The sequence below is a fragment of the Python bivittatus genome, unplaced genomic scaffold, assembly GCF_059951505.1.
Source record: "Python bivittatus isolate LINGU-HERP-01145 unplaced genomic scaffold, Pbiv_v1 ctg000840_np1212, whole genome shotgun sequence".
NCBI classification, from domain to species: domain Eukaryota; kingdom Metazoa; phylum Chordata; class Lepidosauria; order Squamata; family Pythonidae; genus Python; species Python bivittatus.
In genome coordinates, this window is record NW_028277113.1 from 45,315,836 (window position 1) to 45,604,193 (window position 288,358).

General features: G+C 36.5%; 1 protein-coding gene across 1 annotated transcript; it reads right to left on the reverse strand.

Moving 5' to 3' along the window:
* Positions 1 to 17,145: 17,145 nt before the first annotated feature.
* Positions 17,146 to 241,989, reverse strand: TOX (thymocyte selection associated high mobility group box). Its single transcript, XM_025173297.2, has 9 exons — positions 241,256 to 241,989; positions 129,255 to 129,320; positions 105,525 to 105,767; positions 69,601 to 69,876; positions 59,391 to 59,621; positions 35,742 to 35,822; positions 30,756 to 31,142; positions 20,289 to 20,440; positions 17,146 to 18,193 (listed from the first exon to the last, which is right to left on the reverse strand). Exons 1-9 carry the CDS (start codon positions 241,367 to 241,369, stop codon positions 18,157 to 18,159), a joined length of 1,587 nt encoding a protein of 528 aa, XP_025029065.1. The 5' UTR covers positions 241,370 to 241,989; the 3' UTR covers positions 17,146 to 18,156.
* Positions 241,990 to 288,358: the final 46,369 nt, after the last annotated feature.

A 288,358-nucleotide genomic window follows, 5' to 3' on the forward strand; every position in this document is an offset into this window, starting at 1 on the left:
CATTTGTATCGATATCATAGTACTCATCTGGCAGGACCCGTACCAATACCCAGAACGCTCAGGTAGTACTAAAGTTCACAAATTCTGAGAGGGACTACCAGGACTGACACCATGTCTGGTGGGATGAGCATTGCTGATTCGGTTTCATTATCTTGTTAATCAGCAGGTCTGTCACAGTGTTGCCATACTTCTCACAAGGCCCTCACAACCACTTCTAGCCAAGAAAGCTAGAATTTCTAGAGTCTTCTGAGTAGTCAGATTTATTGAATGGAAAAGGGTTAGGTTAAAGAATCTTGGAAATGGATGTGTATAGCATCCCGTTTATCAAGGGGCAAGATGGTGATCAGTCAACATCGACTTCTTGCTCTTCGAGATGTAGTGTAGCAGGGTAGATCGAACATCTCACAGAAGGGAGAAAGGAGGAAGAAAGAGAGTAGAAACTAGACATGAGGAAAAATTTGCCTGGGCGGAACCAGCAAAAGGCATAAACACCATTGGATCTCAGCCTCCATCTAAGTCAGCTATCAGGAAGCAAGTTGAGGTGGGTCCACCTGGATACCTATGATCCTTTTTCTAATGGTCTCAGTGCAAGGTATGCAATGACCTGCTTGCCAAATGATAAGGAAGGAATGCCCAGGTGTTTCTGTCCTGCAATATTTTGCAAAGTGCCATTCCTGTTTCAAATTAATTTCATATCCCATTGGAACTAAGTGGAGATTCCTAGGTTCAAGTATCTGCTCAGCCGTAAACTTCACTGAATGACTTTGGGTGAAGTAGCCAAAGTTACACAGTTGTAAAGATACAATAGAAAGAAAAATACTCTGAGCTTCTTTGAAAAATACTGTAAAAAGATATTACTGAAATACAGTATTTGTGCATCATTTAACAAATACCAAATACCATAACTTCTTTTGCTCCATTATTTAGCTCACCTTCCTCCAGTCTGGTGACCTATAGCTTTCTAAATGTGGCTGAATTACAACAACTAGAAGCTTCGGCTAGTACTAGCAAAGCTGGGTATTTTAGTTTAGGACTGTCTGGTGGGTTGGAGCTGCTACTTTCCTGTCTTTAGTGGAGGTGGCTGCCTAAATAAATGCATCATGGTTCACAAGGCAGTCTTGACAGTGCATGAGTTTGAGTAGATGTGCTCAGTGAAATGGTTTTGGATATTACTGCTTGTTTGCCAAGAAATAGCATTCACCAAGAAATAGCAATAGGGGAGCCAGTTTGGTTTAGTGCAGTGTTTCTCAACCTTGGCAGCTTGAAGATGTGTGAACTTCAACTCCCAGAATTCCCCAGCTGGCTGGGGAATTCTGGGAGTTGAAGTCCACACATCTTCAAGCTGCCAAGGTTGAAAAACACTGTTCTAGTGGTTAAGGCTCCAGGCTAGAAAACAGAGGACTGTGAGTTCTAGTCCTGCCTTAGGCATAAAAGCTGGCTGGGTGACTTTGGGCCAGTCACTCTCTCTCAGCCCAACTGACCTCACAGGGTTGTTGTTGTGGGGAAAATAGGAGGAGGAAGGAGTATTAGGTATGTTCACCACCTTGAGTTATTTATAAAAATAATAAAAGCGGGATAAAAAAAATCTAAAATAATAATAGCAGGTGTTGATTAGGGATCCTAACAACTTCTAGGGGCTCTTAGAAAGTCTCCCCCAGTGAGACCCCATTTCTTAGGGCCTATTGAGTCCAAGGACACTAATAAACTGAATGCCAGGATATCGAGCAGCTGGGCTGAAAGGGAAATTGGAGGAGTATATTTAGCAGGAGCTTCATTTTCAAGCCTTTAAGGTAACTATTAGAAATGTTTGGACTATTGTGTTATAATCCCGGTGTTATATTTGCGCATAAACACGAGCTGCTTCTAACATCGCCATCAGATCTTGTGCAAGCGTAGGCTCCTTCCCTGGTGGGCAAATGGGTGCCATCTTGGAGGTCTAGGACTTAATGATGCTGATAGAGCAGGATTTTGAGGTGGGGATGAACAGCTTGACTCAACTAAATTAGCAGTGGGGCTGGCATGCTCAGCAGGACTGCCTTAATATGCACATTAGAGTGGAGAGCCTGGACTAGCAGGGGCCCCAACAGGAAAGATCTATGTAGTTCCTTACGTACCAGTATGCTTGTGTTAAGGAGAAAAAATGCAATCTTAATTATAAGATATTGGCAAGTTATATAAGATAAGGGTTCCAATTTTCTGGAATTAGCATTGACGCTATTTTGTCCATTTGCCTGAGATGCTGTTTCTTTACTGGCATGAAGTTCATTAAACTCTAAAAAATGCTAATCCCCTCAGAGCTGGATTATTTCATCAAATCATGCAGAGTAAATTGTTAATTTTTGTGAAGACTAGGGATTAGATCTAGATATTCTTGGTGGTAGAGGAAATCTGATCCGTGTCTTTTATATAGCAATAATAAATATAGCAACCTTTGCTTTATATTTTTTGAGCTGTAGAGTCTGTCAACTAGTTTATCTTCCCTAATGAGGTTGTGGGCTTCGGCAGAATTTATGTACTCTTAGCTCCTCGCACTCTTTCTCCTAATTAGCACCACATTTATATTTGCAAGTTGTACTTTCTAATATACTTGATAGATTTTTTCTTTTAGTCAAGAGTTGAGATTCTTTTTTTTTCCTTTTTATTATATTGTTGTAAATCTTGATACATTATAAATACATTATAGATACATATATGTTTCAATACAATGATATTTGTACAGCATTAATTAAAATTATTGACATTCCATTGTTTAGATAACAGAGTATTGGAAATAAAAGAGAAATATTCTATCAGTATTAATTACAACTCAGGATAACAAAATTATAAACATAAAATTATTTAACTTTTTTCCATACAAAATTGAGTATAATATTAGAAGAAAAGAAACTGCTGCAGGTTACATCAAAGTATTTCTTGTACAATAAAAGTTTCAGTCTCGAGTTGGTTGCTTAGTATTGAAGTTTCTGTGTGTGTGTGTGGGTGCGTGCACATTAATAAAAGGAAAAAAAAATGAGCAAAACAAGTTTGACAAGAAGTAAATTACCAAAACATAATTAGAAGAAAAAAAGAACTGTTGGGTTTATAACTTCCTCCTTTTTGTACATCTGCTAATTTATCATACTGTAGGTATTTAAGGCCACTTAGAAGCCAGACTATTAACAGCTGAGATTCTCACTATCCAAGGTTTGTATCTAATACTGTACAGGTACTCCTTGCTTAATGACCATTCGTTTAGCACCTGTTTGAAGTTATGACAGCACTAAAAGTAACTTATGACCAGTTCTCGCACTTATGACCGTCACAGCAACCCTGCAGTCACATGATTGAGATCCGGGCACTTGGCAACCAGCTCGTATTTACAATGGTTCCACTGTCCCAGGGTCACGTGATCACAATTTGTGACCTTCCAAGTCGGCTTCCAGCAAGTAAAATCAATGGGGAACTGTGTGATTCACTTAAAAACCCTGTAATGTGCTTAACAACCATGTGATTCACTTAATGACTGCCACAAAAGATGTTGTAAAATCAGGTGCGGTCACATAATGCCTCACTTAACAACTGCCCCGCTTCACAAATTTTCCATTCCCTATTGTGGTCATTAAGTTACTTTGTGAGATGGGTGGCTATATAAATGTGATGTATAAATAAATAAATTAAGCGAGGACTACCTGTAATGTCTTTCCACCACCATAAGACAAAATGAAGGACCACTCTTTTTTCCTTGCTACAATCCTACCCATACCTCAGACTCAGAGAAAACAACATATATGGAGGCAGTGTGCCCATTTCAGTGGGCAGGGGAGGATGGAGGATGCTATGCACTGCTTTCCACACCTGCCCTGCCCATTCTGTACCTGATGGATTTGCTTGCCAGTTAGCCAGCTTGTAGATATAGCAATGGTATTCGTCCAGCTGCCCCATCCTGGTCCCAGTGCTGTGTTGCGAAAGACTCTTCAAAATAAGATGTGTAGTCTAATAAGATGGGATGAACTGCAGCATCATAGTTGCAGTGCGGTTAGTGGGTAAGGAGGACAACTGAAAAAAAGGAATGGGGAACAAAATTAGAATTGCTCTGTAGAATGACTCTGGAGCAGTGTTTCTCAACCTTGGCAACTTCCCAAGGCTGGCTGGGGAATCCTGGGAGTTGAAGTCCACACATTTTAAAGCTGCCAAGATTGAGAAACATAGCTCTAGAGCAATGTCCATATATAGATCTGAATACTATATGGAAACAGCTCTCCTTTTAGTGATGGATGAAGGCAGTCTGTCACTTTTGCTGCTCTTAGATCTGTTGGCAGCATTTGATTATGCTGACCGTGGTGGTTAGTGAGGAGAGTCCAGCCTCTGGTTTGGCTGGAGGATCAGTGTCTTGCTTGGTTCCAGTACCATATGGAACCTGACTCAATTATCAGTAATGGGGATATTTTCTTCAGCTCCTGGGCTTTGCCTTTGTAGTATTCCACAAGATTTTTCCTAGCACCTTTCATAATATGTATCTGTAGGCATTGGGAGAGCTTACTAAATCATATGGGTTGTTGTGTCATAGGCATGTAGATGATACCCAGCTCTATATTTTATCGGGTTCAGACATGGGTGGGCTTTCCTTGTGGTACCCCGGTGGATGTTCATGAGCTACCTGAAGCTCTGCTCTGATAAGACAAAAGGTGTTAGGTAGGGAGAAGTATCTGGCAGAATATAAATAGAAAGTTGGTCTGCATCATTCTTAGAAACTAAGGATTGTGTCCAAGGCTCAAGATTCAATTGTTGTCTTAGAGCCATCTCACTATGTCATCTCAGGTTAGTGCTGTGATTTGGAGCTGCTTCAGGTAACAGAATTCTATCAGGTCATTTAGATTGTGATCTAAATATAGCTATGGCATGCCCTGGTTATCTCCAAGTTGGACTATTGTAATTCACTGTATGTTGGGTTTCCCTTGAGTCTTGATCTGTGTTTGCAAGTCCCACATCATATTTATTTGACAAATGCACTGGGCTCATTTTATTACTTGAGTTACCTACATCTTTCATTTTCATTACTCCCAGGAAGTTACCAATTTTTTGCTCCTTTGGTGATTTGTTCACGAACTGTACTCCATGGTTTACTCTCTGTTCCTTCTTTTTCCCTTCTTATCTTTAATAGTGCTAGAGAAGTAATAAAGTGCTCAGTAGCAGAACATAAAAGCTATCTTTGTGTATTTAAAATACACAAAAAAATGTGTAGTAGTTTTTAAAAAACCTCCAAAAGGAATGAACAATTTAGGGATCATTCTTAGAAGTATATATAAAAATGTACTTTCAGACTTCTTTTGAAGCAAATCCAATGGCTTCAGGCAATGCAGAATACAACAGCATGGTTGGTCTGAGAGCCGCCATAGTTCTGTTCCATCACTCCTGTAGTGGCATGGCTGGACCTGTAGGGAGTAAGGCCACTTTTTCAAATCTTCTCTCCCAGAAGCCCACTAAGTCTATATACCCTACCTTTGCCTTTTGTCCTGCTGTAGCAGTCCATAGTCCTGGTGCTTCTATCTTTCAGGGGGTGGGGAGAGGGAGTGTCGCCTGGTGTCCTTTCTGAACCAGAGAGAGGGCATATCCATTCTTGCTTTTTTGGCAACTTAAAAGTAAGACAGAAATGGAATAAATTATATCATTCCACCTCATGGTCCTGTAGTATTAAGGCATATACGTAACTAGTAGTGTCAGCCTTTTTTCTTCCCCTTAGGACATAAATCAATTTCTCAAGAAAAAAGTACAATCAAGTTTCATTTTTTAAAAAAGGACTACATGAAGCCTGACTTACAAGAATACATGCTGTACTCTTGGCAGACCACTAGAGGGTACTAGTTTGCTATAACTAGCAATCTCTTTCAAGGTAAGTAGGTAGGTAGGTAGATAGATGATAGATAGATATAGATACAGAGCTCTTGAACTCAATTTGACATTGCAGAAAGTTCCTTACATTTGCATGGAAATAGGAATGAGGCTTTTGTTTCAGTTCCAGTTAATGCAAAGATTGTGGGAGGTGTCAATCCCAACTCAGTCCATCAGCTTCTCCCTCTAGTTGTAAAAGAACACAGCGTTTTTTCCCTCCAGGAGAGAAAGGGGTTGGGAGAGATTGCTCTGTGCCTGCTTGTCAAAACCCAGGTCTTATGTGTGTATGTGTGTATTCAAACTCAGATGCTGCCTAGCTATCTTGGAAAGGAGAGCTGGCTGGGAGGCTACCTCAAAGAATGCAACTTACCTTGGCAGTATCCCATGTGCCTGTCTTCTTTTCTGGGCTTTTACCTTGTGTGGGCACCTTGCTTATTCTGCTCAAATGATTTCTCTCCATCTAGAAAGGCCTAGAGCAAATAGACCTGGGATCTAGTTTCAGTCTTCCAGTAAACAACCAAGGTATGATAAAAAATACTGTTCATGTTATACTTTTGTAAGACCAGAACTTCTCTGGGTTTGACCACATGTTTGATTACCCTTAGGTAAATGGCTAAGCCTTGGGTATTCAACTCTAATGGTATGTGGGAATGACCTTGGGAAGCAGGAGGGAGAGCCTCAGACTGGATAACCGGTGTGTAAAAGATATCTCAGCCCACAGAAGAAGGGAAGGCAGGGGACACATTTCAGAAGGGACCCTTCCTAGTTTTCCAGAGAGTGAAAGGAAAGGAGGGGAGAGATGTACTTTCAGTCTTGCAAGATCCCATTAATGTAACCTTATAATAAAGATAGAGCTAGCACTTCTGAGTGTGCTTCCTACCTAACATCAACAAACACATAATTGGGTCCCGTTTAATGGGATAATGGGATGGTATCCAAAGGCAAGAAGCCAAAGCAGAGGTAAGTAACTTCTTATGCTTATCAGCATTGATGTAACTACAGGTCCTTTTATTGGCCTTGACCACGCTCCCTGCTCTGCATGACTTTATTTTTAAAAAATATTAATTAAGGAACAAAAATTAAATGGGAAATGAAACACCAGCAACCACAATTTTTGAAAAAATGCTTGGGGGTGCATAGAGTCCCCATAAATATTAATAGAATTTTTTTTTTCAAAAATGGCTTCTTATAGGCCACTGCTTTGAAAATGTGCCACCTGTCCCGCCCCTCCCCCAAAGACAAAATTAAGTTGGCAGCTAATGGAGATGGCGTGAAGCAATTCTGCTGGTTTGCATCCTGATAATTGGGTACCTGGACTTGCCCTGCTAGAAACCATTTGGGGAGAATGGTCACAGCATGTGCTAACAATTCTAAATGTACTCACCAGCTAAATGGGATTGCTTATTGCAGAGACATTTTAGGAATCGTCATTTTACTAGGGGAATTGCTAGAACTTCCAAAAACTGCAGGTTAAAGTTTATATTTTGAAGTAGAATGGGCTTCTGCACCTGATTCAGTAGCACTTTCATCAGATGGAATATTTCTATTTTACTCCAGTACTTTTAAGTTTCATTCACCTTAGACCAGTGTTTCTCAACCTCAGCAACTTTAAGCTGTGTGGACTTCAACTCCCAGAATTCCCCAGCCACCCATCTGGCTGGGGAATTCTGGGAGTTGAAGTCCACACAGCTTAAAGTTGCTGAGGTTGAGAAACACTGCCTCAGACCATCCTTCTCCCATCTGATGCCTTTCAGATATATTAGGGATTATGAATTGAAGTTTCTGCACATCTCAAAGGTGCCAGATTAATAGAAGTTACCTTAGACGAAGCAACATTTTTTTTAAAAAAATAGATCACATGCTCTTACATTCATATCATCAAAAAATAGCAACTGGGCACAAAGGGAAAAACAAAACCCTAGAAAACTGATTCACCCAGCTTCATACTGAAGTCGGTTCTTGATCCTGCAAATACAAATCCTTCAGAACTTCCGTGCTGAAATAGGTTTTTGATTATAGTGACACAGGATGGTGATGAGGAGATATGGTCCAAAATGCATATGGACTTGTGGATTTTGGATTTCTCAACAGAAACCTTAACAGCAGCAGTGTAGAAGGCATCTTGCTATCTTGTGAGCAATTAATAATGGAATAAATATTGTAAATGCAAGGATGTCTGGAAAGCTGGGTAAAAACAAAATCAAGATAGTGGCCACAACTTGCATGATCAAAGCAGGTGCATGTAAAATGAGTTGGGACTTCCTTGTGTGGGTGTAGGTACTATCTTGACTTTTTTGATCCCCCCAGATGTTCCCATGTAAATGTCTTTACACAAATCAAGCTATTTAGAACCTGTAGTTCTCAGCAATAATTTTTGCCATTCACAGAGTACTCAAAAACATCTTGAGATCATAGGACCACTTTTAGTCCTCTCAAGGTTGCAGAAGGGACACATTACTCCTCTGCAATGCTTAACTAACACATTTCCCAGTTTTGCTGCTCCATATTAGAAAAAAAGAGGAAACAAATATTTGATCCAGATTTTTCCCAGTGATATAATTAATCAGGCATCCTGTGGCCTTTGCAGGCCAAAATTACTTCAGAAATAAAATGTAGTTCTTGGTGGAAAAATCAAGATCCATCCATGATATAAAGTGTTATACAGCCCTGTTTGGAATACTATCTGCAGTTCTTGTCCCAACCTCAAATTATTACCATAGAACTGGAAAGTGACAGACAATGGAAATGAACATGTTAATTAAGGTGAGAAGCATGTTACAGAAGTTTAATTAATATGCAAGTAGTACTTGGATAAAGGACCATCTGGGAATTTCAGTGCTGTTGGCTAGATTGGGAAGTCAAAAAGCTTCCCAGAAGATGATGACAAATCACTTCCATAATGTTGCCAAGAAAACTGCATGGATATAGTTACCAGGAATCAAGCTTGACTCAAGGGCATCTTTAAATGGGGAGAGAAATCCCCTTTCAAGTTGTAATATTACAACTTGGATGAAATTGAATGAGTGTCAGTTCAGGAAAACAAGAAAATGCATCTTTGTTGCCTTCTTAATTCTGATCCAGATTTACTGAATGTATTGCAAATCTTGACACCTATGGAAATATGCAATTTTTAATGAGTCTATTTATTATTTGAACTTTGTATATTTTGGTTCATATTAACTCTTAACTGTATGTTAGAGGCATATTAAGTTCCTCTACTTTGCCTTCACCAAATAAAAAATGTGCTCAGGACAGTATGAACCAAGACTCCAGAGTTTGAAGAGAATATCTGCAGCCAATTGTGGCTTCCTTAAGCCAGACAGCTCTTGAGTGCAAAGATACAGTCTACAAAGATTTGTTCTCACTGCTTCTAATTGTCCAATTACTGAGTTTGTTGCTCCCGTCCAACTTTCAGCTGATTTTGCAAATAACCCTTTTCATTTGAAAGAAGGTTAAAAAGTTCCTATAGTTGTCCCTAGAGATACAGCTCATACATCTGTATTATCCTCATGTCTTTGAGTTTTGTTGTAAAACACGTAAGATTTTTTTAATGCGTATCAGCATACAATTGTTTTATTATATTTGTCTACTTGTTAGTACTCATTTAACTACCAGTTTGTAAATCATGCCTCCTAGTGGAGGTGGCTGCAAAGAAAGATTGACTTTAGAGCTGGTAACAAATTCAGGGTAACCTGAAAAACTTCGTCATGATAACATATCAGTAAAATAAACTGTAGGCTGCAAAATCTGGGGATGATGTTTGAGGACTTTTCCTGAGCTGGGGTGAAATGTGGGCTGGGAGATAAGGAACATGGAAGGCAGGCTTTCCAATTTCTTCTGATGCTGGAGGAACATGAGAGAGAAAAATATATTTTTTCAAGAGGGTGAGGAGCCAGAGTTTCTGAAGGCTGCAGTGTGTAAACATGGTTGTTTCAGGCAGTACTTGCTCACGTAGCATATAATTAACATGTGAGATGCATTACAAGACTTGGTAATGACCACTAACTAGGATGGCTTTATAAGGAGTAGAACAAATTCATGGGGGACGGGTCTGTCAATGGCTGCTAGTCTTAGAGAGGCCTCCAAATACTAGCTGCAGGTAAAGAATGGTTGGGGAGGGAATGTCCAGATCTCTTGCTTGTGAAGCTCCCTGAGGCTAAAAACTTCTAGACTAAGTGAGGTCTTGGCCTCATCCAGCAGGACTTTTCTCATGTTTGCAATCAGCATTGTGTGATAATCCAGCTAGAAGTAGTAGCAGACACACAGAAACATTGATGTATGGTAGGGCTCATTCTCCAATCATTTGCATTCCCTTCTTGAACAAAACACTTAATCATATTATTATTGTTCAACTCCAAGATCTTTTGGATAAGACTGATACTCTTGATTTATTTCAGTGAGATATTGTGGCTGATTTGGGCACTGATGTTATCTTGGATTAAGTTTCCGGGGAATGTCAGGGAAATTATGATAATAATAATAGTAAAAACAAAGATGTAAAGACATGAAATTGAAGTCAGCAGGGCTTTGGATATGCTGGAATAATCTTATGTTAGAGTACCCTGCCCTGCAATTAAGATTTATCTGCTTATTTGCTTGTTTATTGAGATCAAGTTCATAGATTCCCCTAAGAGAGCAAATGTCGTCATTTAATTTCTTGAGAGGACTGAGACTTCATATATTCCCATCATTGTCAGAATTTATCAGGCCTATAAGCCAGGATAGTAGAATAGTGAACCTACTTGCCATTTGATTTATTTTAAATAAAGTAAGGACATTTTCTCCTCTTTAGAATCTAGCACAGATTAGAAGAGATTGAAATCACAATTTCACTAGACTAGTAATGGACCTTACAAAACACAGGGCACATTAGCAGTTATTTATTATCTGCTTAGTTACAGTGATCAGCTTTCAAATATATTCCTTTTCATATTACAAAATGAAGCCTAAGTAATATGAAGACAATCCACATGGATGAACCTGTGATATAGATAGTAATAATAACGTACAGTTGTTACCTATTTTTTTTCCTATCAATGTTTTAAATTTTAACTAATTTTCTAGCATCATTTCTATTGAAGAAACAAGTTTTCTCACAACTTTGAAATTTAACTACAAACAGTATTGGGGTGAAGCCAATTATCTCCATCATTTGCACAATACAATGCCACTTCGATTGATAGTGCAATCCTGTATGATTTTTGGAAGAGGTAAATATAGGATGGCAAGGGATAAATATGAATAAGTTGGAGCCTTAGGTATCAAAGTATCTTGGGCAATTTTTTCAAACTTCACAATAATATTTCTTTGGATTCATCTTTGATCTGACTTCTGATTTAATGTAGTTTATTCTTTAAAGGCCTGCCTCAATGGCATTTTCTTACACATTTTCCAAAAATAATATTGTCACTTCTTTGGGCTGCCTATTTGACATCCCAGGGACTTTGGCTGAATATTAATTGCCCTGTAATGAAGCTTGTCTTTAAAAGCTATTTTTATAACTTTGACTCCAGTCTAACAAGGGGAAACCACAATCATTTTTTTTTTAAATCTTTCAAAGAACGGGGTGAAATTTCCAGGAATATTAGACATCTCTAAGGCAACGAAAGCACTAATTTCAGAAAGACAGGTGGAGTGGTTTTGGGTTAGGCTGCTTTAGAAAAATATCTGAAATTTATTTGGCCACAATGAGGTGACATTTATGGGTAAGGTACATTACAATTATTCTTTGCAAATGCAATTCATATCTGTTCTGACAAATTATTTCAGCCTGATGCAACTTGAAAAGGTCAACATTAATCTAAAAACAACGAACTCCAAGTTCTGTAGGAAAGGCCAAATCGACTTAAATTGTAACTCATTGTTATATGTATCGTTATTAAGGCACAATGGCACATTATGGTCCTTATTGCTAATGTTTGATTCTATGATTGTATGTACCTGTTGCTAAACTATATTTCATGATGTATATAACACATGGCTTAATATCTCTTAACTGAGCTGGAAGATATCACATAAGAAAGAACTGCACTTGACAGCTACACATTATACTAACAATACACTGCCCATATATGTTAACTTAACCAATGAGATGCAAAACAGATGGGCAAAAAGTGTATTTTGTTCCTAAATCCTAGCCTGTCTAAGACTAGGATCCAAACAACAGTGTAACTAATTCCATGAAAACAAGAGGGTGTTAGATTTGAGTGGCGCATGTGTTCTATTCGTCTGTGTTAGAAACCTGAGAAGCAGCAGTACAACGAATTTATTTGCAAGTAAATACCACAATATGCAGCAAATCTCAGTTCAAATTAAAGATTGCAAGCCATGTTTCCAATACATATGTTTCATATTTGAAAAGCAGAAACTATGGTATATTTTAGATGTTTCCTGAAGATTTAAGTTTTGAATGTATCATTTTCCCCTTTATGTTGAATATTTCACTGCTTGTCATTGCAGTATTATACTGTATGTGATACATATGGAATGCGTGTGCATAACTTTGAGAAGTCTTTTGACATGAGCAGGGGTATAGAAATAGATTCAGTAAGGCCTTTTAAAACCTTATTTAACCTTAAAAGAAAATATTAATAGTTCTGCAGTATTCTGTAATCCCACTGTACAAATCTTAACAGTTGGTTTGAATCCTGAACTCACTGTCTCCCTCCCTCCCTCCCTCCCTCATAATCCAACTGTTAGAAACTGTGGTTTTCTGATTTATAAAGGAAGTAGCAGCACAACCACATTCAACATTGGAATCTGAGCTTCAAGTACTTCCTGCCCACCTGCTAGCTGCTGGTACTTGTTATGGGCTCAACCATGAACAGAAAGTTAAGCTTTCAGAGTAAAAAATTCTCTCCAAACAACATTTGTTTGGCATCAAGAGAAGTACTCCAAATGCTGATTCGGGAAACACCAGTTGTTTCATCTTCTAAGACAGGTACTTGCAGGAACATTGCCAGACACAGCAGTTGGAGAAGCTTTTTCTTGATAGTCCACCTGGCAATTCTCCTTGGGATTATGCTGTACCTATGTCGCTAACAAACTCCGGGCTCTAAGCAGGCTGTAGCTTCACATGTTCCTGATATGCTATTTACTCTTAGTAAAATATTGCATATCGTGAATAAATCAATGTTCAAGTGTGAAATCTATAGCAGAACACAATGGGTGTTTATATAAATATCTGCTAATGTGTGTAAGGAAATAGGTTTCCATTATTTTATAATAACTTCGATAGAATCCATAATATCTTCACAAGTTTGGCAATTTTATTTCTATGGATGTATAACCTAAGATTTGTGCTTGGGATTATGATAGTTCTACCAAGAAGAATATACTGTGTGATACACAATGATAAATTGTTTTATTTTCTTCTGTCAGAAGGCTAATATTGTTATACCAATGATATAAGGGAACTTATGAATGTTTAAGAAAGGTTGTGATGGAATTGCATAATGTTTGGCTGTTTTATACTCATTTTTATCCCTGGGGATGTTACCAATCTGTACTGCTGCACATCTGGCAGGGTATGCATAAACAATCTCCAAGTTCTATATTGTCAGTGCTTAAATATGTATCATTAACTTTATCTGGCTAGCTGCTTTACAGATGTTTTCCTCTAGCACCATTAATTTGGAAAGTTTGGCATACAACACTGTATTGGAATGAATGAAATGGAGAAATCTCTCATGTAATTGATTACCAGCTATGTAATCTTGCAGTAATGGTAGTGTTAGCTAATATACTATGTCTTCCTTCCCTGATTAAAACTAAATGTTTCATTTAGAAAAAATAAGGGGAAATGATCCACATGTATGGGTGGAACATGCAACACCATTTTAAGATCTTTAGTCAAATGAGGTTTATTCTCAGGTAAATATGCATATAATTGCAATCCTAGTATTCTGTTTCTGGTTAGTGCTAATTATATTTTTCATAACTCTTTTGAGAGAAAATGTATTTCATTCCCCTCTTGTCTTCTCATGACTGGCTGCTGCTAACTTTTAATGACCCTTGTGACTGCTTGCATACTTGAATTAATGATATCTGCCTACATAAAGAAAACTAGATTATCAGAGAGAAAGCTACATGAAATAGCTGTGTTTGCGTAAGATGCTTAACCAGATCAGTTAAAGACTTTGTGGTTATATTTGCACAATATGTGAAGCTTGGCTAGATTTAATTGTTTTGTTTTTTTGTTTGTAAATAGCCTGCCATGCTGTTTGAATCCTGAAAATGGATTCATTCAATAGCTAAATTAATTGTGTTGCATGACTGCTTCTTCTCTTTCAATGGGGATGGTCCTGAAGATGACCAAGACTTTGGAAAGGTTATAAATACTGTATTCTTCTTACTGGATAGATGGATTTTCAGAAATGAAGGTCCAACCCAATCATTCCTATCCAATGACTTCTAGAGAAATTATGATGGAACTGCCCAATTCTATTGTTTGTATTTTAGGGATATGCACACTTTGAAAATGATTCCAAAGCTATGCTTCAAACTGCATATATGCACAAGCAGAACATCGCTCTGCTATTCATAAAAGTAACTCCCCCCCACTTTCCGGCTTCTACATGAGCTTTAAAAAGGAGCATCTGCTCTAATGAACATATTTATTATAGTTAAAGTGACTCATGAAGCAACTCCTTTTTTTCAGGCTCACCCAGAAGTGTGAAAGAGCTGTTTTAATGAATAGCACAGAGGTGCTGTGCTTGCGTAAGCTCTGAAGCACTTCATTCAAATCATTTTTGAAGCATGCACAGCCCAATATATTTTATCACAGTTTAATATACAGTCATATATATTAAAACATTTGAGATGTTCTCAAAATAACAACAGAATTAGCCCAGAAAATGCCTTGTGTGTATTTCATAGCCTTCAATTACTTCCAGTTGTATTTTACACTTTGAAAATGTAGGTTTAGTTCTGTTCTCAAAGAAAAAATATGTAGCATGCAAACTTATTTTTTTAAAAAAATGCATAGTACATTCCATAATAGATACAATGCATAGCCTAATCTTGGTAATGTACTTTGAGGAACAATAAAAATTAAATTTAAAATTGATGATGTCAATGATGAATAAATATAGATATCCTTAATCCAGCCTTTTGTACAATATTCAACAAGGGCTTATACTTAAAAAGTTATGCTCCTCAGTGAACAATTATTGCTATTTCACATGCTGTGATTTTAATTTTTTGGGCTCAATTATATAGTTAAATAGTACATCCTATTGTTTTGCTGGACATAAAACTCCCACAGGCCTCTTGGATAGAATAGCAACTCTTGCACTTACATAAGTCATGTAAGCATGTCAGTGCAAGCCCTTAAACTCTAGTAGTTCAGGAAGCAATATCTCCACAGATATGTTATTTATGGCATTTAAATGTTATTAATATGTGTTCCTAGTTTGGGCCTTGCTTCAGATTTAAATTAAATATTATATTGTGTCAGCACAGGTTCTCTGAAAAAGATGCCAACAGAATACTAACTTTCCCATCAAATACTGTCAAGTCTGATTCCCATAGTTACTTATTGATTCTTCTTTTTATAGCATTAATTTGAGTGGGAATTGATGTTTTATTATACAGAATTAATAGAAAACATTAGCTAATTATTAGTACTGATGTATTTCTAAAGAACTCAATATAAAGACAATAACTGTGAGTGCAATCATGAATTCCTGTATGGACAGAAAATAAGACAATTAGAATTCATCTACAGCTGTTTGAATAATCACATTTGTTCTTCGTTATTTATTAGTTCTTACATGCATAAATGTTTCAAGGTTGTATACTGCCTAAGTTTATATCAAATCAACATACTGTATTTCTTGGGCATTTTAATAACATTCTTTTACTAATTAATATGTCACTATTTCACATGTGAAGCAGAAGCCAACTGCTTGGCAGTTTGGTTTAAAGGTTTTGCCATAGTGACCATTCTTACACAGGACTGGGCAATATTTTAGTAGTTCAGGATTGGACTTAACGTTCTTTGGGGAACATTGGGTAGTTCCAATGTTGGTAGATCTTTGTCCTCCCAAGTGGTTTGGTTTTGGTTTTTTATCATGAAAGGTTGGGAAATGGTATAATTTTTTCTTTGATTTTAAAATACTGTTAAGTCTATTGCCAAGGTAATACTATAGGGTTTTTTTGTATATTCAGTATTGTTACCTAAGGAGCTTCCAAGCTAGTAAAGAAAGGACATGGAACTTGTTAGCTATCATTCACCCATATGAAAAGAAGCCTATTATTCCAAATTTTGAGAAATGCCTTGCCTGACAGAGGTCGTAACTAGGAGTAAGTAGACAGAACATCACCATAGTCTGGTTTTTGTTTGGAATGAAGAAACAAAAGAGTTTATCAGGGGAAAAAGTCAGCTTCCAAAGAAAAAAAGAGTGCTGCCCACTGTCATTAATTAGAACAGTCCCATGTTTATTCAGTATATAGATGGGAGATCAGATCTGCAGCTTGTGATATCTCTCTAGGCCAGTAATTCATCCCTTTCTCTCACTTGGAATGATTAGTATCCAAGATGGATTTATCAGAGCTGCTTATTCTTGACTATCCATGACAATACTCCTTGCACATTTTCAGTTTTGACCTCTTATTTTCTGTTCTCCTATTGGGCCATTAAGTAAAGAAGCAATGAATCACTCTTTTCTGCTACTTCATACCCCGAAAGAATAATGAACTCCTTTTTGTGCTTTCATAACTGCATTAAATTTTGTGGGCTTTTTCCCCATTATAATTATTCTGCTCTTTTTTTGGAGAGTAGTGGAAGTATTCTTTGAATAAGTAAAGGCTTGCTTCAGAATTATAGCAGTGGTCCAGCAATCCAAGTAGATTATATGGGCTGCACACCTATAAGATGTTCTTTTTCTAATTTATGAGCAGTTGAATGACCTCTGCAAGTAACACAATCCCCATGAACATGCAGAAAGCTTCCTTTCATAGAAGAGAATGGGGGAAGAATCTCTGCCATGCCAGACTCTGGATGCGCTCTGTGTCTCCTTATTTAATGATCATTATACTATCTAAAGACTGAACTTAGCAAGAAAGAGAAAGTTTTGATTTAATAGAGTGGAGTTAATTCTTTTTTCCCATTTTGGTCTCTTTGATCAACATATGAAGTATATAATAATTTCTTATTATCTCCATTTTCTGCCACAAAAGCTGGTTGGCTTTATTCATCTCACAGAAAAAAAAATATTCATATCAGCAGCAAATACACTGATGCCAACAAAAGTAATTTTTTTAAAAATTCCTCTTTAAGATGCTAACAAATTTACTTACAAACACCTATATTTATTATTTCATAAATAGGCGCAACAGCTTCCATAAAAAAAGATTAAATACAGACACAGTATGAAGAAACAATAATACAGAGCCATAAGTAAAGATTATAATTTAGCTGTTTCCAATCTGTTTCTGCATCTAATAAAATATCAAGAAAGCATTTGGCAGTTTTATACATAAGAGGACATAAATGACATTTACTAACTGTTACACATAAAGTGATAAAAAAGCAGTTTTAGGCAGTACAAAATAAACATGTTTGCTCTTTTCCCAATATCATGTTTTTTTTCTTTGTATAATTAATGACACAAAGCCAATTTCTGTTTAATTAAATTCATTTGGGAATAATTTTCATCTTCTTTCTTTTCAGAGTTTGAAAATATAGAACTATTAGTCAGTTGCTTAAAAATGAAGTAAAAATATGAATGTTTGCCAATTTAACCCCCTTTGTGAAATCAATAAACTGGAATGAGCCAGTTTCAAAGTACAATTAGCTACAAAAAACATTCACATTTTATACTCTAGGAGAGTGTAACATAGATGCTATTTACAACTCGCTATGACTGCTACATCAAGCCATTTAAAAAGTCTTTAGTAGTTTCATATAAACACCCATTATGAAAACCAATGGAAAATCCAGGACTTTTATCCAAGACATCTACAGTTGCTAAGGCAGTTACTAGCGTAGCACTTCACAGCAAAAATAAAAACCAACAAAATCCAAATGGTCCAAGTCTCCTTCCGTAAGGAAGGAAGAAAAGCAAATGTCCATTTAAGGAAGGAGAAAGAAAAAGAAAGGAGGGGTGGAGGAACAAGACATTTTTCCCAGAGTGAATGACCCACCAGCAAAAATAGTCCTAAGTGCTTAGCAACTTATATGTTCTAAATAAATGCAGAACTGCCTTGACTGCATAAAGCAATCCATGATGAAAAGACTTTCCTGCATTCCTCAGTGAAAAGAAGAGATGCATTTCCAAAATATTTTCAGGTAAGATACAGCGCTTTGTCCCTCTGCATGGCCCTGTTGAAGGGGGGAGGGGGGGAAGGGAGAAAAACAAGTTAGGGGTCACATTAAAAAGCAAATATAAGTGGGGAGAAGGGATGGGGTACTGTTAATCTCTGAATCCATGCTGCGATTTTTCAAAGCTACTGAAATAGTCATACACTAAATTCCATATTCTCACTGAACTCAGGTGAAGTTTTATTTTCACAGAGAGCTCATTGCTGAAAAGAAGCCATATTCTTTTGATACTAGAGAAAAACCTTTGTGGGGAAACTCCACAAATTTTATTCTCTCAAATGTGATATTTATTCTGGTAGGGGATTTTGAAATCTCTTTTCTTTATAGCACTTTGTGAAGGGAGGTTGCAAATTAATATAGTGCTTACAATTAGAAAATATTGTAATTGAGTGAAAATATAATTTTTGCGAATTCCCTTCAGGTCAAATGCCATGAAAATGAATGCTTTGTGAGAAGTGAACACATGGGGGTCATAAACCCCAGTTGGATGGTAGGTGTGATATCATAAGTGAACCACAATTAGAAGGAGCACAATTGCAGGCATGGAACTCGGCCTATGTAATAAGACATTGCACCTGCCATCTCCTGTATGCTCTAAAACTTCCTCCTGAGAGTCAAGAAATTCTCCAGAAGGATGTGATGTGAAGCAGATGCTACATGGCAAAGGACAAATAAATGAACATGGAAAACCATCTGTAAGAGTAGAGTGCCTTGTGCTCATGCATAAGGCCCCCTGGATCTATGAACAGCTGGCTCATTCATCAGAATTTACACTCCCTAACAAAGTGTACCAGTCAAACAGAGTACTCATAAGCTGTACAAAGTTCAGAAAGCAGCAGCCTTAGATGAAAATTACACCATCTCATTTCTGAGTCTGCCTAAAGGTAAGCACCTGACAAGTTCCCCAGTTTTTAGGCCACAGAGAATAAGTAATGGCAGCCAAGACTTGGGGTTGTTATCTAGTTCAGGGTTCCTCAACCTTGGGAACTTTAAGACGGGTGGACTTCAACTCCCAGAATTCCCCAGCCAGCCTTGCTAGCTGGGGAATTCTGGGAGTTGAAGTCCACCCGCGTTAAAGTTCCCAAGGTTGAGGAATCCTGATCTAGTTGACCGGAGCTATTCAATGGAGACCTCTTTATACAAGCTAATGTGATTATCCCTTCTCAATCCAGAATCTTTGAAATGTAAATCTTAGTGATAATTCAAAATCCCCAGTGTCCCTCAGAAAATCTCTTTCCTTAATTGTGGCATATGAAAATAGAAAACACTTGGTCCTTCAATTAGATATATGAATGTTTCTGCTAGCCTCTAGAATAGATTTGTCTCATTTCATGAACAATTCCAATGGGTTAAATACTGGCTGCTTTAATAGATTTAATGCTTTAAATTGTTCATATATTGTTTGCTCTATGCATGCCTCTATAAAAACAATAGTGTTTAAGTATTTTTATTGTCATATTAATGCTTTTGACAGTGGGTGTATATAATATAATGTTACTTCTTTGGACCTCTTTTCTGGATAAAAATGTGGGGTACAAATAAGTGATGACAGTGATTCTATGTGAAGCAAAACAGGTTTCAATTATTCTCTCTGCACTGATTCTGATGTTAGGGCTTTCTTTTTTTTTTATTATGGTTCAAAATAAACTTATCAAAGTCCACCTTAATCCCTCCCCACTCAGTATTTTTCTTGATGAAGATTAATTAGCCCACTTCCTAGATCATATCATAAGCTGAGAGATGTTGGAATCCAAAGAAGGGAATCACCCTTAGGACCAGCATAGGTTAAATGCTGAGTACATCTTAAGAATTCAGTTTTGGGATCCACTGAATTAATATCCTCCCTTTTTTACTCTCTGTTTGGACACACATTTCATTCCTCTTGTTGAGTATTAATTAAGAGCAAGATTTATCTGAAGTTAGATATATGGAAGAGTTCAGCTGTTGTTCCTCTAAGTAAGATTCCAAATAAGTAAATGAGAAACCAGAAACCTATAATCTCATTTACACAAATATAAAAATGGAAACCATGCATGTGGTCCAGTTTTTGTCTTAAGTGTTACTCAACGCCAGGTGGCACGCACCGCCTGCTCACCCATTACTGCAGTAATCATTATTCCATTCCACGGTCTGTGCTGGGGGATTTCTGCACCCTGAACGAACATATTCCATTGCTTGGGTAACAACTTGTGCAGCTGTAGATGTTGGATTGATAATATTCTGGTAATCAGGCTGGAGAGTAAAACCCTTAAAAAACAAAAACAAAAAATCAAAACAAGGTTTAATCATGCAAGCTAACCTCTCAATTGAAAGGCTTGATAAAGTACCAAGCTGTTCTTCGCCATTCTCAAACTTGCAGCAAAAAGAGAATAGATGGGCACTTGTGGCTTTTCAGACAATAATTTTAATTGGTTAAGATAAATGCTAGACAACACACTGCAATCATGTAGAGAGAACTTTGAGACAAAGAACAGAGACATTTTAAAGCTTTGCAAAAAAAAAAAAAAAAACCCACAGTGCATTCAACATGAGAAAATAAAAGAAAGGTCTGTGTGTTTCTTGAAGCTCATATTTCGATTCAATCCAAGGATATTCTATTAGTTAATTCCAAGAATATGCAACAGAATCTTTTTGAAGGAGGCAGGCAGCAGGTGGCTGAGTGTCTTATTAGACTACACCTATTCACAATTATTGTTCTCAAACCCCTTTTATTTGGTTCAGTCACAAAAGGACCATCTGCTGCTTCCTTTATTGGCACTCCTTTCTCAACTACACAAAAAATCAACTAAAGCTTTTTAACAGTTGTTAGACTAATGTAGCAAAAAACAACAACCCTCCACCTCTACCCCCCAAACTTGCTGTTGTTTTCAACATGCTTAAATGTTGTTTTCCAAATCAGCAAAGCTGATCAGATTTTCAAGAATGGTTTACTGCCAAAAGGCCAGGAGGCATGCTTTATTGTGTATCATAATAGACCAGCTAATGCATACCAGAGAAAACAGAACTGACCAGCCTAAAAAGAAACTTCCCAAGGACAACAGAAGATGATATATTAAGTAAATGTTTCATTTATCTGAGCAGAATAAATTTGCCCGAAACTGCACACTCTTGTCACCAGTTTGTATTTGGTAAACAGAATAAACACCTAATTTAAATCAACAGGTTTCTAACAGACTATTCATATTACCATTACTGTAGCTCATAGGATCATTTAACAAGGGTAAACTTTTCAAGTACAATTTATTGTCAGGTAGGCCAAGATACAGAACTTTTAAGGGATGAGGAAGGTTTAGGCCTTTAATTGCCGGAATATAATTTGCATCATCTTCAATTCACTTGGCCAGTCTATGGAAGTTATTACAGTATTTCCAGAATTACAGGCTCCTGTCAACTAATCTCAGGAATTGTTTGTGATGGGGACAATGTTTAAATTCAGTCACTTTCTATTTAGGTTTTTTTTCTATATGGCAACTAAAATAAAAATATACAGCCTACGTAATGTTGGGGAAGGGAGGGAGGAAGGAGGAAGGAAAAGAGTACTCACCCATCTAAACAAATTCCAAATTTCCAGAGCAGATTTGAGTGTCTATGTAGAGTTTTCTTTCTGACAAACAAATAGCTCAGGAAATCTTGATATTTTCTGTTCCAGTGGAAAATATTAGGGTTAAAAATGGGCTACTAAGATAAGGAATGGCCATAATAAGAGTAAGCAAAAATAATGTATTCCTTTCATTGTTTTACGTAGCTTATTTGAGAACATCTGAATGTAGCTCTGGGTTTCAGATTCCTTTAAAACAGCTTGTTTAGTTTTATTCCATGACAGTTCTTTTTAAAATCAGTAAGTGACCTATGCTAACTTTTATCCCAATTCTGTAAAGTCTTGTTAAATTGTGTAACATATAATACTTTCCTAATCTCTCTTATGCTGTTTTTCCTTCAAGCTACTTTTCAAACTTTTCTCCATGAGGGCTGTTTCTCTGGACTACCAAGGTAACTGCATTCAAATTTAGTGATGTTACAATTCTTAAGAATACATATTGCTTTAAATCTATAAAACCTGTTTTGCAACATTTCTCTCTATGGTTTGACTTCCAAGAGGGGAGACATTGCTTACATGCATGAGAGGTTCTTTTGAAAGTTTTTTTCATCACATATATATCTACACAGCTGCATATCTATGAAAGTAAGTACAATCTTGCTTTTGACTTATTTTCATGTTTGGCTGCATGAATGTATATGCAGCTATGGGCATTACAAACAAACAACAAGCAAACCTAAAATATTATAGAGACTGAATAGTTATTAAGATATGTATAACCAATAAACAAAACAGACAAACAAAAAAAACCCTCACCTCCCCCTGCTCAAATAGTATCCTCTACTTAAGTCAAAGATACCACTAGATTAAATTAAGTTTTAAAGAACCCTGAAAGTTGTTAGAAAAGCATAACCCCCTTTAGAAAACTTTATGGAAAATGAGCATGTTTCAGAAATCTATTTATTTATTTATTACGTTTGTATCCTGCCTTTCTTTTAAAGGGCCAAAGTGACATCCATAGGATTCCCTCTTCTTATTTTCCCCCATATAACAACTCTGAAGTAAGTTAGGCTGCTCCAGATCACCTACTGACTTTCCATTCTAGGGGTAGACTGAAAGCTGGGTTACCCTGCTCCTCACTATTAATCACCATCCCACCCAAGCTCTGTATTTGGAAATAAAATTATTTGACACATATTCTAATGTTTTTGTTAATTTTTTTTAGCAACAGATGCACACATGACCACAATGTTATCAGCATAGATAAATATTTCAGATACATTTTTATCTATTTTCCAAGGCAATTCCTCCTTAGCACTGGGGCTAATGTGTTATAAACAATATAAAAAGTACTAAGGAACATTTACTTCCTGCCTCTTTAAAGATTAAAACTTGTTGACAAATACCATTAATAGATTTTTTGCCACTGTTTTAGATGTAATTTTAATTCATTACAGAACTAATTGCTGTCCTTCTTTTGCTGCACTGTATCCACAGCTATTTAACAATCTGTAGTTACCAGATGTAGTTTCTTCAACTGGACCATCATGTAAGAATTGGTTTGCTCTATCCTCTCCACGTGGAATGTACGTTACAAAATTCAAATGAAAATAATATTTACAAAACATCCTAGTTCATAATAATTTGCTAAACAGAACTAGTTAAATGAGAACAAAAAGGATATTATAATTAATGTAGCAAGAGACAGTTTCGTGTAGTGGCTAAATTACCAGGATAGAAACTAGGAGTCTGACTATTGCTATTATGATATAATTTTGCCAACTTTAAGCAGGAATGAGCTGGGGGGAGACAGCATGTAAAAGTAACATACCAAAAATGGTCAAATTGCCTAATGTAATTCACCTGCCAGACATTTCAGTTTGTTTTTTTTTAAGCACTCCAGAGCAATCTGGAAATTAGACTGTATTTAGACAGTACAGCCTTTCTGGGTTCTATATGGGGCTACCTTAAGAGAATTCAAATATTTTACCTTGCATGTCTACGAGTCTTTTTTGGAGCAGGATGGATCCTTGTACTTACTGTCTGTATCTTTCAGAACCAATTTAACTGTTTAAGGAGGCCAGTATGAGAAGATAATTGATGGAACTCTTACTTGCTCTCTTATCATTAAAAACTGTAACGTCTGTGAGCACTAGAAACAGGAGAGCCTAGAGCCTTACAGAATACTCTGCTAGGAAATATAAAACTGGTTCCATCTATTGCAGTTTCTTAGAAGGTATTAGAGATTTTAACAGAGATGAATTTATTTTATTTTTTTAAATGAATCTCTACTATTGTAATGCTCATACAGTTTATAATATAAGCTGTTTTGGGAATACTCTAAAAGGCAGGCAAAATGTGTATTTGAAGCAAAACAGTAATATAGTATTCTCCAGACATATGGTAAAGCCATGTAACCCTGTTAAAGACCATCTGAAGCATTCTTATACAGCAAAACTGCAGGTTATTTGTGCTTTCATTGTATGCATCAAAGAATGATTAATTCCTTTTAAAAGCATTGTGCTAGCTGACATACCAAAGCTATTTTTTTATTGAAAGAATATTAAATTTATCCATATATCACAATTTATCCTGGTATTTCTGATTTGTATAATCCTGTATAAAATTACCTTATTTAAGATCTACAATTAAATGCCAGCTTAAACAAGTAATTCAAAAGAACTAAATTCATCAAGAAATCAAGTTCATCCAATAAATTAACTGAATACTTTGAAATCCAACAATTTCAATATTCAGCCCAAAGTTCATCAAATTATTATGTGTAAAACAATTTTAAAAATATATAAGATTAATGTATATTTCAATAAATATATTCATGAGTGCATTCTTCAGTATAAGACATCAGATAAAATGATCTTTTATCATTTTTCAGCTACTTCATGTACAGCTTGTTTCAAATAGGACACCCTTCTGTTATATTTCTTCAATGGTCATTAAATTTCCTTCTTTGACAACTGTATAATTAAGCAATGATTAATTGTATTCTAATAGTCATCAGAAACAAGTAAAGGCAAGCAACTCATCTCAGTTCCAGAATTCACTGGGCTTCATCAAAGTCAAAGTTAAAACAAGACAAAATATAGCACAAGATAAATTCCAAATAATTAATTCATCTTAAGAGCTGGCTGTGAATCTGAAAGTAGGAGTGGTGAGCACAGCAGAACCTTCAAGCCATAGACTTGCCCTTCAGAATAAAAGTGCCACTGTTCACAGCCAACACTGGAGGAGAATGGAATTGTATTGGTTATGCACAAACAGTATTTACATTTTGCCAAGGTTAAATTTAACATGCTTTCCCCTTTTTGTGACATCTTCCAAACACTGGATCAGGAGTTCCACTGCATCTCTAGCTCAACCTGAGGAACCCCATAGAGCAGGGGTCTAGGGCTAGACTTCTCCCCACTGCAAATACTGGAGGAAGGAGAACTGTCCTTCAAACTGGCACATGACCTCTCCCAGCAGTTTCATGTAGATTTTTAACAGCATGGCATAGATAGCCTAACACTGTGGCACCTCACACTACAGCAACCAGGAGCAAACTGTTCCTCCCCAAGTACTGTCAGTAACTAACCACTCAGGAAGGATTGAAACCACCATTAAATAGTGCTCCTACTCCCAGCCCTTGCAGGTAGTACAGGAATCCACAGTCAACGATACTGAACGCTGCCAAGAGGTTTAATAGGGCCAAAGAACCACACTCCCTCCACCCAGGTGCCAACAAAAGTCATTCATCTGAATAACCAGTGCAGTTTCTGTACCATGTCAAGGTCTCAACCCTGAAAGGAATTAAGATCCTTCTTCGTACAATATCCTCTACAATGCAAGTCTTATAATATTCCCCAGCTATGTTCAATCAATAGATGGCTTCTTCAGGACAAATGTATCACCACTTCCTTCAAATCAGCTGGAAAAATACTACTTCTCTCAGAGAGGCAATAACACTTCAGGAATCCAATCACACCGCTCCTCCCCCTCCAATTTCCCAAAAGAGCAGGCAGGGCATGGATCCAACCTACATGTGGCAAAGCTGCAGAGAATTTTATCCACTTCCTCAGGCTACACAAGGTGAAATGAATCCCAGATAACTTCACAAGAAGTTGTCTTGTCACCTCATTAAACTCTGTCCAAATACCATAGAACTCAACATGAATATGAGTGATTTTTAGCAAACATGTTGTTGCAGCCTTCAGACTTTTCTCAATTGGGTAGGCAAGAAATGGCAAAAATAGATTTCCAAGGACACCAAAGCTCTAATAAATAGATTTACAGCAGCAAATTTATTGAAGCCATTATGAAAGAATGCTGTGACTCAAATGCAAACCCTATTCATAGTGAATTCAAGGTTAAATGTATGCACCTCTTTTTGCACACTCATGATGTAACTGGCTAGAAATTCTGTTCTGGGCATAAGGGACAATTTATACCTATCTCTTGTTTTGATTTGGTATCAGACTGTTTTTTAGTGACCATGTCAGAACTTGCTCTCACGTGGCCTGCAGTCATCATGGTCACCTCTTCCCATCAGGATGCAGGTTTCTTTGAACACTCCTGAACAGCTTCACTGAAGGTATACCAAAAATAGTCCTAACTTCTTCCTTCAGTACAAATTCATATACACTTGTGACACAGTGACATCTCATGGAGCTGGGGTAAAAAATATCAGCTTTTTTAAAAATTAAAAATGGTTATTTTTATTTCAAAGACTTAATATTTATATTTGTGTTATATTGCTATAAAAAAACAAAATAGCTAAAATAGATAATTTGCTGTCCAACTTCGGTGATATTTTTTGGAAGATCTGGGGTCCACAAAAAAATAATGATCTGCAACCTTTGACTTGCCAGCTTCCGTATTAGTCAACTGACCCACTGAACTGATTCATAGTAATTAATGAATCAAAGCATCTCCTGAAACAGGCAATGAAGGTGGGGCCTGTTTTTTTTCTATACTCAGGCTCCTGCAGAAATCATATGGGTGACTGTTTTTGAACTGTCTGGTTTGATATATATCTTGGAATTGACAGCTCTGATTAGCGGATTTCTTTAATTTCTGTTTTTGTTCTTTATTTTCTCCTTTGCTCTTATTTTTATATGTTGTTCTCCATACAAAGCTAGATTTATTAATACTGAGAATAAGCAAAATACTTTACTGAATTAATAACCTATTCTTCTGCTTCTGCTCAAGAAGGAATAAATCATAAGCTGTAATTTGAATTTTACCTTAGCAGATTTCCTTATTAATGAAGAGTTTCCCTTTCTACTGTTAATTGCAAAACAATGGGATAGATGTAAGAACATCCTAATATTTCAGTTTCGAAGGTTTAATTTGACAAATCTGTTGTTATAATAATGATTGTTAAAATTACATTACAAAGCTAATGGAAGAATATCAGAAATACAAAACTGAGAAAAAAGAGCTTGAAACTGTTCTTTTACTACCTATCTAGAGCAGGCCATGAAGAGTCAGGTATGCTATTTTGACACAGAAATAGATATCATTGGAATAGCTTTGCACACAATGAGGCAATTTTTTAAAAATCAGAAAACTGAAATTCTATGAACTAAAAAGACAATGGCAAATGTTATGCAGTGTAATGTTCAAGATAAGATCAGCAACCATTTTGTGGCATGCCTCGAATTTTAAGTTTCATTTTCTTGCTTCACATTGAAATAAAAATAGGGCACTTGATAAAGATTAATTTGACGTCAGATGGGACATTTACTGTTTAATTAGATTTCTGTATCCCTACTTGGGGGTTTTGTGTGGGCCTGTAGCAAGTACTAAAAAGCCTGCAGCAAAACCTAAACTGTGACCCTCATTTTCCCACTTTACCGGGAACTAATTTCATTTCCTGCCTGTCTGGAGAGGTATTTTCAACAGGCATCCATGTTTTGTCTTCACAACTGATTTATTCATCAATCTCAATGTGATGTTTTTTTAAACTCTTAAATTACATCCAAATCCTAAAGCATCTATTTATTACACAAGGAAATTGAAAATCTGTCTGTGTGATATCACACAAAGATTCTACCTTAAGGTTATAAGGACAGTTGACAGATATTAATGATTTTTTCCCCCTTCTCCTAAACCACATTCAGAAAAACGATGTGAGGGGGAGTGAATAGTGGAAGTGGCTAAAAATAATGAAATACAGCCAAAGACTTACTGAATTTAAAAACTGCAGACAAAACGAACCTGCATTTTCTTAAAAAGCTAGTGCATAATCATAGTGCTGAAGGAAAAAAATGATGTAAAACAGCAGAAGTGAATATATTTAAATTAAAATTCATATTAATTTCTCATGGGAATCAGATGATGCAGGCAGTCACTGCCATAGCTGGGACATACAAGGATAGTAAAATTCATGTGTGTGTGTGTGTGTCTGTGTGTGTCCATCTATCACTCAGAAGTTACAGAGGTAGGAAGAGGTTTTTTTCCCCCAACCTGATGCTCTTCACTAATGTTAGAACAGTGCTTCTCAACCTTTTACATCTTGTACCCCAATTACACTGGCAAAGAACCTTGATACCACCCTGATTAAAATAAAAATACCACTTTTGGGGCATTCATATGTTAACAGGCATTACTCAATATGCAAAACCTTTATTTATGTTCTTCTTCCCTACTGCACAACACATATTCTCTATTGCAAGCCTGCAAAGGTCTGAAAATAAAGACTTTCTTCCCTATGTCTTACCAAGGTGGAAGACGAGGTGGCTAGCACTATGCTTAGACAATGATCTTTCCACCAATATCACTTGTTACTAGCGTAATCACCTCTGCATTCCCCCCCTCCCGCCCCCACTGCTGGTGGTTCCACTAGAAGATTGATGAGGAGTAATTGGATAGTGGTGTGTACCTCTTTTCCTTTAGTTGCATGGCATACAGAACTCTATATTATTTCATATTTTCATGTAATGGTTCAGTTGTAGTGCAGAATTAAGCAAGTACTTATTTTAGCCATAAAGTTATACTAAAGAGTTATACTATTTCCTGTTTCACCTTCCCTTGGTCTCAACCCCATCACTCCACTTGGCTACCCAGTTCCTGCCTAACCTCAGTTCACTGCTTTCCTGGTCTTGTTAGGGAACTAGAACAGGTTACATATGATGAGGCTGCAACTGACTATGTCCTGGTCACTGGGAAATGCTCATTCTCTTGGCATGTCAAGAGCTATCCCTATATGTGAAACCTGTTATAATTTCCAATCTGCATTGCTAAACCTGGCTATGAATTATGGAACCTCTAATCCAAGCTGTCTGCAAGAGGTAGACCGTCTTAATTAGCTTTCTATGATTACAAATATGCATATGATATGTTAGAATATATAAATGGCACAAATCCAATGTTCAGAATAGGTAGTTTGGCTTAGGGGGACCAGTAAGAAAATAAGCTGGCTCCTAGCCAGTTCATCAGTATTTTAGGAAGGAACCTGATCCCAAAATATTTGTATATTGCTTAAAAAACAAAGTATGCAGTATGCTAATGTGTGGAATATTGCAATACAGGAAATAGGTGTTACATATCAGAATGAGGTAGCTTTTTGATTCACGGCATACTTTTATTCTGTTTTAATGAAAACTGTATTGATGTTTCATGGGTAAATAGGAGCATCTAAGTTACAAAGAATCACATAGCAATGCATATAATGACATCCATGTTTCTGTGATCAATTTCCTGGAACACGTTATTAAATAGTTTTTCTTGAAAATCAAATGTATAAGATATACCTAAATTTGTGGTATTTTGATTCAACAACCAGAAAGAAAATACACAGCTATATTAGCTTATGAATACTGTAAGGAACTTTACCTAAACTAGCTAGACTGTTGTGATTTTCTTTTACTAATTAACCTCATAATTTAGAAGAAAATAACAAACATGTGACCAAAGAGAAAGTTCAGATAGAGGCAAACTCTCTAAGTGAAAAGGCAACATAATGGATCTATTTTATCCACATATAAGTTAAAGCACACTGGGGGGAAAAAAACAATGAAGTGTTTCCACTTAGGAAAAAGCTCAGGTAATTTTGGCATATGCTAAATTAAAACATCTGAATGACACGTAGTACAAGGACCAGAGTCACAAAACAGGATAAAACACGTATAAAAACCTTATTTTCAGGTTATAATATAAATGGATGGCATGCCTATTATACTCTGTCAAGTAATATAATACCACATTCCAACAGAATTAATAGTTCAACCCACAGTTCTTCATTACTATGAAGTAGTTTAAACCTCAGGACCTTCTATAATATCCCTACTTCTATGCCATGACCCACTTCTTAGCTCTGAGATATCACACAGGAATTGAATATAGTGGTGGTGCACGCTCTGAAGCAGAGGAAAAAGTGCTGAAGGATTCAGGTTTAAATCAGAATGTCCAACTGAAGGCCTGTAAGTTTAGATTCAGTGTAGAAATATCATGTATTCAGAATAATCATGAAGTAGATCGAATTGAGATATTATCAACAAGTGGCTTAGGTTATGGCTATGCCAGTTTCCATACAATATATTAAACTGGAATGTTTTATATGGTTAGGGAACTGAGGATCTAGCTGGCCTTTCACTATAGAGAAAAATTCCCTTTAAGGATTATAACTTGCAGCCACAGTAACTTTATTTAAGCATTACAATAATTGAGAATTATCACCTATGAACACTCCCAATAAATTCTCTTCCATTGATGTTGCTCAAATGATGTCACATTATGTATTTGTTCTTTTCCAAGCAAACCTGGACTCTCCACAATTAAGATTCTTGCTCGTGGAGAAGTCCATACACCTATGTTGTAGATCAAAACACTCTTTTTCCTACAGACAACTATGTTTAATACTTGACTTGAGGATGCTGATGTCATTTAACAAAGGTCAGCTGGGAGTGCTCCTGTGCTGAACATCCTGATTTAAGTATATAAGACCTGGCTGATTAAGTAAAAAAAAAAAAAGTTATTCACAACATGTATTGGATGGCAATAGGTTAAAACTTGGCAAGGACTTACTTGTTGCATTGCTGGTGAATGTAAAGCAGACTGCACTTGCATTGGTAGCTGGTTTCCAATGGACTGCTGCATTGTAAGTGGCTGATGCTGTTGTATGCTGAGATGGGGATGAATTGGAGGACTCATCTGAAGGGTTGGAGGAGGAGTTACAGCCAGGTTGGCTATTGAAACAGTCACAGGCATTTGGTTGTTAGGCTTAGGTGCTATATTCCTTGGAATATTGGGATGTATGGCTGTTATATGAGGATTCATTCCAGCTTGTTGGTGGTAATGGGAACCTAGGTACATTGCTGAATGAGGCTGTGTAGATGCATGGAATACTGGCTGCTTTGTGCTCATTATCTGAGGTTGCTGGGATACCTTAACATCCACAGGCTCATTGTAGCTCTGTTTAGAAAAAAAGAAAGAAGAAAAAAAAACCCACTGTCAAATATTTGAAGTCTGAGATGCGGAGTTATCCTGAGAGACAGGACCTGATTATGTGTACTTGTTCTTAACTTGCCCTACACAACAACTGGCAAAAGACTCAGATGAAGCTGCTGAAACCTCCAATGTTTTACTATTATCAATGCAGAATAGAATACATGTTATAAAGACCGTATGCATCACTGAATTATTTCTTAAAGTTTAGGGCTATACTTTATAACTTCTGAATACTGCGATTTTTGAAAAATGAACTATTACATTTGTACGAAAGAAATATCATAATAAATGAATATGCAACTCATTAAAACATAATCAAGAACAGGGAAAAGATATCCAACCCCAGGCAACATCTAACGTTACACATGAACTTCTGTTTGCACAATGGAACTCATCTTCACTTTCTCTCCCTTCCCCACTGTGTTTACCTGACATCAGCTTCAGATCAGGGGAACATGAAGATGGCATATTACTCTGGGTAGGGGTAATTTATTCCACTAGTGATGCCATTTAGTCAAAAGACAGATGACCCAAGTTACAAATTAGACATTTGGCATTAAAATTGCTTTTAATTTCCTTTCATGATAAAAGAACCAAAATGATCTCCTGATTATGTCTGCTTCCATTGCTATTTCTCTGCTGTCTCTTGCCTATCCAAAATTTACTTTCTTTCTCAGCCCCTATAGATCTTTTTGATAAGTGGTGCTACTTGACTCAAACATAGCACATTTCTCTATTTGCCCACCATTTTATTCATTTTTTCTCTTGTTAATTGTCTAACTTTAATAGGGAGGTGTTATCTTGTTTACCAAAGTAAACAGGAGTGTTGAACAATTGGGAGATGTGCAGATTAAATGCCTTGGTGAACACTTCCTCCAAACAGTGACCAAGGTATTTTAAAAAATATAGTTAATATCGACTAGATATAGACATCTAGCTATATAGACAGTATAACATCATCATCTATTTATAGATTGGTTTGTGACTTTACTAAATAGCAGCCTTTTGTAGTTTCATTTTCCCTATGCCCTATTTGCAACATTTCAGGGACAATTTATTATAAATGTCTGTGTAACTGACATGATATTAATAAATCTGTCAAATTTTGAAAACTGAACCCCCATATAAGTTATGACTTCTACCACTGTATTTTTTCCATAGTAGGAAATGGGCTGTAAGATTCAGAACCCCCTTTTTCCCCACTTCTGCCCCTTATATAGCAACACAGAAGTTTGGGAGTAAACAGATGTTTGGGTTCAGAAACTGGTTACCAGATGATTAAATCTCAGCCACTGCCTTTAGAAGAATCTTTCCAGTGCTTCAGAATTCCTAATCCAGTCTGGATTGTATTTGCAGCAGAAGTTAAAGAGAATAGTATATTTTATAAGAGGTTGCTTGAAATTATACATTAAAAGACAGATACTGAAACGTTATATACCATCCTCTAATGCATGAAATGTAAAGTTTGGTGGACAGCTATAATAGCTTGCCTACAATAGAGTACACAGTTTCTTTCTAGAATGTAACTTTATTCTGGATCATGACAGTAACTGATTAGCCCTGCTCCCAGAGATTACTGATGATCTCCGAATCTTAGATCGACCAGCAGCTGACTTGACAACTCACAAAGTACTACAGGATTATCCCATCAAATATTTAAGCTTAATACATAATTTAATCTGTAAATTTTAATTTTACTATTTGGGGATGGGGCAGGGATTGGAACAATCAATTTAATAACAGCTTCTGCATAACATTAAAAAAGAGATTTTTATAACAATTTTGCTCAGTTTCCTGCACTGTCATTTTCTAACAGCTGTATTATAAACTTGATGTGCTCACATAAATGCAGTAAAGAGTAAGATACTAACTCCCAAGGGCTTGCCAGCAGATATGCATCTAAATAATAATTCATATCTTAGGGAGAAGGAATAACCAGTGAAAGCTGAAACATGCCAGGAAAAAAATGATAAAATGTTGCTTTGAAAGCAAGTGGTACTATGTCAAAACAAAGATTGGAAGATGCATATATGCCCTTATTCTATAACCTCTATGTCACATTTGCTCCATTTTCAAGTCAAAATAAGTTTAATGTTACTCCAAGCTCTCTGGGGTCACTGGAGCCTGTGAGGAACCATTTGTATCCTTTCTGATATATGCACCATCACCGCCAATATGCACATTACAGAAATTGGTTCATTATGTGCAATAATATACAGTGGAAAAAAAAAAAGATAACTTCATCTGCCCCAGTCAAGCTTTAATAATGATAGCAACAAAACGTATTTTCTCCAGTAAACTGCACAAAATTAAATGGAAATGATAAAGGGAATTCAGTTCTGGGTGCATAGGTAAGAATATGTCTTTCTCTTGTGCAGAGTGGTATATACACACACTCGGTGTTATGTATGCAGAGAAAAATACATACTTGAAAAGCGTGCAAGGCAAGAAATATGAAGTGCTGTTTTTTAAACTCTAAGGCAAAAGTTGGACTAAAATAAGTAGAATATGTCAACTGTGTTTCATTCTTATACCAATAAGGATGGTAATAGTTTAATTCTTTATACAGTACATTTTATGGGGGATTCCCAATGGTTGTTCCACCCAAATATTGCATAGTGCAGAGAACTGAAAACCCATTAAATGTTTCAAGACCCTGCCTCCAGACTTGGAAACAAAGTAACAACTGATCCAAGCTACACACAACTAAACAAAAAAACAAAACAAAAATCCAATTTTTTAAAGAAAGAATGGGTGTTGAAATTCCATGCAACAAGAAGAAGTATGCAGCATCTGGAGGCACCCAAGGAAGGCCGAGAGGGAACAAAGACAAAACAAGCATTGTGACACAAGCTCTCCCCTTTTGTATGTGTGTTGTGATGTTGCACATGTGTATGGAGTTTGCACTGCAATGTTATAATGCTTGTTTAATCATTCTGATGAAACTTTGGATTCTGTGAACACCTCTGGCAATAATTTGAAAGTGGGGTCTCTCTCTCTCTCTCTCTCTGTGTGTAATTTCCACACAGTTCATAATGTTTATAATTTCCCTGAGGGTAAAAATCCTAAGAACTTGTGCTGAAGAGTGAAGACACAAGGGTCACAAGGAAAGGCACTAAATTATTACAGAGTTAAGCAAAAATGTTAAAAACTAAATTAGCAAAGTTGCTTAAAAACTAATTTAGGTTTTAGCAGCTTGAAGAAAAGTTTATTAATTCAAAAGCTAACAAATGTTAGCCTTCTGCGTAGGGGAAATTTATTTTTCTGCATGACTTTTAAAGATAATCTAATCTTTGTAAATTGTATAAAATATATGTGCTCTTCTATATTACAGAATATAAGGATTACATACATTTAGAAGAAACAAGCATGAAGCTCTGGGAGTCAGATCTGAGCTGAGTCTCAGAAAGCATGATGGGACATTAACTAACCATCCTGTGTAATCAGAACACAAGAGAACCTTGTGGATTCAAACTATTATTTGGTCCTCCTGAATGTCTTGTAGAACTCCTTGAACCAAACATGAACGCAAAGCATCCTCCTATTCATGATTCTCAGAAACTTGTGGTCTTTTAGGGTAAACATTACTGTTAAAAGGACATTGTTCTTCAGAGGCTAAAAGTTCATAAATTATATGCTAGTAAGTATCTAACATTCTGAGATGGATCATAACTCAATAGTACAGTGCCTGATTTCCAAGTTGGAAGTCCCAAATTCAGTTCCTGGCATTTAAAAAAAAAAAAAATTCTGCTTGAAAGTCTGGAGAACTATCACTCACTATAAGGGAGGTTACTGCGTTTTGCTCTACACTGAAGTGGGTATGGTTTTCCTACCTTTTAAATTCCTTGGGATAGATTTTTATGTTGTACTCTTGGAACAGGCAACATAAAGTACTTATGAATAGCAATGTAACAGACAAAGTAGCAAATCCTGACAGCCCAACAACAACAACAAAAAGCCATGGTAAGCCATAAAAAGTGCTTGTTTTTCAGAAACAAAGTTGCAACTCACAGCATTTTAAATAATACTGTACAATTTGTAAAACTACATGCAAAAGTAATAAAAGTTTAAATTTAGGACAATGGAAAAGCTTAGTCAGGATTTTAAATAACATCATAATCTGAATAGCATTATCCAGAATGCTTTGTGATGTGATATTTATGTATTCCTACACATCAAATAAGTGGACTACAACACTGTTAATTTCAATAATTCTAAGGCAAGAATGGCAAAAGGTTTTGAGAAAGCTCTGGCAACCTTACAATATTAGACCAGCATGCATTCGTATCCTCATTTTTTAAATGAACATGGGCATTTTTAAAGAAATCCAAGCAAAATAAAATATGCTACAGATATGATGGGAAAATATTTCAGAATTGTCAGCCAGTAAAGCTGCTGCTTAGCAATTCTGACGGTCACTGGCTGGGAATTCTGATATCTGTGGCCCAACACTATACCACACCAGGTTGGAGAAGCCTACTTCATGGTGATTATTTTTTTATTTCTAGTCCTGTTCATAGTTTCAGCCTATGAGAATTCTATGAGAATCGAAACCTGCGTTACCTTTGATACAAGGCTTGCCCTATATGCAGCTAACTGCTTCAGATATTCTTTCTTAGCAGCCTCAGTTTTCTTTTTATATACCTTTAAAAAACAAGGAAAAAAAGAAAAAAGTCAGTAACAAAGTTTATCTTGCTTTCAAATAAAATTTCATACTCTGTAGCACATATATAACAACAACAAACATTATGCTTTTAATTCTCTGCTTCCTACCCTTTTCCTCTGCAAGGAATAATTAGTTAAAATGTGAAAGTACAGATTGTTCAGCTGCCAAGAGTGGTGTAAAACATTAACCTGTAAGAACTAATTACTGAAAAGGGGAGGGCGGGGTTAAAAATGGTTAATTTGACCAAAACTACCGTATTGCTAGACACATTATTACATTACCTTTGCCAGTATGGTATATATCCTCCAGATGTGTTGAATTACAACTCCAATAATGTTCAGTTATCATGAATGAAGCCTTTTCAGCAATTTGTCTGTGATGACCATAACATAAAAATCTTCACTGGATAAGATCTCAATCAAATTAATTTCATTTTGATAAAGTTTATCATACACAATCCTTCAGTGAAATTAAATCTGGACTGAGTTTGATATGGTAGGATAAACAGAGAACAAAGCTTAGCATATTTTGCTACCTTCTTTTTCTCTACTCACCAGGAAGTCCGAGCTAATACAGAACTACCTGCTTTAAGGGACAATTTTCACAGTCAACTGAAATGCTGGTTAGCAGTACAATTTTCAGCTGAGATGCTTACCTACTCCAAAATAATCATACACGTCTGACAGATAGTACATTCAAATAAAAGGAAAGCCATTATTGTAATGGCTATTTAACATCATGAACCTATCATAATAGTAATAGTAGCAGCAGTCATCAGCAATGAACTAAGAAGGTAATATGAACATACCATTCTGATAATAGCAATTAACAAACATCTGTATCATGAGTATATGTCATGATCTAAAACTTGAAGGAAAATTCAGTAGGAAGATATTCTCTATCACTGCATAAAATACCATACACAAACAGCTACAAACACTAAGTCATCTATGTTACTTTATACTGGAAATAAACCATGGAATTTATTTATTTATTTATTACATTTATATGGCTGCCCATTGCACACAAATGGACAGCATACAACAAAACATACCATTGAAGCATACTACGAAACCAATTAAAAACCATTAGAACAATAAACATAGATAAAAACAAGACCACAAGTGGGAGAATATCACACATAACACAGCCAACACATGGGCTCCCTATTACCAGGGGATCCCCAGCCTTGTTGAAAAAACCATGTTTTAAGGGCTCTCCAGAAGGCAATAAGGTTGGGGCTAACCTCACCTCGGCAGGGATGATGATCCAGATGTTTCATTTACAGGAAGCTAATGAACAAATGGAACCCACATAGAAATGTAGAGTGCTCCTGTTCAATACTTCAGCCAGCCATGACCTTCTCCATGATATTACATTGCACCCAGGAATCAGTTCCCTGCCCCCAGTCAACATACTCAATCTATCATTATATTGCATCACATTGTATTATATTATGATAATAAAATGCCAGTTTTCTCTACAAACCTATTTTGTATAGATGGTGTTATTTTGGCTACATGTGCAATTGTACCTTTTTATTTTCCAATATAGATAGACTTATTATTCTGTATATACTACAACCAATATTTACCCATTTCTATGAGTAACTTACATAGACAAAAACACAAGGATTTAATTATTTAAATTGGATAATGGAGCAAGTAACAGAGAAAAGGAACAATTATACGGAGTGAAGAATGGGGGCAAACACAGTATTTGGTTACTACTGGAAATCGGCATTAAATGATAAGCCTATAGGGAAAAAAGGAGCTTTGAGGAACATATCTGAAAAAGGAAAAGGAAGCCTGATTTATATTAAGATGCTGGGGGCAATTAGAAATATATTTATATTGCATAGATACTTTTAAATGTTTCATTTGAATCAGTTAAATTCATTTTATTTATTTTATTAAAGTTGTTATGGCTGCCCACTCTACAAGGCTCTGAACAGCTTACAAAATCCAATACACAGTTAAAAACATAAAACGAAGTGAGACGGGCTGGGCTAAAAGCAACCACAACAATAATATGGACATGTTCCTATAGTTTTGTTGGCCCAATGAAAATAGTTTGCTAATTCAGTCTTTCTGGTAGTCCCTGCAAATCTCCATTTCAAGTACTTATCAAGACCAACTCTGCTTTGTTTCCCACTCCAGTTCAGGAATAGTTATTTCTAGGTTGGCCATGACTAGTACTTAATGAGGACGCACCTGGGAATTCCAGACTGGAATGGGAAAAAAAATTCAGAAGAAAGCAACATGCTGCTAAAAGAGCTGAATGGATACCGTCACCGAAACTGGGCTTCATTCAAGAGTGTTTTTAAAGGTTTCTGGTTTCAACCACCTCAACACTGAAGAACAGTAGCTGTGATTTGCTTTGACTTGGAAGCAAGAATACAGATTTTAAAATGACTGTATAAGGATTTATTATAATAACCCTAACAAAATATGCAAAGTGACTTTCATTCTATGCTTAGCACCAATGTCCAACAGGCAAGTGATAGCATATGCAGCATTCATATCATCCTAAAGTAGTGTGAAACTGAGATGGAATGGGGAGAATCTAATATAAATAGAAGTGAATATGTGTAGCTCAGGGTTGAACTGCGGAGTCCTTGGGGTTCTCTGAGCTTGGCTGTTTTCTTGCAAATGTTTCATTACCTGGCTAGATAACATCTTCAGTGCTAGAATGGAATGGGATTTGCTCTCTGTTTATATACAGTGGCTTGCCCTGCCAGTGTTGGGGGGGGGGTTTCTCCTGGTAGTTCCTTGATTAGGGTATTGTTTACTGCTTGATTGTATGTCTGGTGATAATCTTGGTGTTAATCTCTGCTTATCTGGGTGATGACTGCTGTTGAGGAGGTATTCTGGTCTTTTGTTTCCTTTTTATTGCCTCTTTTGAATAGTATGTAGATGCTGTTTATCTCTATGTTCCTGTTGATGGCTGCCTTGTTGGAATACCAAGCTTCTAGGAATTCCCTCACATTTTTGGATTTAGCTTGGTCTAAGATGCTGACAGTTTCCCAGCTGAAGCTATGGTTAAGTCTGTCCATGTGTTGTGAGGTTAAGGAGTTTTCATCGTGTCTTCTGACTGCTAGTTGGTGTTCAAGGATGCGCTCTGCTAGCCTTCTGCCTGTCTGTCCTACATAGTGGTTATTACAGTCCTTACACTGTATGTTGTAGATGACTCCTGTTTTTTCTTCTTGGGCTACTGGGTCTTTTGGTTTACTTAAGATGTTTTGGAGGGCTTTAGTTGGTTTGTGTGCTATGGAGATGCTATGTGGTTGTAATAGTCTGTTGGTAGTTTCTGAGTCTGTTGGTAGTTTCTGCCATACATCAGAAACGTCTGTTACAGTCATATATTTCAAACTTAGGCTGCGTTATTTTAATGTAGTGCATGGGCATATACTTCCAAGTATTGTATTTCCAAACTATAGCATTATATATGAAATAGCGCTATACTATTGTTACAAAATTAGCTTTTTTATTCCATCAAAGCTATGGTATTGACAGTTTGCAAGTTTTTCTGATCTTTGCTGGAAAACCCTAGGGTTTGCTTAAAAGGTTTAAAGATTTTGCATCCCAGGAAAACATAAGATCATCATGAAGAAACAGGCATCCTAGGATACTAAGGCTGTAAATATCGAGAGTGGAATAATATGTTGATTCTAACTGTGTGCTGGCATGTGTACATTCTTTTGCAATTTCTTCAGATTACAAAGCTAAGCTCATTTTGTTTCAGAAAGGATTTATAACAAGTAATGTTTCTGAGTTGATTGGTTGTGGTTATTGCTAAAATGTATTATTTGTTTCAAGGAAATGAAACACCCGTTACTTGACAGTTTTTTCCTCCCTAGCAGCTAAAATTAAATTTGCCTGACCTGAAAGAACAGGCAAAAATGCAAATTGCACTCTCTGTTTGAATACATCTGCATAATTTTGTTATTTCATATTCAAAACAAAAATTGAGCCTAATAAGAACAACAGATCACAGATTTATTTCTGACATTTCTCATTCCATATGTCCAATTAATGGTAGTTCTACAGAACTTTATATGCAGTCACTATTATGGCAGCTTATCATATAGATACCATTTCCTATCTAGTCATAGACTATATAACATTCAGTACTCAAATGTTAAGGCTATTGTATGGGGTAATTAATATTAGTCTTATAGGTTAAATATAGCAAAAGACACTAAGATGGAAAACATGCAGGCGGGATAATTTTGTAGACATAGCCTAGCTTCAAGACCCAGAAATCAAATATTCTATAAAAATCTACACCTCACTACAAATAGTGCCTTTATCCAGGAGTTTCGGAGTTAAAGAAGGAAAATATATGAACAGCAATACAAATTTATTAGAAATGTATTGGACCCAGCATTAGAAATTAATATTCATATTTTAGATGCAGTAATTCCTCAGCTTCATCATGTACTATGATTTAAACATCTACCTTTGGGTTGTGATTTAACTAAAGATCTAACTATCTTTAATTTAAACAATTTTAACCATCTGAATTCTTTCTGGAGAGCTAAATTCCCTTTATCAATTTATATTGGTAATGACATTTACTGCACTTAGGATTCACCTGGCCATTTGTCAGCTGCAATAGCAGATGTTGAATTAGATATGAAAAGTTGATCAGAGATGACTTAGGTCTGGCCGACATGGTGTCTGAGCTGTGGGTGATTTGGTTGGGTATCTATTGCCCCATCCAAGAACTGGTACAAGCAATATTGATTGGAATGCAAGGCCATCATCTCAGAATGCAGATTTGCTGGCAGTTGAATCCAGATCATTATCTTTTGGTGCCACCAGCCTCAGCATGCTTATAAACTGTAGGCAGCTGGAGACATGAAATGAACGGCAGCTGCAGCTTGATGGTACATAAAATACTTATGAGAGACTCTGCATTCCACCCACATTCTTTCTACAGATGCCTGATATTGCAGCCTTCAATCATAGATTGTAGATGTATTTAAACTTTTAAAGAAAACTATAGGTGAGATACATTTTCACCTATAATTTTTCAGGGTAAAAAAACTAAACTATGATCCACTTTGAGAAGCCAGTTACGACCATCTCCTATTATTGCTATGGATAAAGTATTAGACATAACATCAAATTGTGGGGGATCCAAGCATTTGTTCCATTTCTCTGTTAATTGGTATACTTTTCTTGTATTTGATGTATGCTATTTTCCTATTTTCTTATACCATTATCCTTCTGCATACTTCTTAGCTACATTGTAATACTGAAGGGTATCAGTCCTTGCAGTCTTCCAGATTATGCTTTTCTACTGGGAGTAAGGAGGTCCAGGATATACCATTGTTGAACAGAACTAGGTGAATAAGATTATTCTTATTCTCCTGGACTAAAATATGTAATAGATAAATACATTACAATTCATATTTCTATATATCATAGACAGAGGTGCAAGAAAGTTGTCTTATGCTGTTAGCAGCACAATAAGTAATTCAATAAAGCAATTAAAGGTAGCATAAGCAACTATTTTTAGATTTCAACCTTATTGAGAAAAAGCAATGGACAAATGCACCTACTGATTATGAACCAAAATACTCAGAAACAAAAAGAATGTGTAAGTTACCTTTGCTGCTTCTTTTCACTATCTCAGTCCACATTCTACAAGTTGGGGGAGATGGATTCTAAAATTGGCAGCCAATTTCATTTGCATTAAAAACCTTTCTGAGAATTAAAGAGAATCAGTAGAGGCTTCTTAAAAGATCTTGACTCTTTAGTTCAATACAGTATTCTATACACATTACATCCCATCTTAGAAGGAATGTGTATGGGAAAAGGAGTTAAACGTGCAAATCCTTTTATAGAACATGCATTTTGGTGGTGACATTTTGCAACAAAACATTCTAAGATGCTATACAACTTAGTGTATTCTTCTGGATTTTATCTACCATACGAATACATACTAGGCAAAATATGCCTGTAATTAAGTAGGGTTTAATGGAGAAGTTGTACTAGTGCTTCTCCAAATGCTACATTCTCCATGGATCCATATAATCCAGAAACTTAGCACATCCTTATGAAGAAAGTATAAATTGAAAAAAAAAATCTTTCTACATATCAATTCTGCTTCTGCTTTATATTCACATTTGGAGATTTTGACTTTTCAGGGACAAACAACTATATATTTGCATTCCAGAAGAGACATGCCTAAGAGCCACATAGAAGAAAAGAATAAAAACCTAGGGTGAATTAATTCAATGCTGCATGGCTGCACCTTCACTCTTATGATAAGATTCCGCCTCCTTGAAGCCCTGCCCCTAAACTCTCATCTGAGTTCAGAGCTGAAGGAAACAACTTGGAACTGATAGGTGCCAATATGTTTAGTGACATCTGCATTGACTCCTGGCAAGCATCCTGCTTACCTGATTTTTGTTAATTTGTGGACTCTTCGTGCTCTCTAAGCTTGGTTGGTTGCTTGCTTGCAGACGTTTCATTACCCAACTAGGTAACATTGTCTGTGTGAGTGTGGGTTTTGCTCCCTGTTTATATATAGTAGCTTGCCCTTTTCATAGGCATTTGTGTGGAAAGAATAGTTGTTCCTTGGTGGAGGCTTGCCTACATACAAAATTCTCCCATTTGTGTGCTTTCTGAAGCATTTATCACCCTTATGTGGTTCCAATAGAAGAGAATATACTTAGCTCAGGGTAGAACTGTGGAGTCCTTGGTACTCTTTGAGCTTGGATGTTTTTATTAATATCATTTGGAAATGGGAGCAATCTCAGCCATTTGTATTCTTGGAACTGGTTATGCTGGTTGATAAATAGGTACCCTCCCCTCATGGTAACTTATTTTGTGAGAGCCCAATGCAGGCTCTTAAAATTTCAAACTGGCAAACTGGCCTCCAGATTGTCCTGGAGAAAGAGACAATCATGAGAAAGAGGCTATCATGTCTACCAACTGTTAACTGGGTGACTGGGTGAGGTCACTAACCTAATAAAGACAGAAAGCAAACTATATTTCTAAGTATTTTATGTCATGGTTGGGGAAGAGCAAGTTGTATAATAGCCATGACATAAAATACTTAGAAATATAATTCTGTCAAAGTGTTAGAAACAAAGCCATTTGATTCAATAAGAATTACCGTATCAATACATAAGGTGAAGCCAGAATATATCATCAACATCAGTGGGTGTTTCCTACACAAGACAGAAGAGGTTTTGATGAAAACATCTGAAACAAATTTAGGATAAGTTTGTGCAAAACTTCAGATAATTCTTAATCTCTGGAACACCTCCAAATCTACAGTGGAGACTACATTTACTATATTTGGTCTGCAAGGAAGCCTCCTGGCAACAGACATATTTTATCAACAGCTTGGCTTTCAGTTTATTAAGCACAGTTGTAGTCCAAAGAGTAGAAAACCACAAATGGTCTGTTTAAAACAAACAAAAATGATTGTTTACATATGGAAACTTAGCATTTTAAAAACACAACAAAAGTAGTTTTACTAGAAAATTGTGCCAAGAAAAAAGTGCTACTTGAAATGGAATTATTGGGGGGTGGGAGTCCTTCATTTTTTCCAGCAGTTTCCTCTTCCCCTGCAGCCCATTGACCATTCCTGAAGACCTGCCAATTTCCAGGAGAGACTTTCTCAGATGTGCAATAGCAAGGAACTGCAATGCCCACAGTTTTCTGTGGAATTTTTGTCTATCTCTCCTTCTGTTTTCTTCTGTTTGTATATAGAGAGTGAGACATACACAGAGTGTGTGTCTCAGGAGAGAAAGATGGAACAATTCCAACTCATGATCATTATTCGGAGATGGCAAGGGATTAGGAAAAGAATATACAGTGGTACCTCTAGTTACAAACTTAATCCGTTCCGTGACTCTGGTTGCAACTCGAGTTGGTCTCAAGTCGAGGTAAAGTTTCCCATAAGGTTCAATGTAAATACGGTTAATCCGTTCCGCCCTCCGAATTTGGTCACACCATAAGGCAAATTTCCCCATAAGGTTCAATGTAAATACGGCTAAACAGTTCTGAAACATATGCATTTTATTTTTAAACCTCAAAAACCTTCCAAACGCCACAAAAACTTTCCAAACGCCACAAAACATACCACAAGCCTCACCAAACGTCTCCTTGCTACCGCGATCTTGCCCACAGGAAGCCGCAACCGCGTGGCAGCAGGGAAAATGGCCGCGGATCCGGTTCATAAGTAGAGGCGGAGTTAGCATGTCGAGGTAAATTTTTGGGGCCAGAGCTGGTCGTATCTTGAAAAATTCGTAAGGAGGGGCATTCGTAACTAGAGGTACCACTGTATCTACAGACAGGAGGAAATATACTGTGATCACCAACCCCTCTGGTCCCTCTTCCCTCCACCAGATGGCTTCCTTCTTTCAGCAGTGATACTGCTGCCAAATGGTAGTTGATTCACAACTAATATTACCGATTATGACTTGATCATGGATAAGAAAACTGACCTGGCATGTATTATTGTATGTTACAGATATGTACTGTAGGTGATTGAGTTGGGTATTGTCACCTGGTTTGGGGGTTACTTCTGTTCACCTGATTTTTCTACCCAGCATTAATTCCAAATAAAGGATAAGGTGGTGGAGGTACCAGAGTTGATAGAACACCATCTCTCTTACTGGAGGACATATCATTGATATTGGGTCAATTAGACACAGTTGGGATTCTGTTGGTAAAGCACCAACCCTGCTGCCCAACAGGAACTGGCTGAGGTAGTCTCTAGTGACGTTTGGAGCTCAGGCTTCTCCCTGGATTTTGAAGACCTTCAGATGATGAAACAGACCAGAAGATGTTTATAGCACATATGATATAAGATATTTTAGGGAGATTAATTGCACATATGTTAGTACAAACAGTTATGCCCACTGTGTGATAGTGAAAGCTGAAAAAATTACTTTGCAGCTTATATTGCATCCTCAAGTAGCCATCAAACAGAGCTTTTGGGGATGGTTAAGTGCTTACTGCCACCTACTCTTAATAATCCAGTGTTAGAGCATTTAAAGATCTGCTGAGATGAATTTGCAAGACAATTCAAGTTTAAAATCACTTTTTCTCTTTTTTTCTTGTTGGAATAAAACAGTACCTACTGAGATGTCCAATGTGCCTCCTATTGTATGAGGTTATTATCAGTTTTTGAAACCTGAGGATATGGACCAGATGTTTGTAGCTACTAGAGTATCACACACTTTCTTGATCAATGCCTATATTGGCTTATTTTAATTGAATGATTGACTAGGTAGACCTAGGATGAGAAATACATCTTCATGTGATGGAATGGTGCTATCAGCCTTAAAGGAAACAGGGGTCCACCCATGCTTGGAAGTATCAATTATTATCTAGTCATAAATTCCCCTTTCTTAGATGGTATCTGTGCAGCTATGGACATTCTTGGAGGACACTTTTAAGATTTGGTTCAAGCTTCATTTTGAGATAGAATCAACTATTGTCTTTCTTCCAGATGACCTTATATGGCAGAGAGACAATAGGAATGCAACTAGTGATAGTCATCAGGAATTTTGAGTCTAGCGGTGTCAATATACTGATAACACTTAGCTACACTTCTCCAAATCATTTGAATCAGAAGAGGCTGGATATCTTCTAAACAAGTATTCAAATGCAGATGAATAGTGATGCAGAGGATAATGGCCCAAAAATTGAAATTGAAGCCAAACAAAATCTTGTTTTATCTCTTCTCCATCTTGTCATCTTTTACAAAAAATGGAGGGCAGACTGATTCTGATATGACCTACATTCTACCTCAGGTTTTGTCTGTGTGGGAGCCAGGGAGTGGAGGGTGGTAGATGGGTGTGGATGGTTGGTGATTCCCAGCAATGTTTTACCCCACAAGCTGCTGAATGTCTAAGTGCGACAGAAGCCAGGGTGATTATTGTGGATTTTATGGGGAAGAAAGAGGATGAGGGTAAAGATGGTTGGATGTGCTCTGTGGCCTGCGAGAGGGGGTACTGGAAATAGAAGTGGGAGGCACTGTGTTCCAATGAGTTTTCTCCTTTCTCTGTGATCAGTCCTAGTTGGTGTTGGCAGAGGAGAAGGAATTAAGCCAGAGACTCCTGACTGTGGAATGCCTCAGGGCTCAATGCTGAGGACCACTCAGAAGTTGCAGCTTGTCCAGAATGAAACAGCATGTGCAATTATGAGTATGCCATGGCATATCCATGTAACACCTGTGTGAGCTGTGCTGGTTAGTTGTAGACTTCTGGGTGCAATTCAAAGTGCTGATTATCACCTATAAAGCCCTTCATGGAATAAGACCTGGTTATATGAGGGCCATCTGTCTCCAGTAATTGCTGCCCATGCTATATGATATGGCAGAATCACCATATTCCAAGTCCCATCAATTAAAAATGGAATCTGATGAAATCCAGTAAGCGGACCTTCTCCATCATAATGCCTGCCTTTGGAATGATACTCCTCCAAATATTCCTATACTCTATCCTTAAAATGTGGCTTTTTCTCCAGTTCTTGGGCTAGACTGGGTGGCAGACCCCATATGGGGGAAATTGTTGTGGAGAATTTTGTGGTATTTTTCTATATGTCTACTTTTTGTATTCTTTGTATTCCATTGTTTTAAATTTATACTGTATGCCACTGAGAGTCGGGCACCCTACAAATTTAATAAAAGATGCATAGGTAGATAAAACAACAATGTAGTTTGTTGGGTCTTCTAGAGTCATAACTGCCTTTGGAAGCCCAGAAGTACCTATTAGCAGTTTTAGTTGATATACCAATCAACTACTCTCTGATTCATACATTGATAATCTCATGCTTATATTACTGTAAAGTAAGGATAGTCCCCAGGTTAAGAATGCCCAGTTTACAGACAACACATAGTTAAGAATGTAGCCTATTGTAGCAAAATTCTAGTTAAATATACAATGATTCGAGTTAAATACACAATGGTTCAAGTTAATTACACAATACTACTTATACAGCATTATACAATAATACTGTTCTGGCTTACATACAAATTCGATTTAAGGACAGACCTTGGGAACGGAACTCGTTCTTAAACTGGGGACTACCTGTACCCTATATGACCTAGCCTTTTATTAGGTCTGGAAACTGTAGCTGATATAGAATATAATGGCCAAGCTGCTGAGTCTGCTATGGTGGTGCACTTGTTACACTTCTATTGAAGGAACTATACTGGCTACCAGACAGAATCAAACCTTTGTTTATTATATATATGGTCCTAAAGAACTTGGGAACAGGGTATCTGACCAACCACTTACACTACTAAGGCATGGTTGATGACAAGAGGATGATTACTGTGTGTGCTGAGAGCCTGAATCCATACTGTAGTTCACTCAAGGGTGTAGCTTCTTTGCTGCTTGTACTGTGAAATGTTCTGCCTCCTAAAATTAAGAAGAAACTTACTAGCATATATTTCAGTGCCTCCTGAAAATCTCTCTTTTCATTCATGTATTCCCTCTATAAATGTAGAATGAATAATTTTATTAATATATTTTATTATAGTACAATAAAATATTTATCTTTGTTATAGTAAACCACTTCAAAATGGAACTGTATGAGTAATGGTATACTGTATGAATATATTAATGAAATAAATATGTTTCCATGCAACGGGCAATTAAATAATAAAGTATTGTGTTGATGAATTAAAGATGAGTAGATATTGTATAACTCCAACTAAAAATTGTGTCCAAAAACCTCCCAAGACAAACAATTTCAGTGAACTAAGTAAAATGGCACTAAGGGAGAAATACTCATGCAACAATTGGTATAAACGACAACTCTATTTACCAGCTTGTCTTCAGAGTTGAGTTCCCCAACAAAACATTCTCAAATTAAATGATAGTCAAGATTTCAGCCCTGCCCTACTCTGATTGCTGCTATCCCATTCTGTTCCAACTAAGGAAAATTATAATAACAACATGTCTTTAAGACAGTTATAGAAAAATTGGATTCTTTCTCATCTTTGGTACTTACCTGCATGGAGCATTAATATATATGTTTTTATCAGCTGAAGGATAACGAAATGGAAACTGTGTTAAGAGAAGGAAATAATGCTGTATTTATCTGAAAGGAAGATCAGCCCCCAAAGACTACACAGAAAAACCTAATGTATTTCTATCATATTATTCTTAGTGAAGCTAAAATGGTTTTTCCACTATAAAGATAAATTATTTGGGGAAATATATTATTTGAGAATTTGCATACTTATCCAATCAGTCATGAAGAAAGGTTGTCAGTGCATTTGTAATATACTTCATTTTTTGTGTGTGTCATATCCCACCAATAATCATTTCAGATATTTGAAATCTTTTTCTTCTCTCACATAATATCTAGTGGCTTGACGATAAGAAACCATCTGAAAAAAATTACTAGATTATTGATACCAGATTTTGCTTATCTGGGAAACATAAGAGAAATAAGGTATAAATATGGAGATCTACATTATCTCAGAATCTCCCTCCCTCCCTTCCCTTAAGATCCCATCACAAACCAATAAGTATCTTGGCATTTCAGAAGAAATACAGAAGATACACACAACATCTAAAACATCCATGATACATTATAAACAAAAACATCTACAATGAAATAACTAAAAATAATAAGGGAAGGGAGAAAAACAATTATGACAAATAACAGCTTCAGTGAATGACACTCAATCCAGTTAACTCCACATACACATATCAGTGGCATCAATTTAAACTCTAAATGCTGTACTAAAGGCCTCTGTTTTCAAAAATTTCCTGAATTCAAATCAGGGAGGGTGTAGTCTGATTTTGACCAGGAAGCTGTTCTAGAGAAGAGGTGCAGCCTGCTAGCTTTGCCCCTGCTCACTTCTGGGAAGTGGGGAACTACTAGCTGTTTCTCCAAAGCTGGCTACTTGATCAGGCTGGTTCTAACAGAAGCACATCATTTTTATTATTGGTAGGACTACATGAGGCATGTTGATGTTATATGGGCCACTGAAACTGACAGCTCTTTCTCAAATGACAGACCTTTCTCTTATCTCATAAATGCCATATTTGAGACATATTTGATCTTAATACAAAGGCAAACTATAAAGCTAAGAATAAATAAGTAAATAAATGTGGGTTAGATTATATTAAATATTTCTGTTCAGCATATGTATTTATTTCCTATCATTATATCTTTGTAAAACAAGGGAAAAATGAGAAAATAATAATTTTCTCTGGTCACATGAAGGGTAAATGAGATTAGGCAATTACGAAGATGGTAACTCTTAACTTATATTGACCACCATAAAAAACAAAAAACAAAAAACAGAGTCTGTGAGATTGACAAATGGACGTGTGAACAGTCCAAAACATATTTAGTAGTTTAAAGCATTGTGAAGCTGTTGTTTGATAGAGAAAAAGGTATTAGAAATACAAATACTTATAGTATGCTCAAAAGATTTACACTTTCCTAAAGCATTGGTAAGACATATTGTGAGTGTCATCCACTGATACAGAATAAGCTGCAGCATTTATCTAGTGGGTTTATGAGCACCAGTGAGGAGTAAATGATTTGATTTTGTGGGCTCAGAGGATTTGTCAGCTGCCTCAGAAGTATAATTCTAGCTCTTCATATCCCTGCTGCTTCTAATTTAGCAGGACAGGCTCATAATTGAAGCAAATTAACTATTTACACTTGCCACTTCTACCAGGCGAAAGAGGATGTATCAGCGGGAAAGACTGAGTGGGAAATTAAATCCTTCCCACTTGTGTCAGATCTGCCCTTATATAAACACATTAACAGTAATTTCATGAGGCGTCAAACATAGGAATAAATACTGAGGGATAAAATAATGAGGTGTTGCTATTGAGCTGAACTGTTACAGCTAATATTCCTGAGAACAAATTATGCAGCCCTGAAAGAAAGCATATGGTACAGCATTCCAACCATTCTCTGGCATGTCTTATATGATCATAACAAATCGTTCCGGAGGTACATGGCCCTGTCTTCTTGCCACCTTAACCAAGGACATGGATTAAATAAACATACACATTCAAATTCACATGTACTGAGACCAGCTAGTTCTTGCTATGACTCAGCTCAGACTGATGTTGTTACAGATGTGAACTTTGTGCAGTACTTTTTGTGTGGCATGGGATACCATTTTCAAGAAAACTGCCTGATTTACTGATCTCTGTGTGACCTCAACCAAAGTCACTCACTTTGTTTGTAAGTTGCTCTTTCTATTATATCTGCACTTGTTTCATTTAATACATTTACATCTGGTTCTGATTTTTTTAAAAAAATGGTTACCGCTACCAAAAAAAAAAAAAAAACCCTCCACACCACCTTTTAGTATTTTTCTAAATTAAGAAAACTTTGTATTTAACTCTTAAACCACCATATGTGCCTAGTTCATCCTGTAAAATGAAAAAGCACATCCAGAAGTGGGGGGGGGGGGGAAACCTACAGAAAATTTGTTACAAAGAACTCTGTAAAAGGGTATGCTATGAAGGCAGTGCAGGGAGAATAGAAAAAACTGAACAAAATTACACAAGGCCAATAGTAGTTAGTTTCTATGAAAGGGATATTCAAAGGCTCACATGAATATAAATGTAGGAATAAAGGGGGGGACTAAGTGCTTTATATAATTAGATATGTGTATTTTCAGAGATTAAATTAAAGAAGCTGGAAGCACAACAGTTCTCACCAACATTCCATTCACATAAATGCAAGAAATAACCCTTGCTGATCTTTTACCCACCCACAGATGCATTCCCATCCCACTGTTCATATTGAGGCCTGCCTGCCCACCAACCAACCATGGTAGACCTATTTCCTATAATTTCCACATATAAATAGTGTTAGGTTTTACTGTACTGGTTACATCCAATAAGGATGTATGTGGTCATTTACATCTTGGCTGGGCAGCTTTGTTCGTGAGTTTTTAAAGTTCCACCCTACATAATGTTAATTTGGAAGTCAGCATTAGCATGAGAAGAAAGAAAAAGTGAGTAATGGTAGAAACGGCTGAGTATTTTTATACTGAACTGACTTTGAATATAATGTGTGTTCTAAAAGCCTGAAGCAAACAACCACTTTTAAGATACTGAAATATAAAATGTTCACATTTTACAGAACGAATCCTGTATGGAAAGTACATATAATAGATTCAGCCCACCCTCTTACTTTGAGCAATAAAGACTGCTGTATATGTTACAGTAGAAAAGAGAAACAAATTCCTCTTGACATACCCTTTTGCAGTGCTGATAAGCCAATCTAATTACATTATCCTTATTCACGAAGAAATAATAATAACAACTAAACAGAATAACTTTAGCAGACCCTCAAAGTTGTTTGGATCAAATTAAAGGAGAATGGATCATTGTTTGAATTTGGCTTTAAAGGTTTGAATCATATGAAAATAAGTAGCAACTGTTTAGATTTGTTTTATTTCATGTTCTTTAATGCACTAAACATTGGTTTCTCTATAACTTAGAAGAGAAACTGCCAAACTTCAATGATTAACATAGATTTCCTTTAATAATCGACGTGCTAATGAAATAAACACATTTGGAAAATAAGAAATCCTTGGATGTTCCCATCAATTAGCATAAACATATCTGGCAAATGCTTTTTTGAACTGTCTGCAATGATTTTTGTGTAAATTCTAAAAACTAGAGACCAATTAATTCATGTCACATTTAGAATGGATGTCAGGACATTGCATATATTTCCTTCTTGGTGAGGTGAAGGTAACAGTAGTAAAAAGTAGTCTCTAGATTAGAGATCTTAGCTTACACAGAATGCAGAGAGTATGCTTAGGGTAAAACTGGACTTTGGTTGCACTTATGCTATGTTGGCCAAAATAAACCTTAAACTAATCAATACTATCTTTATGCTGCACGTGGCAATAAGGCTGATAATCTAGTCTATATTTTCCCTTACTAAAAAGCATTATATGGAAGCCTTCACTGATTAAAGCCATGCATTGCAGTAGTTCAACTGAGTAGTGATGAGGGCAGGAGAATGATTGCTCCACAAAATAAGGATGAGGAAAGTTTTTGTTGTGTGTAAATAGAGAGACAAAGTCACAAAGAACAAAGGAGAGCAAAGAATGGTTAAGATAAAAAGAGGCAGCAAAAATGCTCATCAATTTTGAGAGAAATAAAAAATGATTTGGGAAATGTGGGAAGAAGGCTAACCAAGATGCTTCCAGCAGGGAGAATAGCATTAAAAGTAAAAGCAATGAAATGTAAAGAAAATGAAGTGAGTGAATGCTGGAAGGAGTATTCCAAAAATTTGTATGGAAATTATATGGACTTGTTGAAGAGTGGAATTGGAAAGAATGCTGTAAGTGTTGAGTCTAAAAAAATCTGAAAATGAAATAATAAATACAGTGAAAATGATAAAATATGATAACGTCACAAGTGTAGATGATGTAACTAAACAAACATTTAAAACATTGATGTGGTTGGCATTTGAAGTGGTTGTATGATTTGCTAAACAAGTATGTGAAGACTGAATCCATGTCTAATGATTGGAAAAATGGTATTACTTTCCTTACAAAGGGAAAGGTAGCAAGGGTGAATGTAAAAACTACAGGGAGATGAGTTTGTTAAGTTTGCCTAGGAAGGCATTTGGCTGAATTCTCATCAAAAGGGTTCAAGACCCAAATCTGAGAAGTGGAGTATGGCTTTATGCCATTTAGAAGAGATATTGGATAGAAGAGATATTGAGTATTCAGTAGGTTATTGAGAAATGGTACGAATAAGCAAAAGTTTATTGAACATTTGGTCATTTGTAGAAAGTGTATAATAAAGTGAGTAGACTTAATTATGAAACCTTGTGTACAATTATGGAGGTGATGATTGCAGAATGTACTAAGAATGGAAATGACAGAAGTAAAGCATGCAAGAAAATAAACTGCTTAGCAAATGATTCAATACAGCAGAAAGTAACGATGAGTGAAGTCCCCTGAGTTGTTTAAAGCATTTATGGATAAATGTATCCTTATTGTGATCATGGTGACATTAGAAGTATGTTGTTGGCAACATGTATATATGTATATTTTTACATGAAGATGATGCCATATTCTTAGCTGAGAATTCAAATAATTTACAGTGCATGTTCAATAGACTGTATGATGCAACAAGGAAAGTAATATATCAAAACCTAAGGTAACTATGATTGACAGGGAAAATGGGGAAAATTATACAAGTTGGCCATAAACTGTTTTAAAAAAAAACCTAGTGTATGGAGAAATTTGAAGGCATGCAAATGCTGATGGAAAAGTAGTATGGTAGTTGCAAGGAATGAATTAAGTGATAATGGCTGTGTTTAACAGCATGCTTCTGCCCACTTTGTTACACAGAAATGAGAACTGGATAAATCAATAGAAACATAACAGTAGAATTCAGTGAGAATAAAGTATATAACAAATGTATGAGGAAAACAAAAAGAGATACGGTCAAGAATTAATGGGTGCTGAATGAATGTGGACTGAATATAAAAGTGAACAATCCATATGAAAAAATTACATGGAAAGAATGAACAAGGAACGAAATACAAAACAAATATATGAAGGAAGTCTCAATAGATCAAAAGGGGGAGAAGTCCAAGAAAGCTGTGTTTGGAAGGAAACAATGAGATCCTGAAAGAGGCAAAGGTGAGATGTTTAAAGAACAAAAGATAAAGTCTGAAGTAGTATAAGGATAGTTTGCAAGACTAGTAAATTATGCTGAGATATAGTAAAGGAGTAGGTGTAAACTAACTTAAGTTACATTTACTTTTCATATATCAGGTCTCTAATTTCTTTGGCTTGGTATTTCTTACTCATTTTCTGCACTGTGCATGTTGCTTATTCCAAAAATATATAACATGAGGGATATGTATGCATGTAAGTTCATTTCTGCTCATAGCCTGTTCATTGTTTAGGTTCAAGAAAGAGAGATAGGAAAATGAAAAATTCTTTGAATGTGATACCATAGCACTTTTATTATATTAAGTCAAAGTTAATTTGACTTTTAGGGGAAAAAAAAATCCAAAGTTTAAAACGAGTGTAAGAAACTGATTATCCTACCAGATAATAGGAATATCTTGCACATTTAATGTTAAGCTAAATGTAATTTTATATTTATTTTAAATTATTTTGACAAGATACATATTTTCCAGCAGTAAAAGAAACCTTCACAAGGCACAGACTCAGTAACTGCATTAGTGTAGCTGTAAGCCACCTATATGCTATCATTTGGGCCTCAGCTAGAGGAATCAATTTTTTACCCAGTTAGCTATTCAAAAACCATATAGTTGTTATAACAGCGTTCTTCTTTATACATTTCTACCAGATTTATATAACTAATACTTCAGAGTTCTACTACTTCTCCTCAGGCTCCTGCCAACTATATGATAATCCGGTATCTCCTCAAAAAAAATTTGCAATGAGGTGGAAGACAGCAATGGTTTGTGAATGACAAATAATCTTGAGAGAGGAATACAATGCTTGGCAGGGCTGCTGAGAAATAGAAGGCTCTTGGAGTTAGAAGAACATGACCTGAGATTTGGGTGGCATGGATATCTGTGGTATGACAAAGGCCAAGGTGAATGTGGATTTTAAAATATGGAATAGATACAAATCCAGGTTGTGCCTGAAAACACCTTTGTGGTTCTAAGCACAAGAGGCATTTTATAGATGAGAAATAATAGGCAAACACAAAAGGCTAACTTATGGTAAGATACTAGAATTTTGTCAAAGGAAATGTAGTCTATATACTACTAAAAGTCTCATTGTGTTTATCTGTTTGTCTGTTTGTACCCTCAAGTTATCCCAAATGGTGCATTATACCACAACAATTTTTGAATCAAGGTACCTAAAATCTGCTAATGTAAATAATGCATAAAAAATCTGGGACACATTACTCCTGTGGAATTGAAATTTCCACAATGTTCAGACCACTTTTAGTCACAAAAGTGTGGCTGGTGCAGCATCCCCATGGTCATGTGGTCATGATTTCTGACTCTCCCTGCCAGCTTTCCACAAGCCAAGTCAATGGGGAAGCTGGCAGGAAGTTGGAAGTCACTCCCATTCCCGGTGGTTTTTTTGCCCGCCCGTGGTCATTCTGTTTATCTGTTCAGGTAAGTAAATATTGACTTATTATTGAAGTTTGTTTGCCACAACAAATATTTTTATATTTATGATATGTACTCTTCTTAGATGATCACAGGACCATCCAGCATTGGGGTAAAAAAATATGGTCAGCCTAAAATTTAATGTTCATTCTGGTCATATCATATTGCACTATTTTCTCTCAAAGGATGATCCAAGGGGGTCACAGGGTTGTCTAGTGTAAAATAAAATCAAGAGAAGAACTGGTGGCAGAGGGATATAGTTGTCAATGGTTTTTTTACTTACAATTATTAGAAAGATTTAAAGTAAACAAAAGAGTTTATGGTTTTGACCAGTATAAGACTGAGTTTGAAATAGAACTGTGTACAAATGAACATGTATTTGCTAAGATTTATAAACTTTTATTGAAATTTGAAACAGAAGAACAAGTGAAAGAATGTATGATAAAGTGGGCTAAAATTTTGGTTATAATATACAGATGGAACAATGGGAAAATATGTGGTTCAAAAGACTGAAATTTGCACTATATTATAATCTCAAAGAGAATTTTTATAAAATGCTGTACTGTTGGTATATTTCACCAGAGAAATTGTCTAGAATATATAAAGGCACTTCAGATTTATGTTGAACAACAAGAAGAGACATTTTATCATGCTTGGTGGACATGTAAAAAAGCTAAAAAAATTTGGATTTGAATACACACACTGATTCAGAGGATTTTAATGATTAATATACAGTTGATACCAGAGATTTTTCTTTTGGGATTGATGGATAAACAGTTGGAAAAAAGTTGGAAAAAAACAGTTGGAATTTTGTTTTTGTATAAGATAACTGCAACGAGATCGCTGTATGCATAAAGATGGAAAAATTTGGCATTACAACAGAGGAATGGTTGGTGAAAATGATGGAACTTGCTGAGATGACTAAGTTACTTCTTTGATTAGAGGAAAAATATCTACATTTATTGTTGACTGGAGACTTTTTATGGACTTTTTGTGTGAAACATAAAAAATGAACTTATGATCTATGGTTTTGATGATTAGACAGGATAGATTATAGAAAGAAGAGAGTTATGCTGAAACCAGAGAGTAAGAGGTAAATTTATAATTGTATTTAAAACTTCTGTAAAGAAGTTCAGAAGCCACTTCTTTGTATTTTTTTCTTTCCCTTCTATTTTTCTTTTACTTTTTTTCTTTCTTGCAGTTTTATCTTTCTCTTTGATTTCTTTTCTTTCTTTTACTTTATATTAGTTTGGATTAGTTTCTATCTTCCTTTTAAAAAAATCTTTAATAAAATTATATTTAAAAAAAGAATTCTTGGCAGGGAAAAGCATGTTAAGAGGTATGGTGACCACCCCCACCTTTTTTTTTTTTCTTTTTCTATTAGGACCTGCTTTTTTCATAATCACTGTACAACAAGGAAATGAAAGCTGACCCTGAAAGCTGGATATGAAAATGGCTATTACTATTTTGCATATATAGAACAGTCACACTTGTCCATCAAAATGGCTGGGGCTAATAGCTAACTAAACAGGGGATACTACCCTAAGATCATGTTCCACCACTATTTGTTTTTTGTACTAAATATAAGCACACAACTAATAACACATTTACATTTAGAATTACAATAATTAAGCAAATATAAAGATGTAAGATTTGCCTTCTCTTTAGATTCAAATGGCTGTTCCAGTTTTATAAATTCATGCATTGTGTTATATTGTGGGCAAGATGAAGCTTAACCAAAAGTTGTTCAAGTTAGCTTGCATAAAATATAAAATGAAAATATTAATATCCAATCTGTATACAATATTTACCTCAATGAGAAAGCAATAATAACACTGGGGTGGGAAAAGGAAAGGACAGTGATTGAGGCGGGAATGATATATAAAGTAGGTTAGGAAATGCCTGCAGAGTGTAGTTTCTGGAATTCTTTCCAAGCCCTCCATCCCAGTGAAGTTCTGGGTCATGTGAACAGGGCTGAGGTGGGCTTAGAACTGAGGAGTTGGCCATGTACTCAGTCCCCACTTAACTGCCTCTCCCATAAGGATGTACTGGGGATTTCTTTCTGGATTTTTTTTTTCTCCACAGCCTCTGGTCTGATCCAGCCCATACTGGAACTTAGTTTTTCTTCTCCTCCGCACCACATTTGGTCCTATTCTGTTCTGGTTTTGGGATGTTATCCTGGTGACAGATAGACAGGCAGATACCTGGGCCCCTTTACATAGTTTGTTTCAAATTTCTGTTGGTTGGAAAAAATAAAAAGCATCTGTCACCACTTCTTTATATTCTACCTGGTTGTTCCTTAAATGATTGATATGCAAAGTGGTAGGATTGCCTTCAAAAGTTCCCTGGACTCTTAATATTTAATTTTTATATTATCTCCCTCCCCCCCACATCCGCCGCACACACACAGATAAACCATAAGCTATAGAAAAGAATATACTTTCCAGAGAGCGGACCTGAAACAAAGAAAGGTGCTAATTCTTTATTATCTGATACATAGTTTGTGCCATATAATAATTTTACAGTTGTCAAGCTGAATCCAGAAGCCTTTCATGAAAGCTTTCTTTTGTTATGAGAAAACCATATTTCCCTTTCATTTAACTAACAATGCAACTTCCTCAGACAATGACAGTTCTGAATTCTTTCAAGCCTATGATTGAAAAAATGCTGTCACGGGCATTTGTCTGACATTATTTGTGATAAATTCGTCCACATGCTGGTGCCATTTGGTTAATTCATTCTTATTATAGCACTGAAGTGCAGATCACTCACATGACTCTTTAATTGTTCTGCAGAAGTAATTAATTTCCATAGCATTAATGCCATTCAGTTTCTTGATTTTTTTCTTCTTTTAACACTTTTTTTTTTTTACAAAACTTTATCTCTATTGCTAAATATAATCGCCCCAATTTTTAAAACAAAAACAAAGACAAAAACTCAGTTATCCAATGAAACTTTTTTCTTAATCTAACTATTAAGCAGGTACAAAGGTATAATGTCATTTGTGCAGGTTCATGGCTACAACACTGTATTTAGCTATATTTACTGTATTAAACAAAGTATATTTGCAAAGCATAATCTAACAAGGTATTAATATAGTATACTGTGCCATTACAACTATTAGATAATCTCAAAATATTATGACCATTCTCTGGCATTATAGCTAGGAAGATGCATTGTTTGAAGAAAGGTGAAATTCTTTTGATTATTACCTTATTATTACTACTCTGATATTATTATAAAAAAAGTCATACCTGGTAGGAATTAATGAAATATTAGAGTCACAGGAGCTACAAGGATGACCTCAAAATGAAGACTAGGAGAGCTTCATCTATATTTGTTTTTATTAAAATGTGGGTACACAAAGCATTAATATGCTAAAAAGTGAAGAGTATTTTTTCATACCAATTGCAAAAGAAACGAGTAAATATGTTCTGTTGGAATTGCAAAAACTATTAGTAAGGATCTGACAAATATATCTTTAACAGAAAATTGATGCTAAATAGTCTAGAATTTAGATGTAAAAGAGAACAGTGCATAGTAAGTCATAGAACAGAGTATTGCAGGCACGTGCTACTTTTGACATGGACCTATATTAATTTTCAAAACACCAAAAAGTATAGGCATATGATAAGAAAATATGAAGACTCTATCTGCTCAACATTCTGTTTCCATAGTGAATCAAATGTATATAGGATGTCTATTCAGAGGATATGAATACAATAACCTCCTGCTCCTTGTATTGAATGGCATGCTGTGTTGGCTATTGAAAGTTGATACACACATACACTTACAAACACACACTTGATGACCGGCAACAATAACACTCTTTACCTCCATACATTTTTAATTCCATTTTAAATAATTCTCATTGGTAGCTATTATCACACTTTATGATAGTCCATTCTCTAGTTGAATTGTAAGATACATAAATCAATCTACTGATTTTTTCAAAAGTTAATAAATCAATGAAGAAGTGCTTCCTAAACAATAGATTCTACATAGAAAATGGTTGACTAAAATGAGATTTATGAATCCAGGACAAGAAAATAAAGTTGCAATGTTAATTGCTGCCCTATTATCTGGTTGATAGACATAGGCCTTCTCAACAAGGTCAGTTTTGAAAGCTTGGATGCCTATCATATTCAGAATTTGCAAAGATTATTATCTCCAACTCAAGCATTCCAATTCACAAGAAATTCCTATATCACCTTGCAACATATGATACATGTATATGTGATTTTTCCTCTTTAATTCTAGCCTGAAGACAATAGGTAAATGCATGTAAGGGCTCAGGGCCATGCATTCTTACTCTGGCCCCAAAAGAAATTTGGTTCTTGGGTACATGGGCAAAATGAGGCCATTGTTTAAGATTTAATAATAAAAAGAAGTGTTCTAAAAATAGTAGGTAAATAAATAAATAATTCTAAAAGCAATGTAATGTTTTACCTGTTTTTGCTCTTCTCCCAAGCCATCCCACATGGATGCTACAATTTTAGAAACTTCACCAAAGGTAGCATTTGGATTTTGGCCCTTAATGGCTGCTTGAGTGTCTCGGAAAAATAATGCATAGGCAGAAACAGGCTTTTGTGGCTCATTAGGATCCTTCTTTTTCTTCTTCTTGGGAGTTTTGGGTTTCTTTCCCATGTCAGAGGCAGGTCTTTTTTCTCCGCCATTGATCTACCAAGAAAGAAAAAACTTCATTATACAACAAAGTATTGCAAATATTACTGAAGAGCATTGTTCTTCATATGCCTTTAGACTTTTGCAACTTAAAACTCTATTTTAATTACAGCCCTTTTATAATCCAAATTATTGGCCTCTTACATCACTTCGTTTATAAAATGCATTTATAAAGTTATATAATCTAATTTTATTATACTTTACAGTTTGTTTTCATTCCAGCTAAGTTGCCATTTAGCTTTTAATTTTTTAAATCCTTCTCAAGACTTATTGCTAATGGCATGACATCATTCTGAACTCTTTGATAATACATTATTCAATTCCAATAGAAGAGAATATGTGTAACTCGTGATTGTTTTTCCAAAGCATCTTAAGTAAACCAGTAGCTCAAGAAGAAAAAACAGGAGTCATCTACAACATACAATGTAAGGACTGTAACAGCAGCTATGTAGGCAGACAGGCAGAAGACTAGCAGAGTGCATCCATGAACACCAACTAGCAGTCAGGAGACATGATGAAAACTCCTTAATCTCACAGCACACGGACAGGCTCAACCATAGTTTCAACTAAGAAACTGAGCATCCTAGACCAAGCTAAATCCAAAAAAAAAATGCTAGGGAATTCCTGGAAGCTTGGCATTCAGACAAATCAGTCATCAATAGACATATAGAGATAAACCACATTTACACACCATTCAAAAGAGACAATAAAAATGCTAAGGAAACAAAAAGACCAGAACACATCCTTTTTAGCAGCCAACACCCAGATACACAGGGATTAACAAACAAACAAGCAAGCAAGCAGAAAACAATACCCTAATCAAAGCAACTACCAAAGAGAAAAACAATATCCCCACCAACATGGGCAGGGCAAGCTACTGTATATAAACAGGGAGCAAACCCGCACTAACCAGAATTGATGATGTTACCTAGTCAGGTAATGAAATGTCTGCAAGAAAACAACCAAGCTCAGAGAGCACCAAGGACCTTATTCAATGTCCAATAATTCAAATGTATTTTGAAATTCCTGCTGTGCTTTTTTCTTGAATTTGAATGGTCAGAAATGATAACATAAAAGCATTATCCAATTACCCTGACATTCGTTGTCAATGAAAGAGAGTTAAAAGTATGTATTTTTTAACAACAAAGCAAAACGCTCAACATTATTTTTAACCTGTCTGAGCTGATACAGATACTAGAGACAACATGAAATTAGAAAAAGTGTGGTAGCTTTTCAGACTAACAAGTTTTATTAAAAGGCATAAGTTTTCATGAGTTACAGCTCATTTCTTCATATACCAGCTCTGGGTAAACTATTGGGGGGCAAAGCAGGAGGAAAGACAAGAATGGCTATTAAGAAGCAGGTTACATATAAGACAGATTACAAGTACCTTATGAATTAACTACTACAGTGGTACCTCGGTTCATGAACTTAATTCGTTCTGTGACTCTGGTCGCGAACCGAATTGGTCGTGAACCAAATCAAATTTTCCCATAAGGTTCAATGTAAATATGGTTAATCCATTCTGACCCCTCCGAATTTGGTCGCCAACCAATTTTTGATCGCTTCCGAAATCAAATTTCCCCATAAGGTTCAATGTAATTACGGTTAATCCGTTCTGAACCATATGTTGTTGTTTTTTTTAAACCGCAAAAATATGACACAAAGTACAGCATGAAGAGAGAGAAAGCTAACCTTGCTCGACGCGACTTCTGGCGTGGAGGACAGGAAGGCGGGTGGGGAGGCGGATATTGCTTGGAGGGAGAGTCCCCCTCCCTACAGGAAGCCGCGACCATGTGTCACGGGAGGGAAAATGGCCGCGGATCCTGTTCATAACCCGATCCGGCGTTTGCGAACAGAGGCAAAATTTTGCGAACGGAGCTGTTCATGAACTGAATTGTTTGTGAACAGAAGCGATCGTGAACCGAGGTACCACTGTATAATGTATTAAAAATCCATTGTGTTTCTTGAGACTTTCTGAGATAGCCTAAAACCTTTTGATGTACATGAGTTCTGCAGTCTCTTAATTGTATTGGTAAACTTTTTTTGTTCTAAAAAGCTATTTTGAAATCTCTAATGGAGTGTCCTGGAAATTGCTTTGCCATTACTTTTTCCTTGTTCTCAGTCCTAATGCCAAATGTGTATCCACTAATTCTTTTATGTAAAGTCTGTTTGTCCTATGTAGAATCTACAGGGGCATTTCTGGCCGATGATGGCATATATCACATTAGAGGAAGAGCAAGTAGAGGAAGAGCACCTATAATCTTGCATCGTGAAGTTGTTGGGGCTGCTGATGGTTCTGTTAGTGTAAATGTGGGGGCTATCTGGGTTTGCTGCAAGGTCTGGTTCCCATGTTAGCATCATTGTTGGTTGTTTCTTGTTGCTTGTGAGAATCTGCTTTAGGTTGGATATCTTGTATGTATGCAAGTATGGGCCTGCCACCTACTGCCTAAGAAACTGCAGTGTTGTTATGCAGTATGGATTGCAGTTTACATACATTTGCGTGCTCGAGCTGGTAGCTGTAGGTAACAACCAGATGTGTTCTGTTCTGTTCCTGTGATTTGTCTTTTAATAAGTGTCCTCTGAAAAAGAATCTGGCTCAAGTGATTTGTCTGCTGATCTTTTGAGGTAGGTAGTTCAGTCTCGTGAATGCTTGGCTTAATTCCATCGGTTGAACATCTCTGTCAAGTAGGTCAGAACAAATATAGTTGTAGTGTAGAGCCTATATATTTGGTGGTGTGTTCTAGGTGGGAGCTGGAAACACATAAGTGTACATGAGATACATAGGTCCATTGTGTATTTTTACTGTGACATCAAGGAAGTGGCCAAGGTTGATGATGGGGAGGAAGTTGTTGAAGTCTTGATGGAATTTGATTAGGGATTTTTTTTTTCATGATGATGAAAACGTCATCAATGAATCTCAAGTAAAAGAGGGGTTTCAGGGGTAAGAGTTGAGAAAGCATTTTTCTAGGTCAGCCATGAAGATGTTGGCAACTATATGTCATTGCCAAAGGTAATGTAGTTTTGGGTGAATGCAAAGTCACACAGTCTAGGGACAAGGTGTGCTGTGTTGACATCAGTTATTATGTTACCAATGGCTTAAAGTTCATGTTTCTGGGGGATGTTTGTGCATAGTGCATCAACATCCATTGTAGCCATCCAATTTAGGGAGGCTGCCAATGAACTCAAGTCTATTTGGAAAGCCTTTAGTATCTCTTACATAGCTATGAGTGTTAGTGGCATAAGGTCTGAATACAGAGTCCATAAAACCTGATATTGCTGCTGTGATGGTTGCAATGTTTGAGACAATGGGATGATCACGGGTCCAGGTTTGTGGGTTTTTTTGGGGAAGAAGATACAAAATGCCTGGTGAAGGCTCCTGGGATGTCTTTCTGTAGAAATGGTCTTGTATGTCTTCAAGAAAGTACTTCATCAGATTGTGTAGTTCTTTCCGATATGTTGCTGTGGGATCTGAGGATCTGACTGAATTTGGTGCTTTTCAATATAAACATCATAGAAGAGTCATGTTAATCTATGGTAGCTAACAATCAAGAGTCTGGTACCACCTTTTCAGACCGACAAATTTCATTAAAAGCCACAAGCTTTTGTGAACATGTATGAAACAGCATGGAATTCTTCACCTCACTATAACTAGTATAACCCATATTATACAGAGTAGGTTTTAACTGCAAGTTGGTTTGGGTGTTCTTTGCAAAAATCAGTAACTAAACAGGAGAAGCCCCAGAAGAAGAATTGGGTTTGTTCTAAATGTTAGTGTCTGTTTCTGGATCTAACAAAGGCTCCATAAATAGTTCTAATCTAAGACACTTGCTTGGAGATTTTCAGCTGGACATAATAATTCCCTTCCAGTTTTATTCTGAAGTGACAGAGACTTCAGAATTTGACCATTTTGGTTTAGATTCACATGAGTGAAATCAAAACAGATTATGACTTATGTGTGATGTAAGCTCATAAATAGATGGATGGCTAGAAGACAAGTAACCAGCCCATAGATACACATGAGAATAAATATTTGGATTATTTGCATCAACAATCACATTTACCTCTCTGATAACCCTAATTTCATTGTATTTAATGAGTGTGCCAATACGATACGTTTTGGTTGATTAACCATTAAATATATTTCCATAAATATCATATCCATTTAGCTAATTGTTCTAAAGGAAAAATATATTCTGGATCAGGGCATTTAAAGGTAAAGCACCCTGACGTGACTGTGGTTTGTCCCCATGGAAATCTGCAGCCAGATAACTTGTTCTGAAAAGCTTGGGATGATGCCTTGCTTTGATCATAGGGTGGCTAATTGCCTGGTTTGCTAATTAACCTAACCCTTTCATGACGTAAGTGAGGAGAAGTCTATATGCTGCCAACATTTAAAACTGTAGGCTTCTCTTTAGCTCAGGGACGGAGTATTCAGGTAGTTGGGACTGAAAAAGGGAGTTTACATGAAGCTTCAGGCTGTTTATTTTTGAAGGCTGCCCTAGTTTTCATCAATCAATCTTGAGAAGATGAGCAACGGCATGTGCCAGACTAGAAGTAGAAAAAATAATCTATCATTCTGTCCTTAAACTGCATCCACATTGTCAAGAGAACACTGCATGAAAGGATATGAATGGATTACCTATTTGAAAAAATGCTGCATTCAAAACAAGAGTATTAAAAGTATTGAAAGTCCCTGTCATATTTGTCTCCACTATAAGTAATATATGAAGATAATCTCTGCATAAAGTTGTACTACATGTAGTAATTTATCTGTGTTAATTAATTGTGTTAATTAATTTATTCTAAGGAGTGTTTATTTATTTATTTATCTCTCTACCTAGGTTTATATGCCACTCCAGTCATGCTTGACTCTGAATTGCATTTATGCAAAAAGGCCTCAAATGTATTAGCCTATTGAAGTTTTCTGCTAACATTTTTTGTTTGTGTGAGAACAAAAAGAATAGTAGTTCTTTGCTATCACCCGAAGCATCTTTTTCTAGAGTAATAAAATATGCCATGGTCCTTCTTATATTACATTCAGTAAGATTTTTTTCCATGCAAACTGGCATTTCTGTTACAATAGATCACCATATTTCTCCCAGCACTCAAAGGGGAAAATAAAATTCCTTACTATCTGTTAACACTGCCATATATAATATGGTCACATAAACACCAGGATTCTAGTACTTGTAGCATCAATATTGCAGAAAATCAGCATTATCCATCCCCTGGATCTGTACCACTCTGAAAGCTTTAAACATCTATTTATAATATTCTTAAACTATATGCACTGTCGTCTTGTGTTACTCAAACATATAACAAGAAATCTGTAATGTTATTATTTATTAAAGCTTTGTTCAGCACTGGAATGCTTATGACTTAGAATTTTTTTCTTTCAAAGAATAATCTCATCACTTTTTATTAAGATCAGAATAACCATGTTCATGCTTTAGGAACAGGATTATAAACTTGTAGCACAAAGGTGGGAAAAACTAAAATTCTTTGAACCATCATACATACTTGGCTAACAATTCAACCACTTAGACCTGCAAGTAATGTTTAACATTCACAGAAGGCTGGATAGGAAAACTGCTATCTCTGAGGCAGGATGAATAATTCACTGGGTTTGAGTTGTTCCTCCAGTATATTTTTTTAAACAAGGAAATTAAAAATAATTTTACACAAATAACTTGGAAAATAATGGGGATGATGTTGGAATCTTACAGTTCCAACCAACCAGTAGTTATACAGACTTAGCTGCTAGCCACCAAAATGGAGACAGATGGGAAATTATTTAAAAAATCCTCATTCTTATTTTGCTAAGCATAGACTTGTGCTTCAAAATCCCTGGAGGTATAGTTAGCTCATGGTAATCCACCTCCTGTCAGGCCTTATTGCTTAATTATAGTGATGTATTTAACTTATTTATCACAAGAAAGCACTAGTCGCTCATTCTAAAAATCTGTGTATTAACCATGATTCATAAATAATAGATCACAAGAATGTATAGCTGAGGATTTAAGACTATCAAAAAAGGTACACTGTTGATATCTAAATGCCCCCTGAGAAGCTAAGTAACGCCTACAAGCATATTTAAAATAAACAGCAATAGTTCCAAGGTTTTAATGGAAGGTAGGAGACCTGTTTTATTCACACCATCTTGCAGTAATCACCATAGATTAAAATAGATTTTAATCAAGTACCATCTGCATAACAGACTGAGCAAACAACATAAAATTCTACTTATAACTTACCATATAAAGTAAACTGTTAAAGCCTCTCTCTGCTACAAAAAACAGAATAGGCCACAGCAAAGCTTTAGTGATCATGTTTCAGTTAGTTAACATTTGTTGTTTACAATCCTCTCATACGCTGTTCTCTAAATTCCATGAAATCCTTTCATATATGAAATTTAAATACCCATGAAAGAGAGAGCCATCCATCTAGTTAGGAATACAGATTTGTGAAAATATCATGTGTCTAGCATGTCACAATTATAAATAGCATTACCAGAATATGCAAGTTCAATGAACCAAAATAATGAATTGTTTTGCAAGGCAGTACTTGGAATATTTAAGAGGTCAAACCTAAGAGTGAGGAAAATTAGAAAGCTGATATTAGAGGAGTTCAAAGGTATGCAGAAATAGCTATTGCTATCCGTTGCTTATTGATAAATTCAGATTTATCATTATGAAACTAAATCTAAAGTGGTTTTTTGTTTTTGGGCAAATTCCAAACTTGGTTTGGATGGTATGCTGGGGGTAACACTTGAAAAAAATCTGATTTTAAATTAATTAAATATGATGTAAGCCTGACATTCAGAGTCAGCAAGCCCACAGGTACAGATATAAAATCCATATCTTTATAAAGGAGAGGTGCTGTCTGTCATGTACACAAAGAGATACCTTAGCCCCTCTCTCTATTTGGGGGATAGAAAACTTTTTTTGTTTTTGTTTTAATCAAGGCAACAGTTGCTGAGCTGAGGATGAGAAAAGAGGGGACTAACTTTGATCCCTAAGCTCAACTTAAAGTCTAGAATTTCCAGGAAAATGGGAAATCTAGGAAAATTGAATCAGAATATGCTTCATATACTATATCTGAAGGAACAGATTAACAACTCCAGGAAAGAAATGCGTTTTATAACTTTGGTGTTTATTGCTCTGTGCTGGGCAAATATCTTGTTTTTTATTTATATATGCAAGCTGAATAACTGTGTATACTTCAGCCTTTTATGCATACCGCAGATTGCGCATGAGGAGATAAAAGCTTTGCCGATTCAAAATTTTAATTCTGATATCCTACTCCAATCTCTTTACCATGATGCTGCTGCTGCTGCTATCATCATCATCATCATCTGTAGCAGACCAGAACTCTCCTATGATCTAGTGGAAACACTGCTTTTGGGTTGGGGAGAGATTTCCTTTTAAAGCTGCTGTTTGTCTGTGATTTGAACAGGTCTGCATTCACCTCCTTCAACAGTGAACCTTGGCATATTAATAAAGTTAAAAAGAATTAAAGTGGTTTATGTTTTCTTTTTTAGAAATAAAGTTTGATTTTGTTTATCTTTTGTGAAATTCATCCTAAGGAAGGGTTGAATCCTCTAGCCACATATCTTGATGGCCAGAAGGTGGCACTACAGGAATTATTTTATTTTCTTCCCCCATCACCAGAAAGGCAGTATAGATTGAAAGAGCCCTCCCTAAGGGGGTTGACACCTGATGAGGTGCTTCCTGAAAGATAGATAGAGGCAGCAAAGTTAGCTAGTTGCGATCCAAGCAGGGGACAGGGCCTTGATGTGAAAAGAATGTGAAAGCTGGTTGGAACAGAGTGAAAAGAATTCTGTTACAAGGGGTTACAGAAGTATGTGGAATTATACAAATGGAAATATGAAAAATGATGCCTTATGGAATGAAGTGGAAGGATAATAAAAATGCAACACAGGCTAATATATTCTTGGTGATCATCATTCACTAACAAGGGAGTCTATACTATACTGTTTGTAGTTCTATACTGTTTGTAGTTTCACAAACAGCCCCATACATTGCAGTACACTGCAGGAGTTCAACTGAGTAGTGAGGAAGGCACGAAAATGATTGCTGCACAAAATAATGATGAGGAAAGTTATTATAGTATGTGAAAACAAAGAAAAAGATAGTCACAAAGAATGTAGTCAAAGAGACCAAGGAACAGTTAAGATGAAAAAAGGCAGCAAAAATATTCACCCATTCTGACAGAAATAAAAAATGGTTTGGGAAGTATGTAAAGGTTAATTAAAGTGCTTCCAGCAGTTTGAATAGAATTAAAAATAAAAGCAATGAAGTGAAAAGAAACTGATGTAAAAGAATGCCAGAAGGAGCACTCTACAGATTTCTATGGGAATGATATGGACCTGTGGAAGAGTGGAATTGAAAAGAACCCTATAACGTTTATGGTTAAGTGTGGCTATGAAGGTATTCAGCAGGCTTCTGATTAAAAAAATATGAGGAGTAACATGGAGGAAAATTTTTGAAGTGCAGTATGGCCTTGAGTAGGAGGTAGCAAACTAGAATGTTGGTCTTCATCCAAACATGAGGTATGGACATGAGAGGTAACATTTACTGAAGTGTGTTGTCTTTGCAAAAACATATGGTAAAGTGGACAGGCTTGAATTATGGAATGGTTTAGGGAAGTATGGATTTGGTTGATAAATGTGATATGATAGAAATAAAGCATGGATGAGAGTAAATGGAATGCTTAGTGAATCGTTTGACATTCAGTCATCCATTCATTCAACAGAATGTATCTATGGAGAAATGTATAAGAAATGACTATAATAACACTAGAAGTGTATAGGTTCAGGGTGTGAATATATGTGTACTTCTGTATGCAGATAATAATTACGTTGTTGGCTGGGAATCCAGAGTTTGCAGCAAACATTAGACAGAATAGAACTGTGAGGAAATACATTTTTAGGTGAAGAAAATAAGTTTTCAGTATGATGTAACAAGAGTATGGATCTCAAAATTAAAGCAAAGGCTGTTGTTTTATAGGGAAAACTGAGCAAACAATTGTAAGATATGGCAACAAATGAGATCAAGTAGATTAATTTGTATACAATTTTAGAATGTAAACATAAAAATAAGTTGAGTACAATGGGAGTGTGGCACCTACATGTGTGTGTGACAAAGCAAGAAGAGAGAGGGTGAAGACTGACTGGATGCATATTGAATACAAGAATATGATCAGTATAAAAAAACACACTGAAGTGGTTTGATGACAGAGAAAATATTATATAGGACTGAATTGTACAACAATTATATGAGCAAATATATGAAGGAAGAATGAATGCATCAAGAAGAGGAAGACCATATAAGTTGTGATTGAATGGAGTTGATGCAATCTTGAAAAACAGAGGGATAAGTCTGAAGAACAAAAAGCAATATATGAAGTCATATATGGGCATGGTGGAAGCAAGGATGGGTTGTGAGGGTAGGTGAGTATGCAGAAGTATGGTAAATGATGTTTGTGTAAATTAGATTCAGTTATGGTTACTTTCCTTTTTCTAATCTCAGGCCTTTAATTTCTTTGACCATTTTTTTCATGGTTCACATCCTAAACCTATTCACTTGACCTACTGATGTAAATGGTAATTGCAGATAGTTCAGGTTCAAATGCTAATTTCATATTTAATGGATCATAACCAATAGGAAAGACATGGAATATCTTTGATATATAGGAGAGAATAATTATTATTTAGATTAAGTATTTATGTTTGGTTGAAGTGGGGTGAAGTTGAAGAAGGAAACAATAACCTTGTTTTCACTATGGAGGCTTTCTGGAGCCCTGACTGAGAGGAAATCTTCCCTGAATAGTAGCATTTTGAGTACAGAATTTATAAATGGTATCACACTAAAGAAACAGATATTTAAAATTGATTGAAGTATTTTATTGTGCTGGTTACAAAAAACAACTATTTAAAAGGGGTTGGTCATACCTTAGAAGTATCTTCTTCATCTTCATGAACTGAACTAGATGGTGAAGGAGTGGCAGATTTGCTTCCTGGAGGAGATGGAGAGTTGTGGGGAACATTGTTTCCACCCATATTTAAACCAAGCTGAGCACTTAGTTGTGACTGGTTAATGGTAGTCAGCTGGCCATGTTGCATCATTCCTGGTTGCCTCATATCTCCAGGCTGGACCCTTGGCCTCATGGCTGCTATCTGGGGGTGGGAATTATATTGAGTTCCTTCTGTATTCCGTAATTCTTGCATCTAAAACAAAGAAAATTATACATTTACTATGCGTTGTTATTATGCCACTGTTCAGAGAATTTATCCTGAAAAATTGTTTAAAATCTCATTAAATAAATAAATCAAACCATCTCATAGGGAGTTGCAAATATTTTGCTCACCCTATGCTTAAAACACTACAATATTTAAGAAAAGTACCTAAAAGCTTAATGCTTAGGAAAATATGAATAACTTCAAAGAATTCCCTTTTATATATCATGATTAAAAAGCTACCCAGAAGCAGCAAAAAAAAAAAGAGCTATAACTGTGTAATTATATCTAAATTTTATCACTCTCCAAATCAATTTAGTTTTAAAAGACTTGTGGAATTCTTAAACTGGTGGGACTATAGTTTTAATATGTCTAAGGCTGGCTAAAGAGCTACTATTATTTTCCATGTGGAGAAAACAGTGAGTTATTGATTGGCTGATTACTTGACTACACAACTCATTTTCTGAAATCATTATAAATGAATGCTAAAGGCTCTAAAGCTGTGAGCTCCATAAATTACAAATGTGGGTCTTGACTTCATTTTTTTTTTAAAATTTAAGCAATGAATCTAAACTTTATTAAGGTAAAAAATGAGAAGGCACTAGAAGGAAGAATACTTCCCTCTTCCATTAAGACAAATATAAACAATCAGATATTGCAAAATATCAATCTGAAGTTTTCAAATCTGATATATGCAATATAAATACAAAAGAAGTAGTACAATTTGTAATATTAGTTCAATTATTTACATTTTGTTTGAAAATACAATAACTTGGCATAAGTAAATAGTAGAATTTGGCAAAAATCAACATTATTTCTCCAAGGTGCAATGCATCATACATTAATTTACACTCTATTCTTATCTTTTTACCCACCCCATTTCTAGAATTTTATTATAAAGATAAATATTTTGAAAAGCAACCTTATTCATTTCTACTTAGTATGATGTGAAATGAAGTAATAAGTGGGTGGATGGAAGAATTTTCACAATAAACTTAAAAGCTGGGAAAATATTGAAATATATATTTGATGAAATATATTATCTTTTGATGAAATATATCATCACTTCAGAATGACTGAAATACACTTAAAAGCATGTCTATAAGGGTTTTACTACACAAACAATCCACGCCATAGGAGATCTCTTCAATCCAACATTCAGATATAGTAATGGAAGTAGTAACAGCACAGTTATTGTTTTTAATGCTGTTACTAATAAGAAAAGAGGATTTGATATTACAAACATATAGTTTCATCCTTCATGGAATCAAGCACAATTCCAGAAATCTGACTGCTAACAATCTGGAACTATACTCAATATATGAAATAGATGGTATACCACAAATGCCCTAAGTTAATTCAATGAGGGTATTGCAATTTTTCCATTTTTTATTTGCATTACAATTTTATATTTCAGTTATAGAAATTAGGCACTCTTTTCTTAATGAGGAAGAACTGTTATAAACCTTCAGCCATGTGCTCACATTCAACAGATGAGAAGACTGTAAACATCTCCTTTGGATTGTAAGTTAAATTTATTTCTGTATATATCTAAACATGGTTTATTTACACTGTGGTTTGAGAATAATTGTTGCTATGTTGAGTTGACCTGATGTTGTCATGACTTTAGACCCTGTCAGAGCTGGCACAAGCACATTTTGCTCCAACCCCTCTCCCTGGCCAAAAAAAGGTAACAATGTAATAGTTAAATTTGCTGCCTGAGAAGGCTACTCCTTTCTCCACAATAACAAGGATACCCCTGTAAACATTTTAATACAACACATCCTCAAGTTCAGAAGTTATGGAGAAGTGAAGACACAGGTCTCAAGATGGCAACCCCAGAAGCCCTGCCCTGTCTTTTGAAAGAGGGTAAAGAAACACATGCTTTCCACAGAAATAATTTAAAAACTTACTGACTATATTTTGAACAAATCAAAATATTGTTTTATGCTTCCAACAAAAAGCTAACATCCAGTAAAAGATCATCAAAAGTTTGGAGGACTATGGTGATGATGTATGTATGGATACAGGCTGGCAGGGGAATTCTGGAAGTTGAGGTCCACACATCTTAAAGCTGCCAAATGTGCCTGAATAGAATTGTATCCAAAATTTGCACTATTTTTAATGTTTTTAATTTTTCCCCAAACATCAAAACATTCTGAAGTGGAATCATGTAGTATCAGTTATCACTTTTAACAGGCTTTCTGCGGGTCTGTGTAATAAATTTACCCACAACTTTAGAATTAATATAATGGATAATCAGGGATGGGAGAGGACAGAGCAAGAAAAATGAATGTATATTGACAACTGATGGTTTATAAATAAATCTTGAAAAACATTTCAAGATGCTTATTGCCTCTTTGCTTTCTCCTTTCAACAGCTCTATCCTAGTCAAACATATTAGCCTTCAAAGCTATCATTATCTCTGCCTCTAGCAGACAATCTATATCCGAACAGTTGTAAACATAAAACTCTAACTACTTCTTGGCTGTATTGCTTCTGATCCAGCTGTTTCACTGAATAGCAGTTGGTGAATAAAGAACTGGAATATGGGTACCCCCGAGGCCTTATTTGCTAATGTTAGTCACCAGCTGCTGCTTTCTGTGGTGATAGTAAGAAAGGCCTGGAAATATGCCAGATGCAGTTTAAAAAAAACACAACAATACGCCATGAGAAGCAAATAATCTCACAAACCTTTTCATTTAGCATGCCTGTTATCATTTAAACTTCATCATTGGTGAATCTTCAAGGCTCAAGGCTGCTGAAATACTTTTTTAGAGTTAAAAGTGTGACTACAGGCTATAAGGTAGAGCAAAATATTTTTCCTGGCACATCTTCAAGATCTTTTGATATATGCCAACACCACCAATCATATAGTATTTTCATAGTAAAACAGGGTTATTAAGGGAACTTGAGTTTTATCTGATACTATTTCTACAACCTAAAACCACCATCCTGTATTTCTTCTTCTTACAGAAGAAAATTAGTAGAAGGTAAACAGCAAGGTAAAAGCTTTTAATTTACTAGACATTTCTAAAGGTAGAAAGTGGCTTGGAAATCTTGGTTTAAAGATAATGGTTTGCATCCATGCAATAAAACACTCATAATTAGCTAGGAAAGGATACCAAGAATTCAGACAGTGGAGGAGAATAAAGAGTATATTTTAAAAAAAGATATTTTCAATATTTGCCAGGTTATATGTTCCAGCTCACTTTATTATTATTTTAGATTCTATGAACTACTAACACTACGAACAACAACTGAGTAGCTGGAGTGTTGCAAACCACAGCAACCAATTTTTATTTCAAAAGTACCTTTTCAGCCCACAGCTGGTATGATGCTCACCGTATGCTCTCAAAATTCTGAAACTGTCCACTGTATCAAAACATTTGCCTTCTCCTGTCAAATACTACTTAAAGGGGCACACAAAATGGGAAAACAGGTAAGATGGCTAACTTGGGACCTGCAGGCACAAGGGGTTAGACTTCCTTTTGTCCTATGCCTTCAAAAAATTTGGCATATTAGGAACCACAGCAGATACAGAAGAATGTAGAGAAGGAGGGAGAAGTTGCTGCTATAGCACCTCATCCTCCTCCATTGCCACTCCTAAGTCAGCAGTTGCTTCAGTCAGCACCCTCTTCCTCCTCCTGTAATCAGTCATATAAGCCTGTAAGTGGGGCAAAAAACAGCTAAACCAAGCAAAGGGAAGCAAAGCCTTTGAAGGCCTTTCTGGCTTTGTTGGGATTCATTGTTGGTTGCTCTTCTCCTGAGAATCAGGGCTCAGGTGGAGGGGGAGAAATAGCAACATGACCCTCCTCCTCTCTTGAGAACTGCCTATCCTCAACCACCACTGTCTGAAGCAGTTCCCACCACTAAGCGACCCCACATGACAATCTATGTATGCCCCCATACTTCTGCATCATTTTAAGAGCAATCCATGATTATGTTATTCCTAGTTATTGATTTGATTCCTACTGATTTGATTTCAAACTAATGTACTCTATTACAACAATAAAGTAAATATACTAATCACATAAAATAATGTGCATAACAATAACAGAAACAATAGCTTCTAGTCAATTCCTGGTGCTGTAGCTCATTCAGACTAAATCTCATTCCCAAGGGCTCCAGTAGTCTAAAGAAGCTGCAAAAGGCCATAGGAATTAGGCACCACTCTCACCTCAGGGTCACAGGGGAGAAGCCCCCATAAGTAATGCCTCCTTCCACGGTATCTCCTTATAGGTTTTGATCTTTAGCAGGCATTTTATTTTTATATTGATTGGGTGGGCACAATCTACCTAGAATAAGTGGTCTTGAAGTTACCCAGGACTGAAGCCTTGTAAAACTTTATTGTTAATAAATAGCCTCTTCAACTGCACTTGGAAACAAACTGGGACCTAGTGAAGCTCTGTAACACTGAGTCACACAGCAATAATGAAACTGACCAGTAAGGACATGGGCAGCCACATTTTGCATCAGGTGAAAGTTCCTGATAGTCTTCAAGAGCAGAATCATACAGAGTGAATTTCAATAATCCAAAGAGGTGACAAAGATGTGACTAGCTGATCTCAGCATGCCCCTCTTTGCCCTTGAAGCTGGGCAAAGGCCTTAGTGACAGCCACCTCCAGTTGCTTTTCAAAATGGAGCTGGGAGTGCAGGAAGACACCCAGATTACAGCCCTGCTCTTTTAGGGGCAGCAGATCCTATCAAGAGCCAAAAATGGTGTTTATTTTCTTGTATATAAGATATCTATTAGTGGCAGCTGATAAAGTGGATTGAGGTGGTATATCCTGCCACTTATGAAAAAGAACGACAAGGGAATATCTATCTATGGCTGCATTTTCTTTTAAACTGAAAGTATAAACTGCCTTACACTTAAATATAAACCTATGATATATAAAACAGAATGATTGTTATAGTAGTCAGATCAGGATAAAGACTGTTATGTTCTGGGAAGGGATTTAATCCCTCTAGGACCCCTGTTTGGAAAATTCATCCTGCTTGAGTAAATAAACACACACCCTCAAAGGGGACTTTAAAAAAAAAAAAATCCCTTGTATGCATACAGTTATATGTGTGAATCTGCTGAAACTATGGTCGTGAAGGATTCTTCCCATACCCATTCATGTGTCTCAATCTGGATTGTGCCAGCATGTACCTTCTTTAATCAAAACAAGAATAATGGAAGGACAGTGGAATCCAAAGTTTCCCTGTGAATCTCCCCATTGGGCTACCTTCCTCAAAACAGTCGCCAATAACTGGTAACAATTTTCCAGGGTCCCTCAGTTCTGCCACAAATTTCTATTCAGCCATATCCCTTTTCTAACATTATTCCAAATGATTTTTGTTCAGCTGAACAAAAAAGGCAACTCGATACAACATGGAGTTTATGCTATCAGATAAATATGAACACTTGATATCAGTGCTTTTATCAGTAACTGTAATTTGATATAACAAACTTGATCTTCTGATTTAGGTTATATATATTATGCAAAATTTCTATAGTGACTTCATTGCAAAGCAAGTGTCTTTCCTTGCCCCTTTAATCTTACTAAACACTACTAAAAAGGAACTTCCAGCAGCTGGGGGATTATTGGTATTAGACGGGAGAAATTACTGGGTATTTGGAAAATATCTGTTTTAAACTGATGTAACTTTTCACTAAATCCAAGCCAACAGCTGGAATTCAATTTTTTTTTTTTTTTTGTCAAGATCCACTGATGAATTATCTTTTAAAAGGTCTTAATAATGGCTACTTTTTGCTCTACCAGGGCTACTTCAATAGATTATTTTAGTTAATTCCTATGATATTGTCAAGAGGTAAAACATATAAAAACAAAGCTTACAGGAAATTCTTTTCTTGCCATTAAGTCCAACTGAAATGAAAGACAGGAGCAATCAAATGATAGCTCAATCATTAGGTTTGCTCTCTTACATGCTTCAAGTAAGCTATCATTTTACTGTTTTGAAATTCTACAAAACATTCACTTTATTAACTTTATGCAGTTTTGAAAGGAGAACATTTTTAAAATGCAGACCTCATCCAGTGATAACAGGATGGAGCTGAACAGATCTCAGGAACAGCACTGCGGAGCCAAATGATCAGAACCGTGCTTCCGCTTAAAATACAAACATTACATTTTTCACCTTTAATATTTTTAAATGTTTTGTTGTACTGAAATCCTGTAAATTTGAAGGATTATTACACACTATCTTGAGTACTTTACTCACTGTAGTAGTTATTGGAAGCAGGCTAAATATATCAATTTGGTCACATTTTTAATTTGGAAATTTGAGGTAGTTATTCAAATTATTTTGAATGATTGTATATGTTCAAATCTTTGAAATTGATGGCATTTTATTAAACACTGGAGAGAATATTGCAGAGAAAAGTTTCAGTAATAATAAATGTGCATAGGAATCTTTGTTTAATAACATATTACAGTTTTAATAACTTTGTTAATTTAGCACTGAATCAAATTTAATTGTGTGTTAATTTCTAAATCAATGGGTAGCTAATTTTAAGTAACTTAAATTAATAGTGTTAAAATCAGTTTAACAGTGAAAAATATAATTAAAATTCAATTATTGTTTCCTAGTATTAATCTTGGGTACTTCTTTCAAAAAGAAAGCCATCTTGAGTTTTATTGTATTGTATCAGCTGACATAAGTTATCTTAAGCTCCTTTAAAATAATTAAATAATGAAATGTTAAAGCAGATTTTTTTTAGCATGTTCATGTAACCACACAAATGTTCTAACATAACAGTTTAGTATACACTTCATTTTTTGAAATTTAACATTGTGTTTTACTTGATGTGTTAATAACCTTTGAGTCATGCAGGGCCAAGGTCTCAGAACTAATCATAAAAGAAACACACTGACTGCTATTCACTTTAATATAATAACCTTTTATTTAAAACAGCCTCCAATAAATTTCATTATAAGAAGTTGCTAAAAGGGTTAAAACCTATTAAATGTCAAAGAATTTGCCTGACTCAAACTTCCAATAAAGGAAGAGAATAGGCTTTCTTTCTGAATTATTTAAATCTTTACTGACTGTGCACTGAACCATTAAATTAGAAAAGTGTTATTAGAAGCATTCTCTGGTTTTTATAAAAGTTGTAGCCTAGAATGTATCAAACTACAGCCTTTAACTTGAGCAGTTAAAGAAATAGGTTTTTAATCCTAAATACATGGTTTTCCCTAATATAAAATGGGTCATAATTAAAAGTCTGGCCTGCAAGCTAAAGATAATAAAACTATGATTATAGCAGCATACATGTTCATTTAGTATATTCTTCGAGCATGTTTCCATTTTAATTCGGACAAATGTCTTCAATTTAGTTTGATCTTGCAGTCTTCGCTCACTTGGATCCTCTCAGCAAAGAATATAGCTTTTAATAGTGAATCGTTTTGAAAAATTAATTGACTTTTTTAAACCTTTTCAAAATTCTAATAGTGTTTCTGGCAGGTATAAGTTAACATGAGAAGTAGGACTTACATGTAAGCTTATGCATACTCATCTTTATCAATGCTTTACAATTAATTATGATTTAAACATTACACAGAAGGCAAAATAATGACATCTCATCTTTTTTTTACAAGTTTCATAGAATCATAACTAGCCATATTTTCAAATGGATTATCCTATCAAAATAGATGGTCTTTGTGTATTACGACATCCTGGTCTTTACACATTTTTGTTGTTCCAGGAGAAGTTTTGTTTTATGATTGGGAATTGCAAAAGAGGAACAACTGTCCCTCTCTATGCAATAAACTGTTCTAGAAGAAGATGACTAGACTAGAAGGATCTTGCTCCAATTACACATAAATAATATGATTTTACACTTTAAAATCACAGTAAAAGAAATGAAGCTGTAGGTAAATTGGTATATATGGGGGACCCCCAAATATATTTCATTTAAATCATATGGGGACAAATCTAAGGAATATGGATTCACCTGCTTGTAGGAAACTAGTACATGCATTTAAACCAGACTTCCCCAATCTTGGTGGTCTCTAGATATATGGATTATCCCCAAGAATTTCCAGCCATGGGTTGGAATTTCTGGCAATTGGTTAATGCATTTGGAGGTCACTTGGATTGGGGAATAATAGTTTGAATTTATCTTAAATGGATCAAATTATTGTTTTTTTTCCTTGTTAAAATTCCAGTAAAGACATGTACAAAGAGTATTGGAATAACTCAATAAAATACCATCTTTTGTTGAAAGGTTTTCAGGCAAGCATATCACATGCCTGCAACATATCATTTACTACCACACTTTACTTATCTGCAGTCTAATATAATTTTCAGAAGCTCTTCTCAGGATACCTACACTAAATTAGTTACAAATTTTTAAATGTGGCATTCAGTTATGGAATGTTCTTTCCTAAAAGAAGCAACTGGAATCTACAATATAATGTTTTTGGTTCCATTAGAAGTTTATATTTTTGCACATATTTTAAGACTGATTTAAGTTAGGCTTTAGCTTTTCTGGCTTAATGTTTTGCTGTTGGTCTTTTATTTGTTTATTCTTCTGCTGTAGTTGTTTTGCATTTTTAAATGTATGTCTATAGTTTTTATAGATGTTCCTTAGATTTCATATGTTTTTCTGAACAGAGGAATACACCGAATTTAAGACACTGAGCCACCCCAGAAATTTTTTTTTAAAAAAGACATCTTGATGCTTCTTAGCAACTCTAAGAGAGCTTTACAATTTTAAGGATACTTATTTGGGGGGAAAGCAAGTCTTCCTTTCAGGTAAACACAATATTGTAACATTAACCATTTAGAGGACATGGTTAACTGGTGACATATAAATAATGTGAACAAATAAAGACAATTGCAATGTTGAGAACCATTTAATTTAGAACATTTTGGACTGAAAAATACACATACAAATGTCATTATCTCTTCCTGTAAATTATTAAATTAAAAAGAGTGGAAAAATAATTCTGAGCAATTAACAGTGTTCTAAATACTTTGCTGATCTGAGAAAATGCAGTAATATAAAACTCTGAAAGCAAAATGAACATATATAAGTTATGTATCTGTTAATCATTACTGCTTTGTCAGTTTCATATATGTATAATTATAAAGCAAGACACTTCTAGTAATGAAAAAAATAGATTTGCCCTATGGACAAAAGTAGTTTAATGATATGACAATGTCTTCTTTCTGTGCTACTTTTTTTTTTACACTTTTGTCTACTTGATATCATGCAGTATAACTGCATGCCTTCTCAAGTCTTTTGTACTGAAAAATAGAAAAAAACTTTGATTTTGTGTTATTCATAAAAAAATAGACACAGGTCTTCAAAGAATAGGGAAAGTTAAGTAATGAATATATCATACAAGAAGATATGAAATTATTTTATATATCTTGTTGCATGCAGGTAAATATGTATTTAACATGTGCCAATTAGCTTACTGACACTGTATCAATAACACCTGAAGATACCATGTTCACTGACTAAGTAACATTTGTAATTAACTGTAATTATTTGAAAGTCAGGCTTAGTAGAATTCTTGCATGGCCTTGCACACACTGCAATAAAATTAACCACCATAAAATGGAATATAGGTTGATAAAATCTAATGTTACTAACTACAGCTGGGAAAAACATAAGCAAATATATAATGAATCTACAATATTGATATGATGTCCAATTTCTTTCATTTTAAACTGAAATTCAATTACTAACAAAAAATTCTTTGTGTGGACTGGAAAAAAGAACAAGAATTTAGAGAGCAAAGTATATCCAGATTTCTGTGACTGGGGATAAAACACAGATAGAATAAAATAAATGTAATTTGCAATTGGGGAATAAGCCACTGTGAAAAAAGACTTGATTTCAGAACAAAGCACTAACCCTATCCCCAATCTATATATAATACCAAACACAAAGCACTTATTCACTGTCTGACGATAAAGGCAAGGGAAAGCACCTCAACAAATACTGGGAGACCTTAGAGGGACATGACCTGTTGTTGGGCTGGCATGCTTTCTTATGGTATAAGGGAACGAAAATACAGGGCTATTTTAGAAGGCACTATATTCGAGAGGCATTGTTTTTAAACTGGGAGAAGACAAGAAGACAATATTATTTAAAAGTTCCACGATGGATATCCACTATCGAAGCCTCTTCTTATCCAATAACATATAAAAAGGAACAAACAGTTAGATATACTGAGATATTGAATGAAAAGGGTGAACTTAAAACTATGCAAGCGTTGGAAGAACAAGGTATAAAAATGAATTGGTTTTCATATTTGCAAATACAATCTAGATTCGATAAAGATTTTAAAGCAGAAGGTATCTACGATGAGCTGACTGTTTTAGATAAAATTTTGATGGGTACTGATGAAAAGGTGATCAAAAAACTTTATGGACATTTACTAGAATTTAAGATGGAGGAAGAACAGGTTAAAGATACAATGATTGCATGGGGGAAAAATTTTGGATATGGAATTGATTTAGAGAAGTGGCAAAAACTATGGTCTCAAAACTATAAAATGACAATGTCAATTGCATATAAAGAAAACTTGTATAAGATGTTTTACAGGTGGCATTTACCTCCAGCGAGGATTGCGAGAATGTATAAGAACAAGTCTGATAAATGTTGGAAGTGTCATCAGAAGCCCGGCACATATTACCATATGTGGTGGACATGCCCAGAAGCTAAAAGATATTGGATTAAAATCCACACATGGCTGGAAAAAATGACAAAACAACATATAGACTTTAAACCAGAGACATTTTTATTAGGAATTATATCGGAAACATATAGTAAAGAACTGAAATATCTGATTGTAAATGTTTTGACAGCGGCTAGAATTGTATTTGCTAAGAATTGGAAGAATGAAAAAGTACCTATGCAGGAGGAAGTTATTAAGAAAATTATGGAATGTGCAGAGATGAGTAAATTAACATTTGAAATTAGAGAGCAAGAAGACAAACAATTTTATATGATATGGGATTTGTTTTATCAATGGCTGGACGAAAAGATATAGTAATGCAATAGATCAGCAAATTATATAATAGAAACTTGACAAATTGTTATAAATTACTATATATATATATATATATATATATATATATATATATAATCAATGGATAAAAATGATACAAATCTTATTATGAAAGCTGGTGTTATAGACTAGTAACAAATGAATAATAATTGATAACTGATAAATATATAAATATGTGTTGGATAGATGACATGAGACTCTATACAAATGGTGAGTGAAGACTATGAAAGGATGGCACAAATGATTGGTAACTGGCTGACACACGGTTTAAAATGGAAGATGGTTTTTATGTTTTTTATGTTATTGTTTGTCTGTGTTTGTTGTAAAAAATAAAAAATTTATAAAAAAAAAAACACAACAAATACTGGGAGAGAGGGGGAAGGTAGGAGAAAATCAGTGGCTTTTTGAGCCAGCTTTGGGTATGAGGCAACAGGGCTCATCAGTGAGGAAATGGCATTGCCAGAGCACTGTTCACAGTTAACAATCATGATGAACCCAACAATGCTAAAGTCAGTAAAAAAGGAAATTTCCCCATATATGTCCTTAACAAAAAAATATGGTACAGCAAATGCACATTAATAGGGCTGGAAAGAACATAAAGATAATGTTGGTTGGTTAGTTGATTTATTTTGATCTAAATCCTACCTTTAATTTAATAAACTCTGCCTTAGTCTCAAAAAATATCTGGAGATAGGTAAGTTAAAAGACAGTCATGGGAGCAAGATCAATTTCTGAACTTTATGGCTGAGTGGAAATTTGAAAACATATGTCCTGTATTCTAAACAGTACATCTGTCTTAAAATGAATGTAAGTGGGCCATATTACAAACCTACATATACTCAGATCACCAACCATTTAGGATGGCTAATACAGTTCAGTTTCTATTCAATAATCAAATCAGCAATGCAGGTAATCTAATCTTAGACCACCTAAGTTGTAGAACTATAGTTACTTAAAGTCAACTTTAATTGTTTATTAAATGGAATAAACATCTCGATCACTTCAGCATTTATTTATTTACTTACTTATTTATTAAACAATTTTATATGGCTGCCAAGCTCACACACAGTGACTCTGGGTGGCTTACAGAATTAAAACCAAATACAAAAAAAGCCAACACACCTCCTACCTCCCTGGTGGCAACAAACACATTCAAATTAACCATTTGATTGGCTATATATCAACCTGGGGTCCCCCGGTCCGCTGACAAAACCACATTTTCAGGGCCTTTTGGAAAAGTATCAAGTTGGAAGCCAGTCTTGTCTCTGAGGGAAAGATATTCCATAGGGAGGGAGCCATCACAGAGAAGGCCCTTTTTCTCGGTCCCACTAGATGTACCTCTGTCATTGAAGGGACCTGCAACATGCCCTGCCTCCCTGCTCTGGTGGGCCGGGTAGATGTAACTGGGGAAAGGCAGTCCTTCAAATAACCTGGCCCTAAGCTATGCAGGGCTTTAAAGGTGATAACCAGTACCTTCAACTGAACCTGGAAGCAAATTGGCAACCAATGCAGCTCCTGTAAAAGAGGTGACATATGTGCAAATCTAAGCTTGCGCAAAACCGTGAAAGTTATGCAAGTTAACCTGTCAAAACTTCCCACCTAGGACTTTTTTAATGTGAAATGATTTGAGGATAAATCTGTATGCACTGTTATCTTTCTTCAAGCACAGGACAGTTACTGGTGAACTATATAGCAATGGCATTGTTGAATGTGGTTTTAGATATCACTATCCTTGACATCCTTGTATATGTAATGGTTCTTATCTACTAGACAAGCCTCTCTCCTTAAGGAGGGTCTTGAACTATATGATCCAAAATATGATTTCTCTTACTGACACTGGGATTTCTGCCACAAGACAGCAATAATTGTATATTGTTCTACTCAGTCTATCAATGACATGTTAGATTTCTCCTTTTTGTATTTGTTCTTGAATACTAATAATAAGGGCAAGTGAGGGGAAAGATAAAAATATATCAATATGTAGTATGTTTCCTCTATTAAAATGCATTTCATTCAACTTTTTGCTACATATATATCTGTGTATTTTAAAACTGCTCAACTGTTTTATATCTGTTCACTGATTTCATTAATGTACTATTTTTTGTTGTATGTCTGGAAGTTTTCTATCAAAGAGTTTGTGCATATAACTGTTTCTCTGTTCTTTCCATCTCAGACTTTCACTATATACCTACTTCCATGTGAAAATTAGACAGATATCAGCTCATCCCAGCGTTTTAATTTTTCTTGGAAAAAATGCAGTTATGCCTTTAAAATGTTGTGGATTTTTGAAGGAAATATGAATTTTTCTTAATTAAATTATACTTTTTAATTTTGTTTTTATATTATAGTTGCTAACCACAACTTTAAAATTAGATTTTAATGGTCTATCTCTGAAGTTCTATGAAGTTCTGGGCCAACACAATAATCACAGAAATAAAAAGACTGATGAAGTCATAAAATGAAGAAATTGGGATGATTTATAATTTGTTATTTCTATTTAATCTACAATCATGTAAACAGTAAATCTTGTTTACATGTATTCCAAATAAGAAATGTATTCCAAATAAGAAATAAAGCCAACCTGATGAACTTTTCATAATCTAGGCCTGGCTAGACACTATCTAGAATATCTGCTTACCAAGGTTCAAACAAAGCCTCATTCCAAGCTGTGGGAATATACTACTTTTTGAACTATGAATAGTCATCATTCTTTTTGCTTCCAGAAATGTTACTGATTCTTTTGAATCGCTTAATTATGATTTAATATTACTAAATTTAATATTTACAATAAAGAGTAGAAAAAAAAGTTTTTCTTGTTTATATCCTTGACTACCTCTCTTCACACTAAAGCAAAGATTGCATATTCCACAGATAAAGTCAGAAGGAATATTTGGAATATATTCCAATATATTCCAGCAAACAAATACTATGTCTACGTACACACATATGTGCACACGCGTACACACACACTACATTTGATCTTAGCTAAAAGGCCCAGAAGTGAGAGCAGTAAATAGAAGATACTCTACACTAAATTGTGACTAGGAACCAATATTCCTGCCAGAGGTTTCAAACTTCAGACCCCATCATCCTAAGTCAGCCTGTCCAAGGGCAATGTATCATGGGAACTGTAGTAAAAAACATCCATAAATTACATCTACCTACTTTACTGATCCTGATCAAAGTAATGTTATAGATAACATTAGAGAACTTAGGAACCAAATATTTTTATTTTATGTCTGTATATTTTGAGGAGGGGGCAAACTAAAGAAGTCTCTCATTAAACAATATTATTCACACATCAAAAAAGCAAACTGTAATAATTAACAACAAAAGTAAACTTATCAGACAGACAAGTCAAAACAGACACTTATCTGTGATGCTTCTGAAGTTCATTACAGCAGTAATAAATCAACCACTGGTGGCTTCATACTGTTATGGGAAACTTGCTGCAGGCAGGAAAACCTGTTCGGTCATTTTTTCCCCATTTCTAATTGCAGCTGCTTCTCTTAGTCTCATATAACTCATTGAGACTGAGAATTTGAGTATGAACTAACTCTCAATTTCACACACCCCAAGAACTAAGCTATAAATATATACATTAGATGAAAGGAAGTGATGAGCACTTAAAAGGAAATACACATATAGATATATAACTATATTATATATCTTATATATATAATATTATTTTCATACAGTACAACTTTCTATTTTTGAACTATTCTATTAAAAGTTTAAAAATGAGTTCTTTGAATATAGAAAAGAGTAGTATGGATTTTATTTATTTTAACATACAACAGTTATTGCTTAATTAACCAACAGCAATTACAGCAAAACAGGTCACACTTAAAGGAAGCTAGGATTACTTTTGTATTACTTTCTGGAAAGCCTAAAATTGAGTCCAAAACAGAATACAAAAAATCAGTCATATTAGCCTTGAATGATGGCATACAGTCATTTGATAATATCTGAACCCACTTTTAACTCACATGGCTAAGTAAACTGTTAAACTGCAAAAATTAAATGTTGATCCCATATGGTTATATTTGCAAAATGCAAAACTGTGTCTTTTAACTATAGCTATCCCTTAAGCAAGAGAACTTGTCTTTTGTTATACCATTATATTTGTAAATTATTTTGCTTATGTAGTTTAAAAGTTGCTCAATGCGTAACTAACTTTGCACTAATTTTAGTGATCTTATTTCCTAATAAGTTGAGTCAGGTTTGCGCATTTAATATGGATTTCATTATGTTGTTGTGTACTGCAGAAGTCCTAATAGTAGCAAATAGTCACATATTTTCTTGTTTTTCCATATCTGTTTTCATCTTCAGTATCTTTACAGATTGTGTTGTAATCTTCTTGTCTCTTCTAATAGCTGTCTGAAATTCTTTGTAATGTTTTTTTTCCTGAGATTGTTGTGTTTCTTCGCTTTGGTTTCTCTTCTTTACAATTTCTACCATTTGTTCTATCATCTAGTTTGCTTTCTTCTGATTCTTTGTCTTCGGCAGGGTCTTTTCTCATTCATTGTTCATCATCAACTTATTTGATTTCATCCACAGTTCCTCTGGTTTCTTATCAATGAGTTTCAGGATTTCAAAGTGATTCTTGATGTTCTCTTTGATTTTTTTGGCGGGGGGCATTCCTTCAAGTCAATGGTGACTGCTGACTCCTGGCAACTGCCTGGACTAGTCCCTGCAGTTTTCTTGGCAAGATTGCAGAAGTGGCTTGCCACTGCCTCCTTCCTACCTAGGGCTAAGAGACAGTGACTGGCCCTAGGAAGGAGGGTGGGTGGGTATAAACTCAAATATATCATGGAAGCTGGTTTGCTTTCTTCTTCCACTTTAGCTTGACTTGGAACTTGCATTTGAGCAGTTCATGATCTGTTCTACAGTCAGCCTCTGGCCAAATCTTCCACTCCACCTCTTTGTACCAATAATATAGTCAATTTGATTTCTGTGTACTCCATCTGGTGATGTCCATGTATAAGTATCATTTTGTTGTTGGAAAACTGCATTAGCAATGAAGAAATAATTGGACTGGCAGAAATCAGTAAGCCATTCTCCTGCTTCATTTCAGTTTCCTAAGCCATGTAATCTACCTATGTTTTCCAGTTTTGGCCTTCCAGTCTCCAAACCCAAACAGCACATTGTGCTTACATGTTCTGTCAACTTCTGGATGAACCTGACCATAAAGCTATACCCACCCACCCTCCTTCCTAGGGCCAGTCACTCTCTCTTCTTCTTCTGCATCAGTGGCTGGAGCATCAATTGTATACTGTCCTTGCTATATCCTTCCTGTCAAAGCAACACCATTCCTTGTCTTTTGTCCTAAGTAGTGAACAGTATGATCTTCAGAATGAAAGCATCTAATTCCAGTCCATTTCAATTTGCTGATGCCTAAGATGTCAATAAGGGATGCAGTGGCGCAGCAGCTTAATGATGCTGGAAGTTGCCAGCCAGAAATGGTCAACACTTCAGCGGTTCGAGCCCAAGCTCCGTGCCGGGGGGGGGGGTAAGTTACCATCTTGCACCCTTAGCCCCTGCCCACCTAGCAGCTCGAAAGCATAAGCAAGTAGATAAATAGGTACTGTCACCCCAGTGGGAGGAAAAATGCTGGCGGCACCTTGCATGGGAAAATGGGAATAGGTTGCTGGTTGCTGGACACAATGCAATGGAAGAGACTCAATTTCCTGCAACCTTCCCTAGGAAGGAGGCAATGGCAAACCACTTCCAAAAAAACCTTGCTAGGAAAACTGCAGGGACTCATCCAGGCAGTCTCCATAGAACTGGTCACAATTGAAAGCGGATAAAATAATTTTTTAAAAAAGATGTCAATGTATAGTTGATTCATTTCATCTTTTACTGTGTTGAGTTTACCATAGTCTTTTCCCACAAAATATAAAATTATGCCTTTGCCATTGTCCTAAAGTGATGTTTGTATATTGCTGCTGCCCAATATTAAGTGCCAGCTTGTTTTAGCAGGGCAGTTGTGCTGACATTCCCACCTTGGGTGACCCTGCTAGGATCATATAAATTTGCCATATACTACTGGTATTCTTTGCCCATCCCTCCCAAGAACACCCCCGCCTGGCTAGAGAAGGATTCTTAGAATTTATAACTATACATATAAGAAAGTTGATCCTTTAATTACTCTTTTTGTACTACTTTTTTTCTGAATTCTCTGAATTTAATCTTTAATTCCTTGGCCATGTAACTCTTGTTATTGCTTATGTTTTATTGCTTTATATTAATGTTCAACATACAGATAAAACAATTAATTTAGAACTTCCTAGAAAACGTAGTCTAAAAGTCAGCCTTTTCAACTTCAGCTTGCATCTGTTTTTTTGATCATTTTAAGTGGACCTTCTGTCACTGAACTTTGGCCTTAATTTGACGTGTAAATTCATCTGGGATTGTTGCCATCTTGTGATGGCTTGCAAATAAAATTAAACCCCAAACATATCAAATTATGGGTCTGTTGGCATAACATGACTATTATTCACAATTGTTTCTACTGACTTCTTGCGAGAGTGGGGTATCTGCACATTACTTATCCATAGTTTATATTCTAGTGGCCATGCCGCAGGACCCCAGCCTGATGACTACAGAATAAGACAAAAAGAGATTTCATAAGTAACAACAATGCCCCCAGTTTATTCCAACCAGAGGTCATAATGATATCACAAATGGAATATAATGGGTCGCTTCATGAATACCACTCAGAGGAAGAACCATCAATGAATTTGCAGTTAAATGGCTACTAGCAGTGAATATGTTGTATGAACCAGACCAATTTTTTTAAACTGACCTTAGAGGACTATGAGTTTAATTTGAAATATTGACACATTTACATGAAAACAAATGCCACTGATCTTAATAAAACATCCATCCATCAAAGCATGCTTAGTTCCTGAAGCTCTGAGTTGGGTGCAGTTATAAAAGATTCAGTCAAAATAAGCGTAAGACTACTGGGAAGATATTGTATCATTACTTTTCTGTCCTTCTCTGGCAGTGCAATGTTTTTAAGTGATGCCTACCAGATGTTGAAATGTATACTACCCTATTCAATTCCTGCTACATAATAAGCATTTTTGTTGCATTATATATACACTATTTCCTGATCTGCTCTGAGTTGCCTTATTTAGCATACAACTCCAATGTCCTTCCAGTATATCTAAGTAAAGTAGATTGCATTGCAATGCCTTTATTTACAGCACAGGATAATTAACAGCACAAGAGACAAATAAAGATTCGCTCAACAGCATGCTGCTTACTATCATGTTATTACTATATTATCTATTTTGGCAGACACATTGTTTAAATTTGGCTCTGCATAATGTTTATATATCTTTGATTCCATCTATTAAGATAAATGTTTCAGAAATAACAGCCACACATAGCCATATTTTCATGTATTTTCATCTACCATATGTCTCATTCTGCCTCCAGATTGTTCTTCCTAGCCATTTTTTTTAAAAGACATGAGTTTGATAAATAGAATAAATGAAGGGAAAAGTATATAGATGTGTTAATGGAACAAAAGATTCCAAATTGTTTTGTCAATTGAATTCTTTTAAGAATACAAAAGCAAATAGACAAAATCCCTCACATTTTTGTATTAATGACTTCTAGGTTGCATATAAATCAAAGGGACATACAAATTGGTGGTAATCCGCTCCCCTTCTCACCCTCCCCTCCCCCTCAGTTCTGGAATGCTCTCCTGAATGAGCCATGCCTGACACCTACATTACTCAGCACTAGCAAAGACCTTTTTATTCCTCTAGGTTTTTAAATATATTAACATTCTACATTTATTTTAAGTATTACACAGAAACCTTTCAGTTAACTCTCTATTATTAGGCTTTTATTGTTGATATATTACATTTCTAATTATTGCATTATAAAAGTTATTATTACAGGATTTTGAAAATAACTACAAACATTTTAAAATTGTGGCTTAATGTGTTCTAAGCTATTCTAGGAAATCTTACGAGTGAGGAAAATTTCTCATAGTACCTTTTCTCTAAATACACAAAAAGACAGTAGACATAAATTACATAATATGTGTGTATATACATATATTATTAATACACATTACTATGGTCACAAATTTCAGTTGTTAAAGAACAGTAGAAAATTATTACGTTATTTAAAATAAGGTGCTCCAATTTATAGTTAATTTTTAATCTGACAGTTTTCCATACAAAATCATATGTTTTTCTCTGTAAGATTCAGCAATGCAGTGAAACATGGAAAGTAATAAATAATTTTATGGTTAGCAAAGCATTGAAATCTTCAGGAGAAATGTTATGAACATCTGTCTTCTGTTGAAGGAAAAACAATGAAACAGAAAATTAGTGTGAAATAACTTCATTTAAGAAGCAGTATTATTAATAAACTAGAGCTGACAGAATAATCTTCTTGTAACACCTTAAATGCTAACAACATAATAAATTGTCTGTTTAAATGGATTTTTGTTTGTTTGTTTTGAGCATCAGTCTGTTGCATTGATTCACAAAGTTAATAAAGAACTGGATACTAAATTAACAACAGTTCAGCATGTAATCCAATGGAGGATGAACAATTTAAAATGTTTTAAACATAACATACAATCATTTTAGTAAATACTGATAAATACAAAGGTCCTTTACTCTGACAGAGATCTCTACAATTTCATCTGAGTTATAGTTTTTCAGATTTTAAGAATAGTACAATTGTAGCTTCAAATGATATTGTTAACACTTCTAATCAAACTGTCTAAGATATCAGTCTCATCACTCCTTGATGTACTGTTGTAGAACTCACTTTTACTTTTTTGGGGTGGGGGCTGCCTTTGAGTCAGTTTTGACTCCTGGAGAATGCCTCGACAAGCCCCTGCAGTTTTCTTGGCAAGGTTTTTTTCAGGAGTGCTTTGCTATTGCCTACCTCCTAGGGCTGAGGGGGAGTGACTGGCCCAAGGTCACCCAGCTGGCTTTGTGCCTAAAGCAGAACTCACAGTCTCATGTTTCTAGGCTGGTGCCTTAACCACTACACCTAACTGGTTCATACTACATGAAACTGGCTTGTCACCTTTACTTACAAGTTTCTTATTTTCCTTTTTAGCGGATATTTACTATTAGTTACTACTGTGTCAAAGATTTCTTCTACATTTTAACTGCCCTTCAACTGGCCACAAGAGAAATTGCTTTTGATTTCTCCCCGCAAAGAAATATCTCATGACATTCTCATAGACAAGGAATAGGCTTCTTCCATCTACCTTAGTTTTATAGCCAAGGGGTATACTTGACTGTCCGGTCCTATCTTTCACCCTCTAATAATTTCCACAGTAATGTACAGCTTCCTAGCTTCTTTTGCTTCAATTGTTAATTATCCAATCAATTATCCTGAGGAAAATCCTCCTATGGCCTTTGTTTGGAATGGAAAGTAGGGAGCAGCCAAGGAGACCAACTCTTCCAATGTCCACCTTTAAACCAATCCCTTATAAAAGTCCTCTGAAACCATACTGCTGAAATCCAGCCATTTCCCCAGAGAGATCCTGTTTCCATGCTGTTCTGAAAGATCTGAACCTCCCCCAAATGGGCTGCTTTTCTCCTCCCCGTGATGTTGCTACCTTCTAGTACTGTCATGTGAGGCCCTTCTCCTGACTGGTGAGGCAAAGTGATGTGGCTCCTGATACTGGGAAGATTGCCTAGCTTGCTGTATGGTGATGGGAAGACGTATAACAAACAGCAACCTCCACAGCATCTTCAGGTACCTCAAGACAGTAAACAAATTCAGTAACTCCCACCAAAAAAAAAAAAGGAAAGAAAGAAAGAAAATTATAGAACCCTCTTTAGTATGAAGCAGAAAAACAGAAGCTGTGTTTGTAAGGAAAGAACATGGAGGAAATAGAAGGAGAGATTTCAGCAAAATATTATCGAAAGTTTTCAGAGTGCTAAGTCCAACAGTAACTTAAATACTTTGTGAATATTTATTAGATTGCAGTTCACTCTGTACACGCTGCAACTCTGCCCCTAACAATGCCACTCCTTCTCCCTTTCTTTCTAAGGACTACCACTGTGGTCTCAGCATTAGAATATCTGTCAATCCCTCTCTTCTCCACCCATTTACAATCAATATTCATGTGCATCTAACTATATTTTGTAGTATAAATCTGGCCATTAAGCCAATATTTTACATGTTATGAGTTATTAGATGCTGAAAAAAGTCTTACTTACCAGGTGTCTGAGAAATATAGAGGTGCTTATAGCTGTGCCCAGACACATGCTTCTCCAATGCTGATGGAAACTTAAGATGAACCTTCTTTCCCTGTGAAACTAAACAGATGGCTCTGCAAAGCCTTTAAACAAACTGCTTCCCAAAAATGGTGGGCATCAGCAAAGCGTGCCTCCTCTTAATGTGAACGTAGCTTTCTCCTTTAGAAAACTTCCACGGCTGCTTCGAGGGCTGTCCCCATTGTCCGCAGGGGCCTCCAGCAAAGTCCCTCTTTGAGAAAAGTGCTTCGCTCAGGCTAATACCCTTTGCAAAGCAACTCTTCTGAATGCTGTGCACCATCCTATTGAATATCAGGTAATGATTAACAGAATTAATCATTAATGTAATTAATTACATTAATAGGCATAGCCACTTCTGTGTTTAGTCTTTCAAAGAAATTAAGAGTGATATCTCTTAAAATCAGACTTTTTCCATCTTAAGCCCACAATAAAACGCACAGGTATGTGGTCCTACTTCCCATATATTGTCTAAAGTTATTTTAAACTTTGTCTCCAAAGATGGATATTTGAAAATATACTTTTATTGCTTCCTTATGCCACTTTTAATTAAAAACAAGGAATGACATGCCTGAAACAAGATTTTATTTCTTTATTCAAAAAAGCTACGAAGAATAGTGTGGTGTCTTTATTTTGAGGAAAATGTCTTTTATCATTTATTTTAGTACAACACATTAAAATCAAATATCTCCTGTAGCAAAATGATTCAAGTCTCTGGAACTCAAATAATTTTCTAATAAAAAATGCATGAGACAAATAAATGCACTTTATGTTCCACAAGAAAAGGCAGTTTCAACAGGCTAATGCTCAGAGAAAATTCATTTTCTCAACCAGCCATTTCATTCTGTGGTGCTGTTACAAGCTCCTTGCAGTTGCTAGGCAACCATAATTCATAGTACCTTTTAATGGATACTCTGCTTCTGCTGAGAACATTAAGGTGAAGAGAATAAATGCCTTGGGTGAATCTTGAAATCTTTCATTATGCATGTCATTCTATTTTTGTAATGCTATAATGCTGAAATGTTTCTGTGGCAGGCAACTGAGTTGTGGTAATTGCATATTCCACTCATATATGTTTTGTAAGCAGAGCAGCACAGGCTTGTCTAAAATGAGTTATTTCAAACATGATTGAAATAGGACTTTCTCACTACTAAAGGTAGTAAATAAACCCCCTCTCCGCCAAAGAAGTGAAGAAAGTAGGTCTGGAATAGGTCTTCAAATTTCCAGTAAGCATATGGAAAGCAAGCAAACAGGTTTAGGATTTCTTATAATCATTCAAAAAAGTATGAAATAAAACCTGTGAATATAAGATCATTCCTACCTGACTATTTTGGCTGTTTCCTCTTATTCCTTCTTTTTTCTATTGATTTCATTTAATTCAAGCATAATTCAAGAGGTGGAATAGTATCTATAAATCTCTGTAGAAATCTGTCAAATAAAAAGACCAGGAACCAAAGAACTGATCTTTCAGCTTTTTGACCTCTTGTCCCATAAAGTTTGGGACATAAGATTGAAAGGGGAGCTGCTGTTTAAAGGGGCAGAAGGAAAACAAACAGGCCCACTGGCTCCCATTAAAACCTAAAGCAGTATTGGAGACCTTGTCAAATATTCTGGTTCTGTTGAATAGCTGGTTCATTCCAACTGTACATGAACCACAATTAATTCCAGTAATTTCACTCAACATCCAGACATCATCATTCTTTAATCATTGGTCCATGTTTTATTCCCAGGGGTTCATGTTCTGTAGATGTGGGGCTTCAGTGCTTCAATGAACATTGTCTCTTCCTCTCCTCTCCTTCATTCCCCTCAAATCTATATTTCTAAACATATATGCAGACATTTCATTAACTTTTGTACATTTTAAAAAAAAATACATCAAAATTCCAGAATTGTACTTAAAAAAAAAGTAGTAACAATATTACTGATCTAAAATTTAGATTTGTCTATATCACTTCAGCATTTAACAGAATGGGATATCTGTAATTTTCTTTCCATGTCAAAAATATAAGCAGCATGTCTGATTAGGCCATGCAATAAAGTGACTTCAGAAAAGGTGTCTGAATTTTCATGCAACAATGAGCCATGTTGTAACAAATCCATGTGCTGTTCTCATGTTAAAGTGATGCCGTCATTTACTGAAGTGCATATTCTTATGACAGCAATGATTCTGAATCCGAACAGTGGAAAGGACATAAAAAAATAATCAACTTATTAGCGCATAATGTCCAAGCCAGTGTTATCCAGGGACAATTCCTTCACACATAAAGGTGTTGGAAGACCTCATAAATCCTGTTATTCAAGGTATCTTGAAAAGAGCTTAATTTATTATTATAAATAAAAATAAAATCATACAAAGTTAGGAAGCTTCAGCAATGAGTACTGAACACCTGACAGCATGTCTAGAATTAGGAATTCTAATTTTAATGTACATATTTATTTTATTTATTAATTTCACTATAAAAGTATGGACATATGTATCGACACTCATAATCAGCAGTGTGTTTGGGAAGGGGAAAGAGAGCCTGTGGTGTATGGGATGAGTTTGCAGAAATACAAGTACTTTCTGTCATAATTTTTCTACTCTGAGATATCAAACTGGCTTCAGATTTCACATCCCATCATTGACCTTGTATTAAAAGGACCAGGATGAGATTCAAGCCTGGGAACCAGTCTATAAAAATTAAATATCTGCATTCATTCCAATCATAATAAATATTTTATTTATCAAAAATAAATTATGATCGGCTTGTCATGAATTATGCAGATTTAATAAACTTCCCGTAGCTGTATGGTTGTTAGTTCTGCTGCTAGTCACAAATCTCCATATTGTGCCATTTGCAAAGATCAAGATCCAGAATACTAATTCTTTTTCTGATGTTTATATTCCCACATGAAAATATATAAGAGGAGGAAAGAAAAACCCAGCAAAACTGCCTCTGAAATATATTAGGAAATATTTCCAGATTGTTTCTAACATTACTAAAGAAAGGGCATCATCTTATAAATCCATCATTCCCCCTTAAGGCACAAAATCATAGCAAGGTTACAAACAGGTATGATATTATCTGACCTCTCTGTGAAATTCTGTGACCAAGTAAGGATGTTTGCATGATGAATGCCACATTAGAAATCACCAAGAGCATTTTAAAGATGCAAAATGATAGACAAGATTTGTATTGTCGAAGGCTTTCACGGCCGGCATATGATGGCTGGTGTGGGTCTTCCGGGCTATGTGGCCGTGTTCTGGAAGTTTTGTTTCCTAACGTTTCGCCAGCACCTGTGACCGGCATCTTCAGAGTGCAGGAGCACAGACAGGAGCAGTTCTCTCTGTGCCCAGGGTGATGTGGCCCTTTTGTGGGTATTTATAGCGATCTGGGGGGGGGAAGGGGGGACGTGGGGGGAGCTTGGGTTACTGAGTGGCTGCTCTATAAATACCCACAAAAGGGCCACATCACCCTGGGCACAGAGAGAACTGCTCCTGTCTGTGCTCCTGCACTCTGAAGATGCCGGTCACAGGTGCTGGCGAAACGTTAGGAAACAAAACTTCCAGAACACGGCCACACAGCCCGGAAGACCCACACCAGCCATAGACAAGATTTGTTATGTTCTTCTCGTTAAAACTGAAATAGATATGTTAATTTTAAAAAATGTAGCACTACAGTTGATGGAATCAGTTTCACCCAGTCATCTGCACTGTGAATGTGCATTCTGAGAGATTTTATAAAGAATAAAAAACTATTAAAGTTTTTAAAGTCCTTTTGATCAAGTATGTGAGATTCCTTCTAAGAGCATTATTTCCATACTCTTCATAATATTACCCCTTAGGAATCGTTCATATCTGAATCACAAAACAAAGTCTTTTATGTCAATTACATTTTTTTTAAATTATTAATCTGTTTAATCATGTCTGATTGTTGGAGACTGCCTGGACAAGTCCCTGCAGTTTTCTTGGCAAGGTTTTTCAGAAATGGTCTGCCACTGCCTCCTTCCTATGGCTGAGAGAAAGTGACTACCCCAAGGTCACCCAGCTGACTTTGTGCCTAGGCGGGGCTAGAATTTACAGTCTCCCAATTTCTAGCTTGGTGCCTTAATCACTAGACCAAACTGTTTCCAGTAATTTGCTTTGTCTGTAAATAGGAAATGGACAATTCACAGCTCATTAGTACATGTACTATCCCAATACCTAAGACTGTGCTGTTAAAAAGGGCAAAATTGGGATTGTGCTACTTTGAACTGTTTGGGGGGCAAATGGTACAAGTTTTTCTCTCAGAGGTCTTCCATTCCCATTCTCACTCTTAGCTTCTCCCAAAGGTCCCTCAAAAATAGCCCACTTGCCCCACCTGGAAAATGACCATGTTCTTTATTTAGATTTAGAGGGTTAGGTGGCTGATCTGAACCTAAGAAGCTGTACACACCTATTATGAATTAATACATGATCTTCAACAGGAATTAGTACCTGGATCATTACTTGTGTGTCTGTTCCTTCAGTTTTTAACCAAGAGTGTTAAAGCTTTTGAGATCCATTCAACGTTTTATCCAACTGTATTGTTTACACATAGATCAATTGGTTTACACAATTGATCAATTGGACAAGTCTTAGTAACAGCTTATTCAATATATGCTTGGATCCAATAAATATTGAATAAGATGGCAACAGACTCCCAAGAGAAAATAACTGCAGACAGCTGCCTCCATCCCTCTTAGAAGGGAGTTCCAACTCCCAACATGTGTCTGCTTCTCCCCACAGTTGGCTGTTAAATTCTTCCCATTCATATTATTTTTTCTTAATGTGCTTTGAAGCACAGAATGTTCTTGGATCTGCATGTGACCCATGGAAATCATCATAGAAAAAGACTGGCTTTAGCTGTGTAGCTCTAAAGACCCAGAATGACCCACCAAAATTGGTTCTTGTGTTATAATGTAATCTAGCAATAATATTCTTCAGCTCAAGAGCCTATATCCCTTTATTTTTTTCTCTCCATGGAAATATCTATCTTCTGGTATGCTTTCAGCATGACCTCTTCCCTCTCATGAAAAAAACCCCTTTCCCTTTCCTAGTAAGTTCTGAAAGTATTGTTCATATTGTCCTTGGGCAGAAACACAGCATATAGTTATACAAGAAAAAAACTAGCACACACACCAACTACCACTGCAGGCTCAGTTGGGTGACTCTGTAATCTAACACAGAGACAAACACACACACAGAGGCAGAAGCCCAAACCAAAGAGAAAGAAACAAGCCACAAAAGCGGTTCAGAAACCAGAAATCTACCTCTCTTTGGCTCTTCAAGTAAGTCATCCAATTTGTTCATGTAGTTCACTCTTCCTATTCTTTTCTCAAACCCATACCAAAACCAGAATTTTCCTGAACTCACTGATACCAGCTGTTTTCTTTTTTCTCTCATGGGATTTGTTATGCTAAACACATCTCAGTCGCATGTGCCAAGAAATGCATGTTTGTGCTGATTAAATGAGATGTCTGTGTATCATTTAAGTATGTCTAATATTTACAGTATATACAAGAGAAAAAGGAGCTTTCGAGGTACTCAAATAGGAAGGTATTTGACTTCAGCATAATATGGCTATTTTCCTATGAAAACCATCAGTTAACAATAGGCATGTGAGTTTGAAACAAAAAGTAAATTAACACCCACAGATAGTCTTGAAGAAAAATGTGAGAATTAAGCTTTTAAAATCCCTGAACTTTTCCCACGTATCTATTCAATACTATCCTTTTCTAAATGATATTAATTTTTACCTAAGTTGAAACTTAAACTATTTTTCCTTTAAAAAAAAGAACAACCAAGCCTATTGATCTTGAATGAAATGGATTTAATACGAAGTTGAACAGAACCTGTTATTTGCAACATCAAGAATTAATGTTCTGGATTTATCAAGGGAATTCAACATTTCATTTTGTCTGTCTTGCATGTTTCATGTTAAAGTCAAAGAGATCTATCACTGGCATGCTATATTTTCAAGTGTACTGTGAAGGAGAAAGAGAGAGTGAATGCTTAATATCATTTATCAAAGCACAAAAAGAGCAGCAGGAGACCCAAACAGGGGGAGGTCACAGCCAATAATATCTCTGCAAATAGAAAAGTGCTGTAGAAGCATCAAATGCAAATTACTGTTTGTTGGAGAATTTTAATGGACTTCCACGTCACTTTATAAAATGTTTAATTGTAACCCCCCTTTTAATAACACCATCAGATTCAAGGGAAAGATGCCCTGCTGATGGCAATTACAATCTGTCAAATAGCATATTTATTTACAGTTGGTTTCTAACGCTCTAAGATAAAAAGGGAATTCTCTTCCACTTGTCAACAAACTATAATTATTGTGTATCCTTCTGTCAGTTGCTACATAAAACTTTGGGTCCTAATTATACCTACTGCAACAATTTTATAAATGGGGTGTTTCTCTTTTCCTCCAGTTTCCAGGAATATAATTAACATCAGGCATTTATTTGGTTATTTTATTCATTTCAATGTAAGCTTTTTGGGAGGAATGTTAAATATGTCAATAATTTTCTATCTATGCATCTCCCTTAAATCTGCTTCTTAGGATCATCGGATTGGAAGGGAACTTGGAATTAGTCCTTTCTTAGGAGGGATCTGCAATTCAACTACAATATCCCTGAAATCTCATCAAACCTTTGCATGTATCTATGACAAGAGAAGGCATCAGTTCCCAAAACAGCCCATTTCACTGTCAAGCAATATGGGCCATACGGACTTTCCCCTACTATTTAGTCAAAATCTGTTTCCAGTTGCTTCTTGTGATGCTTTCTGCATATACATGTTTATATAAAAGGACATGGGTATTTTTCTTTTTCAGCTATAATATTATTTCAACAGCAGAAAATAGTTACAGATGCAGAGCGTGGGTTGTTTAGTTAGACCAGTGGTACTACATAATGGTACTATGTACTACATAATGGTAATATCTTCTATGTACTACATAATGGTAATATCTTCTATATTTTTGGGAATTTCAGTAGTTTCTTCCTTACAACAGTAATTAAGCATAACTTTGTACCATTACATTCTCACATTTTATTATTCTTATGCTTTTGCCTTTACTACTGAACATGTTCCCATTAAAATGACTTTCCCAACTTTTTATCTTGATCAAAGACTTCTAATTCTGGAAATATACATATAGAAGACCATGCACAGTATTCAAAACCAGTGTGATGCTGTATTAAAATTGATATGCTGAGATTTCATTGAGAAATCTCATTGAGATTGAGAGTAATCACACACACACACTTTACATATATTGCAGATTGGCAATATATGTACTCTACTGATAAACAGAAATTTCAAAGTCTTTCATTTAGTCTGCTTTGTTTTATGATGGATGTGCAGCATGATTTAATGATTAATTTAATTGATCTGCCCAACTGGTATATTTTTCTATTAAAAGGGGGCATAAGGACACACTTGAGGGACCCACAGTCTGACTCTGTATAAGTTACTTCCCATAACTTATTCATGTAAATATTGTTCATGAAATGGGGACTATAGCTATTCATCTTTTCCTGTGTTAAAAATTATATGTTGACAAAATGCCAGTAGATATGAAAATATGACTGAGAAATATATATATATTCTTTTCTATTCTTAACCAGTTTAGCTTAACCAAAGAAAACTAATCAAGATATCTGCCAATTTTCAGATACTGGGTTTGCAATTTTATTATGTCCACATTGATTACAACAACCTTTGCTGCTTTACATGAACAATACTTTAGGTAGTATTTAATCAGAAACCAAATATCTTTAGTTTCTGATATAAATATATGCCATGGTGAAATAGAGTCAAGAAAATATATGAAAAACAATGAACATTAGCTCAAAAACATGGATTAGTGGCATTTTTTTCTATGAACAGGAAAGAAATACACGAGAGGGCAACCTTAATCTGTATGCAGCTCCAGCACTCCATTTGCAGTTCAGAAAAATTCTTGAGGGGATGGGGACAAAATTTCCAACACGTTTTTGGGGTTGAGGTGTTTTCATGGGCTAAAATAGGTGTCTTGAACCTTGTAGAAAAGTTAAGATATCCATTTGTCCTTTAATCAGTCTGACTTTTCCTATGGCTGGTTCAAGGGGGAAAAAATAAATGATATGCTTCTAAATCACCCACTTTGTCCCTTAACCATCCCCATGCAGAACAAAAAAAGGACAAAAAGTCTGGCCTCATTCATGACATAATTGGTTATGCCAGGTAAAAAAAATATGCTCACTATTACCCTTAAACAGCCTTTTCCTATCTACTACTTTCATACTGCAAAGCATGAAATCAGTGTTAAAGCACCTGCTTTGCAAGATCAAGAATTTAAAATCAGTGTTAACAACTTGCTAGAAAAACTACAGGAAGTTATTACCAATCACCATCGGGCTAGGTCTGACTTGAGGGAGGTAGCGTCCTATGTTTTATGTGTTGGATAGGGCTATTTCCAATGGCCATGCTGGCTGGTATGCTGGGAACTGTAGCTCATCATATCTGGAACACCTCAGTTTGGAGATGACTGCCCTAAAGACTAGATCAATCTTCAATATGGAAAATTGCAACAAAATGAGCATTCTTTAACATTACTGTAATTACATTCAGCAAGAACAGAAAATCCTGAGTATGTGTCAGTACACTACATGTAGCTCAAAGTTGGTGGGTATGCAAGGAACATTTTGAGGGTTTGCAAGGTAGTCTCTAGATTAGAGATCCTATCCTGGTACAATAACATAAACATGCTTAGGGTAAAACTATACTTTGGCTGTTCTTGTAGCTTACTAGTCATAATGTGAGAAAACTGACAGGCACTATACTTATCACTAGTAGGGAATTCTGCTTGGTAATCTGTTCTACCCTTTCTTTATATATTTCTAAAAACTGTTATGTGAAAGCCTCAATTGAGCAAAATTATGATGGGTGGCAGAAATAGCTATCTGTGGGTGCTTCTGATGATGATCATGTCATGTGGAAGATTGGAGTAAATGGTAGGAGCATGATTTAATGAATAAAATGAATGAAAAAACACATAGGCATGTTATATATCTGTGAAATTAAGAGAAAGGGAAGAATTTAATTGTTGGAGATTTGATTTTTAGCAAAAGCTCTTGTTAAAGGATGTGTTCCTGACCATAAGCAGAGAGTATTCTATAAGAATACTGAGTAATTAAGCAGATTGTCCCATTAAAAAGGCAAAATGCCTGGGTAGACTTTACTTAACAACTGCCCTATTTAGCTACTGTTCAAAGTTACAATGGCACTGAAAAAGTAACTTTGCAACCAGTCCTCGCATTTACAACTGTCAGTGTCCCCATGCTCGTGTGATTGAAATTTGGGCATTTTGCAATCAGCAGGAGTTTACAACCATTGCAGGGTCATGTGATCATCATTCGTGCGCTTCACAGCTAGCTTCCGACAAGCAGAATCAATGGAGAAGCTGGCAGCAAAATCACAACTCAAGGTCACATGCTGCTTGCTTAATTACTGTTGGTGACTTGCTTAATGACCGAATGGGAAGTGACATCATAAGTCCATTGTGGTCATATGTTTTGCTTAGTGACTGTGTCACTTAACGACAGAGTTGCTAGTCCCAATTATGGTTGCTAAGCAAGGACTACCTACATAACTGTCTTGGATGCAAAGTGTAGGCTTAGCATATTACTGCCAGACATGATCATTGTCAAAATATTTGTTTAGTAGCACTTAGAATTTAAAGTGTGCTTTGAATATATGCTACATTTGATAAAAATCTTCCCTTCTCATTTCCCTTCTTTTGCTATTATTACTAAAAGGAGAGTTTGAGAAATAAATCCATCATTTTTATTGTCTCTTTTTCCGCTTTAGATTTCACCATTTAAAATGTTTAAGTGTTCATAGAAAGTGAAATACATCTTAACTTTTCTTTCTATTTTCTAAAATATGCCATATTGTTTAAGGTGATATGTTCTATTCTGTCATTCAAAGAATAAACCCTTAAAATAGAGTAGATATTATACACAGATACAACACACATTTTTTTTAAAAAAATCCAAAATCTACTGTCAGCCAGTACAACTCAGTACAATCTAGTAAGTGCTATATTGAATTGTCTTCGGCTGATTAGCCACCAAAAGCTCTGGATTGGATCAAAGAAAGGAAAGGAATAACAAGTGATAGATTCAGGACTGACATTGGGAAAACAAAGTAAAATGTTAGTTTTAGATAGAATAAAACAATGTTTTATGATAGAATAATTCCCCCAGGGTTTAGATTGGCTCCAAACCTGTTGGCTTTTCACAAGGAAGACGTGGTTTTGTCACAGGGCCTGGGGATCTGGATGTGTGGCAGAGCTCATGCAACAGTTATGTTGATTTGCTGTTGATGGTTTCGTTTTTCACCTTGGCTGTAGATTATATGTGTGTTGTTGTCTTTAAAGTTTTACATTTTTTATGCTGTTTTTAATTGTTGATACCCACCCAGAGTTATGAATTTGAGATGGACAGCCATATAAATTGAGAAAAAATAAAATGTTAGTTTTACATAGAATAAAACAAATTTATTTTTACACTAGAACAAAAGAATTTATGAACTGCATTTATAGATGAAGCTAAATAGAACGTAACAGAAATTAAGATAGAATAGTAGAAGGCTCCTCTACAAGTCTGTGTAGGGATAAGACAGAGACAGTAAGTCTATAATACTGGTACTCATCCATTTGACACCTTCTTGGTATTCTTGTTCTACAGCTATTGTTAAGTTACTCCAAACATTGTTATGTGTGTCCTTGCAAATATATCACCCCAAATTCATGATCTAATGGCAAAAGACCAAGAGCTGCATTTCATTGTTTAGAGCAGCCTTTCTCAACCTTTTTACCCTGGAGGAACCCTTGAAATAATTTTCAGGTCTCAGGGAAACCTGAAATTTTTTGCTTCATAAAAATAACAAAAACTAGAAAAACTTACCAGTGCAATTTACTGTTAACCTATACAATCCACAATTTACAACTTTTGTAACAACAGCAAAATGGTAGGCTGGTAGCTGAGTCATGATGTGTGAAAATTCCCACCAATGTGAGCGCTAGTCTTGCGTGGCATGCAAAGTTCAAAAACGGATGTTTATTTTTTTCCAATCACAATCTCTCACGGAACCCATAGCAGGCTATTGCAGAACCCTAGCGTTCCATGAAACCCCAGTTGAGAAAGGATGACTTAGAGGAACCATTGGTATTTTGGGTGGAGGTCAGAATTCCCTGTTTACAACCAGCAAATAGAACATTGTACATTACTCATTTGCTTGCTCTCTTTCACAAAACAACTGATTGCCTATAACTAATTGGTTAATGCTTAAATATAAGCAAAGAAATTGCCTCAATGAATTATCAATTTTATTCTGACGGTTTCCTAATTTATAATTACAAAAGAAATAGTTTCCTGAATGTAAGAAGAGAAAAGACAAAAACTCTGGAATAACTGTAGCAGTATGGAGAGTAAAGTCAAATATAGTTTCAGGAAGGCGCCATTCCCTGCTCAGTGCAGAAATTCAAATAAAACATTCCCCCTTCCTCTAACTTTGGACCATTACTCCATGTCCTGCACTCTGGGACAATAACAGGTCTTGTTTCTAAATACTGTTATCATATCTGTCCTCTATCTTTTCCAAAATTCCCACAATCTCTTCTCCTAAGACCTAATCTCTTTATCATCCTTATTGCCCTCTTTCCATCTGTTCCATTTGTCTGGTAATCAATTTAAAATGTGTTACCCAGAAATGGACAAAATTTTTGAGGTCCAGCCAATGCAGAATAGAATAGAATTAGCAAACTACGTTAATTGATACAGCTTAAAATTGCATTTACCATATCTTTGAGAACATGTCACACTTCTGATTAATATTCAGCTTCTAATCAACCATAATTTCAAAACCTTTTCACAAGTATTATTACAAAGGCAAGTGCCCCTTCTTCTATTCCTGTTATTTTTTTTTCTAAGTTTAATAACCTTGCATTTTGTTTCTATTACATTTCACTTTATTTGCAGCCCATCTCTCTAATCTAGAAGTAGTATTCCAGGGAATTCTTCCAACTATAATCCTAATTTCTTGGGGCACATATGAGCCAAATGTTTCACTACATGTGACTAGTAGGGATAAACTGTTGTGTGAGAGAAAAGGGTATGATTCATACTTCTAATATTGTGAAATATCATAGTCTAGCATGAACAATACATTTTAAATTATACAGCAGCTGATGTTTTCAGATGTCATCCAAAAGGGTTGTCATAAATTAATTCCTTTCAAAATTATAGAAAGAGATGTATTTTTAAATATGCACTGTAAAATCGATATAAAATATACACTGTAAAACCTGTTCATCTTTTCCCATAAATTAAATATAAATAGTAAAAGTTATAACTTTTTTTAAAAGCTAGGCTTTACTATTTTTTTTTAGGATCACTAAAAGAAGCAAATTACTTGAACCTAAATAAACCATGAATAGTCTTGCAGTGTGTCCTTCCTTCCTTCCTTCCTTCCTTCCTTCCTTCCTTCCTTCCTTCCTTCCTTCCTTCCTTCCTTCCTTCCTTCCTTCCTTCCTTCCTTCCTTCCTTCCTTCCAGACATCAGTATTTTTCTCTCAGTTTTTATTAAAATCCCCCAAGAATCTTAACTAGTTATCCTACTTGGCCTTTATTTACTTCCCTTAGTGAGTTCCTCAGTGTGAACATCCACAAGCTCTCAAAATTCTACTGTTCCTCCTACTTTGAAAGAAATAGATATGAAACTTCAGTACTTTAGGGAATACTCAACTTCCAAACTCTAACCCACAATACAGAAAAGGTCTTGCACTATACCATTACTGGCATCCTGTACTTATGTGTTAAATACTATTCTTATCTTCTTCAGACTCTTCATATCATTCAGAAACTTTTCTTTATATAAACTTCGTATTTATTTCATCCCTAAAGGTGAAATGTGAAGGAGCATTTAGAACCTATATATGAATAAAGATTAATTCATTACAGTACAATTTAATTAATTAATTAATTAATGTATATAGCCACCCATCTCACACAAGTGATTCTGGGTGTTTACAAGATTAAAAATGAACAACCCCCCCAAACATACCCCCTCCAGCACCCAAGGATAAACTATTAACAACCCACAGCAGCAAAACTCATCTCCTCCCAACCCAAATGGCTGGGGGAACAACCAGGTCTTCAGTGCCCTGTGAAAAGCTAATAGGGTTGGGGCCATTATGCCTTGTTAAGCTCTAGTTTCCAGTTCATGATTCAATGGACTACTTGATCCTCAATCATTTTCCAACAATTCAGTAGCCATGCAAAAAAATAAATAATAAAGAACAATGCCATCTGTACATTTTTTCCATAAATTAAAATTAAATAAACTATTTTATGCTAAGAAAACTTGAGATGAGATTGTGTTTTGTTCCATGTTGTGTTCAACCAAAAAAAAAAAAAAAAGTTCACTAGTTTTAGTCAAAACTAGTAATGCAACCAAAACTCCTAGCTCTAGCCAATGCTTGGTTTTATTATAAATCTAGTTCATCTCTGATTTCAGCTATATAGATTATTTCCTTCCTTCCAAACATGTCAAATATTAGACAACCTGGAAAACATTTCTTTAGAAGTGGTGTATACAACCTGAACGTGGCCTTTGTGTGGCATGCCAGAGGCTGTGCTTCAAAAACTGGATGGGACCAGGCTGAATTCTAAATTCAATTTAGCTACGTTTAAAGATAATTAAAATGATATAATATTAAATATAGTTAATTCTCTATATAATGCTATCCTCCTGTAACATTAAAAAATACAATTCAGGAGCAATTATTGGGGACCATAAGTAAAGTTTCGAAGGTCAATGTGAAGTCTTGAGATCAAAGGCCACATGCCCTGATTCCAACGTGTCCATCCATTTTATTGATCTCTGGCTTCCGGGAATAATATATAGCAGTGTTTTGTCTGCTGAGCTATCCACAGTGTGATTGCTTTGCTACTTCTGCCATAATGTATACTATATCTGAGAAACTGAGAAGTGGCTGGCAGCAAACAAACCTCTCTTCATTATGTTAACAGAACCTGGCTCTAATTTCAGAATTTGGACTATCCTTAATGGTTTGGGAGGGAGGATAATAACTGTTTCAATCCTTAAACCTCTTACATCAGACATAATTTAAAGTAAGCTTATCAAATTACAAAATAGCAAACTGCCCTAAGAACATCTGAAATATGCACTGAAAAATATCTCGATAGATAGATAGATAGATAGATAGATAGATAGATAGATAGATAGATAGATAGATAGATAGATTTAATAGGCTTACCACAGACAAAGAATTTGAAAGCATTGTCCCATCTTGGCCAAGCATATTGGAGACTGTGATTTCAGGTAGATCCATATTTTGTGGGTGGAATGGAAGCAGGCCATTATGGTTGATAGGGTGACACAGTGAAGGGTAACCAGATTCTGTGTCATTCAAATGCACCAGTGAATGGTCAGGTAATGAAGGTGGAGTGATGGGAGGTATGTTAAAATCTTCACTTTCAAGGCTTGGACCAGGAAAAGACTGTGGAAAGATGAAAGAAAAGTTTTAATTAAACTATCATAAAAAGGCAAAGAAATCCGCTACTATCTCAAAGTGACCAAACTCTTTTTCAAACACTATAAGCAATATAAAGTTTATAAATGTTATAATGTTAAGCAATAGTTTCTTCTCTACACATTTTAAAGCACCCATCTATTGTATTAAGGCATTTGCACTATAATGTATGAGAAAATAGTTTTCTTGGAGACTTAAAACCTTTAATATTTTCACTGCTTCCATTAAGTAGAATTCCCTCCACCTCAGTGGCTTAATTCAAGGCTTCATTACAATTTTCTAAGAGTCTTCACAGGACTGAATAGGAGCTAGGGAAGTGGAATGCAATTTATAAAATTAATATTAGATCAGAAAGGCCTTCTAACACTCACTGCCACTCGAGAGCAAAAACAGTACAAGTGGAGAGAATCTTGTTCTTAAGTGTTGGTCTATAGTGCATAAAAGAATAATAAATTCAATTTGCTACACCGGTGAAAATTAGCCTTAGATACAAAATGTACTATATGAAAATGCGGCATTTCTGATTCTGCTTTTTTTATATTAATAAGAACAAACCCAAATAGTGAATATGTATGTCCAGCACAACCACTGGTAGTGTCAACTTAGCTAATCAGAATCTCTTTATGTGGGAAAGAAAGTGGACAATAACACCACATAGTCAACCAAACAAGTGAGTGAAAGTAACAGAATCCAATAGCTTTTTTGCAACTGAAGTCCCAAGTCCTGTTCAGACGGTTTATAATCAAGGTATTATGGAGACAAGCATCACTGGTGAAACAATTCTTATTACACGTGCAGAGAATTATGTATCAGCAGTAGAATTTTTATTTGTGGAGGCTCTCACTACAAGTGAGGATTCTGGAAAGCATAACCTCAATCATACGGAAAGATGCCCAAAATAGAAGAAACTCTGCTCAGACATTTCTCTCCAAGCACAGAGGTTGATAAGAAGGACATTGGGCTAACATGCTCACCTCTTCTGTTCCTCATATCTCAGCAGACTATTTCTAGATTTCATAACAACTGAACAGAACTCTTGTTGGTTTCCAATCCAGTGACAGAAATTAGATGCAATCTGAACCTCACACTACTCCTACCCAAAATGGGTCAATCAGGGCAAGATTATTCCAGTGCACATCTCTGGCATACAACTGGAAATCAGCTATGTACTCACAAACTCAACAATGTTTTTGCTTCTCCTGATTTGTTGTTGCTTTCCTGGCTGAACTGTCAAAAGCAGCTCTAAAGCTCTGCATGAAGTTCTGGTAACTGTCCAACAATCCATCGTTGTCCTCAATGAGCAGCATGGGCCATCTGCTGGCCCTTTCTTTCAGCAGACTAAGGACAAAGGCAACCTTGGGCCAACTGATAGGAAATTCCATTGGATGGCCCACCATAAATGATTCATACTGCATCTTGAAATCCAAGAATTGATCTTGGCAGCCCCCTCCCCAAACCTTTCTAGTAGACAACAGAGGAGGACTGTAAAGTAAGCTGTTGGAACTGCTCTCGGTTGAGATAAGCCTTGTCCAAATTATTGTGCTAGCTGCATCATGGCATTGTGCAGGTTTGTTATTTGTCTATCCATCTGCTACTGACGCATCATCAAACAAACCAACCTAGAGTTCTCACTCGAGGCACAAATGACCAGGCTCAAATCATCCTACTTTGGACACATTATGCGAAGACCCAGCTCTCACATAGAGAGGAAAAGGATCTAATGCTGGGAAAGTTGCAAGGTGGATGGACTCAGTTACAGTGGCCACGAGGCCACCATTGGGAGACCTGAAAGAACAGGTTAGGGATCGATCATGGAGAAAATCTATCTGTGTGGTTGCTAAGAGTCAAAAACGACTTGAAGGCACATAATCAATCAATCAATCAATCAATCAATCAATCAATCAATATGCTATTGATGCTGTAATAATGCCTCCAAAACTTGTTCTACAGACAGTGAGGTGCCTCAAAGATCTGTCACCATATTTTAGGCCTAGTGGGCTAGGTCCATTACGTCTCCGATGGGAGAGTACTGAGACTTTCAAGATTGATGTCAGCCCTTCAAAGTAGGCAGGGTCAAGAAACAGACACAGCAGGGATTGCAAGGAATGCTCTTTATTGTTGTGAGGTAAAATAATGGAAACTTGAAAGCCTGTCTAAGTTTCTATCTACTTCCACCTTATATCAAATAAAATCAAGGCAGGATTATTTTGAATTTCTTCCTTACTTTGTCCTCTTTCTCAGGCAGGACTTTCAGAATAATATTTTCTGAAAGTCCTGCCTTAATGGTTCATTCATTCCTCCCCCATTCCCAAAACTAGGTCTACATTCCTTCATAGATGCAGGCTAAGAGAAAACAGTCTAAGATATAATAAGGGCAAAATAGATAGTATCTGTGTGCACTGCTCAAATGAATCAGACTGTGTCTTTGTAACTACATTGCATATTACACACCAAGTACAAATAATATATTACATACAAACTAATATAAAGTCATTCACCTAAGTGTTGATTTGTATAGTTTTCAATTTTCTGCTGGCTGGGAGTATTAATTAAGCAGATGGTGAATGACCAACAGAACTAGAGTGATAATTTTCTAAATCATAGTGAACCAACTGCACTATGCTGGATGTCAACAAGACAAATGAACATTTCTAGAAAACTGGTTTGAATTTTCTTTTCCCCCTTTCCCCCAATTTCTAGAATAAATTGTGATGTGCTCATTTTATTAACTATTTGTTCTTCCACAAATACTTTGTGAGTATTGTAAGTATAAGTGTAACTATATGTTTTAAAGTAGTAACAGTGTAGGTGTGGTAACTGAGTAGGAGTTATATCAGCATTTTAATACCCCCAATTTTTCTGCTTTTGTCTGCATGTTTACTGGAGCATTGTTGAAAGTGACAGTAGTGCATCTTGTAATGCTCAAAAAGTTCAGAAACATTTACTATTTGCCAGGATCCTCTCTCTTTCTAATCTATTTTGCTGCTGTCACATACGCAGATTATAACTGAGAAGAAACTGCATTTGAGTGCACTATTCAATGAGTCATGAAATCTCAAGCAATTATTGTGAGCACTCTCTTTTGTGCCCTTTGAACAAAACATTAGTAAATTATACCCTCACTGTATCATGGACAAGGCAGCAACTTGTAATTAATATTTCTAGAATTTTATATAGTGGATGGTGGACTCAAACAGCACAAACGACATTGACTTTGCACAATATGCTAAAGAAGACTTACCATTAAATTTGAGTAATATGTGTACCAGATGGCATGACAATATATAATCAATTCCCCTCCTATTGGCTAGTATCAAGCCAATCTCCAAGTGGTTAGACAGCAAACAAAGCAAACAACAAACTTGTGGTTGAGAAGGCTGAGTCTTCCCACTCCTTCTGTCCTCTGGTTTATCACTGTAATCTCAGGACACACTTAAATCCTGTCTTATCAGCACAAGACATCACCACAGCTAAATCCAGCCTAGAGATTTAAACCAGAGAACCAACAAAGCAGGATCGGTTGAAAGGCACCTAGGGAATTGCAAATGTATTGAAAGACCAACCCTACTCATGAGTAATCCATCTTGATATTAATATTAATCCTTGATGTCAGAAATTGATACAGGATGGAGATTCTGGAGCATAAAAATTCAGCAGTTAAAACACACCAGTACTGTATAATGTCTGACTTCAATTAAAGTGCTTCACCCCTGCACTTTAGTTGCCTACTTCCTCCTGTTGGATTTCCTTGTGCCTGAATTTCTGGACCCTTTGGACCTAGTGCTTCTTGAAACATAAGCTATTATTGTTTGCTTTATTTTTCTTCTTTGTACTTGTGGGCTTTGGACAGTTGCTTAATTTATACCTGTACTGAAAACTTGCCAGTAAACTGGGACTAATAATCAAGAATGTATATTGAGATTCTGTATTCATTATATTGGGTGACTTGAAAGTTAGGCTATTCTTATATATATAGAATATCCAGCAGTTGGATACCATAGTGGTTAGAGCACTGCCTTTGACACGGGCGGACTGGGGTTCAAATCCCAGCTGGTACCTACCTTACCAGTAGGGGTCCTTGGGCAAAGACCCCCTAATGCTTCACTTGCTGATCTGAAATATGAGAGTGATACAAACTAAGAGAATCATGCCGGCTTGGATGTTGCCCGGATTAATAAGGTCTGCATCAGATGTTGGGGAACCAGGACAATCTGACGATACGTGGGCTACTGGAACAAACCATACATGGACAAGACAAGAGAATTTGGAATTTATGGAATGCTACTACAACAGTAGACCTAATGAAGGGGATATATGAGACATATGAAATATGGATAGACAGAAGACCTACATCCACACTAACTCAGAACCAACTAGTTACCCAGTGCTTCAACCTAGTGAAAAGGAAGCTGCTCTCACAACTTGAGATAGACCAACTCCACATTACATCCCAGACTCAAGCAGACCTGGAAGAACAACTGGATGTGCAGCCAACATCTGAAGCTGGAACGTCACTGCCACCCCCTCCATTACAGAGCACAACAGCTGCTATGAGGCATAATATCATGGACAAACTAGCTACAGTCAACCCTCGAGACCAATTACCAAGGCTCAGTGGAAAAGTACCATCAGATAGTATGCTAGAAGATGCCAATAGAGCCGTCATGACAATCTCTACTACCACCATAACTCAAACCAATGAACTGGTATATGCTACAGCTGCTGTAATCCTGGAAATGCTTGGCTACACAATCAAGAACAGCAGTACATACCTCCCCCAGAAAATGAGGTTGGAGGCTAAGATCAAGGCAACTTGGAGAGAAGTTAGTCACCTGGTGGAACTACAGAAGGGTGTGGAGATTAAGGATAAGACTCAGCTACTGAAAAAAAAATACACGGGCTCACAGCATTGGCTACCAGGCTAAGGAGAAGCAGAGACCAAGAAGATAAATGCCCTGTTCTCCAAAGAACCATCCAAGGTGTACTCCCAACTGCAATGCAACAACAGAGTAACAGCTGAGCCACCAGCAGCAGAAATTAAACAGTACTGGAAGAACATATGGGAGAAAGAGAAGACACATAACATCAATGCAAAGTGACTGCAGGACCTGAAAGCAGACCCCAGCAATCTCCCAGAAAAGGAACCAGTCACCATCACAGTAGCAGACATCCAACAGCGGGTCAAGAACATGAAGAGCTGGACAGCACCTGGTCTGGACATGATCAACACCTACTGGCTAAAGAAACTAACAGCAGTGCATGAACGCCTAGCAGCACAGATGAACCAGATGCTAGCAGCAGGCTCCCACCCAGACTGGCTAACGCAAGGAAGGACAGTGCTGATCATGAAAGACCCTCACAAGGGAACAGTACCATCCAACCACTGGCCAATAACCTGCCTCCCCACAACATGGAAAGTCCTATCAGGCATCCTAGCCACCAAGCTACAAGACCATAAGGGCCAGTACATGAGCAAAGCTCAGAAGGGCATTGGGAACAACACCAGAGGCTCAAAAACACCAGTTGCTCATAGACAGAGTAGTCACTCGAGATTCAAGGTCTAGGCAGACCAATCTGAGCGCAGCCTGGATTGACTACAGGAAAGCCTATGATTTGATGCCATACACATGGATCTTTGAATGCCTGGTCCTATACAAAGTCAATAGGACATTAAGGAACTTCCTCAAGAACTCAATGGGACTGTGGAAGACAACACTGAAAGTCAACTCCAAACAGTTCGAACAAGTGGCCATTAAGTGCGGTATATACCAAGGTCCCAATGCTGTTCTGCATAACAGATAATCACAAGAACTGGATACTGGCATTGTGTACAGAACATCTGCACAGTGTACAGGCTAGACCCTCCCAAGTCCAGATAGGAGATTCCACAAGGTCATGGAGAATAACAGGGCTAAGATCCTGTGGGACTTCCAGATCCAGACTGACAAGCAGGTACTGGCCAAACAACTAGACATTGCAGTTGTAAACAAGGACCAGAAGACAGCGGTGGTGCCAAGTAACAGCAACATCAGGAAGGAGTATGAGAAGCTGGAGAGGTACCAGGGCCTGAAGGAGGAGCTAGAGACAATGTGGAAAGTAAAGGCCAAAGTGATCCCAGTGGTGGTAGGAGCACTGGGGACTGTGACTCCTAAGCTGGGAGAGTGGCTCCAACAGATCCAAGGAACAACATCAGAGCTCTCTGTCCTGAAGAGTGCAGTGCTAGGAACAGCTAAGATACTATGCAGAATCCTCAAACTCCCAGGCTTCTGGTAGAGGACCTGAGATTGAGGAAGACACATACCACCCATAGAGGTGAGAGGAGATTTTTTTTAATCTCCCTCTGTATGTAAAAATATAGGTTACCTTTAGGTTAGAATCCTTTTTACAACTGGTTTTCAGCAGTGCTGAATACTCCAACCAAATTGACAATCTTAATGTCCTCAATCACTTACCTACTTGGTTACATTATTCCTTGTGCTATGTCTGTTAATAATAAGGATTAACTAGAGAAATGCAAGTAGGTCTTCTTGTGCAATGAGGTTTCCTGCCAGCCCCACTAGGTAGACCAGACCAGAAAATCAACTCCGCAGGAAGATTAAAACTATACTTCATTGTGATAGGCAACAATTACAGAATCTTGCATGCTTCATTGTGATTTACCTCCCATCCTGTTACATCCCAGTAGATCAGGGAGAAGCATGCCAGGGTGTCCTCTGAGTACTATCATGTTTCTCAGGACTTAAGGAAAGTTTTGGCCTTCTTTGCTTATATACTGTAACAGTTCTTGGATATTCCTGTTAAGGTCATCTCCCTTACTCTACATTTCCCCACTAAGGAAAGGGATTTTTATGTATGTATGTATGTATGTATGTATGTATGTATGTATATATGTATGTAAGTTTCAGGCCTTGGAGTTAGCTGTTCTTTATCCCCTCTCCCAATTCCTGTCTTGGTATAATCAATAGGACAAGGGCTTCTTTCCATTCCCTTCTTTTGTGTTGCTCGATCTTGTTTGCGTGCATTTCAGGATCAGGGTCCTTGATTATAGAATTCTCTCCCTCCCTTTCTCACTGTCACTTGGCTCAAGATATCATACATTTCAGATTTAAAAACCTGTTATTTCAATAAAACAGACTGTTGGAAGTACTTGTAAACAGACACTGAGAAGAGTGTGGCTGTTTTACTATAAACCTCATTAGTAAAGTTAGCCTTTGTCACACACAATGGGTTGTTTTGAGTGTAATATATTTGTGTCTGACCTTTGGAATAATACTGCAATGACCAATGAGCTGCTTAGGGCTTTAAATGACTTTGCCATGGCATATCTAGATGATGAGGCCACCTGGAAGAGTACTTGGAACATCTGGAAGTAGTAGTCCAATGCATCAGGGAGGCTGTACTCACTATTAAACCCAGAAATGCCAAGTTGGCTATTTAGGACACTGGGTGGGGCACCTGGCTATTTTACCTTGGAAACCAAGGTATAGGCTGTCAAGGAGTGGCTCATCCCTACAAGGAAAAAGAAGCTGCAATTGTTCTTGTGGTTATGTTTTTATTTACTTGCCAAATGTTTCTATGAAGTTACAGCCAAACTGAAGCACCCCTGTCAAATCTAACCCAGAAGAACCCATTGTGACTGAGAAGTGTTAGGTTGCCTTTGAATAGGTGAAGGCAGCCTTCAGCAGTTGTCTGGATATTAGAATACTGCTAATTAAAGTTGGCACAGACCAAACTCCTCCTTCAGTGATGTTTTGATACATGAAACTGTTGGGAAGGGAGTTGCATTGGTCTGATTGGAAAAAGAATGTTATGCTATTGTGTACATCCTTGAAAAACTACACTATTACCTGTGGGGCCTCTGATTCAAACTCAGAACTAGCCATGCAGTGCTGCAGTGGCTACAGAAAGTCCAGAACAAGTAATAGTAATTATTTGGCACTGGAGTTTCACCAGGAAAAGATCTAACACATTAAAGAGAGAATAGATGCATTATCCAGGGTCCCTTTGAGGAGCTCAGCAGCCCACAGGGTGCTGTGGGAGAAGGTGGATTCAATAATGGAAGCATGTTGTCTACATCATTTATCTTACTCTATTTCCATATTCTGTATATAATGCACTGAGTGTCAAGTTTTAGTATGACTGTCTATCCCGTGGCTACTCTTAGAAGACACAGAGTGGTCTCAAGTCAACTTGGATCACGTAGTCTTCTTTAAAAAGGAGGGATGCAAGGAATAGGCAGGCAAGCCCCCATCCTACATTCATTGACCAACATTCATTTCTAACTCGCAATCCACATTCACTCATCCTAGACACAGAACCTACATCTTCACAGAACATACATCTTAGAACACAGGAATATATCATTTTAGGACACAGTCATGTGCTGAGGTAAGAAAAGGAAAGGAATCTTAGTTAAAGTTAAAAAAACAAAACAAAGCCCTATACAAAGCCCTGCTATTTATAGTGGTAGGGTCTCTTTCTACAATATATAGTTCTATGGCATGACAATGTTTTTGCTATCTTCAAAAATAATTCATTCATTTTTTTACCAAAATAACAGATTTTTATATATAATTGGTTCCCCTATGCAGGGAGCTATCTTGCATGATACCAGCTTTGAGAGTTATTACAGACCAATCTTTTTTTCTTAACTGAGCTGTAAAATATGTTTGACACTTTGCAGCTGAAATATGAAACAAAAATTAAATATCAACTTGCCTTACTAGTAACATGGAAATTGCCCTGCGTCATTCTTCCTTAAGTGAGAATTCTGGTTTTACAAAATCTTATTGCAGTCTAATTCCTCAATCCATGGTATGCATTTTAATTATTTCACTGTGTCTCATATCATTAAATATTAATATTATTGAATATTTACTGCTATGAATTATCTTGATTGATGGTAACAAAACGTACACCTCATTATCTTTTAATAAAGGGTATATACACACACACACATCTATCTCAATCACAGCAATTTCAATAGAATTAATACACATGAAGTTAAACAAAAGTATAGTCATAAATTGCTAGAAGACTGAAAAATCCCTACTTGCATCCATTCGAAAATTTGGACTAAAGGAACAGAGATAATTATGAAAATCTAAATTTTAAGTCTTAATATCTAAATGTTGTGCAACTTTTCTAAATAGTCATGCACGCTGGATCACTTGATATTATATTACAACACAGTTCTTCAGTCAGCTATCTAAATCATTTAATTCTAAGCAAGTATAATGTAATAGTGCCATTGATATCTTCAAATCAATGAATCTTCAAGAAATATTTTATATTTCCTCATTGGGCAGATAACAGTGATAATCACAATCACTTATTAAAACAAGCAATATACATTAGTTTATTAAACAAAAAGCATCAAGAGTTATTGCTGCAGAAGAAACATTTCCCTCTATAATGTTAAACATTTTTAATTCACATTAAAGGGCAGTGCTTCAAGCAACAAATTAATTTTTCAGTAGACCAAGAGAATGCTGACTATCCATAACAAATGTTGTAAAAAATAGATTATTATGTATGGACTTCATACTGTAAAACTATCCAAACCAAGGCATCTCATATGTAATCACAAAGTGTGATTATGACAAAGAGAAGCACCTTTCCACTTCACTTAAGGATAGTTTAAATTTTTATTGCTTTAATGCTAGATACATAATTGTTTAGTAATCAACATGCATCAGATGAGCAATAGCCATCTGAGCAAATACTGTAAAAAAGCATCATTGCCAACTTATGACCACTACCATCAGCTCTGATCTAAAATATCCTAGTTGTTTTGGTGCAGTGGAAGACCAGTCTTAGTTGTGACATACATGCTGCTGCTGCAAAACTGGGGGAACATCTCAAATAACAGCAGTTGGTTGGTGATTGGCAAGTGACTTGGCTTCATTTGTGAAGTGGTACATATGTAGAGATCCACATAGTTTTTAGATTACAAACCTATATTGTTTTTCATCAATGTACAATTCCTTGTTACCTATAGGTACTAAACAATGACAGTTGTTGATCTGGTCTGACACACTTGCCATCTTTTATTTGTTAATGATTTTATTGTAATTTCTTTGTTTGAATGTTGTGAGTTCCCAGAGCCTTTGGGAGTCGGGCGGCATCTTGTCCTCTGAGGTGAGATTGGTCCCCATTCTTCTGGCCTTCTGTTGGCTCTGTCAACTAGCATGGGGACCCAGTTGGGGTTCAGAGTACTGGGAGTGGTTGGTGGTTTGAGGATGCTCTCTCCGTCTTTTAGCTTTTGCATATTTTTGTAAGATTTTTATCATTTTTTATTACTTTTCTACTTGTAAGCTGCCTAGAGACACTTAGTTAGATGGGTGGCATATAAATTTGATTGATAAATAAATAAATAAATAAATGATGATGATGATATCACTGCTAATAAGCAGTGGTCCCTTGCAATGTTGCAGTACCTGTTTCTGTTTCTTTTGGCTTAGTCTCATTGTGTATTTCAAATGTCTTTTCTTCTATATTTAAGAAAGATAAAAATAAAGACCATTAAAAATGTAAGGTTCACACATTTGGGGATGTATCATCATTTTGTACCATCACCAATTAAAACTAAATTTATTCTCAGTAAACATATTTTGCTAAACCAGACTATTCTTCCTCTTCCTTTTGATAATTTAAAATGAGAACCTCACTTTTCCATAATCAAAATGGCTTCTGTATAGATAAAGCTCAATCTAAAATTCTTCCTGTTCATTCTTGTACTTCTTACCTCCTTAGTTTGGTCATGAACTTTACCACACATTACTTTTCTATTGTAGTATTGGTGAAGTATACAGTTTTAGTATTAAAACAGATTTTGGAATTATAATTCTTGTTCTTCAGTCCTGAACTTGCAAACATTGCATTAGTATGTTTTGACTTTAAACTGGCAAGGAAGATGCTGGGCTTATCATATCTTCATATTATTTTAAATGGCTGCATTTTAAGTGAGTGAAGTAAATTACCTTTATGGCCCTAGAACTTACTTCAGAATAATCCATTCATGGGAAGGGTGAGGTTCACATTCAGTGTTTGGTACAAATTCTCCGTTCTTGGAAATAAGCCTGGTTGGGCAAGGCTGTAGCCATTGCTATTTGGAGACTCTGATGACTTCTAGAGACACTGCTCTGTAGACAGGTGGTTCTGAGAACCTATTTGGGAATTTGGATTGTAGGGATCAGAGGGAACTGTTGTTTGTGTACAACAGGCAAGCTCAATACCCCTGAGCTGCTTGAGTCTGGGAGGCAGGTAGGGCAATGGAATTTCCCAGACTTATGATGCTCAGGGATTTCAATTTGTCACCCCTGGATATGGACTCAGAGGCTGCTTGGGAATCATGGACCCAATCTAAGTATTTCTGGCCTGACCCACTGGACTTAGTTTTTATCTCAGAGCAGTGGTAACATGATCTGGAGTTGGGGGAAATTGCCATCAGTCCCTTGCCATGGACATATCACTCTCTTTTAGACCTAGAGTTTTCTGAGGCTGTGCCTCTCTCCAAGGAAATAGGACCTATTTGATCAGTCCACCCTAGGCACCAGATGGACCCAATTAGATTCCAGGGGAGCTTGGTACTATGGTACTCCATTCAACTGAGGCCTTGGTCACTGCTTGGAATGAAAGGACGATGATGGCTTTGGATGAAGTTGCACCTGTGTGGACTCTGTACTCACAGATACCTGAGAGCCCCGTGGTTTTCATACAAGCTCTGAGAGATAAAGTAGCATAAGAGATGCTAATACGTTACTGGAGTAAACTGAAGAATGAACCAATCCAAGCACAGGTAAATCCTTAGGCATTCCCTTCTGGCAATAAGGATGGCCAAACATAGCTATTTCTCTGCTTTATTGAATCTACAGACACCTGGCTGGCAGCCCTGTTTAAGGTGACTCGGTCTCTTATAGGAAGAGAGAGTTTGAGGACTGTGGAGGGACTATTCTAGGCATCTGTTAAATAAAGTTCACTCTGAGTACAGGTGTACTAAGGTCCTATGAAGGTGCCTGAAGTGCAGTTTTGCCCAGTTATCTGCAAGGAATTTGGGCCTGTTAATCCTGATTAAATGGAGGGTCCTTGGAACTGTGAGTTTGGCCACCTGTGTTCCCATGTGCTTGTTAACCATGTAGATGTTAAACAGGACAGAGAGAGAGTACACACCTAAGGAATCAAGCATATTGTAGCTGCTGCCTCAGCTTGATGTCTTGCCACCTAAAAAAAATTGACTGGAACCAGCACTGAAGAAGGGAGGAGAACCACCAGAATGCCATGGCTCCCATTCTCAGTCCCCTGAGCTGGTCCAGGATACAATGGTTGATGATATCAAATGCCACTGAGCGGTCAAGGAGAACCATGTATGTGCTACCCCTATCCCAAGCCTGCCTAACATCATCAACAAGTAGTGATCAATGTCATTTCAACCCTATAACTGGGACTGAACCCCAACTGGCAGGAGTTCAAATAATCTGGTTCCTCTAGAGCTTCTCTAGGCCAACCATCTTCTCAACAGCCTTCCCTAAAGAAGAGGAGACTGAATAATAATTATCCACTGACAATGGCTCCTTGAACTTCTTTTAAAACAGGTCTTCTTTTAAAACTCTTCCTGCAAAGAGGCATTAACCACCGCATGGACCCAACAAGATGTCTCCTCCTGGGAAGTCTTAACCACTTGGAAGATGCAGCTGGTCCATAATGCATGGTCCATAATACATGGGCTACAATGGCTCCCAATGGGCTTCCAGGTACAATTCAAGGTGCTAGTTATCACCTATAAAGCCGTACAGGTTATTCGTGGGATTGCAAATCTCCAATTGTCTCTGTATGCCCCACCAGAACTAGCATAATTGGCATGTTCCAGGACCCATCTATTAAACAGTGCCATCTTACGAGACCTAGGATTCATGCTTCCTCTGTCATTGTGCCTGCCCTGTGGAACAGCATTCCCTCAGAGATCTAGTTGGTGCTGATCCTGCTGGCCTTTCATAAAGTGTTAAAGATTTGAATGTTCCCATAGGCTTGGTGGTGGAGTGAGCCCCAGTGGTTGATTGTTAGTTGTTGTCTTAGTGACTGAAATGAATTTTTTTTCCTTTCAATGCTAGGCATATGATACATTATGGGGGTGGGATTGTACATTGTTTAAATTGTGCTTTGTTCTTTTGGTTTCAATTTTTTGTATGCCATCTAGAGTCACTATGGGGAGCTGGGTGACTCTATAAATTGTATACATAAATAATCATTTAGACTCCTGCTGTAAATATGTAAATTTACAATGAAACTTTTAAATATTAGCTCTGAAAGGGCAAATTCATTGATAAATCCTTACAGAGTGCAAATACAGAACTGCATCAGCAAATGTTCCATTTGTTTAATTCTATGTTATCTGTATTTGTCTTGATATCGTAAAGCATGCTTGCACTCCTGGTGTATATTACCTATCCACTTCAGCAATATGCAGAAAACATAATATTAGGACAAGAAAAGGTGAGGTTTATTTTCCACGGGGATGGATGGTACACTGCCGCTCTTAAACCGAGCCAAAATGAAACAACCCATTGGCTATGCAGCTGGGCACTGTCCAATAAATGCCAAGTGAAACATAGGATTTTATGCCAAGAAACTACACTACTGTTGATGCGATTAAGAATCCCAAAGCAGCATACTGTATATTTGGACTGATCACTTAGAGACACAAAAGTGGGTTATGATGTCTTCTAGAAAGGACAGATTGCAAGCCAAAATCAAAAGTCTTTTGAGCAATTTCGTTCCAAGTAACACAATTTATATCATTAATTCTTAACACATTATAATGTAGACAAAATAAAAATGTGCAGAATTAATGAGGACACTTTCAATCACATATTGGACTTCATATCAACTACTTCTCCCTGAGATTTTAGCTACATATAAATATGCAGTAGATAGATATATAGTAGATATAGATAGATATAGATGCATAGATAGGTACTTGATGTCACCTGGGATACACACAAAATTACGCTATTGCGCTGAAAGATTGTTTAAAGGATCAGTAGTTAAAATAAACTAAAAGCAAAAACAAAATCCTACATTTTTAGGACTCTGGGAAGCTATGCAGTCCTAAATCTCTTGCAGAAGACAGAGTTTAAGTTTGGAACAATTACCAGAATACTGGTATAATGGTATGGCAATGCAATTTATTATATTACATTGTACTGAGCTTTACAAAAACGATGTAATTTAATTAAATTATGGACTGAGCTTTCTGTGTTCAAATCCAGAATGCCATCTAAACAGCTTCACCTTGAACCATGGGACCGTTTATACTTATGTATGTATGGACTATTATAAGTAGCTCCTGTAACTCTTCAGACATTTTTATAAACTGCAAGAAATATGTGAGCCATTAAAAGATATCATTCTGGAAAACAGGCTGCTGTGTGAGACACCAATTTAAGGCAACAACATAAACAATAGTAACTTGTGTGCTCGAGTGAAGCATCTTTTTAATTTTGAATAATGAAGATGTCAAGCCAAATGCTAGAGTAGTTTAACTTAATTAGGTGTCCTATTTTCAAGGCAGCCTTTCATTTCCCATTGAAAACTCAGCTTGTATGCAAGGTAGCAAGAGCAATTTTACTGTAATGAATACCTCTGGGATTGTACAGAGTAATCATTTGAATGCTATACCGAAGACAGGTGGAGTAAGTAGTTTGGGGTTGTTGAGATGCCAGATGTTGGGAGACTAAATAGATTAATCTGTGGCATGCTGTTGTTATTGTTTTACAGGTCAAGGGTCCACAGGTCAATCTGCCTTTATAGTGGGAACCTTAACCTTAACCAGGTTCACTACTGTTGTTTAATAAGAGGTTCCAAAGTATTTCATGCCCACAAACAGACCTAGGCAGTATTCTGATAATGCTCAATCATGTAATGTATTTCCTATGGTATTTATTTTCATTATGTATGCATGCTCTGGGAGATTTCCAAAATAGAAACTATACCTTATGATCTCTACATAAAGGTGTGCTGTTGTTTTGGTATGAGATATATGGAAGAGCATATTACATATGTTTAAAGGGACATTTTTATACTGGATATCTGATAAATATCTAAGAACATGTTGTTGGAATTCCAGCAAAATAGGTGTTAGAAGGTGGGAAGAAATAACGTCAGCACTGAAACGGAACATTTATCATTTTGTTTGCTCATGGAAAAATAATAGCTACTTTTATTTCATTGATTAATTGAAAAGCCAGGTAGTTCAGCTGATAAAGGTTGTATAGAACATTAGTGTTAATACATAAACTTTATACTAACATACTTTTAAAAAATGAAGCGTAAGTTCTCTCTTCCATGTATACTCCAAGACACAGATATCAATATAAAAGGGGGGAAAAAGCTAGGCTTCAACACAATACATGCTTATTATACTGATTAAGGGAAAGATGCTGTAAAAACAAAAAATGCAATCACTAGTACACAAAGCCAATCAACAACGCAACTATAAAACAAAATACACAGACATTCAATACTGCATTACCATATTAAAACCAGTTAAATGAGTGAGCAATTCAGTCACACATGATTAATATAAACTTTTAGACTACTATAATTTATGAAAATTAATTTCAAAGTTCAGATGGAACAATTTTCACATTTCAGGTTGTCAGATGTCTAAAGACTTTGAAAATACAGTAATCAATCAGCAGTAGGATCTATCTCTAATGTGTTCATTATTCCCTAATCAGATGATTTCCAGATATACTGAACTTCATCCCATCAAAATGGCCAAGAGTCCTAGTCCTGGGAGATGAAGTTTAACACATTTAGAGAATATCAGAATGGAAGACTATGTTAAAATCATTTTTCCCCTGGCTTGAGTTTACAAATGAACTCTGAAGAGAGTTCCACATTAGAAGAAAATGTTTAGTCCCATGAGTTGCTTTATTATATTAATATATGAATAATATTGCCAGGAGGTTCTTATAGATGACAGTGGAAAATTGCCACAAGGAAATGAGATCAAGAAATCTCTCCTATGTTAAAGTTTACTTCTCCTACGCTGAAATTTAGCTAATAATCAAATTGCCATATTTTACTTGGTGAATATGGATATGAACATAGTAAAAAAATATTGTAAAAGCTATATTGAATGCACAGTTCCATATTAATATTTGTTGCTAAGAATACAATATTTACATATATAAATTATACACAAGCCCAGGAGCACCAGTCGTTTGGGACAAGCTAAAAGAATATTAATTTTAATGGTACAGTTATACTTCTGGCTTATTTCCAAGAATGGCTGTCTGTGGAAATCATTTCAAGTCTAGTATTACGCTCTTTGCTTGCAGCAACATCACAAGAACAGTAGTGAGCCATATGTTGCTACTTAGCAACTTAGTACATAAGTCCCAAAGCATGTACTGATTTGAAAATTGAACAGAAATGATAATTGTCAAGTGATGCTGTAAGGCAAGTTGTCTTGGATTACCAAATTATACAGATGTTTGATGTTCTACTTTTCATAACTGACATATGTGTTTTTATTTATGTTAGCCTTAAGGTGATAAATTGATTTTAAAAGTCTTAAAATAAGACACAAGGATTCTTCCATTAATATGAACACATACTAACCAATGTAAGGATATTAAGATCAGTTCTCATTTTATAGCATATGCAGAATTTCAGATCATGCATAACTGCAGAAATAGATTGCTAAAATATAATTATTTTAAATAATACATTTATTTAATAGTATCCAATAAAATAAGTCATGGGTCCTATAACTAAAAGTCAGCCCACTCAGGAGTCTACTAAGCTAATTTGTTCTCCTTTCCCCTCAGCACAACTGCCACCATCAACTCATGAGAAGAATTCCTTAGAGAAATGGAGGAAGAAGGATGTCAATCACCACATGATTTTGCTCAACTAGACTCTTATCCCCTCGTCCCTCTGGGTAGCATCATGTTTTTTGTGCTATTTAGATTTATTTAGACCTGCCATATCTAGGCTGCAGACAATCATTAAATGGCAGCAAAGAGCAATTTCTGCATCACTTTTCTGCCATCTGGTAATGGTCACATCCGGTAGCCCTAACATTTATTGCATTTTTTATTTACAATTGATTAACAAGATGGTAGAGAGAACAGGCACCACAGACAGCCTGTCCTCACATTAGTGTGTTGTTTTTTATGGATTGTTAGGGGAATGTCTGGGTCAGCACCTACCTGGATGGAGGCTGGAGTGGTTTTGGACCTGGACCTGGATTTGGAATTGTTTGGGCTGTGTTTACGGAGAATGGGTCACGTTTGCTGTGCTGGCCATGTCTGCTGCACCTGGCGGCAGCTATGGAGATAGCCCCTTGGTACTATGTGCTTTTTTGCAGCAGACGTTTCTCCTCCATGGGTTCTTTTCTTTGGAGGGGGTTTGTTGGGGCTGTGTTGGAGAGACTGTGTTGGCTGCCAGGTTGGCCGGGCTGGAGCTTTTTCAGCCAGCAGCAATGGAGAATTGGACACTGGTTGGGACGTTGGGAGATTCCTGCCACATGCTGATGATGGAGGCCCTCTGCCTGCTATGACATTGGCAGCTTTCCATCTGAGAGGACATTGGGACTCTGGAGGTGTTGGGGGTGGCTGGGTGGAGGGGACTCGTGGGGTTGGGGTAAATGGAGAGGGATCCCTGGACCAGTCAATGAGAGTGGCAGGGGATGGGTCCCTGTCAATAGGTGTGTGTTTCTGAGGGTGTTGAGTGTGAGTGGGGGTCACTGAGCACATGGATGGCAATGACTGCTATTGAAGCTGAAGTGCCCCAGGGGGATTGGCCTCCCCTCCCAGGGGTGGTTGGTGCCGAGAACAGGGAGCGGTCCCCAGCCTTGGAAATTGGGGGTGGGGGCACAACTGGGAGATGGTGCCGCCTTTGAGAGGTTGAGGGCAGGCCAAAATATGGTGGCGATGGGCTTGAGGAGATATGGCAGGAGACAGGGAGCAGGTCATTCTCAGGGAATGTGGGGCTGATGTCTTATACAAGTTTTGCATTCCAGCTCCTTAGTCTCAGCCCCTGTACCCAATCAGCAGACCTTCAGAGGCCCTGGCTTTCAGCTGCTGCTTCTAAATGCCAGGTCGGTTTGTAATAAGGCCTCCCTCATTTGAGATTTAATTGTTGATGAGAGGCATGTATTACCAAGACCTGGCTGGGTCTGGAAGAGGGAGTAGCCCTTTCAGAGATATGCCCAGCTGGGTTTTGGATGTGGTATCATTTGAGACCCTGGGATAGGGATGGAGGTGTGGTGAATGTCATCCAGGAATCTCATGGCTTTCAGGGGTGCTGCACTACAGGTTATTGGATGTGAGACTGTTCATTAAATTGGGCTCTAGGGATTGTTGCTGTTGTACCAGCCTCCTTGCTGTGTTGCAACCTCCCTGCCTGAGCTCCTTAACTCCATTTCTGGGTTGGCAGTAGAGTTCCCCAGACTTATGGTTTTAGGGGACTTCAATCTGCCTTCTCTGGGAGTGAGGTCTGAGGAGGCTCAGGAGTTCATGGCAACCATGACAGCCATGGGCCTACCTCAAGTCATCCAGAGCCCAACAATATGGGACAGTGGTCACACACCAGAGCTGATGTTCCTGCCAGACCAGTGACTATGTGATCTGAAACTGGGGAAGCTCTTGGGGTCTCCCTTATCATGGTCAGATCATGTCCTGATTACCATGGGATTCTCTAGCACCACTATCCACTTCAGGGAGGCTGGACCCATTAGATTGGTCCACCCCCAGCAACTGATTGACCCAGATGGGTTTCACAGGGAGCTGGGGGATGTTCCTGCTGGTCTGCTGCATCGTCCATCTGAAGCCTTGGTTGCCACTTGGAAAAGGGGGCAGCTGAGGCTTTGGATTGGATCATGTCTATGTGACCTTTCCCCTCTCATGAATCCTGTCACTCCTTGTGGTTCATGGAAAAGCTCAGGGAGATGACACAAGAGAAGAGATGTCTAAAGCATTGCTGGTGTTCATCAGGGGATGAACTTGAACAAACATGGGTTAGAGCCACTATTAAGGACTACCTTGTGGTGGTAAGGGAGGCAAAATGTCAGTATTTCTCTGTCCTTATTGCATCTGTGGATAAGCATCCTGTGGTCCTGTTTTGGGTGACACATGCCCTCTTGGGTAGAGGGGGCTTGGAGAACCCTTTGCAGGGGTGTGCAGAACAATTTGTTTAGCATCTGTCAAAGTTGTTTGAATTCACTTGCAATTGAATACTGGCCTTGTTGCAGGTCTGGGGAAGAAGCCTGGGGAGGAGTCTTTCCTGGTTATCTGGAAACAGTCTGAACTTGTTGGGCCTGAGGTCAAGGTCCTTATGACTGTGAGCTCAGCCATCTGTACTTTAGATCCATGCCCCCCTGGCTTATTAAAGCAGCCCAGGGGTGTCATGCGAGTGGGTTCTAGTGGTAGTGAATTCTTCTTTGAGTGAGGGAGATGTTCCTTTACATCTTTAGGAGGCCTCAGTTCACCCCCTCATCAAGAAACCATTGGTGGACCACACTATACTGGACAACTTTTCCTGATCCCTTTCAGTCAGGATTCAGACTCAAGTATGGGATGGTAATGGCATTGGTCGTGCTTTTGGATGATCTCTGGTGAGGGCAAGATGTGGGTTGTGCATCCATTCCTGCCCTACTTGACCTCTCTGCAGCTTTCGATACCATCAACCATGGTATCCTTCTGGATTGGCTCAGAGGATTGGGGGTATGGGTGGCACTGTGCTGTGCTGGTTTGCCTTTCTGGAAGGTCAATTCCAGTTGGTGGTGATTGGCGGGGGAGAGATCCCACTCTCAGCCCCTACTGTGTGGGGTGCTGCAGAGTTTGGTGCTCTCTCTACTCCTATTCAATATCTACATCAGGCCACTGCCCATGGCGAATTCAGCAATGCTATGGGCATCTTATTCTGGTGCCTGGAAGCTGTGAGGGTCTGGATAGGGGACAACAGGCTTCAGCAGAACCCTAGCAAGACTGAGTGACTTTGGGTTTTGGGGCCTGCCGGTTCTAGGACTATGCCATCTTTGGTGTTGGATGTGTTGCACCGCCCCAAACAGACCTGGTGCGCAATTTGGGGGTCCTCCTGGATTCGCAACGCCTGCTCAAAGACCATATGGCAATCATGGCTAGGAGGGTCTTTACACAGCTTCCCACCTGGCGGATCCCAGGAGGCGGGCCTTCTCTGCTGTGACACCCACCTTATGGAACATCCTCTGCCCCAAAGTGAGGCTGCTTCATCCCTGTTGATTTTCCAGAAGTCCCTCAAAACCTAGTTATGCCATCAGGCCTGGGGGCCCAGTGGACCAGCTAGGTATTGAGGTGGCTTCATTGTTATTAACATCTGCTGCCCTTAGTTTTTGTGATTTTTTAATTTGTTTCTGAATAATAATTTTTATATGATAACTGTTTTAATAGTTTTACTGTACACCACCCAAAGTCACTTTTTCATATGAAGGATGGCCATATAAATTTGATGAATAAATAAATAAATAAATATTGCTTCCAAGTTGCTTTGGGAGAATAGTAAGGATTCCGAAAGGAGGTAAATAAATAGTAAATGCTAAATGGGTTAAACAAATCTGGATGTCCTTTTTGGGAATCTTCAGACTGTTTTATATTCATGCATTCAAACATGTAACATTAGTGAGCTGCCTTTTTGCTTAACTGAAGAACATACAAAGTTAAATATATATACCGTATGTAGAAGATCAGCAGGAGAATGACCATATTAGAAAGTGCAGAGATTTACTCTTGGTTCTTTTAAAGAGAGACATAATGATTTTCTGAAAGGTAGCAGCTGCTTTGTAACAGCAGCCATTCAGAGTTTGTACTTCTACAGTTTCAAATAAATTCAATTAGTCCTTGTGATTCAAAGCCCTGAAGGTATAACCAAGATGATGCCTGGTTGCTTTAATCTAACAATACTGCTGAACTTGTCAAGACAAGCTTTGGATGCAAAGGTTACACAAAAGTACCTCCTCCTCCCAATCTTTACTCAAACAATTATATTCAAAATTACTAACAAAATTTAGAGAATTGCCAGGTAAGCAAGTTAAGCCATACAAATTCATTCTTTCAAAGGAACTCTTAACTGTCTCCCTCCCTAATACTGAACAATATGATCTACTTTTTAAAAGGATACTTATGTTATAAAAATACAGTGAAATTATAATTAAAGCATAAGTATATGCAGTAGCTTTAAAATGTTATGATTCCATTTATATTATATTTAAAATGTCATTTTCCTAGGAATTCAACTTTTGAATAAGATGCTTACTGGAAAATTAAATTAAGAAAATAAAACTACAATCTGGAGGAAACCATTATTTGATATATTATATACTGTATTACTGGATCCCATAGAACAAATGTGGTGATATTTTGATTAAAATTTGAGACTTGCATCCTTCCTACTTCCCAAAATAACGAAGGTAGCTTACAAATAAACAACACATTTACAAATCCAAAAAAATCCCCAAAACAGCATCAGAATCACATTATTACTTAAATTTAGTCCCAAAAACTTGGCTACCTTTTACAAACTTCTAATTACTGAATTACATCACAACTATCTAGGGCTTATAGCCATGTATACAAATATGAGAATTTAGTATTTCTGCTTGGCCAACTCTAGAAAACAGCACATGGAATCCTACTGAAACATTTGAGGACCCTATTTATATACTTCTAACTAGCAAAAACATTAACTGATATCCACTTTCAATTCACTTCCATTTCCATTTATTTTCAACTCTTGAAGTTGTTGCACACAAGCATGCCAAATGTAGATGTTCATAGGCCCATTAAACTGCATATATACAGTGCATGATCCATGCATGAAAGCAATGAGAACTATCAATCTGATACAATTAGATGGCTGCTCTTTTTCATCTATCCTTCAAGTGTGGGCATCAATGCAAATTCACAAACAGCAACTGATACCAATGCATTGTCTGCATGCAAATATTTTGCTATAACTAAATAGTCTTGGTTTGACCAGTGTCTAGATATACACATTAAATTCTACCATAGAAGAAGGTGGGATATTAAACTGACCAATTTTTAAACAGAATATAATTTTCTCATTTGAGTGGCAGGAGCAGTACTATCACACTGTTAGAAGGTTTATAAGTATTTTACTTGCTGTGGTTTTCATTCTCATTTGTTATTCCATGAATTACAGAATATACTAAAGAATCCCTTTGGGGCAAAGAGAGGCATGCTATTTATATTGATTCTTCCTGTGTCATATGCCATACTACACTGAGTTATTTATTAACTCGAACCTCTTAGTGACTTTTGAGCCAAGTTACTGGATCAGGACTTGAATGTACTATATTTCAGCAGTTCTACTCTTACTGAATGATCAATCACTGAAAGTAGTGTTGGGGAGTTATTGTTCTGTTCCATAAGAATTACACAACAGATTCCACAGAGTATTTTATCTCCTCCTGAAGCTGCTACAACATCAGATGTCATCAATATATAGAAGCCAATCAATACTTTTCATCTAATTTAGCTGAAAGAGATGTTCCAAATCAGATGTTAGTTAAGTGTTTGCTTTAATATTCTGTCTTTACTGCTGCTATGATTCTAACTTGCCAACATGTGGTTGAAAGAATCCTTTCCCAACCCTTGATATTAAAAGGCTGAGTTCTTCCAATGACATGATATAGCACAAGCAAAAGAAATTGCACACTGCATTAACAATGTGGTGATTGTCTCTACTTCAAGGACTTGAAGAAGTAGGGTATATTTTTAATGGCTACTAGACATGGTGACCAAATAGAGATACCATATTCAAAGCCATTATGCTACTAAATACCATCTATTAGCAATGGAAGGAGGCTATTGCCTCTGTTCTCCCTGGTATATCCACATCTGATCAACTATTTCATAACTCATATTTCTGGATTAGGTGGACCTTCATCCCAGGCCAGTAGGCCTCTTCTGAGTAAGAGAAACAGTGGATTGGAAAGCAATTAGAAAGCATGCATGCCCATTTAAGACAGTCCTCCCTACCTCCTCAAATTTGAATCAGCCATTTTGAATAGGCCTGCATACAACAGTCAAGCAATCTATGGCACCTGTGGCTGACAATGATTAACTTGTCTGCAGTTAGATAAACAAATAGCAGGCACCTGTAAAGACTACTTCCTAAAGGTATAACAACTGTTTGGGAATGATCATGCTGGCAAAACAGCTGCTTCCATTCTGGAGCACAAGCAAGGTAGTGTCTTCAGCAACTGCCAACTCTGGTGCTTTATCAGTGCTATCTCATTAGCTAGAAACAAGGCTTAAATGCTTTGTTTATAAATTATGATTATTTCTGATTGCAGCAGTTACTGATAGTGCCACTCATTTGCAATGCAATTCTTTGAATTTGTTTAATTACAATTTGAAACAAGGCAGAGAAGATTAATTAACCCACCTGGCTGGCTGGCACATACTCCTGGCTCGGCTCTGTCATACTCATATACATGTTTTCACTGTCAAACTGCAAACAGAAAAAAATAAAATATAAATCAACAACTTTTAACGCTTCTAGCATAATGTGATAGCTATAATAAAAAAAAAAAATTACAGCTTGGTTTGAAAGGCTGTTTCTGTTGTCATCCTTATTGACCCTGGATGTCAGTGATTAGAAGTAATTAGTGCTCTAGTAATTACAGTAAGCAGTGAATGGTTTCTTTTCATCTGCAGTCTGTTTTAAAACAAAATGGCTCATTTTCAGTACCATGTATATATACTGCTGTTAGGATAATGAAGTAAAATGTGAATTGAACATTTTTGACAAGGAAAAAATACTATAGAAAAACAGTAAATACTTTTTAATAGTTCATAGTTTAATTCTGAATTTTGGTCTGCACAAAAATAAAATCAACTTGATACTATACCTTAATGGATTGCCCATTTAGATAATAAGGAAAAACATTAAATGTTTCAGAAGGCAAAATTATACTAATACTTAAACAAAGATGAGGAATAAAACAGAATTTGTTCTAATGATATAAAAATAAATGTCTATATTGTTATAACTGAAATTGCCATGCCAGAAAAAATAAGATAATTTATACATTTTCTTCCCTTAAATACAGATTTATGATTAAACTCAAATGACATGAATCAATTCAGCAATTAAAGTGATGGCATAAAATTCAAAATATAAATGTTCTTCGTGCCTATTCTAATCTACATTTTCTAGAGTGACAAGAGAAAACATACATGGCAGGTGATGAAATGTCCAATATCCTCAAATGCTTTTGGTATACCCCAAACTTTCCTAATATTAGAGAGTACCACCATCTAGATGCAATGTGTTACCATACATTGGTAACAGAGGTTCAAATTCTTTCTAACCCCAGCTATGTTCTGAAATCCTACCATTATTTGGCTGTGTCAAGCATGGATCTTGGGGGAAAAACAGACATGGAAGAAAAGGAAGTAAGTGAAAGAAAGGACAGTGAGAATTGAATGATTACAGGAAGAGAAAGTGCAGATCCTGAATGACAATGTATTAGAACTGCTTTTATTAAATAAGCTAATACACCAGCAAAATGAATGATAAGTGGACCTTAGGAAAGAAGATGTAGAAGCTACTTGGATCAGAAGCTTTTAAAAAAAAAAAATCTGTCCCAGAGTGCCCCAATGCTTGGAGTGATAAAAATGCATATAAAGAATAACTGCTAGAGTCTTATTTGGCACAAATATGTATGAATGTATTTATGTATGTATATGAATTTATATGGCCACCCATCTTGCAGTAGTGACCCTGAGTGGCTAACAGACTTAAAAACAGAAATACATAAATAATAATAGACATATACAGTGGCAACTGAGGACAGCAACAAATCATTAGCAGATGACACATCCATCTCACTGGCCCAGTTGAGAGATTTGTGAGGAATGTTGAAAAGAGGAATTGAAATGAATGCAATAAATATTAGTGTACAAGAAAAAATTATGAAAAGAAAGTCATAAATGCTGCCAGAATGTTGGAAATTATAAGGTGGCAGGTGTAGACAGTATAACCACAGAAATGCTAAAATAAGAATATGGCTTGCTTAGGGAGTGGCTGAGAACCTGAATTACTTGCTGGGATTGTTAGACTATATGATGCAAAGGATCTCAAAATGAATATACTGAAGCCCAAAGGGCCTGTGTTTGACAAGAAAAAGCGAATTGATTGAATGATTGCAAATTATTCACCTTGATAAAATGTTTATTAAAGATGTGAAAATTGAGAAATTCTGAGATGTTCAAATGCTGGTTGAATGGTTTGTTATGAGCAATTAATGTCTCAAAGGAAGCAAAAATGATCGTGTATAGGAGAGTGCTTTTGCCCACCTTTATATGGTAGTGAAAGTTGGGCATGCCAGGAGAAACAGAAAGTAAAATGAATGCAGTAGAATAGTATTTAAGGAGTGTGGTAAAACTACATAGGTTAAGAAAGAACAGGTAGTGAATTAATGGAAATTAAAAAAAAAAAATCTTTCCAGTATGAAGGAAGCATGTTGGAGTAGTTCGGTCATATATTGCAACTGCAAAATAACATATGAAGAAAGAATGAATGTATTGCAAGAAACAGGAAATCAAAATGCCATATAGATATTTATATATATTTATATGTTATGCATACAGAAGCTCATGTACTTTTTATTTTTCATTGATGACAGTCATAAACAAGTTGGCTTGCAACCCTACAACCACACATCTAGGAATTAACTACCTTGAATAAAGTGGGACTTGCATCTAAACTGAAAAATACAGTATTTCAGTACTAATCCAACAGTATTGAGTCATCAGTCAGAATGATATCATTCCAAATTCTCTGTCTCAATTAAATGGCATTTATTTTGGCTTGCCATACTTCTTTTAGTAGGAAATGTTGTCTAAAACAGCTTGTGTCGTATAGCAGTTAATGTGTTGGATTAGCAGCTGGGAAACCCAAATTATAATCCACCCTCACAAGAGGAACACAAGTGGAAGCATGTAATCCATGAAAGCAAGATGTTCAGGAGGCACTGAATGCCAATGAATCTCAACAACCAGTACTGTTCTCTGTCACTGTGGAGAGCAGAGCAGAACCAGTGGGTTGAAACTACAGGGAAGTAGATTCAGGAAAGGTATTAGGACAAATTTTCTAAGGGTAAAAGCTGTCAACCAGTGGAATAGGTTGCCTCCTGATGCAGTATCTTTCTCTTCATTGGAGATTTTCAAGGCCTTCTCTGGATAGCACTAGAGAATTATTTGTCCAAAATGCTTTAGTGATTCTTACACTAGCAGGGGGTTGCAAGAGATGACCTATAAGATCCCTTCCAACTCTGTGATTCTATTATTTATTTGGCTAGCTTCACATTAATTGAACATTATGGAAATCGTTATGTGAAAATTAATATTTCATTACTCTAATATTTCATACTAAGAATCCAAAAGATAGCCATTAAAATGTTGAGAATAACAACAGTGCAATTATAACTCCTACTTAACAATTCAAATCTCACTGAAGCTTTTCTATTTCTACTGAGACACGAGTTTCCAGTTGGAAAAAAATAGGGACAGACCAAAAGAGTTATTGCTTCAATTGATTTAGACTATTCTTTTCTTTTCTTTCTCTTTTACTTATCTACCAACTCCACCTCAACAGACTCTAGGTGATGTACAGCTATTGTGGCTAAAAATATGACTATAATAAATAATACAAGTAAAGCAACTAATATGAGTGCTGTTGGTTCCACAATAACTCCCCAAGCCAAGTTTCTGGAAGGTCATGACAGTTGGGGCCATCCTTATCTGGTAGGACAAGATATTCCAAAGGAGTGGATCTCCCAGAGAAAGCCTGTGTTTCTATTATACCTCATGGTAGGATACAACACTCAGCAGATACTCTCTGATTGCCAGACTGGACAGATAGAATCTATTTGGGAAAGGTGGTCTTTTAGATAGCCAGGCCCTAAGCCATAGAGGGCTTTAAAGATAGTGACCAGGGCCTTGAATTGCATTGGAAAGGCACTGACAGCCAGCGCAGCTTCCTCGGCATGAATGTAATATGGCAACAGTGAGACTGACCAGTAAGCACACGTTACTGCATTTTACTTCACATGATGTTTCCAGGTGGTTTTCAAGGGCAGTCCCATATAGAATGAGTTACACTAATCTGTCCTGGCAGTTGTAATTCTGCTATTTTCTATAGTTTTGATTTAGGATGGTTCTACCAATTCAATTTTCTACACTCTGTAGAAATGTTAAAAAGAAACAAAACAATATTTGTATTCTGTCTCTTCCTCTATAAATTTTATTGCTGTTCTCTGATAAAAATATTTTAAAAATCCATCACAGCTGCTGACCATTTTATCAAACTGAAATATAAAAGAATTTGATCTAATAATTGATGATTTTACTGCCAATAGATTCACCTGAAAAACTGCGGCTTTGTCATTAGCATTGCATATTTACCATTATAACACTAAATTGATCTTTAAAACAAGATTCTTTACAACATGAGTAATATATTTTAACTGCTGAAGATATTCTTGTGTCTTCTGGCTAACTTCCTGAAATAATGTAAAACAAGCAAATACATATTCTGTGTAGAATGCTATATAGTGTTATTCATTTGTTGTTACTGGCTATGAAAGTGGAAAATGAAACCAGCTAGCAAGGTTGACTCATAAAGGGTGCAAAAACTTCTGTTATTCCTCCTGTACCAAAATTGAAAAGGGTGAAATTATACAGGATCACTAAAGAAAAGCTACCCTGATCACATTACAGGTCACAAATTAACAACAATGTTTGGAAAGATGTAAAGTCCATTGACTCAAACAGTTGTTTTCTAGGATGATGACAGTTGAAGGAGAAAGAGTACCTATGTGGATAGACATAGAAATATATATGACACAATTCCTGACAAGGCAAGGCAGAAAATAAATAGAAGGCAGAAGTTAGTTACCTGTAACCAAAGTTCTTTGAGTGATTATTTGTGAATTTACATATAGACATTTTTTATCTGTGGGGCAGCCCTGTGTATAGTACTCATGACTAGCCATTACCCACTGAATCCCTTTATTTCCTGAGACTAAGACAGGGAATCCAGTTGAATGTTGCAACTAGCTAGCATTGAGCATTACCCTTATAACAGAAGGGTATGAATTAATATGTGATCATTTAAGAAGTTTAGTTACCATAAGTAACTTCTTTCTTACTTTCTGCAGTTCACATATATGAAAGAGTTCCTAGCTTATTAAATGAAGGAGGGACTGGTACTCATAAGTGACTGAAGAAAGACTTCTCTTCCATGGGCTGTGTTTCTTTGACAGAAGAAGTCCTCTCAGTAATGCCAGATGAAAATGGAAGCTGCCCATGTAACTTTCGTGCATAATTCTGGTAGGGAAAAGGTCACGTAAAAAGGCTGCAAATGTGGCTGTAGCTTCTGTAGAGTGACTATGGATCTGGAGAGGCCAAAGCTTCTTAGCTAGCTTGTAATGAAACTTCATGACTGAAACTATCCAGTTGGAAAAATGCTGGGGAGAAAGAAGATGCTAGTCCATTTGAAATTATGCCTTTTGGTACAAAAAGAAAACAAATGCTTTTCAAACATAAAGGGAATGGAGTGATCTCTCAGTCAGTTTTAAGGGCCTGGAAAAAATGGTAGGAAGTATATTGTCTTGTCCTAAATGGAATCCAGGCTTGGACTATGAAAGAAAAGATATAATTGGATAAAAGAATATTTATTCTCTTATTCTGTGTGCGGATGTGAAAAAACAAGTCCCAACATAAATAGTTTTCAAAATATAGCTTCAAACATAAGATGAATGTCAAACTTGATGAATTTAACACAGAAGGGGGTTGAAACAGTCCCCTCTTGCATGCTCCACAAAGGCTGTGTATTTAGCTACATAATAGACTCATGGAAAGCTTTGAGAAGCCAGGAAAACTTTTATCCTAGGCCTAAGGAAGGTCAGGATCAAATCCTCCGAGCAGGGAAGTAGAGGCACATCATGTCAGGCCCTCCCATTCAGGAGCTCATCTGCAACTGCTTTCTCAAGGAATCAAGACATGACTAAGAATTAAATTTTACCAAAAGCAGATTAGCAGCCAAATAATATAATTGAATAGCACAGATTGATAACAGGAATGCAGTTAATGTATAAATAGATTCAAACTATTAAGTCTGAAAAAAATAGTCTGAACTATTTTTTTCCCCTCCCTCTGGCCAATTTGAATCCGGATTTCTGTCTCTCATTCCTTTCTCCAGAAACATCTTCACATTCTCTGCATTCTTTCCCACAACTGTAGACAGCACATCATCTTTAACCTGAAGCTTTGCTGTTCCCAAAACCCTGACAGATGAAGGTTGTACATTAGACTTGTTCCAAATGGATGGACACATGAATGGAAATATGGACATCAGGTCTATCTAGGGAGCTGGAGGTATGGACTCATCCATTCTTGATGAGTCAACCACAGCAGCAGAGGAAATCATAACTGCCAAAGCCACAATGGAGTAAAGTAAATCTCTACAAAACTTTCTTAAGATCCTGGTTAACAGGGGAATCAGCAGAGATCAGTACAGGAGAGGTCTGTTCCATCAGAATAGGAAGGCAAAGGGACTGGCTTAGGATACTATTCTCCGCACAGATGGATTACAATAAGTAAAAATGAAGATTATTCAGCAATGCTACTTTCCAATGTGAGCTATAAAAGTGGAACTTGGAATCACTCACATTCATTGACTTACCAAATCATTGCAGCAATGTTTGATGTAATCTGTACTCTGAACCCAAGCATTAGATAATAAAATATAATTTTCATTCTTTGATACTCTCTACTGAGTTCTGCATAATGCAGAATGAGGCAGATATTGAGATTCAAAGGGCACTGGAAGATTGTAGGGTCAAAACCTTATTCTTGATACAAGATAAGATTATGAACTTTGGATAAGAGGCAATGGAAAATTAGAACATAGGTCTGAAGGTTGTCCTAAAGGAGAATCCTCAGGTTGTGGTGAGTAAAAAAGAGACCCATAGTAATCTTCAGTTATGAGCTGTAGTTAGATAATTAGTCATCATACTTGGATGAAAGATGAGAAGAATATGAAACTGAGGGACAGAACATGAAGTAGCAGGCAGCTTTGATCTTGGTTGATATCTATTTTTTTTCCTTCTGAAATCAAGCCTGAGGAAGAGAGTGGATGGCCTGAATCAGCAAATACTGCAACAAAACTGCTGGTAAAATTGAAGACTAATGTGCTGATGAGTACAGGAACCATTATCAGGAGAGTTATCAGATGCCCTTTATGTTGTTTCTTTTTCTTTTTAATCTTATTGGGAAAGATTAGGATTATTCTTTTAGCCATTATCAATTGATTTTTCAGGTGTTAATAGCAAAGCTAGAATCCTGGAAGTCACCAGTAGGAGAAGTGAATCTCACATACATTCAAGATGGGAACATCTGCAGTATAACAGAACTATGGATAATCTTGAAGGGGCTATGACGGCTTCAGAATCTACCAATCTTGCTCCCAAATAGTGACTTGCAGAAAAAGGTGCAATCATACTGAACCTGCTTGGTAAACTCTTGGCAGTGCTTACAACAATCTACTGAGTGAATCTTCTCAAGTCAGAAAAGACATGGGTTGTATCCATCTGAGGAGGAAAATCTGCTACCTCAATGCAAGCACTTTCAGAATGAGGCCTTCAAGACCCTACGTCTAAAGTTAAAAAGAACCTGAATTGGGTTAGTAATCTGTCCTACAGTCCCTCATGTGTTGTAAAGGAATGTGGAGATGATTGGAGTTGGGTGGCATATAAATTTAAACATGAAAAAAAATATGAAAATGATTTTGATGAAGGAATGGATGAGCTATTAAAAGAGGAAAAATTACTACTCAGTTCTGGGAGAGTGTGAGAAAGAAACTCAAAATAACCTCACCTTGATTCTGTTTGGTTTAAGAAGGGCAGAGGGAGATTCTGGCAGGCTTTCAAGTTCTTACTGTTATATTTTATAATGATAATGTAGCATGTAATCCTTGCAGTGGGTGTTTCCTGATCTGGCCTAACTCAAAGGACTGACTTCTATAAAATGAAATGACAACATTCTGTATATTCATATTAAATAAAATATAATGAAGAAAAGAAAGGATTATAGGACTGAAAAACTCCAGAATGAACATCCTATTAGTGTGGGGACTGAAATTCAGTAAGAGCTGTACCTAATTATGCATGCTAGACATCAAATGGTGCTTCCACCAAGAAATTCTGTATATTCTAGAACATTCTGAATGGACTCCCCTGGAGCAGATTACAGGCTACAATAATTAAAGAACCAGATAAAACTTTGATAAAATACCAATTGTGCTGGCAACTAACCTGCTTAAAGAAGGGTGTTTTAGTTTAAAATTTTATGGAACTGATTAGAGGATCAGTAGAGAGAAGCAGATGAGCTAAGTTGTATTCTTACCATGGAAAAAACAGATATGGACATAAAAATAAAAGCTCAAGAGTTAGGGAAAAACAAATATGCATACATGGATGTTCACGTGTGCAGAATGAAGAGGCTCACCAGTGGGGCTGCTGTCTATGGAATTACTGGTATAGAAACAATAGGAACAACTGGGGAACCTCTCCACAGAAGAACCTGGTAAATTATTTCGTGTAATTTCACAATGAATAAGATTGTACTTGAGGACACATCAGGTGACTATGCATAATCACTCTTAATGGGCTCCATCAATACTGTCAACTACCACAAAACTTCCCCTTTACATTGTTATATTATTTTCATAAATTGTAATACTACTATAACTGCTATATATAGTAATGTTTTCAAGGGAGACAGACACACACCCTCAAGAGATTTGGGTGCATGCAGACAGAGAGAGCATTTCTATATTTATTCTTAAGAAGTCAAATGGTACTTTCACATGGCTTTATTTCTCCTCCCCAATCCCTCCAAAGCATTGTGAAGCTGGCCATGTGATTGCTTTCACTCCTTCTGACCTCAAAATGCAGAGAACTGGCAGAGAATGCTGTTAGCCAATCAGTGCTTCCTCCAGCCAACCAAAAGGAGAGTGCAAAAATAATCAATCCTGTGCCACCTGAGCTATGGCACCTCCTGGAGTAACAAAAATCACCTACACCACCCAGAAAGGGACAAATCTAAGTTGCTGTATGACCATCAAGACCTTTCTGTATATACTCACAGTGAAAGCTATGAAGGTAGCATGACATCACTCTTTTGTCCCACAAAACTCAGCACTGTGAATTGCAAAACAGAACTTTGCAACTGAGTAATGCCAGAGCTGAGAGTAAAGAAAACAGGAACAGCTACTCAAGGAGCATGATGACATGAGAACAGAGCAGTGCAGTGCAGTACATTGAAGATGTCAAATTTCATATTTATTCATTTTATTTATAGAGTTGATATACTGTTCCACTCTGTTAAGGCTCAACATATTTGAATGTTTGAAACAATCCAGTTGTGATAAATGACCTCTTTCTAAGACGCTTTTCTTCAAGAAAATACTACCAACTTCCATTGTATGAGGCTGTTGTAAAGATGTAGTAGATTTCAGAAATGAAGATACCTTACTTTCTGAAGTACTATTTCTTTTTTTCTTTATTCTTGAAAGAATATTCTTCAAAAGCATTTAAAATTTCAGTGTTAAAATTGAACATTGTTCAACATTCCTTTTCCAGAAAATAATGTTATTTATTGTATTTCCTTCCATATAAATGCACATAAAAGTTCCTAATAATTTTAATATAATTTTATAATTTTCTCTGTATAATTTTACATTATAATTTGTATAACTGTAAAATTATAATGTTGTAATTTTGTAATGTAAATTACAAAAATATAATGTAAAATTATAATGTTGTAATGTCCAATTATTAGCTATCAAGTAATACCTAATTAGTAAGCATGTTTTGATTTATGCTATGTAAAATTAACAAGATCCCTGGAATGGGTTCAGAGACTACTATTATTTTTAATCTCCCATTCAAAGTCATAATTGATTCATGTGGCTCATTCCCACCTCTTTCATCAGAACGTATTAAACACTTTTTATAAAGAGGAGCATCTCAACAGGAAAGGAGCCAGCAGTCAAGAAATATGGTACAAACTAGCACTTGGTAAGATAGCAACAAAGACCTTTGAAAAGGTATTCAGATTAGAATTGTGCACGTAATGGTTTTCCCCATAGTTTATGTAAGCAAAGCTGGATTTTGAAGAAGCAGGATAGAAAGAACATTTACTCTTGAACTCTGGTGTTGGAAAAGACTTCTCAGAATACCATGGATAGCCAAGAAAACAAATAGATCAAAACAAATCAACCCAGAATTCTCAACTGAGGGACAAATGACTAGGCTTGAATTATCATATTTTGGACACTTATGTGAAAACCAAGCTCCCTTGAGAAATCCATAATGCTGGGAAGGACAGAAGGAAATAGAAGAAGAGGAGGACCAGAAGCAAGATGGATGGACTCTATTACAGCAGCAATGAGTTCACTATTGGAAGACCTAAAGGGTCAGGTTGGACATGTATTATCTTGGAAAAGGTCTATCTATGTGGTCACTAAGAGGTGACATTGATCTTATGACAGATAATCAATCAAATCTTACCCATGCTGTGCAATTTAGTACAAAGTGTGTTTCTGTATCTATATGTATATATGTGTGTGTACACACACACACAGCAAAGAAGAAACAATGGAGCATAAACACATAGAGATTTATTTGCATTTTAATATTATGGTTGTGAAGGGGTCTGTTATTATTTTTAGCCTATATTATTAGTAAAACACAACTCCCAAAAAAGTGTTTTAAGGGCAGTTATTAATACAACAACAAAGCCCAGAAGCAGAATGAGTAATTTCTAAGATCTCTAATAACAGCAAGGTGAAATTTGCAAGTTAGAAATGGTAAAGTATGGCTAAAGCAAAGACAGATTGCAGAAGTAAATCATCTGCTCATTAGGCTAAAGGAGGAAAAAACGATCTTATTATAGAAACCATTATAGCCCAAAACAGAAGAGCTCTGTAAATGATACATCATTATAAAACTGAAATTCTCTTCTTCTAACTTGGCAGCACAATATATGATTTACACAATAGCCTGAAATTTCCAAGGAGAGGTGAAGAAAAAAGGCCACATGTAAGCTCATTTCTGGTAGTGCTCCTAAAAATCCTAATTTTCATAATCGAAGTAGAGACCCTGTCATATCACATAGAAAATTAAAATGTCATTGTTATTAGACTCCTCAATACCCTCAATACAAATACTTATTGTACTGTATCAAACTCATAAAAGAAATCAGTATATTAGCCCCTTTCCTATGCTACCCATGGGAAGAATACTCTGAAAGAAGAAAGCAAATCCAGCCACCATCTTTAACATGCTGTGCCTCCTTCTGTGATAAATTTAGTTTGATGATGCCAGGGGCAAGACAGAAGAAGGCACCCTGTTACATGCTGTACCAGAGCAGCAGATCGTATAATTGGGAACAATATACAGGTACTTCATTCATCTTGCTGAAGGGATGAATGCATGCTTTTTCAGTGGGATGGTTCTGCTCGGAGATGAGCCCAAAGAAGGCACACTCTGAAGACTCTCCCATCATTGTTTGGTAGCCAACACATTGCAAAAATGGTAAAAACTAAATATGGAAAATTAAACATCCTTTAACTGACAATTCAAGTTTCCTAAGTGAAAAAAAGATCCCCCCCCCAATAAACCTTCAAATCATTCCATTAAATATCTGAAAATCAGCTTAAGGAATAACATCTAAAATACAAATTACCAGTGCAAAACATTAATTTTCAACATATTCATTTTATTCCAAATACTCAATCCATATAATTCTGCTACTATTTTGAATAGTAGTGTTTTAAATTTGTTTTAATATTCTAGACATATTTTTAAGTCCACATTCAATCTTGATTTGGCATTAATGATTTCCCTTGAATGCCTCAAGTAGCTAAAAAAAAGGCAACAAATTTTAATTTGCCTTTATCTGCTAGGGCTAAAATACAGTTCATAAATATTTTGATTCACTAATAAAAGTATATATATATATCTCTTCTTCAATGTTTGCAATTCACATTAACTCATTGAATGTACAGATGTCTGGCAGAACCAAATGTCTGGTCAAATGTGCAATATAAGCAGGATAAATTTTAAAGTCATACAAGAGAGGTCAACTCAGACTTAGCTTATTACTTGTATCACTGTCATAAGTTAATGCAATACTTGAGAGAAGCTGTAATCTCTTTAGTTTTCTGCCTTGACTTGCAAGTGTCAGTGCTGGCTGAGTCCCAGAATTATTGCCACCCCTCTGTGTAGCATACAGCCTCAATGGAAGATGCAGCACTGAACACAGCAGGATAGCACAAGCAGGATCCAGATAAGTAGAGAAGGAGAAACTAGACAGAGACATAGTGAATATATCAAAGGCATCACAGGATGTGCTACCACATTGTCTGTGACGCTGTAGGCATGTAGAGGTGAACTATCTGCTCTCTCTGCGGGATTTCATCTTTTTTGACCCTGAGGGTTAAATACATTTTTAAAAGACTGCTAGAGTCCTGGAACTCCAAACAAACATTTTATTGAAGACAGAATTAAACCTAGCAGACATATATTTGAAAGGGACCATCAACACTGAAGTTATTTCCTAATTCAGATGGAGACACTCAGCTTTCTGGGGCTTCTTAAGTCCCACATACTTGACTGTGACTATCACACAGAAAGATAGATATCATTTTCACTTAAAGTAGAATTGCTTGGATTAAAAGAAAAAAAAATCTCAAATTTATCTAATGTTTAAAGCATTTTAAAGATATTTCGCTGTGGATGAAGAGAGTTTTAGCGCAACATATCTAAAAGGCATCAAATTGGTGAAGGTTTCTGTGATGAATGGGCAAGCCCCATTCACTCAAGAATCCATTACACATAGGCCAGGCAGACAAGCAACCTTGTGCTGGTTGATTACAGGTGGTCATTACATAAATCTGTCAGAGAGGGAACTGATCCCTTTGCTTCTGAGTTAACATACCTGATAACACTGATGCTGGGGAATTGCCCGCTTAGTCTCAAGAAATGAGGGGGAAGAAAGTTTGCCTGAGCAAAACCAAAAGGACTTTTCCTTAACCTCACCCTTTCTCTTTAAAAAGCCTTGTTATGAGATGTGAGAGAGGGAATTGGGGGAGATTAAACAGAATGCAAGAAATGGAGAATGAGACCCCAGAAGTCAACACAGAAAGCACAGGTCTGAAAAGCAGAGATCTATGGGTATATCCTGAAGTGTGATAAAAAGAACTAAGTGGGTTTCTCTAGAGAATAGAAGGGAGGAAAAGATTTCCACATTGGGACCCAAAAGCCTCCAAGGAGTAAGCTGAATTGCTCATAAGCCTCAAATTAAAAGTTGGAAATCTGTGAGAAGCAAGGTTTATCCAGGTAATAATTGAATTAGAGAGTAGCTACAACAAGCTGCCCAGATTTTATGCTTTAGTTCCTGGGGCCCGTGCCTGCTCGATCGTTTTGAATAATTGCCTCTAATAACTTTTGTATCTGAAATTTACTATATTTTATACAAACTCATTTCTTATAGAATGTTCCCCTTAGGTGCTCCGAATAACAGATCCTTCCCATCATGACTCTGTGCCCAGCCTTTCCCATAGCATTTTATGGGCAATTGATGTTTAAGGTGTTTTTCATTTTATCTGCACTCAATATCTTATTGCATCCACCTGTAATTGTCTTGGGCATTTGACTATCTAAAGTGAAAAAGATGTTTCCTTTTTCTTATTTATAATAACATTGATTTTTAAATTATATTTTGTGCTTTTCTTCCAAATCAGGAGGGCCGTTTTTGTCTGCTAAATCAGTGTTTCTCAACCTCAGCAAGATGTCTGGACTTCAACTCCCAGCCAGCATTCTAGAGAATCTGAAGAACTACTTTCAATTAGAGTAGACCATAGTGAATTTTTCCTCGATCAAAAAGAGACATAAACTCAAACATATCTGAAACTCAACTTTGCTTTTCCAAATATTTACACAAACATAAGACTGTCAATAGTTTCGGACAGATTCCTACAAAGGACATTACATGATACAAGTAGTCCTCATTTAATGATCACTTATTCAGCGACTGTTTGAAGTTATGAAAGTGCTGAACAAGTGGTGCTTATGACTGGTTCTCAAAGTCCTTGAAGCATCCCTGAGGTCACATGATCATGATCTGGCACTTACCTCGGTTGCAGCATCCCACAGTTACATGATCGCCATTTGCAACCTTCCCTGCCAGCTTCCCACAAGCAAAATCATTGGGGAAGCCAACAGGGAATATCGCAAGTTACTCTGATAAATTGCTTGCACTCTCTCCCACCCAGCAGCAGCCACCCCGTCCCAGCCATTCTTGTGCTGTGCCTCATGGGTCACCCATGCACCCTCACCTGCTTGGCATCAGCTACCCCCAGCCCAGCTGCGCTTGTGCCATGCCAGCCACCTGCACGCACACCCTCCCCTGCCTGGCATCAGCCATTTACCTGCCTGCTGGCCTGCTTGTGAGCCTCCGGGGCTCGCTTAATGACCAGTGATCCTTGCTTAGTGACAACAACAGGGTATGCCGGGTTTGCTGTTGCTGAGCAATGCGGTCATATGACATCATGCTTTACGACTGCATTGCTCAGCAATGGAAATTTCAGTCCCAATTACCGCCATTAACTAAGGACTACCTGTACTACAGCCTTTATCAGAGCTATCTATCTTCATTGTATAGTCTCTTTTCACACCACACCTGTACAACATAACAAAGTGAATTCTGTCTACCAATTTATCAGAAGCTAAATATCGGTGTTATGGAGTCTGGATACTTTGCTGTTGTTTAGTCGTTAAGTCGTGTCCGACTCTTCGTGACCCCATGAACCATATTGCGCCAGGCCTTCCTGTCCTTCACTGCCTCCCTGAGTTTGCTCAGTTTCATGCTCATTGCTTCAGTGATGCTATCTAACCATCTCATCCTCTGCCGTCCTCTTCTCCTTTTGCCTTCAATCTTTCCCAGCATCAGGGTCTTCTCCAAAGAGATCTCTCTTCGCATTAGGTGGCCAAAATATCTGAGCTTGAGCTTCATTATCGATCCTTCCAATGAGCAATCAGGGTTGATTTCCTTTAAGATTGACTGGTTTGACCTCCTAGCAGTCCAGGGAACTCTTAAGAGTCTTCTCCAGCACCACAGTTCAAAGGCATCAATTCTTCGGCGCTCGGCCTTTTTTATGGTCCAGCTCTCACAGCCATACATTACTACTGGAAAAACCATAGCTTTGACTATGCGGATCTTTGTCGGCAAGGTGACGTCTCTGCTTTTTAATATGCTATCTAGGCTTGCCATAGCTTTCCTCCCAAGGAGCAAGCGTCTTTTAATTTCATGGCTGCAGTCTCCGTCTGCGGTGATCTTGGAGCCCAAATAAATGAAGTCTGTTACTGCTTCCATTTCTACCCCTTCTATCTGCCAGGAATTGATGGGTCCAGATGCCATGATCTTAGTTTTTTTAATGTTGAGTTTCAAGCCAGCTTTTGCACTCTCCTCTTTCACCCTCATCAAGAGGCTCTTTAGTTCTTCTTCACTTTCTGCCATTAGGGTGGTATCGTCTGCATATCTGAGGTTGTTGATGATTCTCCCTGCAATCTTAATTCCGGCTTGTGATTCTTCCAGCCTGGCATTTCTCATGATGTACTCTGCATATAGGTTAAATAAGCAGGGTGACAGTATACAGCCTTGTCGTACACCTTTCCCTATTTTGAACCAATCGGTTGTTCCATGACCGGTTCTAACTGTTGCTTCTTGGCCCGCATACAGATTTCTCAGGAGACAGGTAAGGTGGTCTGGTATTCCCATCTCTTTAAGAATTTGCCACAGTTTGTTGTGATCCACACAATCAAAGGCTTTTGCATAGTCAATGAAGCAGAAGTAGATATTTTTCTGGAACTCTCGTGCTTTCTCCATGATCCAGCGAATGTTGGCGATTTGATCTCTAGTTCCTCTGCCTCTTCGAAACCCAGCTTGTACATCCGGTAGTTCTCGGTTCATATATTGCTGAAGCCTAGCTTGTAGGATTTTGAGCATAACCTTGCTAGCATGTGAAATGAGTGCAATTGTGCGATAGTTTGAGCATTCTTTGGCGTTGCCCTTCTTTGGAATTGGAACGTAAACTGACCTTTTCCAATCTCGTGGCCACTGTTGCGTTTTCCAAACTTGCTGGCATATTGAGTGCAGCACTTTAACACCATCATCTTTTAGTATTTTAAATAACTCAGCTGGAATCCTGTCATCTCCACTAGCTTTGTTGTTAGCAATGCTTCCTAAGGCCCACTTGACTTCACTCTCTAGGATGTCTGGCTCAAGGTCAGTGATCACACCAGCGTGGACATCAGGGACATTAAGATCTTTCTTGTATAGTTCTTCTGTGTATTCTTGCCACCTCTTCTTAATCTCTTCTGCTTCTGTTAGGTCCCTGCCTTTTTTGTCCTTTATCATGCCCATCTTTGCACTAAACGTTCCTTTCATATCTCCAATTTTCTTGAAGAGATCTCTAGTCTTCCCCATTCTACTGTTTTCCTCAATTTCTTTGCATTGTTCATTTAAGAAGGCCTTCTTATCTCTCCTTGCTATTCTCTGGAAATCTGCATTCAGTTGCTTATATCTTTCCCTTTCACCCTTGCTTTTCGCATTCCTTCTTTCCACAGCTATTTGTAAAGCCTCATCAGACAGCCATTTTGCTTTCTTGCATTTCTTTTTCTTTGGGATGGTTTTAGTTGCTGCCTCCTGTACAATGTTACGGACCTCCGTCCATAGTTCTTCAGGCACTCTGTCTACCAAATCTAATCCTCTAAATCTATTCATCACCTTCACTGTGTACTCACAAGGAATATGATCTAAGTCATACCTGAGTGGTCTAGTGGTTTTCCCTACATTCTTCAATTTAAGCCTAAATTTTGCAGTAAGAAGCTCATGATCTGAGCCACAGTCAGCTCCTGGTCTTGTTTTTGCTGTCTGTATAGAGCTTCTCCATCTTTGGCTGCAAAGTATATAATCAATCTGGTTTCGGTATTGACCATCTGGTGATGTCCATGTGTAGAGTCGTCTCTTGTGTTGTTGGAAAAGAGTGTTTGCTATGACTAGCTTGTTCTCTTGACAGAACTCTATTAGCCTTTGCCCTGCTTCATTTTGTACTCCAAGGCCAAATTTGCCTGTTATTCCGATTACTCCTTGACTTCCTACTTTAGCATTCCAATCCCCTATGATGAAAAGGACATCTTTTTTTGGTGCTAGTTCTAGAAGGTGTTGTAGGTCTTCATAGAAGCGGTCAACTTCAGCTTCTTCAGCATCAGTGGTTGGGGCATAGACTTGGATGACTGTGATATTGAATGGTTTGCCTTGGATACGCACTGAGATCATTCTGTCGTTTTTGAGGTTGTACCCCATTACTGCCTTTCCCACTCTCTTATTCACTATGAGTGCAACTCCATTTCTTCTAAGGGTTTCTTGCCCACAGTAGTAGATATAATGGTCACCCGAATTAAATTCACCCATTCCCGTCCATTTCAGTTCGCCGATTCCCAAGATGTCGACGTTCAATCTTGTCATCTCATGTTTGACCACATCCAGCTTGCCTTGGTTCATAGATCTTACATTCCAGGTACCTATACAATATTGTTCTTTACAGCATCGGACCTTCTTTTCGCTTCCAGATACATCCACAGCTGAACGTCCTTTCGGCTTTGGCCCAGCCGCTTCACTCTTTCTGGAGCTACTTGGAAATGCCCTCCGCTCTTCCCCAGTAGCATATTGGACACCTTCCGACCTGAGGGGCTCATCTTCCGGCATCATATCTTTTAGCCTTTTAACATTGTCCATGGGGTTTTCTTGGCAAGGATACTGGAGTGGGTTGCCATTTCCTTCTCCAGTGGACCACATTTTGTCAGAACTCTCTGTCATGACCTGTCCGTCTTGGGTGGCCCTGCACGGTATAGCTCATGGCTTCACTGAGTTACGCAAGCCCCTTCGCCACGACAAGGCAGTGATCCATGAAGGGGGGATACTTTGCAATCCCATCTTATTCTTTTTTCCAGCACTTTTTAAATACGATCTTGTTTAAAATGCATAGGGAAATTAAAAATATTAAATAAGGGCTAACGATATTCATGGAAGGACTGATGTTCTTATAGAATTGTATCTGATAACATTTAAAACAATATATATATATATATTAGTCACATGTGATCACCAGTTAGATTAAGTCTAATCAGACTTAAATCTATGTCTACTTGGTAACCATTGCACTGTGTGTGTTCATATCAGGCCTATGGGTCTACATTCGAACTTGGTTTAAAAAAAAGAAAAACAGATTTCCTCCAGTCAAATTCACCTGATAACTATGACATGACCATGTATTTTTCTCAGCAACAATGCTGAAGGGATTTGCTATTACCTTCTCTTGGAGTGTTTTTTCAACTTCCTAGTTTAATATACAACCCTAGGACCACGTTCTGAACTTGTCTCCCTTTCTTTGAACTTTAGTTTTCCTCAGCAAGAAGAATATCCTTAAGTCTACAATTCCAGAGGAAGTAGCACATAAGAATAACAAACGCCACAAACATTGTTCTAGGATGGTAAAGAATAAAACCAAAATGAACTATGACAAGTGCAGGTTGAGAAGTGGCCTGAGGGCCCTATTAGCTGTAACTCTTTGTGTGTCTGCAACTCTTCACCACACCTGATTAAACAGACAGATTCAAATATAACTGAAAATCCTCTCAGGCTAACATTTCTTCCACCCATCAAAAACACTCAACTTTTTTCTAATCTGAATGGATTTAAAATAGTCAGCAGGGAAAAAAGGGCAACTCAATTGAAATGATCATAAAAAATCAAGAGTAAGTATTAATATGGGCCACTATTAGCCACACATATTTCTATTCCAACATCAGTAATCAATGGATATAGATCTTAGGGAGCAAAAAAAGTATGACAACTCAGTACATGGATATGAGGGGGGTATTGCTAATTCCAGAATGTAATGTAACAAGTTTGTTTTATATTGCTAAGAGATTATCACTTCCAGGAAGCTATTTCACCAGGATACAACTGAACAACAGGGAGAGAATCACTGTTCCTTCTGAAGAGACCAAGAAAGTTTTCTTATATGGTCCCGGAACTTGAATTCATTGTGTCTTTATATTCAGTTTTCTCTTTGCAAAGGAAAAGTATTTGGTTACTAACAAATATTGTATTTCTAATTGTTCTGGATTATGGATTTTCATAAGCAAACTTTTCCATTTGTTTTAAGTAACCTTTGAAATGATACTTTGAAGTAATGTACTTTCTGAAGAGGAAACTGTTTTCTATGGATTGTATTGTATTTGTTATCTGTGTATGTACTGGAATGCCATCTGTGGGTTTTAGCTGAATTCCTAACCATATTCTAATCAAACAGGTTTGCTCTTTTTTTTTTTTGATAAAATTTGCAAATGTGTTTGGTCAGGGAGATTTGATAAAACTATAAACGGAGAGGGTGGGTTGCTTGTCAGTAATTTGCTAGAGGAAATGAAAGTGAGAGCAATACTTGAATTGTTAGTAATGCATCCAGCAGTATTTTAAAATTACTTTGGGTTATTATTTCCTTATCTCATTTATATGCTGCATACTTCCAGCAAGACTGACATATAAATAATGATCAATACTAAAAATAAACATAGACCAAAATAAAAAAATGCCATAAAGCAAAATATGTCAAATTATAAACAAGCATCACAACATTAGAGTAGCAAAGTAATTAAAAAATACATAGTGTCTGCATTAGAAATTCAGCAGCAAATTAAAATATGTGTTAACACTTTTCTTAAAATATACCAATGAAGAGGCAGATCAAACTGGGGTGGGAGGAGAATTCCACAGGGTTGATGCTCCCACTGCAAAGTCTCTAGACCTAGTGGATTCCAGCAAAGCTTTCTACTGCAGCAAGTGCGGAAAACCTTTATCTACAGAGCTGTCAGGTGACTACATTCCTTCAAAGGGGGGGGGCAAGCCATGTGCAGATTATATGTAATAATAGGCACCCTGAATTGGACTGGAAGTCAGTGAAGCTTAGAACAGGTACCCTCAGTGGAATCCATCTGACAGTACCCTGGCTGTCCCATTTTAGATTTAGATGTGGTTTCTAGAACTCCTTCAAGGGCATCCGCACATGGAGTTCACTGCAACAGTCTAATTGGGAGGTAACTAGCATGAGTAACAGTTGCCACATCACATGTTCAAGAAGGGATACAACTGGTAAATCATGTGCAAATGGAAACAGGCACATGTTACCATCACACTGACATGAACACTTGAGACAACACAGGGTTAGAGAGTACCCCCAAACTGTGGATTGGATCTTCAAGGGGAAAACTAACTAAAATTAAGAATAATTCCTTCTAACTGGATGAGAACTCTTCCAAATACCAAACCCCTTTACTTATTTGGATTTACCGTATACTATATCTAGTTAATTTTTTTTCTCTTCTTTCTGTCTGTGTAGATGTGTTTGTCTTTTTATAAATTTTAATCATGTATTTATTGCTTTAACTTGATGTAAACCGCCCAGAGTCCCCCATTGCGGGGAGATGGGCAGGGATAAGTCTATGTATAAATAAAATAAAAATAAATAATATTCACAGAGCTAGGACACCTGATGAAGACGATAGAAGTAACTTGAGTGTCATCCACATAAAAATGGCACCATGCCTTAAGTTGTTAAAACTGAAAGTCTCTAACATTGGTTTCTTCAAGAACAGATGTACCACCATCTCCTTTAAGAGATCCTGAGGAAGATATTAATAATCAAACATAACAACTCCCTCAGCTGATTACTTTCAGCCTAGCAGGAACTGGTTCTAAATATATGTGGTGTCCACAGCTTGTACAAGCACTCTGTCTATGTCTCAAGGAAAGCAAGGACAAACTAATCCAATAGCATAGAACATACAGATGTATCAGCCTCTTTTATATTGCCATTGTTAATGGCATAATTGATCTAATGACAAATTTGAGTGACCTCATATGCTAAAAAAATCCATAAAACCCTCTCAGTTCACTACTAATGGTTCAAGGAGAACTTCCACAATCCTACTGGGCTGTGTCAGTCCCTAAACCACCCAGATTACCCTAAGGTAATTTTCAACAGATACAAAGAAGGTGGGGGAAAAAACCCTCTTTTTCTCCTCCTTCATCAGCATAAGCTTTCCAATGTGCTCTAAGCTGTACAGTATTCAGTTATACTTTTAGACTTATATCACCAGTGCTCCAGATAATGGTCTATACCAGTGTTTCTCAACCTTGGCAACTTTCAGAAGGGTGGACTTCAGCTCTGAAAATTCCCCAGCCAGCCATGCTGGGTGGGGAATTCTAGGAATTGAAGTCCACCATCTGAAAGTTGCCAAGGTTGAGAAACACTGGTCTATACACTGAAAATTTGGCTCTAAAAATGTCAGAGTAGAACATGCATTTCAATAATTTTAATAAATTTGATCCTTTGCAAAACAATTCTAACTTTGTGGGGCAGACAAAAGAGACCTGTGCCAGACAGCTAAAAACATAAAAACACAATCAAATAATCTAGAATGTTTTAATATATTTTAATACCAGAACTTAATTTTTTGGAAGGAATTCCCTGATCAGCAATTAAATTAAAAAAAGAAGCTATAATTCTTTACATTCCTTATAAGATTGATTATATTTTTTGAAGCTCACCTAACTAATCCTGAGGCACTCCAAGAAAGTGTATCCATGCTGATTGGAAATTCTGAAAGGTATAGTCCATCGTGTCTTCAAGATGGCAGATTGGAAAAGATTACTCAAATTAAATATCTTTGTAAAACTTGCATTCTATAAGGAATCTTAATATGAGTACCCTCTACTTGTCTATGAAAATTTCTACCTATCTGTCACACTAATATACAGCACGGCATTTAGTGTGAGAAATCAATACAATAAATAAATATTTATTTAATAAATTATATTTGAATTTGAATTTCTTACTTCCCATTCATTCATATTTATATTCATAAAATATAAAGCCTAAAGTGGTGTCAAAGATCATCTACTCCAACTTCTTGCCACTGGAAAAAAATCACTATTAACAATCCTAATAGATGGAGCTTACACAAATCCTTGAAGGTATAGTTCTAATTAATCCTACTTATTCAAGCACAGGAAAAAAGATTTCACAGATAATCCAGGGCCAAATCTATTATGTGGCACTTGCATTCAATCTCCAGTTAATTAGATCAGTCATAAACATTTGTTGTTTTTCCATCACAGAACTGAATAAAAGGGAGATTCCATAGTTTATCAAGTTGTCTTTGTAACTTACTACAGCGGGAAATCTCCAAGCTCAAGCCTCCTTTATTAAGGCACTTTAATATCCAATTCTGTCTTAGAAGAATTAGCCAACAGAAGTCCAGATGTTGTTCTGATGGATTGTATGAATCCTGACTGAATCAAAATTGGGGCAGACATCAGTGGTCTGGAGCCGTATGCATCCACGGGTTTATTCCATTTACCTGTAAGCAAACAACTTTGACCTCACCCCTTTTCTAGCAACCTGCCTGGCTAGAAAGAGGAGGGGGAAAAAGAACAGAAAAGAAGAAATCAGAAAGAGAGCCTAACTTTAAAAGCTGTATAATAAAATGGATACAAACCTTTAGGGAAACAGTCACAACACACCGATGGGAAGAATTATGGACTAAATCTGTAACATTTAGACCAAGTTATAATCTAAAGAAAAATTAGTACAAAATGTTCTATAGATAGTATACAACTCCATCAATCTAAGATAGACAAATCATAGAGTAACAAATGTTGGAGATGTCATGAAACGGAGGGAATGATTTATCACATATGATGGACATATAAAAAAACTCAAAAGTACTGGAACCCAATAGTTCTACTTTCTTGATATTTGAATACCAATACCATATAAACACACACACACACGAAGTAACAATACAATGGAGACTTTAATATTAAGTCATCACCTTAAGATCAAAGTCCTTTTATACAACAAATAATTTGATATGAGTGGTAGTGGTTCTTTTTTCAATGTTATACTCAACTTTGGATGAAGAAGCCAAATAATTTTATGCTTGTAATATTGACATCCTAAATTGTAATTAATAATGTTAAAACACTTCTCTCTTCTCAGTACTTAAGCTAACTAAATAATAGAATGTTAATAAACATTAATCATATAGACATCATTTTTATATTATTAAAGTTTCACTTTTGAAACAATATAATGTATCAAGATTTATAACAATAACATAATAATAATAACAACCACCACAATGTACAGAAAGAGCAGTGGGAAACAACCTGAACTGAATTGAAACCCTTTCTGTGTTGCTACCCAGGATACTACATGGATGTCAACAGGAGATTTTACCTCTACAACTCAGAATTAGGAAGGGAGGGAGGAGGGATCTAACTCCTAAGAAGCCCTCAGTTCCCAACAGATTGTTCTCAAGGGAATGCAGTCACTGACATAAAAACCCTACTCTAATGGCCTCATTGTTTTAATAGCTAACCTAAACGTGTGCACTGAACACTTTATCTCCATGGCCTCAGGTATTCTGATCAAACTATATATTTTTTCCTTCTTTATAAAAAACCTATAGAAACTTTCAGAAAAGCCTATTTTCCTCCAAGCTAAAACTCCTACTTTCTTCACCTTTTGCAGGCGATGTGCTCCAGATATTTCAAATAGCTTTTCACCAGGTGACCATTTATAAGCCAGAACAGTCAGCAAACTGATTTAAAAGCTAAACAGGTATTCCCGCACATTACAAGGCATCACAGCTGAAGTCTTGGCAATGTAGAGCACAGTGTGAATTATGTATCTGATTTTATTTCATGCTGCTAGATACAGCTCACTGAAAATGCACAGCCAGGTTCTTTTAGGAATACAAACTAAAAGCAATGTTATGTATTATGCTACAGCAGAAAATTTTATGTCTTACATGGGATTAGCTGACGCATTTATCAAGCAGCCTCCAAGGAAAGTGGAGTTCAAGACTTGAGTTCATCAATAATGCATAAACAAACCAAGCAATTAGGTACAAAGTAGCTATGTTGCCAGATAACTTATTAATGGTACTACAATACTAAACTGAGTAAGAAAGGAGAGGCAAGCAAAGATATTGAAAAGTCCACAGGACAGGATCAGACAAGGTTAGTCTTTTATCACAAAGAGCTAGATCAGGTAACAACATTTTCTACAGACATTTGTAAAAGTAACTTGCTAAGCATTGCCAAAGAAAATGTAGCAAATTTGAGAACAAAATGGATACGGGCTTCAACATCTTTAGGGGACGATCCTGTCTATGACATCCCATCTGAATAGGTGCCTACCTGATTCTAGACATTGCTTACTTATTATACAAGGAGTACATATGGGTCACTCTGTTTTACGTCTTCATCTTCTTTTCTTGGATTAGTATCATTTCTTTTGGTTTTGCTGGGTCTTTTTTCTCTGTCTTTCCATTTTCAGAGACTATAAACAGCATTCATTTCAAAACAAACAAAAATGTTAACTAGACAGAAGTATAGAAGGGGGAAAAAATCCCTTCCTGTATTTTCCCACTGCCTTTTTTTTTTTAAAGGATTAGCGTTGATTAAAATATTACAAAGAAAATATGAAAACAATGCATATTCATTAACATTACCAATCTCATTTTCCACCAAACTAAAATTAAAATACTTGTTTCAAACAGGCAAGTTTGTATCACTTTATTTCATTTAACTAGGAATAGAAATACTGTGAATGTTAGACACATTGCCAATCCTAAATCTGAAAACTGCATAAAGAAATTTTCCTCAATATAATATATTCCATATTTGTTGAAAAAACAACTCCCAAGTTCTCAGCCTGTGTAGCCTATGGTGATTAATACGCACAGTCCCACAAATTGGATAGACAAGTTTTGGCACTACATCAAATTGCACATTTCAGTAAACAGAAGCCAACACAACCTCTACATGATACAAAGTTAAACATAATATTTTTCTGCAAAGAAAATGCAGTACTATATGCAGTTGTTTAGAGATTCAAAATAAGAAAACATTAGATATAACAGGTCAAAAGTTCGGATACCCTTTCAGACAGTACTTTGTACCATATACTTTGGCAGAAATAACAGCTTCCAAACATTTCCTACAGCTAGCTGAGAGTCTTTCTATTCTTGCTTTTTATTTTATTTTTTTTACTACACTTCCTTGCAGAACTCTTGTAACTCAGAAATATTCTTAGGTCTTTTTGCAGGTACTGCATTTTTAAAACCTCCACAGATTTTCAGTTTCAAATTTGGGGACTGAGAAAACCATTCCAAAACATGTTTTCCTTTCTACTTCTTTGTATGAATGAATTCTCTCTTCAAAAGAGTGAATTTTCAAATACTGGTTGGAGGAGCTCATGGTTATTGAAAGCAGACAAGAGTCAGATCATGACAGATTGTTTAGTAACAGAGTATTGGTTCACCTTTGGAATTTTCACCTGGTTAACTATAGGCCAAACAGGTCAAGCACCTTTTTGGGCCTTATTAACAACTTTATAGTAAAAGAAAACTAGCACTGAATCAACTGGGTATCCAATCCTCTGCACCTGCCACAATCACTGGCTTATTTATTTATTTTTTAAAAAATCTGTGGACATCTGCACATAAATAATAAGTATACATTCAAATTTGCAGAAATAAGCCATTTTTAACTTTATTCCTTACAGAGATTGTGTCAGCTTCTTAAAGATTTATTGAAACATACAATTTGACCAGGACTGCCTAAACTTTTACATGCCACTGTAACTTTAGAAAATGATGTTCTTTTAAAAAATAAGCCCCAAAGCAAATTATTTTTAGATAAGAATGATTGAAAAAAATCAAGTTTTTCACAATCCTATTTCAGCTATCCCCAATCTTGTCTTCTCTTCATATCTCCAGAGGATATTTTATGCCATGTACCAACATCATTATAAATATGGTTAACAAGAACATAAGAACACCCTTTTCCATTGCGATAGTGAAACAGATCTCTATAATCCCTGGAAACCAAGCCTTTTGTTCTTTAATGACTTTAGATTCAGTACCATGGGGTTTTTTTTATTCTGATAATGGATGTAATATTGATGACTCCTAAATCTTGTTGCTAAATACCATGTGGCAGATTACCTGCTGCATTATTGGATTTTGTTTGGCTCATTATCCAATTGTTCTTCAATTACATTGTCATTACGTTTCTCATCAGTTCATTGTAAGTTATAAAGATTGAACATTTATTTATTTTAATAAATAAAATCTCATGGCTCTTTTTTTCCTTAAACTGTCATTTCAGAATCTGTTGTTTTCTATGCACAACTAAGATTCCTTTACCAGTAATCAGTAACCACATTCTAACCACTAAAATCAATCAAGAAATAGTACATACTTTATTATTATTATGAAATCCAAAGTGTTTCCATGCAGTAATGATAAAAGGAATTGCTTTATAACAGAACTACAAATGACAAAAAAGAAAACTAAGTACCAGGCCTGAAGGTCTGAAACAGGGTAAATCTCTTAGTTCCTCAAGCAGAAAAGAATCCTAATTTTTCTAAATAAACTCACATAAATGTTTAGTCTTCTAAAATATTGGTGGCCAACTATGAAGCTGAAAAACCCAACAGGAAATTAACTTTAAAAAACTGTCAAAGCTCTGAAAATTGCTAAACTGTAATTCATGTGTCTTTAAAAAAAGGCACAAAGAAATCACAATCACTGAAATTATTTTTAACTTCCAAACAACTTGTTCTACTTTCTACAGATCATACTGAATCATTACTTGAATATGAAATGGTTTAGAATTTCCCCATGGAATGCACAAATGAAATTATATAATCTGTTTTAGAAAATATAAACATATATTTGAAGCTTATAGAAAGCAACAAAATCAACTTCAAATAGTGGTTATGGTAATGATTAATAACAATATCTGCAATAGGATATATATGCATTTCTGTGCGGGGTTTTCATCTTGCATCAAGCCATACGTTTTCAAAAGATTCCTACTAGCATTCACTACACTTAAAAAAAGTTAATGTATTCTGATTCTAATCAATGAAAGGAATATGCTTTACTGGCTTTGTATTCTTCACCAAATTATATCACTGTACCAGAGCTCTGTGGTTACTCACCACTATTGGATAATCTGTTGTACCTGGCAGGCCTTCTGTGATAAAAAGGGAACTCTTAGGACAACCTCAGACAGGACTATACAAGAAAATAACTTGCAGCTTATTCAGAAATAATGGTTTTCAAGAAGACATAAAAACTGACGTGGCAGTATGCAAGTGTAACACTGAAGCACACTGAAGATATGTAAATAATATTTGCATTCCATATTTTATCACTTCAATTTTACATTCTGTTTATATTTGAAAAGTACAATACAGCTGATTTTTAAAATGTTTTCATCATACAACTTACTCTAAAATTTATTTTCACCAAATTTGTCAGTGCTAAAGTTCTATTCTGATTCTTCCACAACTATATCTTTGAATGCAGATTACAGCTTCTATAATATCAACTCAATTCTAATAATTCTTTTTATAAGAAAGAGAAGCAAAGCATATTTCTTGGGTCTTCATTTTTACTGTCTCCAAAGCAACTAAGCATAACTTTATTAATAATTATTAATGTTCAATATTACAATATGCTTGTCTACATTTCATGTATTCATTATTACCTTTCACTGAAAAAAAAATCTGAGATAAATATTTCAAACGTGATCAGCTTCCTTATGGAAAAACAAATACACTTCACATCTGTTTCTTGCACTGTATGTCTCTGGAATTAAAATTATGTACAAATCAATTGAATTTCCATTCTAGATTTATGATTCTTGAGATCTTGAAGCAATCAGAAGTAGGATTCTTAAAGTTTAATGTTTTCTCCATGGAAGTCTACTAGAAAAAAAAGTTTACCATTTATACAAATGAGAGACTTCTAGAAAGCCCTTCTAGAAAACTAGCTTTTAATATTAATTGATTCTATTTGCATATTTCAACAGTTTTTCTTTGCCAGAACATTTGCCTTTGTTTGTTTTGTTCTGTATGGTTTCTTGATAGAGAAGAGGCTTCATGTAACTGTTGAAGAACACTCGTTCTTCAATAAGTATTCCACAGAACAAGCGATACTGCAATTCACCCAAAGAGCCATTTTCTGACCCATGTTATTTACCAAAAAATGAGTCCAATGTTACTTACAAAAAATTAGTGCATTATGTAAAAGATATTTACAGCAACATTGGAGCTGCCTTATCTTGGTTTCAAGAGAAGAGATTTCAGCCTGGCCCCAGAGCTCACATCAATTCAAGCCTAATGGAGCTATGAGTAAGTGGGATCATGTAATAAATGAGAGAGTAAACAGTTCTATCTCCCATTCTACTTACAACTCTTACAGAAGCGGAGCTAAAGTCTTCTAGAACTTTTCAACTTCACAGGACTGATAAACCCACGGTATGTATTAATTTAGTATTCCTTTAGCATGCAACTGACAGCCTTTTCCTTCTTTAGCAAGGCCCAAGTAGTGTGCGGTCCATGTATCACCTTTCATGCCAGGAGGGCTTCTGAGGATTGGTGGCATATGAAGTCCCCAAAGTCCAAATACACTAACTTATTTTCTGCCTAGCTGCAGCTGCTCAAAAACTCTGCACACCCTGCTATAAGTATAGCTGTCAAAGCAGCATTCTTAACTAACTTTTTTTAATTAGGGAATTATAAGGATTAGGAAACTAGTGATCACATCAAGGTTCAGAGCAGCCAACCAAAACTGGCAATATAGTACTTATGTTTACATAAATCTAGATTATTTCTCCATAATTCAAGACTAACCAGAAGAGAAGAGGGGCCTTTCTTAGCCCATTGCCTACAGAGAATTTTTGCCTAGTATATAAAATCAAGACCTTCCTGACAATTTGCCCAAATTGCCCCAAGCCTTTTATGTTTTTTTCAGTACAGTTCATACCTGATATAGGCTAATGCCATCCTTTGATGGCATCTCTCATCTCAGCCTGCAAACTAAGGAATTCACTCCTTTAAAATTGGGTTGTCAACCTCAATGAAGAGATGGAGATATTTGGACAAGACTTGGACTATTGTAAGAAAAAATATGAAAGGACACATAGAGCTTGACCAAACTTGAGAGACTGTCCACATTTGAGCAGAAAGTAGCCTTTATGAATATATTTAATAATTTGTTTACTATATGAGTAATCATCAGTTTAATGAAAAATCCACACTAGAAAGATTCATTCATTTGCAAACTTGACTAATGAAAAAAGTCATGCCAAAATGAACAGGAAGCCATTCCATTCTAGACCAGCACCACTGTACCAAAGATGGGCACAGAATGGCTAGGAGGACATGAAAAATGAGTCCCAGTGATCCAAACAGTCATTCTGATTAAGATAGTATGGAATACTGTTATCTGAAGGTAATGTTCGAGAGATCAAAAAATAAAATGTTCCAATGTCCCACAAATATGGAGAAAAACTATAATAATATCAAGATTTGGGTTAGCATATTGTTCAGCTTTCCTTTTGTTTGTTTTCTTAAACAAGCACCCTAAGATTAAGTAAATTAAGTACAAATTTTCAGAATAACATTGAGTTCTATGTGTTTAACTATGTCATTTTAAAACTACAGATCATAATTAAAATCAATTTAATGTACAAGTATTGACAGTAACCAAAACAGTATGAAGCACAAGTTAAAGTGAAACATTACAGTCTTACCTCATCAATTAGGAAATCTATTCCTATTTAACAAATCATCCATTACTTAAACGTTAAAACCTTACGTTAAGAGAAACTCAAATTACAGATGTGATATAAGCCCATTGGTAGGATTATAGTCCAAAATGGTTTTTATGTTAAATTAATACAATACCCTAATCAAGGAACTACCGACTCAGACAAAGAATCAAGCAGTAAACAACACCCTAATCAAGGAACTACCAAGGAGAAAACAACACCCCTATCAACACTGACAGGGCATGCCACTCTGTATAAACCCTACTATAAAGTAGAGCAAACCCTACTCCCTTCTAACATTGAAGATGTTACCTAGCTGGGTACGAAACATCTGCAAGAAAACAACCAGGCTCAGAGAACACCAAGGACTCCACATACTAAATTAAATTCTGTGTGAGATTTATTTTTCAAATACAAGGTTGTTTTAGGTATCAAGGCATACTCCCAAAACTTAATTTGCCATTTTTCTACTGACGAAATTGTACATACTTTTCAATGAAAATAACAGGATATCCTAGCAATTGTTAGCATGTATTAGTTCAGTATGCTTTATAGAAATATAAGATTTAGTAAAATTTAAAGATGGCAGGTTGGATAAAGAACTCAACTTTTAGAATTTGTTTCATTCTATTATAAATAATTTTCCAAGATTGCTGGGCTTTCCAACATTTTCACCAAATACAGAAGAACGATCTGACCTGATTGTTATGTTTCTAACAATTTTTAGAAAATGAATTATAATGATCAAATTTACTAATCAATACCGGAGTGATATACCACTGTAAAATGTCTTATATCATTATTCTTTAAGTATGATATTCATTCAATATTTAATATTTTTATTCCATTGGAATTCCTTTTTGTTACATATGAATTGTTCTGTCTAAATTCTGCATCTATTTAAGATACAATTTTTAACTTATTCAATTTCTGAGTTATAGGTCACTAGCAACTTATAAACATGGTCCAGCAAGTACTCTGGGTTTTATGTTATAAGGTTTTCAATTTCAGTCAAATCTCTAAATGTTCTGCCTTGTTTTTTCTAATTCCATTAGAACAATACTGATTATCTGAAGATACTGAAACTTTATTCTGATCATTCTGAAGAGGAAGTCTCAAATGATTTAATCTTTGTCTGACAATCTTACAATCTATATGAGATACTACTTCTCCACTGACAAAATTTCCTCTGCATTTTCTTCTTCATGAAAATAAATGTTTAGTAACAAAGAAAGAAGTGCTAAATTTGGGCTAATTATTTTTATAAATTTATTCCATAGTTTTAATACACTGCTTATAATTGAATGATCTCTTTAAATTGTCTATTTCTATTTCTATTAAGATCATTTGGGTAATCTCATTATTTGTGGCCGATACTGCTGTTCTTCTTCAGAGAAGTTCCATGTCAGCATTTGAGTCTGGTTCTCATTAATGATATCCTGGTACTGAACCTACTGCTGTATAAACTCCATTATGAATTCTAAAGAATCCTTTGGATGAATAACTGCAATATCATCAGCATATAATTTTATTTTATGTTCTGGGTTTACTAATTCAATTCCTGAACTTTTATGTTCTTGTCCTAGCTTCTTTGCCAATGGTTTTAATGCCAATAAAAATAAGAGAGGCTTGTCTTGTTCCCCTCATTGTACAACATTTTTGTGACAGGAGAACATTTACTATCATCTTGGCTCTTTTATAAACATTCTAAATCCATGTAGGGCCACAGGTCATCCTGTGAAGACTGGTGAGTATGGTTAAATAATTCTATACCATTTGTCATGTTGCATTGTCTGTCTATATTTACTTTCTCCTGTAGAAATCTACACTAATTTGAGCACATAGGTTTCCAAAAAAGGGAAAACGATAGGGCGTAGTCCTTGCAGTCCCAGTTAGGAGAAGATATCTTATCCAACGAGAAAATAATGTGACTGACTATGGGTATCCCTGGGTAGTTTCTGTTGGAATTGAGAAGTATATCAAAGGAGTAATTATACTGGAATCAGTAAATGCATGCAATTGTTGAAGAAACATACATGGTTGGTGTGCCCATGGGGGGGAAAGATTCTAAATTGATTTAATATTAGGAGGTCCTACAGGAGGATCTACACAGCTGAGATTAAACCATCAGCAGATAGAGATCCTTGGCACATAAAACCTACATCTAACTCTGAAGGATAAAAAGACACTGAAATAAGTTTCTTGCTTCTGGCTGATTCAAGAAGAAATCATTATCTACTGATCTTGGAAATTTACTATGTATTAACACTGGGATATATGCCTTGGAGACACCTTGCACAGCACATACCTGGGCAGACAGGCATCTGCTGGGAGGCCTTCAGCTATAAAGTGAACTGAAACATGAACTTATGACCAATCCATGTTTTCATTGTGCAGCTGGAAAAAAAATTTTAGGCACTTGTAAAGATGTTAGCCTTTACTGCACAGTCAAAATGAATCTGTAATAGTTATGGTCCAAGATCCCTGGCACTCATAACTGACAAGGTCAACCTGATGAGAAGCAGTGAACCCTATTATAACTGGGAATGTATTTTTTTTCAGCACTTTGTTCTTGTCTGTTGACTTAGATGAAATGTATAAAATAAAAGTGAAAAAACCCTGAACATATTAATTATATAATTTACAGTTTACATTATAGTGATTAATATAATTGGATGTTAACATATGGCTCATGTTTTATATAGCTGATGTTTAAATGCTAAGCAAAGTTATCTATTTCGCTTTGAGTGGGCAAACATGTATCTTGAATTACTCTGCTTTCAAATTTCAACACTGAATTTGGAACCATTAATGCTTTTCTCAAAGTTTCTTACTAGTATATAAATTAACAAGATAATCCCACTATAATTAGTACACTAAGCATAACAAGGCTATGTGTAAAATGCAAATCATATTTACAGCAGCAAAGCTAGTACTGTTGGCAGAAATTAAAACCACCATTGATTGATTTGATTTGGAAACTAACATTGCAATTTTACCTCTGGTGCTCGCCATGCGTTTAAATTCTCTTCTAAAAGATACATAGTTATGACAGCTAGCTAACCAAGAACAACTCAAATTTAATTGCCCCATGTTTCTAAAAAAATATTTTCCCTTGTGTTAAGATGACTATTATGACAAACAGAAATTTAAAACACACATTTGATTCTCAGTCAACAGGTAACTCTATCCTCCTTTCATGCAGACAGCCCACTAGCAATCCAAAGGCAAACATCAAACAGAAGGCACATACAGGGCCAGAGTGATACGTAAATATGGCATTTTTATCCTTTATATCCAGCTGAGTAACATCACCCTGCTTTTTTTTTTATTCTATTTTTGTTTAGAAAGATCAATATTTACTTCAAATCCTGTATAAATCCTGACATATTTGGAACATATTTGTTACACTGTATTACAAACAGAACTAAAGCAGTTGGCATGGAATACCTTTTAATTAGCTTACTTGAACAAATAGATAGATCTCAGTCTATTTTAAGGCAGAATGAGTAGAGAAAAGGCCCCTTTCCTTCCAATGGATCACATTATTTATGTAGCACAGTCAATAGAAGGGCATCCTGTCATAAGACTATTCTTTTTGCTGATGAAGTACATTCTTTTCATAGGCTTTTACAGCAACACCATTATAAGCAAAGGAGAAAACTACACCCAACACATTCTAAGACAGATTTGGACTAACTGTGCAGATAAGACTCTGGGAGATGAAATGCTGGAAGAGATGCCTAGAGTCACACTGATGAAAGACAAGGAGCAAATACAATCCTGCAACCAAGGATTATGTATTTATTTTATTGGATTTAGAAACCGCCCAACTCCAGATGACTCTGAACAGTTTACATTTTAAAAATGGGGGGGGACCCCAATAACATGAAGAGAAAAAGGGACATGGGCATCCAGAAGAAAAACAAACCCAACACATCGGGGGGAAAACCAACAGAGGCTCAACCACCACCCTAACCCCAGGCCTGGGAGCAAAACCAAGTTTTCAAAGACTTATGGAATGATTGCAGGGTAGGAGCCATACAGATCTCCAAGTGCAGGCACCACAACAAAAAAAGCATGCATCTTAGGTCCTGACAGATTACACTGTTTGATTGAAGGAACCTGAAGTGCGCCCACCCTGCCCAATCTCACTGGGTGGGCAGAAACAATTAGAGATAGATGGTCCCTCAAATTACTAGGCCCTATGCTATGAAGGGCTTTATGGGGGATAACTAGCACTTTAATTGCATCCTGAAGCCAACTGGCAATTGGTACAGCTCACAGAGCAGCGGGGACAGATAAGTGTATCATGGCACGCCCATCACTACCCACACTGCTACTTTCTGAAGCAGCTGTAGCTTCCAAGTGGTTTTTAAGGGCAGCCCCATATAAAACGGATTGCAGCGGTCCATTTGTGAGATGACTGGGGCATGAGTGACAGTTTGATGAGCCTCCTGATCCAGGAATGGGTGCAATTGGTACAGTAGATGGACCTGTGCAAAGGTCCTCCTCACCACCACTGCACCTGCTCTTCAAGCAAGAGCGGCAAGTCCAGTACACCTCCACCCAAGACTAAAGATGAAAAGTCCCAGAGTCATTTGATCTTGTCAGGATTGAGCCTGAGTCTGTTCCTTCCCATCCAAACCGACGCAGCCTCCAGGCACTGGGTCAGGACATTGCCACCATTATCTCAATGGCCCATGCTCAAGATCTCAAATTGGTGACCTTTTTGCTATGAATTTCATGGACAAAATTGCTCATATCTGTTTCAAGTTAGATACCATCTTGTCAGAATCTAATGAGATGATGGGATGATGTCTTATGATATCATACAGGATTTGTTTGAACTCATGGATTCTAAAGAAGAGGACAGGCTTCTCTGTGAGATGAGGTTCACTTCATGTAGGCTGGATCCTTGCCCTTCTTGGCTTATTCAAGCTGCCAGGGGGAAGAGAAAAGATTGGGTTCAAGAAGTGGTAAATCTCTTTTTGGAAAATATGTGGTGCCACCAGCCTTGAAAGAGGTTGTTGTGTATCCCCACCTTAAAAGCCCATCCTTCAAGCCATTCTGGACTCCAGCCTTCCCTTTCTGGGGAGAACGGTGGAGAAGATGATAGGGCAGCTCTAACTAATCTGCATGAAGCAGATTATCTAGATTCCACTCATCCTGAGTAAAGGATGGAAATAATTGGTTACTGTTGTGGAAGACCTGTGACAGGACCTGGGAGGATGAAATACAGTCTTTCTAATCCTGCAGAATCTCTAGTGACATGGTCTTTGCTGGATCAGCAAGTGGAAGTTATGGCTAGGAGACTGCCTATCTTCAGCTGGTGCATCAATTCTGGAATAAAAAGTACAGGCAATGGTGACTCATGCCCTTGTCTTGCATTTAGACTACTGTAATTCATTGTACATGGGACTGCCTTTAAACATTATCCAGAAGCTACAGCTGCTGAAAACACAGCTGCCTACCTGCTGACAGGTGAGAGGCTTTATTACAGAATACTTCTGGACTTGCATCAGTTGCCAGTTTGCTCTGGTCCCAATACAAAGTGCTGATCATTGCCTATAGACACGTTTGGATTCTAGTTATATCTGAAATCATCTGTTTTGATAGTTTCTGCTGCCCATCCAGTGACAGTTGACTGAAAGGGTATGCTGTGGATACGACCCCTCCACAATGTAAGGGGACATGGCCTCAGAGACATGCCTCCTCAATGGCAGCCCCCTCTCTCTGTAGCCTGCTCCCTGATACCAAGATGACTCCCTTCCTATTGACATTTAGAAAGCATATCAAGAAGATTGTTATTCATAGAGCCCTTGGGATGTGAAGTTCCGCTTAAGTGGGCACAGCCACTCATGGGAGGTCTTTTTACGTTGGTTTTATGCCTGGTTGATTATTGAAGTATGTTTTATTATGCAAATCAATGGTGTTACAGTTTTATGTTTGGGGAGTATTGTTTTATTGTAAAGCCTTTATACATTTATTGGGTTGAGTGCCATCTCAAGTCTTGGCTGGAGGCAGCATACAAATGATTAAAATAAATAAATTTTTTAAAAATCTCTTCTTTAGTGAATGGAAAAAAGCAACAAGCATGGTTATACTTTGTAATTTTCTCACTGATTCTAATACATAATTTTTATTAGTACAGTGTAATCCAAAAACAGACACTGTGTCTTTTAAAAGGGTATTCTGCAACCTCAAATCATATACAACTCTTCAGTATTGTACTAACAATTATACTTACATATGTGTAAATAACATGCATATAAATAGAATGAGTCTGTATACTCCCCATAGACTCTTAGTAATGTAAGGGTTTCAAACAAGGAACAAAATATCTCTCCCCCCCCCTTCTCTCTCTCTCTCTCTCTCTCTCTCTCTCTCTCTCTCTCTCTCACACACACACACACACGCGCGCGCGCGCGCGCAATGGAAAGTTTCAGGCTCAAAGCATTTTCTATTTAAATGCAAATTTGATTTTTTTTAAAGGGTCCTTCAGTAATCTACCCTAAAATGCTCAGATAAAATCAATCTGAAATGGTACAGGGAATTAATGTTATATGAATTCTTTAGTCTACTTTTTATTTTCTATACTTGATCCATACTTTTATTCTGCTTGTGCCTCTTTTTATCACTTATTTCTATACAGAAAGTACAACATGTTTAATATCCCTAATGTTAAACAAAATACCTTAGCTAATAAAAAAAATACATGCTTCACAAAATCATGATCTGCTTCTGTCATAAAACTTTGGAGTAGAGGAGGGGAATAAGAGTTTGTGAGTAGCATTATAATGACAGAATTCCCTGTATGTTTTTATTATATTTAGGCAGGAGGAGAGAAAACAATCTCTAAGAAATTGAAATTACTACATTATATTGACACAAGGACAAAATCTTCAAACATAACTCATCAGTGTTGATACTTTCAAATACATAAAACATTACATCTGCTCCTTCAACACACTCTACTGGCTGTAAATCATCAAAAGAAAAAGAGTTCAATGTCATTTCAGCCACTGTAAGCTACGGTTTACAACAGAAAGATAAAAATAGTCATATTGTCACTGACATCCACCCCACTTTTCTACTGCAGTATTTCTGTGTTCTAATTTATCTTTGTGGCTGAAGAACAGGCAATCAATTGTAAGCAACAAATGTAGTTTGATTCTAGTCAGCAGCAATTTTCTCCAGCTTTTTCTCCTTCCTTCAAGTGTATGTACACATTAACACCCATTCAAGCCCAGCACCTTTGGGGAAAAAACTAAAGTCTTAAAATCTAAACTAAGTACTGTGGCAGATTGAAAAAGATGCTAGGAATGGTAACTTAAAACGTCATTTGAAAATCTGCCTGGAACCCTGAATACATTTAAGACACATCATTGTCCATGAACCATTATTTTAAAAGTGTACCCTGTCCCCTTTCTAAATAGAAAAAAATCATCAGCCCCTCTTAGGCAGCATCATATGGACATCTGAATACATGAACCATGTTAAATACCTTCATGAGAAGCCATTTTGGATGGCATTTGTTTACTTCTCTTTTGTTCAGATGTATCAGATACGATTTCAGAAACAATCTCATTTACTGGGTTATTCACAATGCCTTAGAAGTACCCATTTTCTCTGCTCTTTGTAGCAATATCTCATGATAAGAGAGTAGTTCCTCTTGCTGATTTATTTCCATGATGATGATGATATGGCAGAACATCTTAAGAACAAGAAGCTTTCTATTTTAATTTTCCATGCTAATAGTCACACAAAGGGCAGTACAGGAATACAAGGGTACAGGATAATTGATCGGGAATTGATCATTTCTGGAACCAATTCAAAGTGTTTGGTTTATATTTACAGCTTAGAATAAGGATGATTTATTAAAACCATCGGTAATTCAGTGAAATACACTTCCATGTCTTGAACAGAGTTCAACTTTTGATGACTAGATGGATTCAACCAGTCTAGACATATGGAACAATATTGTATGCAGGGACCTCTTTCTGGGGTATTTTGTTTAAACTTTCTGTATAGCCTACAGCCATGTTATTTTTTTATGGTTTCCCATCAAAACCCCACTTAGCTTCTAAGTCCAGACAAGGTCAGAATGGCACCTACTGTATTTTGTTCTCTTGGTAACATCAAGAAGATATGTTCCAAAAACAAAAATAAAACTTTAGCAGGGTAGATAAAGTTCTTGCCTGTTTACAGTTGTCATCTGACTTTAAGCTCTAGCATTCTTTTAATTTTTAAGTTGATTGAAGCTGGCAGTACATACAACTAAATAAATAAGTTTTGTGACTTGCTAGTCCTTTTCCTCCCTTTTATTTTTGCAGCTTTGTTTTATGTACAGTATAGTGTGCCATGAATATTTAATAAAGTGCAGTATAGATATATCTATGATGAATAAAAGAATGAATATTTCCCATTCTTTTCCAACAGCTTGTTGAAACTGAACTGCTTACAGTATATGATCACAGTCATAACTGGCTTGATTCAGATAGACAAACAAATCTGGGTTTGGCACTACATAAATATGACTGATTAAATACACTCTGTTTTTGGAAATTTCTTATTCTACTTGCTATAAACCACAGCTTCAGGTTCTGAACCAATAAAACAATGGTTTGCTCTAAAATCTGAATTGCACAATAGGATCAAATACTGATATATTCATCCTGATTTACTAATTTTGCTGGTTCAGTTGTAGGGGCAAAGAAGGGACTACTGCATGTGATAATGAGGAACACATGAACCCAGGCTCATTCACACATTACCCATCCAAATCTATGTCACTACAAATAATGTTTAAACATTATATAGATGGTATTAAATTTTGTACCATCACCAGTAAAAGTTACCAAGAACTGATCATAATATGTATAATTGCAGAATGGAGGATTACTATCATGAAAGCATTTTAAGTTATTAATTCTCTCAAATTCCAAATTATACTTTTAGTTAGATAAAAAAAAAATACTGTGGAATTCAAGGATATTATCTTTAATGCTCACTTTTGCTTTAGCAAATAACTAAGCACTAAGAACAGAGGCTTGTATATGATTACATAAAGTCCAGATTTAATGCATTACTTATCAGTAACTTCCATTAGGCTATATGAGCAACAAAATAGCTGACTTCCCAATCATATTACAGATTTCTATCACACTGAAAGCCTTTTTTATAAACACAATGACCACTCTTTGCTTAATCATAGTACAAGTGTTCATAACTCCTGAACAGAGAAGTCATCCAAAACCTGTCAAACAGAATCTTTACATGTCAAACAACCACAGATGTGAACTGACAGAGACATATTCAATTTCATATTCACTTCAAGATCAGTACTGGAAACATGCCCATAAAAATGTGCAGTATGAGCAGCAGTGCATGCCCAAATATGTTGCGTGTGTCTTCAGGGCAAGAGAATTCTGCTGTTAGCACAGGTTGCCACACAGGCATCAAGCGAGCCTCTACAGGGAAGCATTCTGTAACCAAAGTGCCACTTCTGAAAACTCTCTCCTCTGTCATTTCATAATGTATCTTCAGTTAAAAAGCGTGCTTGAGAAGGGCCTTAACAGATGACTTCAAAGCATGAGCAGATGATATGAGATGATGTGTTTTTTCTAATCTCACTGATACTGGTTCAGAGGCAAAAACTTTGTGATCATCATTAGTTCTGAACATGTAATAAAAGTATTCCTCTTAATTTAATGAGAATCAAACTGATGGAAATGGAACAGAGTTAACTAAGGGTAAAAACACAGAGATGACCAAAATTCAACAAAAATTATTTTCAAAATAATGAACCAGATGACTGATTTTTAACCAATCATTTCAGGAAAAAATACACAGGTAACATTTCAAAAAAGTAACTCTAATGCAATAAAACTTAAAAATACAAAATTTATTAAATTGACAGATGTGGATTTTCATAAATACTCTCTAAGAAGTATCAGTTGAATTACCTGTTTCAATACAACAAAATACTTCAAAAATACTAAAATGTTTATTAACATTGTCATAAAAGAAAGAATAGTTTGAGAGTAATATATAATACATTTTCAGGTTACTATACTCTAATCACCTCTATTTTCCTCATATATTAATAGTATACTTTAATTAGTTCCCATTGATCCTTTACATAAATTTTCTCTGCAAACTAGTTGAGAAGATCTCTTCTGTCACATTCCAAAAAGTGGCACGCACATCTAAAACATTTGCAAGGAAAGTTACACTTCATTTGAAAAGAAGCCTTTACTTATATTTAATACTCCCATTAGAAACAGCCATAACACAATTAAAATCTAAACTGAATAAATTATTATGTTACATGTAGATCTTAAGTACTAGTGGAATGTTTTTGTACTTAGTAATCTTGCCAGATTTTGGCCATTAAAAAATATTTTATTTATCTCAACATCCACATCAGGAACAGTCTGCAGTATCCTTGTGGATCATTAATTGGTATCTATTTACCTCAAAGACCTTTCAAACTACAGTTCTTGATGAACTAATACAACAGCTAAGATAAATGGCCTATCATTACTGAGTTGCTTCCCATTCTCCATTGAGAACATATAAAATTAAAGGCTTCCTAGAGATTAGAAAAACTAGAGAATCATATATTAAATTAATTCCAACTTTCTAGGCATGTTGCCAACTGAGGCTTTACATATATGGATAACCAAAGCCAAACACTCAGGAAATATGTAAAGCAGTCTTCCTCAATTTGATGTTCTCCTAATGTGCTGGGCTTTAAATTCATTAAATTGCAGTCATCATGGCCAATAACTGGCTGGGAATTATGGACACTGAAATTCCATCAAAAAATGCAGGCCTAGATGCAATGTTAGTTTTACGTTTTTCTCATTAAATTGTACATTTACCTAAAAAAATATTGCAGTTTAAGAACAAGTTCCATTCCCAAGGTCTGTCCTTAAGTTGAATGTGTATGTAAGCCAGAACAGTATTATTGTATAATACTGGATAAGTAGCATTGTGTAATTAACTTGAACCATTGTGTATTTAACTCGAATCGTGTATTTAACTCAAATTTTGCTACAATAGGCTCTGTTCTTAACTATGGAATGTAAACCAGGCGTTCTTAACCTGGGGACTACCTGTATAAGAAAAAGTTCTTAGATGAAAACATTCTGGTGAAAAGCTAGAGGATTCTTCTACTGTAAATAGTATCCAAAGGACTAAGAAAATGAGTTACACCCTCCAGTCATCGCATTTTCAAAGGCAAAACTCTTTCAAGATGTCAAAAATATTATTACTAAGCATATTTATATACAGTATATAATTAGAGATACCGAAACTGCAATTGTTTCAATTGAGTATATTTTGAAATTACTTTTGAGTTTGTGTGAGGGTACATAAGGACTGTGCATCTTTCTTCTGTTTTCATTACAGCCACTCTATAAAATAGGGAATATCATTCCAATTTAAAAAATGCTAGTAACATCACACTTCTATGCAAATGTACTCTGAAGGCCCAAGGAATTCAATGAGACTTTCTCCCAAATCAGTGTGATCTGAATTATAGCCTTAGGGTATATTTCTTCAGCTGAGGCAACTTCCATATGTGTGGACTTCAACAACAATATTTCCAGCTAGTATGGCCTTTGCTGAGATTTTGCCTTAGGGCACAATATTACTTCACTTATTTTGAAGTAAGCTCTACTTAATTCTCTGTGATATATGTCTGAATATAGGATACAAATGATATTAAGGTTCTATAACACCACCACAGTTTTATTCAATGAAAATATAATTACATCATAGAAATATTCAGTCACTATCAAATATATTATCTGAGACTTGTACTTTAGAGAAAAAAGTAAATTGAAAGTGAAGCAAATATGTATTTATATTTATATATCAAATTTGTCACCACCCATCTTGTTAAAAAACTACTCTGGGGGTTGGGATGACTTGTTCCTGGGAGAGATAAGTAAAGAATGCTAGGAATATGCTAAGAGTGTACTCCAGGAGCTTTTTTCTTTTTCTTTTACTTTATCTCACTTTTTCTTTTCCTTTTCTTTATAATTTGGTCAAACATGAGATGACAGATTGAACGTCGACATCTTGGGAATCAGCGAATTGAAATGGACGGGAATGGGTGAATTTAATTCAGGTGACCATTATATCTACTACTGTGGCCAAGAAACCCTTAGAAGAAATGGAGTTGCACTCATAGTCAATAAGAGAGTGGGAAAGGCAGTAATGGGGTACAACCTCAAAAACGACAGAATGATATCAGTGCGTATCCAAGGCAAACCATTCAACATCACAGTAATCCAAGTCTATGCCCCAACCACTGATGCCAAAGAAGCTGAAGTTGACTGGTTCTATGAAGACCTACAACACCTTCTAGAACTAGCACCAAAAAAAGATGTCCTTTTCATCATAGGGGATTGGAATACTAAAGTAGGAAGTCAAGGAGTAATCGGAATAACAGGCAAGTTTGGCCTTGGAGTACAAAATGAAGCAGGGCAAAGGCTAACAGAGTTCTGTCAAGAGAACAAGCTAGTCATAGCAAACACTCTTTTCCAACAATACAAGAGACGACTCTACACATGGACATCACCAAATGGTCAATACCGAAACCAGATTGATTACATACTTTGCAGCCAAAGATGGAGAAGCTCTATACAGACAGCAAAAACAAGACCAGTAGCTGACTGTGGCTCAGATCATGAGCTTCTTACTGCAAAATTTAGGCTTAAATTGAAGAATGTAGGGAAAACCACTAGACCACTCAGGTATGACTTAGATCATATTCCTTGTGAGTACATAGTGAAGGTGATGAATAGATTTAGAGGATTAGATTTGGTAGACAGAGTGCCTGAAGAACTATGGACGGAGGTCTGTAACATTGTACAGGAGGCAGCAACTAAAACCATCCCAAGGAAAAAGAAATGCAAGAAAGCAAAATGGCTGTCTGATGAGGCTTTACAAATAGCTGTGGAAAGAAGGAGGAAAGCTATGGCAAACCTAGATAGCATATTAAAAAGCAGAGATGTCACCTTGCCGACAAAGATCCGCATAGTCAACGCTATGGTTTTTCCAGTAGTAATGTATGGCTGTGAGAGCTGGACCATAAAGAAGGCTAAGCGCCGAAGAATTGATGCCTTTGAACTGTCGTGCTGGAGAAGAAGAATCCCCTGGACTGCTAGGAGGTTAAACCAGTCAGTCTTAAAGGAAATCAACCCTGATTGGTCATTGGGAGGATTGATAATGAAGCTCAAGCTCAGATACTTTGGTCACCTAATTCGAAGAGAGGACTCTTTGGAAAAGACCTTGATGCTGGGAAAGATTGAAGGCAAAAGGAGAAGAGGACGGCAGAGGATGAGATGGTTAGATAGCATCACTGAAGCAATGAGCATGAAACTGAGCAAACTGAGGGAGGCAGTGAAGGACAGGAAGGCCTGGCGCAATATGGTTCATGGGGTCACGAAGAGTCGGACACGACTTAACGATTGAACAACAACAAATGCTACTGAATTAAAACTGAGGATCTTTCAGAGTACAAATGGTACTTATGATACAGATAGATTAAAGCCTTCTGAACATCTAGTTGCTGATGTTGCCATTCAGGCAAAAAAAACAAAAACAAAACCAAAGCTGCAAACGGAATCACAATGGGAACATGGCAAGTAAGAAATATGAATGTGGAAAAGCTTCACAAAGGCATCAGCAAATTGAAATGGACTGGAATCAGACACTTTCAGTCAGAAAAGCCCTTTAAAGGAGACCAGGTCAGGAGACACAACATGAACTATGGGAACTATACTCTATTGTTACAGGGTAAAATAACAAAATCTTGAAAGCCTGACACAGGTATTCTCTTTTCCCTCTTATGCTAAAGTGGAGCAATCTTGATTTTTTTTCCTCATCCCCTCCTGTCTAGCCGGGCTAAGGTTACATTTGTCTAATTGTCACTGAATTCCTTCATCCATGCCATCTCTGTACTCCTCTACAATCATATTGTTTACTACTCAGGACATGAAAGAAAGAACAGTGTTCTTTCATAGTCAGGAAAGATATAGCAAAGATAGTATTTGCGTACAATGCAATGAGTGAATATCAATTAAGATTTGACAGGGAACTTTTTAATATGACAGTTATTTAAGTTCATGTTCCAACACCTCATGCAGAAGATAAAGTTGATGAATTTCATGATGAAGTTCAATCTGCAATTGACAGAATATGGGAACAAAACATGCAGTTTGCAATTGGAAACTGGAATGCTGAAGTTGGAAATACTATGGCGGAAAATTTAGTTGGACTGTATGGCTTAGGAACCAGAAATGAATCAGAATGTCTTCTCAGTTTCTTCAAACCAATTATTTCTTTATTGCTAACACATTCTTCAATGAAAATTTTATTTATTTATATATACACACATACACACATCACCTGATAGGTTACAGAAAAATAAAACTGATTCTATTATTGGTTCAAGGAGATAGAAGCGTTCAGTTATAACAGGAAAGATGCGGCCAGGAGCCGACTGTATATCATAACCCAAACTGCTCGTGAACAAGTTCTAAATCAAGCTAAAGGGAAAGAACAAAACCAACCAACTTATATAATATAATCTTGAGCACATACCCACCATTTTCAAGGAGAACATTAGGAATTGCACTGAAGTCCTGAATCTCACTAGTAAGGAACTAGAGGAACTATGGAATGAAATCAAAGAAGTTGTTAAGGATGAATGTGAAAAGACTAAGAAACAGAAAAAACCAAACTGGGTATCAGAACACATGGTGGAAGTTGCCAAAAAGAGAAGTCAAGGCCAAGAAAGACAAAGACCTCAGGAAGAAGCTTAAAGAATTTCAGAAAGCTGTTAGAAGACACAAGAAACAGTATTACAATTATATCTGTAAACACATCCAGAGATATAGAAACAGACGTAGGAAAACAAGGGAAGTTTTCCAAAAGATCTCCAAACTCAGAAGGAGGTTCCAACCTCAAATTGGTATGCTAAAGGATACCAATGGAGAGGCAACAACTGATTCAAAGAAGACCAAATCAAGATGGAACATGTATACTGTAATTCTGTACAATAGAGATGTCAACATCCAAGATACCTTAGAAAATATTCCCTCTTTGAAAGAACTTCTAATACTAGAAGATTAATTTAAATCAGCACTCTGATTATTAGCACACAGGGCTACTGGTATTGATGAAATATTTACAGAAATATGGCAAGCAACAAAAAAAGAATCAGTTGAGGTTCTAAGAAACTCTGCCAGCAAATCCAGAGAATGGCACAGTGGCCAATAGATTGGAAGAGGTCACTGTACGTATCAATGCCAATAAAATGAAACTTAATAGAGTGCGCAAACTATTGTACAATATCCTTAATTTCACATGCTAGCAAAATAATGCTTAGGATTATCCAGTGCAGATTAGAGCACTACATGGAAAGGCTAATGCCTGATATTCAAGCTGGTTTTATAAAAGACTGAAGAATAAATGACAGTATTGCTGAGGCACACTGATAATTCAAAAAGCCAAAGAATACCAAAAAGGAGTCAATATGTGCTTCATTGACTGCAGAAAACCCTTTGATTGTGTCACCCCTGTCCAGCTGTGAACTGCTTTCAGGAAAATGGGAATTCCAGAATATCTCATTGTCCTCATGCAAAATCCATACACAGGTCAGGAAGCCACAGTCCAGATGAAATACGGTGAAATAAGCTGGTTCCAGGTTGGCAAAGTGAGACGAGGCTATATACTCTCTCCATATTTATTCAATTACTATGCTGGATATATACTGAAGGAGTCTGGACAGGAATACTTATTATTTATTTATTCAATTTATATAGTCGCCCATCTCAGACCAGCGATTCTGGGCGGCTACCAGTAATAAAAACAATCAAACAATTAAAACAATACAGAAAATTAAATATAAATACAGCCAAGAGATCTCAAAAAACTGTTGGTGTCATCACAACCATGAAACGGGGCCCTTCGCACACTCAGGGCCCCAGGCCCGGGCATAAAGCCGGGTCTTCAAGCCCTTCTGAAAAGCCAAAAGGGTTGGGGCCATCCTAATCTCTGGAAGGAGGATGTTCCAGAGGGCAGGCGCCACAGCAGAAAAGGCACATCTCCTGGTCCCCGCCAGCCAACATTCCTTGTCTGACGGGACCTGGAGGATGCCCATCCTGCTGGACCGGATTGGACGGGTAGAAACAACTGGGAAAAGATAGTCCCTAAGGTAACCCAGTCTCAAGCCATGAAGGGCTTTAAAGGTGACAATCAGCACCTTGAATTGCACCTGGAAACACACCAGCAATCAATGCAGCTCCCAAAGCAGTGGTGTTACACGTGCCGAGTAGCCGACACTATTTACAATCTGGGCAGACCAGCTGAAGCTTCCAAATGCTCTTCAAGGGCAGCCACATGTAGAGCGTGTTGCAACAGTCCAAACGAGAGGTCATGAGGGCATGAGTGACAGTAGAGCCTCCCGGTTCAGGAATGGTTGCAACTGGCGCACAACCTGAAGGTGTTCAAAGGCCCTCTTAGCCACGGCTGCCACCTGCTCTTCCAGCAGGAGCCGTGAGTCCAAGAAGATCCCCAGACTGCAGTGGGTCCGTCTGGGGCAGTGCCACCCCATTCAGAACCAAAGATGAAAAAACCTTGGTACTGGGAGGCCCAAACACCCAAAGCCACTTAGTCTTGCTTGGGTTGAGCCAGATCCCACTGTGCCCCATCCAGGCCCCTACAGTCTCCCGGCACTGAGGTAGGACATCCATGGCATCACTCAGACAGCCTGGGGAGGAGATATAAATATGATAAGCATGGTTTTTAAAGTTGGAGGAAAAAAATAACATGTACTATGTTGATGACACTACTCTGATAGCTGAAATTGCAAAAGATCTGCAGTCAAGAAATATGCCACAAACTAATGGTGGGGTAGCTAACAAAGACCTTCCAAAAGATAATTCAGATGCTGTGACACTTCTATACCTACAAAGATCAGAACTGTGTAAGCAATTCTATAGAAGTGGCATGCAAAAAATACTGATACATACTTTGAAATTTGGTGTTGGAGAAGACTCTTGACGATACCATGGTTGGTGAGGAAAAAAAAATTATAGAATAAATCATCCACAGTTCTCACTCAAGTCACAAATGGCAACGCTCAGATTATCATATTTTGGACACATTACACAAAGACCCAGTTCCGTCAATAAGCCTACAGTGTTGGGAAAGGTGAAAGGAAAGAGAAAAGAGAAAGAGAAAAAGAGGGTGACTAGCAAAAAACGGATGCAGCATTGGCCTGAAGGGCCAGTTGGGGATAGATCATCTTGGAGAAGGTCTGTTTATGTGGGCACCAAAAGTTTTTACTGACCTGATGTCACATAATTAATTAATCAAAACCCTACTGCCCTCTTTCATATAGCCATTAAAAAGTCTTACAGCTGTTTTTTAATTCATTTTTCAACATGAACAAAGCAGTCCTGTCCACCCAATAAATATTATGTTACTTTAACTCATTTTTAATTATGATATTAATTTTCTCCTTCTAAGTACCATTGTAAATTGGAACTGAATAAAATAAATGCTGATATTCTTATAAAGTGATAGTATTTGGATTTATGAATTCGTATGTATTGGATAGTTTGAAGTATTAGCTGAATAAAACTTGTGAAAATTTTCATTTTTTTATATGTCCTGTATGTTTATGATGAACAGAATATTGTTTAATTCATTCTAATCCTGTCTTTCTCATTACATAAATTGCATGTCTGGAAGAAAAAAAAATCTTGTTATTTCACATTATATTTTAAAGTATGGATGAATGCTAAAATACTGCTGTATTCGAATTAACTATCAGAGAATTTGGTAATGTTACAGTTATGAAAAGGAAATAAACCCTATTTTAAAAAGCCTAACAAATCTTAAAAGAAAAAAGGAAAATCAAGAATCTAATGAATGCTTTTATTATTAATTACAAATTTTCTAACAATACACTAGCATGGCACTCTGAGATTTCAGCTTACTGTTTAACAGTTTCAGACTAATTTTATTAACCTGTACATCTGAGAGAATCAACCCCCTCTGGGTTTAATTAGAAGAAAATTCAATTTAAATCTAAATGTCAACAGTGGTTACTAATTATGGCAGGGCCTGGACGAGACACTCCAGTCTGTAATCAGGCAATTCTACAGTAACAATTAAAGAGTTTCTTTTTTGAGAACATGCATTAAACACACACACACACACAAACATGAGACATAGGGGTGGATGCTTTTAGTATAAACTAAGAGCAGGCATGCAGGTAAAATTTGTGAAATTAAATTATAGAAATGACTGATACATACAGCTGAATCATAAAGCAGTTACAAAACTAGGTCAGGGTCACAACCAGAGATCATTGCTCCTCCCCCAGCATACAAAATAAATATTCCCTCTAAAACAGAAACCAATCTTTTGTTATGCCCTTTGTCAAGAACACTTTATTGCAGGGGATATTTATTTCCACAGTTTTCATAGCTGTCAGCAGGGCTAAATTAATTTTTCTGGACTTGACTTCATTTGCAATTCCATCGTTAAAAAAAAAAATTCATTGATTAAAAAAAGAGAGACAAAGACAAAGAGAAAGCTACAGCAAATTGAAAATGTTTGTATGTGCATATTCCAAAAGCTACTCTTGTGTTTCTCCACAGTATTAAGGCAAGATTAGACAAAATGTTAAAAAGTTTAAAAAATGCTTGCCTTTGTTGGAGAGAAGACAACAAAGGAGACTCTTAAAGCTATTCATTGCACATTGGAATATTTGTTCAGACTCTCCATGTGAGTTCTGCACAGTCTTGCCCTGGCAACTTCCCTTTCACCTGAATAGAAGGTACTGAGGCTTGGACTAATCTATAAAGCTATACCACAAATATTGTTGCCCCTCTTGACCCTCCTGTAAACAGTGTTTTCTGTAATATGATATATACAAGGCTACATATAATAGCAGCTCCCTGATGCTTATAATTTCTCCATATCAAAGGATGCAGGGTGCATCAAGAAAAGATACTGGCATTTAAAAGCAAGTTCTGGAAGGAAATAGAGTTCTCCAGTTCTATAAATAGCAACTTTGATATGTAGAGATGTAGTATTTCAGTGGAGCCAGCAACATAAACACAGATAAAAACATTTATTGCCCACTAATATAAATGATTATTTGTTTATGAAAGTTCAGGCCAGCATAAATGCATTAATCTTTAAGGTGCCACAAGTACTCTTTGGGGATAATCTGATTTTTTGTTGCAACATTTCATTACTGGGTTATTCCTCACTCCTAGTAGTTCTGAATAATATTATGCATTTTCAAGTGACTATTTTTATTAAAGTCCCATTAAAAAAAACTTGTTAATTTAGTTAATTTATTTAAGTACTGCTTCAACGTTGGTTGCTTTTCCAATTCAAATGCTATATTTACTATCTTGCCACATCACCTCTCACCCTATACAAAACAGTTTTTTTAATGGATGCCTGATGAAGTTTCAGCCTTCTTGGTAATTCTGATGGGGAAGTCTTCCCAGGAAAAGAATATGGGAGGGCTGATTTGGCACATTAGGATGACAGTATCCTCAGACCACACTTAGACAGCTGGGAAGGGAAATTTTCTTGCTGTGTCTCAAAAGTAGTGATTTTCCCCCTCCACTGGTGGAAGCCTGACCCACCTGCTACACTTTATGGCATCTTATACAAACCCCCCTGTTCTGATTGGCTGGTAGGCAGCTCCCCACATCTCCATTCGCGGCCTTAGGCTGGGCTGCTTGGCCACCTACCGTCCAAGGCTGGAACTTTTCAATTCTTTTTTTCTTGGATTCAGTAGTGGAAAGATGAACTGCTGTTCACTATTCAGTAGAGAGTTTTTTCCCCCTCTCCTTTTAACTGGGTGGAAGGAAGGTGACAGGAAGAACAGTAAAACCTGATGGTTTTTGTTGTTTTCCTCCCCACTCCTTAAGATCCATCCCCACAAAACAGAAAGCAATTGGCACTTATTTTCCTGGCACGGGGGCCTATGTTAAGCATGGTCTAGACATAAAACACTTGGCCATTACAGTGCCCAAAGCAGATGAAGGGCTTGAAATCCAGAACAGATGTAAGACTGTAGTTACCTCCTGACTTTATATGAAAAACAGTGTCGTCTAAGATATTTCATTGCCCCTAAAAATCAGTTTGGTTACTTAGCATATTTAACTGCCATTTTAGCTGAACGTTTTTGATAACTTTGATTTTGATAACCAAAAGAAGAAGTTCCTGTAACCATAAATCAATAATAAAGGTGAATGGGGGAAAAAAATGACTTCTGCCTCAAGTTTGCAATTTTATTTTACTATTCATGGCAACACCTATAAAGTAAAAAAGCAACTTCAAGAAGAAGTTGTTTTTGTTCTTATGCTGTGCTACCAAATATTTTTATTCAAAAATTACATTCACACAGAGATACACTTCTATTAAAAGGATTTCTAACTATTAAGCAATACAAATATTTTAATTAAAGTAATCAATAATTTAGCTTTAGCCAAGGAAACACAACCTCCTTGCCTACTTTAAATGGGCAACTTGGCATTTGTCCCATAAGGGTACACAGTAAAGCTATTCACCAACATCACCTGTTCCCTCAATTTCTCAGAAGGCTTTGTTAACTGAGTGTTACAAAAATGTTTTGGGATACTTTCATTTCAAAAAAATACATAATGGCAGTGCCTAGATTCTTGCCCCTAAGACTTCTCACTTTTTCTTGGATAGGTGACAACAGATGGATGGGAGGGAGGCATATAAGAGGTAAAAAGATAAGCATAGTAGCAGATCCTTTCTCTTTCTATTGAACATTTCTAACTGAATGTCAAAACAGCATTGTCAGAAAGGAATGAACTTATGCAAACTCACAAGAAATCCAAGAACTTCAAACATGCAAAATTTACAGAAGAAAGTCAAAAGCTATACCAGAAAATTTTAGCAAATGCTATAGTTCAAAGACAAGCCCTTTTTATAGAAACAATGTTCCAACCTGTTTGTATTTCATTTTTCTTCCTGTCCTACCTGACTACCCTGTCCTACATGACCCCCTCTTATGAGTGGGCTCATCTGTTTCCATGTGTTGTTTTTGTAACAGTCAGATTTGTTATCATTTTGTTTTTCTCTGTGTGAGAATTAACTCTCAGAACACTCATTTTCACCAGTTTCCCCCTTTCCCCCTCAGTTTCTGTGCCACAATTCAACCCATTCAGCACACCACTTCAATGTTCAGAAAATACTATTTGGGTAACTGCTGTGGAAGGAGGGTGTGGAAATCAAGAGCTAAGGTATATTTTAAGCAATAGTCCTGCTCAAACTCTAGAGATAAAGTAGGCTAACCAAGTCTACAAAGGACATACTACCTTCCTTTATGATCTTGAAAAAAAAGTTGAAAAACTGTTAAACCCCTTCTAAAAATTAGACAGACTTTAATATCTGTTGCAAAATAAAGCAGAACAGCTTAAAATTTTAAAGCTCAACTGCTCCAACCAGAGATGGCATAATTTCATATTTAGTTTTAAAATATTTCTGAGTACTTTCACTGAAAACAGATTTTTTTTTAGAGCCAGGCATAAGGTTTCTTCCAAGAAAAATAACAAAGTTGTGTTATTACTTATCTAAATCTACGTAAACTTATTTTGTAAAAGTCAAAATGAAAATTAAATTCATCTATTACCCTGCTCAAGTACTGCCCAAAGGAATTAACATCTTAGATTATATTTGAACAATATGCAGTCCATATGCAATAAAAGCTATGTTGCAACAATTACTTTGAAGTGCCTTAAAAATATAAGAGAGGGATGACAATTCAGTGAATTACCATGTCTACTATATGCAAATAGTCCCAAAATTTTGTTTAACTAGAATCTATTTAAACAAAACTCAAATAAAACGGCTACCACATTGCTATGAAATATTTTCAGTATATATTAACTGTTGTGATTTCACTTGGGTTACTAAGCTCAAACACAGATGTTGCAACAGTGAAGTTTTACAGTCTGGCCTCCAGAAGAAAAAGACTATGCATATATATAAATTTACTTGTGAATGACCAGTGAATCACAATAATACAAACAATGGCAGCATTCTTGTGTACACTGAGCTAAGTCTGCCTTAAAACAGCAAACCCAAACTTCCAGTTTCTTCAGAAATCAAAGATAACTTATGCCACTATTTCTAAATTCTGACAATTTGATTATTCTAACCCTAGCCACACTCCAGTTTGCATTTAATGATGACTCCTTCCTTAAAATCCTAAGAGGTTTCAAAGCTATTGAAGTGAAAAAGAGTTAAATAATTCCAAAACTATCCACAAAACAACTTAACATTCATCATTATAAACATCAATAGTGCAGTAGTATTACTGAATTTCAGTAGGAAAAATAATAGCATAAAAGAAGTAGGAAGAGAGAGTGCACATGCTACAATTCTGGCATTTAAAAATGTTGTCTAATATATCACACAACAAACTGATGGTTAAAAATAGCATTCAACTCTGTTGGCCCTCAGTGTAGAGTCAGGTTTTATTAGAAAACAAGTAAATGGAACAAAAAAAAAATCAATAACCCTGATCTTATTGAAATAATTACAGAACCTTTAATATCCCACTAGGCATGCAAAGGAAAAAAACCGAGCAGCACATAGAAAGAACAGAGTAATGAAAACAGACAGAAGTAGGCCATTCTTTCTACCTTTCACTTTGTGCACAAAACCACTGCAAGAAGAGTAAAAATTTTAAATGATTCCTTGGCCAGAACAATATTTAAGCAATATTATTTTCTGCAGAGTATGAAGAACAAGGCAGCACGGGGAAAAATCAGAAAATTTAAAATACTATTAGTTCATTCTTGTAAAGATATAAAGATTCTAATCACATAAAATAAAATTCAGGGCTAAGAAAATGATTCACATAGAAAAATCACTGAACATGAAGATCCCACCTCTTTCCCCAGACCCTTAATATGTCACACAGCGATTGCTCTGCTGAAAAGAATTGCTTTGGCAAAGGAACTACATGGGAAACTCCAGCATCCCTGTCCCCAGTGAACTGAAGCATCTTGTACTATGTACCTTTTTGGAGACTAGAAGGATACCCACAGGAAGGATCAAGGACATCCCATTTCTCTATTGGATCCAACTCATCATATTTGCATTATATTGGTTTTTAAGGTTTTAAATACTAATACTTAATACCTTCATAAATTGGAAGTCATCAGGAAAAGCCATCAGGAGCAGGAAACAATGAGATACTACCATCTCTCCTTACTCCTTATTTACACTGGGCTGCCTCTCCACATCAAACACCATCAATAGCAACTTATGAAGATGGTATCCTATTCACACTTCTTAATCTAAACAATAAAGGGTAACTTTCCTAACCTTACATGTTAGTCTTTGCGAACTTTAAGCAGCTTTCCACCAGTTTGGCTTTGGTATCAAAGGAAGATAAGAATGAAAGATACAACTTAAAAGATACAACTTATACGATTTAAAAGGCTTCAGTGTTGTTTTTTTTAATAAATATGAATGTTGCAAATGATCCAAGCCACAAGGATAATTTGAAAAAGACAAAAATCTTATCCTTTACATACTGCTCTTCTATTGGTTGGATTTAATGTAATTTAAACTGAATATGTGCAATAGTTTAATGTAACTGGAAAAGAAGTCGTTCTTTAAGCTTAAATATAACTATAGAAGATTTAAATATAAGTATATAACATTTTTAGATTTAAGATCAAAAACTGCTTGATTGCAAAAATAATCTAGAATGCATCCTGGAATACCAGCTAACCTATATTTATCACAAACACTTTAAGAGAAAGTGTAAAGCAATGTGATTACTACTTTTTTGGCCACTGATTTGGAATCTGATGTCACCATAAGATATGGTCAAAATTTGGTTACTGTTGCCCTATATTCAAGCATTTAAATACTGCTACAGGTAGTCCCTGGGTTAAGAACGCTCGCATTACAGACAACCCATAGTTAAGAACAGAGCCTATTGTAGAAAAATCTGAGTTAAATACACAGTGATTCGAGTTAAATACACAATGGTTCGAGTTAATTACACAATACTACTTATACAATATTATACAATTATACTGTTCCATCTTACATACAAATTTAACTTAAGGACAGACTTGGGAATGGAACTGGTTCATAAACTGGGGACTACCTGTACTGTGTCTTTTAAGATACACATCACTATGCTCCGTATATTTAAAAAATGTTTCTTTAGTGTTGTTATGAATCTAAAAGTATATCTGACATATAAAACTATATCTTCCAAATTGAAACAGCAAAGCTAGCTTCTTAGAAAAAAAAGAATGTGTTTAGCCACATCCACAGATACTTCAAAAATGTGCAGTTACTGGTTAAATAGTAAAGCCTACAAGCTTAAATGTGTTTTGTACCTCAAATGCATTAATCCTCCAAAATGGTAAGCACTTGTACATTTTTCTTCTAACCAGCATCTCTGCAGTAACACTAAAACCCTCTATCTGAAATGCGTTCATTTTTAGCTGTCTTCTGTTAATCCCAGAATCTTATAGTTCTTATTTAACTGTGTATATTCTCAACATACTCAACAAGAAAATATTAACTTTACCTTTTGTACTATTGGAATCCACCTAAACTAAGCATCTTCCCCAGCACTAAATCCTTAATCTAAAGATTAAAAGAAATATTCTGCCAGCTTCAAACATGTCTTGATAAAAAACCAGCCAAAGAGCCACAATACTTTTATTGCTATCAACTCAGAGTATTACAGGAGAACTTACAGCATGGACATTCAACAAGACAGACCGATTTGATGTTCATTTTGAGTTTTGGAGTTTTTAATGATGTGAAATACTTTAATCACACAATGAATGAAAATCTACAAAATGCCACATACAGAATAACATATTTTCTAGGCAATGAGATCTCTTTTAACATAAGAGAGGTTTGACAGTGGAACCTATTACCTAGAGAGATGGTAGATTTCCCTTCCCAGAATGTGTTTACGTGGAGGCTATGTAGCCATCTGTTGGGGTTGCTTTAATTTGGATGCTGCTCTGAACAGCCAGTTGGATTCCATGGCTTAAATAACCCCTTCCAATTCTATGGTTCCACAGAGGATGCAGCTGAATGCTTTTAAAGCTATCAACATGCCCCTTGTAAGCAAAAATTCTTATTTAAAAAGTATTACTACTATCTATCTACATCATCTGCAGATTAGGTCATTTATGAGATGATTGGCAACATACAGCAAAGCAAGAAATATTTTTTTAAAAAAGTCAAGGTAAAACAGAACCAAAACAGAATGCATCAGCAATGAGGGCCAAAAGCACAGGGGAATAAGAATGCTTCCACTGCCTTGCAAATTGCAAGTATGGACAGTGCTGCAGGGAGAGTATCTTTCAAAGCCTGGAGGCCACTCTAAAGGAGGCCTGCAAGCTGACCCATATCTTTCCCAGTAAGGAGTCCATTTGAAAAGTTTTTATAAATTATATTACAGTGTACAATATAATATAGATCAATGTTTCTCAATCTTAGCAACTTTAAGATATGTGGACATGGCTGGCTGGGGAATTCTGGGAGTTGAAGTCCACATATCTTAAAGTTGCTAAGGTTGAGAAACAGTGATATAGGTCATATTCTTTGCATTCTGACATAAACCATAGAAAGGCAAGAAACAGCAATAACAGCCCAAAATCAAAGTTTCATTTACAAAGAAAAGTGTTTCTGAAACTATCAGATATTTGCACAGGGGTGCAAATATGGAAGCAACCAATCATTCTAAGGGCCCACTTATTCACTATCAGTGACCATGGTAAAATAAAACCAGAGATGGGGAATAACTTTATCAGTCATTTGATGCACATGCTTTTTGTCTTTAGGTGTTACAGATTCAGCTTGAAGAAACCCCCACGAAGTGACTAGATCTGTACAGAAACATGAATCAAACTTCCACTTGCAAAATTCAAGTGTAGAAAAGTGATAATTACTCATGATCAGTTTGGTTACATTATTATTTAAGTCCAAACTGTAGATATAATTTACAAGCTAGACCTCTGACAAAACATAATGCCTGATTAAATTTATTTTATCTGAGCCAGTCTTTAATCCACTGATTCTCAAACTGTGGTTTACAGCTTCCCAACCTTTACCACTCATCTGACCAAAGCCTGCTTGCTGACAAACAGCAATCCATGATGGCCACACATACTGTATGTAGAGAGTCTCCTTCAGAAGCTGGAACCTTGCATGAACCTTCACCAGCCATTCAACAAGAATGGCCTGCATGTACCCATTGAGTTCAGTGCCATCAAGAAAGAAGGGAGACGCCCTTTGCTACACCTCCAGCTGCTGCAGGTCGCAATAGATATCACTAGACATCTGGGGATCTTCCCAGCCCTCTGCATCAACACCTTCTACTTTGGTATGCAACATTTCAGAGAATGCTGGACATAAATCTACTTCCCTTGGCAAATCCATGTGGGGGTATGAAGAGAAGCCCAACCATCCTATGGACCCATCATCAACCACCACCACCACCCTTCAGAGACTCCAAGCATAAGCCTCCCTCTCATAAGTATATTTGCATTCATAAAAACAAGTATTCCGTTAATGTCATTTTAACTTTATTAATGTTATTTAAACTTTAGTGAATAAGGTTAAACACTAGTTGCCTCCTTGTTTTTGAAGCACACTCATTCATGTATTCATATGTATCTGTGCTGCATATCCCTTATTTTGCCTTACCTCCAATGTTTTCAACAGTTTAGATTTAAGCCTATCAAACTTTTCTTACTTGTTGGTACCAAAAAAAGAGATTTGCTTTGCTGTCGTGAGGTCTGGTCTTCACTACTCCCTATTTTCTTTATGGGTTGAATGTCATATTAAAATGAAGCAAAATTTAGCAAAAAAACCAAAAAACCCTGAAAGGGCATTTGAGTGCCTTGGGATTTCCTGGGAGGGTCAGAGAGAAAGGAGAGAAGTAGTAAGCTAAAAGTAGCTTTCCAGATAATTGTCAACACACACCTTCTCAGATCAGTATAAATAACATAAATTTGACCTACAACTACAAATGTCAGAGAAATTTTAGAACTGGTATAACCTGTTCCCTACAGCTAACAAGATGAGAGACTCTATTTTACCTTGTGTATTTTTCCAAGCTGCCTTCAAGGAGAGTTGTAACTAAAGTGCAAAGCAATAATATAAACTGAAAATCAAAATGGAATAAATTACAGGAATCATGTTGCAATGCAAGGGAACAGACAATGAATCACACATCACTAAATGTGTACGGAAAATCTATAGGCACAGGATATAATCTGATTTGCTAAACTTAATGGTAAATACACATTAATTTTAATGGTTTCTTGCTGCTTTCTATGATTCCATGGGGAAAGAAAAGGCCAACCAAACTACATTAAATAATCATGCTGTGACACTTCAGTGGTATTTGCCATATTTTCAGCAATAATGCTTTGATCATTTCCATGGTCAGCAAGTATATCACCTGGAATTATTAAAAAGGATTTGAATTTGTAAACAGCACTTAACTGTAGCAAACTAATGGCTACTAATCCAATCAGTATTCTACAATTCCCCTTCCCTTAAAAAAAAATCATATATCCAAAGCACATACAAACAATAGAAAGTATTTATTTCCAAATGTTTTTCATGCAATATATTCCAGGGAGATTTACTACAGATTTAAGAACTATTTAGATAAAAGGTAGGACAACACATCACCTCATAATAAGTATGGATTAAAGGGTGGAAAAGATTATAAAATCTACAGTTCAAGACAATGTAGCATTTTTTCATCTTTCTAGCATCCAGAATTTTCTAAAGTTGGTGCCAGTTGGACTTTTTTGGAGAATATATATTCCAGAACTGGAGTAAAATGTAAACATACAGTCTTACAAATGTAACCTTTGATTTTACCAATAAGCTGTTTGTAATAAGTGTCTCATTTTAAGATAATTACAGATACTATTGATTGTGCATTAAAAGCTGCCCATGATATAAATGTTCTAATTATGTCTTTCAACGAATATGGAGATAAGCAACTCATCAGGCACTACAAAAAAAAAACCAGAACATTTTAATTTTCAGTGAGGCAGCTGTTCATAACCAGGGCTTGGAACAGTGAACCTCAATCTTTTAATAGCAAAACACTGAACACTGCAAGATTTTAATGAAATCATTCAATGCTATTAGACAAATTTGTTTTGTATATAAAATGCTCATGATTGTTTTGTTTCCTAATTAGCAGAAACATTTACATTCAAATGTATTTATCAGTAAATGTCTTACTACCTTTTGCCCAAATCCAGAGAAGTAGGCTATACCTTGTCTTTTGACACTTCAAACAAAGCTTTTATTTTGCATTTCTGCTTCACACATTGAGTTTTACAAGGGGAGGGAATAGACGACTTCATCTTACCTTTTTAAACCCATGTTTTGCCAATTATTATGACATTTAAAAACAAGACAAGACACGTTAAGGACACAAGGATAATACACTACAACACTGCCTACTAGTTGCCACAGGATCTTGCTAGTTTTGCCAGGATGGTGAAAGCATGGTTGTAGTGGCATGACCAACCTCTTTTGGGTCCCCATGCAACACCACAATTCACATATGTAAGGGGCAGATATTGTTTCACAATGTTGCTTTCATCAGTCTGTCCACCTTGCCCTGACCCTCAGATGCCACTAACAACGGAGGCAGTCAATCCAGGATGAAGTTAAGGGCAATAAAGACAAATGAAATGGTAAAATCAGAAGGGCTGGGGGATGCTGTGCCAGTGGATAGGCACTACATAGAGAAGGCCCTTTTACTGGACCCCTTTTTGTGTGGTGGAATGCCAGTCAATGTTAGTTTTTGTTGATATGGAATTCATCGTTCATTCATTTGTAAGTTACCTTTGAGATTCTGTGTATTTCTTTTTCTACTGCATATATTTTCTTTCACAGACTGTAGATATTTACAGTACTTTTTTTGTATTCTGTAGTACCAGCATTACACTCAAGTTGTTAAAGCTACAGATTTCATATTTAATGCTCAGTATTCAGCTGGACTGGAACGAACATTGCTAGTGATGGACATAATTTTCTTCCATTCTATTACATTATAGAAATCTTGCCTGTCCTCTGGTCTCATGGCTAACAATGGCACCAAGAAAAATAAGTTAGGCATTTCAGGCCGCAAACTATTCACACTGAAGAAGCACAGGCCTTTTTGCTACAAAGGTAAAGAACTAATCAGCCATGCAAACTAATGTAGAAAGCAGAATAATCCTCAGAATTATCTCCTTGAGTTAATACTATGGCCACTCAAATGAATCCCAGCATTTGGAGCACGTGCTGCTGCTACTGACAAGCTCCAGTCAGGAACCACATAATGGCTTTGTAAGAAAAATGTGAGGTTTAAAGGCAAAGTTGAAATACTGGTTTCATGCCTCTAGCCTGCTAGCTGTTAAACATGTTATCTCAATTCCAATCCCCAAAATAATTCCAACTGAGCTCCTATTCAAGATAAACTGAAAGTACACATGCCTTTTGTTCAAATTCCTAAAAAAATGTCTAAAGGTCTACATTCTTGTAGATCTTAAAGAGGATCTATACCACTCCATGTTGCCAATATATTTAGTTGGCAAGTGGTATTTCTTATGATTAACTGCCAAGATTATACCAAGTAATTAACATTTTTACCCACACCACTCCTTAAAAGGCTTTCCCTTATATTGTGGGGAGAAAATTAATGTATACATTATATCACAATTTTCCAAATTATCTCCTGTGTGTAGTTCAATATGCATACAACATCATAGCAAGCCTTGAACTTTACAAACATGTCTGATCTGAATTAAAATTATGGAGAAAGTATTTTTATTATTAAACATAGATAATGATTTGTTTTTGGCAGAGATTCTTTAAAACTAAAGGAGTTTCCCTTAGGGAATTGTACTGTCATTTGTTTTTATTTTCAATATGAAAACAAATGGCATTGTAACTCTTAAGGATGAAAATGACTTCAATATAATTTTTATCCTTCTAAATTCTCACCTATTCATTTAAGTTAGATATATTTTTTCCTCCACTCTTCCTTCCTTCTGGCTTTCTATTGCCAGAAAATATATTCACGAACAGTACAGTAATTAACAGCTCTTGACTGGAAAACTGCCAACATGTACAATGTGACACTCTCTCTTTGAACACTAACAAAGTGCATAAGTAATTTATGTTGGATTAAATATCCCTAACAGGGACCCTTAAGTAACCCAATCACTTTAAACAGGCTCCACGTGTATGCTCCTGTACAGGGAAAATGTCAGGCCATGATAACCCACTAATAGCACAATTCTAACTATATTCCATCCATTAGCATTTTATGTCATCAATCCTCATTAAATGCCAGGAGGAGGGGGGCAAAGATACTGATGTTTCTCAGTTTTGTAGTCAACATGAAAGAGAAATAGAGAAAATGTAGACAGGTGTTATCTTACCTCCTTTCCTCCTAAAAAAAAAGTTTTTTTTTTTTAATGTAGTTGCAATTTCCTGTTAGTACCTTTGTTTGCAGTGAAAGAGACACAACAAAGAGGTAAGGGCTACAAGGACCTTGATGGATTCCAGCCAAGAGTAAAAGAAAAGGCTGATATTTCAGCCATTGTGCTCCTCAGTAAAGCGCTGTGCCAACTCATCTTCCAACCTGTTATATGAAATTTAATTTAACCTGCTATGCAATTAATTCAGATGTTCAGCCTATTTTTCTCATGGCAGAATCCCTCACACAATGCCTTATTTAAATATTAATCAGTCTTCTTTCAATTAGGACTAATTTGCTTCACAGGGTTTCTCTCATCTTCTGATTGCAGGAAAATGGAGGTAACTTGCAACGTTTGAGGATAATTAACATGGTATTTTTATAATACTGATACATCAAACGGGACCTTAATGAACCCCGCTGATTCCATTTAGTAAAGCATGCCTCAAAGTTATAATCAAGAGGAAAGCCACTGCCATCTGCTTAAATTGTTGCTCCTTTAGTATTTTAAACACAGAATAGTTATTTCTCTAAATTGTCTATTGTAGGGGTCTTGCAAAGTCATTTTGTCATGCAAACTAATTGTATAGCATTTTAATTTGAACCTTTTATAACACATTAACAAACAGCGACATTCCACATAGCAGAATCCCTCTTTAATTAAACACTGACAACTGTGGCTATGTGTAATGTCTGTTAATGTTCATTTTTAAAACATGCTGTGCAGTTGCAGCAAAGGCAATACAAGAAAATTTTACCACATTCTAATGAATGTAATATTTCATGTTGCAACTGCATGGTGCTTGGAGGATGTGATTTTAATAACATCTATTTCTAGCCTGCATAAAGTCAAAGAGCAGGGCATATACTGTTAGTTACTAAGAAAGGTATGCAGTTTAACACCACTATGACCAGTTGCTCACTAAAAGTTCTATCTCAATTTTCCTGGGTAACCTACAGTTAAAAGCTACGTGATCTAGTTAGCAGCCCCTGCCTTCATCCTGAAAAAAAGCAGGACAGAGAATCCTAGCATGAAATAACTCCAATAAAACATGCAGTATAGGTTTTTAATATGATAGTCCTTTAAAAAAATTGTTTAAAAGAACCAGGATAGCTTAATTTTTAAAACGTATTTACTGACATATTCAGTAATCCAGTTTATAGGATCTCCACCATTTTATTCTGTTACCCTACTGAAATGTGTACTGATTTTTTAAATTATTATTCTTTCAAATTTTGGGAAAGAAATATATCCAAAAAGCATTTAGTAAAGTACATGTATTGACCATTTATTAACAAAGGGGAGAAAAGTAGGAAACTTTTTCAGCATGTTACTGTGCAACTTCCTGGAACATAATCTTTCAACAGATAAAAAATAATGTGGCTGCAGGGATCTCTTGGTTTCTCATCTTTCCACTAGAGGGATATATGGCTATGGGCAGCAGATGGCACACCTGGTAAAAGGATATATTCCAACAATCTTGCTAATGTAAAATAGTCCAAAGGGGATAATTTCAGTCAATTTCAGTCAAATAGTATGTAAATGCACAACAGATACCCTCTGAATTGGGAAATAACTAATGGCAAGAGAAGTGCCAAATGAAGTTTACCAAGTGATCTGCACTTATGTGAATAATGTAACATGTGAACAAAGCAGCTGTGATGCTTATCTGTTAGCCGGCAAAATCTTGAGGAAAGTTACAATGTTATCAAAGGACAGAAAGATGTCTTGTATGCGTTAAGTCCACCCTAGAAAGATTCTTCACATTGCCTTCCTTAAATGTAAGTAAACTAGCACCTAACAATTTACAGAGATAAATTCTGATTATTTCAGGTATGGAAGAAATAGCTTTGCCAAATGTCATAACAATGGATAAAATGATTTATAAGATTTCTTCCAGAACAGCAGATTCCATGAAACAAAGAGGTCCAATATAACATACATAACTAATATTTAAAGCAATGTTATGCTTCTGATTCTGTAAGCAACTGGCATAAGAAAATGATTTCAGTGAGGAACAAGTTGGTCTCCAACGTTGGAGATAGGGTTACCTTCCATCACCATAAGAGTACATCTTGCATTGCTGGGGCACTATAAGAAACTAGAAAGCCTTCAGGAATCTTATTTTGCCAAACACTGTTTTCTCCATTACACAACTGGGAACCACTGCACCCTGGGGGGAACTCAGATCTTGGAACAGAGAAAATATTAGAGATAGGCTTTTTGAAATGGATGTTAATAAAGATGCTACTAAATACAGACATCCAAATTTTCATCTTGGTTTCATCACTATAAAACTTATGGAAGCCTATGCAGTATCTGGTTATTATTACCACTGCCCCACCGAGAAAGGCTTTTACTCACTTTGCTTTCAGATAACACCTTCAGCACACCTTTAAGGGAAATGCTGTAAACACCCTGTTGAACAGCCAGTCAAGTGAAACACATTGTTCACTACTTTCTCCACTGTCCTATTTATAATGAGATTAGGGCCAAATTTTTGATGGTAGGCAAATTTAAGGGCTTGAACCTTGAATGGTTGAATTATCTTCTTGTGACGTGTTTTCCAACTGTTAATAGTCAGGTTGCTACTTTTGCTTTGTCATCATTTAAACTCAGAAAGAAATGTTTAAATTCTTAATTGTAGCTCTGGCCTTGTTTTGACCTCTTTGTGTCTAGCACTATTTGTATTATTCTATTCTGTTGTTTTATTGTATTTTATGCTATATCCTATTGTTATGACCTATTGTTACAACAATAAACTTACATACCTACATATGGGATCAGGATGATAAAAACCTCATCAGAATTGTAGGAAGGGAAACAAAACTCTCTTAACATAAGATTGGAACATTTTACAAATAAAAGCAAAAATATTAAACCCATGGGAGATGTAGCAAACGGAAATCACTACATCAGTATTCTTCAGATTATTTGGGGAAGTGGATTAATTGCTGATTATATATTTTATTTCTGTAACTATGTTTTAAGAAATTTAATTAAAAGAGGAGGGTCACATTTTAAAAAGGAAACTGGATCAATCTAAATCAGAAATATTCAGTTTTTTCTTTAGCTTCAAATAATCAGAACTCACCCCAGACAAAATGATTTTGCCATTCTTTAATTGTATTCAAAACTTCTAAGAAAAAGATGGATAAAAATGTAATGTGACAAGAAATCAATAAAAGCTACTTAATAGAAACCTCAATCAAAATAAAGAATCCATAAACCTGATCGAATTAGGCACTGTGGCACAAAAGAACAGTCGTAGCAGAGCAAGCTATGCTCACAGGCCACTATTTATTTCATTATTTATTTATTTTGTTAAATTTATTTAACTTACTAATATTAAGTTAGAACAATTAAAAACATAAACAAAACAGTCCAGACTAAAGACAATTTCCAAAGCCCTGAAATGGTTAACTTATTACCATGGTTTTTAGCAACTATGAGCTTATTTGGTCACATGGAGAATCAATGGTAACTGAGCAGATGATCAATAAAAACAGATAAAGTAAAAAAGTCTAAAAATGCTAATATATATTTCCTGAAACACAGATGTAAATAAAACATGGCATGATTCCTAATATCTGCAAATAGTTTCAGAAAAATGTTTTGTTTTCAGTATTTTGCATTTGTGGCAGCTTATATTTTTATGAAATTGTATATACCCCTTTAGGGTGAAAAAAGCCTTCTATCTGAGCAAGAGAACAAAGCATTTTGAACCAGGTAATTTTAGAACTAAGTGCAAGTATTGATACACACAAACACAAAAACCATTTGAGTGTCAGGCTCTATAATTCATATATTGCTTCCAATAATTTGAATTTCTGCAGAATATCAACAGTAGTTTGAAAGTCATGAAAATGTCTACAACAATAATGGCATAAATATGCAGATAATAAATGCATATTATTATATATTTACCAATATAAAGTGCACTGAAATGGCCATAGGTTATGGTGACTTGGGCCCATCAATTCATAGGAGGATCTCCACACTTTTTTTCCATAACCCTGCAGCACCCTCCCTACAACTCCTTGGGAAAGTTGACTAGATACACTGCCATCAGATATTTGACTCCAGAGAAATCCTCTGTACCTCTAATTAACCATGGAGCAACTAAGTGGCACTCCCTCTCCTTTCACAGTCTGACCTTTATTATATATATATACACACATACATACATACATACATACATACATATACATACACATACATACATACATACATACACACACACACACACACACACACACACACACACAGTAGCCAGGAGAGAGACTTAGAAGAAAGCTGAAGAGAAAAAACAAAAACAAAATGAAGAAATTGATCTCAAATCAGATAGCTCCCTTTAGCTCAGGATCTCACAAGCACACGTATCAGAACAAGTTTATACAATCCAAATCTCAGTCTATAAAATAAAACATAATCAATACTGCAACCAAATTCACTGATCCTTGCTTGCAGTCCAAATTACTAGCTCTAGCCCAGTTGCTACAGACTGGGCTTTGCTCCTTCCATGGTTTCCAATTAGAAGAATGGAAGAAGAAAAAGGAATGCCCAAGATGAAGACAAAATGGATACTGTCCTTTCTTCTCATAAAAGCCCATCAAACCCAGAGATTGGCTCAGCATTTGATTGTCCTGGGCTTCAGTTTTCTCCACCCAATACTTGGATGGACAGGTATTTAGCTCTCAAAGATTTCCTTTTAGCTCTCAAAGTATGTCAATCTCATGAAGTGATATTTGCCCACATTGACCACAACCAAGATTCACAATGTCTAGGTAACCCTTTAGATAGTTCAGCTTCAAAGTATTTGTGCTAGATATTATCAAATTACTCCAAATTATTGGGTTAACAGAAATGAGGCAAGGTGATAAGAATGTTTTAAAAAACAGTAATGGAAAATATACCTTCATATTTAGGGTACATTAAAAAAAACAACGGATGATTTAATATGATGTACACTTTAAAGTAGGAGCGAGTAGCCTGTTTCACCTGGGAGAGAGGATGTTTTTTTTGACCCATCTGACAGACCAAAGGGTGTGGCTGATGATATAACATTACCACAGTAGTTTTCACACCCTTGGTATGTGGGTGTTTAGGGTTTGGCAAGGTTAAAGAGTAAAATTGCTGTGTTAAGCCTTGTAGAAACTTTGCCCCTAGAAATCAGCAAATTAGGAAAAACCATCCTATACTTGGGGAGATTGACATGAGGTTTCTAAAAGGTGTACAAGGTTTAATCACTCATTTTCTCTCTTAACTCCCCCAACCTAATAAATGAAAAAAATGGTCCAAACTTTCTCTGGACCTTAGAAACAGCACTGAGTCTGTATACTGTTTTCTGGCCATGTGGCATTGTCAGAGTCTGATTAAAATAACACATTCCTTCACATGTTCGAAATGCACAGTTTCATTGCTCTGACCACCACAAATCATTAGATTTAGTGCCACATAGCAAAAGAATTAGAATTGTCCTGTTATTGAGCCTTGGCTTCAATGCTATTTTCAGTTGCTTGCATGAAATACAACATAAACAAAACAAACACATAAACACAAATTGAAGTCATAAATATGGTGAATGTCACATTTCAAATACCTGCTTGCCCTTCAGATGAGCTGGGATTACATATATTATTTAACAGTCAGAGACCAAATAAGAATGCATGCATGTCAAAAAGACATTTGATATTCAACAAAACATGTATATAGTTAAGCAGCAGTACAGTGGCAAACAATGAGGCCATAACTGACATTAGAAAAGTACCAGCTTGATCCCCTAAACAGCAGCCATCTGCTCCAAGCCAGAGCAAGTATAACCTCACTGGCTTCTTATGGCAATTGCAAATGAACAGAATTCACCTCTATTGGAACAGAATTTAGCAACATTCTGGGAGATTTCAGTAGAACTTTATAATCTTGGTCCCAGTCCAACCCATATACCAAACAAAGCCTAGATATAGTAGTGCAGTTCACCAGTCCTGGTCTAGTGGGCAGCACCCCAAAACATAAGCTATTGTTTCAATGGCTACTTTTCAGCATATCATGGTAATGGTGATCTGAATAGAGGATGTTATCAACTGCCCCTCCATGAGCTTCATTGGTATGGCACTGAACTTGTGAAATGCTTTTCTGTTTCAGGGGAAAGATATCTTAAATAATGTTGAATAGTGAGGGATTGTGATAGGAATTTTCTGAGGCATGATGTAAAGCTCTAGAGCTTTCAGGTGTAGGTCAACTGAGCATATGTTATTTAACTTTTCTCCAAGTTACCCCTTGGACTCTCAGGCTACAAGAAGAAAGATCACTATTACTTTCTTCCAGGAAGAATTAAATTAATCTCCAACAATTATTTGAGCCAATGAATCCGTATGAATGTTTAGTTCCAACCAGCATCAGGTGGCAAATTCTCATGAAAGCAGCTAGGGAAGGAGATCCTAGTCCTGACCTCAGTAGAGCATTAGGAATAATTGAGGGGCATGGAGACTTCTCAAAAATCCAGGCAGAATTTCTTCTAGCATGTTATTTTTTTTATGAAGGTAGAATTGTGCACCATGGAGTAGCAGTGAAATTACCTTAGCTCTAACTCCAGTAGTTAAAGCTTAGCTTTAGTTTTAACTGCTGCTGGGACAAACATATTGGCTTTGTAGTTAACATATTTAGCATATTAGTATCATATAAGAATCCTATGTATAAGATGAAATTTCACAAATTTGTTATTTCCAAGTGGAGGACAAATGGAAGATGATACCTAAAAATTTGAAGCATTTGATTTGTTGGAATTGGGTGCCGCTAATTTGCCATTTATATTGGTTGGAACATTTTTGCATACATAAGACTACCTTAGTTTTGCAATCTCTATATATCTGCAGGGCATCAGGTTGGATAACTTTGGCTAGACAACAGCATTATACCAAGCATTCAAAAGGGTTGTTTGAAAAGGTAAAACACCTCTCTCTCCTAGCAGTAGGCAATCAACTGTTCTGAATATTTCATTTTTGACTGCAACGAAAACTAATCTGGCCCAACTGTGTCTGAGATTTCAACCAAATCAGCCAAGGAGTCAAGCTAGGCCATGAAGAATCAAAAGATCTGTGATTTACTGCTAAGCCATGGTTGAGAATCCTCACAGCCTGACTTTCCATTGTTAGTGGCCCAGATGGAAAAAATACATATTATACTCTTGGGGATTAAATATATTATTTCTTCCTCCCATTCTTCTGAGTTAATGGATACTTGTTACTTGGAAGCTTTGAAGGCTTGCTGTATGGTTACATAACAGCTACACCTTGTCCAAAAATCATTGGTTCCTGCCTCACCTGTCTCAACTCCTACACAAAGACATTCCTGAGAATAAATATAACATCAGACCTTAATGCTTTGCTTTGGAACTTCCAGTTATTTTTAAATTAATATTCTTTATAAATCAAATGCCTCTCTCTTTCCCTGGGGGTGTGAAAACATCCCAATTGTTTCAGTGGTGCAGAATGTGGAAGAGATCAAAGCCTTACCACATCTTCCACTATATTCCATAATCAAGCATCAGTCAAAGTGGACACAATGCAGAAATTATGGTTGTCAATCTCCAGGAAGGAAAAGATACTTGAACAAATGCAGCATTCACACTAAACTTAGCTATACTGAAAAAAAAAAAGACATTTCTTGCTAAAATTGAATTATTCACTTAACATCTAATCAGCTCATATGAAGAAATCTGTTCTTAGTCATTTGTCTATATGCTATACTCATATAGTTATATTTGCAAATTTCTTTTCATGATAATGAAGAATTAACAGAACACATGAGCCTTGTTTATGTATGTGCCAGAATATATAGAAAGTTCAAAATGGACAAAAACCTGCCCACTTCAGCAAAATTTTGGACTCTGCTTTATAAAGATCAAATGGAAATTTGTACTTGGGTTCAACTGAACACAAGATCCATTCATCTTCAGACCACCAGCTTGCATGCATGCAGAGGAAAAGACTGCACACACAACCCTGTCTTTTCTCCACTTGGAGTTCCATATACATTCTGTTCTCAGAGGAAAGGGAGGTTATAAATGCAATAATAAATACATTAATAAATGTATGTATGTATGTGTAGGACCAAAGGACAATGGAATGTTCTGAAACTTAAATCAAACATTTTAATATTATATTGTACATACAATTATGTTATCTTTAGAACATAGATATATAAAATTACATATGGGAAATCACAATGTTTCTGTATATAATATTGATGGGTTATCTATATAATATATCTATATGCTATATAGTATATATACTATATACTATATATATGCACTATACATACGTATACACACACACACTATATATCTATATAGTATATCTATATAGTATATTTATATAGCACTATTCAATGATATGTAAATCTATTGTATTATGGCATGATAAACACAAATTGATAGTTTGATGAAAGTGTTCTGAAATGTTGTCCCAACGTTAAACATTATCTGGTTCAAATATTGCACTTAGACTATATGTCATAAGAAACTGACTGACATTAATACAAGTCTTTTGTTCAGACACTTTTATAATGTACCTCTTTTTAAAAAATAATAGCATTTTATTATACTGTGCAACACTTTAACATACTTTTACAGGCATTTTAAAAAGCCTGTTGAGAAAAAAGAAAATGAACTCTCTTTATTCAGAGAGCTTTCAAACCGTATCACTTCTATACTCTTAAAAATTCTTTATATGTATAAAAAGTTGAAAGGAACCATTCTGATGTTAATTCGGATAAACCTTACAAACATGATTTTAGGTCTCTAAAAAGAGGCCCACTAGTTTTAAAGCTGAATTTTAAAAAGAGCCCTGGGGCTCTACAATTCATATTTAACTTCTTTGAAAAAGAAGGACTTTGGTTAGGAATAAACTTCCATTAGCTCAGGTTCAAACCGAACATGCCAATGTATTAGTAAGGAAATTAAACAAAAAACAGTAAGACTGTTCATATTCTTAATCCTTAATAATGCTGTTATTAAGGAAATAAGCTGCATTTTTAAACCATACCTGGAAATATAGCATGCCCTAAAATATCTTTGAATCCAAAATAAGAATGACACTGAGTCATTTGTTACACTCATATCTGGTTCTTGTTTGAAAGAAAGTAAAAATAAGCCTTTGGTTACAAAAATCTGCAAATCTATACATTGATCATACAGTTAACTAACATTTATGTCTGCATGTGAAAGAAGGGGGTTAATTACAGGTATAATTATAATGTTATTTTCTACCATGAGAATTCTTTCTTAATCCAACTTTAACATTTAGATTAAAGCAAACTGTCTGGAATTAAAATAATAACAATAACAAAAAGATGGAAAAGATATAAACAAGTTTAGGGAAATCTCCAAGTTCACATTCATCATTTAATTCAGAAAGAAACAGAGGAAATCTAATTATATTGTCAGTATTTATTATAAAAGAAAAGTATAAAAGAAAAAATACAGTTAGATTATAATATGAATAATAACAATGAGTCCTAAAATGAGTCAGCTCTGTTATAAATCTTTTGCTGACTCACATCAATTTTAAACTCTACATTTAATTATACTCCAAAATAGTTTCAGTGAGATTACAGTCACAGAGAATGTATGTTTTGAATAACCTAATAAATAGGAGGACTTCAGAGAGGTACTGCCCAACATCTCTGTATACTGTAATCTAGGTAAACTATTTGTGGTGCCAAAAATTTCTGCATTTTGTTAACTTTTTTGTCCAATTTTAAGGAAAAAATGCTTTCAAGAGAGAGAAAATTTCCATGGAATTCTCATGGGTTTGATTGAGGGAACATGCATATACTTAAATAATAAGATTCAGTCTGGCAGGTTGGGCATACTGCGGGTCCTGTAAGCCAAGGAATATTGGCTGGCAGGGACCAGGAGACATGCCTTCTCTGCTGTAGCCCCTGCCCTTTGGAATATCCTCCCTTCAGAGATTAGGATGGCCCTGACCCTGCTGGCCTTTCATAAGACTTTAAAGACCTGGTTATGTGCCTGTGCCTGGGGCCCCGAGTGTATTAATGGCCCCAGCTCCTAGTTACACAGATAATTATTATGATAATTTTCTCGGCTGCTGTATATATTTATTTTTGTATTGTTTTTAATTGTTTTATTGTTTTAGAATTGTTCGCCATCCAGAGTCACTTAGTTGAGATGGGCAGCTATAGAAATTAATGAATGGATTAATTAATTAATTAATTAATTAATTAATAGGATGCATACATGCCTTGTTTTAACTGATTCTTTTCACTAGGTGCCTGCCATCTGTCTAGCTTTCCATGCCTTCAATTAACCTGAAGGGAAGACATCAGGAGGAATCTTCTCTATTTGCTTTTTCCGGTGGGAAAAGGGGAGGCTGCAGGGTGATGAGATGTGCAACAGAAAAACAATGACCAAAAGTTCCCTCCATCACCTTGTGTGAGTAAAAAAAACCACCAAATGAAATTCTCCATCACCCAAGGTAGAAAAGCATTGGGAAACTAGAAGATAGATTTCAGCACAATAGTAATCTCAGAATAGTTCTAAATTATCAGCATTCAAATGTTTCAAATATTCCTAGTGAGAGTTCCATCATGCTGGCAATGCTACTCTGACTTTCCTCTCTGCTCAACACTTTGCATCTGTCTTCAGTATTAAAAATGAAACTTATTAGTTCTGTTCTCTCTACTTCTCTTTTCCACTCTATTGCTCTAGTTTTTTTTCCCCTATGCATTTCAATTGTTTCTTTTTCTGCCATATCAGATGTTCAAATGTTCAAGCTTGTACTGAAGATATCATTCTCAATAACAACTGGACAACAGCACATAGAACTGTCTCAGCAGCCAATAAAAGTTGTCCTCTTTGTTTTTTGTGTTGTTTAGGTGTTGTTATTCCTTTGGATTTTCCTTGTTTACATGACCTTTCTCTAATCCTATCTTATTCCAAGTCCACACTCCATCTCCATTAGCAACACCTCTTTTCAAGCATATAAACACCTTAATTCCATTTTTCATCTCCTTTCTTATTACATCACATCACATTATTACATGTCATTTCCTAAACAAAAAATTCTTAAAAGCCTTTTGAACTATTCCATCATACTCCACCTATCAGCTAATTCCCCTCTTTCCCACCAAAACCTAAAAGCATGATTCTTCTAATCACTGTCAATCTTGTGTGAACAGTCACATGGGCTGAATTCTAAAGCTGCAAACTTTCTAAATGCTTGGCAAATGTGGAATTGGTAGCCTTGGCTGAGAATCCTATCCCCTAAGAAAATGAATTCTGAGCCCTCATTTATCTTTTAAATGGACAGCAGAAATAATTGGCATCACTTTTAACGATCCCATTTTACTTACTGTACCACAAAATTGTTAGATCTCATTAAGTTTTTTATATAAGGAAATGGCCTTGAAATTCAGTATTACCAAGTCATTTTCTGTTCTTCACTGCTTACTATTTCCATTCTGTTTGCTTTATATTGTGTCCTTCTACCTCCTCAGACACCATCCCTTTTTTCCCTCACCCCATGTTGTGGCTTGTTGTTCCCATTGCATGTTGTTGCCCCAAACAGCTCAATTAGAAATAAGTAACTATAAAAAGACATAATCGATACAGGAGATTGAACTGAGTAATTAAAAATGGGTATTCTATTTAAACCTTAAAGGCATCCCTTGAGGTTCCATTGCATTGTTCACCATCCTCAATATATTCCTACACTGGCTACATTTAAACCACATTTTTAGTCAAAGGTAACTGAGGCATACCAATGACGGATCAGCTCCTGAGATCCAACTTTAAGTTCATGAGGGATTGCCTCTTTCTTGTAATAGCTTTCAATGTGAAACCAGTTCCTTCCAAATGTCCATTCTTCCCTACCATTCCCACCTTTAGAAATTTAATCAAGGAGGACAAACACATAAATATCTCTGAAGAGGGGAACAATTTAGAAGGCAACTCTTTAACCTATTTTAATAGCTACAGCAGCATACATACAAAGTAAGTGTATCAAAATGTCTTAAACATTTGCTTGCATATATCCACGTACATATCTCAATCCCTCACGCTTGAGGTACCTCTGCTGACTTTTGGCCTCATCTTTTATTCACACTGTAAACTTTTCCAGTCTGTTTATGTGTATGCTATTATCTTCTGTAAACACTGAATGTGCTTTCCTGTCTTCTGTAAAACTTCCAGAACACTAAGTCATGAGCAGATGCTTTATAAATGTTATTTACTACAATTAAGTACAAAACTCTTACAAAGGATCACATTCAGCTCTGCCATTCAACTCTGCTCTGCTCTTTCAGTTCAGCTGATGTCTTCTCCCTCTCCCTTGTGTCTGTAATAAATTTTCTCTCTCTTTCCCTGGTACTGACAATAATGTGAGTGAACTCTGCACTGTATACATCTGTCATTATTAATGACTACTGCAGGGAGGTGCAGTAGCTCACTCATAAAAACAAAAATTGCTCATTCCTGTTTTCTTAGCTAAATTTATTTTGTTAATATCTTTCCAAAGGGTGTGACTCAAAGAATAAAACTCAGTGTTTAGCCTTGGTACAGAAAATTATTTATGAGAATAGAGGACATGTGTTATTTAAAAAATCTTACTTGCTGTCCACAATGCTGTATTCACTATTGCACAACTTACAATTAAGGATGCATAAATCAGTCTGTTTCTAGTCAGTATTAATTTCACATGTATTCAGTCATTAAGGCTGTTCTGCCCAATTTACACATGATCTGCAAATGGAAGGTGGTGGAAGGTTGCAAGATATGCATAACTATAACTATTCATAAATATATATCCTCCTCTGATTAGAAGAGGAAACCAAGGATCAGCCTTTTGACTTGTTCCACTTATTTACTTCCTTATTGCTTGTCCCCAAAATTCTTATGTGAAGGCTTTCAATACTTAGAAAGCATTGGCAAGAAAAGAGGGACTTTAATATTTTACCTTATAAGTTCTTAAAATTTGATTCTAACTTTACTTCAGTTGGATATTTTATGTGTGCTCTTAATCTTTTCTTATTATGCCCCTATTTTCCATGAAGGGATTGATTGTAAAGTGAAGGAAGGAAGTAGGCTTGCTTGCCTACCTTAAACTGAATGAAATTATTAGAAGATGATTCCAAATCATTCCTGTGATGCAATTCCAGATACCCCACATTAAAAAAAGAAAAAAAAAGCTTTACCCCAATGTTAATCACAATAGACTGGAATGAATTTTAAAAAGGATTAAACTGGATTTAATAAAGATATGGATAAAAAAATACAGTATTTATCTTCAATTTGTTCTTGGCTCATAATAGATATAATACTCAACTGCCATATTGAGCTCAGTTATTGAAATAAAGAAGACAATCTTATAGCAGTAAAAGGAGATAATATTTCCAAATTCCTTCAGCTTGTTTTAAATATTTTAATTTGCAGGAACTGATAATTCCAGCAAATATCTGATGACAATTTATATTAACCATTTTTGCATTTTGACTCCTTTATTAATATAACTAATTAATGCTTTCCCCTTCTTAGATATGCCATAACAGATCATCAAAGAATATAGCTTATCAAGCCAGATGAAAGCAAAGCAACTGATGTTATTGTTTATTAGTTTCAGTCAAATGGTGAATATTTCCCAAAGAACAAATCTCATGTGTACCAGATATTTCCACTTTAACTTTTCAGACTCCCTGTTCTTTCCTAATTAAATGTTTTAGATCAGTTGACTTATTTTATCAATCAAGTCTCTGCCCTTTCTGAACTGATTAATGAATAGGTATTAAATAAAGCTCATACATAACATGAAAAAAATGTCTGTGAAGAAGTTCCAATCAAAGGAGGTTTCTAGTCCTCACATTAGAAATATAGATCCTAAGCTTGGTGGTTTTCTTCACACAAAAATGCTAGGGAATTCCTAAAAACTTGACATTCAGACAGATCAGTGACCAATAGACACATATAGATAAACCCTATTTACATACTATTTAAAAGATACAATCAAAAGCCTAAGAAGGAAACAAACATCCTAGAACTCATCCCCTCCAACAGCCAACACCCAGATAAGGAGGAAATAGCACCAGATTAAAAAACCAGGGAAAGAACAATACCTAATTAATAAACCATCAGGGAAGAAACCAGATCCATGCCAAGGTTGGCATGGCAAGCTACTATATATAAACAGCCAGAAAATCCTATCTTTTGTCAAACTGATGATGTTACCTATTTTATAATGAAACATCTATAAGAAAACAACTATGCTCAGAGAGCATAAAGAACTCAACAGTTCAAGCTACATATATTTTCTATAGATCTTAATGTGTACTTTAATGCTGCAATAATCTTTTCAAGATGAGTCAGGCAAATGTTTCTCCAGCACAGGGTCTTTTCCAGAATAGCAGACTAAGAATTTGAATCAACCGTGCTAACCAAAGTTAAATGCTATGTTATATGATTATTGTCTTGTGTTACTGTTCTGGAAAAAAGACTAACAACTTCAGAAATTCATAGTTTCAGCTTCCAGTAAGGATCCAGCTCCGGGATCATGGGGGGCGTTATGGCTGAAAAGACAGCTGGAGGTGGGATCCGGACTGCTGAAATTCTCTCTGGATTAAAGAGAGATCTTGAGATTATGCATATGTACTCCATACAGCTGGTTTTTGTGAGCCGGTTGCGATCAGTTGGGAGTCACGGGTTCCATTATGCTCTGAGCTGTTAATGCAGCCTTTTATGGACCTTTTATGGTTCAACCAAACCTCATCTTTTAACCACTTTGGAGCTCAATTTTTTTTTTTTACTGTTTTTTTAAGATTTAAAAACCTTTGGAGTCACAAGTTTAGTATTCACTGGGTGAGTCTCTCTTCAATCCATTTAAAAAGAAAGAAAATTATGTCTTTCCAGCTTTGTAAGTTCCTTATCTTTTGCAATATACAGCAAAAGGGCGATTATAGTGTTGTTTTGGGAATTTTTTTAAACACTAAGAGTTTGAATGAAATTGATTTAAAGAAAAACTTTGAAGTAAATTAGAAAGATCCTCTCGTGTGGGAAATTTCTTCTTGCTCACATCCCAAGCTGATAACAAGACTTTGAAGACTGATCACTAGAGGGCACCAGTTGGCTACTTTAAAGGAAGCATTTGATATGTTGGCTCAAGAAGTGTTTGAGTTATTTAACTCTATACTGGAACCAAAAGTTGTTATTGAAGAGGAACAAGTCCCTTTAAAGATAACCAAAATGAACTTTAAGGTGGACTTAAAAATTAAAAACTACAAGAAAGAGATGGCAACATTGGATTTACAAATGGAATTGGATGATCATTTAAAAAATTTAAAAGACATACAAATAATGTACCAAAAGAGTGATGTGGATTGCCGTTTTAAACTGAATATAAGAGATCTACTGGAGTTACTACGCAGAAATTACAAATGGACTTCGATAAAGATGACAAGAATTTTGAGAAAAGAGACAAATATAGTAAAAGAAAGCAGAAGTTAGAACTTTATTTATGGGACAATGATTGCTAGGAAGAAGAAAAAAAATACAAAATTGGCTTATTTGATTATGGTTAAATAATGAGTTGCTATCTCTGGTTATTTTGACTGGATAGTTCATTTTGGAAATGTTCATCTGGCTGTAATGGATTAGTTTGCAATATCTATGTTACTATTTTGATATGTAAACAAGGGGTTACTATTTCTGGTAATGTTTAACATTTTTAAGTTTTTCTGATGTTTAATTGTTAATTGGAATTAGATTTTATTAAAAAGAGGGATTAGGGGGATTTTGATTAAATGAGAAGGGGGCCTATACACTTATGTTGTTAGGTATTTCTGTTAACTTTTACTGGACCTTTGCTGATTAATAAGGAGAGCTGAAGATTTAGTGATGACTTTATAGAAAATGGGGTTAGGTATGGGATGAAGATGTATTTGGTTGTATTTTAAGAGACAGTGATAAGCTGCTAATGTTGAATATACTTCCTGGGGATGAAGGGAAAGTTCCTTACTATTCTTTCCTTCCCCCCCCCCTTTTTTGGGGGGGAGGAGGTTTCTGCACTTTTAAAATATTTTTTCAATGTATTTTTGTATTAGGTTTTTGTATCAGTTTTATCTGTTTAATATAATTTTTAATAAAATTATTGAAAAAAAAGAGAAATTCATGGTTTAATATTAATTGATGAAAGAAATCAGGTATTTCTGCACTGGAAGAGATGGAAAAGAACCTGTTAGTTAAAAAAGCAACACCCTTACAAAATCTTGATCTTATATGGATGAGAGGGCCAACCTGGTATGCATTACCAAAACCAGGTTGGGCACTCTCAGAAATGTGTCCACCTAGCTTTGGGTGTGGCACCAGCTATAATCTCTAGGCAGGAACAGTAAAGCGGTTATTGTCATCTGAGAAACTCGGCTAGGGGTGCTGCCCCACAGATAACCGATTAGGCAACTTTGTAACGTTGGGCTTCAGGGATCAGTTGGGTGCTGCTTGTACCTGATGCTGTGGTTGAGTTGGTAGTGGAGTTCCCTAGACTGATGGTTTTGGGAGACTTCAGCCCGCCTTCTTTGGTCCCAGAATCTGAGGTGGCCCAGGAATTCATGGCCACCATGAACCTGAGCCTGTGTTATGGGAGAATTTTGCTAGGTGCCTTGGTTGCACTATACTATATTGTGTTATGTTTATTGTGTGTTGTTTTATGTTTTTGCATCATTAGCCACCTAAAGCCACTAGGCTGAGATCGGTGCCCTTATAAACAAAATATAAAGTGTTTTCTCCACTAAGCAAACTAACTGTGTTTCCTACATCCCAACTATCAGTGTGTGTACCCTATTCATTAAAAGGCAAAGTAAAACGTTGGGGCTGAGTACCAAATAAAGATTGTTTCAGACCAATAAACCAATTATAAAAACAAACAAAAACAACGCAAAGCACAAGAAATAGTATAAATAATTTGGTTTTAATACTGTATTAATACTTGAAAAAAAAAAACTTCAGTTCTGGGACATGGGAAGAGAGGCTTACTGATCAGTTCAGGCCACTGAATTAAGTAACCTTCTAAATAAAATTCTGAAAAGCCTATCTTCTAATCCAGACCTCATTTGCAAAGCTTTCCTGACTGTCCAAGTGAAAGTACTACCTGTGAATGTATTCATGTCCAGCTTCTGAAGGAGGCATACTTGGTTCAAAGAAGTGCTTCAAAGAGGTGCTCTATTTGTGCTAATGGGCTTTTTGCAAGAGACCTATTTGAAATACTTTGTATGGCCCTACTATTTATGTTCAATATTTTGTTTCTTAAGGAGAGAATCAATAATTCAATTCACCTATAAAGGCCTTTAACCTTATATCTAGCATCAGTAATGAAAAGGAGTTAAAATAATTGGTTGGTTATTTCAGTAAACTGACTGTAACTCTTTCATAACAGAAATAAGAACAAAAATGAAGCAATAAGAAAGCAAATCTATTTTGAATATCAGCAACCTTCATCTTTTAGGGTAAGAAAATCTATAAACAAAGTCCTCTTACTAACACTGGAATGTCTACTTCCATCAGGCTGAAGAGGCAACAACTAGAAATAGCAATGGCTACCTTGGACAAGAACAAAATTAATAACCAACTGTAGTCCATTAAAAATAGCCGTTAGCCATATGGCAAAATTAAACATGTTCACATGAATGCACTTTTATAGAGGAATAACTATGCAAATTATCCTTACTACCATTCTTTGTACAGTATACCCAAATAATACTTTTCCATTTCCATTTTAATCATTAAGAGAAAAACTGTTTTAAGTTATGATTTTGTAACAACCTAATAGACAAGCAGTTGGTTTAACAAGATGTATTTAATCTACAACAGTACTTAAAAGCAAAAGACTATTGTAGTGTTGATAATGGCAAATGCCCACAAAGGGCCCATAAACGTTAGTCACTTAGGGGGTAGCAAAGACATTACACTCGCTGTTTTTCCCAAGTCTGTAGTACTTCACAGTCATAATATTCAGTTCGTAACCAGTTCATAGGTTACACTTTATGTTCACTCTTTAAATGAGAAACGTTCTGTAAATAACTGTCACTTTTCCTTAGCATTTTATGTTTATAAAAAGTTGTCACAATGGTTGTTTTGACTGACTAGAAATGGGATTTTCCACAACATAAATTTTAAGACTTAGCTAGATTGGGAGATCTCTGTTTAAACCACTAATATGTTCTGCTAAGTCTCTCTTGTCCTCACTTAGACTCCCTACAATGTTTTAAACAGCTTTATTGACATGTAAAAATTCTGAAAATGTCAGTTGTTGGCATCACTGCAGTCTACCACTATTATATTAGTAGACTAATATCAACTTTAGTATCAGTCCATGTAGGAAATGCAAAATAATATTTTACAAGAGTAGCTTTGTCTTTCATAAATTACTTTGGAAAAAAAAGCCAAAATCACAGGCTGTGGTTCCCTGAACTGCTTCCAAATTGTATTTTATCATAAAAATGTTAATAAATAGGTCTCCTGGAGACTTTCTACTCAATTCTATGCAATTCTAGCTGTTAATGATAAACCACAGAAAGCATGTTGCTGGCCATGATCCAGAAATGTTCTTTATGAACACACAAGGTCCTCTACCTATTAAATCAGTACTCTCCTCCCTCCCTTTCCCTAACTAGAACTAGGTTTTAATGGATGCTGATTATCTACCATCTTTTGGGACTTCTTGTCTCTTGGTGACCCAGGAGTTAACCTTGAGGCAGTTAAATTTAGCCTCCAAAAGACCTGAATTGGCTTGGGACTAAATAACTTCCCTTATGTCATCCAAAAACCTTAGGTGATGCTCAATTGTCCTTTCTGATATCCATAATAGATAAAGAAGCCTAGAGAGGCCCTCAAAAACTTCTTTCATTCTATTTCTGTTGTCATTTCAGTTTACAACCCACTTCTGGCCACATTGTGGAAGTGGTGAAAAAGAGGCAGAAATGAATTGGTAAGTGAGCTGAGCAAGTATTTATAGAGGTTCCAACCTTGAATGTGCCACCAGAGTTTTTTTCCCCTCCCCTCTGACAAATACATATATAAGTTTATGTGCTGCTGGTGCACAGAAGTGGTTTAATTCAAGTGTTACATATGAAGCCAGAGAAAACAAGAATGATTTGTAATGTTTAGTTTGAGGAGTAATCAACTTAATGAGTAAAAAGCTCAAAGTTGGAATGTTGTAAGAAGTCAACTTTTTTTCTATTTTATACATAGTTCAAAAATGTTAAATCAGCAAACTCTGAAGCAGAGAAGAGTATCCTGATTAAATCCATTTTGTTCAAAGGACGGAATTTTCTCCCTTATGGTTCACCTCTTCATCCAGGCCCTTGGATTTTCTTGGTGTTTTTAATTAAACCAGATTTATTTTACTTCTGTTTTTATTGTTGTTGCTATTGTTGTTCTTGTTTGCTTTTTTAATCAAGGTGGTAACTGAATAGAAACGGTATGCATAAAATTAAAAATACATTTGTATAACATGTTCCATTGTCTTAACCTCATCTGTACTGTCTTCATACTCTAAAGCACCATTCAGATATTACTGAAGGATAATTTAGGTAACATGAAAGAGACTTAACAAGAAAACTAAGTATAAGGGAGAAAGATGTATATATTTATGAGACAAGCTTAACTTCTAGAGTGTACACCCCATATTATTGTACACTCATATCTCCCTGCAAGACTACTATATCCTACTATCAATAAACACTATAGAAAACAAAACTATAGGGTTATGTTAATTTAGCTTTAAATATTCAATACTATCATCCAAGCAAATTAGTTTGATTGAAAAAGCAGGTCTGAAGAGAGAAAAAAAAGAACCACTAAATTCCTGGCCTGATGGATTATTAATAAATAAGGTGTATTTACTCAGTCTTTACATTAAGTCTTTTATGTGGCCTTAAAACACTCACTTATGGTGATGCTCATTAAAGTGAAGACAGAAACCCAGCACATTTATTTCTTAAACTGAAAATATTATTATAATACAAGTGAAACTTTAGTCTAATCTACTGATGATTGGCTGAAGTCAGAAGATTACTATAAAAAATATATCTACTGAATATAGCTTATTATTGATTTGGATGTTAAGTTAGCATAGAATTTTATGGGTTTTCGACCTCTAAGTCAGCTCACTGAGCATCTGTCAGTGTTACAGCCTCAGAACTTGTGTGTGACACTAATCACATGGAATGACAAATGCTAAATGACATCAATCTAAGTATAAACAATTTAAGTTATCACAAATGAAATTATTGCTGAATGTCATAAAGAATGCATGTATCAGATATAATATGTAGAATATGCAGGTGGCAGTTATATCCCACCTCCACTAAGAGAAGGGTGAAAATGCTTTGCATGCATGTAAAGACATGATACACAGGATATTCTATCAATCTACATCCCTCAAAGACTGTACCATCAATGTGCAAAGTCCATTTCTGCATCTGTCTGATATAGGTAGGACAACCCCAGGTGCCAATACCCACAGATTTCCACATTATGTCCGACTGTGATGCACAAGGAGTTGTAAAGCCCTTGTAAGGAAATTATTTCCTGGTTTTGTCAAATATTCCTGTGGCTGTACGAATAAATGAATACTAGAGGAAGCACGGCAGGAATAGTATGCTTTCAATTAGCCTGCATCACTAAGTCCCAAGATATGGCATTAGGGTGACATGTAGATTAGGGCAAGAAATGTATGTTTACTGTAGTGACTCTAAACAACTACACACTGCGGTCCCTTTTTCTCTTTTTCTCCATTTCTCTCCTGTTCATCTACACAATTTAACCTAGTTGAGAACAGGGATCTGTCCCCCCAAAATAATGGCTGGATTCATACAACACATGAAGTTACAATGGGTTGGGTAATTAATGGTTCATTATATTGTTGGAAAGGCTGCCACCATGTTTCATGATAAAGTTAAGCCGTACTTGCTTTGGGCATATGATTGTGTTTTCCAGGTTTTGTGTGTGAACTGAGCCTGTTTATAAATAAATAAATAAACATGGTCATTTGATATAGCACCACAGTTGCTTATCTCTCTCTATAATATTGGATGAAATAAAAAGGAGAATATTGACACTTGACAGAATTTGTGAATCTGTTTTACACTGCATCAATCTGGGGCACTTTATATGCAAAAAAATAAGGGGCAAGGTGAGGTGCAGTCATACCAGACAAAAGTGGCATGAACTGTAAGACCCAGATGAGATCTGTGCTTTTCTTAATTTTCAGGCCCAAACCAAGCATCCATAAATATTCATTCCTCTTCCAGTAGATCAAATCTGACTCAGGCACCTAATAATAATTCATAGTACTCAAGACCTAACTATCCTTTACACTGTAGTATACTGCATAAATTCAGAAGATATATTCTGACAGGTAAAGCATTGTTGAAAAGCAAGTAAAGCACTTTGTCCTTGAAATGTTAACATGTAATGCCATAAAGTATTCAAATAATAATTTACTCAATCTTTCAGGGTAATTAATTAAAATGCTCTGGGTGTTAGAGGAAAATCACCTTGAGCTAAAAAACTGGAAAGCCGCCCTTTCTTCCTCCAAGCTGCTCCAATGAACGTGCCACATGCTTTCCCAGTTATGGTTTTTGATTTCAGCAGATAATAAATAGCCAGGATCTAATTTTGCCATGTCCGAAGTGATTATGTTCCACAAGAAAAGGTGGAGTGCTTACCCACCAGACGAAGGTGAAACGTAAAACCACTTTTATTTATGTGATGTGTCCAAATTCAACACAGCCTAGCACTTAAGCACTGGGATTGCACAGACTTTAACCACCATGTGGATTTATGTAGCACAGGAAAATGTCAAATATAAACATAAATTTAATCAAGGAAATGAAACCTTTATTATCCAAGAAACAAACATGGTATTTGACAAGGAATGTAAATTATCTTAATACATTTTATGGGGTTTTTTTCCCCAGAAGGTCAAAGGAAAAAAAACCCCTGCTGATTGAATTACCTTAAACAAAACACTGTTACTGATACATACTTTTAAAAAAACCAAACAAACAGCATACACTACACTCAAACACTACAGATCAAAATAGCATCCTTCTGGGCACCTATATTTTGGTGGCATAAAATTGAAACCTTACAGCATATTATCAGGAATCATGTATTATTCTGAGGTTTCCCTCAGTTCATTTTAGGATGGAGTTAGGGTACTTTCAGAGGAAATGATACAGAATGAATCAGGAAGCCGTTCTCAGTTAATACAGTCACAGGAACACAGCCGTATTTGACCAACGAGGTAAGTTTTGTTATATGCAAAGCAAGACACTTCAGACACACTGCCACATACATCACTGCCTTCTGATACAAGAAAGTTAAGAGCACTGAGCGCATTTGCCCAACTACAGTACATAGCTGCACATTTCCATATCAAGCATTTATGAGCCTCAATTTAAATAGTACAGTTACATCATAGCATTTAAAAAATAGTGATGTGTGCGGCAAAACAAAATGATTTGTACAGCACTGAATAGGTACGCCCCAGCGTATAGATACAACTTATCTGCTCTCCTCATAAATATATTTGTATTAAAATGTTGATACTAATCTACAGCCAACTAAAATCAAATCAAGCATTTTTGTTTATTTCATACAATTCCAGACAAACTAACCCTGCTATAAAATTTGCATGCACAATTAGTGGCAACAGACTAAGCAGAACTGCTAGTGGATCATACCATCAGGCTGAAATGTATCAAGCATTTGTAAACAACTGAGATTTCTTTTAATGGGAAGTGGTATAGAATTGTTTTAAATTAAAGCAATTAATATACACAAATGTTAGCATTAATAATTTAGTTAAGATAAAGTACACAGCAATACAAAGGATATTTGGAGATGTGATTATGTTTAAAACTGTTGGAGTTGCATACCTGTTAGATGACTACAAGTAGTCCTCGATTTACAACCATTTATTCAGCAATCGTTTGAAGTTACAATGGTGTTGAAAAAATGGACTAACGACTGGTCCCTGAAGTTACAGCCATTGCAGCACCCCCACAGTCACATAATCATGATCTGGGCACTTGGCAATCCATTCACACTTACGACCAGTTGCCAAGCACCCCGCGATCATGTGATCACCATTTGCAAACTTCCCTGCCAGCTTCCCACAAGCAAAGTCAATGGAGGAGCTGGTAGGGAAGGTCACAAGTCGCTTGGGCAAGTCTCTCCCAACCACCTCAGCCTTTCTTCACTCACACACACCATAGTCTCCTTTCTCCCTTCGCAGACAAGCACTGCGCCCTCCTTCCCCTTCACTCGCTTGCACACACCAGCACCCTCTTTCCCCTTTGCTCACTCACATGTATGCACTGTGCCCTCCTTCTCTCCTTCACTTGCTCACATGCACAGCACCCGTCTTCACCCTTTGCTTGCATGCATACACTGTGCCCTCCTTCACTCGCTCACACACACCAACACCTTCCTTTCCCCTTTGGTCACTTGCACACACTACACACCCGTTGTCCTGTGCTGCAGCTCTGGAGATTTGCAGGAGGAAGGTTTTGCAGGAGGAAGGAGAATGGAAGTGACAAGCCAGCAGCTTCCAAGGTGACCTGCAGAGCCCATGCCAGAAGTGCCCCTGGAGAGTCCTTCAGTGCCTGGAAGTGACCCTGGACTGCTCCTTCAGAGTCAAAAGCACCCCTGGAGAGTCCCCAAGTGAGCGAAGGAGGGAAGGAGGGTGTGGTGTGTGTGAGCATGCATGCGAGCAAATGAAGGGGGAAGGAGAGTGTACATGTGAGCAAGCGAAGGAAGGAAGGAGAGTGCTGGTGCTTGTGACCAAGTGAAGGGGAAGGAGGGCGCTGGTGCATCCAAGCAAGCAAAAGAGCAAGGAGGACGCTGGTACATGCAAGTGAGCGAAAGGAGAAGGAGAGTGCAGTGCATGCATGCAACCAAGTGAAGGGAGAAGGAGGGCACGGATACATACGAGTGAGCGAAGGGGAAGGAGGACACTGGTGTAAGCATGTGAGTGAAGAAGAGAAGGAGGGTGCATGCATGCAAGTGAGCGAAGGGGGAAGGAGTGCACTGGTGTGTGTGAGTGAAGGGATAAGGAGGGCCAAGAAGCCCTTGAGCTACAGCATGGCAAGCAGCCCCAGAGCCATGGGGCTCTGGGGCTGCTTGTCACCCCACAAGGCAGGGTGCAGAGTGGCCAAAAGGGCAGAGATGGGAGGAGATACATGGGTGGGGAGATTTGGAAGCAGTCCCTTACCATACTGAGGCTCAAGACTAGGAAGGACCAAGCCCAGAATGGCTTGGATTGGGGTGGGTCCTCAGCTAACGACCAGTAGAATTCACTTAACAGCAGCAATGGGGAGTGCTGAGATTGCCATTGCTAAGCAATGTGGTCATGTGGCATCTCACTTTATGATCACATCGCTTAGTGACAGAAATTCCGGTCCCAATTGTGGTCATAAGTCAAGGACCACCTATATAGCTCTGAGGCTGCCAGCTCATAAACTTTCATGAATTAAATTAAAACCTGATGAAAAGAACTGTAGCATACAAAAGTTTATGTGATAACAAATGTGATATTTTTGCAATAAAGGTTTCTTTGTAACTGCAATGATTTATTTTCATTATTTATATGCTTCCTTTCCATTTTTTTTCAAGCTACAATGCAGCTTTTAATGAATAAAGAAAAATTCAGAAAGTCCTCTAAGTTCCTTACAAAACAAAGCGTGCGTAAAATATAAAGAAACCAACAATTGAAAAATAATAATAGTCATAAGAAACAGCAGAAGATATTAATGATTCAGCAGAGACAGAGATGGGAAAAAAAGAATAAAGAAACAAGAAAACTAACCATGGAAAAACTGGGCCACTGAAGCATTTTTAAATTGGCACCTAAATGTTAAGACAGCCTTGTAAATTAAGTTATAAAAGCAACTAGTCTACATAATATGTTATTACTTTGCTGGGGAATGACAGAGTAGGGAGAGAGAATTGTGTTGCTGTGTTGTAAGCAAAAGAAGCATTGCTTCTCTTCGCAACCGATGCAAGGAACAGGCAGAGCCCTTTACTACTCTGCAACCATCTCTTCCCTCTTAAGTATCAGGTAGATTCATATGGCAGAAAGGGAAAGTCCTTAAGCTTGCTAAAGTAGATATTCTGTCCTGTAATATATTTGGAAGTTCCCCAATGTTCATCATATCCATGCTTGGGTTCACTCAGAGAGCAAGTGCTTTGGTTGCCATTACATGATGCAGGAGCAGCAGCAAATGGCTTCATCTCTGCTAGGCAAACTGTGAGTTATTTAAAGGCCTTTAGTTGGTGTTTCAGAGCTAGCTAAAATAAATTCACATACTGCACTTACTGTACATGAAATTAACTTACATTTCAAAAGAATTACAGAATACAATAAATATGCCCAAGGCACAAACATTTTTAAGCATTGTACAATTTTAACTAGATTTTCTGCTATAAAAAAGTCATTTTCTTTATTGCTAGAATAAGTTTTAATCAATTCAAGGTGAGTTTGCAATTTTAACCATGAGTACCTTTCTAAAGCCTGCTTGCCACATTTCAGAAATGCGTACTAACAGATCTGAGGAAATCACCAGTTAATCATACAGCCTTCCAAACTATATTGCAAGTACAAGGAAGTGTAATTGGGTGGTTAAAATCCAACTCAGAGTTTATTTTTGCTATAATGGTAAGGTCTATCATTCAGAGGTCAGTTGCAAAACAGTGGTGTATCAGACAAACAGATCTCTATTATGCTAAATAATGTGTGCCTCTGAGCCCAGGAATTTACTCAAATCCTTTTGTATGAAAATCCACTCCTAGTTTTCCTTTATATAGCCTATTTCAGCAGTCTCAGTTTACTCAAGACAAACAGTTTCTTAGTTGTTTCTGAGAGCTAGAAATCCTCATGATCGAAACAAATTTACCAGATTGATCTTCTTTCTTGTTTATTTGATCCAACAAATAGATCCATCAAACAAAAGTTGGATGTTGTAGATGAAGAGTAAGTGAAGACTATTACCAGCATATGGTAATCAGACATAACTGCCTCTGAATACAAGTTACTCTAATGGGTTAAGGAAACTGAAAATCTATTTACTATTCTGAGTATCTGTAGTTGCGAGCATATGCCAATGAATTTTATAGGCTTTATTGACTGGCATGCTTTGTGACTGTAATACAGCTGTGCAAAGAACTCAAACAAGTACATCAGAAAGCACACAAGTGCAACAAAGTGTCCCTTTCAGCTGTGATTTCTATAAGGCTTAGCACAGTTGCTTTAAGGGTTTTCCTAGGATGTCTCTGTGTGTACAAGCACATAAAAGATTTCCTCTGGGTTTGCTGGCATTTGTAGCTGTGCCTACAAATGCATGTGGAGATAGAGTACATGTCTTCTGGAAGAAGCGGCTAGCTCAGTGCTTCAAGGAGCTCTGCATATACAATGTGTTTTACAAAGTATTGCTTCAAATGAATTCTCAACCAGTCTCAATATATTTATAAAGTATCTCTCTTCTAGCAGTGTTTTGACAATCTCAGTAATATCACATTTTAAAGGTAATTTTTAGAATGGATTTTTATTTTTATTTTGGTAATAGGAAATGAAAAACACTGAGTTCACACATCATGATTTCTTTTCACTATGGTTGCTGAACAAACCACAGTTGCCTAGTTTAGTTGCAACATCCATAAACCACCGAATTTTTTAACCTTTATGAAACTGCCACATGACGTCGTCAATATGGTCATAATACTCAGCTATTTATACCTTACTTAGCCCACGCTAAAGGTACAGTGGAGATTCTTATCTGGTGTCTGGAGGCTGTGAAGAATTGGATGGGACAAAATAGAAACTTAATTTCTGCAAAGACAAACGTTTATATGTAAACGAGCTAGCTTTATTTTGGTTCCTGTTTCGACTCTGGATGTGATCACATCACCCAAAGAATTAAGTCAGTAAGTGTGGGGTCCTCCTGTACTCACAGCTCCCGCTTTTCAGCAGGTGAAGGCTGAGAAAAAGGCCTTTACACAGCTTTGACTAGTTTGGGCTGTTTTGGAGCCCTTGCAACAGCCATTCATGCCATTAGCACTTACACTTTATTTGAAGTTGCCTTTGAAAACCAACTGGAAACTACCACTGACATAGAATGCTGCTGGTGGGTTAGGCTGCTGTAGCATATCACCACTTCTGTGGTTGCTGCGTTGGTTGACAGTAGGTTTCTAAATGCAGTTCAAAGTGCTGGCATTAGCATACAAAGCCTCATATGTCTGTTTTTTAATTATCTTCAAGACTGTCCTCTCCAAGAAAAATCTATTCAATCTACACAGTCTGTTTGGGAAAGCATTTTTAGGGTGCCCATCTTTGACAAGTGAAGTAGACCTCTCCATCATGGCCCTTCCTTTGCCTTCCAAGGTCACAGAAGCTCCTTCCCTATTAAGTTCTAAGAACGGAAGGTGGTGAAAACAATATTGATCCACCAAGCCTTTGATAATTAATGATTAGGCTGCCTGGATTGTATTTTGTGGTTTTATAATACATTTATGATATTGTTATTTTAATCAGTATTACTGAATTTTCTCTGGTTTTGTATGGTTGTTTGGGCTTTTTGTTTTAGACGTTTGTAATTTGTAAACTGCCCAGGGTCTTGGATGGGATTCTATATTTTTTTTATATAAGTAAATAAATAAGCTGTGGTTTAGAAGCCACAGTGATTGGGCACACACTCTGCATGAAAGCAAACCAAAGTATATTATTGCTTATTGTGATTTATTGTTCCAGCCATTGTTCTGTGATTTACCAGCTAACCTTCAAAATCTGACAAGCTATGTTAGACTTTGTATCTGCTTCCCAATGAAATTGTAGAAAGTATACCCATACTGAGCGTATATACATGTAATGTCCTTTGAGATTAATGAATAATACCTGTAGAATAAACCATATAACAAAGAAATTATCACTTTGTTCTAAAATTCTAAAAAAATGAGTTATTATAGAAAAATGAACTATATATTATGTAATGAATATCATGTTCTCTGGTTGTCCATCTCAACAGGCACCATTCCATTTTATTAAAACATCCCCCTATACACCTATATCTAATTTTAGGGTGATTCTGGAGCAACATTCATAAGTTATCTTTCATATGAAAGGCAAATTTAGAAAAATGTTAAAGAAATAATACTGAATTTAAAGATTTTTAAAGATTAAAAATAGAAGTACTGTTTCCATCACAGCAATGTATCTTTCAGTCCATCTTTTCTCCATGTGGAAAAAGTTTTCATTTCTTCATTGAGTTAACTCTTCTAAAAATATCAAGTTGTGGTGAGTACTGTCATTTAAAGCTATCCTAAGTTGTGGAATGTTAAAAATACAAAGTGTAAAGGATTTTATTGTCACTGTATTATATTTAGAAAACATTATAATAAAACATGGGATGGAGAAATGGGATTGCATTGAGAAAGAGCTGCTAACTGGCATAAGTTCTTAAAATATAAAATCAGTATTTTTTATTTCTCAAGGTAAAGCATTGTGAAGGTGTAATCATACTCTAACTGCATACTATGCCAAGAAAATTCAGTTTGTCGAAGTATTATAATCAAGGTTAGTCATAATTAGTTGCAAATATATGTTATCCTAATTTCTTAAGTGGCCTTTATCTTTTGAAATCAGAAGAGATGACTGTACATTTGTCATGCTTGTATAATATTTTTTTTGAAAAACATAAAATATGACAATGAATTATGTAAACTATGGATAACATTAAAAAATATAATCTATGGCATACTCAACAATATTCAAAGATGTTTAAACTTTCAAACAGTAAACAAGTTTAAACTGGGCATCTACATACACCTTTTCTCCAAACTGGGTGGAGAATAGTTCTCCTTTAGTATCATCCATTTGCCAAAAGTCTGAACAGTTGTTTAACTCCTCTCATCTCTGATCACGGTATCAGTCATAAAAATATTTGCAGATTAACATGCATCCAACTGGGATAAGTTTCCAGATGAGTCAGGAGGAGGATTATATTGGATTGCTTCTTTATTTTTTTTAGCAAACTAGAATTTCTTTGAAACTCTAATTCCTGATTCCCATGCAAAAAGAAAAATGGTATCTGCTAAAGTAATGTTTAGTTCGGCTTTACTCCTTCAGTCAGTGTCAAGATTGCATTCCTGTTTGCGTATGTAACACATTTTGTCTGGATTCACATGTTATATGACTCCAGCTATTAGTTTGTAAGCCATGGCTTAGAGATTAACGTAATGTATGAAGACTGTTTATGATTTGGTGTAATATGGAAATCTGTTCAGTATCTCCACAGTCCCAACAAAGGCTAGCATATACCTGCAGTTCTGCTCAGCCCCTAAAGGCAAATTTCCATGCAAGTGGTTATAGTGTACCAAAACACCTACTTTAAGACACCCGTGTGAGCAGCAACTATGGCAGGCAAAGGAAGAACCTTCCACAACATGAAGTAGGCTGGAGCAAACAATTAAGCAAACATACAAAGTGGCAATTCTGTCTCCCTCTCTGTTATGCAGAGGACCAAAATATTGTACATGGCATGCTTTATTCTGGTGAGTACCTTCAACTGCAATACAATTGCATTTCAGGCTTTTACTACTAGGTTACCTGGGTTATTTATTTTATTTATTTATTAGTTGTTTATTTATGTATTTAACAAATTTATATGGCTGTCTATCTACCAGAAGGAACTCTGGGAGGTGAACAAGAATAAAAACATAATACAGCTATCAAAAAGCATTTAAATAAAAACAGTGTTGAGACTCACATCCATAAATCAACCACACCATGCCAGCTCCATCAACATCCTAGCCTCAGTGCCTGGGAAAAAACCCAGATCTTCATTGCTTTTCTGAAAGCCAGCAGGTCAGGGCCATCCATAACTCTGGGGGGAGGCAGGACAAGGCACACTTCCAAGGCCCCACCAGGAGGCACTGCTTCACCAAGAGGATCCAGAGCATGCCCATTAAATCACACCATGTTTTCATGTTTGGGCCACATAAGAGTCAAAAAATATAAAGAGAAAGAGAGGAAAACAGGTATGGCTAATGATGGCACTGCAATAGGTTCATATGAGATGCACTTCTTGGATGGAGAAAATGAATGGGGATGTTTGAGGTGTGATTCTTCATGTGTCTTGTTTTGCCCTTTTAATCTCTGATCTGATCAAATCATGCCAAACTAAAGATGCTATAGAAAAACCACTCTTGGCAGAGATCAGTATGACCCTCTCCTCCACGTCTGATATTTCAGCCATCTTTTCAATGGCTGAGCACCAACACTTTTTTTTAAATAACCAAAACAGAAAGCAAAAAAACCCCAAAAACCTCCAGGCACATAGAGTTGATCATGTGTACTATGTTAAGATGATAATAATAACAATAACAACACTTGAAAAGACAAACTATTCAAGCAGCCAAGATGCTGTTGTAGGAAAACATCTGCTTTGTAGCCACTGCCATATACAACCTTGTTTGCCTTGAGATGTAAGTTAACCAAAACCAAACAATTATAGATTGTGGTGAAAGCATTCCTCCGTAACCACAATCTCACCAGTCTTGATCCAGATTACTCTACAAGCCAAGTTACCACATGGCTTAGTATGTCTGTACCAAGTCTGTATCCAGTTAAACATTTGATTTTTAACAGAGTCCAGTCAAATGCTCTGGGAAATGTAGAAGCAGGGCAACAGAGTTCTGAATCATCAGAATCTGACATTAAGAAGCCAATATTAGTGTTCTTAAAAATCTGCTTAAAGTACTTTTTAAGTAGAAAATCAGGATAATTAAAAACAAATGAATTAATCCTGCACCATTATAATATGGAGTACCTCTACCGAGAGTTCTTGCTGTGTCTCCCTCCCCCCGCCACAAAAAAACTCACATTCCATTTATTTTCTTCCCTAAATTTCCATTCTTTATCAACCAGCAGTCAACCAGAATTCCATGGCCATTGAGCATGCATAGTCATCACTGGGCTCTCTCATTTATAATTATCCTTTTTAAAAATGTACCTCTATAAATCTTGGGATTCACTCAACCTAGAAACTCATACGAATATTTCAAAAAATGAAAAAGATCCAATACTAATCAAATAACTGAAGACTTTAATAATTCATCCTTTTCATCTCTCTCCCGCCATCACTACTAGAAGCCTCAACTGGTCCAGAATGCAGCAGTGCGAGCAGTAATGGGCATGCCTCAGTACAGGTGTGTGTGTGTGTGTGTGTGTGTGTGTGTGTAAAACCTCTTCTTTGCAAGCTGTACTGGTTGTCAGTTTGCTTTCAGGTGTGATTCAAGGTGCTAGTTGTTACCTATAAAGCCCTACACAGTATAGGGCATGGTTACTTGAGGGACTGCCTGTCTCCCATAGCATCTGCCTGGCTGATTCAATCCTATGGGTTTGGCATGCTCTGGGTTCCTTTGATTAAATGTAATCTATCAGGACCCCAGAAGCACACCACCTCTGTAGCACTGCCTGCTCTCTGGAATGAGGTTTCCCCTGAGATCCAGATGATCCCCATTCTGCAGTTGTTTAGAAGAGTCATGAAGACCTGGCATTTCACCCAGGCCTTTGGTGAGGGAGAGTGAGACCCCTTGCTCCATTCCATCTGGTCGGTCATGCTTGCCATCTTTTAGCTTTATCTTTTATTGATTCTATTGCAATGTGTTTGATTGTTGTGAGCCTCATAAAGTCATTGAGAGTTGGGCAGCATATAAGTTTAATAACTTCTTATTTTTACTTTATCTCATGAAGAATTGTTTTTAAACTGTAACATTCATTTTCTTCATTCTCTCCATATACACACTAAATGCACAGAGGAGACATCATTAGGTCCTGTTAGTTGAACAAAGTTGGTCAAAGGGGAGGAATGACAGGAAGCTGGGGCAGGATCAACAATTGTATTCCTGCCTCTTCCATATGTTTCATGTAGTCATTGTGGGAGCAAGTGAAGAAAACTATTATGTTCATTCAACTGAATGCTCGTTCCTCGCAATATATTTTTAGAACCATTTTTAAAAGGGTGAAATTCAGCACAATGAACACCTTTAATAACAAACTAAAGGAATGGAGTTTTACTGAGTTTAATAGTTAAGATTTCATGCCTGATGAAAATAAGGCAAGAGAAATATCAAACTACGTAGATACCCACATAAAACCCTATTTTTGAAGTCCTTTTGTCATTATTTGCCTAGAGTAAGGATTTTCAATATACATAATCATAGACACAGATTTGTTACAAAAAGGAAAACCCAAATAAAACTTTGTTAAACTTCTGGCAAAGTTGGAAGTGAGCCAATTAAAGAAGCAACTAAGAAAAATGAGGGTTTTTTAGTACCTTCTCACGAGGATGGTATAATGAACAGCTAAGATATTATAATGAAAAGTTTTAAATGTAACATAATATACTGTACTTTACACAGGTTTTATCTCTCATCTAGTCAATCTACAAAGCAGCTGAACATATTTCCTGAATATGTTACCCGGGACACATTTGTATTCTAATTAGAACTGGAAATACATGTTGCTCCTACACAGAAGATAATATAATATTAAGTTTATGTATTATTTATATAAGATTATTATATAATTACTATTATAAAGTATAAAATAGCATGCAGATGATGTACAATTTCCATTTCCAGAACTGCAATCATGTATCCTGTTTCCCCCACTGAACAACAAATAATAGAATTAGCAACAAAACTCCAAACAGGAGGAAGTTTCTAGCATTTCTTTATCTGCTAACTATAGAAAACATTACATCAAATAATCCTGAAGCAACTCTTTCCTCTTTCACAAATATGCTGGTATCACACAGAGTACAAGGATGAGAATGAATGTTGCACAGAGACTCGTACTCAGAATAGCTGTGGAAGTAGAAGATTGGTAATAGGTTAAAAGGCAAAACTGGGGAAGTTCAGGTTGTGGAATGTGGAAGGTCTGCCTCCAGGTCCATTCTGAATTTTAATAAAATTAATCTCACTTTCTAATATCAATCTCACTTGATCCTATAGTCAGTAGCCTGTCCATAAATGTATTGTGTATCTGTCCTTTATTTGACCCAGCTATCCAACCTACTTAACTTCCTAATGGAAAGTACATGTTGATACAATTGATTGACCTTTCTTATCACTCTCAAATATCCTAAACAGGTCTTAGTATTCTACTCATTTCTTGTGCAAGATAACTATAAATATACATGCCAGTTTTGTGATATGGTTTTTCAAATACTTTATTGTGAATAAATTACAATAAATATATTACATGCTACCAGATGTAGTTTCATTTCTTTTAATAGACACAAGAGAACCAATCAAAACTAGGATTCCATTGGACAGAATTGTTGTTTTTCCTAATGCTGCAGTTCACAAATTGGGGCATAGCAGAGATCCAGTGCCTCCATATCAATGCAAAGGATTAGAGACATCTTCCTTGCCAAGTAAAGAGCTGGCTGGAAAGAAAACAGTGGCATTTCCGGTGACTGAGAGCAGCTGAATATTTAGAGGCTTATACACTAACAAGCTGCCGGTGGATTGCAGGTGTTCTGTGAGAGCAACATGGATGCCTTTAGAAACAGGCCCAAAGGTTTCACCAGGTGTGAGGGGCTTCTATGCTTCTTTAAGTCCTTACTATGTTTTCTGGTAGGACTGATGATTTCCTACTTATATCTCCATAAAGTAGAAAAGACATAATTAAGGCACAGTCAAGACAAGCAAAGAGATTATTTACCTGTCTGCAATTCTGGGTTCCATACTTTCATAATGACCATACATTTTCATTTAACATAAACTAGTTTATTCATACATATTCTGATAACTTTGTCTCAACTTGGGGATGCTTTGATTCTAGCGACCAATTTAACATGAATTTCACTTCATGGCTAGCATGAATGAATATTAAACCATGGTCTTAAGAATTGCTTTTGGAGGTTACAAGCGTTAGTGGGAAACTGTAGACCAGCCTTTCTTAGCTGGGTTTCCACGGAAACCTAGGGTTCCATGACAGACTGTGATTAACAAACACACCCTTTTTTCTTTTCTTTTTGTTTTGTGCCTTCAAGTCAGTGTTGACTCCTGGCAACTGCCTGGACTAGTCCCTGCATTTTCTTGGCAAGGTTTTTAGGAAGTGGTTTGCCGTGGCCTGCTTCCTAGAGCTGAGAAAGAGTGACTGGCCCACGGTCATCCAGCTGGCTTCATGCCTAAGGTGGGACTAGAACTCATGGTCTGCCAGTTTCTAGCTTGGTGCATTAACTGCTACACCAAACTGGCTCTCTTTTACCTTTGCATGCTGCAAATGATATAGTGGGAATTTTTAGGTGCCACAACTCAGCTACCAGCCAGCAGCTTTGCTGTTTTTGGAAATGTTATAAAACATGGATTGTGTAGGTTAGAAGTCAACAGTATTTCAAAGTTTTTGTATGTTTTGCCATTTTTATGCAGAGGTTCCCTAATGTCTGAAAATTATTTCAAGGATTCCTCCAGGTTGAGAAAAGCTATTATAAACAATAGAGATATACCCTTCCTATTCCTAATAGTTCTTTGCAAAACCTACTGCATAACTTCCTCATTTCCCATTCAAGAGATCTATTTTTTTTTAATACAAGACGACGCCTTAGCTGAAGGATGCAAAGAGGGAGGGAAACTCACAATCATGAACTACTCATATGGTTTGCCAACAATGGCAATCTAGGACTCCATGAAAATTGATTCAAAAGAAAGTCTGCTGTATTATACAAATTTTAATCCCAGATAATTTTATGTAGGATTTTGGCCTTACATTTTCTCCAATTTTATCTCCTTTCAAGACAATGAATTTTTATTACTTAAAATGAAGTGCTTTAATTTATTTCTTTAATCACACCACATATTAACAACTGATCTCAGCTAAGTTTTCACTTTATTTTTCTAAGCCAGTAGAAATAAGTAAGTAGAATATAGGTCATAATTTTTCAAATCAAATGCTACAAGAAACTATCTTCTGCTATTCCCTGCTACGAATTTTACACTGAAATGATTGAATAATTTGAATAATCAAACTAGTCGTTATTGTATTTAGAGTGTTTTAACATAAATACATCAGCTGAGAAAATTATTCTAAGCAATTCTGTTCTTTTTTAAAGCAAAATATTTCAATTGGTTCTTTTCAGCCTGACCCATAAAGATACAAAATTAAACAGAGTCAGTGAATTTACTAACTCCATGATATGCACACATGATATACAATTAAAATTTCTATTCACATCCTCACAAGGCTGTCACTCAAGAGAACAGTCTTTTTGACAATATTCACTGAAGCATACCAACTAACTGCCGAATGAGAGTTTAAACAGTAACAGTTTTGTTATCAACAGGGAGAGATTTTTTTATCCAGACTGGGTTAACAATGTTAAAAAAAAAAAAAAAATTGTTTAAAATACGTGGGGGTGATTAATACTCAAATTTGATATTAAAGCCTATATATATATATATATATCAAGACTGTTTATATGTTTTAAAATATAACAAATATAACTTAAACTTTCACTTTTAAAATAATTACTAGTAGGCATTTTGATACAGGGGGAAATAAAGGCTTTTTAAATTAGATTTTGTTCACATTGTTATGTTTTATAGAAGTTTTTAAAATAAAAAAAAGCTTTTGGCTCTAATATGCTAAATGAAGATAACATTATCAATTCAAATAAATAACTACTTACTGATATTATTTTAAATAGTATATTTTCAATACATTTTACTTGAAGGTGATCTGTACAAGGTGCTATGATCAGACTTCATGTGCCATGACCAAAAGTTACACTTTCAGTTGTAATAGTTAATGCAACCTTCTAAATGCCTTCCTGCACACTGATGTGAAATTAATGTATATAAAGTTTGCATGTTGGTCTGCTGTTGATACGTATCTCAAAGCGATTGGCCACAGCTCAAGGTTCTGCCAAATTAATGTCCAAAAATGGAAATATTTGCTTCTTACATATCAGTCAGTGACTGAGGTGGAAATCAAATGCATCTTGTCATTATGCAATCATTATGAACTATCTTCACAATAAATGCTGTACCCTGAAAGTAACACACCTGATTAAACAATAATTTTGCACCACTAGAATGGACAGATACTTGGGCAACGTAACAGTGGTCATCCGTAATGTTCTGTCAACAGTCCTTTGGGAGATAATGTAGTATGTAAATTCCACATGAATACATTCGAAAAGACCAGCTATCCACAAAACAAATTTTGCAGTCTTACTTGAAATAGTTTAGAACCAAAACTGTTGAGCCCAGGAAACAGATACAATTTAACCAATTTACTATTATTTATATTACAGACAGCCTTAAAAATAAAGAACCTTCTTCCCTTTTGGAATCTTCCTACTACTCTTTCTTTCACTTCTCTCTAAAACATTTCTTGTGCTTTGCATTTCACATAAAATCTCTCTTTTGTCAGTCCTTTTGTTGGTGCAAAATTGGCAGCAGTCCAAATTCAAAGTACTCCTATTCATTTACTGACCATTAAACCAATGTCATTCTAGTTCAAATCAGCCAAGGAGCTAAGCTCTAACAAACATAAAAGCCTTGCTTCCCCACTGACGAATAATGTGTATATTTTTACAGAGCTTAAACCTTAATGCTTTGCCTGAAACTAACAATACACTATATCTTATCATTCCTTTTTCACAAGCAAGCAGCTGCTGAAACGCTTGCCACTTCAAAATATCAATTGCTTGCCAGAGTTGTCCTCAACACACCCTGTCAAACTCATGTATATTGTGCAATGAAAACGCAGCAATGAAAGCTAGAAATTGTGTCAAATTCTGCTGAGGGGGGGATGATGTGCAAGGAACAATGTATGACAACCGTAGAGACCACAAACAATGGCAATGGGGCCAGACACTACATATATCACAACTGTGCCTGCACATATTTTATTGCCGGTATTATATATTTAAAGCATGACAAATGAACTGTTGTATGCTATGTACAGCACAAATAAAAGTCCATCAGTAAGTCAGGCTTTTCTCATTTCTCTTGATGACAGAAACATTGCTGAATCTCTCAGCTCCCTGAACATTTGTTTCCAAATCAAAACAGGATGGGGAAAATGCAAGGTTATCAAAATGAGTAACAGAAAACACAAGACAATAGCACATGATATGAAAATGAGATTTTGTTCAGTTGCTTCTCTCCAAGGAGACATAACCAGAATGTTAGGCTATGGAAGAGAGATTGGGGGATGGAGTATCACTGTGCCCATAAATTACAGTATACCTAATTTCAATGCAGATAAGTGCTGGCCTATTGATTTGCATGTTTCCTAGGCAAAATGGAAATCCCATGTGAACCCTCCTTGTCTGGAGAAAATATATTTTATAAAGCCTTTATGAATACAGCCATCCCTGGCAAAAGGATACGTGAGCAATAAGGGGGTTAGTGGCATAACAGAGTGCACTAAGTCAAACCACAGTAAGCAGAGTGCACAGACAGATCTAGTAACTCATCTAAACTCTGTGTGTTTAAGTCCAGATAGAAGACTTGCCTTCAAATCTGAATCCCATAGATTTCCTCTTATCTTAAACAAATCCACTCAGAATTGAGCATTTCCACCAAGTACTATATTTAAGTTAATTGCACTACAGCCAGTCCAACGTACACAAATGCTTAGTGGCATAATAATAATAATAGCAATAGTAATAGTAAAAGAATTGCAGAATTTAGGAGTAATAAAAGATTAGCTACAGTGTACATTAAGTTGTTTACCATATAACTGGGGTGTTAAAAGCTGTGATACACAAAAAGCTATGAGAATCATATATAGTTAACTAAAACGAACAAATATGCTTTTGAAGTGTTAATAAATATTTTGGAAAGAAAATACGTATTTTAGGAGCTTGGAGGTGATGACCTTTGCTGTGTTTATTAGTGGGATAATTATGCATTATTAACACATAGCAGCTGTACCTGAACTGCTGCCACAAACTTAATAGCCTTTTATAGCCATCAGGGGAGTGAGATAGGAGGCTTTTATTAACCACTAGAGACGATTAGCACATTATGCAAACTTCAGTAGGCAAATTATCTGTTATTGAAATATAATGTTTGCTATAACCAATTATCAACATGATTTTTAAAAAAAGAAAACTTCCCAGTACAAAATTAACAAGTTTCATTATTGGTCAATCAGTTATGGGCTGAAAATTTCTAAAAGGTCTACTCTTTGCCCTTGTTCCACTTAAACAATCTGCTTGAACATCTATAGCTCCAACCAGAATCTAACACCACATTTCAGATTTCTACTTCATGAATATTAATCTCCAGAATATAAAACTAAAGATAAAATGAAACATTTCTAACATAATTAACTGTCCTCATTAATGAGCAAAGAACCTGGTGTTTCTGATGCACATTTCCATTAAGGATACAAGTAGGTCTTGAAAGATTAGTACTGCAATAAATTTTCAAAAGTTAACTTGGAAAATAACAGCATAATTTATTTCCAAAGAGCTTAATTTTTAGAAAGATTATCCTATTATCCTTAGCAACTGAATACAGCATTGAGAGTCCATTATGAGCAGTCTTTTATGCCCTAGCAGAAAGAAATTAACATAATATATATAATTAACTTTGATATTAAGCCCTACTATCTACATGTATCTGTAACTAATTTTAATTACTGCATTTGATGAACATAATATGTACTTTTTTTTGCTATTTCAGAATTATTTTCCTTTTTCAGCATTCCAACTTAAGGCTGATCTGTGCAACACTTATCTACTGAACATTACTGTATTTTACACTAAAACTCTGCTCGTCAAAGAAAAAAAAGTCAACAAAACCACGTGAACTGTTTCTGGACTAAACCAGATTTGGCATGCTTTATAATGTGCAAATCTCTGTGTAAGAAAAATAGCCCAGATTCAAAATGGTCAGCTGTATGGCTAACTCCATAGAAGTTTAGCATTTTATATATAATTTATATATAATAATTATCCCAACAATTTAAAACTTAAAAAAAAAAAGAAACTACGTCTGGGTATTGTCATGGAAAAGAAAATTATAGTCTCATTAAATTCCAAAGAAAAGGGGCCAAATCCATTTTCTCATTCAGGAGCACAGAAAAAGAATCTGAGAAAATGGTGGCTTCATGGATCTCACAATAGAAACTTCCAGATCACCGGTAAGTAAGAAGCAAGATGGCCAAGCAAAGAAGGAACCATGAAAGATAACCCTCTTATTCTTTATTTCTCACCAGATAACAGGAAGAAAAAAGCAATATATATCCTTTCTTGGGCCTACTCAGTATTCTTCCTACCTCCCATTTAGAGACAGTAGAAACATTACATCTGTCCCTAACACAAATTAGGCAGCCTACTAGCCTTAAGAACTGAACTGAGACATATTACATTTGGGTTGTGCTTTACGTCACCAAGTACATTTCTTTCAAGTGCTGTAAGAAAAGAAAAATGCCTGTAATACCTCAAGGAATTGTAACACCACAACTAGAGGGAGAGACATTGTGTATCCTTAGGATGGACAAACCCCCTTACATAGAAATCCATTCTCTAGTATTACTCTTTTCCCCCCACAAATACTGAATCCCTTTTTTTATTATATTATCAGTTACCTTTTTTTAATATTATCAGTTACCTTTATTTAAAAAAATGATAGACCTCCATTTGCCTGTATGCAATGGAGATACTAGAAAGCTAGAAACTAAGCAACATTGAACGTATCCATTATAGAATTATTTATATATCCTCCTTACATACTTTAGAATAAAACAGTATTTGCTTCTATGAGCATTTTGCTTGTCAAACTACCTGTTATGCCCTAGCTATGGTGTTATCAGTGCCAGAATGGTTGTGATCACATGACATAATTGACTAAGTTTGCTGCTACTCTCGGGTATATGACTTAGCCAAAGATGCAGTGGTAGATGATCAATGAAATGCAAAACAACCCCATTTATATCTGAAGCAGACATCTTGGCTGGTATCCCAGGGCCCTTGGAGGAGGCTGGTTATATTCCCTTTTCTTTACAGTTTATTGAGAAAAATCCAGTTGAAGTCAGTGTTATTACAAAAAAGTTCATCTCCTTTCAGCACCATTTTCAATCCCTGTGCACATACAGTGGGGTGCAAATAAAAATAAATCAAACTTCAATGCCAAGACAGATTAGAGAAAGTATGCAGAACATTGCTTCTGGAATTCTTTCCAATACTTAATAACAGTTTTGCTCTGGGTCACATGATTGGGAAGGAAGAAGGGGATCTTAGTATGGAAGAATCGGCAACATTCTTAGCTGCTCCCAATTTCCTCCCCCATATGAAGGCATTGTCAACATCTTGTCAGGAGTTTTTCCTCCACAATCACCAACTAGATCTGGCCCATTAACAGTGTTTCTTTTGATGGCTTCTCCCCACCCTGTGATCCCATTCTGTTCAATTTTCAGATAATTATTCTGCTGATGAATGGACTAGAGTCCCACCCCTATTCCAACACAATGGAATTTTGGAAAGATTAAAAAAAAAAAAAAAACCCAAAGGTTCTCTATGTAAGAGTTCAGAAGAAAAAGTAAGCCCTGAGTTTACATATCCTCCAGGTTCCCAAAATACACTAGATCCTGAAATGACTTGGTGAAGTTTTCTTTTTGAACACAGTGGATTTGTGTGCATCTATATACAAAAATAAATAAATAAATAAATAAATAATAAAAATAAAAAGTTCAGCTTAGTAAGCCGCATAGTGAGCAAATGGAAAGGATAAGAAGCTTAGAGTAATAAAGCTGCATAGGAAAAGGAGTCAAAAGATAAAAATCAAATAAAGTAACATTTAAATATTTAATTTTATTTATTAGATGTTTATACTATCATAATTATATGACTTTCAGTGACGTATAAAAGACAAAACATCCACACTAAATACAAAACATAAATCTAACAGTAAATTCAGTAAAAACAAAACCCAAAGAAATGAATATAATATTTCTGCAGCATTGTTTAACAAAGCCCTCTGAAAGGATTCCACTTTAATTTTCTCAGAAACTCAAAAGAGATGGGGCTGTTTTCACTTGTGGAGAGGCTGTTCCACAACTGCAGGACCATAACATAGTAACAGTTTCCTCTGGACTTGGTCTCCCTGATTGCACAGTAGTGGGGAATTACTAGCAATTTTTTTCCAAGACATTTGTTTCAGAAATATGTTTCTAACTGAAAATGTGAAGGAAACACAGGTGGAAGACTGTCAATGGAAGAACAAATGTGTCCAGGAAACATTAGAAGCCATTACAGTAAAGATTCTAGCATATAGTCACACTATAACTGGGAATTATGAGAACTGGCAACCAGTGGCCATAACTGAATATAAGCTGAGAAACAGGTAAAGGGCAAAAGTCTGCAAAAGGCTTATGGTGCTGTCATGAAAATGGAAGGGATAAAATAAAAGTATTAAGTAACCAGAAAAAGAAGATATTGAAGTAAGCTTAAGAAAATGTGAGGGAACAAATTAAACAACTGAAGAATGATTGAAAAAAATAAAAAGCAATCTATGAAGTACAATACCAAGTTGGCAAATACTTGAAAAAACATTTACTTATGGGTATATTTTATTTGATTGACTAATTATCCATTTAGACCACCCAATAATGTAAGTGCTCTGAATATAGGTTAATTAAAAACAAACAACACAAAATCACATGAAATCAAGGCAAAGCAAAATTAGCACAGTGGAGTAATAGCAACATAAAACTAGTAGAAAATACGCTAAAATATTTCAGTAGCCTTTAAACACCTGGAAATTTTTCATTAAAAAAAGTCTTCAGCTAGTCTAGAAAATCCAAAATGTAGTCATCAAGTGACTCTCTCCAAAATAGACATTCTAATCCATGGTGCACTATCAGTGAAAATGCCCTCTTGATGATTCATGTTCTTTGTCAGTGATACTTGGAAGAAAACCTTACATAATGATTCTTGGGCCCAGATAAGTAAATGTGGGCAGACACTCTCTGTAGATAACTCTTTGAATGACTGTAAATCTTTGAAATGGAAGCCAAAAGATACTAGCAACAGGTGCTCCTGACTTGAAGTACTGTCAAATAATCACCTTTTTCATTTAAATTGATAACCTTTATATTATCAAATGTTTCTGAAATATTTCAAAAACAGAACCATGTGTTACAGATTGTAATAAGTCAAATCACAGGCTACGAGAATATCTGCTGCCAATAACTGTAACAATTTGTTTTGATCCAAAATTTGGATCAGGCAGGACCAAAATTGCTTTTATCAGCTTAGGTAGGATACCTGTGCCTTTCTTGAAAATTATGGATCCAAATGCACACTCTAATTATGAACTTACCACTTTACTGGCCATATCCATCAAATATAAGCAGTATCTTTGTCTTATCTGGACTAAGTTTATTGTTCCCTATTCATTCCATTGCCCAATCACTATTTCAGAATATCAACCACTTCAGTTATATTGCATGAAAAGGGAAATAGAGAACAAACTGCCATCTGCACACTGGTGACACATCCACTAACATTCCTCAATAAGCTTTCCAATATTTCCTACATGTATTTCAAAAAACAATATTATTAATCTTGTTAATAGACTGGCATATACAGGCAAAAAAACTGATAGCATAGGCAAGCTAGAGCGATAGGAGTAATCAAGATTATGAACTGTAGACAAATTAGTAAAAGAGTGGTAGAAAGAGTAAACCAATCTGTATATCTAAGCCTCAATATCTGACATATCCTTCCCCATTCTTAAATTAAAAACAGTTTTAAACCTTAATAAAACCAATTTTAGTAATACATACACACACACAATTTCAGCATCAAACAAGGTGCCCCAAAGAAAGTATTATTTTATCAGAATATCATCTTTGAAAATCTCTCTGTCATCCTAATTTATCTCTAAAACCTATGGATCTGAGAAATCCTATGATGTACCCAGGAAAAAAGTAATATTTCCTTAACATTTGCAAGATTTATGTCACAGCTTTTGTCCAGGAGCTCAAGGCACTATGCATTAAACTTTCTTCTCCATTTTTTCCTACATCAGCCCTGTGGGGTAGGTTGGTTTGAGACTGGCCTAAAGTTATCCAGTGAAATTCATGGCTGAAGTTGGATTTGACCTTTAAGTGCACCACACCACCACACTCAGACTTTTAACTGCACTCAGAAGAAACCAAAGGAACATACTACAGCAGTTTAAAGATGGGTGAGGTTTTGTCGAAGGCTTTCACGGCCGGAAAACAATGGCTGGTGTGGGTCTTCCGGGCTGTGTGGCCGTGTTCTGGAAGTTTTGTTTCCTGACGTTTTGCCAGCATCTGTGACCGGCATCTTCAGAGGGCAGGAGCACAGACAGGAGCAGTTCTCTCTGTGTCCACACAGGCTGGACATCCACTGGACACAGAGAGAACTGCTCCTGTCTGTGCTCCTGCCCTCTGAAGATGCCGGTCACAGATGCTGGCGAAACATCAGGAAACAAAACTTACAGAACATGGCCACACAGCCCGGAAGACCCTCACCAGCCATGGGTGAGGTTCTTCGAAGGCCCAACATGTATAATACATATTTCACCTAAGGAGCCAATCTTTTACTATACTAGCCTCAAATATGGAAAGGAAGCAACAAATGTTATTCATTTCACTGACTTAGAACTCTTTCAAGACTTTTGGTGCCCAAATAAAACTAATCAGAGGGACAAAAGCTTGAAGCAAAGCAGCTGTAAAAAAATAAACAAATTACACCAAATGTGAAGAAATTAACATAACATAAATGCTAGGGGATAGCAAGTAAAATATTTAAAATGCACAATATCTAAAAAAGTATTATAACATACACAAAAATGCTGGTATAAACAGATGTTTTTTGTTTATTTATTATGAAATTATAAATTACGTTATGGATGCCCAAGGAAATTCATTGATTCAGCTACTCCACGACGGAATGACAGGACAGGTTCTTTACAAGGGTGATACGTACATCAGCTGCATTTGCCATTTCCAATAGGGTAAAACAGGGTTGTGTAATAGCCCCAGTCCTGTTCAATCTGTTCTATGTTGTCATGTGCTGTCCAGGGTCTGAAGGAGGGAGTGGACATCAGGTACTGATTGGATGGCTCTTTGACTTTCGCCACTTGAACACATGGATGAAGTGCTTCCATACAGTCATCCAAGAAACTGTCTTTGCTGATGACTGTGGCACACAAAGACAGTGATCTACAGTTGATGCTGAACAAATTCTCAGATGCTGCTATGCTGTTCAGCCTGATTATCAGCCTGAACAAGCCTGTGCCAAATACTAACCTCACAGAACCAAAAGTCACTGTTGAAAACACCCAGATGACAAATGTAAACAGCTTCCATTACTTGGGAAGCATCATCTTGAGTGATGGGTCTTTGGACAAAGAAACTGACTCCAAGATCAGCAAGTCCAGCCAGGCACTGAGGTCGTGGAGTACTAGAGTGCTCAATCAACATGAATCACCACAAGGCTGAAAGTCTACAGAGCTGTGGCTATCCCTTCTCTCCTATATGGATGTGAGTCCTGTACTCTGTATCAAAGGCACATCAAACAACTGGAGAAATTTCACATGCACACTCTCTGCTCCATCCTTGGCATTCATTGGCAAGACCATGTCTCCAACCTTGAGGTCTTGGATCATGCAGAGTCCACCAGCACTGAGTCCCTGACTATCAGAGCCCAGATGCAGTGGGTGGGACATGTCATCAGAATGGATGAACATCGTATGCCTCGCCAGTTGCTCTATAATGTACTGGAGTCTGGGAAGAGACCTTGAGGTCGACCACGCAAGCACTACAAAGATGTTGTGAAAGACATCCTATGCCATTGTGAATCCAGCCAAGGGAGCTAGAAGCTGTAGCTGCTGACAGAAGCCCCTGGTGAGCCCTGTGCTATGAAGTCTCCACCAGCTTTGAAAACAGGTGCCACCAAAAACTGATAAACTGTGAGTAGCATCACAGAAGAACACCCACAGTTACCGCAACAATGGACTTCCAATGCCCCCATTGTGTTAGACTCTGCGCTTCCAGACTGGGACTGCAGAGCCACCTCTGTGTCCACAGATGAACTGCACAACATGTCTTCTTCGAACCTGAAGGACTACCATATATTATGAAATTGGAATGGACTCTTTAATTTATAATGTTGTCATTTTTGAATATAGAGAAAAGCATTACTACCAGAGAAATCTCATTAATGTTAAATAAAATCATAGGCTACAAGAAACTGAATTGTTTATTGCTATTTGCATTAAGAACCTGATTTTCTGATCCTAATAAAAAATAATTCCTTGGGAAAACATTCAAATACAGAAGCATTATTATCTTTGTTTGAGGGTGTGGGAGAACCTCTTTAACAAGATTAACATAAAAGGCAAGGATGGGACAAAATATAAAACTTCCTTCTGTTAAAAGTGATTCACCCCTGATTAAGCTGAAGAAGTTTTTATGAGGATTATTGAATATGCAGAGTTATGTTGACTGTGAATATAGACTTTCAGGAATTCTGGTCTCTCACTAGAATAATATTCAGATCCTAATCCTAATCAGATATGCCTCTGAGTAAAGTCCACTGGAATCAGTCATTTATTAAAAAATTTTGCATATGTGTATCCCTAGTCAGAAGCCATTAGATATTACCAAAGTTACCACATTATTTTTTTAATTTAATAAAGTTTACATAATTGGTATTAGTGCATAGGTGTGACAGAATAATTTGATAAGAAAAATTTAATCTGAGGTATATTCACATATTTTGCATAAGAAAAAGAATAAGGCTATGAAGATGGCAAAGTACTAAATCCATGTAGCAAAAGATGATCTAAGTGCTCCCCTCCAAACTACAAGCTAACCCAAAGTCAACTTGCACAGTTTCCCACCATTCAGGAACTCCAAAAAGTTATGCTGATTTAGTCATCAAAATCACCTTTCATTATTTAAAACAGCGATTCATGTGTAGCCTAACCTTGGTGAATACACTTATTGCATACTTTCTCCCTCTACAAGAGAAAAAAGAACCATCACAAGACTTTAAATGCAATCCATTCAAAAAAATAGGTTCCATTCAAGTTTTTATCATAAACTAACTGCCCAAGGTCTCTGCATATTATAGATAAAGGCCTTGACTTGCTATATATCTAACTTAAACTTCCCCATCTTGGCATTTTCCAGATACAATGAAACTCAGATCCACAGTCCTCCCAAAGTAGAGGAGGTTAACTACCTTCTCAAAGCGGTGAGCCACATGACTCAGTAGTGAGGCTAGGAATTCTAGGAGCTTCATCCTAAACCAAGTTAAGGGTTTATTTACTCTTAATGTTGCATGGAATTGGGGAAGAAATCCAAGGCCTTTCACACAGGTATGTCCCAGGGCATTTTTATTTCACCAATTCTTGTCTTTGCACTCTTCAACCCCATCCAAACATGCTGCTCATATTATGTATTTTAAGGTAATTTCCTTATTTTTAACTAACCTGAGCAAAGAAATATTGTTAGTGTGTTTATACAAAATCATATGAAAGTATGAATTATCCATGTAAACTTAAAACTCATATTTAATTTCATATTTAGAATTATAAATGTAGACATTATTCAGATATATTTGGATTTTCACAAGATTAAGGAAAACATAGTCAACTGATACTAAATGATTACTATGCTTACACAGTCTTAAGTCCTACTGAATTCAGTGGGATTTACTTCCAATCAGTGTATGCTTATAAGTGCATATTAATTGTATGATTTTAATTAATCAATTGAATCAGCATATTTCATCATCACAAAGAAATTATTTTGAAATTTTGTTTATGTATATGTCACATTATTTTAGTTAAGTTACTCTTTCTCTCTTGTATGAAAGATATGGCCTCTCTAAAATGATACCTGACATCTTCAGTTTGTATATTAATAAGAATAAACAGTATATAAATGTTACCTAGTGAAATGGGAGCATCACTCTTGTGAAAGGTTTTGAGCTGACAGGCTTTATGCTAAATGGCTGGATTACAGTTGTGCCGGGAAAGGACATAACTTAGCTTTATACTACTGTAAGTTATGTCCTTTCCTGAAATGACTATAATCCAATGATATATTGAAGACTGCAGTGAAAAGAAGCAACCAGACTAATTTACCAACTTCAAAGAAGTACATTAAAATATTTTACAGTTCATTAACAACACAACAGTAAAAAATTCAAGTACACAGAAACTTTCTATGAAATAAACAAAAATAGAATTTTTAAAAAATGTATAGTATCCTCTTCCCAGATATCATTTTAAGCAGTAAAAACAGAAAATCCAATATTTATTTGAATCTATGCATCCTCTTTTATACAGCTGCTGATATCTCTCAGAATAAAAAAGCATTTTAGAATCTTCTCAGAGAAATACAATAATTTAGCTATTTCAATAAAAATAATGATGTTGAGCAAATTAAGCATCAGGCAAAGAAAAAATATGCTTGCAAGAAATGTATTTCTTGGACAGCTTGTAAATAGCAACATTTACAATTCAGTTTGGGGCAGTAAATGTACAATGTTAAAATTAGAAAACTAATACTTTCCTATCAGAGAGAATCGTTTTGGTTGATAGCAGAAAATAGTCTTATACCTTATAAAAGAATAGTAAAAATCTATTGTAAATTGGTTCTCAAATAGTCATTAGAAAGTTTTAAAATATAATTTGTCCATGTACTCTTTCTTACTGTTCCCTTGTTTCCTGCCCATTTAGGTGTGTGTTCTCTCTCTCTCTCTCTCTCTCTCTCTCACACACACACACACACACCAGCTTGTTTTGGTTTTTTTCACTGCACTGACAAGTAAATAGTATATCAGCTGTGGGCTTTTATACCTTTAACCAGCAGATTTCAGAAAATAAGTCCATATATAATTTTGCAAGGCTAGCTACTGGGAGCAATAAAGACCATTATGCCCCTCCTTTTCTTGGCATAAGTCAGCATGCCTGTTATTATCCATGTCAAAACAAACTTATATTAAAGCAAATACTTCATATATCAGCAATGTTGAAAGTAATGGCAACTGACAAAAATCATAAGCAAACATCTTTCCATACAGAATTTATGAAAACAGTGGCTAGACAGGCTAAGCATGGATCTATGTGAGAATATATTTAAACCAAAAATAGGACACATCCAAGCAGCAAAAGACTAGGAAATGTGTTTACAACAGTGATCCCAGAATGTCCATGTACAACAGAACGTTTTCCAGAAATACCAACATTCACATAACTCCTAGTTACACCACCTAGTTACCAACTCTCCTCTAAGTTTCAGAGATGAACCATAATACCTTAAGTCTAAATCTGTCTGCCTGGCCTATGAACTTCACTATATTATTTCAAAGACTGACCTATATACAGCCACCATTCTCTCTATTTGTATAAAAGATACCTCACACAGTTGCCATAACCAACATTGTTTGCATTGTTCTTTCACTTTTCTCCCTCTGAGTTTAGATGGAGAAAGAAACATGATCTGACACAGTATGTTCAAAGCACACTATACTGCAAGGGAAAACACAGCAATCGCCAATTAAAATGTTTAAGGACATCATTTTAAAGAGAAGATCTTTGTCATCTTTTGAAACAAAGACAGCTAACAGAAAAGCAGAACAAAAACGCCCTATAATATTGTGTAGTATGTAAAAATGTTATAAAGCCTGATTCATTATAACCAGTATGACAGACACAAGTCTAGATAATATCAGTTCTTAGACTATGCGTGATTATGAAATTATATGTCAAAAGACATGTTTCCTAAGACCACTAAGAAAAGTTATGCTGACTGGCTGGCAATAATTCTGACATGTTTATATATATTTATTTTGGTGGCACATTTTTCACCCACACTGCAGTTGTTATAGAGCAGCTCCACTAACTTAAATGGAATTACTCTGACATAAAAGCAACCTCTAGTACCAATAAACAAATCAAACTAATGTTTGCCTTGCCTTCTATAATCAGTACAGAGAAAAGAAATTGTGCACACAGAAGCTCACAAGAGCCTGTCAAAGTTCCACTGATTCAAAGAATTTTTCCTTGCAATAAAAATGTTTCTAGAATTCTAGGATACAAGTTAGCCTTTGTATCTGTACTGTATTCATCAAAGTTGCTGAAGGGGATGCAGCATTTAGAAAAAGTCTCCAGCAGCAGTAAAGGAAAATGACTAAGTTATACTTAGTATTTCTGTAGCCAGGAGAAACAGGAGGCATAAAGTTTAGACTTTACAACTTTATAACAACTGTAATACGCCTAGATAGACTGAGACTAGGAGAATGCAGGAAAATTAGATGTTCAGCCAACACATGCCTCATAGGGGCCCAGCCAGCAAAGCTGTCCTAAGTCCATTTAGGATAATCAATGATCATTGGCATAGCAGCTTGACAGAGATATCCATTGCTTGAAGAATGTTGTCTTGTGAGAAACATTCCTAGCATGTCACTCCTGAGCTTTAAGAGGATGGGAGTGTTACATTTTTGAAACCTATTGTACGTCCTGGCTGGGTAAATAGCAAAGAAAAGTTTCTTTTTTATGGATAGTCTTTAGTTTTAAAAACTAATACAAAAAAGCTGATTGGGAGGAGAAAGTGAAAGGGTGTGTATGAAGGATTTCTAAATGTAATCAATATCCACCCAAAATGATTTAAAACCTTTAACTGGAAAATGATTTTATATATCAACTTAATTCCCAATTTTCCAAAGCATTTAACTTTTAAATTAAATCTGGACCACCATCTTGAGTATGATGAGCAAAATGTGTATTCAAGTCATTACCTTCTTTTTGACGCTTTAAATCACTGGTAGATTTAACAACTGTTTGTCCAGTTTTTGTTGCCAAATGGTTCTTCAGGCCCTTTGGTGCTTAAGTCATTAATTCTACCTAATGCTTCTATTTCTGAGCATGGAAAGCTTACCATTCAGCATAAAATATAACAATGATAAGTCACAGGGTGAAAGTAGTTTTATAATAATCATTGCTGTGTACTTAAAGAGCCTCAGCACGCAAACAGCCTGGCATATGGGGGAGGAGGGTACTTCTGCTAGCACTTCTTTTCCAGAGTAGCACACCTAGAGAAAACTTTGATAGAAAGAGTTTTACCCGGTCTTAACCAAAGAACCGCATACTACAGTTAGTAATCACCGCACACAAATCTGTCCACGGAATCGCTTGTGTCACTGCTGTCCAAATTTCACTTTAGAGAACCAAGAGGATAAATAAATCTCTTGCCATCATCAGGGACAGAAACGAACAGTATGCAGCAGGACTGACCCATGAGCTCATGCTAGAGATTTTCTGAAGGCTGAAGAGTTTAATGACAGAACTGCAACATCATCTATTTGCAAAACAAGCATCAAGCAGATTCTTCATATTTAGCTCAGCATATCTGAGTGCCGGGAGCATTTGAAATAGCCCACAAACACGCACACGCACCTGTGGTGAGAGGCAACAGTCAACAGCAGGTTCCCCCCACTCCTTTCCAGAGAATAAACATACTGCCCTTCTGCAGAACATTGATCATCTACAGCTTTAGAATAATTTAAAACCAAGGAAAAGCCTAGCATTGATCAGGCAGAGGAGTGTAAATGGCCCACACACATCTGATGCTGCCTGCAGAAGTGCCAGACTTCCACAACAAGCTCTTAAACAAAAGCCTAACTGGCATTCAAGCTTAAATAAATCCTGTTGCCAATACTTGTTCTCTCGCTTTATGGGGTGCATTTCAAGTACTGGTTGTGAAAGCTGACCAAGTGTTTCCTCTGGCAGCATCGCCCATGGGGTGGGGTGGGGGGGTGGAGGAACGAGGTGGAAATCCATGTTATTCACAGTAGAGCAACTAGATCAAAGTAACCGGAGAAATAAGGTGCATAGAAAATAGTCTATGATTCCAGCTTTCATTTTTGGACAGAAATATTAAATACTAAGAATAATCGCACAAAGGAATCCTGGAGATTCAGTTCTAGCCAGGGCAACTTGGAATTAAGTGCCAAGTGAGACTTACTCCCGAGTAGACCGAGACAGGACTGCCTTGACAGAACTTTAGGCTTGCTTTCTTGCTGCCCTGGCAATGCCTCCAAGTCTACCCCCCACCCTGTAAGGAGTAAGAAAAAGGTTTTGTGTTTGTTTTTTTTAGTGACCCCAAATTGCATTGATATAGGAGGACGAATGTCATTTAATTCTGGACTAAGCCCTCCAGACCTTCAAGGCAAACGTTTCAACTCTTACGATTTTGAAACTCCCCCAGTTCCACTACCATCAAACTCTTTGCTACTATCTGACACCCGAACCAAATGCTTTGTCATCCTCGTCTCAGTGGCGGAAAGCAGAGCTGAGACCTGCTTGTTTGGGGGACGGGGGTGAATTTAAATCTCCCGCAAAGCTTCCACCGTGTACAGAAGAACGACTTAGCGCAGACTTTCAACTTGGGATCCTAGAGATATTTGCTCCTCAGGATGCTTCCCTCCACTGCTGTGGAACTTACCAGTAAGGGCCAAAACTCAGAAACGGGCACTCCGTCCCCCACAATTCTTCCCCCCCCCCTTCCAGGATTATCTTTTAGAAGCACTCAGACGATCAGTGCAAGAAATGAAGAGAAGGCGACTACTTTTGCAACGCGACCACACGCCTCCCCGCCCCCCAGCAATAGGTCGCCCACAATATAAACGCCGGACAAGAAAGGAAGCGCTTCGCTTCTCCATCTCCCTTTAAAATACAGGCGCGCGAGCCAAACGACATTGGCGCTTCTCTGGAGGGTTTCGCTCAAATCTACAACCTGCCGAGCCTGAAGTCTCTCCTTCGAGCCCCCGCCATCTGCCCACCACCCAGCTTCCCGGGGGAGGGGGGGGGTGCTGGGGAAAGAAAGCGCAAAATCACCTTGTTGCAGTAGTAGGGGTCCAAGCACGGAGAAGGTCCCAGGCAGGGGGTATCAGGAGCGGCGGCCGACTGAGGTGGTGCTGGTGGCGGTGGCGAATAAAATCTTACGTCCATTGCACTAAAACATCAAGCAAACTCCTCGGCTTCCCTCTTTGTGCTTATATTCAAGCAAAAATAAACGCGGAAAAGCCCCCCGCGGCTGAGGTGCCTGAGTTTAGAAGAAGCAAAAGAAGCACCTTCTCTGCCTCACATCCGTTTATGGTTTGCAAGCAGAAGAAAGAGGGGGAGCAAACTCTTCCGAAAAGCTCCGTTCTCGTCCGCCGAGGGCTGCGAGAGGCGCAGTCAAAGCCCCTGCCTTTCTCTTACGGCAGGGCAGGTAACTTCAAGTTCTGGTTGCCCCTCACACGCCACTTGGCAAAGCAGCAGGCGCGGGTCTCTCCCTGCCTGCCTTGGCAGAGTTCGGCGCTTTTTGCGCTCTTTTCCTTCTGCCTGGCTGGCTTTCTCTTCTGCTCTCTCGCTCTCTTTTCGTGGCAACAGCTTTATTTCTGCAAACAGCTCTACACCTCGAAGAGTAAAGAAAGAGGATTAAAGCTCCCGTCGAGGCGATGCGGGCTGAGGCGAGGCAGAGATCCGGTTCTGAAACGGCTGCGCCACGTCTCTGGTAGCGGGGTGGACAGGAGAGATTCGGAGTGCGCCGCTGCTCCGACTGTGCTTCACACAAAGGAGCACGCAGATCCAGAGCCATTTGCTGCTTGCTGGGGAGCGCGCGGGGCAAGCGCAGATAGGGGGCGCTCTAGCAACCATCGGCCAGGCCTCCTTTCCTCTCGTTCTCCATCACCCTAGCCCCCTGCTAGTTACTATGGTACCATCTCAGCAAAACTCTTCTGTATGAATAAAGAAAGGGATGTAAAGAAGGGTGAATGAGCCACAGTAGGGAAAGGAAAGAACATGGTTTCAAAATAGTTGGAGCTGCGTTGGAGTGTCCATAACTTAAGCCCCCAACTTCTATATATGCACACCTATATTCAAGAGGGGAGGGTCCCTTGCATATATGCAAAGTGATAGATCAGATGCCTTGTGTGAATGCCCCAGGTTAAAACCCTGGCATCTTCAGTTACCTACAAATAACAGATAAAGATCTCCATCTCTCTGCTTGAAACCTATAGCCAGTCATTGTCTGGGGATCGTCTGATTTTGTGGTATGCATCTTATGAAGCATTTTCACAGTGTAGGATAAGAAGTAATTCTGGGATTCATCAGCTTAACTTCCCACACACTAGAAAACAGTATGAGTAGTAGGTGCACTGAGTAATAAGATCATAATAGTGGTCACTTGAAAACTTCCAGAGAGCAATGACTCTTTTAAAAAAAGCAAAAACACTGGAACATTTAAAAACCTACCTTCAGGTGGGTCTCAACTTCCCAGAAAGTAAATGAGAAGAGAGATTCTCTTATTAGTGCCAGGAAGCTGTGGCATGGCTATTTCATAGGCATGATAGCACCTGCAAGAACAGATGAGCAAAGGAGAGAGCACACAGCAACTTCTACTTGCAAAACTGAGGCTTCTGCATGAAAAAATGCCTTATAGACCAAATCCCATAGAAAAAAATGCAGTGGCTAGTCACTAGTGTTCTTTCTGTCCATATGTAATAATAGATCCTAAACATGTTAGAAAGAAGAAATGAAGTCTCCCTTCCAAAAACCCACTGAGGGTACTGTAACTTCAGCTATTGGGGGATGGGGAGGGAGGCATGGAGGCCCATATATATTAAGGTATAGTAAGTCCTTATTACCTTTTGAGGTTCTTATTACGCACTAACGTCGTACATATCTCCATTCTTAAACTAATATTTTGTTTATATTGATGTATTGAGGCAGCTCTAAATATATATATATATATATATATATATATATATATATCCTGAGCTGTATTACATTTTAATGTATTACTGTCCTGATCTTTTGTAGGTTCTGAATGTTCATGTTTTATTATTGCATCTGTATTTCTGCACTTATATTTTCTGGATTATATTGCTTTGGTTCAGAAAAAGGCTTTATTAATCTCCTAGGCAGTGCCAGCAAAAAGAAGTACCATATAGCCAAGTTGGATAGTCTGGCTCATTGGAAGTTAAGAGAGCGGGCTTCTTTCAGGAAAGCCCCATTAATGGGTTTTCTTTCAGGGTCTGGGTTAAAAGGAAAAGAGAGATGAGCTTACTTATATAAATGCTGTAAGACAAACTATGGAGGAAACATATCTTGATTTTACTATTAAAAATCTAAGATGAAAAAGAGATGAATGGAAGGGTATAAAAAAAATGTTATCCCTTGGGTTGCATGGATACAGCTGTGTCCTACACACTTACCTGTGGCTGAGTTGATCCTTGTTTAATTCAATTTTCAGGCTTTATACAACATACTGAACCTAGGTTCCACAATATTCTGAGCTAAAATGTGATTTTGCTAGTTTGTAATTCAGAATTTTATGCAAACACAGCCTCTATGTGTGATTTATAAAATTATTCAAGGTGCCGTGTGCTTTTAACAATGGCATATTGTGTTACTTAAATAAATCTGTAAGGAGGAGAAAAATGAATACCTAATAGCAAGCTACAAATGTACACTTCAAAAGTGGTAAATATTCTACATAGAATTCCTATTTAAACAGACATTTGTATCAGGGAAATTTGCTAATTTGGGTTGAGTACAAAATTCAATACAGTAAAAGCCATAATGGAGCTGAATCTACCTGTCATACATGGGGTTTGATCATAGTCTTCCTTATATGAATCATGACATCTTTATTTTCAATATCTGTGTGATAAATATACTTTATGGGAATTCTGTTTGGGTGTGTCCATATTCCCCAGTACCACAGTACAAAATGCTTCCATATAAACTCTTTATATGCTGTCTTAACATCCATGACAGAAGTAGGATATACATGTAACAGACAAATATGTTCTAGGAGTTTATGATATGGGACAGGGCAATCATTCAGTATTTAATTTTCCACAAATATTCTGCAATTAGAGTTCCTGAAAGGACTCTAGTGTGCAATGATCTTTTATGCATTCATCTGTAAATGCATACATAGCAAGGAAATATTACAGATGAAATTATATTCCTCTTGTACATTGGTAAACCATAGTTGTTTAATGTTTCAAAGAGTCCTCATGGTTTTGGGGTACAATTAGCACTAGTCAGCTGCAGTTAATTCTGTGTATAGCTAGTAGATCTGGATAGATTTGCATGTCTGTAACAGAAGTTACATCTTAGGTACAATAAATACAATGAGTTTAAGAGTATGTTAATGGCAGGTGCAACTCTGTATTGGTGGGGATGTAAGTTCTCTTGCTGCCTTGGGTTGTTAAGAAGTTATAGGTGTAATTGGAATTTTTTATATCTGTAAATAAAAAATTAAAACTGTCTTGGTTTTGCACAGATTATTAGTATTTTATCCAAATTTGTCTTGGTAGCTTACTGACTCCATATGTGTTTATATGTTAAGAAGCTTTATTGATTTAAAATTAAATGTATTTAGCCTAAGCTGGCTCTCTTCCAATCCTTTCTTTAACACAGCAGAAGCACTGGCATTTTAGATTGTTTAACTTCATACTGTACATACTGTGTTTTCTAAATCAAACAACCAACCCATTTAATATCACCTCCATACAGTTCACTTTACACATGCTTTTGCTCTTGAAATACAAAGCTCAAGTTGTCAAGAACAGATAGATGTAGTTAAATTCAAACTGAAATCAGGAAACCCTGAATGAACTTAGGTTTTCTTAGCAAGATGATGACTGATTTTAGTAATAATTGCAACAAAGAAATGAGAATGTTCAATTCAGCAGGTAGTTTATAGAACTTCAAAACAATAAGCAGCAACACAGTTAACAAAACAACTGCACAGAGAAGAAAGCATGTTGCTTATAATTTTAAAAGGAAAATATCAACAAAAAATAATATCGATTGACTTTATTTACTTATTTATAAGACTTACATGGCCACCCAATTCAACCAGTGTGATAAAGAAAAAAATCCACGTAACAATAAATAATACAACATATAAATATAAAACGGCAATCGAGCACATAATATTCACAAGGGGACTCCCCCTCAACTGGTCCTTAATGCCTGAGGGAACAGCCAGGTCTTGATAGCTTTCCTTAAGAGTTGGGGCCAATCATATATTGGGGGGGGGAGATAATTCCAGAGAACAGGGGCAACTACATAAAAGGCACATTTCCTAGGTCCCATGACAAGATTTAAAAGAGAGCACTTGAAGCATGACCTCCCTGTGGAAACATGTGGGGTGGGCAGATGTTCTTGGGAGAAGTCGGTCCCTCAAGTAACCTGGTCCTATGCCATGTAGGGCTTTAAAGGTAATAACCAACACCTAGAATCATTCTCAGAAGCCTATTAGGAGTCAGTACAGCTTGCAGAGTAGCAGTATTACATGGCATAACAAGATGTACCCATAACTACCCATGCTGCTGCATTCTAGACTGATTAAAGCTTCTGGATGGTTTTCAAGGGCAGCCTCATGTAGAGCATATTGCAATAGTTCAAGGTGATTAAAACATGGGTGACCATCAGCAGGTGTGCAAGATGCAGTTGTGCAAAGCCCCTCCTGGCTGCAGCTGCCACCTGCTCTTCAAGAAGCAGCTGTAAGTCTAAGAGAACCCCCAGACTGTGCAGCAAGTCTGAATGGGGTAGTGGCACTGAAAGATCAAGGAGAACAAGGATGGATGCACCACACCCATCCTGAGCTTGCTGCAGATAATCAACAAGTGCAACCAACTATACCCAACTATATCCAGGTCTGAATCCTGACTAGAAAAGGTTCTGTCAGCCTTTGAGGTAGACTTGAACACCAGTTATGAATACTTAAACTATATTTATTATATGGTTATGGGAACATAATCTTGCAATTCTGAATGTGCCTCCTCCTCCCTGCCTTTATCCTAAAGAAAACAAGGAAGGGTGAAGTCTAAGATGTTTTCTCAAATTCCATTCCTGTTTTGGACTCAGTTTTCTCTTATCTGACTGTTGCCTTGGCTGTAGCTCTTTCTCCTATTCCTCAGGGTTATTCTTGCAGTTCATTATAGGTCCAGACAAAGCCAACCACCTCAACAATTTTCCTTCAAATAGGGAGGTTGGAGACTGGACAAAAATTGTCCAGATCAGCAAGTGGCTTCATCCACAGCTCTGAGGACCCTATCTACTTCCTCAGTACCAACAGGCTTGAAATCCTTCCAGATAACATCACAAGATCAGCTAGACTCCAACTCAGAATGGATCTGAATGATTTTATCTACCACGTGTTGAGAACAGTCTTTACAGCAACCCTACATTCCCCTCCCCCCCCCACTTTACACTCCAGTTGATTTTTCCATCAAAACAGGTAAGATATATACAGCAACTGGTGCTTTCAAGGAACTAGAAGACTCACCCTCAAACCACTGCCATTATACCTTCCCTAACTCCACCCACTTAGAGTTATTCCTTGTTCCAGTGCAGTTATACCAGTCAGAAGCTACTCAGATTAAGCAGGATAATTAAAGGGAACCCTCATATCAGAAGCAGACTATTTCTCAACATCAACTGCTGGAAATGAACACAAAAGGAACAATATTCTGAGAGACATAACTCAAAAGAACAAATTGTCAAATTTTGGAGCCCCTCCTTCACTATATGGCCTCTCCTGTGAAGCTCTTAGAACTAGAATGGAGACTCCAACCTTAACAAATCCAATCTATGCTCAGGAAGATACATCTACAGATATTAGTACAGCACAGTCCATTCTATCCTTCCCTACATCCCATATATCTATTAATAACTATAAACTGTCTGATGCATGATGATTTTTGATAAGCCGACTGGGAGGGGTGAATTATATGTGGTAAGACCTGCAACCATCTAGCCAGTACATTAGTTAAAATCTTAGTATCTACATTAATTAATGAAATTGATCTATAACTAGCACAGAATTTAGGATCTTTACCCGGTTTAAAAATCAACCTTATGTATGCCTCATAAAATGATGATGGCAGTTTACAATCCTTAAAAGAATCATTATGCACATCCAAAAGTACATCTCGACTACTATGACATGTTCTACCAGCAGCTTCCATTAAAAGTGAAATTGATGCAAAATAAGCATTCAGATGCCTAACCAACTGAAGGTACAGAGATATATGATGCCTGTACTGAAAGATCTGCATTGGTTGCCATTTTTTCTAGGCACCAGATAAGATGATAGAATTAACTTCCAAGCCCTAAAGAAACCTAATTCTCTCACAGGCCATCTCTCTCTGTCCAGCTGTTAATATCTGTGGAGAGGCCTTCTGAAAATGCCCCTACTGTCAGAGGCATAATCATCTGGCAGATAAGAAAGAGTCTTCAACTTCATTCCAGACTATAGAATTCACTTCTTCAGGAGCCTTGGCCTTGGTGTTTAGAAAACCTATAAAGACATGATTCTTTTCCAAGGTTGCAATTGTTAATCAGTGATTTTATTAATTTTAATGTACAACTTTTTGGATTTTTAAAATGCAGTCTGAAATGAAATGACCCAACATCATTTCAAGATAATGCAAATGTCCAGTAAAAATACTAAATAAACCTTGATTTGTCCTCACCTAGCCCTGCACTACAGCACTACAGTGCATTATGTTAACTTTTTACAAATAGCGGTAAATGAAACATTTCCCTGCTAATAAGGGTTCTGTTTTAATGAACAATACTGTGCTAGATATTTCTCAAAAGCACAGGTTCTAATACATGTGGGTGAATAATCAATATAAACAATATAAAACAAAAGCAATATAGGAGCTTTTATATTGTATGCATATCTCAAAATGAAAATTAAAAATTCCAGTTCTCTAAAGAGATCATCATCATCATCATCATTTCTTCCCTCCCAACTACTTAAAGTAATTTACACAACTCTTTCCTCTAAGGCTTCTGACTCCCTGCTTATTAGCCATGCTTACTCCCATCCTACTTTTTTTAAATAGGATTTACTTCATAGTACCACGAACAGGCCAACAATTTTTACGTTTATCTTATTCTAAATAAATTCTACTGTCTTTAACAAAATGATGAGAAATGGCAGAACTTACTAAGACTTGATTTATTTTCCTTTTCTTTTTTAAAAAAAAAGTTCTCTTGTTCACTGCACCTTCTTTCTAATGATGGGATAATTATCTAGAATTGGGGGGTATCTGTTTTAACTGGATCAGTTTAGCTGAGAGATGTATCTGCTTTTTTAAAGTGTGCACAAGATCATCTTCAAAATAACTCCCTGAATCAGCATTTGAGAATACATCAACAACCCTGACAGCAATGAGGAAATAAAGTCCAACAAAACTGAGCAGTACATGATCATTTTCAATATGAAGTATAAACTGATGTATATGTAAGTCTTCATTTTTAAAATACAAAATAATGATGCATGATCTTCCCATTAAGGTTTCACTGTAAGAAAATACCCATGATACTATAGGCAAATTTGTTTTATGTCAAGCTATGATGTGTTGATCGGCACAATCAGCCTTCATGAAACCATTTTGCAATTTATAAAGAGCGGAATTACAAATACGAATCTTGTCCTATGTTGCTCTCAAATTAAGTATTAGCCTGCCTCAAGTTGTGGAACGTACTTATCCCCCATTCTTTCTGTTTTTAGGAAAGAAATCTAGCTTTTCCTCTTAGGCCTTTTTGCTTTGAATTAATCAATAGTTTAATCATTTTAAAAATAAGATTCTAAGATTCTGTTAAATATTTTTGTTACTTACTGACAGCTGCCCTGAATACTCTCTGGGTAGAAGGGAGGATAAAAATCAACATAATTGTCATCTAGTGCCCGTAATGTCGCATCAGTCCAGAATAATGGTATGTCAGAAATATAGGGTGGAGGATTAAATGGTCTGTTTGCTGGAACCCCTTACTTCTGTACAGTGTGTATGGATCTTAAAGGGACTAACTTAGGTATATTAGATCCAAGTGGGTCCCTTTAAGAATGCTTTTTCTTAATGAAACTCAGCACTGAAAGGGGCTCTAAGAGAGCAGCAATGCAACCTCAAGGACATTGTAAAGAAATTAAATGAGCGTCTCCCTTGCTTATTGTAGTTGTTGGAAGCCTTGAACAGATGGCAAGGGAAAACATATTTAAGGGTGCCTATTTGCTCCTATGAGTTGCCTGTTAAAATTTAAGAATGATTCTCCTTGAAACTGGAATTGAAAAGAATGTTGAGCAGCTGCAGGGAACATAAGGGACTATCAGTTTAATTCGATCCCAACATCTCTGATGTTGGGGTGCTACATCAGAGTTTGCTTAGCAGCTGTGAATATTCAGCTATGCAGCTTAACAGTTTGTACAAGTGATCAACAATAAATGGATCTGAAATATAAGCCTGTTTCAATGCACATGTTAATAATAATTTTTTAAAATAATATTCTTAAAAGTGACATGGTGATAATAGAATGACTGGCAGGAATGGCTCTAATTTGAAAGACACCTTGAGCAAAATACCTCTGGTGGGATTGTCAAAATGTTTTGGTCTTTCAGTGAGTTACTGTGCAACGTGGATGGAAAACATAGTGGCTGTGTCTGATAATTAAGTATACTGATAATTATTATGACAATTTTTTCAGCTGCCATGTATATTTACTTTTGTTTTATTTTTAATTGCTTTAGAACTGTTCAGCTGTTCAACTGTTGGTTGAGATGGGCGGCTATAGAAAATAATTAATTAAATATATATATAAATTAAATAAATAGTATAGAAAGCCCTGCCATGTGAAACATAGCTTCACTTCCCAGAATTTATCCTAACTGGACCTATCATATTGTACTATTGAGTACAATAGCATAGTGTGATGTGTGAATCAAGAAGAAAGAATAACATTTTATTCATCCATTATAATTTTATTTCATGATAATTTGTATATCCAGTAAGATACATTAGACTGGGCCCATATCATATTGGATAATCAATTGTTGACTATTTTTCATCAGTGCTCCTTTGAATATAAGCACATAACAAAGGCTAAACTGTAATATAAGCTTTTAGTGTTGATATTCCCTCCATGTCCTGTGGTGGGTGTTCCTGGGAGGGATGAGTGAAGAACAGTGGGAATGCATGCCAAGAGTTTATACCCCCAGCAGGGTCACCCAAAGCATCCCAGCTACCCAGTTAAAGCAAGGAGGCACCTATATGAGGGAGATGAACACTTTAGTGACAATAACAAAAGCATCATTTCATACTGTGTGAGAAAAGGCAATGCTAAACCTCTCCTTTATTTTACCAAGAAAACCACATGGATAAGATCATTGCGGTGAAGGTCTATCTATGTGATCACTAACAGTTGACACTGGCACATAATCATCACTGTTCTTCTACCTGGACCAACTGATCTAACTCAAGAAAGTGCTCATGATCTAGTCCTGTTAACTGCAATTATACTTGTTTTATTGACTCATGATGGCATAGTCAGAGCTAGAAAGAAACTGGAAGAGCTACTATCGTGAGTCTCACTACTTAGCACCCAAATGGTATTTAGAAAAAGGGAACTTCTTAGAAAAGGGAAAATGAAATTGAAAGTCTGACACCCCCTCCCCAAATAGCTCTTGAAAGAATCTCTAATCAGTTCATTTTCTCTGCTGTGAAGAATTCCAGAGTTTTGAGGTATCTTCAGAAGCCAGAGGTAAATGGTTATATGCTGTAAAAGTCCCAAAATGGTCTTCTTGGGACATGGATAGATGATAGACAGACAGACAGACAGACAGACAGACAGACAGACAGACAGACTTACAGACAATTTGCATATTGCATGAAAGGATTTAATAGGAGACTAGATATAAACTACATTTAAACTTTCTTGACTTGAATCATTTTTATGGTACCCTGTTCACTTTGAAAAGAACAATTTTTCCCTAAAATATTACATGGGGAAAAACTATAACAAGGAAGAAGTGAAATGGAAAATTGCTAAAAAGAACATTGTATACAGAAAGACAGCTCTCTCCTTATAGCTTTGAGATGAGGAGGAGGAGGAGGAGGAGGAGGAGGAGGAGGAGGAGGAGGAGGAGGAGGAGGAGGAGGAGGAGGAGGAGGAGGAAGAAAAACGAGTGGGGGGGAAGTTGTGGTGTAAGGCTGGAAGAACTGAGACAAGCAAAAGCAAAACTGAAAACAGAATACAAAATAATTGATTTTTTAATGGAAAAATTGAAAAAAGAATTATATGTAGGAAGGAATAGAGAAAGGCAGTTGAAATACTAAAAATACTTTTCTATAAGCTAGATTTTCCATAAAGACTTGAAAATAATTGGTCTGGCTATTGTTTTGTGAGCTGGATTTTTTTTTTTAATTCACCATATCATGAACCAGAGAGGTTAATTTTTTTCTTATGCCCTAAAAGGCATGACTTGACTTTGTGTAATATTAATCCTAGAGATTCAGTACCATATGGAGTGGTAGGGAAAATAGGAGAAAAGATGGTTCTCACTCATTTTGGGGGCAGTTAATATTTAAAAGAGAATTGCAAGATTTTCAGTGTTGCATTACTCTAAAATTGCCATACAACATAGCTAAGAGAAATGAGTAAAAACGAAAAGCAAAGCATGCTTATTCCTTCTCCAGGCAATTAAAGTCCAATTTACAATGGAATGAAATGAAGTCAAATTGAACTTTTGCTCTGGTTTCATTTTCATGGTGCACAATCAAAGGCCAAGGATGGCACTTGGTCCTAAAATGTTGTATATCCCCAAGCTATAGGAAACTCTCTACATTCAGGCCAGAGTTAATTGTCCAAATAAATCAGTATTCTAATGGTCAGCGCTCTTTAAAGGTTCACACACAAAATCATCTGCTATCTTGCCCTTTTAGAATATCCACAAGTCTCTCCAGAGCACAGGAACCGTGGGTGATTTTTCTCACATGAAACTCCTTCTACCAACATGAGGTTATGAATGAAATTATAAGATGTTTATTCCCAGCTGGCTGAAGCCAGATACATATAATCAGCAGCCTTATCTGGCTTCCATTAATAATAATCAGCCTTGAAGAAAAAGCAAGTAAACACATCTAAGACCATTTCTTCAATGTACCTTCTATTTCAACTAATTTTAATGTCTTCTTTTCTGTGATCACTTGAGATAATTTTGTCTTTGGAATTTAAATAAATTCTACTAGCAGGATTCAACACTTTAATTTCAGCTCAGAGAAAGACTATAATTTGAATGTCCATAATAGTGAGAATGAAATGGTAGAAGAAAAGCACCTCTTCTAAGTGCTATAGCAGCTGCATCCTCTGGAAGACTTGGGCATCAGCTTTGAAAACAAACATTTCTGTTGGGTTATCCCGAAGCAAGTCTTTAAGAGGGCAGTCTAGTTCCTAAAACTCACTTATATACAGCACTGTTTCCTCTTCAGCAGATTCATATGTTTCCATGGCCCATGATCTGGCGCACATGCATTGTATGGAAAAGAAATTGCTGTCATTTTAACAACTACTTTTTCCTCAACAGAAAGTACTGTATCATGCTTTCAACCCCATGTTTTATCAAATGCATGCCTGAGCATTCTTACAGTATGTAGACTCATTTGTGGTTCTCCTTGTTGAAATAATACTGTGGATAATTTCCAGTTTAGTTTACATCCAGTACATTCCTGATCAGTTCCTATATTCAGATCAGAGCAAACACATACATCACTCAGTTCAGCTACCAAAAAATATAGCTGGATGTTTGTTTGTTTGTTTGTTTATTCATTCAACTGTTAGACCTCCTGGTTCCAACTTACTCAGGATAGCTCATAATAATAAAAAAAAACAACTTAAAAACAACAAATTACAATAAATTACACAGGAACAAATTACAAAAAGAACTACAAAATAGTTACAGAAAACAATCCAGGAAACATATAAAAACATAAAACACCATAAAATGGGGAGCCCCATCCACCCTACCCCAAGGCCTGGGAGAATAGCCAGATTTTCAAGGCCTTCCAAAATACCATCAGGGTGGGAGCCATAAAGATCATAGAGGAACCTCATTCAAGAGGGCAGGTGCTGCTGTACAGAAATCACACTTCCTGGGTCCCAGTAGATGACATTGTTTAATCAAGGAGTCCCAGAGTACAGTACACTCACTCTGCCGGAATGTACCAGATGGGGAGAAAGTGCTGGAGACAGATGGTCCTTCAAATAACTAGGCCCTATGCCAGATAGGCCTTTATAGATAATAACCAGCACCCTGAATCACACATGGAAACACCCTTACAACCAGTGCAGCTCACAAAGCAGAAGTGTCACGTGGGAAAGCCCGTCACAGCTCACACTGCTGGATTCTGGACCATTGAAGCTTCAGAGTAGTCTTCAATGGAGCATCATGTAGATCTTGTTGCAGATAGTTGAGCTGTGAGGTTACAAGAGCATGAGTGACCATCTGAACTGCCAACCAATCCAGGAAAGTATGATACTGGTGCATTAGATGCAGCTATGCAAGGCCCCTTGGGCATAGCTGCTACCTGCTCTTTGAATGGGAGCTGTGAACAATCAGTTGCTGTTATGTATTAAATATCAACAACCACCAAAATATTTAACTGGAAAAAATGGGATAAAAGGCAGGAAAAAGTAGGGAAAGAGGGACAGGAACAACAAACAATTTATTTTATTTATATTTATCTACCGCTATATCAAAAGGCACATAACTTTCCAGAGCCACTAGAAACAATCATCAGAAAGGTTCATGTTGTTTTGTTGTAATGCCTTCTAAATAGAGAGAGACTAATATACATGTTCCATTGCTTTATAATTTCAGATTTATCAATTTTCTAAACATTAAAGTGTTATTACTTATTTCTGAGCATGCATATGTCTGTCTTAGTTTGTCCCAGTTCTCCTTTCCTGAAGCACAATTTTAAATCAACTTACAGTTGTCAAATTCAGCCTCAGAATCTTGGCTTGGGCTTTCTCTGGACGTGACAGCTCCAGAACTTTTGAGAAGTCCAGTTTTTCAAATAGTGCTTCCATCTTCATACTCCAGCTACTATATATCCCCAATATTTAAACATGAGATTTTCCAGTCCTGATGTCACTGCCACTTTTAAAACATGTTAGTTCTGAAGCATGAAAAAGAAAATGCTCATCAATTAGAATGCTTTAAGTTCTAATGAGTGATCATGTTAGTCTTCTGACTGTTGGTTCAGTGTTTGTTTAAGCAAGTGCCTGGAAATGAAAATTAGGATGGTTTTGTGACTGGGGTGCCTGGGAGTGCTCCTGGATGCTCAGAATTTAGTTCTGCTTCCCTATTGGCCCATTATACTTTTGTTCGAAAATTACTGTGGGCAATTTCCAGTTTAGTTTGCATCCAGCACACTCCCAATCAGTCCCTGTTTCATATCAGAGCAAACACACACAGCACTCGACTCAGATAGCAAATAACAACTTGATGCTTATTTATTAAATATCAGCAACCATCAAAACTGGGGAAAACGGGATAAAAAGCAGGCAAAAGAAGAGGAAGAGAGACAAGAACAAGAGTACAGATACATTAACTATATCGCTCTTTATAACTATATCAAAAGGCATAGAACTTTCTAGAGCCATTGAAAACAACACCGTAGTGGATTGGCATGGACAGTCTGAAAGAAGTGACCTTTGGATATTCCAGTTTTAAACCCTTTTATGCACATAACAGTAGCAGAATAGAGGTGGAAAGTAGGACCTCAGATGATACCTCCTCTCTTCTGCACCATGAAGGAAACAATTTGGTGGATACATACAGTACTCCTTACTGGCTACTTTCATACATGTATTTTCATAACATAAGTAGAGAAAGTTCATTTGTGAAATAAATATAAAATGGGCTGTATACAGGCCCCAGGCTGAAAATGTTGGGACTGCCCAATTTGGTGGTCTTCACTAAATTGCCATCATGTTCTCTGAGGTGGTCAAAGCCCCCTCCCAAAAGCATAACAACTTGGCTCCTGCCCACAAAACAGTTGCCTGCCCTTCTCTTAAGAGTATTAATAATTTGATTTAATGTATGTGAACTCAAAATAAAGCCATATCATATTCAGTTGTGTTTATTCCCAGGGAAGGTATACAAGTCTAATAAATAATACAGAAATAAAAATAAGTTTGCCTAAACCTTTATACATGAGAAACATGTCTCATTGAAATTAATATGACCACAAATTACACTGTAAGGCTACAGTCCAACTATACTCAAATAAATGTGGGCTTTGCTATTGATTTTAGCAAGATCAGTATTGTACCTTAAGTTCATACATGTTTTTTGTATGAATAATATAACAGTCCTATCCTGCCCATATCTCAGCATTGAGATTAAGAAATTGCTGCTCAAACTGTGAATTAACTATGCTATATCTTGCCAAAGAATTTTAAAACTTACTTAAAAGTGGCTTTGCTGTATTAACACTGGTGAACAGTTTTGTAGGAACAAGAAAAAGACCACAAACAATTACTTCAATCTAAATTTATTGAGTCATTATAACAAAATCTATGAACTTGGGTTTTTGTAGCTAATAATTATTTTTTGAATTAGAGCTCTTGACAGAAAATAATATAGCTTAGTGTTAAATTTGCACGCTTCGGAAAGGGGGCCAAGTCCAAACATAAGGTAGATGCACATTTTCACTATAGAAAACATGCAGTTCACAATAGGCAGCTTTGTAAAGTCACTCTTTACAGCTGAATGATTTGAAAAGTTGCAAAACTTGGTGAGCATGAAAATTCTGCCTCATAGTTGGGCAAGACCAATTACTTTATCCAGTTTGTAGGCTGCCTGACTGTGAGGAGGGATAAGTAATTTAAGAATAACAATTTATACATCAGTCCCCTACAGCTGAGTAGTTCTGTTACAAAGTTCCATGTGAAAAAGAGAATTCCCTTGAGTGAAATGGAACTCTGCCACAGACAAACTGAGGGTAAAAATAAATGGCAAAATTATTTAGAATTACATTTCTTACCATCAGGCATTTAGATTTTATGCAACAGAAGAGTTGCTGGGAGTTGGGCAGCTGATAAATTAAACAAACAAACAAAATGGACCATATTATTGACACAAGTTGGGTAAATAGGAACTATGATTAGAATGTTAGTAAATTTTTCTCATCGCTACCTAATGAATGCCCACAATTATAAATGCCACATTATAGGGGTACCATTTACTGGTGTCAAACTGATTGCACAGAAACAAGTTGATAATACATAAACAGCCATTTCACAATGAATTACTTCTCTAGGAAGAAGGCAGGAAAAAGCCACAATTTTGTTTGCTAGGGACCAACTACCATTTTGATTCTCATTTCTCAAAAGAAGCTCATTCAGAAGTCAGAATACTGTAATTTACTTAAGGTGCCCCCCAACCCCTTTGTTTATTTTATATCATGTCTTTTAAATTTTATGCCATTAAAACAAAAACAAAATCACAGCAACCTACTTGTGTGCATTGACAGAAAGGTAAAAAACGTGAAGACTACCTTGAGATTTCTTGATAGCAATACAGAAGTGACTGTATTGCTAGAAGTGATGGTACATCTATCCTTGTACTCCTTGATCTCTCAGTGGCTTTCTATGGTATTAACCATGTTATCCTACTGGACCAGTTCCAGAGGCTGGGATATGGGGGCACTGTATTGTGGGGATTCTCTTCTTTCCTTCAGTCAGTTCTAGTTGGTGTTGGACAAATGGGGAGAGGTGGTTCCCTAGCCCCTCCTTTGTGGGGTATCACAGGGCTTGACACTATTTCCTTTCTTGTTCAACATCTACATGAAACCACTGGGTGAGATCATCTGCCAGTTTGGGCACTGGTATCATCTATCTGTCTGTCTGTCTGTCTGTCTGTCTGTCTGTCTGTCTGTCTGTCTGTCTGTCTATCTATCTATCTATCTATCTATCTATCTATCTATCTATCTATCTATCTCTCAACCCCTGGCCAGCAAGTGAGACTGTCTAAGTTTTGTCCCAGTGCATGGAGGCTGTGCAGGCCTGGATGGGGACAAACTAACTGGCTAAATCCTACCAAGACCAACTGGCTGTGGTTGTTGGGACTCCCTAGGTGATTTTCCATCTTTATTCCTGGATGGGGTTGCACTTCCCCATTCAACAGCTATGCACAACTTGGGAGTCCTCTTGGATTCATAGATCTTACTTAAAGAGCATATATGTAGAGAGTAAAGAGGATGACCTTGACAGAGAGAAGGAAGATCTGCTACCAAGTTGAGTACATAAACATTGTAGAAGCCCAGATGAGGAGGGAAATTAAAACATCTCAAATAGGCACACACACACACACACACACACATTCAAATGAATATAAAAGAGGGAGGAGGAGAAGCACATTCAGACTTGCAAGATTCTGTTACTATAGCCAATCTTAATAAAAGTAGTTTTAGGACTATGAGGCATCTGTTTCTTGGTCAGGTCTGCCTTATAGAGCTGACAAGGTGGCAGTTGTGACCATGAGAGCCTTTGCACAGTTCCATCTCGTGTACCAGTTGAACTCCTTCCTGGATTAGGCAGCTCTTCAGAGAGTCACTCATACCCATGTCATCTTACAGCTCAACTGTTGCTATGTGCACTATATGAGACTGCCATTGAATACCACTTGGAAGCTTCAACTAGTCCAGTCATGCAAGCGGTGAAGAGCTTGCCATGGGCATGCCCACAAGGAGGGCAATGTGCTTCTAGGTGCAATTCAAGGTGCTGGCTAACACCTATAAAGTCCTACATGGCATAGGGACCTATTATTTGAGAGACCACCTATCTCCTGTGGTTTCTGCCCAGCCAGTATGATTTTGACAAAGTGGACAGAGTCCCTCAATTTGTCCACTCCCACTTTGTCCACTCCCTCAGAGTGAGTACACTCAAGGTCCCTCAATTAAACAGTGTCATCTATTAGGACCCAGAAAGCATGCCTTCTCTATAGCAGTCCCTGCCTTCTGGAATGAGGTTCCCCTCTGAGATCCAGATGGCTCCCACCCTGATGCCATTCCAGAAGGCCTTGAAAACCTAGTTATTCTCCCAGGCCTTGGGATGGAACCCCCTCTTTCAGATTGGTGTGTTGCTTGCATTGTCATGTTGTAATAATTATGTAATTCGTTTTGGGATTGTATTCTTATTTACTTGATTTTTATGTTGCTTTTTCACTTTGTGAACTGTCCAGAATTGGGTAGCATAAAAAATGAATGAATGAATGAATGGACGGACGGACGAACGAACGAATGAATAAATGACAAAAAGGGCCTTGAAACACATATTTTTGAATAGGCTTTTAATTGTTGAAAAAGTTAATTCATTTTTCATATTCTTCATTATAATTTGGTTTTATGTTTTTATTATAAACTTCCAAGAGACTTCAGTAGTCAATGATATAAAAGTCTAATAAAATTAATAGAATAAATAAATCACCACAATGATTATTCATTTAGCTTGCGCAGTGGAACCACATTTACAACTATAATTTCTGTTAAATGTCATGGACACATTTTTGCAGGGGCTTCATCCGTGGGACAAAATTGTATATCTATCTAAAACTATAATATAATTTTTTCTGAAAAAGCCATTTTATAGCTACTAGCTCATAGGAATAGATGATTATAATTGCACCACACAATACATTGTTAGAATTTGTCTTTTGGTAGATAAAAAATAGATTTTCCACATCAGTTAGATTAAAGTTGGGGATTTTTGGTGCTCTCTTGTAAGTAATTTGGATTACTTTTTTGAAAAACAAAACTATATGCATTTCATATTTAATGAGCCTAGAATAAAATCATGTGGAAAGAATTTGCATTCCCAAGTGCATATAGTACTTTAGTTATATAATTATATTTGTTTATTGATTTCAAATATTTCTGTTTTGCCTATCATGGAATGTATCTCCAAGTGATAGATAACTTTAAGAATACATTTAAATCCAATAATATGCAATACTAGAACCTTTACAATATTCCAATCACCATAAGTAACTCAGCTGAACCATTATGCATTAAATGCTGTGGTGTATGGCATTTTGTTCATGTGAAGTGGTATTTGCCAAATATATTTGAGCACCATTCCAAAAAGGTTTTGGACAGGGCTATCATATTTGAAATGCATTACACTCTTCAAATTTGGATCTCTGCACAGCTCTAGGGGCTGTCTCTGGGCTGCAAAAATCCTCATGGCCACTCGATAGTAGCAAAGAATTAGTTTTCTGTTCTCTGGGCTGCCATCTAGTAGTTATTCATATTTTTTCTGCCTAGATATGGCAGCTAGGCTTTTTGAATGGCATTAAGCAAAGGAGTTCATGTCCTACTTCATTGCAGTACCGTCTTTGCTATATACTTCCTGACTATGAAAGCTTTTCTTCTTTGTTTTTCATGTCTTTTCTTTCATAGTATACAGTATTTATTTCACTGTTGTTATTTTTATTGTTTTAATGTGTCATTAGCTACCCAGAGTTGCATTTGCAAGCCAGGTAGCTGGAATGACCTTCACATCTGAGTGATCCTGCTCCGAGTATATACTCTTGGTGTACATTCCTGGCATTCTTCGCTTATCTCTGCCAGGAACACAACACACACACACACACCCCTATCACAATAAGGCAGCAGGATTGCAAAATATATCTTTCTGTCAGTCTTGAATTTCAATGCATTCAATTTCAATGGAATACCACAGGTTCTACTGCAACATATTGAGAGATAGAGAGCAACTTCTTTGTCCCCATATTAGCTTTGCCATGCATGATTTCCTATACTTCCAACATGTCTTCCCTTACCCTCCTTTATTCCAAGCTAAGGAACCCAAATGGCCATTATCTTTCTTTAGAGAATAGCTGATTCAGCTCCCTAATCATTCTGGTTGCCTGTTTTTGCACCTTTAATCTAATTCTATAATATCCTTTTAAGGCAGCATAACCAGAACTCCACACGATACCCACTACAGATTTGTACAAGCACGTTCAGGAATTCTATTTTAATTTTCATTCCTAAAATGCAATTTGCTTTTTTTGCAGCAAGCTGCACCCCAAAACAGGCACTGTGACTCCAACACTCCTCTCTTGAGCAGTCACTGCCAGCTCAGATCCTATTAATGTAGAGCTGAAGTCTGGTATTTTGTGTCAACATACATCACTTTACATTTGTTTACACTGAACTGCCTTTGCCTAACTGAAGTCTGAAGAGATCTTTTTGGAGCTCTTCACAAACTCCTTTTTATTTTGCGCTCCTAAACAGTTTGGTATCATGACTGCCTCAGTGCTCTCAATATCATTTATGTATGTTAAAAGCACCAGTCCCAACACTAATCCCTGGGGATTCCCACTTTGCAATGTGAGAAGGACATATTTATTTCTATTTTTTCCCCCTATTTTTAACAAATTATCCCATAGTAGTTGAATTCTTCAAGGTCCTTTGGTGAAAGACTTTATTAGACTTTTTGAAGTGTATTCATTTGCCTGGTAGCACATATATATATATATATATATATATATATATATACATACATACATACATACATACATACATACATACATACATACAAAGGGCATTTGCAGCAATAGTCACTGGATTCAAATTGGTGGGTGTGACCATGTGAGAGATGGATAAAATACGTTATTATTGACAAAGAAATAGTAGCTTGAGCATGCTAAGAGTGCAGCTGTGTGAGAGATAAGGAAGTAGTGTTAAGTGTTATGGTTATCAAATAGTGGCAGATGGAGAGGAAGTTGTCTCCTTGTGTGGGACAATGTAAATGCAAATTAATTTGGAGCAATCTTTATCAGTATAATGCAATTAGCTGAAACCTTGAGCAATTACCATAGATGAGGTGGGAGGGACCAGGAAGAAATCCTAGAGCAGCCGGAAAGACTGTACACCCAGAGTACCTTAGCCAATGAGGAAAAGGGGAAGGACTTGCGATCGGGAATGTATATAATTAGGCCGGAGTGTGTATGTGGGTGTGGCTTCTTATTTGCAATGAAGTCCACCAGCCTTTGCAAACGCTTCCAATAAAACTTTACTTATGACTAACCCAGAGAGAGATTTGTGGTGCTTGTTTCGCACAACCAGGCAATCAAAGCCCCTTTTTATATGTATGAAATGCATGGCAGGGCTTTGATCACTCAATCCCACCCACCATTTTGAAGCCAGTGACCATCACTGCAGATCCCTGCACACACATATGTGTGGTTTATATGAGTAGGGCCTGCAAAACTGGTAAGCCACTTTTTATTTTTATTGTGAATAGAATGCTGAAGCCCAGAAGTCAGATGGTGGGGTGCATGCAAGAAGAAACCACTGATAAGTTATTGAGAGTTTCCACACTGCAAGTTGAAATATTCTTTTAATTGTTTTGGATACACTATAGTTCAGCTGCTGAAGAGACTGTGGTATGAAAATGTACAGTTTGGATACACCAGAGCTAAGCAAAAATAAATTGTCTGCAGAACATAAACAACTGGGTAAGGATATATAGGTACAGAATGATTTATAAAGTAGTCCTAGAATCCTTGTAGAAGTGGTTTCTGGGTAAGGAGGACAAATGCTTCTGCAATTTCCACACATATTTTTCTGTAGAATATGAACAGGAATTTGGATGACCCTCCTCCCTAAAAATTTATCATCGAATTGCTATTTTTGATATTACCTCAGTTCAGTTCTATTATCATATCTCAGCATGATTGATTGTGGAATAAGAAGATCAACTTCCCAATGATATATGGTTTTGTTTTAATCCCTTGGAAGTACTTGCTCCAGGCAGGTTTTGAGTTTGCAGCCATGATCTGCAAGGTCTCATTGGAGGCAAACCATGGTCATGGTGGATGGTTCTTCATGGTGCTAGAGAACTTATCTAAGCAGGTTACTGGCTTCCTTTCAGTTCCATACTGTTTTAAGCAAATCTTCTCTTTATCCTGCCCCTCCCTCTCTCCCCCACAGTGTATTTTCTTTCTGCATAAAGCATTTATTGGAAGTAGTCTGCCCCCACATTCAGTGGATAACTAATTTCACATGGAAAACAAAACAAAACCCTGATGGCTACTCTGAGCCAAAATAATGTTTGATTTTATCGGTCAAGTAATAAATTGGGTGAAATGTAAGCACATGGAAAGGGAGGAAGAGCAGAAGAGTGGTTGGTCTGAGAATGTATCAAAAGCCATTCTCCGAGAAAGACAAATTCCTTCATCATCTGAAGCAATAATTGCTTGCTTGTGAATGGCTCCTCTGAGAATCACATACTAGCAACAATGCTAGAATAATATTGTTTTTCACATCAAAGAGGCAGGTGGATATTTTGGAGTTTGTTAGAATGACTGTTATATATGTTGATATCTTCTGATGAAATAGGTATCAGACAAGCCTATTTTTGTTTGTCTGCGAAGGATACTTGTACAGAGAAAACCTAGCTTGATCAATAGGGAATTTCTTTACTTTCTGATCAAATAATCCTTCCTTCCTTCTGTCCTTCCTTCCTTCCTACCTCCCTCCCTCTTTCTCTTTCTCTTTCTTTCTCCATTATGCAATGTGACATTGCTGGTGATTCTTGCTGTTTTAAGTAGATAGTCAGATTATCCTAATATGTAAAATAATGTTGTGAAGAATGTTAGTCCATGCAATCCTATTCACAGCTATCCTAAAATAACTCTTAATAAGTTCAATGTAGTTTACTCCCAGTTCAAAATGACTCAATTTCCCATTGTTAGAAATCTGTCACATAGAATAATAAAAGTAAAAGACTGACATGTGAAAAGTTGTGTAATACAATATTTAGCAAATCAATAAATTACTTTGACTTAGACCAGATATCCGCCTTTGTTTCCATTTTTTGTTGCTTACTGAACTGTGTAACTCCCACACCATTGTTCTGGTTCACTGCAAAGACAAAATAAAAAAATAAAATAAAAAGCATGCTGTATACCATTCACACCATAGAGGAGGCAAATTATTATGGGATGTACTCAGACTTCAATATGTTTCTCTCCCCCACCTCAGCTTTTATTTTATACTGAAAACAGTTATATTGAGTTATGCACATTCCATCTGGAAGTACCTACTCTTAAAAACAAAGACAATGGATTGGATCTATAGAGAATTCAACTTAAAATAGACCCAGCGGCATAAATTGATTTATAGCATGACTCATTTGTGATTTTAAAATCAAAGGGTCTAGTCTATGTATTAGACAGTAAAGATAGGCTTACTAAATAGCTATAGCTTATTTTACAGAAATGAATAAAGCTATTGCAAAATAATCATATGACATTCATCTTTTGATCATTTCAAGAAATATGTGATTTAATGTTTAGCCTATGAGCGCACACACACACACACACACACAAACCCTGCAGGATCTGACCAAAGGCCCACCTACTACAAGTCATAAATATTTGGTTGATAAGGGCTTGTGTGCAGTGAAGGTAGGATAGCGTGAGGAGGAGGAAGAGGAGGAGGAGGAGGAAAAATGTTAGCTTTCAGTGGTATATCTAAAAATGTTTTATATTATGCATCCAGTCTGATGTCCTTATACTGTCAGACAAAGAGTGGGAAGACTTACATTTAGATCCCCAATAAGCTCTAAAGATTATTGCATGTAACTGTCAAATATAATTTGTCAATTCAAGATTGTATAATCATATCGTTATTGCTTAATATTACTATTTTTTAGAATATTTTATGTTAGGGTCTAATATGCCCTGAGAATCCTTTCACAGGGACAACAGTTTCAGCATAAGGGGTATTTTTCTTAGCTGACCTTGGATGATCTCAAAATGCTAAGAAGGTTAAATTTGGTTAGTGCTTGAATGAGAGATCACCAGAAAATCCCAGGGCTGCAGGCTATATTGGAAAGTCAATATTTCCTTGAAATTATAAGTAGTGACTCAAAGGAGACTTTACCTTTATCTTAACATGTGAATGAAAGTGATTATAAAAGTGATTATAAGTCAATAAAAGAAAAGACACTTAACATCAGGTACTGCTCAGAGAGTATTGTTCAGTGTCTATTCCCTTGCTGACATGGAATAATAGGAGTTGAAGTTTAGTGTACAGGTAGTCTCCAGTTTAAGAACCAGTTCTGTTCCCAAGGTCTATCCTTAAGTCAAATTTGTTTGTAAGCCGGAACAATATTATTGTATAATACTGTATAAGTAATATTGTGTATTAACTTGAACCATTGTGTATTTAACTCGAATCTCTGTGCATTTAACTTGAATTTTGCTACAATAGGCTCCGTTCTTAACTATGGATTGTCTTTAAACCAGGCATTCTTAACCCAGGGACTACCTGTATCTGGAAACTATCAGGTTAGTGAAAGATGGCATTTTAAAAAAAAAGGAATTATCATCAGAAGATAGTACAGAATAATAGTGATAATTTTGTGGTCAGAGTATTAAGATGTTTCTGGAAGTTACAAGAACTGGGGCTGCTATATTTCCTATTCTGCTGTACGGCCCAGTGTCTCCTGTCATTTGTTTGAAAACCAAACAATTGCAGAATTGTTTTTTTGCAAAAACAAAATTTATATATTGTGATGTACTGTCCAAGGACAATATGATGCCAGTGAGAACATTGCATTATCATTTAAGTTAAAGCATAGCAATAAATCCTGATCTGTCAGTACAAGTGAGAGACCCATCAGTAAAAATGTATCAGAAAATAATTATTTTCTGTGCCATGGCACACTATCAAGATGAAATTAAATAAGGTATTTGTTGTGGAGTGAAAGTGCTAGAGTAGAAAGAAAAGAATCACTTTTCTTTAAATCCCACTTTAAAATAAGAGAATTTAATATTTTAAAATCCTGGCAGATTTAGAATGGATATAGTTTTTTTGACATCTGGCTGTTTACAATCACTGTGTGGCAGAGTGATCTTTAAAAATGCTACTCCTGAGTAAATCCTAATTTATACCACTGTCTGGGTGTGGATGATAATACGAAAACAATACTGTTAAATTCCAAGCTTTGCCTAGTACTATTGAATTATGTATATCTGTAATTATTTGCAGGGTTCCAAATTGTGGTCCATATGAATCGAAATGTACCTTTCAGGAGAAAGGATCCTGGAACCCAATATGAATTTAGTTGCTACAACTGACAGAAAGTGAAGATGCCAAACTGTAGAGGGAAAATTCCAAACTTATTGCACCATGTACATTAGTCATCAGCTCAGTTCCATATTAAAGTTATGCTAATATTATCCTTTAAAACTTAAAATAACCTGGGTCATTATCTTAAAGACTATTGTAACCAATATTAATATGCTGGTATTTCTCTAGAGTATGTTTAACTAATGTGTAGCAAGGATTACTGGCATCAGCGGTGGGGTTCAAAAAGTTGACAATTTTGACCATATAATCCAAACCCTGTCCCTTTGTATGTGTGCATGGAATCAAGATACATATAGGTGGGAAGAGCTTCAATTGCAGGGTTACAAGGGCCATCTTGAATTTCTGCAAGCATGAAGTTTTCCAGGCAAGGCAAGGATGAAGTTAACTAAGAAATGGTTCCACAGAATTACATCTGTGATGGGATTGACCTAAAAACATTCCTGCATTCTCCTCTTTAGAGGAGCTTTGAACATTTTTTAAAGTTAGTTCAACACATGTTATAGTTTTAATATCTCTACCAGTAATAATAACTACTGATTAATAACAGTTAGTAAATATCGACCTTCAGAAACAAGATTTTCTATTTGCTGTTCTGTTGATACAAACGTACAAATCTTAATAAATTGGTATAAACTTTTGGGATTAATTTGAACTAGATAAAGCTAACATCTTCTTTAAGTCACATTCAACTCTTGATAACCTTATTAAGATATCTATGTACTGTAAATAATTTGACATTGCCTTCTTGAAGGATTTTGTTTTTACTACTCAGTCTAGCCTAAAGCCTATCTCCCAACCAAGAACTAATGAAGTCTGACTTTACTTAGCTTTTTCAGATCTGACAGGACTGATTAAGTACCTGATATTGAATGAAATTGTTAAAATCAAATTAATGAATATTAATAATTAATATATTATTAATATTCATTAATCTGATTTTAACAATTTGCTTTTATATATCAAATTAAGTTCTGTGATTTCTGTGATTTACTGCCAAGCCCAGGTGTGAAGTCTCACTTTGAATAAGTCAGGTATTCCTGGAAAACAGCGGTTGCATCTTGCCACATCTAACTTTGTGCTGCAACCATATTCCAGCAAGTCATTGGATTCTTCTCTGCATAAGCTTGAACAGAAGACACCTTCTAGTTGTCTTTCCTTGTGTGGCTATCTCAGCCCAGAGAAGGAGGCCACCATTTCTGCCTGTATTGAGGGCTGTGCTAGAAGAGTTTATTGGCTGATGCTAAAGGCCCAGTTTGTCCTTTGCAGCTACTGATTGGAATGTTGCAGGCAAGCACTGTTGCCTAGTGAAAATGAAGCCTATACAACAGTCAGCTCATCCTTCTGCTTTCCTCTGCAATTACTTTGTCAAGTGCCTCTTGCTTGCTGTGTCCAGGAAGGATACTCATTTTTAGCTGAAGGTGGGACATGAGAGTATGATATACTCTGATGTGACTAGCTCCTTTGGCTAACAAAACCATTCATGCTCTTCAAGTTTGAAGGATTAGACCCATAATTTTACCTGTCCCCTCTCCTCTAGATTATCTTGCTTCCTTTGAGAATCGTCTAACCTTAGCCCTTCATATAACCCCAGCGCTGCTAGGTAGTCTGCCTCACCTTTTCAAGAGAGATGTTGGGCTAGTGTTCCCCTGCATTGCTGTTCTCCTGCACTGGTGCCCAGACAAGGAGGTGCTGCCTCCTCCCATGCAAAAGCATGGATGACGTGCCCAGATACTTTATGGTAAGTCTAAAAGGATCATCTTCTACCTGACAGAAGTGATCCCATGCAATGATACATGCATGCTTATTGAATGAGATCATGAGATCTGATCAATGAGACCATCATATTCTTGTTGCCACTGCAAGCCACAGACTGATTAGTAGGAATAACAGTTGCTGCCCTCTGAGGGAGATGGTATTGAGGGCTTGTATGGCATTAGATTACAATATCCCTCCTTTTCTGCCAAGAGCATCTCTATCTCTGCAATGTCTTCCTCTCCTATGGGAAGCAACTCTACTTTCCTCTCTTCCACAATAGTAGTTGGTTCAATGGGATATGTCTGGTCTCTCCATCTTTTTTTCTGGTGCAGTGGCTGCTTCTTCTTAATGCCACATGACACTTGCTGCATGAGAGATTGGTAGATCACTTTTCCTGATCTGTCCTGGCAGTTCAAGCATTCTGTGTGTGCACCTGAGCATTCCTAAGATCAGGAAGCTGACCTGAGCAATGAATAATGAAGGCGGACTTATAACTATAACAGAAAGGAGATTTATTTACAAGAAATATATTATAATAGGCAAAGCTTAGCATCTCACTAACTATATCCTCCCAGAAGGAGAATCAAAGAGCAAGTGCTCTCTGCATGAGTGCATGGGAAGAAAAACAGAAGAAAGTGACCTATGATTAGCAGAACAGACAGAGTGACAGACAAAGAAGAGAAGACCCTTAACTCTCTGTCTAAAGCCCACTGCCCCCTTGTGGTCAGTAATTCATGGGCTCCTGAAGAGAGTGCCATTGAATTCACATCTCCAACAATATGAATGCTATTCCTGTTATGTATATGATATTAAATATATTAATATTATATAAAATATTATCTTCATTAGATACATAGTAGTCTAAAAGCAAACACACTATCTCATGTCTATTCAGTGAATGCTCATAAATACTCAGTGCAGAAAAGACAAGTGGCAGAAACAAAACAAGCTTTTTTGGCTTTTTTCCCCCTTAAAAACCATTTTTGTTGGGCGAGTGGTAAGAATTAAAGAAAAATTTAAGAGGAGGGGGTGAAGGAACTGAGATATGGGATTACTATACAATGAGATGAATCATACAAATGAAAGGAGAAATCACAAAAGGAATAAACAAGAACAAAAAATGTTTTTTTAAAAAAAAAACACAATTTCTTGCTCTCTTTCTCTCTATATACTTGCCTAAACAAATTCTAACAGAAGAATGAGACACCAACTGCAGAGCAGAGTTTCAAAAATAGAAATATGTTCCTTCTCTAACTCTATGATTGGCAGAGCTTACAAAGGTCATAAAATTCATTGGCTGGCTAGGCATGTCAGTATCAGAGAGCCCATTCAACCCTTTACCCCTTCCCCACCCCCAACTTTGTCTCTGTATCGAAGAAACGTTATGGCTGCTTCAAGCCCTGCCAAAGCCTGAGCTGCTAAATTGTCAGCATGCTATGAAAATACTGGACTAAATCTATGGGGTGAACTGCTTTGCCAATCTGCTTTGTCACTCTGCTCTGATGAGGTGACCCAATCTAATCATCCCAGTAAAAATCTGCACAACACATAACCACATATTTGCTTTCTACTGCACATTCTTGAAAGAAGTGTGCAACACTGTTGAATTATTCTTCTGTATAACCTATGTTAACAATTACAGATTTACTTCAGATATAATGTTGTTAATACTTAGCATCTTTGCTGTGAATCTGAAAAATAAAATGTCATCAGATGCTGCAGAAGGAAAATTAAAGTTTTCTGCAATGACAATAACAACATTAAACTGAAATAAATAGATGCAGCATATATTTTCACTGTCGTATTATATTATTGCATTTGGATGCTCATAACAGTTTTCAAAATCATGCCGCCCACACCACAGGATCTTGCTCCTCTTTAATTTTCTCTAATTTGTGTAGTGAATAACCAAATACTCATAATGCAATTAGAAGATAATCAGGCTTGTAATTATGTTAATTGCTGGAGACTTACATCAATCCTCCAGCAAAGTGATAGGATTTCTAGGGAACTATTAACAAGGCGAGACAGCAAAGGAGAGGAAGAGAGAGAGAGAGAAATGCGGGAGTTGCAAATTGATGAATGGCTTATGTTTGTGTCACCGAACAACAATGATAATACAATGGTGCAACAGTTCAAAAGCGTCCCAAGGGAGAGCTTTAAAAAACCGAACTTTTACATGCTAGCATGTTAGCCTCTTTTGTTCACTTCTCTATATATGTTTTTATACTGTCTATGTACATCATTTAAATAGTCATTATTACACAAAGAATAAAATAATGGGTAAATTTTTTTCATCCAACAATTGGCTGAATGAACCATTGCATTTCTTTCTTTCTTTCTTTCTTTCTTTCTTTCTTTCTTTCTTTCTTTCTTTCTTTCTTTCTTTCTTTCTTTCTTTCTTCTTCTTCTTCTTCTTCTTCTTCTTCTTCTTCTTCTTCTTCTTCTTCTTCCTCCTCCTCCTCCTCCTCCTCCTCCTCCTCCTCCTCCTCCTCCTCCTCTTTTCTTTCCTGGAATTCTTAGTCTGCTTTGAAACAATACTTCAAACAAGCAAAAGCTCAGAGAAAGATGTTTTTAAGAAATAAGTGTTAATTGATTTACCATATCCACTCAGTAGCCACATAAATATGTCCAACAATTACCTTAATTATAAAATAAATGCCTTATTTAATTATGTGATGCCTTGACTCTTAGCCTGAGTTGGAACAGTAAGTTCTTTCTGTCCACATATTTATCAGGTGAAGGAATATCATCAGCACAGCTAGTCAATATCGTTTGGAATATGAGAAACAAAATCCTTCTCACTGTTGGCTGTAATACAGTCACTTAATACAATAATAACAATCCACATGCTTTGGTCAACTTTATAATGAAGGCTTAAGCAATGATTTTTTCGGGGCATACCAGAAAGAAATTCCATTACCCATGCCTCCAAGATTTATATTATCTCACACCAATTTATTATTTGTCTTTTAGGAAAGCCCAACAGTACAAAAGTGTAACAAACGAAATCAGTTACATTTGTCATTTGGGGAAAATAGAACTATTTTTTAAAAATATATAAAACATATTTAATGGCATGATTATTCCTTAAAATGTCAATAATCAAAGATTTGTTAAAGGAAAAATCTATTTTAAAAAAATGATTCATTTTCTTTCAGCCAGAGAGTTAATATAAGTGAGTTTTCCTATCTTTTCTAGAATTGGTTTATATTACATCATGTTCATGTTTTCTTCCTCCTTTCATTTTTTAAAATAATATCAGGGGAAAATGATATAGGCTGAAGCAAAATCTGCAGCCAGGCTTAAAATATAATGTAATTCTTAAAGAATGCAGACTACCTTTATGAAAGGTTTGTAGAAAATTGCTGTGGTGATGAATACATTTCCAGTTATCAGCAGATCTTCAGCATGAGTGTCTGTGTTGATTTTATGAAAATCTTGAAGTCCACCAAATGAAGGCATAGCCAAAATAATGGTTCAAAGAGGTATATCAGCCTTCCCTTAACCTGTTGCCTTACAGGTGTTTTGGGACAATTCACAGAATTCTGTACTTGACAGTACCAAGTTGGGAAAGACTGAATATGTTGTAACAAACTCAAGGGACACTCTTCCATATGCTCATAAAGGCTATTACTGCCTTTAAAAACACTGTTGCTATTATTGCTTTAATACTACAGTATTAAATAACGACAACTCTTGCTAATCTACTGGAAATTACAAGTGATCTCTAATATCTTCTCACTTTTACTGCAACTTAGTGGCCAGGTTCATTAAGAAGTGTAAACTAGAATTCTAATTTATCAGTGAATAAGCAGCATATCAGAGAGCTGGTTGGTATGGTAGACAACAAGCCAGTATTATTGTTTTGGACAAAGTAACAGGCAAACCACCATGGGCAGAGCCGTCCAGGTTTGTTAATTGAACCCATAGTCAGGAGCTGTCACTAGAGCAGTGAGCACCACCTGCTCATTTACAAATCAAAATATTCCAGTTCTGCCTTACTGTATGGCCATGCATGAGCTTTTTCTACTGTTGTAGCTTATTCCAAGGCCAAACAGTCCCCCTCTCAGACTCACTATCTGAGTTTCTGAGAACATTGTACTCTTATAAACAGTTCTCAGTTCAGTTTCACTTCCAAAGTCTCATGTTCTTTTGAAGGCCATGCCTATCTGGTCCTTTCCTGAATATTATTTTCCAGTCATGTCTTCATCTTACTGGACTACAGCTTTTGATCTACTTATTGCTTTAATTGGATCCCTTTCATTCAGCTTCCCTGCAAGTATCAAGGTCAGAACTGGGGGATACTATCTGCACACCAGCCTTTGTTCAGCAGACTTTCAATGCTCACCAAGTCTACGGCACTGAGAAGCAGACCTAGATCTCCTAGTATGGCAGAAATTTGTGTAGAAAAATTAATGAATAAGGAACACTGACTAGTTTTTCTCCTTTGGTAGTGATTATCATGATAAAAATATGACAGAAGTCCTCAGTTTATAAACACCTATTTGCATATTAGTTCATAATCACTTTTCCTTCGTATAGAAATAGTCTCCTCTGGATTCATAGCAAATGCTAAAAGAAAGCTGAGAGCAAAATGGGAAACATAAGGATAATATATTAATACTCCAAAAAGCCCTGTTACTAAATTATGGTAGATTTTTAATCAGATTATCTATTGTATTTGACAACAGTTCCTATTAAATATCTCTGCATAGTGCCAAACATTTTCCTGGACGACTTGCTAATTCCTGACCTTGGTTAATTTTGTCAGGGATCAAATGATTCTTCCTGTTCAAGTATCAGATCCCAGGAATATTAGGTCATAACCTGACTATTGTCAATATAGCCAGACAGCACACTGGCATTGATGCAACTGGTAGAGAGGGTCAACACTGCTCTCTCTTGTTTTTCCTGCTCTCCTAATTTTGCATACAAACCTGGCTTTACGTGGACATCTGACATTAATACATTGGAACTGATGCAGATCTTCCTTTTTACATTTAAGTTCCAATTGCTCTTCCTTTTCAGCAGAAATTTAACACAAGATCATGCAGTCATTCCCATTATTATGAAATGCTTGTTTTTTATTTTCAGATCATATCAAATGCCTTGAAATATAGGAAGTTAGATCAAAGCTTCTAATTTTTAAATTCTGTTTTAGGGCTAGGTAACATCTTCCTCTCTCCTATCCATCCACACCTACATACAATTCTTTGCAGAGCCGTTCCACATGTGACTACATTAAACAAAACCACTGCAGTTTGTTACAGCACATGGTAGAATCTACGAGAAAAAAAAAAGGCTTTGCTTAATAGCAGTTGGCAAAAATGGACATTTGGGACTGGAGTTACATATTTTAAAGTACATTATATTATTCATTCTTTTCTTTTTCTTTTTCTTTTTCTTTTTCTTTTTCTTTTTCTTTTTCTTTTTCTTTTTCTTTTTCTTTTTCTTTTTCTTTTTCTTTTTCTTCTTCTTTTTCTTCTTCTTTTCTTTTTTTCTTTTTTGCAAATTCCTATCCTAAAACAAAATGTTTTTTATGTTTAGGGTTGATACATTATTTCTAATGCTTTTTCTGCAAAGTAAGGGAAAATGTCTGCTTGGTAAATTAAAAATATATTATTGAATACCCTGCATATACATATTGCTCAATAATTATTTTCAGGATTTATTACAACTGTGAAATACTGATCAAGTACTGGGTGTCAAAAAGCTGGAAGGGTCACTCTGCTAAGCTGCAGTTTCAGGTTAACCTATTACTTTTACCTATTACTTCATTTCTCTATCTATACTTCTCCTTAAGGCTGATACACTGTTTATCTCTTATCCTGTCCACATGTAAGTTTTTCTGCATTAGGTTATTGTAGTTGTAATAATGCAATACAATAAATCTGGTGTTCAAACTGGGCTTCTGATATTTACTGATTCAAAACAGACAGTTCCATTTTCTACAGTGGAAGAACAAGGCACTTATTAAAAGGTCATAGGAAAACAGAAGAGAAATGTCAGGCCCACAGACTGACCTATTCAGAATACAATCAGCCCTTCTTTGAAAAGACAACATCTACATTATGAACAGTGTAGATCTTACTATATTCTTTGTATTTCATTAATGGCATTAGTGTGAATAACGTATTGAGAAAATCTTACCCTTCAAAAAAAGACAGTTTCGTGGTTTATTACATACAGTGGCATTAAAATATAATACATTATTCAGTACTGGTCTGGATAAGAGTTTATGTACATGAGGAAAACAAGCGACACCATTATGTTTTTAAAAAAGAAACTTGCACAGGTTATTTACTAGAAGTTAACATTTTTGTGTTGCAATTCACTTACCTTTCAGCTTAGTTATAGCTAAGAGACTCATTGTGCTTTCGCCCTTTTCTATATCATGGATTTTATTTATTTATACTGCCAACTACCAAAGTCTCCTGGCAGTTTACAGTAAAAAATGTTTTTTCTCAAATCCTTTGCAATCTCATGTTTTAGACTATTCATCACTATTTCTTAGCTACTAATTCTGGTATAAATCTGTCTACTTTTGAACATACGAATGGAGTGGGCTGATTTATGTGCTCACAAAACTGATGATCTTCTACACATAGCTGGGCATAGACCTTTTTTATTTCTAAATTGTTAATCACTGGTAGCATTCACACACAGATACACACACATGTCAGATTGTAGGAATCACCTCTCTTTCTCTCTCTCTCTTTATTTCTGTTTCTCTCTTTCTGAAGTAGAAAATGCTTTAAATAATCAGACATGTCTTTACCAGAATAGTACCTTGTAAATCATAGGGTTTCTTAGGGGAAAAACTGTAAGTAAAACACTATCATTACCAAATAACAACAATAACAACTAAGCAGGCAATATTAATTCAACTTCTAGTTTTAATGTGCAGTGTTGCCTATCATAAACAATGTAAGTTAATTTTAGCACTTACATACAATTTCCATAAGTTAGAATGACCTGTATTTTTCAGTTCATTACAGCTCTTCTTCAGGAACAACATTATCAGATTACATAACAAAATACTTCTAAGTAGCCAAAGATATAAGTGCATCTCTTGTCACTTAAAAATTGAGGAGTGTCTCTCTCTTATCCTGTCTCAAATAACCAACTTGGCCATGAGAAAAACTCCAAAATCATTGTGATCTGTTCATCTCATAATAGAAGAAAACAGTTTTGACTTTAACAACTGAATTTTATATTCCTAAACAAGTATTGGCTGGTCTCTTCCTTTCAGTAGGTTTTGGGAGAATCCCGCATATTCAGTTTCATATCTGATAAGATGCAGTTTAAGTTTATGGAGTTTTTCTTTCACACCATTTAAGAATGTAACCTGCTTCAACAGGAGGCCCACAACTAGAGGTTAACCCAAAAGTATATAAATATATACTAAAATCTTATATAAGATCACTGAAATCGTAAGAGTTTCAAAGTTTTGTGAGTTTTCCATGAGATATGATAAGGTTAATCACCTTGCATGCTAAAGAGCTTTCAGCAACCATACATCTTTAGTAGCCTTAATATGGAATATATGTATGTGCATCAATTAGGTAGAAGTGGATAGATGATGCTGAATGCACAGTAGTTTCTCAGTTGTTGTGCTAATCCAGATGTTTCCCCTCAAGCCATACTTCTGTGTGTGTGTGTGTGTGTGTGTGTGTGTGTGTATATATATATATATATATATATATATATATATTTCTGATTCTTAGAATACAAAACAGAAACATGGGCTGGAAAATGTACTTTCTCCTCCTCTCACAGAAGCATCCATGGAGGAAGTCAAGAGGGAAAAATTACAAAAGCAGTGTCACGTTGGTATGATACAAGGTCTGTTCCTTTTGTACCTCCATTGTGATGTCACATGCATGTATGAAAGAGATACAGCTTGCATCATGGCAACACCACACTGGTTTTGTTTCTTGTCCTCCTCCATTCCCTCCAGCTGACACTTCTGTCCTCTCCATTAAAATGAATGCATTGTTCTAGTAAATACTTCTTAGAATAAGTATGCAGGCTAAATTGGTACTGGTTGGATACTCTGTCTTTCTAGGACACCAAGGACACCATCTGACTTCAAATGGACAAGTAAGCAGTATAGATTGGGAATAATGTAAACCTCCTCCATTTTGAGAAGTTATTTAAAAGATATTTTTAGAATTTTTTTTTTAAAGTAAGAGTTCAACACTTGCACAACAAAGGCAATTTAAATTTCGACTGAACTGTGAGCTAGAAGAGAATTGAAGTCATCATTAGTCTTCACTGTATATTCAGTTCTGTGTAAATCACCCAGCCCACATTCTCAGCTTGCCATCTTGATTATGTAAACTAGTTCTGGGGGCAGAATGAGAAATTTCCAGTCTTACAAATGTTTAAAATGGGAATGGCTAAATGTATTTTTTATTTTCTGGAGCTGTCATTACATACCCTTCAAGAGCCATGGGAACATTTGTAAGTTGATGATAATGTCTCCAAAAGCCTATTATTGTTTCCCTATCAAGAGATGGGGCTCCATCTGGATTAGGTGAGAATTTTCAACCTTCAGTGACATTTATATCCAGTGCTGCTTGGAAATATACTTTCTTCTGGGGACTGCTATTTCTCTACCTGCATCATTAAAATAAGGTTATTAACACTGGAAAGCTAGGCATATGCTTACCTATCATATCCCCATTAATACTCTTGGCTTTCCTACCAGCAATACATGAATTGATTGCTTTGCTTTGCATTATAATTATCCATTGTGAGCTGCCTTGGGAATTGTTTGACTGAAGGATGGGATATACATCTTTAAAACTAACTAATGAACATGATAGTTCTCTGTGACTTCTTTTCATGAATGTACTTCCTCCTTCAAGTGAAAACAGATCTTATGCATTAAGGCTATTTTTCATACATATTTTCTAGCAACTCTGTCAGGGAGAGTTGTAAAACTGGCAGTAAACACTGGGTAAAGATGTAATACTGATATGAAGAGCCCAGGTGTCGGGGCGGGGGGGGGGGAGAAGGGGGAGAAGGAAAGCAAGTATATGAGTGCATGCAATTATCATGAAGTAATGGCCAGACCCTAGACTGAACAGTGGGTCTACTCTTGATATTTGCTGATTTGCCATCTATAATTGTATAAGTCAAGTGAAAGAGGAGAGAGAAGAAATACAGCACTTCTGTTGAGTTCCTCAGTGCCCTCACAACCATCATCCTTGACATGTAGACCTCTGGAAGTAAATAATGATTAAAATGTGAAAGACTAATTCCGTGATATTTGACGTGCATGCAAATGAAATGCTATTATTATAGTTACTCAGAACACACTTCCTAAGAATTTTCTCACTCCACACAGCTTGACTTCCAAAGAACAGAGTGCTTTTCTTGGCATCTGGCAGTAAAACATGAATAGTCTGTCATTAATGTCAGAAGGTGTGGTTTAAAGATTTTTCTTTTGGCATGTTTTTACATATTAGCAGACTGCTCACATGGCAGTGGTAGGAAAGCAAGCCAGAGAAGGCATTTCCTGCCAAAATTGAAAACAAATCTTGTAAAGGCCTCCCCCGACTTTCTCTCTCTCCCTCACTCTGAAACGCTTAATCATCTGCTAGGTTTTTTTTTAAACAAACGTGAAAGCAAAGGCCTGTGACTCTTTAAGTTTAATCATAGTATGAATGGAAACATTATTATTTTAGATCGATTTTTTTCAAATGCTTGATTTTCATAACAGCGATGGTATCACTATAGAAATCATAGTGGTAATGACCTTGCATACATAAGTGGCATGGGTCAGTACAATTATTTTTCTACCTCCTTCGTTTTTCATCCTTTGCATCCAGTATTTAATACATGTTTGAGATATAGATCAAAAGCTCTGGAAAACAATATTTTGTTTACTGCTTACTGTTAGCACCGGGAAAAGCAGCATTATTACTCTGTCCTTCTGGCAAATTCTACTACGTTGAAAACAAATTGTAGTTAAAAGGCAGTAACTAAATGGTAAATCCAGAAAATATTCTCCAGAACTGTCCTAGAAAACCCATTTGTTATTACAATAAGGATATTATTTAAGTGAAAAGCATTTCTCCTGATATAGTGCCATTTGAATTTACAGTGAAGCCATAATGCTTAAATAGAAGGTGAAGGATTTGTACGTTCAGAGAATAAAAAAATCTCTGGGAACTGGGTTCATCCATGCCAATGTTCTGCTTACTATTTGCCCTGATGTTTCTGGCTTATTGAAACAAGGGACCCAGAGGAAACTGGATGATAGCATTCTAAATGACTTATCCTTTAAAGAGGTTCCACTGTGGAGTCCTTGGGGTTCTCTGAGCTTGGTTGTTTTCTTGCAAACATTTCATTACTTGGCTAGGTAACATCTTCACATCTTACCTAGCTGGGTGATGAAACGTTTGCAAGAAACGTTTGCAAGAAAACAGCCAAGCTCAGAGAACCCCAAGGACTCCACAGTTCAACCCTGAGCTACATATATTCTCTTCTATTGGTAGGTTCCATTGTAGCACACTGTTGCTTGATATGAGTTTCTCAGATCTCATCTCAGACACCAGAGGCCCATGGGACTGCTACTTACCACCCACTGTTTGTTCCATGCATTCAACAAATCTTGAGCTGAGACTACTATATCTGCTCTGGACAACTACTAGATGGTATCAAAGAGTCATGAGCTTGCTATAGTGCTATCCTGGAATGTCTAGTGGTTGTCCAGATGTTTGAAGTTTAGACAGTTAGCCCAAGTACAGGAACTCAGTAGGAGCCATAGTGGAGGTACAGCATGAAAGGAAGTAGCAACTGGATGCGGGAAGAGCCATTACCATTACCTCAGTGGCTGCTACTGATTTGTTTACTTGTTTGTTTATAGAATTTAAATGGTTGAACAACTCAGACAATGCAACTCTGGGCAGCATACAACAAACCAGTAAAGAATACCAAAACCACAATAAACAATACTGCGAAAACCAAATATTACAAATCAGGGGCTCAAATTCATTGCACTCTTCCAGATGGGAGCTCTAATCATACTGACTCATATGCCAAAAGAAAGAGGCAGGTTTTTATTATCCTTCTAAAGGCCTTCAGGGTTGGGGCCAACCATATGTTGTGGGGGACATCATTCCAGAGAACAGGCACCACCATGCAAAAGGCACACCTCTTAGGCTCCATAAGATGACATCTTAAAGAGAGGTCCTAGAGTATACTCATCTTATTGGAACATGTGGGATGAGTAGATACCACTGGGAGAAGCCAGTCCTAAAATAACCTGGTCCTGTGTCACTTAAGCCTTTATAGATGGTAACCAGCACCAGCACCTTGAACTGTATCCAGAAAATTATAGGAATCCAGTGCAGCTCACGGAGTACTGGTGTTACATGAGCATACCAAGGGACACCCATAACTACCTGTGTGTGATGGACTGGAATGGAGGAAGGGGGGTGAAAATAGTGCTCTCGTCTCCAGAGTAATGCTCTGGAGATAAGCAGAGAAAGCTGCATCCCTAAACATTCCAGAAGATAGTAGAGAGTTGTGCCTGGGAACTGCTGGTCAGTCTGAGAAGATTTCTGTAAACAGGTGCTGGCAAATAAACCTTGCTGATTGAACCTGCATGGTCTCCAGGAGTTCTTTGGGCTAGGCCTGACACTGTGCCACTGCATTCTGGATCAATTGTAGCTTCTGGATAGTCTACAATGTGGAATGTGGAGTACATTCCAATAATCCAACTAAGAGATGACTAAGATGTGAATGACCGAGAGCAGGGTCTCCAGATCTAGTAACTGGTACAATTGGTGCACAAGATGAAATTGTGCAAAGATTCCCCTGGCCATAGCCGTAACCTGCTCCTCAAGTAGGAGCTGTAATTCCAGAAGGAGCCCTCACTAAGCACTAGTTCTGTTTGGAATAATGTAACCCCAGCCAAAGCCAAGATGGCAACTCTTCAGTCCCTGGAACTGGAGGACCTGAATCATTTGGTCTTGGTAGGAATAACCCAAAGTCTATTCTTTCCCATCCAGGCCTGCACAACCTCCAGACTTTGGAACATAATCATGAGAGCCTCACCAGTCAGCCAAGGATGAAGATAAATGATTAAATTTCATCAGTATACTTAGGATACTATACCTCATGCCTACAAATGGAAACATGCAGATGTTAAAAAGAAGTGGGAAGAGGGGAGAGTCTTAAAGGCACCTTGTAAAGCAATGGTCAAGGATTAGACTGCTCACTACAGAGAAAGAGGAGAACCACTGCAATAATTTGCCTATCACTCCAAATCCTCTGAGCATCTCCAGAAGGATATCATGGTTTGAGGGCCACCAAGAGGTCAAGGAGAGCAAGGATGGATACAGTACCCACATTCTGATCTCATGAAAGATCATTGATTAGTGTGGTCAAAGCTTTCTTGGTATTATAGCCTGGTCTGAAACCTGACTAGAAGGGGTCCAGATAAACTCTTTGGAGCTCTAGGCTGACCACTTTCTCAACAACTTTCTGTAAAAAGGGAAGTCTGGAGAATGGACAAAAGTTGTTCAGATTTGTGAGATCCAATGATGACTTCTAGAGAAAGGGTTGGACCATCACCTATTTCAGAGCTGGCAAAACCACTCCCTCTTTGAAGAAAGTATTCATCACTGGATGGATCCACCCATATGTCCTTTCCTTGGAAGCCTTAACCAACCAGGAGGGAATAAAACACAAGTGGTTGCACCCACAGCACCAAGGACCCTATCCACTTTCTCAAGGCTAACAGGATTGAAATTTAGGCTAAGGGTGCTGAATGCTAGCCAAAAGTGTCCTGGCACTAACCAACCAATATGGGAGAGAGAGAGTATGTAGGTGGGTAATGTAGATGTCACCCTTAACCACAGAGAAGAGATCTTCTCTGACAATGCCATGACAGCTGAGTGGTGCTGCCTCTCCTTGCCATATCAACCTTTGGCTGCAGTTCCAAGAGCAGTCATCACCATTCAACTTGGGTAGGAAGCCAACCAGAGGCCCCATCACTCCAATCAAAGCTGCCAATCAGGAATATCCAAAAGTGGGCAAGTAGAAGCGGGACCATGGTTGTTCTCTGAAGATCAGGTATTCCTCTTCTAAACCTCCTGAAACCTTCATAACTACCTACCATCCCCACAAACACCACCATATCCTCAGTCCACTAATTTACTTAGTTGTTCACTAAGTAAACACAATTACCACAATGTATTAATGAAAATCCAATTCACATCTTTCAAAAGTAAGTCCAGATAGCATTGCTCACCCGCAAATTCTCACCACTTAGATAATTTAAATGAACATAATACTATGTAGTAAATTATTTATAAATGACTGATTTAAGGAAATGTGTGCCTGAAATCTTGATTTTAATACAACTAGAAGGGATGGAGGAAAGGATATATTATTTTTAGTCTTACCTTAAAAGTATAAAGAGTTAATCTTATCATATTATACTTGGCTGAGCTTATATAAGATAAAAATCACAAACAAGTAATGCACAGTTAGTTGTTACATATTCTTCCCATTACAGTTGACAGGTCCATTAATCACATTGCGTATTTTACTATTAAGAGCTGTAAAGGAGATCAAATCTCCAGTAATTTTTCTTCTCTTTCATTTGATAAGTGTGTTGTTTCACTATGCAGATAAAATATTGTGTCAGTCATAAACAATCCCATGAGCTTTACACTTCTCCAATTTGAAAATTTATTCTGAATGACAAAGTAAAATTCCATGGGAAAATGGATCATTTCCTTGGGCATTAAATTAAGCAAAGTGCATATGTTGTGATCTCACAGAAGAAACCATCTAGAATGAAGTACCTGTGGATATAAATGAATATGTGAATTCTTCTATTCGTATCATTGCATTGATTCGTAATAAAGATCACATGAGAATTAGAGAAATCTAATATAGTTTATAGTATGATCCTGGTACATGTGTCAAATAATACAGTCTTCATGAATTGTTACTAAGGAGAAAAGTGCTTATACAAAGAACTGAATAAGCAAACTAATACTTCATTGATTCCAATATTTTCAAATGGTCATAATAGTAAAGGTTCATAATTTTTAACAGGCAAAAGTGGGCAAAGGTACTCACTCAATCCTACCAGGATTGTCTTCTTGGTAGATAAATACATGTACAGCTTGTAAATCTCAAGAAATCATATTCAAACCATTCAATTTCAGTTTTATTCTCCAAGTGAGCCTTTCATGTTCTCTTGATAGATTCCACTGTCTCAACTATATGATTTGATTACTCCACTCTTATGAAGTTCCTTTTTAAAAGTGGAAAATCTGTCTCTTTTATTCAGTTTCTGGACCAGGTCTGTGAACAATAGATAATAGATGTATTCAACTAGATCATATTTCACCAAGCATTAATGAAATATGGATGGGTACCAAACTGCTAAGTAAGCTTCAGTCCCTGCTAGTTTTTATAGCTAAGATGTTACCGTACAGAACATGTTACCACTGTAATTGTATTTGATTCCAGTGCTGATTTCCCCATTGTCATGGCAATTGTCCATGTTGTGGATGTCTTTTTCCAAAACTTTCTCTAACCACCCCAACTGTCTTGTGGATTTTACACAATATATGCAGAAGGAAGTATGACTGCATTTCTCAAAGTAGCTAGCTGCTATGTATCACCATCAGTGTGTATAGCAGTTTATACAGTACAAATAATGCAGACTGTGATATAAGCTCAAAAACATTTCACAGATGGGATCTTAATGGTGGAAATATATAACTGTCTCATTTTTTCATAATCCAGCAAATGATTTTCAAGGCTTGGAACATCTGAAAACAAGGGAATTGCTTTCCAAAGACACAACAATAGTCATCCCAGATGATTCTAGAAACAGCAAATAAAATCAAATGACCAATAGAGGCAAATATGTGTAGCTTAGGGTTAAACTGTGGAGTCCTTGGGGTTCTCTGAGCTTGGTTCTTCTCTTGCAAATATTTCATTACCCAGCTAGGTAACACCTTCAGTGCTAAAATTACTCCATATCACTCCAATCACTCCAAAATATCTTAAGTAAACCTAAAGACCCAGTAGCACAAGAAGAAAAAACAGGAGTCATCTACAACATACAGTGTAAGGACTATAACAAACACTATGTAGGACAGACAGGCAGAAGACTGGCAGCGCATCCACGAGCACCAACTAGCAGTCAGAAGACATGATGAAACCTCCTTAATCTCACAACATATGGACAGACTTAACCATAGTTTTAACTGGGAAACTGTCAGCATTTTAGACCAAGCTAAATCCAAAAATGCAAGAGAATTCTTGGAAGCTTGGTATTCAGACAAGGCAGCAGTTAACAGACATATATTGATAAATAGCATCTACATACTATTCAAAAGAGACAAAAGACCAGAAGATCACCTCACCAGCAATCAATCACCAGCAATCATCACCCAGATAAGCAAAGGTTACCACCAGGTACACAATCAGTCAACATATGCTAATCAAGGAACTACCAGAGGAGCAAAACAAAACCCCCACCCCCACCAGCACTGGCAAAGCATGCCACAGTATATAAATAGAGAGCAAACCCCATCCCATTTTAGCATTGAAGGTGTTACCTAGCTGGGTAATGAAACGTTTGCAAGAAAAGAACCAAGCCCAGAGAACCCCAAGGACTCCAAAGTCAAATGAGGAACATGGAAAGTTGTAGGTAGTAGATTTGTTTTTTTTCCCCATATCTGAATGAAACAAAGATTGGATGGAAGAATTAGTACAGCTATATGAACATATGTGAATGGTTATATATCTGATACTGAGTGATATAACCTAACATATATATAACCACTAATGGTTATATATATGATACATTCTGCTTCTATATCCTTGAAAAATAGATTAATTAGGATGGCAATCCAACATCTAAGTATAATACTTTTATTAGCATTTTATGCTTATACTGAAATATGGCAGACAAGTGGATGTGTACTGCAACACGGACTCCTCCAATCATGGTGCTTATTCAAAAGGACTACAGTAGGAATGTCACTTGTCCAAGTGAATGAGTTTAGAGAGTTCTGTGTGATCAGGAGCATCGCTTCATCAGCTTTCCTGACTGCACAAACTCTGTAGCCCTGTTTCATCTTCATGCAGACTTTCTTGGAATAAATGCAGAGATTACTAGTGAAAGGGTAGAAACATACTAACAGAATATGAAGCCCAGAAGAGGGTCATAATATTACCAATGTTTCAGGGTGTCAATTAATATTGCACTTCATTAGAAGGGCTATGCAGGGACTGTCCAACCCATTTCAGGCCAGATCCTGTCCTTTCACTAGTTGCTATTTCAGTAAGGTAGACAAAAGACACATACGCAGCTATATTATTTAAAGTTATTTTATAGAGTAAAAAATAAAAAGAAATAATATTTTTAAAAGGTATAGGTAAGTGAGGAAATAAGACTAAATAAAAACTAATATGATTGCACATTAAAAGATTTGGGGGATATATGTTTTGTGTGCGTGTGTGTGTGTGTGTGTGTGTGTGTATACACAGATATATATATATAGGAAAGAAACAGAATTTACTGGAAATTAAATGAAGGAGTGGTCACATGAAAATGAGGAAAATGAAAAATTAATCAATCAATCATTTACTACTGGAATTCATTAACAGAAAAGGACATCATCACACAGAACCAGAAAATGAAAACCAGGAGACAATGCGTGACTGTAAGTAAAAGTGAATATTCGTCTCATTTTTTCCAGCCCCCCATTATGATTTCACCAGGTTCTACTTGGGGCAAATGGCTGTGGTCAGTTTGCAAGATAACTTTGATTTGAGGACAGACTTATTAATTATTGATTCTCTCCACTTGTCAGTATGCCGAGACCAAGGGCTTTTCTACATAGCACCCTTAAGCTGCTGGACCTCTGTATGTAAATCAGCTAGAAATGAAGCCAGCTAAGAAATTCTGGATTTTAACTCAGTCTTCCACTTTGGCCTTGAGGATGGCCTGATATTCTGTCTATACAGCATTTACTATGGCCCCTGGTTGGTGGGTTGCCATTCTTGTTTATGCCTCCTGGACAGGTACATAAAAACACCACAACTTTGCATTTTTCCTTTCACTTGCACTAAAGGGGGAAAGTGCCAGAGTTCTTGCCAATTTATCCTGGTTAAAAAAAGAAAATACCTTCTCATTGTTTTGTCAGTGTAAAAAATAAATAGAAGTCCCACATTTTACTGTTTTATTGATGACCATATTTTTAAAAATCCCAGCTTTTCACCATCCATTGGCAAACTTCTAGAAATAAATAAAATAAAAGCTATGGGGAGCAGCAATGACCAGAGGGGAGAGTGCCTTCCTTCACAGTATCCAACTGGACTTAAGGTGTTTGACTGCAATGAAGTGAAATACAACGGGGGAACCAGACAGTACTACTTGAACCAGCACAAATCAGAAAATATTACTTTTCTTCCAGTGCTCTATCAATAAGCAAGCAAATCTGGATTAAAATAGTCACTAAGTGCTTTGATGAATTAACCTATCTTGTATTTCATCTGCAAGCCTCATTTTGAGCCGCTCTCATTCCAGCCCACATCTTGAGCTAGTAGTTGAAACAATGCTTCCTCTATTGTAGATGTTGGGTCTCAATGTTGGCGTAAATTGGTTGACAGAATCTGCAAAATTAATTTTAGGCATACCACAAAATTAGGTCTGGCATAAATCAGAAGGAGGTGTTGATCACTTTGTAGCTCCCTTAGTCTTTGTAGGTCCCTCAGTCCCTCAGGCTTATCAAGAATCCCTAAGGTTGTGGAAGATTGGTGAGGAAGTCCTCAGGTCTCAGGGAGATCTATAGTTAACACTGTATAAGAAACCTGAATTGGGACAGGTAAATTAATGATATATGTACTGTACAACCTCAAAGAGGCTACAAGCATTCCTAAATAGGTCAGAAGGAAGAATACTGGGGTCAATTCCAGGATAGTTTGTAAACCAAGAGTTACCATAAATAATATGAAGGTAAGGCAAGAACTATTCCTAAATCAGCCTTTTTATCCAGAAAACCAGAAATCTCTGCAGTTAACATTGTAAAGAATCATAGACATTTAATCCTTTGCTAGCCCTAAGCTCAATGTAAGTATCCAGATTAAAGAATCCCCAATAAATCATCATTTAGCTGTTTCTGGAACATATCCAGGGAAGGGGAACCCACCCTTTCTTGGGTAATTGGTGTCACTGTCAAACCATTAGGATGTTTTACTTAGTTCTTCATCCTTCAATGAGGATGAAAAGAGGTCTTGACTTTCTCCTGTGTGGCATCCTTTCAGGTATTTGAAAAGTGCTATCATTTCCCCGCCCCCAGGCTTCTCAAGACTGACCATGCCCATTTCCTCTTCACAGGACTTAGTTTCTAGTCCCCTGATTATCCCCATTGCTCTGCTTCAAACTTACTAATGCAGTTTGCAAGATGGGGCCTGACTAAAGCCCAATAAAGCAGAAGGATTTCTTATGATTTAGAACCTAAACTTCTATGGATACAGTATAACACTGAACTTGCCTTTTTTGCAGCCATATCACACTGCTAATTCTGCCACTATTGTGAACTCTTTTTCACAAGTACCATTATCAAGCCATGTAGCTCCCTCCCTAGTGCACTTGATTTTTGTTTCCTAAGTGAAGAACTTTGCACTCATCTGTGTTAAATATCATTCTGTTATTTTTAGCTTATTTCTTTAACCTATCAAGATAATTTTTAATGGTATTTCTATCTTTTGGAAATATTGCAGCACTCCCCTTGATAACTTTCCTGTTGGATGAGAATCTCCATTTATTTTATGATTTTTTAACCAGTCATGTATTCACTAAATTGTCATGTTATGCAGCTAACATTTATCTAGTTTGCTAATCAGAATTTTTAAATGGTGTTTATAGATCAATTTCTTTAAGATCTGCTCTAGAATTTTCTGTATCTGGTGTGACTAGTTTGTAGTTCCTCCAAACCAGTGTTTCTCAACCTTGGCAAGTTTAAGATGAGTGGACTTCAACTCCCAGAATTCCCCAGCCAGCATGGCTGGCTGGGGAATTCTGGGAGTTGAAGTCCACTCATCTTAAACTTGCCAAGGTTGAGAAACACTGCTCCAAACTGTCATTTTCCTTCTTTTGCACATAGGGACAACATTTGCTTTCCTCCAATCATCTGGCAGTTCACCAGTTTTATTACTTCTATTTAATTAGTAATCCTGACTTGGATGAAACCTCTTCTCAAGGGCTTTGTGTTGCAGGAACATTTGCTAATTACAATACATTGACTAGGGTGCTATAGTGTCAGAACAATTTCCAGTGTTATACTGTGATACATTGAAAGTTGACGAAGTTCCTAGCCATTTCTCATCCTTTGAGAACAGGGTAATATTTTCAGTCTTTCAAGATTCCTAGCTGCAGTGTCATTTGAAAAAAAGACAAATGTTTGGAAACTATAGAATAGGCACCAAGAACTTTGCTTAGCCAGCTTAAAGATGGCAAGTGGAGGAGGTGGATATATTGGATTGTGATCTACCCACCTACAGCAGTGTAATGAAACTTTAGAACCTTTTGGTGCATGAAGCAAAAAATCTAACCGGCACATGCTGTTTATTATTTCCCTATAGTTGCATCTCAAAATCTGGCACTCGAGGTGACTTATTCATCCTGACAGTTGGGTTGGCTATGCTTATGGTAAAGTGTAAGTAATTACATTTAAAAAAAAAAAAAGGTATTTTATGATCTCTTTCTTTGATGTAATTGTGGGGGGAGGGGGGAGGTTGTTTTTCTCTTATGTTTTCAGCTTTTTCTCTTACATTCTGAGCCTCTTCCTTTAATACAAAGTTGTCATTAATTTAATAATTCTATGTGGATTCTCTTCCACTCATTTTGTATGCACTCTTAAAATAGAATTCAGTTTCTATCACTCACCAGATGAAGCCTCATCATGCTAATAATTTTGAACAGATGTAATTTTTTATTTCTTTTTGTTGGAGACCTCCTCAAGATTGCTCAGGTGTTTAAATTTAAACATAAGAAATTCCAGATTCAGGGCCAACATAAGCATTGCATGAGAAAGCAAACATCTAAAGTTTTCATTTCCTCTCCCTAATTCTTTTTACTTTTCCAAAGGGAGAATAATTTTCTCTGCCATGTCTCATTTGACTACCTATTAAATTTTATTATTTTTAAATGGAGCTATGCACTATTGCTTAACAGAATCATCCTTTCTTAAAAGATACAACAGCCACAATTTTGGTTCCTCAAGATGCTCTGAAACACAGAGATACGGTACCCATAATATATGACTACAAAAATCATCTGGAATTCATTGACATACTGAGAACTAAATTAAACCTCATATGCTTGCTAAGTCAGACAGACAGTTTGGGTTGCTATTTATAAATTGTGATTTTTTTAAAAAAAGTTATGGTATTTGTTTTGCTTTCCTGCCCAATTTAAATTAATGTTTTTTTCTTTACTTTCAAAGATTGTTCCCTATAATAAAGCATCAAGAAATATGGTGTGTGTGTGTGTGTGTGTGTGTGGCATTTTTTTCCTGTGGTTTGCTAGTCTCTGAACTTTCAGCTAGACAATAATTTCTGTCTGCGTTAACTATTTGCTACTAGTTTCTGTTAGTTTCTTTGCCTGATCAAAACATATAGACCATGGCTTCATTCTGTTCTCTTGGATAAGGACACCATGTGTCAGAAAACCACACCAAGTGATGCATTTCTTAACCTAATATGTGCACATTATACCAAACATAGTAAATAGAGATGCAGTGGAGAAATTATGGTCTCTTGATCTCCTCTAATATTCCTTTCCCTCCTGTCATATATAGGTGAGCAAGGAACATAATCTATAACTAATCCTAGGCTGGAAGCAGGCAGAACTGTTGGAAAATGCGTATTTATATGTATACTGTACATATTGAGAAAGGCTATTCTATATTATTTCAAATGCCGACTGTGAGCTTGGTCACCTGTTTATTAGATCCAAGTCCCTTCTGGGTTTTAAGTCTGTCTTGGAGGTGCCATGTGGTACTTCCATGGAAACATACTCTTTTATTTAGGAACTGGATCAACTTCATCCATAGAATTCTTTGTGTATTTAAGATCAATTCTAGACTTCATAATTGTTTTTGCTCTTAAGATTCTGAGTTTGGCAATTCAGAAAAACAAGATCCTCTTGGTGGTGGCCCATGGC

What these genes read in the sequence shown, in the direction of transcription:
- TOX (XM_025173297.2), bottom strand. Translation starts at nt 241,369, where the DNA reads ATGGACGTAAGATTTTATTCGCCACCGCCACCAGCACCACCTCAGTCG. An exon ending in ACCCCTACTACTGCAACAAG is followed by an intron (nt 129,321 to 241,255) that starts GTGATTTTGCGC and finishes TTCTGTTTGCAG; the next exon opens with TTTGACAGTGAAAACATGTA. An exon ending in TTTCAAATTCTTTGTCTGTG is followed by an intron (nt 69,877 to 105,524) that starts GTAAGCCTATTA and finishes TCTTTGTTTTAG; the next exon opens with ATGCAAGAATTACGGAATAC.